Genomic DNA, 230,022 nt, shown 5'->3' on the forward strand with positions numbered 1-230,022 from the left:
CGAATTAACTTTCGCCTTGTCTAAAATTCTTAAAGTTAATTTTCAGAATGGATATTATATGATCTTGTTTGAAAGTTTACGACTCTAATTAAAATTAGATTTTATTTCATTTAAACAGTAGACAAACTAAATACTTAAAAAAATGTAAGATTTTGTCTGCATTTTTAAATTCAACCATTTCAGAATATGACTATGATGATCATTTTAATGAGCTAATATTTAATTGATTGAATTAATATGACTTCCAATAATGTACTAAAAATATTGAAGATGTTTTAAAGCAATATCATGAAAATGTTACAAAAATAATAAATTTTTTTCATAAAAAGACTTTTTAATACATAACTTTTTTTCCATGACTAATAAATTTTTGTAAATATTACATTAAATTACAGAAAATACTCCATTCTTTTAACAATTATTTTTTTTCTACATAAAAATATATTGACACACCAGTTCATCTTACCTATGCATCTTCCATCTTAATTCTGATCCAAAGCATAAATTAGTTTTAGACTTCCACATTTACCAAGTAAGTCTAAAAATTTTATTATTCAGTGTGCATTAAAATAAACATATTCTTATTACAGATGATAAATTCATATATATCTGTAATTTTTAAACTAGTTTTTTTTTGATAAATTTAATTTATGACATATTTTAAATCTTAAAATTAAAGTCATAAATTAACTGTAATTTATGACTGCAATTTTCAGAATTAAAAGAACTGTTGATCATTAATCAGTTGCCACATATAAAATTACCAAATTTCAACTTTGTGCGTAAGAAGTAAAACAACTCACAATAAAACTCTGCAACAGATACAAAGAGCAAAAAGTGATATTTCAAAATTGTCAATAAATTAAGTTCTTATAAACGACTAGAAATAACTGATAAAAACTGAATATCATGACACAGTTTGTCAAGATTCATTTTCTGACTGATTAGATGGATTATCTTGAGATATATTTCTATCACTTTGAATATCATCAGTAGTAGTTTGATTCATAGAATGGAAATTAGAATCATCAAATGTTCTTGAATTAGGTTCTGTGTCTGTCCTTGTATCCAGCAAAGCATCACGATTTTCTTTTTCAGGTGGAGAGTTAGGTCTACTGAAATTAATCAACGGATTTCGCCAATTTGGAATTTCCTCCGATTCATCACCAGAAATCTTGAGTCCATCTAATACTTGGCTCAAAAGTGATTGTAATTTGTCCTAAAATAAAATTTAAAAAATAACATTGTTTGAGTAGTTTCCTTGAATACTGCTTTGTTAGAATTCTTTAAGTTGAAATGATTAAAGTTTGATATTAAATAATTTTTTAGAATTAAAGAATAAGTAAAATAGCAGCATTATATTGAGACTTCAGACAGAATAAACTAAAAATTGTCATGAAGGTATGCATAGAGCAGAGAATAGGAGATCACTAACACCACAGTAATAATTTTTAATCAATATTGAAATATACAAAGTTCAAAGTCTTTAGAATAAAGAGAATAAAGTATTTTTGATAGTATATTAATTTGATATAAAAATAAATCGAAATATATATATAAAATAATCATGAAAATTTCACTTTGTGGCATGAATAATAGGGAGAATGAAATCTTGGCAGATGTGTTATTACAAAGTTAAGGTAAAAATTGGCAATATCACAGCAGGTAAAAAAATGTACTTTATATGTTGTAAATAAAAATTACCCCCCCCCCCCAAATTAAATAGCTGTGAAGTGAGTACAATACTGAGAAGATCTTTGATTTATTCTATTAATTTAAACAATGCTAATAAAGATGGGAAATGTAATAATTTATCAGATGTTGAAACTAGAGCTTCAGAATTTAGAACAATATACTTGGATGGACGACAATGTGCATCTCGGATGCCTTCAATTTCTTTTTTTTTTTTATTATTCAAAACATTTTTTTCTAATGATTTATGTAAGAATAATTGCCCAGAAATTATTTTTTCACATTTTTAAACTACAACATTGATCATTCTAATGATCCTGATTTAGATATTTGCAATGTTTTATTTATTTACTTTTTAATTATCATGGCTCAAAGTCATTCAAGGGAAAAATTTACATATCCTCAAAAGAGAGAAAAATAAACAGATTATTGAGGAAAGAGTAAATGAATAGGATAACATTTCATGGATTATTCATTGCCAGAACACAGGATAATTTTCATTACAAAATTGAATTCTGTTTATAAATCTATCAAATGATATTTAACTTCATATTATTTTTTGCAATATCTTATTTCAAATTATAAGCCAAACCAATCTTCTAACAAATTCAATTAGAAAATAAAAAATAAAATGGAACAGATGATGGGAAATTAAAATAGAACTAAATAGTTTTTAATTCACATAATTTTTTTTATTATTTCGTAAGTATATAAGCATTATCTGACTGTACTTGATTATCTTTTAAATTCTCTAACATTGGTTCAACTTATAAGGTTAATCATATTTCTTTCATTTCAAATAATACCTCCCTCCTTTTTTACTTGCAATTAAACTGCATTTCTAATTGCTTCAATAATATTTGAAAAAAAATAGTGCATGATTGCATTCATTTATAATTCTCCGTCAATAGATTTAATTTAATCAATTGTCTAACATCAAAATATGAAGTGATGAAATTATTTTTACACCATTTTAAAGGAACATTGATCATTCTAATGATCCTGATCTAAATATTTGCAATGTTTTATTTATATTTTTAATTATAAACAACCTGTAGTCAAAGTCTCTCAAGGAAACAATTTAATCAAATTGATTTTTAGATGATCTCTGTGTGAAATTTGTTTTAAGTTAAAAAATGCATCTAAAGCATTAAGATATTAAAAGTAACTTTTACCTTGTTAGCTTCATCTTGATAAAACTGCATATGAAAATCAAAAGCCTGTTTAATGGCCCTGTTAAAAAAAAAAAAAAACCAATTAATTTCATTCATTCTTATAAATTTTGTACCTGAATAAAAGATACAGATTGAAAGGCACTTACTTGTCAGAATACACACCACTCCGCAGAATATCTTCTGTGACTTTACTCAGAAAATTGAGATACTTATCTTCTTCATTATCATTTTCTGCATAAAAATGGGCATGGTCAAATGTCCTATTAAAGAATATATTTTTAAATTTATAGAAAAAATCCAAGGAAGCTTTTAAAAAAAATCTAACTGCACAAGTTGATGTTTTCTTTTGGAATATTAATCTGCACTTTTCGACAACTCTGTAGGTATTTATTTATTTGTTTGTTTAAACTATAGTGATTAAGAAATACTAAAATGATGCGCCACTTGTAAAAATGTCTCCAATAAGCCTTCTAAATGTACACAGATAGCTAAGCAAATAATAAGCCATTTTTTTACTTTATTTTGTATCAGGAAAATTTACAATAAATTAATTAATACAGGAATTTAAATTTTAATAAGAATTCAATTGTTCATAATTATCGAAACAACAACAAATAGTTAAAACTTGATTATTTATGTCATGGATAAATCTTCAAGCTTGCAATATAAATATCAAATTTTTTTAAGTATATTTGTATACAACTAAAATCTTTCTGACAAGTTAAAATTTTGATAAAAGGGGAGAATAAGTAAATTACCTATTTTACTTTCTTTCTGTTTAGTTGCATGTAAAATGAAAACATGTATATGAGCTTAAAATATATATCTAAACAAAGCTTAACTAAAGATGCCCTGAAATTTAATCTAACTCATTAAAGAGATTTAAAATTTGTGGTACAGAAAAAATAAATACAATTTAGAACCCCGATTCAACTTTCAAATAATGATTCATAGAATAAATTAAATACTGTAAAAAAAATAAAGTAGTCATAAAGTTGTGACAATAGATAACATCAAACAATATATTTCTCTTACCTTTTTAAACTCCTAAAATGATCAAATGACTCAAAATGATCTCTAGGATGCAGGTGAAAAGATGGAGTTGTGGGTTCATAGTTAGGAATGCTTTCACTATGAATACCTCTGTTCATTTGAATTTCCTTTGCAATAGATGAAGAGCCACTACTTTGCTGTGATTCATCTTCCTCTTCATTTGATTCATCTTCCTGGTCATAACTTTCAAATGTCTGAAAATGTAAGAAGAAAAAAACATAGTTGATAAATTGTAACAAGTTTGAATGAAGTGGTAAATTATTATTAAAAAAATAGAAATACATGATTACTTTATTTTTATAAAGTAATTCATTAAAATGCCATTTTTTAAAAATATTAGAGTTTAAATTATTATCTTTCTGTGCCTATAAGCAATATTTCAATAAAGAAAGGAATATTTCCATTTTCAAAATTTAAATATATTTTTCACAAAATAAACAGATGTTATTCCAAAATTAAATGCAATAATGCAACAAAAAATGACTACCATTCTATGAATTTCTTGCTCATCATTACAATAATTTTAATGCAATTCATTAACATCAAAAATATGCAACAATATATGTTTTCAACAATTATTGTGAAAATAACAGCTTGAAGTATCTTTTAAAGAATCAGATAATTGAAGAATAAAGAATAATTGTGTGCAATTATTAACATCATCCTTAATAATAAACTCTATTATAAATCCTATTTTTAATAAAGTAAAATAGATTTCAAATTGTTACTTTCAGATGATGGCATTGTTACATATTAAAAAAATATTAAAAAATGAGTATCTTCAGATACATTATTTATATTTCTTCAAAAATCCAAATTATTTCTATATAATGATTGATTATTATGTTTAATAATGTGTAATAAGGCAAGTTGCAAACATTTTTGACATCATAAGTTTAAAGAGTGGTGATTTCCAGATATATTTTTAATTTTCTCAAATTAACTGCCACAATCCCCATTTGGGGATTTTGGAATTTTACACACAACACTTGGAGCTAAAAATATATTTGGAATGCCTGACAGTTTAGTTTCATTCTGTATACATATCAGTTAATGCTGTGTGTAATAGCAAGTGTATATTCTGTGCTTCGTTTTTTTTTTGTTGTTGTTTGTTTTTATTACAACAAACGAATAAATTTTTGGTTTGTTTAATACATCACAATGAGATACCATACACAAATAAATATGTCATTTAGAGATTATAATAACATCCGGTTACTTACTCAGTCTTTTTTTAAGTCCTATTTTAAGTTAAGTTTTTTAAGTCCTATTTTATTGATCATTTTATAAGGATAACCTTTTTCAAAAATATCAAATATTTACAAGAAAACATAATGAGAATATAATTATATTGTCACTGAACTTTTTGTGCAAATATTTAAATTATCCGGTTTGGTAGTTAAAAAGTTTGGTAATTAATGGATTTTAACTTAAAATATGCATTTAAAGTCAATTAAGATTATATATAGAACACATTTGCAAAAGTATCTACATTGCATATAGTTTAGATTAGCAAATATATATACATATCCTCATTATTCTTAAATCCTCCAAATGCATATTTATCCTCTATTGTGGACTTTTTCAAATTCACTATTTAAATGCAATATAAGCAAACTTCAAATATATTTTTAACTAATCAAACTGTTATATATATTCTACTCTATAGTAACATAATGTAGTTGAATGCTTAAATAGAAAAAGACACATTAGTCTGCAAACATCATGAAATACAGTAGAAAATAGAATAATTTCTAATTCTTGGAAATCACAGTATAAGCATTTTCAGGTATAATTTGATCAATTCAGGTTGTAAACAATGGTATTTTCTATTTTCCCACAAAAAAGGTAAACGTGGAAAATATTTCATAATTATATAGTTTTAAAAATGCATAATTAAGAATAAAAAAATCAACATAAAGAATACAAGAATCAACTTAGGTTTTTAAAATTTTAATTAATTTATATCTTTCAATTTAAGATCCTCATACTTACATCTGAGGAATGAGAACTGCTGTGTTTCTTTTTCCTGAAAGGAGGATTGTAGCATCGCATATCCTTTAACTTTGACTTAGCATTTGTATTGGCAATAATTCTAGGAGAGAAAGGCTTTGATGGTTTGACAAAACAATCTGTATGCCAATCTAGAATATCTCCTTTAATGATTTTCTTTCGGTTTCTGTTTGATGCTTGTGATTGGTGAAAGTTTTTTGAACTCTCTGTTCCCATAAAAAATGGTGAATGAAGTTCCCCATGCCTTAAAGCTTCCAAATACCATGAAATTTTATCTGCAGTTTTACTACTGAAATTGCCAAAAGGTATACCTGTTTGAATACCTTTATTGACAGATGTATTTAAACTCAGATTATCATCCTAAAATATAAATAAATGAAATTATTATTATAGAAGTATTCAATTTTATATAATTAATAATTTCTTATAATGTAAAAAATGATACAAATAAATATTTTATTTTAAAGCATAAAATTTCAGCAAAAAAAAAAAAATTGTGTTAATGGTAATCAATAATTAAAAAATAATTTTTAGAACAATATAATTATAATTTTTCCTTATTTCTGAAAACATTGAAATGGAAAAAAAAATCTTTTAGTCTAATATTTAAAAAAAAAAAAAATCAGTCATGTTTATCATTATTTAAAGTGTAAAAGGTTGATTTAATTTTCAACTGTTTAAAATTATGCATTTTTTATTCACTGAGTAGACCTTGAGTAGAGTAAAAATATGAGTAGACCTTGACCTATTTTACAGCAGCATGTTAAAGGACAAGTAAAAAAAAAGGGGGGGGGGGCAAATTTATAGTAAAATAAATCTAGGACCAAGGAGGAAAAAAGATAAGATTTAACTTTCTTTGATGAAATTTCAGAAAACTTTTAAATGAATATATTTATTGCTTTTAAACAACTAAGGAGAAAATATTATATTCTTTAAAAAATCAACCATTTTTTAAAAATCTGTTTAATGGTTAGAGGTATTAAAAAAGTATCTGGGCACTTCTTATTGCTAGTAATCTATAAAAGCTAAATTCAGGGAAAATATAATCTAGGATCAGGTTGGAACTTGGAAGGCAACTGATGCTTACTCTGCATAATCTTTAAAAATAAGCATCATATAAAGGTCCATCTGCATAATCTTCAGATTTTCCAATAATGATTCGTCAAATTTTCCAATTGAAATAATTATTATCTTTGTTATGTCTTTCGAATGATTCTGAATTAAAGGAACTTCATAGAAATAAAAATTTGAACAAATGATTCAGAATAATTATAGATGTATAAGAAAAAAGATCTAGTGAATGTTACAATATATGCAAAAGTAGAATAGGTCATTACAAATACTTTCCTTCATTCAGCTTTTCATTTCAGTTGTTAATATGGTAAATTTATTCTAAGGACAATTAATGCCCCCCCACCCTAAAATAAGCACAATTAGGAGTAAAAAAATTATTTGCATAGTTAATTACAAAAAATATTAATAAATAATAGATCAAATTCTATTATTGAGGCATACATATAGCTTAAATTAATCAACAGGAATAGGATAAATTCAGCAATTATTATTGATGAAATAAGGTTGAATAAAAAATACTTGAAACAGCTAAAAAATAAAAGAAATGCTTACTTATTGAAGCGTTTCTTTAAATTGAAAAATGAATAAAATAATGCTTTTGATCCATAGGTTTAGTTTTCACCAATTTTTAAAAATTTGTTTATTTTTAATCTTTTTCTGTCAGAAAGAGTATTAAATAAGAGTAATTAATGTACTGAAAAATTTTTAAGCTTTAGTTTCATTTTTTTTTATCAAAGTCTAGTGACAAATTACATGGAATAAGGACTTCCTTTTGTATTTTATGTAATGTTTTATTCATTCATACATTTAACACTAGATAATAAAATTATGTAGTTATACTTAGGACCATACATTGAGGATTTCACACATTATTTCTACAATTATTATCAGTACTCGTTTGTCTCAAATAAAATTTCACTTGAAATGTAAGTGGAGTAGAATCTGTTATATATATTAATCCCCTCCCCCTCATTTTTACATTTATTTCAAGCAGAGAAAGAATCTTAACACCTAAAACAACACTGAAAGGCAATCTTTGTTTCTCATTTCATATATATATATAAATCTCATGTCACGGTGTTTGTGTTCGTACTCCTCCAAAACGGCTCGACCGATTTTCATGAAATTTTTTATGGGCATTTGGTAGGTATGAGAATAGGTCGCAAAGTATATTTCATAAGCCTAGGTAATTAGGGTGTTCCTATCCACGTTCACCGTACGCGGAGGAGATCAACGCTTGCTTGAAATCAACGCCACTGTGACGTAATGTTGAAACAATCTAGCTAAAAATAAACACGCGCGTCCAAATGCTACAAGATCCATCTGCTGACACATTCTCGGACCAATTGTTAGATATTGGCGATGGAAAAGTTGCTGTCTAATGAAATACTGGATGCATAAAATTGCCCACTAATTTCTGCACTATCGTTGATTCGCAAAATGCTCTCACTGACCGCATATTTCCCGATGTACGCACATAATACATAAATCATACGTGGCTGGCAGAAAGAGCCATTTTGGCAGCAAAAAAATGTGGACGTCGACGATTTAAACTTCAAGATACTCGTCGCCAGACGACTTGGTATCATACAAATTGATCGATACAGTTTGCGATGCTAACGAAGCTGTAAATGATTCAACAGAGTTTTTGAACTCACTGGATTTGCCAGGCGTGCCACCACACCTTCTACGACTGAAAGTTGGATCTCCGATTATTTTACTTCGGAATTTGAACCCACCATGACTGTGCAATGACACGCGATTGGATGAAAAATGTTATCGAAGCCACCATTTTGAATGGTAAATTCCGAGCCGAAAATGTTTTGCTGCCACGAATTCCAATGATTCTGACAGACGTGGCAATCGAATTCAAACGCGTCCAATTTCCTATTAGATTCGCATTCGCAGTGACAATCAATAAGAGATTTGGCCACACCATGTTTTTCACACGTGGCATGTTCTCGCGTGGGCAAACTATCGATCTTATTTGTGTTGGCTAAAGACGGACTGAGAAAAAATATCGTACACTCAATTGCTCTTCGAAATGAATATTGGTTTTCTTTTATTCATTTTTATACTTCAAGACAAAAAATATATTCCTTTTTTTATTTTACGTTTAACTTTTAAGAGATCAAACGATGTATATGTTCGTTATGTTAATGAAATACATTGTATTGAGAAAATGAATGGTTGGCGTTTTTTTGTTTTTACCGGCGATCATCATCTACAGCGCTCCATTCATCTTTCTGTCATAGATCCCAACCCCACACACTTACAATGCATTAGTTAACAACCAAAATATTCAATAGAAATAATTTACAAGGCAGAACAACGTTTGCCGGGTCAGCTAGTATATATATATATATATATATATTCTTGCCATCTTTTGTTCACTTAAAATGCTCTCCAAAGAAAGCAAAAATCATACTGTTCTGAAAGCTATTTGGCTATTGTTACATATCTTTAAAACTATTTGACAGAATTGGATGAAAATTTGGAATAAAGATTTAAAGACCTTGCTCCTTAGAATGGAATAAAAAAAAATTTATGAATCTGTATTCATAATTTTTAACTTAATTTTAAAATTAGAAAAAAATATGCTTTTACACTTTTTAAAAGAAGAGCAGTCTTTGCTTCTTCTTATAAATATTTTAACGTAAAATAAGATTTATGGTCAACAATTGAAATAACTATTAAAAGCAAGAATTATTTAAAATTTTGAAACATACTGAAAAAAAACAAAAAAAAAAAAGAAATCTCATTTAACATCAAGAATTTTTACAAACTCATCAAATTTTTAACCAAAATTACAAAATGTTATAATTTTTTTAGCTGTTTTAATCTATAAAATTTGGTTATACATGCAAGATCTTGCTAAGTCCTCACTCAAGGGACTAAACATTTTTGACGATTTAAGCAGAGTGATGACTTAGGCAAAGAATTTTAGGAGGGGGCGGGGGCAGCATTGAAATATTTTCAGGAATTGCTGAGGATTCAGTGACAAAAACAAGATGTTCAGAAATCCACATATGCAGATGAATAAATAGAAAAATATATTTTTTAAGCACTTTTTATAGTTACCATATTTTCTTTCCTTTTACTTTCTTTGTTACATTATACTGATCTTGTTTGATGAAGATGCTGTTTAATGGAAATAACTGTCTTTTTAATATACTTAAGTTTTTTTAATTCTTAGTCTATTGTATCTTCAATTAATGCTAATCACTTCGATTGTTTTTGTCGTATTGGGTGGGGTTTGATCTATATTCTTGATACCAATATATATATTCATTTTCTTTTTTTTCCCCCCCCACAAAATTCAGATGTCAAAGCTTTTATATTCACTTGTAAACAGAATGTGATATCATTATCAATGTCGAAAACATATTAACATCATTGGTGCTGCACCATTTTCATATGCAATTTGCAGCAAAGACTCTAATGGTTCTGGGCCGCTGATGTCTTCACTGAGAATTTTTTCTAATTCTACATTTGCATGAACCCTGCATATCGGAAGCAATTTGTAACGAAACTGCATTCCCACTTGTGCATGTATGGTTAATCACATCTAAAACCAAAACTTTTAACTTTTTGTTCGTATCCAGTGCTTTTATCAGCTATTGTATTTTCGCATAAAATCATTAATTATCCTTTGCTCTAAAAGCTAAAGAAGTGCAGTTGCATTTGAAGAAAGAAAAACAATTTTAATCTTTTTTAAATTTATGAGTTGATTGTGGGCAGTACAGTTATCAAGATGATGGCAACATTTCTTTTCTGATGTGGAAACTGAGAATACAGTTTACAAATACATTGTCCCCAAATAATTGCAGTCAACCATGAATCTGAATTTGTTTCATATTCTATTGAAATCATTTTAAAATTTTTAAAGCAGTGCAGCTTTTTTATTTTACTAATCACAAGTAGTTTTAGTTTCTCATTTCCACTTATTTTAGCTCCAAGCAGAAGTGTCAGATGTTGTTTACTTACTTTTCCAAAAATGATATTTCAGGTCATAAATAAAAGACCTTAGCAGCTAAAAAAAATTGGCAAAATAAGACAGTTTTATCAAAACATCTAACACTTCAAACCTGGATAAAATGTCTTTGAGAACACTGTTCTTCCAATCCTCTGTAGAATCATCATGGACAGCTGCTGTTTTTTGAAAGAAAGTCAATGGTTGTCGTTAAAAACATCCAGCCAACTATTGCAGCCATCGAAACTTTTAATATTCAACTCTAAGTAATTTCCATGGCTTCTTTTCTTTAAGAGTCATACTAGAAATTGGCATATTCTCTGCTTTGGCTTGTTTTTAGCCATAGGACAAAAACTTCCTTGATCTCCTTAAACTTCAATTTTCTCATTCTTCTGCTTCTTCTTTAATGATTTGTTTCAATAAAAGAATGTTGTTTAATGTAATTCGAGGAATCTGGTTCTCTTTCGAAAAGCTATTTTCAAAATATTTGATTTTTCAGAAACTGCAATTGTCTTTTTTTCCTTTAAGAGATAACAAGGTAAGTTTTCATTTCCCAGGCCTGTTAAAAATGTAATCAAACCACAAAACTGCAAATGAAAAAATATACCTTATCACAGGATTTACGCACTATGAAATAAAGTCACACTCAGAGCGGTTAAGAAAAACATTTACACTCGGCAGAATCACAGCGAGGAGTATGATACTCATGCATAGAGAAATTCCAAGAATTCAAATTCCCCAAATGGCACTTTGGGAGATTTGGACCCCCGAAGGAATGCCCAACAACATTAAGGACATACAGGTGTTTTGCAGAAGTAACAAATGTGATCGAAAATTCCTCATAAAGGCTTGGCTTTCTTAAGTGGCAGGGCTGAAAAGACAAAATGATAGCACACAAAATGGAGAAGAAAGATGCTTTTGACCATTTCTGTGTATGACGAATTATCCAAAGTAGAATTAAATTGGGGATATTTAAAGGAGGATTATTTCACATTATTGTGTATGAGACCTTGTTGGAACCAAAAGAAAATGGTGATGACTTATAGAGGTTTTACAGTATATTCAAAACTGGATGTTGTTATTAAAAAAAACTGAGTTAGTGTAAATCAAAATGCAAGAAAAAAATGTATCATACACTTATATAGAATATATTTCAACAATAACAGGAATTTACAGTTATGTTATACAATAATTAATTTTGGAAATGCACAGCTACTTTTGATTCATAAGTTTGCAATAAGATAAAAAAAAAATCCATTATAAAAACATCCAATTTGAATCAAAACTTAATAAAAACTTAAATCAAAAATAGCAATTATACCTCATGAACATAATATTTTCTGACAAACATCACAAAAGATTAGAAACAAAAGATGATTTTTAACAATAAAATATTTATAAAAAATATAAAAACTACCTCCTCTGAAATTGAATTTTGCATTCTAGAAGAAGTTGCTGGTCTGAAATCATAGTCTAAATTTTCCATATTTGAAGATCTAGATTCATTATTTGACCTCCTCCAACTTTTCTTTTTCTGTTGATTAACAACTAAAAATAAACAATAATTAAAAATAATTCAAATTTAAAGTAGAATCTGATATAAAGCTTTCATATCTGAAACAAACCAATTCTTAAATTATTTTAAAATGCCTTATTATCTTATACAAACATAATGTCTGCATCAAACACACCTTACACAAGAAAAAAAAAAGGGGGGGGCGGGACCTTACAATCTGAAACATGAAATAAGTAAACATAGTGTTTAACAAGTAAAAAAAAAAAAAAAAAAAAAAAAAAAAAAAAAAAAAAATCATTTCAATGCAAAAAAAAAAAAAAACATTGTTTAAATTATATGAAAAATTAACAACATATTTTATCAGTACAGCAATAAAAAATACAAATAAGCTTTATTAAATATTGTAAATGAATCGGAAAGCAATACAATCTGTTTCAAAGCATATATAAAACAGCTATTGAATAATTTTGCATCGAATATAAAACATTCAATTATATCAGTTATGATAGATCCATAAAACAAGACTGGAAGTTAAAAAATATTTATATATAATTATGAAATGCAAACCTTTTAAAAAAACTATTATTTCAAGGAAAAACATTACTACCTAAATAATGTTAAATTATGTTTCTTCAGAGTGAAATATTGATAAAATTAAATTAAATTAAAGTTATATACATTATATAAAGTTATATACATAAAGTTATATACAAATTCTAAACCATCAGAGATAGGTATATATTTTTAGTAAGAGAAACATTTCAAATGATATAAAGAAAAATGTTTTGTGTTATTTAAGTCAATATATGTATAGCTAATAAATGTATGATAAGAAAGATTTGTAAATTGAGGTATCTAGAGAAAGCAGTGACCATTATATGGTTCAAAATAAGGAAATTCAAAATTTCATAATGTGGTTTTTATTTGTAATGCAATTAAATTAATTTTATTTAAAATGCAGTATGTCACAAAATATTTTACTAAATATGACTTGTAATAATTACTACATGCAAGTATGATAAAATAAGACCAAGAAATTACATAAAAATTTTGATTTTGCTGTTTTTTAAAATTATATTTATTGATTGGAACAACATGAAATATGATTTTTTAAGGCATTTAAAGCATTTTCTGATTTGGAAGTATATACCTATCTCTTATGATTAGATATTAACTATTAGGCAATAATTAGTTTGGACATTATATACATTAAAAAGACTGAACAACTGAACTTAGAAAACATAAGTAAGGAATATATAAAATTCATAAACAGAGAAATGAAATAAACTTACCACTAATATAGCTTTGTAATGATTTCGGTGCAGAAGTATCAACTGTGCCTATAAAATGAAGGCGAATATAATGAATATTTTCAAATAGTATTATTATAGATATTACAGAAAGCACAAAGGCATTTAATTTGTAGAAGCATAAGCTATGAAATGTATTCAGAAATGATTAATTTAAGAATAGATATTTAAAGCAAAACAAAAATGAAAAATATTTAACATGTTCAATGTCAAGGGCCAATGACCAGCAGTAAACTTGGCTGTTGCAATAATATATAAGGCAATTGCTTTAAACAACTTTCTTGTAAAAAGAAAAAAAAAACTATATGTAACAAATAACAAATTATATTATTATAAATTTGTTAGAGTAATTTTTTTTTAATAAAATGCAGTATCCTATTTTACATTGATCATCTGGGAAAAATTGTTTCATATTACAAATAAGATTCAGAATAATTTATGCTCATTAAGCAATATTCTATGCCACTAATGAAGTTAAACTATCATGAACTATCAAACTGCCACATTACATCTCTCCAAATTAGCTATTAGGGAAACTAAAATTATTGGTTGCAATCACTCATTATACACCAATACACTTCATGCTATGAGTATATATAAAAAAATGAGTAAGTATTTAATTTAGAAAAGGGTTCCTTAATTTTACAGTACTCAAAATAATAATAATCTTAACAAAATATGAAAAAAGGATTAAACATTGCACATCAATGATATTTTTTTAAAAAATAAACTCTTTAATGAAAAAATTAACTATTTAATTTAAAGTCTACTTAAAATTTTTACATTGTTTCATGCTTTTATTATTATTATACAAAACATTAATCACAGCTAAACAAAAAACAAAAAACTGATTTGTGAAACCATTTAAACCATAAGGATATATCTCATTAGGATTTTCATGATGTAAAGAATCATATTTTAAATTGCTCGAGTCAATACCTGGACTGTTGAAAAATTTGCGGAATGTAAATTTTTACATAGTCTCTCAATCCTATCATTCATATTTAGTAAAATATTCTTGGCAGATTATATTATAATTTTTTGAAGCTATGATTCAAATTGATTAATTTTAAAGCTTTGAATTTCATTACTTTATAAGCTAATCAATGTTGCCTCAAGAAAAACTTACTCAGAGATTGGTTTTTCTTCCTTGAGAAGTCATTGAAATTGTCTAAAATATTGATATTCGAAGTATTATAGCTTGATTAATTTAGATATAAAAGAGTTGATATTTGAAATGTTGGTGTGTCAAGAATATTTTAAAAAACAAAAATAAGAGGATCAGGAGATTGAATCAAAATTAAGACACTGTAACTTTTTCAATAGTGTATTTCTTGAATAAAAAAACATAAAATGTCATTATTTACATCATCTAAGCATCGCATCATTTTTTCAAATGGAAATGCGTGCCTATGTTTAATGGTTTAGAAATTATCTATTGGATCAAGATTTGAATGGACAACCTTATATATTTAATTTCACATTTATATTTTTAGTAGTTGCTTTTGGTGATCAACTTGTTGATCAGGAATATCAGCTATATTTCATTTCAAGAAATTCTTCAATGCTTAATTTGCCTTTAATGCAACTCTCAGCAATGTTTACTCTATTAACCTATACTATTTCATCTCACATTTATACACTTTATTATGTTCATGTAACTTCCTAATTATAAGTATGATTTCACCAAAATTTTGATTTAAATGCACAAACAGAAAAGAAGAAATTTAAACTATTCCAATAACATGTTAGCTGACTTTAAACATGATTATAAAAAAATATGTGTAGATATAAGTCATCATCTGGATAGTAGATCAATTATTCAATAATGGAGTTTTTGTGAAATATCAAATAAGTGTCAGAGAGAAGTTTTATTCTCATCACAATTTTATTTCAATAAGTAAATAAAATTTCAAGCTAATATATATTTATCCATCAAATAATGCTATAAAAAAGAACAGCAATATAAATGAACTAATTAAAAAATATTATGGGTAATTTCTGAAGTCACTTCAAAATTAAATAATTAATTAAATTAAATTTCAATAAAAGTATGCTTAATGATTGATCTTCTCAATATATAGAGGATAAGCATCATCTTTTAATATCAATTTTTAACAACAGAAAAAACAAAAGACAAATATTTGTGAGAAAAGAAAAAAAATTTTGAATTTTATTACAATAATAAAATGTCAAAAGTATATTATAAATCTTATATTTTTGACTATCAAAATAAGGGGAAAATAATGCAGTAAGTAAACTGGTGGATTCACAATTTTTTTATATATATATTTAAAACTAATATAAAAATAGTTTTGAAGTAGAAATACTGTATATTCATTTGCTACCATAAAAAATTACCAAAATTTGAGTTAAATTTTAAATAAAAATTTTTTATAAAATGTTTCTGAGGTACACAGCCTCACTTACAAAGTATTTTTAGGCTAAATTTAGTAACTCTAAGTTCAAAGATCAGTTTTGCAGAAAACAAAAAAGCATACTTACAATATAATTGCAATGATGAATATTGATTATTGTTATAAAAGCAAAAAATAATCCTAAAATATTTAATATTCAGATAAAGTCTCAAAAATGATAAGAACACAGCTTACTTTTAGCTCTTGATATCATTCGCTGATGAGCATCGAGTTGCTGTAAGGCTAAATATTGGCTGGTAATGTTTCGACTTTCTGGTGACAAAACTACACAATAAAAAAAAGTTATCCGTTATAATCATAAATATATTAGTCAGAAATACTGCAATAAAATGATGGAGAAAAGTCTTTACTTACCAGAACTTTTATTATTTAAATGGCTTAGTCTCACAAAATTTCCAGCAATTGAATCAACTTCAAAAAAATCATCTAAGGAAAAAAAATAAAACATCATACATTTTTGCTGTAATTTATTAGATATATATAAATCAATGAAACTGTAATTTATTGCTTCTTAAATACATATATATGGCATTTACAAAAAAGAGAACTTACGACAAAATTGTGTATTGACATACTTATTTTCGACTCAGACAAAAATATAAAAAATGAATAAAGACTGTCACAAAAGAAAATTCTCAAGCAAATGGAAAAATGTTTTTACCATCATAATTAGGTACATCATCCATAGTTTAAAACCAAATAGGAAAACCATATATCGCATTTTTTACAAGTAATTACAACGCATTTTTACTTTTAAAAATTGCAAGAATTTTCCAGATTACAGATCTTTTCCTCCTATTTAAACGCTTCTTAAAAATGATAAATCAATTGAGGTAAATTGTTGTTTACATACAAAACAGAATCAATTTTTTTACAAAGTTAGGGTCACAGTTTATTTTAATAAACTCATAATTTTCAAGCAAATAAAATATTGTTGAAAATACTAGCTAATCAGGAAGAAATTGTTTAACTGACGCATTTTCATCAGGAATCATAATTCTTGTTTTAAAAATATAATATCAACATAGTATTATTTCTATAAGTTACTTTATTATTGATAAAACTAGATCTCTTAGAAATATTTGGAAAAAAAAATCATGCTGCTAAAAGTTTTGCTGAAATGAAATGAAATGAATACAAAATTTGAGAAACCGTCGGCAAAGTATTTCGTTGGCACGTGTAAATTTTAATTTCGGGTTAAATTTTTTTAATAATTAATCATGGCCGTTGGTAAAAATAAGGGTCTTATTAAAGGAGGCAAAAAGGGAGTTAAGAAGAAGGTGTAAGTATAAAATTATCATTCCTTTCATTTATAAATCGTAACAATCATTTGTGCATGTGTTAGCACGGGGATTATATCATCAATTTGGTAACATAGATTTTTCACCAATATGTGAAGTGATTTTTCATAAATAAAGTATCCAAAGTTTCAATTTTTGAATGTTACAAAATATTTTTTGGTAATAATCATTTAAATATTTTTGTTATTAGTGTTGATCCTTTCACCAGAAAAGACTGGTATGATGTAAAGGCTCCAGCCATGTTTAGTGTGCGCAATGTGGGGAAAACTCTTGTTAATAGAACACAAGGCACAAGTAAGTAATTATAATTAAAAGTCAACTATAAAACTTTTCTTTTACCGAGTTATCATACAATTACGCTTTGGCATTTTTTTATTTTTTTCCTCATCTGATAAAAAATGTGGATGTTGCAATTTGAAAATGATGGAGGGTTTCAAATTTTTCTTGCTTTTTTTTAAAAAAATATTTACTAAGTATTCTATTCAATCAACACATGCAGGAGTCCATTGTCATTATAATATGTATTGTATAATTTTTACTATAATTTCATGGTTTCTCAAGTCTGTATGTTAATTTTAGATCCATTGTTATGTATATCGAAAATGAATGTTCTTTTAGACATGTTAAAATTGACTTGTACCTCTTCACAATTTTAGATCCATTGTTATGTATATCGAAAATGAATGTTCTTTTAGACAGGTTAAAATTGACTTGTACCTCTTCACATGGTAAAAGATTTATGATCACCACTTTCAGAAGCATGAGATAAATCTTCATTAGGAAATTGAAATGAAAATAAAATAGGAATAGGAATGAAAATGAAAAATTATTTTTAGTTCTCAGTTATCTTATAATTCATATAACACATTTGCAACACCACAAGAAACATTAGAGGAAGGGTTGCTAGTGCAACTACTTTATTTGTATTGGCAAATTCAATGAACAAATTAAAGTTTATTTCAATAGCTATTTTTTTATACAGATATTTTATCTCTTGTACAATTTCAAAACATTAATTTGTAATTTAAATTTATTTTCATACTGCACATAGATTTTTAATATTGCCTTTAAATAAGCATAAATTATGTAACATTTATTATATGTTTTATTATTAAAATATTATGTAAAATGGAAATCTCTTGTCTTGTACTAAAACCAAGCAGATAAGTTGTTGCATGAAAAGTTTTGTACTTTTATTTTCATTGTACTTTTTTCTTAAATATTGGAAATTATTGTGTATAAAATATTTTAGTTTAACTATAAGATATAGAACAGTCACAAGACCAAAAATTTTTTAATGTGTGATAAATTGCTAAATATTTGAATTTCTATTGTGTGGCATGATTTGTAAGAAATCTATACTATATTCTTTAGATTTACCAGTATTTTAACCATTCTAATAAATTCTTTCTTTGTAATTACTTAATGATGACTTTTAAATTCAATCGTATTATGTTTTTTTTTTTTTAATCTACTTTCGTCTAATTGTGTTCTAAAATTCTTCCCATTATAGAAATTGCTTCAGAAGGATTGAAAGGTCGAGTTTTTGAAGTATCCTTAGCTGATCTTCAAAATGATGAGATTGCATTTCGCAAGTTTCGTTTAATAGCTGAAGAAGTACAAGGCCGAAATGTGTTGACAAATTTTCATGGGATGGATTTGACAACTGATAAACTGAGATCTATGGTAAAAAAATGGCAAACATTAATTGAAGCCAATGTGGATGTGAAGACCACCGATGGATACTTGCTGAGAATGTTTTGCATTGGGTTCACGAAGAAATGGGCAAATCAAGTTAAAAAAACTTGCTATGCTCAACATTCACAGGTACATGCTCTTTAAAAATTTTAATTTTTATTAAATGGGTGTTGTCTAAAATATCTTGATTTAGCATTAAGTTTTTCTTATTTATTTAGACATATGTGTAGATTTGTCACTTAAAAAATAGTAGATATATAAATATCATAATAAAATATTTTATTTTTTTGCAGATCAAAATGATTAGAAAAAAAATGACTGAAACAATGATCCGAGAAGTATCATCTTCGGATCTTAAAGAAGTGGTCAACAAATTGTAAGCATACTTAATTTTTAATATTTTATTCCATTCTTTTGTAATTGCCATGTATTATTTCAAGTTTTAAAACATTTCAATTCATGGGTATTGTGCTAATTTATTAATAGAAGGTTTATAATTTTATAAAATTACTGTGATTTTATTGGTGCTATAAAATTATTTGTATAAATCATTGTTTTGGGGAATAGTAAATATAGCACATCTTAATAGTTATCAATAAAGCATCATAGTTTTATAAAGGATCGATTAATGTATATCTATATTTTATGCATGTATTTGAATGAAGTTATATATGTGGTTGCAATTGTTATACTTTCAATTTTAATATTGCATTTACATTAAACTGTGATTCATAGATTCCTTAAATGCAATTTCTCTTTTCTTATTTTTCTATTAAATTTTTCATATTTGAAAATTTACTTATAAAAGCATATATAAATTTTAAATTTTTATTTAAAAATGTATGCGGATTGCTCTTATTTAATGCAAAACAACTGAAACTTTGTTGTGGGCAGTTTTAAGGAATTGTAATTCTCTGAGAGTAGTAGAACATAAACTGTTTAATGTCTTAAATTGAAATATAGCTGTTGTTAGAAAAAATTATGGTTAAAGTGAAGATTGGTGTGCCTCCCGAGTTTGTCACCAATATGGCAACCCAACAGAATGCTCTTCTAGCAATCCTAATGCTGTTTTGTTTACTACTTTTTACAAATAATAAGACGCTGCAATTTTTAATTGTCAGTATGCGCTTTAAAAAATCGCCTGAATTCTTACTTTACGAAATCATCTGCATCCTTACTTTAAAAGTCAGCTGTAATGGAATTCTTTTGATGTTCTAACAATTGGTTCCTTTGATAATTGTTATGTTAATTGTGCAAGAATAGGTGTCAGGTAAATGGGATGGAAAACATTATTTCGAACCGGCAGAATGGATGAAGAGTGGGTGGAATATATTTTTTTACGAGTTGATGAAGTTGAGAAAGGGGTGTTTTTTTTTGAAATTTTGTATGGAGAATGTTTCTTCCTCCGTTTTTTCTTTTCTTTTGGTTATGAACTGTTCCTGTTATCCACACAGTCCTTATGTTCAATGTGCTAATGAAGCTACTAGGTTTCCGTTGCTAGCGAAGTCAAGTTAAAAAATTTTGCTCAGTCCCTTCTACAGATGCCGAAGGCATCGCATGCTCTAACTTTTGCTTTGCACCCAACAGACCGGTGTTAAAAAAACAATACTTATCAGTAAAAAAAATCATAATTATATTGCAGAAAGTGGTAACTGTTCTGTAGAAGTGTTTGTTTACTTTGTCCGCTATCTTTAATGGTGACTTGGCATCCTTGGCGCAGCAAGAGGCACACTAAACCTCACTTTTAACAAAATTATATTAGAAATCTTTAATATTTATGTCAGGGGTGTTTGTGCTCCGGGGAAACCCCGGAATTCCGGGGATTTTGAACTTCGATACCCGGAAATTCCGATGATCATCGTTCAAAAGGAAGTAGGAATAATAATGAATTATTTATTTTGATCTGGGTCATTTTGTTTGCTTTGAAAGCAGAAAACGCAAGGTAAGTGTGTGTGGTGAAAACTTTTCCTTTCTTTCTCCAAATCAGTGATAATGCGTGAAGGGGGGGGGGCTTCTTTTTTGTTCTTTCCTTATTGCAAGTTATGACTCATTCCCCCGGTTCTCGGACATTCTCTTCTGGTAGTAGTAGTAGGCGCGTCAGAAAAAAAAGGGAGAGACTTCATTTGACCAGATGTGCGATCATGTGACTCTGGGTTCAAAGGTCTTATCTCTCCTGGCGTGGCGCCAATAAGTAGAGAAGGGGGATTTTTCGCCGTATTTGCTATTTTTCATTGATCGCTTCGCAACTTTTTTTTCTCCACTGTGTAAAATTTTCTTTTCATTTATTGATGCACGTGTAAATTTTTCGTTTCGTTTATTGAAATATTTTTTTTATTTATGTCCGCAAGAGAATTTCACTATGAAATTTCTCGATATAAATAGTGATATTATACAATTAGAAGAAGGTGTCCGGAATGCATTTAGGTGGAATTGGATTGAACGGAGAGATGGTAATGGGGATACCCTCTGCACATGGTGCAAGAAAATAAATGTTGCTGGACAAGCATATTGTGTTTTTTGTAACTCACTGCTGAAGTATGGTGGGGAAGGATTCAAGGCTTTCACAAATCATTCTAAAACTGTGACGCAAATAAAATATTCAAAGTGGATTAGACATTCAATGACTTTAAGTAATTATGCTAATTTAAAAAATACTGGTGACTTACTGAAGACTGATGCTCGGCCATTGGATATAGTGATAAGAAAAGCACGCCAAGAGGTATTAATAACTTCGTTTATCGCCGAGAATTCTCTTTCTTTCAATGTAGCTCCCAATTTAATTGAACTCTGCAAACAGTTGAGCCGCGATCAGACGGCACTAAACTCGTTGGAAATGTCCAGGACTACTGCATGTTATAAGATGAAATATGGGCTCTCAAAACATTTTAAGGAAAATATCATTAAAACTTTAAAAGAGACTCCATGCCTTAGCTGCTTCCATGGCCCATTAGTGGAAAGTGCATTCAACTTAATGGATACACTTGTCACTGACTATAGAACCTCTAAGATTGATTCCCTAGATGCAGTGCAAACTATTAAATATGATTTAATGGCTTCTGAAGAAACCTCATGTGAAAAATATGGCTCAAAAAATCCAATGACTGATCCAATTCACAAAGATCTCTTACTGAATATGAACAGAAGTTGGAAAACATATCAAGAGGACTTAAAAACATGTATTTCAGATGAGTCACCTATAAAGGTCTCTGAAAAACCTTCTACATTAGCAGAAAAGCAAACTGCTTCTACCTCTGCATGTGCAGTTCTCGAGGAAATTTCTTCAACTGTAAATGAGGGAAAATAAAAGTCAATCTTAATGCAATTATGAAGTTCACCACAAAAGAAAGACAAGCCCACAAACATCAGAAAATAAAATAAAAAAAAGCAGCAGAAATTAGATAATTTTTTTTAAAGAATTAATTCAGGTAATTTAAAATATTTACATAAAATGTAGTAGTTTATATGTTTGAAAATTTATGGTTATTAATTTTGCAAAAAAAGTAATTCATTGAACTTTTATAATTAGGTCATTCAATACTTCATAATTGTAATTTGTCATTTCTCTCCCCCCCCCCCCCCCGCGCTTCTGGAAACTCCAAAATGTCGGTAGTAAGTCCATAAAAGTTTCAGGGGATTTTTTGGGGTCCCACAAACACTCCTGTTATGTGCAAGTTATTGTTTGAGATGATTGTAGTGCATATTTGTTGCATATAAAATTATTGTATTTGAGAATAAGCCTTTTCAGAGGCAAATGGAAACTGCCTACAAATATTTATTAAAAATAAATGACATTCCTTTAGCTACTTCTCAATATTAGAACATGGAACTGATTTCTGTATGCAGAATCAATGAAATCTGCCACCTAAGAGTGAAATTGCAGTGTGATACAATTTTCATTTGGATGCTGTCCAGCCAAGAATTATATTGAGAATTACTATTTCATAATAACATTCACCCATATTGCACACATAACTACTGCAATGGTTCCATTATGAAGTGTTTGTCCTATCTACCTATAATCCAAATCTTTTACACAGCAATGCTTGGTCTATCCCAACACCTAAAGGCTCCTAATTGAGACTAATTAATATACAGGCACCTGGCTTTGTTCTCTATAATAAATGTCTTTGGTACATGTATACAAAAATTAATCTTTACTTTTACTAGTGTATATTTTGTACATTATTAGTTTGCTGATACATTTTTAAATATTATCTGCAATTTTATTGTATTACTTCTTGCAGTATTAACTGAGTTTTACTTCAGTTAAGTAGAAATAATTTGTATTAAAAAAATTCTTTTTATTTATAGGATACCTGACAGCATTGGTAGGGATATAGAAAAGGCTTGCCAAGGCATCTATCCACTTCATGATGTCATGATTAGAAAAGTGAAAGTTCTAAAAAAGCCAAAATTTGATGGTTTGTATTAAAAGCTCTTTTATAACATATTTATCTATAATTTTTTATACGAATCATGAGTGGCACATAAATTCAAATATACCCATTACATTATCTTGTAAACAGTATTAATAAATGTTTTTGATATTTAAGTGACAACTTAATTCTTGCCTACAATGCATTTGTGTGTGTGTTTATCATTTGCTGCAGAATTTTCAAAGTTTATATTTACTTTTAAGAAAATTGAAATTTGCTGATTATAATTATCAAAAATGTTTTAAAATGTTGTTGGATATTTTAATCTTAACTTTTTTTTCTTCTTTCATTTGGCTATTCTTTATAAAGAAAAAAATGTTGGATGGAAATACACTAGCATACCTTTGTAAAAAGAAATTTTAATTTTTGCTTAGAATGTCAAAGAAATTTTATCTTCTTTGTAGTTGGCAAGCTGATGGAACTCCATGGAGAAGGAACTAGTAAAACTTCTGCAGCACCTGCAAAGATTGGAGAAGAAGGTACTAAAATAGACAGGCCTGAAGGTTATGAACCTCCTGTGCTAGAGTCAGTGTAAATGTTATGTAAAAAAAGAAAAAAATATTAAAAAATGTTATCTTTTATATTTTGTTTGTCATGAAAAATTATCAACCATCTAAACAATTTTACTTTTACACTATTTATTTAAGCTAATTTGCATAAATTTTATTTAAAAAAATTCAGGCATTGTTTAAGTGAAATAAAGTGAATTATAATAAATAAAACATTACTAATAAAATAAGGACATCTAACATGCAAATTATAGGAATGTCCTGGTTATTAGAAACTCTTGTTACATTTTCATCTTTGGAAATTATTGAAATTTAGTTTATAAATTTTCATGCATGATTTTTTGCTCATTTGTTGTAAAAAAAATTGAGAAATAATCCAAAGGCATTGTAATCATCTTATTTTTTCAATATGCTACCGTTTGATGTCCTGTGATGATGAAATAGAGAATATTTGCTATTAGCATCTTTGGCCATTAACAAAAAAAGGGGAGGCGGCATTAAAGTTACATGACATTTGGAGAGAATGCTTTAAAAGCAGGGTTGCCACGCGATCAGGTGAATTGGGAAAACAGAAATTGCACACACACACAAAAAGGGGGAAATGCAAGGAATTTTAAGTTCCTTAGTATATTTTTTCTCTATCTAAAAAGGGCCAATTTCTAAAGATTGCAAGAATAAAAGACCGAACAATACCTTTGGAAACGAAACAATACCTTTCACACTTATGTAATAAGGATATTCGCACCTTTTCTACTTCCACTTTTTTTTTTTTTTTTTTTTTTGTATAGATTAGTACTGTTTCGATATGTCTTAAATTCCCGAATTGCAGCTAATGAGCATAAGTGAGGCTTCTGAAACTAAGTGAAAGATTAGAATACATTTGTCTAGCAGAAATAGTAACATTCAATCTGCAGATTCACCGCATTGGTGTTCAGTCACTCACATGCGAGTTTATTGGATAGTTTATTTATCATTTGAGAAATTGTGAGCTTATTCAGAGTAGATTAGAGTATTTTTTTAAGCTGCCCATAATCAGTATTTAATACAAATTGGATGGATAAAAACCAATTATGATTTTCCTGAATGTGTTCGAGAAATTGCACAATCTATTTATTTCGTACTGATCACTTTGTAAGAAAATAATAAGTTGAAGTAATATGGGGAAACATGCTCTTATTAGTCATGCCAAAAAAAGGCGGGAACAAAATTACGTGCTATTTTAAAAAAGATCATTATTAATATTACACTTTGTATCTGAAAAAAAGGTGATATGTAATGTCGATACTGTCAAATTTAATGTTGAAAATAAAAAGGATTTAAATTTTTTTGTTTTTTTGAAAGCTAAATTTTTATGGACATTAAAATTTGTTGTCTTATTATGCGCCCTCGAATGCATTCAATGATATACTAGAAATATGTTTACTCAAAGTGAAATACTAAAAAAATGTACATTAGGGTGTGCAAAAGTTGTTGTACCTTATTTGTTAAGGATTAGCTCCATGAAACTGATAGTTGCAAAATTGATGCCCAAATACATGAATCGGCAAAAATAAATAAAAAAAATTAGTAATTTTTTTTTAGCAATTAGTAAATGATATACATCATGATAACAAAAATGTTTTGTGTTTTATTTCATCCGACTTCTTAATTTTGTGTGACTTACAATTAAAGAGCATGACAGGTAATATATCCCCCTTAATATATGAGCTTTGTCTTAACGAAATTCTAGATAATAAATGAAGAGAAATTATTTTTGTTTTGTATGTAAATATTTAAATTCTTAAATATATTATTTCGAATAATGTTAAATTGTTGCCCATTTCCTTGCTTTTTTCCACTTTTTACAATCATATTCGATAAAAACTAACACATAAGTGCTATTCCTGCTTTTCTTAGTATCTTGAATAAATGTGCAGGGAAAAACAGATTTTTTTTTTTTTTTTTCTTTTCTGATTTGAGTGGCAACTCTTAAAAGGCAGTGTAATAAATAAATTTGTCATTATCCCTGATGCTTTTTGACCACAACAGTTTATAATTACTTTGAAAATTATTAATATTTGTTGCCAGCAATTATGATAAAACATTCATTTATTGTAAAAGTAATTTGAAATGTTTGGCATAAAAATCTTAAACAAAAGACAGAGAAGTAAAAAGATTTCTAAAAACAGCAAGAGAAAAAAATATTTGTATAAATAAAAATGTAAATATTCATTTATTCAAAATCGGTAATCTCCGAAAGTTCCTCGTTTACTTTGGAATTTTGACACAATGTTTCATTCGAATACCAGTAGGTTTTTATATACTTATTACATAGATGTCACACATGTAACGGGTAAAAACATTTTAATACAGTTTTTGATATAGTCCACCTCACGATTGTTGGCGTTCGACTTCAGACGAGTCCACTTCAAAACGGGTTGGAAACAAGACGAGCCAAGGTTGCTATAATCATGCGTTGGCGAAAGAAGTTTCCTTCGTGAAGCGTCATTATTTGTTTACGATTGGCTTTGCGAGTGCCTTGCGTTTATTGGTGCTTTTCCGACTTATATTTCTAATCTAAATCCATCTAAATATCAGTGCCATAATGCCTGGGAATCGCATTGTTTCCAAAGAAAGAAAAATAATTATGAATGTTTTGAGGTATTTTGAAAAGGAATGTTCTTAAAACGAATTAAGTATCCCACTTTGTCAAAGGATCAAAAGAGCTGCAGAAGCGACCGATGTTTCGACTAGAACACCGTAAAATTGAACATTCATCAGCTCTGTGGCTTTTTTTTTTTTTTTTTTGCATGATTTGCATCCTGGTTTTTTAGTATATATAACTTTCTCTATTGACGGTTCTTATGATGCTTAAATATTATAGATTGTTAATATTCAAATTAGAAATTCTTTGTTTTTGATAGAATTAAGACAAAAATATCTCTGAAAAAATGATTTGGTTTGAAAGCTAATGCATAATAACATGAAATTTCATCTGGCTAATGTAAAACTTGATTAAATAATATTGAATTTTATTATATAAGGCAATAAAGATTTTTCTAAAAATCAGAGAAGCAACAGCTTTTTCTTTCGATTAAATTATTTCAATAAAGTTGCAACACATTTTTTTTTTAAACCTTGAATTACTTTTCGGGAGGAAGTAGTTGAGTATTTCACGGAATACTCGAGTATTTTACTGTTTTCTCTTAACAATGTAATCGTATTTATCTAGATGTCATCGATATTGCAGAATAAAATATCACGTTCGAGTTCCGTATAATACGCGTTCGAGTTCAGAATAAAATATCACGTTCAAGTTAAAATATCACGTTCCAATTATTACCGATTTGAAGCCAAATCTAGGAGGAGCGGTGTCACCCCTCATCCCCTCCTCTCACTAAGTTCCTGGGAATCTATATAAAGTCTGAAACTGCATATGCAAATACCAGCTATCTTGATTGATTATAGTAATGCGGAATTAATCATATAATAATTAATTAAATCATAAGATAAATGATTGATTCAGCCATATAACTGTAGTATTATTTCATTCGCCACGACTTTTTATTTTCACAAATATCGTATCATAGAAGCTGAAAAAAAAAAAAAAAATTAACTGAATACTTGAGACAAATCCCCCCGCTAATGCGCCAACTATGGAAACCTTGATTTGCGGCTTGCTTTTATGGCCCTCCCCATTTCCTGCTAATTCGATGTTTTCGACTCAACCGTCGAGCGCCAACAATACTGAGGTGGACTATAATGGAATACAACAGATGGCGTCATGTAAAATAGCGCCATCTGTTAAAGGTAAAAGCAACGCACCTTATACAATTTCTTCTATGATTTCATTGCAATGTTAATCTGAATTCTCATAAATTTTGATTTAATTATTGTGTTTGACGTTTTCTTGGGATTGAGCTGTGTATTTTATAGTGCTCCTTTCATAAATTCTGCTCAATAGCAAAAGAAAGGATTTCTATAAGCACATATTCAAATCTGGCTCTGTAATAAATTCACTTCAAACGAAATTGACGATGTAATATCGCTGAGATACCCGATGCCGATAAAGATTTGCACGAATTTGAGACAAAAATATGTCACATGTATCTTACAGTACATAGAGTCCAGTTTCACCATTCATGATAGACGAGAAATGCTCTAAGCATCTCTCGAACATTAATATCCAACACAGTTGCAGAAAAGCGTGGATATATACACCGGAAGGAAGCGGTGAAACATTTTTAATTAGGTTGATTCTAATTCAATCCCAAAATGTTGTCTTATCTCTTGCGTACGAAATATATGCTACAATGCTTTTTTAAAAAATCGATGTTTTTACCAAAAATAGATTTTTTTCATTGTAACTCCCTACCTGAAATAATTTTTAAATAATAATTACAACAACGAGCAAGAATTCGGATGGATTTCGAATCCGAGGTGAATCAGAACGCTTGCACAGCAAAAATTTACTATATTTCAGACACGAATAATATAGAATGCGAAAAAAAATATAATGATGTTTCCGAAGAAGGTTAGAGGAAATATTTTATAAATACATGTACAAACTTATTATTTTATGTACGATATGAAAAATGTGTTTAAGAAAAGTGGACTACTTAAACATTAGATTTCCCATGTATTTATATTTCAATATATATTTAGGCTTAAAAAAACAATGAATGTTATGAATTAAACAATTAGATCTTGAATATGAACATCCTTATCTTCATTTTTAGGTATATGTTCTTATTGTTAAGTACTTTTTTTTCCTTCGAAGTTACTGCAAGCTTATTCCTCCGAAAAAGTGAGTTTTATCCCCTAAGTTGCAAGCATTAGATTTTTCAACCTTTTCATATACAATAACGAGTCTGAGTCGTACATCGAAAAACTAAATTTTAAATCTGCAATTAAGTGAAAGTATACAACAATTTGGAAAGCAAAAATCACTTGAAAAAGCATCATTATCTCAAATGTACCTTATATTATTCTAGGGATTAAATTAATAATAATTGCCCTAAATATGCCATCTAATTAGGAAGTTAAGTATATTCTTATGTCAAGCGGTTAATATGGTGTATGTAAATATTCTAACTATTTTATTCATCGTTTTATCAAGATTCCTTTATCCAAAGTCTAATAAAAAATTTAGAAATACTTGAAGTTATATAGTTTTTGCCGTGGAATTTGAAGGGAGGGAATGTGCACAAAATTAACTTAACTTTTGTGTAATAATAGTTTCGGAAGCTGTAGAGGAGAAATACAAAAATTCAGTTCAATTTTTAAATAATTAATATTTTTATTAAAATTTCAAATAAAAAATCTCAACCTTTAAGGTGATTGTTTTCATCTTCCTAGATATATATGTGCCAAATTTTGTAGCTGTAGGTTAAACGGCTTGACTTGTAGAGCGTCAACATATGCATCTTTATTATTAATCGCCTTTGGCGAAATTCGGTTCGCCGGGTTTAATAGCAGCTAAAAAGTTCAATAAAATACTTTGTGTAATTTCTTCTTAATGGCTTCCGCAGTAAAACATTTTTAAAATTCAAATTTTGATAAACATATAGCTCATACTACTTTATCAGCTTTATCCTGTTGCATTATGCATTTTCTATCTATATTTTTATACTTATATGTCTATTTATATCCCAGGAAAACGAAACAAAATTAAAAATGGGGGTAAAAGTTTTTTTTGACCATTGCTGATTCGGAAGTTGATTGTAAGTACAACAAAATTTTATTATGAGCCTCCTATACGGAAACCTACACATCACGGAAAAATAAGATGAATCTTCAAATCTTCGTTATCAATATTCGAAAAAAGGTGAGATTAAAATATTAGCAGTAATAAAAGCTATTTAAATTTCACTTTAACAATGAAATACAGTGTTGTAAAATAGGTTAAAAAAATTTTTACGTATTTACAACGAGTTTACAAGAGAATTCAATATCATAAAAGTAAAGTATTCTTAAATTACAAAACGAGAAAAAAAAAGTATAATGACAAGTTATAGAAAGTATCTAGAGGAAGGGGGTTCTGCAAATATAGCCTTTAAATTTCATATTTTCGGTCAAAATAGTACGCGAAAACGTTTTTCTCTATAATTAAAAAAAGTTGAACAAGGAAAATGAATTATATTCAAATAGACATAGAAATAACTAGAAAAATTAACAAGACATAAGGTTTGTTCTTCGTGATGCGAGAGCACTCATAGAAATTAAATTTGTAGTGAGTGTAAAGATGGTCGCAGTTGTAATGAGGGGAAAAAAAGAAAAAAAAGAATTTAAAGATAGCGGAAGAGATTTTACAATGAACAGAAGACCTAAATTGTTATAACTGTCAAATTAATCAAAAGATAGAGTATTTAATATGCATTCCTCAACGAAATGGGTAGAATGAACGACACAAAGAGAAATTGCAGATTATTTTTCAAAGTTTATACCCAAAATACAGTTTTAATCCCTTTTTCAAAAAATTAAAAATTTAATGCAGAGAAAAGAAATTAATACGAAGATTTCTGTCTTGCTATTTTTATTTTACATACGATAAAATTTTTCCCTCATATTGTTTTAATGTTGAAATTAAAATGTTAAGATCTTAATGAATATTTAAAAATACTTTAAGAAGTCAGAGAAAAATTCCCTAAGTTAGAATTGATATTTTTTAGGCTTTTTATTAAACGCACTAAATTACATTTAAAAAAAAGGCAATAGCAGACGAGAAAAACTTGAAATATTTTTCTTGGATTGCATTGGATCACATTCCGAAATTGTTGTTGACATATAAACAGCAGTTTAATTCCTTTTTCTCCTTTGATCAATGCTTTTGACCCATCTTTTATATTCAGCCTAACTTCAATGAAACGAATAGGGAATCTGGGATAAAGTACTAACGAACACCTCCTCCCCTCTCCGGTAGCCTATTAAAATCTAATCTAAGTTAAGGTTCAATCATTTCTATAATTTGTGTTAGAGGAGAATAAGGAAATTCTGCGCATCAAATAATTTTGTATATTAAATTCAATAATAATTTTTCACTGATCAATTTTCAGTATTCATTAAGTAAAATCATTACGCGCGAATTTAGAGTAATTTTTTTTTTTTTTTTTTTTTTTGTCCAATCATTTAATCAAGGTTCTAAAAAGTTTATTTCCGTGGTATTATCCTATATGGCAAGTAATTTGGCTCACTGATTAAGGGAATATGATGTGAGTTTGAGTTGAAATTTTGTGAATTAAGAATAAATACAGGATCAGAGGTCATCGTTCTCTGACTCAGGTCTAAATTACGATCTGTGGATGAGTGAATGAAATGCATGAATGAAGTCTGCTCCAGGAAAAGGGCTGTGATGTATGAGTAGCTAAAACGTATTATTGGCCCTAGATGGCGCTACTGAAACAAGAGTCGTTAACACTCGGCTTAAACTCGATGACTTCGTCAGCGGGCTTGTCTATGACAAATGTCATAAGCAACAACAACCATTTACCATATTGAGTCGAATTATCCCGTGCAGAATTTGTTCATTTAATAGGTATTATTTCAATTAAAATTCACTAAATTGACTTAAAAAATGGTGTACCGTATTGAAAAATGTTAGGTTTTATAATATTTACAAGTGGAAATTGTTTTTATTATTTACAAAAGAAATATCTTATAAAGCAGAATCCCGAAATTATGAGGAAAATGTCAATTATTTTCATTATCCGAAAAGGCTCTAATAAACAACAAGACATTAGAAAGCAAGAAAGCTTATTCTATCACATATCCTTTCCTTCATGTAGATTTAATTTTATAAGAATTTTCCAATAGGGCTTTACGAAATTTCAACGCATTAAAATCCAGTTTAAGAAAAATCCTGTTTTTCCAGAAAATTTATTAATTGCCTAAATGTAGAAAATATCATAATCAAAAGAATCTAAATTTTGAATTTATGTACATATTGCAAACTGGAAAATTTTTTTGAGGCATCTTACAGATACATTGAACGAAAGAAAAGTAATTTGAAGAAATTTGTATCATAAATATAAGTCATTGTAAACTTAATCAAATTTTTAAGCAATTTTTCCAAGGACAGATTTTTTCTGAAATTGTAAATTTATTCAAAATTTGCATCACTGAGGAAAAGACCTCCCTCCCCCTTAACCCACAGTGTAATAATAGAAATAAATGAACTTTTTTTAAAACTCAAATATGACAAATTATTTGTGCAGACGATAATATAAATATTGCTACAAATATCCTAAATGGAGAGAAAATCGTCTGCCCAAGAGTTTTTTAATACATAAACTGCAATTAAATCCATTTAAAAAAATCGTTTGCTGAAGATACACGCAAAAGAACGTAATCGTTATTTTCATTTTATAAAACTTCTCTATGAATATCAAATGATTTATCATTTATCAATAATATGAGTACTAATCAGCGATTTCAATACAAACTTTGGAATCTTGTAAATTCAAATAAAAGCAGTTCTATTCAATGGAATAAAACAGGCGATGCTATTCTTTTCAATTTTGTGCAATTTAAAAAGGAGATTTTGGATCGTGATGCTGAGTTTTGTAAAAGTAATAAGACAGCTAGCTTTATTAGGCAACTTAACTTGTATGGATTTAAAAAAATATCTGATATGAAACGAATGAGAAAAAAAGATTATCATGAATTCAAGAATTGTTTCTTTTTACGAGGAAGAGAAGATTTGCTGCCATATGTGAAACGGAATTCTCTCTCACCTAGGAGTAAGGTAAGCTCTAATTTTTTTTAAAATCGTTATACACTTATTTTAAAACAAATTGCTTCTTATTTGGAAACATAATTTCTTTAAAAAATTTTAATAAACAATAAAATTTAAATTGAATGAAATGTATTTAAAAATAGTTTATTTCCCTTCTTTTTTCCCAATCTTTTATTCTGAAGGAATTTCAAAACAGAGATTAAAATTGATTGTATGTCTTGGAATCATATTTATTTGCATAAAGTATCAAAAGTAAATTTATTTTAATTCATACTATCTGTACTTAGTTTCTATTTCGCAATGAAGAATCTGACTCTTCTTAACCATATCGATTCGTAATAATATTATCAAGTACTTTAAAATAATATAATGTGTACATTATTGCTTTTCTTTATGAATGTATATGTATGGTACATATTATTGTATCTTAAGAAACAACAGTTATTTTGAAATTTAAGTCTTTATTAAATTAAAGAAATCCAGTGTTGAGAAAGCAAATTTTTCTTTTACTTAATTTTTTGTACGCTTTCATAAACTTGCAAGCAGATTTAAAGTAATTGTGAAGCATTTCAGTGTAATTCAGATTTCATAATTGTACATTATTTGGCAAATAAAAATATTAATGCTTGATCACTTGTATGTAACTAAATAATGTTTATGATTTTGCATTGATATGTAAAAGAAGATTCAGGTTTTTCTTATTTCGACTTTGAAAAAATAAACACTCACCGCACGAATTAAATTAGGCGTATAAATTCTTTAGGATCTACGGCACTTAAAATTTGATTTAATGCTATGGGAATGAAAAGACAGGGAAACAATTTAATAGCAACTTGATTTTAATATGATATAAAAGTAACGATTATTCACGACCATTCCTTACAAAAAACCGAACATGAATGTGGAAACTTGTCAGAAATGGCGTGGAGTGGAATGGGAAGATCGACCACTCAACTTCTTTTTTTCAACTTCCATCCTTTAATGTCTCTTGGAATGCACGCTGCCAATATTTGAATTGGAATTCCAGAGGGCAGACGTTTAGAATGTATTCTAATGAGGGGACCGGAATGATCATGTATAACTGATAACTATAATAAATAAAGTTGCTATTAAGAAACAAAATAGACAAAAAATCCACAAATGTGGAATAAGAGAACTTGAAAATATTAATTTACGAAATACTTCATGCACATTGCTTAGGATGAAAAATGATTCACCATTGAAGGGCGTGAAATGTTATTTCAGAAATCTGAAGAAATAATGATTAATGGAATTGTGGATATTAACTCAAAAACTCAATGCAACTGAGTAAAATTATTTGAAACTTGCAAATAAATAAGGGCTAAATCTCTACAAATATTGCATTCTTCCTTCAGAGCCCTTTTCTTTCTTCCTAAAAAGCAACTGTTAAAAAAAATCGAAGAAAAACTTTTAATTCATTAGCTTTTATGAAAAGGCCTTTGAAAATTTCGAAATTTACAATTTTGATGGCATTTTTGTACAATCTCACATTAATAGTTATTTTATTATAAAATACAGAAATTTCATCAAAGATTATTAAAATATTCAATAAAATATCTAATAAATCATAATTAGCTGCAAAAAAAGGCAATTTAAATAAATGGAGTGTTTTACAATCTGTTTTTAATAAGTATAAAAATATTACCAATTCTTTTAATACACTTTGTGACAAAATAAGTTTTTAAAAATTAGAATTAGGATTTCTAGAATTTAAAGTTTCTCTTAGTGTAAATAAAAGTATTCTATATGAATTAAAAAAACATTAAAATTAAAAATTTTATATTTTCAGACACTTTTATTTCAATACAATTTTTGTTTCAAATCTTATTAATCTCATAAATTTTAATAAACTGAATAGATGCCGACGATTTTGAAATAAGGAAATTATAGATTTTCCGTTTTTAGGCAAAGGTATTGGCTTTTTGATATTTAAGTTTTACTTTTTGCTTTTTTTTTTTAAAGAAAGGAAGGGGGTTAAAAGAATTGTGAAGTTTATTTGATTAGATTTAAAAATTACTGCCTTTAAACTCCTTTAGTACGTGCACCGTTTACGAAGTAATAATGAGGCACATTGGCAGAGTGCTTAAGAATGAAATGATTATTTTCCTTCCAATGGTTTTGCCTCTATCCACACTGTTTAACAACGAACACAATCAGAACTGAACAATAATTTTACTCAAAGAAAAACAATCATTTACAATTACAAAATGAAATCAGTCCATCAAAATAAGAAAAATTATTGGATGACATCAAAATTGCATTAAATTTTAGCCCTCAACTATTGTAAAAAAATCACTTGCATACTGGTTACATGCTTAATCCGGAACATTCAGAAAAAAATGGAAAATTGGTCCTAGTTGCGTTAATACTCAGACATTTATAAGATTCCAGTAAGTCACGCATGCGCAGAAAGTAGATTGCGCTTGCGCTAATATTCTTGTCTCGAAGGGTACTTGCTACTGTACAGTTCCTGCGCATGCTGGTCTTACTGTAAACCCACCTTTAATTATCAATGCATAAAAAGAAAAATGTTTTGAGATATAAATTGAAAAGAAAAAAAAAGAAAGAATGAATTTTGTAAATTTAAATGGCAATCGGTTTCATATAGATCAAAACGTCTGAAAAAATGTTATCCTTCCCTTTTTAAAAATGTTTTGCGTAAATAAGAAGAGAGATGTGTTCCCATAATGTATCAAACAAATTGATTCCTTGTGTTTAATATAATTTTAAGATTATAGAGCATTTTGTTAAATGTATGAGGTATTTTAAACAAACACAAAATTTTAAAAAATGCCAAAAGGCCAATCCATAATGTCCGTACATAGAAGAATTTAGTAAAACATTCGCATGCACAATGTTTAAAAATAAGCAAAAAAAAAAAAAAAAAAAATTATGAAAATATTAACAATAATGTCTGGCAATTCAAATAAATAAATATAAAAAATCCGTGAAGTGGAAAAAATTTATTATTGTAAAATATTTCTTTAATTACAATAAATTCTTTTGTTATTATAATAAGGGTTTAAAAAAGTCATCCAGTTTTGAATATTAATACTCAAAATTCATGCTTTCGTAACATGAGGCACAATCGATTTGATGTTCGAAGGAAGAAAAAGAGGGGGGGGGGGATTCTATAGATATACTATATATATATATCATTTTAAATAAAAAAGACACATTAAAGTTAAATAATAATTGCAGTTGCTGAGCCTTAGTTAGGCTGCCTTTTCTCATAGGAAGCAAAAGCAAAAACTTTCGAGGAATATAGGTATATATGCAATAAATTAGATATGGTGATTAATCTTTCACTTTCATTGTAGCTCAAATTGTTAATTTAACCTATTGTACTGTAATTAAACTTTTTGGCTTAAATACACCTAACCTAAATTGCTACTCGGTCGAAAGACGATTAATTAATGAATTGTAATACCATCAAATTAGCATTACAATATCATAAATAATACCAGAAAACGCGGTAAAGGAATAAATTTTTTAGATAAGTATATAAAATTTTAAAGTGAGGAAAATAAACCGATTAAAGACACAAAACAGCCAGCACATTTTGAAGCAGAATCTATTATAATCTAGATTCACGAAAGTATTCTTCATAACTATTCGAACTTCTCAAAAAGCATTGACGATTCCACATATACAGGAAATTTTGATCCCTCAGAAATTTAAATATAAATCTTCCTCAACCTGATGTAGGGTGACCTCTCCTTTTGACTATTAATAAATGATTCGATTTTCATTAGTTGTCAACAATGCTTTATTCTACTTAAGAAAAAATACCAGCGATTTGACATTTCCGATAAGAATTAGCGATTTATAAACAATTTCATTTTAGAATAAATTTTTCTGACATTTCTCGATCTCTCGGAATTCTCCGATGATTCCCGGTCGCCCGGCTACTCTGCAATGTCAATAAATTAATTTTTCAAAATATTTTCCAGAATTTTAATTTGCAATAACCATGGGATAATATATATCAAATTGACCTAGTACATTTTACAGAATACTATTCATTGAAAACTGATATTAAAGATTTAAACATATTAAATTGAAAAATGGATTACTCATATTACAGATAATTACATTATTTGTTCATAAATAGAATAAATGGGAGATATTTTATTTTTCTTAATAAAATAATATATACTTTAATTTGGTAGTTTTACAAAATGGATATATTACACCATTTGAAAACCAAGCATTTTTTTTTTAAATATAATACTATTTGTATTACTGGTCTAAGCATTTGAAAGTCTCTATGTGTATGCTTGAAAAATCATCTTATCTTAATTTATAAAATTCTTGATTTTGTTCCAAAACTTACTTTTAAGGATAATTTAAGAAACAGAATTTAATGAAAAGTGGTTACTACCAATCATTAAAGCAAATGAGATCTTACTTAAGCAATTACAGTTTTTGAGTCAAGTTTTTATTTACAGAAAAGAGGAGGATCTGCTAAAAGAAAAATTGTGAAAAAGAAAAAAATGTATGACACACAAGATCATGAAAAAGAGACTCAGAAACGACGACGGGTAGGCACTTTAAATTTTTTCATCTAGTTCTTAAAAATATTTTTTGTTTTGTAAGAGTCTTATTTTGTTTCATTTATTTATTTATTTGAATTAAGATAATATTTAATCAAAGATATCACAAAATTACATTTCACATTAATCATTACTAAATCATGTGAAATTTATAAAATTATTAATATAAAACAGATATTAACAGTAGTCTGAAAAGTGAAAATAAATTTATTTATTTCATTAATTGCTGCATTTAAATGTATAATTCCAAAAAAATATTACAGCAATTAAATAAAAACGAATAAAGTTAGCCTATTTTATTTTTATAAAATCACTAATTAAAAACATCTAGGATATACATATTAAAACGGTAGAGAATCACTAATAATATTTATTCTTTAATAAATCTAGACTTTTTAACATAAAGATATCTTCTCATGTAGAAGGAAAATCTAGCATTATTATATCTTTAAATAAAATTTTTAAAATCACAATCTTAAACACAATGAATAATTTAAAAAAAATACTCCTAAACTTCTTTTTATTATTTTATAATTAATTTTTCAATTTGTACTTTCTTTACAATTTAGGGAAGACCCAAGAAAATTTATCAAGTTAATAAGTTAAATATCAAAGAAAATAATCACAACCATGAAAAAAAAAGTGTATACTGTAACTTAGCAGAAGCAGCTATTGAAAAGTCATATTCGTTTTCTTCTACAAGAAAAGAAGATTCTGAGAGAATATTAAAAGATTCCAAATATTTTAATGGTAAAGGCAATCAACAATGGCAAAACTTGTTTGATTTTAAAGATTCAAATATAATATCCTCTAAATCAAAAATTGAAGAATTAGAACAAATTAAAAATTCGTTTGATGATAGATCCAATTCGAAATATTGCATTAAACTGGAGTCACCTAAATTAGAGAATTCTGACCCATTTAAAAGAAAGGAACGTAATATTTTAGTTTTCTCTGATATAACAAATGTGGCATCAAGGATTACAAGCATATCTAAATCTGAGATTCAACATAAATTTTCAAACATGTCTCAATTTCGGCATAATGAGAAAAGAGTTCAATTGCTTCCAATTAACAATTCCCCGAACCAAATACAACCTTCAAATATACGTCCAAAAATTCACAAATGGGAAATGCAGGCAGTGGTAGATGAAAACCAACAGGTATTACTCAAAATATGTGAGCCACATCCAAAGGATTCCAAGGCAGAAATATCAAATAATCCTTCCTTGAAAATTTGTGATCTCAAATGGAAACCTCAAGACAAAAAGTTGAAGATGGGATATAATTTTCCGGATAAAGAGAAGACAGCAAAGTGTTTCTGTGGCAGTACAATGAAAACTGAGGAACTTGAATCATACAAATCCAAGTATGTGTATGAAACAGATTGCGAAATAACAGAAGAATACTTGGAACTTAGAGATACATACTTTCGACTATATAGTGAAAGGCGTCCTAAAAATTGTGCCTGTTCTAAACCTTATGTAATTTAATAATAACTGTTTTAGTACATATAAGCGCAAGATATATATGCATAATTTTGAACCAATGTTTTAATTTTTTTACTTAGAATTTTAATGAATTCAATTTTTTTTTTTTTTTTTTTTTTTTTCATTTAAAAGATTGTTACATTTTAAAGCATAAAAATTTAATTCCTATTATGTCAATTATTTTATTAATGCTTCCCAGATATAATTCAAAATTTGGATATAAAAACCCAGTATTGCAAAAATGATTAAATAAATTTATTAAAATAACTTTGCTTTATATGTAATTTTCAGTAAATTAATTTGTATAATAATGATACACATAAAAAAGTATAAAAATATTGAATTTTTATTCAACATTACCATTGGAATTAACCTATGAATGCAGAAACTACTTCTAAGTCATTTTTCCATACTTCTTTTACTGCTTAATCTAGCTTTCAATGTGTAATTTTTATAAAGTACTTATATAATAACAGCATGTCAGCTATTTCTTGCCAAAGATTGCACTCTAATATGTTTTTTTCATAATTAAATTTAGACTATGTTTGTCAATGGCATGCAGTAAATGGAAATAGTAGCTTCATCAATAATTATAAATGCACTAACCAAACAGTAATTTTAAAATCGTTTAACACATGTAAATATGAAAGAGTTTTTTTTTTTACAAAAATTTATTTATGGAACAATGTCCCGAAACGATATCTGCACAATATTTAAAACTTAAAATAGAAAAGTCATTGATGGTTTTTTTAGAAGTATGATAAAGAGAATCTTTGTTTATTTACTTCTATACAAAGTCAAGTGCATCTGCACAGGGCAAGGTTGAGTATTTTGCAATACAATTAAATCCTAAATAATCTGTCAGAATTGTGAGATCATTAAACAATCTTTTTAAAATAAAATATATATAATAATCTTTATTTCTATTTTAATTTTTAAAGTTCCAACATTAAATAGTTTATAAATCATACTTGATATTAAAAACACTAATATAATAAAATAAAATCATTTAAATTACTGTAACCATATATTTTTAACTGGCATCTTCATTCGAATTTTTTTCTCAAGCTTTGCTGTTGTAAATAATCATTTATTAAAAATATTGCTCAAATAAAATGACATACAAAAAGTAATATAAGAATGATTCAAAATAAATTTAATTGATTTTGGAAAAGAAACACAAAAACATGCCAAAATCACACATGAAAGTATAACTGGAAATGCCAACAAATGAGTTAGCAAGTGGTATAATTGTAGTTCCATGCTAATAATTTAATATCATATATATATATAATATTAAATTATTAGCATGGAACTAATAATTTGCACTTTTTTTCTTCTAATTTTTGCAATAATTTACAGAAGTCCATAAAATGTCACTTATCTTCAAAAGAATTTATCAATCCATGTGCCACCATTGTGAATGATAAAACTCTAAATATTTATAGCAAAACTATCAAGATATAAAATACTACCAAATAAAGAGTTCTCATTCATGATAAGTTTGTTATTTTTGTATAACAATACATCTTCCAGTTTATAGGAGTAATGTGTTATTTGGAGTGGAAGAATCATATATTCTTATGTGATTCTGACTTTGTATTACCACTTTTTATCTTCTGTAACTGTTTTTATAGAAAATTTCGAATCACATTACCTAAAAGAATGTGCCATAACTTTATACAAGATATAAATATTAGACAAAATTATGGAAAGGGAAATCATTTCCAAAATATATATTGAGTAAAAAAATTTTGAGATGCAGCTATTTTCATAAATATTCATTGAAAAATTTTATTGCTGTAGTTTAAAAAAATTAATTATAATTAGGGTTGCCACTCAAATCAGAGAAAATGTTCGAACAAAATTCATGTATTAGTTATAATGCAATAACAATACTCCATGCCTTTAATGAGTGGGGAAAAAAGTGAGGTTCTTCAATAATTATGGATTTAAACAAAACATTTTTTAAAGTTGCTAAAGCCTCTTTTCTCTCTTTTTTTCCCCCTTTCCAATTTCAGTACCTCCACTAGTAGTCATAATTCCAAGATTGATATTTTTTCTTAGCCTTGGATTTTTAAGATCATCAAGCTCTATTAAAAATAAGCATCTAATGTTTTTACTTCTTCAGTTATGCTTTTGACAATGTTTTTCATTAACTATTGAACAAAAATGAAATGATTTTCACATATGAAAGATACCATTGGTTCAGTTATCTGAATATTTTAAAGAAATGGTTCAAAAATATGTGCAATATAAGAGAATCTAATTTTAGAATTAATTTATCCTGACAAGCATTTATAATATTATCAATCGTGGTAGATCCAGGGAAAGTTTTTTTCTTATTCTTTTGTTATGTTGTCAAAAGTCTTTAAAGAACTTTCTCAAATACTGATTTTTCCTACCTAATGAATTAACATAACCTCAATGAAAATTCAGAAAAAGCAGTAAATTCTAAGAAATTAGTCCATCTAGCTGGACTATCTTTAAATATCCTATACAATGTTCTTAGAATAACATGCTTCCCATTCAGTAGATTTCGTACTGAATACTTCTGTAGATTTCATATGTGTTCATACTGAAACACTCATTGAATTATGCGCAATCTGCAAGTATCTTAATCTAAAATTTTCATAGGAAAGTTTTTCTTTGACATCTTTAAGAAAATTTAAATTTACATTAGGTCCATCCATACTAATTTGTAAAAGTAACTGTATGTCCAAACTTAATGAAACTTCTTTAAAATTCTCAAGCAATTCATGAGCAATGGAATGCCTTAAAAATATTGAATTCCAATAACTTCTGGAGATTCTATTGCTTGATTCACACCAATATCTTGCATAAAATAGTTATTTAAATGCAATATTAGATGTTAAAAATTAGTTTAATAACAAATAAGCAATTATTAGAAAAAAAATGGATATTTTAAAACATATAATAATGTAATTATAATGTGCACAGCAACAATGCTGTCCCAAATTTCATAATTTCAATAAAACAATATATGAAAATACCACACTTCAAATACTATTTTTTATTAAACATTAGTAAATATATTTTGGTTTCAGATTTCAGCAATTCGAATAGAAATGTAGCTTGATGAATAAAAAACTTTGTTCGAATCTTTTATTAATATTTACAACAATAATTCAAAAATCCAATAAAATATTTCAAATACAACTTTGCTATTGTTAAAAATACGATTTTTTATATAAAAAAATTCATTTCCCATTAAAAAAATGTGGATTAGAAGCACCAAAATCAAATCTGTCAAGAAAAAAAAATTATTGTTCTGAATTCAATACTTATTTCCAATTACATCTCCGAAATTTTAGATAAATAGGGAATATAATAAATAAATTACACAAATGAAATTTTTTTTTTTTTTTCCTTATGTATGAAAGGCTGATGTAGTAAATTCCCTTAATATGTTTTTTCCCTTAAATTTTCAAAACTTGTGCTTGTATACAGTCTATTATAGAACCTTTGTACTTATTTTCATCCATTCTGTTTATGTTTAATCTAGCAAATGTTCCACCAGCTGAATGTTTTGTCAACCTTTCTGGGTTAATACAACAACAGCCATTAATATCCTAGAAAAATAAGAAAATAAATTAAATATAACTCAGTCTCAAATTATTTCTAATAATAGCAATCTCTTCAAAAATATGTTTTAAGAAGATTTCATCTACAAATTATAGTTTAATTCTGTCTAACATTAGAAAAATTGAGAAAGGAAATCAATAAATAATAAGCAAAATAGTAAGGTAAAAATCCAACAAATCAAATTTAACCTTAGCACAGAACAAAAGTAGTGAAGGCAATATATAACAAGCATAAATCTTAAATAAAACAGATATTAAATATAAAAAGTTGTTATATTAAATGACAATGTCAAAAATTTACCTTAATAAAATAACGGAAGTCAGAAGGTACAATTAGAACATGTGGCATTACTGGTAATGATGCATGAAGTTCATAATGAGGAAAATCAATATTAATTTCTTCACTGGAAGGATACAATGGATAGAAGCTATAAAAAAAATAAGAAGAAGAAAAATATTGCAGAAAATTTTAAATATAGTCAATTGTTCACTAGATTATTTCTAAAAACAACATAAAAGACTAAGGACATCCAATTCCTCATCAGAACACATCTTTACACATAAAAGAAAAGAAAGTATTGAATTGACTTAATTCAGTACACAAAATCAAGAAATTATATACAAAAATATGAAATATATAGACACTATTCTAGGAATGTTAGAGGTTGGAAGGAATTTAAAGGATTAAACAAAGGAAACAAGGGATTAATTAATTACAAAATTATTAAAGAAGGATGAAATACTTTTCCCCCTTTAAGGCAATCAAATTTGATTATGATAGAAACCATCTTAAAAGTTCAATATTATATTCTATAGTTTTACAAATAGTATTTTTAGTCAGATGAATGCTGCTCAAAATTTAAAGTTTTGTTACAGCAACTTTTATTTGTTTCTGTATCATCATACTCATAAATTTCATAGGAAACGATTGCATTATCTCTATTTTTATGTAATGGATGATCCACAAAGTCTCATTATCATCTTTAGCTATTTTTAACTCAAAAAACAATGATACATACAGTCAAAGTAATACAGTACTACATAAAATTTGCAACAAAATATTGCATCTCAAGCATAAATTTCTAATAAGAATAATTAAACAAATTTTCATATTTTTTTTACAATATGGAAGAATAGAGAACTTCGTCAAATTAACAGAAAAAAGTCAATTCAACTTCAATTGTTCTCAAGTAATTTTATAATTTTAACTATGAATATTAGGCTATTATTTTTCATTTGCAATGATTTTATTTAAAAGGAAAGAAATTTAATGCAATATGATGTAATTAGAACAACAATCAATCTTTTTAAGTCAGCCATGATTTCTTCTACAAGAATTATAAAAGTTTAAACACATTTAAGCAAGAATTGTAATTAATAAACCATTATAGAAGATAAAAATAATAATTTAGTATTCTCATATACAAATTTTTTCCAAAGCTAATTAAAATACATATTAGCAAAATGCTATTCATTATGAAATATTTCAAATCTGATAGTCATATTTCATTAAAGAGTGAGGGCATGATACTTACTGTTTCTGCGTTAGCAGGTGCTTACAGAGACGTCCTAATCTGTCAGGTTGTTGTGGACTAAAAATAAAAATCACAATAAAAATAACATAACATAAATCATTACTGAATCAAAATCCAATTTAATAAAGTGAAAACTAAATTACTATTTCAAATTATTTTATACAACAGAATTTTTCACACTAATTAATAGAAAATTAATCGTAACATCAATAATTTAAAATAATTTAACATAAACCATGATTTCAAAAAAATATTATAAAAGCATTTATCCTCACACAATATAAGAAAGTAATTAATTAATTTCTTTGGAATTTTTTTATACTGCATCCAGTTTGAAATGAAATAATATATTACTGAAGATACAACAATAAGAACCTAAATTAAGAACTTGATAGAATTTAAATATTTGTAATAAAATGTAAATATCACAAACAAATTCTGAAATTGATTGCAAATCTTAACTGGCTAAACAATAAATAAAACTATTAATAAATATTTCTGATCCCTTCATGATTTTAATAAATATTTTAAACAGACAGTTGAGTAGCTTTATAATTGAAAATATATAAATAAAAAGAAATATAATTCGTTAATAAAACATATTATAGATAGAAATAACTTACTATGAAATTTCTTCTTTCCCTAAATGAAATAAAATATCAGTAGATGTAATAGCAAATATAACTCCTTCAATATTTAAAATGCAAGGATCTGAGGCCAAATATAATCTCTGAAAAAAAAAAGTGATTTTAATCAAAGTTACACATTGCTTCATATAATCATAAAAATGGGTGCACTTCTTTTACATAAATATATTAGAGAGATAAATTAACTCTACCTTAGTTGCATGATCAACAGCAAATGGCGGAGTTGGATATATGTAGTTGTGATGTGCATCTCTTGTAGAAGGTACAAGGATCACTTTTGTGCTTAAACTGAACAGAAAAACCAATCATTATTTTAAACATTTATATGCAGAATAGTTACAATATTGCTAATATTTTATTTGACAAGATAGTTCTTGAATAAACTGTAAGACAATAACTTTGCACAGAAGATTCGAATCGGAATGCAACTAAAATCATGAGTCTAGTAGAAATTATTCATTACTTATAAAAGAAATTGCTTTCAAGCATTCATAGCTGAAAAGTCAAGCAGCCTGCAAATCCAGGCAACATCACATATGATTTCTGAAACATTCCTCCAATATACTTTCTCATGCCAAGTTGTTCAGAATTTAAAATTCATTTCCGAAATTTTCTTGAAAAATCATTATCCTACATATAAATAAATATTAAAGTATGTGTTGTCAATAAAGCCCAGTGGCATAGTGGTAGCGCTTTGTGCTCCTAACATATAGGTCAGAGGTTTGATCCTTGGGCTGGGCAAGGTTGACTCAGCCTTTCATCCCTTCAGTGGGTCAATAAACTGAAAACAAAGCATGCTTGAGAACTAAACACTGGGGGTTCCGTGTTAGGTTGACCATCTAACCGTGACATATGCCTTGCACTATAAGGTCCTCGGTCAAAAAAGCGGATATGGACACAGTAGGTCTTGGCCCCATAAGCTGTCATGCCATTGAGTTTAGTTTATATGTTGTCAATATACCACTAAAAGTGATCAAGTAAAATGAAAATGCCTTAATATGTCCTCATTGTTTTAAAATGCCATTTCTATAATAGAAAAAGTTACACACATATCACTGTTTCATCAAAATGCAAAGTAAGATGTGCATATCGATATACATGCATTTATAGTGGCTACAGAAAAAATATTTTAAAACAAACTCATTCCCCCCCCCCTTGAACTTGGTTACCCTTAGCAGTATACTGATGATATGCATTAACTGAGCATTGAAATAATAAACATATTAAAATAATTCTATGCAAAATAAAAATTAAGTTGTAAGAAAAGGACAATAATAATAATAAAAAAACTGATAAATCATATAAATTTATATCAGTTATAATACATATTATTATACTGTTAATTATATTATCATCACATATTAAAATTTCTAAGTTCATTAAACTCTCATACAACACATGAAAAGGCCAAAATAAAAATATATTGCAATGTACAAAACATGTATTATGAGAGGAATTTATGCAAGTTCAGTCATGCTTCTGAATAATAACTATGAATATTAAAAAATAGATACTACTTTTTTAAAGTTATTTTAATCTGCCCCATTCCTAATATTTAAATAACAGAAAATTGTTTTTTAAAAATTGAATTAATATCACAGCACAGAAAAGTCAAACATCAAGAGAAAATAACAGTAATAAAAATTACATAAATATGCATTTAATAGATACTCACGTTTCAATATTTTTTAAAATTTCAAGAACCAGTCTTTTAAAAATATCATCATATGTTTCATTGAGATCGCCATTCTGAAAAAGAAGTTAAGTTTAATACAGGTACAAATTTTATCACGAATTTCAACTATTTATAAGAGAGTACACATTACTTTACCTCGATAAAATCATTTTTTATATCAACGAAAGGCCCAATCTAAAAACAAAGAAAAAAGATAAATCACAATTTCAAAACCTATTTGAAACTAATCTAAATATAAAAATTAAATTAAATACCCTTATTAATATTGATTAGAAAGAGAAATCAAAGAAAAGTAATGACATTAAAGCTCTAAACTTAACATTGATTTTTTTTCTCCAATGTTATAATGAATACTGTCCGGTGTTAGCTCTTTGATAAGAAATGTATCTACTTATTTTGAAGTCATTACGATTTTATTGAAATTAAAAAGAATTTAAATTGAAAAAAGCTAGAAAACTGATATGGGAAAAAAGTGTCAGGTTTAAGTAATTAGAATAAGTAGGATTATTACAACAAATAGTAAAAAATAACACTCTTTACTCACTAGAATCACGATATGTGGCATATGTGTTTTGACATATTTCATGAGATCCCATAAAGGTTCATAAGACATAGTATCTGCAGTAGCGAAAGGACCAGCAGCAATGACAACTCCAAGAGAATCTATATAGAATCACAAATATAAAGTCAATAATGTTTCAGATAAATCCTGTCCAATAAATACATTAAAAAATCTAATATAATGCTATATTTTTTTACTATCAGGTGAAGCATTTTGATAAAATTTTAGCTATGTTCAAATAATAATAAACAGATTGTTTCATTTTTAATTCCTACTGAATTTACTTTACTTATTTTTAATCCTACTGAATTTACTTTACTTATTTTTAATCCTACTTTTCCTTTCCTACTGAATGAAAAGATTTTAGATAAAACATTTTACTCATTAGTTTCCCAATCACCACTCAAAATGTTTCAATAAATTTGACATCATTCGTAAAAATAATTGATTATTTATGGAAAAAAATTTGCTCACAGAGGGTTTTAAAAATCATTTGGCACAATCTTTCATTTTTTGAAAAGCTATGAAATTTAAAAATTATTTGCACTGAGCACCATCCTTCACTTGAGAAACAAGGTGAAAATGATAATATAGGCTTCTTGTACAATAAACTCACAAATTCAAATGTGTGAAGAAGAATGCTTTCAAAACTGAAAATTCAGCGTGAAAATGACGCATGAGTTAAATAATAGAACAATTGCAGTTTTTGTAGAATTTATTAAGCTTTGCCAGTTATAATAGCTTGCCTAACTCAGAAATTGAATTCCAAATCAATTGTCTGCCTTTTACAGTTTGTCATAAGAAGACAAACTTTTCAGAATCTCCCAGCATCTGGAAAACCAAGTTTTTCCAATTCTTCACACCTTGCATTTCCCTAAAAAAACATCAAATTTGTCCCTAAAAAGCATTAAAATTGGTGCAAAAGTAAATAATTTTAAAATCATGTTTATTCATGTCAGCAATGGCATACCATCAAACATCTATGCCATATATATTTTTACTTTCTTGCCTAAAATTTTATATGTGATAAATATTTGTTAAATTACAAATATTTCACATTTTGCTAATAAAAAGCAACACATAAAGAAATTTTTAATAAAAAAATTGGTAATAATTAATTCAATAATAAATATTTATCACTAAAAGACATGCACATATGCTTGGCCCTATTTATGATAAAATAACAAAACACTAGTAAAATGGCAAAATGAAAAGTTTATCTACAAATAATACCCATACCTAAACAGTTTTCTAAAGAAGGGACTTTGGAATGGTAGTCAGGAAACGTATTCTGGAAGGAAAAAGAAATCAACAATTAATTACAAAAACCATCTACAATTTACAAAGTAAATATCCTTTAAAGGTTAACCTTCATTGGATGTTAGATTTTTATAAATGGCATAACTAAAAAAGCATTGCTATCATATGAAAAACGACTCACAACTTGTAAAATTTAAATATACAAAATAATAATAATAAATAAATAAATAAAATAAAAAAAATTAAGAAAATAATGAAAAAAATTAAAAATCTATTACTAGGACACAATTCCTAATAGTAATTTGTATTAAATATATTTTAGAGTTAATTTAGATAAAATGCCCCAGGAAAAAATATTACATACATATTTAAATTATACAAAGTTTATTAATGAAGAATTTTAACAACAAATAGTTTTATGAAAATATATCTTACTTCAAAAAGAGTTTTCAATACTAATTTTTTCCCTAAATTGTTAATGCCAGTTCCAGCAATGATCTGTAAATTAAAAAATAATAATAATAGTAATATATACTGATGCAAAATATTCAGTGTTCAAGTACATTAAAAAGCAACATTATTAATAAAAGAGTAATTATGTTGTATATGCATTTCAAATGATCAACCATAATAATTTTAAAATTATCTTTTTGTTTAGCTAAAATGCATCAAAGTAACCATTGTTTATGAATCTTCCGTAAAAAGACAAGCTCACAGAAAAAGGACAATTTGTTCAATATTTATTTATATCTAGTAACTGCTTTTAAGATTATGAAAAATACCAAAAGGAAAAAAAACACCCTTTTTAATGGATGTTTTAATGGTGCAAAATGCCAGGAGATTTAATTAGGTAATACATATTACTCAATTTATGTTTGAAATATTAAAAATGAAAGAGAAAATATCACTAGTTAATATAGTAGTAATCTAGTAAAACAGGTATGAAAGTATAAAAATCGATTATAGTCAGACTGTGGAGAGAGATTTCAAGAAACCACTGGCATACAATTAAGGATTTCCAAGAATTAAGCGCGTAATGGAAAAGTTGTTTCAATGCAAGAATAGTCTATTTTGTATATAGTACAAGAATGTTGATAAAATAAATTATCAAAGAATGTAATGAGAAAATGCAAGATTGCTACAGCATCGGGAAAACACAGGGAATTTAAAAATCATCCATAATAAAGCAGGGAAAATGCAGGGAATTTTGAAATTTTCCTTAAAAATCTTAAACACAGATATTTCAAATTTTTTAGGTTTTTTTCTTTATCTAAAAAATACCAATCTCTTTACACACAACAAAGATCGTCGCCATAGCTATAAGAAAAAAAAAAAAAAAACATTCATGAGTGTTAAATTGCAGAAGCTTGTCCATTTTCTACTTGCTTTACGTTTCTTCTGCATAAAGCAGTCCAGTTTCGAAGAGGGTGGGGGGGGGGGCGAAATTGGAAGAATAGTGACTACAAGCTATTTGAATATTAGTGCACAAGAAAGTTTTATACTTGAGAAGAAAATTACACACACACACAAAAAATTAAATGCAGGGTCAAAAATTTTGTTTTAAAAGCTGCATTTTGTTTTAATTCATATTTATTGAAAAACTATTCAGTATTAGGTGAAAAATGAAAGATTGATTTATTTTAATGTCTTTATTCCGAAACACAAATTTCCCTTGTACATGCAATATTCATTTTGAAATTTTTCTGAAAAACGAAAAGTGAATACAAAGAACTTGATTCATTTAGACGATTTCTTTTCTAATATTTTGAATCTATTATAATATTTGATTTTAAAAAAAAGAATTTTCTAGCTTTTGGGAAGTCATAAAAACAATCATTGTATTGTCACACATGGCAATATGACTGCGGAAAGTGGGTTTAGTATCAACATAGATATGCTTGTTAAAACTCTCTCTCAAAAAATTCTTTAATTGGTTTAAGAATTGTGTATGATGCCATAAAATTATTTGGAAGGAGTCTAAAATGTTTTGATCTCAAGAGATTTGCTACAATATACAATATTAGGGCTTATGAGGTATTATGAAACTTTAGAAAAGTAGAAAAAAGTCCACAAAAAGAGAGAGAAAGAAGGAATCTAACAACTTTGAAGCAAAACAACAACAAAAAGTGAGAATGGTGATTGAAAAAATCTACAAAAGTTGAAGAAATTGATGTTCAAATGTATGAATTGACAAGGGGGAAAAAAACCCCTTTGTAATGCCTTGTTTAATTAATTTTTAAATGATTTGAATCATAATAGAAAGAAAGCTGTTTTGTGTTTTATTTCACCTGAATCCTTAATTCTGAGTGACTTTAAATTTGAGAAAGAATGAGCAAGCTCTTTTCCACCTCAATATGTGAATCTGCTTGCAACATTTCAGACAATAATTTTTTTTCTGTTTGTAAATTCATTCATTTAATTTCATTTTTTAATTCATTTAATTAATTATTTTTAAATATTCATTGTATACATTCATCATAAACATTTAATATATTTCTATTTCAGATAATGATGAATTGTTGCTTCCTTCCCTTTCCTTTTCCCTTCTTACTAATAAAAACTAGGAAGGTATTGTTATTCCATTGTAACTAATACATGAGTGCTATTCACACATTTCCTCTTATACTGCATATACATAGGGAAAATACAGAGAAATATTTTTCCAGAATTGAGTGGCAACCCTGACATAGTACACATAAAATATATATCAAACACATAAATATATATACCAACTAAAAGCAAGCTTGTTAATATTTAAATATATAGGCTAAGAAATATATAAGTAATAAAAATCTGAAGTAAGAATATACACTGAAATGCTTATGCATACTCTCTTTCCTTGTTCATGATATGAGGGAACTCTATTAAGAAATCAGGTACAAAAACTGTTAATATTTTCATTCATGTATTTTATAATACATGAATCATTAATTTAATTTTGTTAAATTTGACAGACAAACTGCTCTAGGTGATGACTTAAGTCACCTATTATTCATGTAGAACCATCAGAAAAAGTAGATAACTCATTTCATATTCTTATGTGAATTTTAATCAAGTAGATCTACACTGAACTATTAGTTTTAGATATTTATATATACATATATTGTTTGAAATGCGCCTACATCTGTTATAATAAAAGAACAAAAGTTCCTTAGATATGATTTGCTGTTGGTAAATAAGTAAAAAAAAAAAAACAGCAATCCACAAAACAATATTATAATTCACATTTGTCTGCCATGCTTTTCTGAATAATTTTGACAAAGTGTGTAGCCAGAGGATACCAGAAATTAATTAACTTTCATGTTTTTCAAATTGTAAATATATTTAACCATATCACTTCAAAATTCATAAGGTCATTGGTGGAGTAAAATTATGTATTTATTGTGTTAGTGTTAAGAAAAATTCTGCAAATTTTATATTAAGGAGTTTTTAATAAACAAAACCAAGCTAGTTTCAATTGGGATTATTAACAACACTATTATGCAAAATTCTTCTAACAAAGCTGTAAACTGGTAGTTCTGATGCAGTACACAAGCCAATATATACAAAATATTATTAAATGCAGCAATAGAGATATCAATAACTATACAATGCAAATGAAATAGAATTAGAAAGATAAACTTATGTTTTTAATATTAACAATAATTTGAGATAAAAATGTGACAATTAATTAGAAATATTTACTTGGCCTGGGAATATGGAAAACTTTTCAACAGAGCTGAGATCGAGGGGTACTGTCTGTCCAGAAGATAATTCTTGAGATCCTTCAAGCAGTACAGAGGTAGCATTTAATCTTCCACTACTATCAGAGCAGATACGTCCAATCACTGGTACAGTTTCCTATTCAAATATGAAATTTAAATCCAATAATAAAACATTTTATCAACCAAAGCTTAACAAGCCGATGTTTTTTATTAATCAAATATGTCAGCAAATTTAAATACTCTTCACCCTCATTTCTTAAATAGAATTCATAGAAAATTAAATAATTATTAGAATATTATAGAATAATTATATTTATACTACTATGTTACTTGCTAGTTATATTACTATGAGAAGCATGTCTACATTTATCCTCTATGTTCAAACATCATAAATCTCATCAAATATAAAGACTAAAGAATGTTGAATTTTTAATAGAATATTAAAGTAATCAGTGATAAAAAATCAATTATAAAGAGCATTCAGCAATGCATATCTCAAAATTTACAGGACCATTAAAAGAAAATAAAGCAAAATGCAACTTTGTTGTTCATCTGAAAATAATAGTTGAAATATATAGTATAAGTGCTTAATATGAGTTCTTCCAGAAATAGAAATGATATCAAGATGGTATAATAACTCATCCACCACTTTTTTCAGTATATCTGATATGAAAATTTGAAAGACTGCAGATATGTATATATGGCAATAATTGATATTTTTTCTTTCCTGGGTTTATTTCAAACAGCAGATGTTTGTTCCACTATTACCAATTGATATTGATAAGTTTATGACACACATCACTGCAGGATTTCAAAGCATCATACCATGTATGTAGAAAAAAAAAAAAAAAAAAAAAAAAGGATGAGAGATTATAATACCATGATATTAATAGTTGTGGATAGTCTCATATTAAACACTTATTATTATGCTGAATTTAAACTTTCAATTGCTATTCTTAATCTCCAATGAACAACAAGGATTTTTTTTTTTTTTTTTTTAAAGCAGCTTTGCAAAGTTAAGATGTTTATTTATGAGCAGCTTATATAATTATAAAAATTAAGTTTACATAAGGAGTAGAAATCTAAGAAAAGGATTTAAAAAGCAAAAAGATTAAGCAGGTTCTTTATTTACAACATTAATAATGCAACAGACCTTCCAAAATCATGCAAGTACTGGACAGTAGAATACAAGCTTTCAATTGTTCTCTAATTAATAGATATAAATATGTAAAAATACAAATAAATGTGTTTTTTTTTTTTTTTAATTTTTCATACACAAAATGAAAAACTGTAATCATCAAAATTTTCATTCTTGAGCTTTAGATAAAACTCCAAATTGTAGATCCTTTTTACATTTATATACATTTTCACAATAATTTGAATAGAGCAATTCAAAAACAGAATAAGCTTACAGATGAAACCTAGTGTCATCTGCATAGCCATACTGTGATCACATATTATAAGTTACAGAAAATCTGTCAATGGGAATTCAGCTTGCTTGCATGAGATAAAAATGCAACAAATTAGACAGCTGAAATTTGGCTTATGGCCTTTATGCCAAAACTGTAAAATTTTTGAATTAACACTTACTAAGGATAAGCTATGTCTATCTTAATAAATGAAACTACAATTGGAACCCAATTCTTTTATATGGGTTTTCAGTTCACAGAGGTGTTAAAAACATGATAAACCAAAATTTGGCAGTTTATACAGTCAAATAATTTTCTGTTACTCTCTCATAAGATAATAACCAATAAAATAACATATTAAAGCTACAAACGAAAAAACATTATCATAGCCATTCACAGATTTGAAAATCATTAAAAAAATCAATCATTAGCAATTATGCTATTGACAATAAAATGTATCATGACATGACATCTGTAAAGTCTACAAATCTGAAAATGTCTGATAAAGTTTCATTCAGAGCAATAGAAATAATATATGCATTTTGAAAATGGGCATTGAACTTACTTCTATCAACTTGGTTTTCATGAAAAAATATGCACTTACCACAGATGGTAGATGAATATGCCCCCATTCTTCTATGTTATACTCTTTAGCAAAACTATCAGCTGCATCTTGAATCATTTCATTAAGTACTGCTCCTCTATTTCGCAACTTTTCACACATAAAATTATAAGATGTTCGAAGGGAAGTTTCTTCATTATATGCAGTCACAGAGCAAGAAAACTCTTCAGAATATTTGAATTCCACTGTCAATGCATCACCAAAAGAACAAACTGCATCTCCCACACCACTTCTTGAGACATATTTTCTGGAAGGTGTAAAACTAAGGAAAAAGAAAAGAATGCCATTTCAATTTTATAAGTAGAACAATAATTTTTCATTCTGTAAATTGCCAACTACTTTTAAATTTGACGACAAATACAAAACAATTATTATTTTAGTCCCAGAGATTTTTTTTTTTTTAACTTTTCAATTTTACAATTTTTTTTTACTCAAGAGTGAGAAAAATTGTCTCATTTATTATAAAGTATCATGACAAAACATTAAAACAAGCATGCAGAAATAAACAATCAAGTAATTTACAATTGCTTAAATCAAGATAAAAGTAATTTTTCATCATTTTTAAATTATTCAACATTTATATAAAAGATTACAAAAGCAGCATCTTATAAAAAAATCAAAATTCAAATATTGGATTAAAGAAATTTACCCATAATCTTCATTTAAAAGTAGATAATTTATCTACATTGTTAAGACTCAGATGAAATGTTTAGTTTATATAATTGTGAAGGAAAGGAAAAAAGAGTAAGAGGGTATCAATTAAGGACTGTTTAAGAATGGATCTTGTTTTGATATATAAACAAGAGGACAATAATAAGAGGACAATATAGCACAAGCACTTTCATAAAATTAGACAATCATTCAATGATTGGATTAAAATCTTTTTCACAATCAGCATGTGAAGGCAAATAATCTCTCCACATTTTTAAGTCCTTTGCTCTCTGGGAAAATATATTTGCCTTAGTACTTTATTTCCAGTTATTTGAAATTGGTTCATAACTAAAGTAATTTTATCTTTATAGAATTAATTGTAGCAACAACATAAAAAAAATCTTTTGAGAAAATAAATAGAATACATAAGAAATATTACTTAAAGATTATATGGAAAAGAATCATGAAATATTATGAAATGAAATCTAAGAAAGGAACAAATGGAAATAGGAAACATAAGCATGCAAATAATTTTCTTATTCTAAATTCTCTCCCCCCCCCTTTTTTTCAGGGTTTATGAGGAAAGAGCTGAAGAAAACTGCCCCCCCCCTTTTTTTTTGTATTTTATAATCAAAAAGTATAAGAAACAAATCTAGATAGTAGTCTGCATAAGCAATACATGTTATTTTCGAAAGAGGTATCAATACAAAATTAGGACGTCAAACCACATCAGTTTCATAGGTTAAAATGTTTTGCTACTGAGACAACAATCATCAAATCAGGCAAACAATTAAGAGAAGAAAGAACAAAACAAAAAAAATAATTTCATTTTTTCAAGACATAAAAATTTATTTTATTATATTTTCTCTATTTGTAAAATTCACAGCTTAATTGGTTTTGTTTAGGAATATTCATGTGCTATTTGAAGCTATAAGAGGACTATTTTCAATTAAGTCTCAAAAGACCACAAATTACATATGAACGAATCATCTGAATGCCAAATTACTTTTATTAAACAATTTGACGATTTGACTGATTAACTTTTAAAGTGAATATCATTAATTTTTGTATTAATCAAATCTCTGATATTTTAAGAATATTTTGCAATAGAATTCTCAGAATATGTATGCATAAAATATATGTATAATCAACTTTTGAATGAACATGATAGAAAAAGAAAGTTGTACTACTTAAATAATTAAGAAACAAATTTATTCTTTTCATTTACTTAAGCCATAACTTTTAATAATAATGCATAAAATTTATATATATATATATATCCAATACAAAATCAATGCATTGTGAATAATTAGGTTTTAAGATATTAAAATTAATAAGAAATAACTCCATCCCAATATTTAAGAAGTCATTTACAAGAAAATTGAAATTATATGAAATATTTTTGTAATGATTAAATTTGTAATAAAAATATTTCTTTCAAAATATCTTCATAGATTGAAATTTCAGCATACTTGAACTGTTTATATATAAAACTAATTTTAAAGGGGAATATATATATATTAAAGACATTTCATGACTGATTCTAATTTGCATGGAGAATTCTTCAAAAATCACAATACCAATAAATCTCAACCTTTTTTAAAGTCGTCTTTGAATTTTCCACAATCACAATTTTTCTAATAAAGTGAATTGGAAATTAAAGTAATAATAAAATCATTCATACATGTTAAAATGTGATCCAAAAATTTCATGGAATTGATAAAACCCAGAATATTCAATGAAATTGTAGTTGAATCATAATAACAATGATTTACTAAAATAGTAGGCATCATCTCATCGAGATGACAGGATAACTGAACAAGTTAAATAAATAAGTATTTAAAATTATAATCAGTTTTCTTTAGAGATTCAATAACATTTAAACTATTATATACATAGATGCCAATGAGAATTTAAAACATTAAGATATATCGTACCATGTTGGGGTCATAGGTGAAAGCATAGGACTTTGTTCTGTGGCTTGAAGGGAATTCATATTACTCTGAAAAATGATATATAATAATTATTTGCTATATTTCCAACAAACTGTTGCTTACTGAGATAAAAATCATAAGCAAGATATTGCATATAAAAGAACAGATACTGATTTCTTACCTTTTCATTTTGAAAATTGTTATTACATCTGAATATTTCAATTAAGAAATCAAGCAAGCAAAATACTTTAGGGTTTATTCACATGGATAAAATAACAGATGAATTAAATTTTTGAATTCAAAACAAACTACTTTTTTATTTTTTCAGAAATTTTTTATTCCCTTTTCTGATAACTTTTAAAGCTCAAATTTTATCAGAAAGGCTTTAACTGTAAAAAAATTAGAAATTAAACATTTAAAAATAAAGTATTTTCTAATAATTTAAGATTTTAAGACAACATCAATTTAAAATAGTTCTGAATCATTTTACTAACATGTTTTTAGTCAAAATCCTTTTAATCAATTTTACTGTTGCATATTGAAAAATCTGAAAGAAAGCACACTTAGAGTCCTAACTTACAATTTAAAATGTGAGAACATACTTTCAAAAAATAACTATACTGTATGTAATATGGATCATGTAATTAGAGAAACATATTTAAATAATATTAAAATGAAAAGTTTCAACTTTTACATGTTCTATTTCAATTTTCAGAATAATCTTGAATTGCAATATTTAAGCAGAACAAATTCAATCAAGTTTATTTTTCATATTAATATACAAGGAAAAAATAGTGAATTCTTTAAAATATATTACTAGGCAAGTATCAATAAATTTTTAATAATTTCATTTACAAAATATTCATTGTAAAAGAAATAAAACAGACAGTAAATATCATCTTATCAAATCAATTACATCTTGAATTATTTAAATTTTTTGCTGGTACAAGTAAGTCACATCTGCATCCTGTATGCAATTATTGTTTCCTGTATGTAATTATTCAAAGAGAAAGGATACATAAGATCAATAGTCGAGGCATTGTGTACAGGTGTACACACTGAACTGGTAGACTTCCTTTGCTTGGAGCTTTTTGTTTTCATCAATTCCTAGACAAAACAAATATTTTTGATATATATATCAACAAATGATATCGTAATTCCAATTTAAAATAATAGCTTATAATTCGATAATTAGTATAGGAGCTACATCATTACTAAAGTGTAAACAATGGGAAAATGATAGAAAATTGTTTTAAAACAAAATTTCTTTAAGGTTAAACAATAAATAATTAAACAAGTTAACGTAAAAGCAATATCCTATACTGTCTTTTCAAAAAGGAATAATATATATATATAAAAGAAAAACTTCATTACACTCAGAACAAGATTATACAAAATGCAAACAATTTTATAAAAAGTAGTAAACTTATATAGCAACATTAAATGCACAGATAAAAAGAATATCCTCTTTCACAAAACAAAATTATATTAATCATATTTCTTTTGTAGTTCCTCTTTTTATAAAGGAATAATGATGCAAAATAATACCTAGTACAAATGAATAGATGCTGTTTCCACTGATTTTAAAGTTTAATATTAATTTCTTTCATTGAATCAATGAAGAAATATAATATTGATGCTTCTATTTATTACTATAAATGATATTCTAGACAAAAATAAATTAAATTAAATAATACAATTAATTTCATAAAAATTATGATGAATTACAAAATTCATATAAACTAAACTTGTGACCATAAATATCAATAATTAAAACAATAAAAGGTAGCAAAATTATTAAAAATTAGTAGAAAGTGTATCAAGATTAATATATATATAAGAGAATTAAATGCTTTGGGAAAAAAGTTTGATATGTATTTATACCTAAATATTATATTACGGAGAATCATACGATAAGATATATAAGGCTGTTTCAAATATATTTTTAAAAACTATCAAAGAATCAGTATTGCAGAACTTTCTTGACACAAATTGAAACCAAGAAATGTCAGCTCACGAAAGTAAACAAGGAGCAAATAATAATTAAAGAAATATTTGAAGCAATTCAAAATTATTTTATTATTTGCAGGGCAATATGAAGTGTTAAAATGTCAAATAAATATGATAGTCAATATGATATACATATTAATATTTGCTAAAAAAATAATTTTTTGGACAGTATTTAAGCTTATACAAAAACGCAAATTTATCACATGTAAAAGTGAAGATTACATTTAGAGTTAAAAAAAAAAAAGGTTTTATAAAGATTGATAAAAAATTATTTTTATTGTATTTAATATTACAATAAATTCATACAATAAAATTAAAAATAGTTTTAAAAATAAAATACATGATTATTACTTTTTTATTACAAACATCTAAAATAATTAAATAGAGTATTCTATTGTGGCATTTACAAAACATTTATCATAACAGTAATCTCCTTCTTTCAGAGTATATGTGCAATATTGCAAATTCTTGGAAATGAAAGACTTATACATTTTTTAATTACTTAATCACCTAATATTTCACCATAAAGATATCTAGTATGTTATTATTTGAAAAAATTACATCAACAAGAAATTTTTAAAAGCAGCATTTCTCTTATTTATTCACTTGTACAAAATTAAAATTAAATTAATATTCAATGAAAATCTTATCAGTTCTAAATAATCAAGGTGAGAAAAAATTAAATGAATTGTAAGATAGGCAAAGCATCTTATGCTTTATGCACTTTGGCAACTGTGTGTGTGTGTATATATATATATATATATATATATACTTCACCTATTGCATATGTGTGCATATATATGTGTTGTCTTACACTTTTACAGTTTTTTTTCTATTTTAAAAAGTATTATTACCTCTTTCTCCATTTGATCCAGCATAGATAATGAAGGGGGATGACAACTTTTCTGTTTTGTAGTACAAAATGCAATCCATTGATCAACAATATCTTCAGCACAAAGACGGTAGACAAAACACAATTCTTTCACTTAAAAAAATTAAGTATATTTTCCAAAGGTATATTTAAAATGATAATATGTTTTAAAACATTGAAAAATCTTTCTAGAGTTCTTGCTAAGATTGATTTTTAAAAAACAATAGAAAAGTCTCAACAATTGGTATAAAAAGTTAGCCATATTTCAGTTATAACAATAAAATAAGAATGAAAATGTTGCTTCTGTATATGTGATTATACAATCTTAACAGAACTTTTTATTCAAAATGATGAAAACTATATGATAAATTCATCTACAGAATTTTTTAAAGCAATTTTATAGAACAATTTTTAAAATCCTATAAAATCTATTTATTATTCTCCATGGAAGTCCCACTTTCCCTATTTTGAAATATAACTTTTCAGTAAGCCATTATATTATAATTATAATTAATTTTGTCTTCTACAAATACTATTTTAATTACATTAGTTGTTGATTAGGTTCCTAAACGTAACTTTAAATTTTCTTTTGTACTCCCAAATTAAATTCACCAATTTAATTTTGCTACAAAAATTAAATTGGTGGAAATTAAATCTGCATATAAATTTCTATATATATTTAAACATATATATACATAATTCCAATATTGCATTTTTTTTTAATATAGCAGTATATAATATAAAAATTCAACTTTTGATTTGTAGCAGACATTAATCCAATGACAATTTTATATAATATTTTAAAAACAGAAAGTGTGAAAGAAATTTTAACAAAAAATTTCAATTAAACTGAAATTTTACTTTTGATTAAAGCATCGTCTTCAGCTGTAAGACAGAATTCTTCAAGATGTTCTTTTATTTCTTCGATGTTGACATCCATATTGAGAAATAAATAACAAAACTTATAACAATTTTTTAAAAAAAGAATTGTTAGCTTTTTAGTCCCCAATATCCTTACAAGTATGCTCTTTTTTTATTTGATAATTTTTAAAAATTGCAATCCATGACTTGGAAAATGAAAGCACTGCAAACATTTACAAAACGCGCGAAAACCTGGTAAACAGAAATAAATGCGCGAAAAATTAAAAGGCAGCTGCCAATTTGACCAAAAAAATAACTTTTGAAATTAATCTTAACATTATAGCATTAAATTTTAGAAAAAATAATTGTTTTCAAATATTTACCTATCTAAAATTTAATTTCTGTCTAAAATTACCTTTGGATAATTTTATATTGAACCAAGCAGATTCAATTATTTTTTATATAAGTAGATTCAGTTTCCAGTAAATTGAAGTGAAATGTTACATTGCTTGGAATTTGTGTACAAATAATAAAATACTTTTTCTGAATGTGTTAAAATTAAAGAAAATTTGAAATTACACTACCTTTTCCACTGATTAGTTTGGTAATTATTTTAAATAATTTTTTTCTTAATTTTATTGGTGCATTTTGAATATCAGAATTATTTATTTAGTAAGAATTGAAGAATTTTTTATCTATTAAGAATTATTTATTATCGTTTTTTGTAATGATTGATATGAAAAATGTTGATAAATAATTCATTTATTTTTTTAAAGTGTACTTTTTCATAGCATTTTAATGAAACTCCCTGAATTTTATTTAACATTGTTCTTTTATTCGTTATTTAAAATGGAACATTCTGGAGTCTTTGAAAACTTGTATAGAACTGCACATATACGTTTCTTTGTTATATTGAAGGTTTTGTTTGGATTTTTGAAATTTTCTGCTCAATTGTATGTTAATCATTGATTTGATTCCCAAATTTAATGTTGCAACAATAGTATTTTTTATAGTTTTACTCCTTTAAAGGTATTTCTCTATATTTTATGATACTTTCGTGAAAACTATTTTTATTTAATATGCATTTTTGATTAATAAATAACAGTATATAAAAAGCTAATTCTTTAAATAAAAATATCAGTTGTCAAGAGATTTTGCATATGATGAATGAAAGGTTTGTTTATTAGTAGCTGGTTTTTTTAGTGCTTGCTTTTTTTGCTATTATTTGTGCTTTTCTTTTAACTTCTAGATTTTGAATATTCAAGATAGGTATTTGTGTATTTACCACAAACCAGCAATTAATTAGTAAAGAAATTGGCAAAGATATCATGTTTATTATGTTTGGAAATTATTCACCAAAGATATCTTTTAACTATATGACATCTATATGTCCTCAAAGAGATGCATTTAAGCTAAAAATTTACTAATTACATTTCTTCCTTTTTTCTTTTTTTTTTTTTTTTTACAGAAATATTTTTGGTTTGATTTCACCTACACTTGCCAGAAAATGTCTGCATACAAATGCACAATAAACATTCTAGAGAGATTAAAAGTACATTTTAGTGCCAATATTAATTTAATTTTTATTTAATGTATTTCTTGAACAATTCATTAAATATCAATAACAATTATAGAAATAAAACACACATTGTTTTAAAGTAATAATAATAATAATTTAAACTTACACAAAAAGTTATCAGGAAAAGTTTTCAGTATGCATGAGAAAAGTCTACAAAAAATATATTTCATGGACTGTGAATTAAACTTCAATATCTGATTTATTGTTTTGTTATGTTGCTGAATCTTGAGTTCCAATAAGTCCCATAAATGTTCGATGAGGTTTAAGTCTGGTGATTGTGAAGGAGTATGCAATTGATTTTTGATTTTATATAACAGTCAGAGTTTTATGCTGTGGGCAGTATATTTTGGATCATTGTCTTGAAACCAAAAGTCATCGCCAAGGTTCAAATCTTGTGCACTCTGTCTCAAATTTTCTTTTAATATATTCAGATATCCAATATGATTTAATGTGGAATCTATAAAAGTTATTTGACCTACTCCACTTTCTGCCATGCACTCCCAAATCATTATGCCACCTCCACCATGTTTAACTGTAAGCACAAAATTTTGCTTCTCAAAAGCCATACCTTGTTTTCTCCTTGCCAGTTTATGCTCTTTTAATGCCAAAGATACAAAAGTTGATTTCATCAGAGAATATTACTTTTTCCCTAAACTCGGAATGTTTATTTACATACTCATTGACAAAATGTAAACATTTTTACTTATTAGCAGTTGAAATGGGTGGTTTTCTACAAGCTACAGGGACATGATAATTGGGGGGTTTTTTCAGTATTTTCTATGTAAATTCCTTCATGAAAAGGTTTTTTTTTTTTTTTTTAATCTTTTAATAATATTATTTGCTATTTGAGATGCAGTATTCTTTGGATTTAAACATACAGATTTTAGGATGTATCTCTTTTCTCATAAAGTCAGCTTAGATGGCTGGGTACTAAATGGCTTTGAGATAATAGATTTTGATGATTTGTAATTATTGATCACTCTTTAGATAGAAGAACGAGTTCTTTCAACTATCTTGCGAATTGCTTGCAGAGTTTCACCTTCATTCCTTAGTCTTGAAATTATTAAGGAATGAGTAATCTCTTTTCCTTTAGAATCCATTTTAAGTCAAACACAATACACTCTATCTTTCAAAAATGAACAAGTACTAAAAAATAAATGCAGACAATATTTCATTTCATACAAGTTCATAGAGGCTAAAAAATTGAAGATTAACTTGCAAATATTCTTTTAAATTTATACCTGTATGCAAACTTTTCTGATAAATTTTTGTGTAATTTTAAATTATTATTATTATTACTTTGAAACAATGTGCTATATTTAATATTTTATTGATATTAAATTTTTTTTCAAAGAATAACTTAAATAAAAATTAAATTAATATAGTCACTACAGTGTGCTGCAGTTGGCTGTTGAATATTTACTCTGCATTTGTATGCTGACATTTTCTGGCAAGTGTATATTACTTTAATTTGTTGAGGTATTTTTGGAAGCTACGCAAAAATTGTTAAATCTTTTAACTTCCCCCTCCCTCTATTTCACCCTTTTTTTTTAAAGGCATGTTAAGTTTTTAACTATGTCTCTTTTGTAAACTACTGGGATGATAGAAGAATCTCATTGTATTTCAACTGATTCATGATATTTTGTAGGTCAATTAAAATATTTGAAATCATTCCCATTTTACATTTTAATTCTATGGATGTTTTTTTTCCCCTCTATTATTAGTCTCAAGAATTTGTAATTAATAATAAGTTTTTTTAATTTTTAGTTCTTTGACAACTTTAGACTTGCTCCAAAATAGTAAAAGTTAATATAACAAATTTTTATATATTAATAATTGAAAGATTTTTAAATAAAATGTTAAGTTTTCACTGAGAAATAGAAAAACTGTTTGATGAAATAATGGTAAGTTAAGTAGTGGTCATCTGTTCTCTTGAAGATAAATGAGAGTTTTTTTTAATCATTATGTTGTCAGTGTCTTCAATTCATTTCATATAGAGTATTATGAATATTCTATACTTATATTATAAATTTTCTGTTTGGTGTTGTTAATGCATATTTTCATACAATTGTATATTTATTATGCATAGTTATTTGATTGAATGTAATTAATTTAAATATAAAACTATTGTTAAGTTTTAGAACCATATATAGGTCAAGCAAGTTTGTGCATTAAAATTTTGTCATCTACGAATAGTTTAATTTATTTCAAACTTAAAAAACATGTATTGTAGAGAGCAAATATGTGTGTAGATAAATATCTTCAATATTTCTTACTATTTGATATTTTAAAAATAAATTTAGCATCAAATTCATTTACATCACTTTTTATGTCATGAATTTGTAAATATATAGTTTTAAAATACATGAAAAAGAGAAAAAAAAATTCTGAAAATTTATATAACAGTCATAGTTTGTTATATATTTAACATATCATACAACTTGAATTTACAATAACTCCATATAGGATAAAGTTAACCATAAGATCAAACATTTAAAATAATGTAATACACAGCAGGTGAAGACAAATTCTTCAACAAAATTAAAAGGAGAAATAAAGTTTGTCTTGTTTGTACACATTTGCTGAACTTGGATAAAAAATTGCAACATTACTATCTAATTTTTTTGGATCAGTTATTATTTTTCATACTTGATTGTTTTTAATTAATTTTACATTTTGTGTTTCCTATAGTGTGTTTATTTTATTTCAGAAAAGATTCCAGTATGGCTCTGTATAAAGGTGCTGCAAGTGAGGCAGGCCGTGCCTTGCAACTAAAAAAGAAAAGAGAAAAAGCTTTAGAGGAACTGGAACATAGGAAAAGAAAAATTGAAGAAGAGATGAAGCTATCAGACATTGAAAATAAGTTTGCAGCTCATTATGATGCTGTTGAGCAACAACTTAAATCAAGTACCATAGGCTTAGTGACTTTGGATGAAATGAAGGTATGAAGAAAATATTTATAAATAAACTATTAGATATGTAAAATGCCACTCATGTTATATATACTGATAAACTATTAAATTCAGTGACACGATAGCCCATGTGGGCCAAGGCATACAGTGCCCATATCTGCTTTCTTGACCGAGGGCCCTGGGTTTATGTCTCAGTTAGGGGATCATTCTAAAGCAGAACCCCCGGTTTTTGTTTCCAAACATGCTTGGTCTTCAGTTTATTGACCCACTGAAATGAAATTCTGAGTCATCCTTGTCCAGCCCGAGGATCGAACCTTGGACCTGGGCATTGGGAGTGCGAAGCGCTACCACTATGCCAGAAGGCTTAATATATACTGATAAGATATGTTAATATCAGTGCCAGTTATAGAAATTCTATATCTCTATTGAAAATAAATTGCTTTATGAATCTTATTTTTATTGATTTCTGTTTCTGTTTTCAGGAAGAGGAGCACTTTCTCAATAAAATGCAAATATTTTTTTAAAGATAATATGTGAAATATTATCATTATAATCTATGTAATTATAAAATTATTCATTGCATCATATTTATTTACTTTTACAAGATATTCTCCAAGTATCATATCTGTTTTTACTTAAAATAAGAATGAGTTTTAGAAATTATATATTACTTAAGAAAGGTCTGCCGTGGTACAAAAAAAAAGCAATTAAGATTTCCCTACTTAGATTTAATACTGTTTCTTGATTCATTGTTCCTTTGCTCTCTAATTGCAACTATTGAAACTGAAACTGTGATAGTTTTTTTGTCATAGAAATGCAATTTAAAATCTTCCAGGTAAAAAAAATAAATATGTATTCTGGCTATTTCATTTCAAATGAATGATATATGTACTGTATTATATTATATATAACTACAGAATTAAAACATGCAGAATTTAATATTATTTTATTAGGGCACTGCCTTTAGATGCCAAGAAAAATAATATAAATTGAATTCTAAGAGCAAATTATAAAAAAATTAAATTCGTATTTTAAATAAATTAAAAAATAAAATAATAAATATCTTTCAGAATTACTGAAAATATTTCAGTTTTGGTATATAGGTGTTAAACAGTGCTCTACTAAGCATCCCCATAAGCATTCTACTATTTAAATATAGCTTTTGGTTCAGAGTATATTGTTATAATTGTGATTGACAATAAAATATTCAAAGCTGACAATTTTCATTTCCTCCATATTTAATGTTTTCCAACCATCTGAATATATAACACTGCCATCTACTGTTTTGCTGAATTGTAGTCATTTACATGTTAATTTAACAATTGGAAATTCATAATGAACAGAGGATGAATAACACAGATTTGTCATAGCATAAACTTTAAAATGCCACTAAGGTGTAAGAACATAGCCAATGTTTGTTTGTTTTTCCCTCCCCTTGAACAGATTTTCATTTATTTCCATGATTTTGTTGGCCCCACAAGCTTTAATTTTATTGAGAGACATCAAGGAATTTTCTTAATATAATTGTTCCAGTCCATATAATTTGCTTTGCATCTGAAATTTACAAAAACTCAATTTAATTTTCCTAATGCCACTGATAAATAAATTTAATGGCATTCAAGACAGATAATGTGAAAGTTCAAGTCATATTTTGGTTTTCTCCTCCCACCACCACCACAGATTTACAACTCATCATGCAGATCATAATGCATTAATGCTTCATTTGAACCAATATTCAACTTCATTGGGTGATTTTGAAAACATAGCGTATCTGAATGATGATTCTTTTATCATGAAGTAATTTGATTACAATTTTTTCATCATTTAGTAATTGTCATATTATGCAACCCATTACATTCCCCTTGATAAATAGATGTTGTGAAAAAAATAATTTTTTAAATTAGTTCTTCATTTGAACTACTATTCAATATCAATAAATGGTTTTTGGGAATCAAGTCTACCCATATGATAATAATTATTATTATTATTTATTTTATTTATTTCAAGATCGTTGATGGCTTCTGCATCAGTTGGTAATAACCAGATTGTGTAAACTATTTCATTAAGAAGCTTTTTTTATAAAAAGATGTCATGAAAAAATAAAAACCTAACCGAAAGCCCATGATTTATAAAATCACTAATTGCAATATTTGGCATAGTTAGCAGTACAAGGATGAAATATTTTGGTGCATTTGAACATTTTTTATACTACCATTCTAGTGGAATAGTACCGAGAATGTAGTATAAATATGAGAAATTTGTTGAAAACTTCTTGCTGATACTGATACAATATCTCTTAAAACCTATTGAGAAATAAATTTGAATGTTAGAAATTTTTCAGAAAAAAAATGTGCTAGTTATTTTTTCTGATAAGTGCAATATAGAAATTTTATCAGAATTATATTTAAATTTCTGTTATTACTTGTTTTCTGTTTTTATTTAGACATCAATGCATGACTTAAAAATTAATTTTTACAAGTAACTGCAAGTTTCCATTTATAATATATAAAAAAAATTTTAAGACATTGTGCTGGATATTATTAAAATGAAAATATCACTAGAATTTTTTTTTTTTTTTTTGGTAAATTTGAATCAGTTCAGTTTGGAAATTTTCTGTATGTTTGTACATTTTCATGTATTGAGCATCTTTAATCTTAACTCAAATATACTTTTTATTTGTATTGTTTACAAAATCATTTAATATTTTTTTCATGTATAATTTTATCATGTTGCTGTTATTATGGAATTAATATAAAACTGATTTTTAGCTGTGCTTTCCTGTATTCCTTTTTTATCACTATTTTTTTAAATAAATTTCATACATAACCAGAATAAATTTATGAAAAAATGCATATTAAACCAGTATATCAAATTTTTAGTATGTTACATTCATTGCAGCCCAAATTGACTGTCATAAAAAATTGCTCTACATTTCGTAATCTTAAGTAAATGCAGTTAGATAACATTAAGAATTAAAAGTAGCATATATATATTAGAACAGGATTTAGTCTTAATAATCATTAATCAATATTGTATAATGTTTCTCCTCATTTAGAGTGAAGTAAGATTTTTCTGTAGCCTTCAAATGTATAGAAGCATATGTTATGCATAGTTTCGCAGTATCTATTATTTATTATGTATGTCATTGTCTGAAAATGTTTTTAAAGTTGTTGAACATAACATTGAGAATTCACATACATTATTTGTTCTTGATATTTTGTTTCAAATACTTTGTAGGCAAAGCAAGAAGATGTAGTGAAAGAAAGAGAGAGACAGCTGGCACAGAAACAACATGAAAAAGAGTTACAAAGGCAAAAAGAAATGAGAGAGAAACAAGAAGCAAAAGAAAGACAAAAAAGACAGGTTTGAAATTTTTCAACATAGTAATTTATTAATGAAATTTGTAAAATTTATACTAACCATATTTTTAATTTGAGTACATAATTATTTGCTATAAATTCATGCTTGTTTAATACTTTGCCCCCCCCCCCAAAAAAAAAATACCAGGATGTGAAAAATCACAGTTGCTAAATTTTATTATTCTGCACTTTTCTTTTGGTATTTAATATTTAAATATTAATCAACAACTTTGGTTCCATTGTAATTTATTGATTAATTATTCAAAAGAATGGGAAGATTATTAGTAGTAAGATTTTTATGTCCCTGATTTTCAGATAGAAAAATAAAATTATGGATTTTGTTAAAGTTGTAAAATTTTAGAATATTGTAAATTTTACTTATAAAACGGCTATAATTTTTAAAACCAATTATTTTTTAATCTTTTCATTACTTACCTTCTGCTAGCATTGTTATAAGTCTGAATCTTATTTAAAGTAAAGCAAAATGATAAAACTGCATAAATAGTTATTTCAATGATTGTTCAAAGTGATTTTTTTATGGCAAAGTTCATTGACAAGAAGATATTAATTTTTAAATTAATTTTTCTGGAAATATTTAATACACTTTTATATCTAATTGGTTACAACACAGTGTAATTTTTAAAAAAATTAATGCATAAAAAATTGCTTATTTTCTCTGATTATTATATTATTTCTTCTTGTAAAGCATAAGAATTCTTGTATTCTTTTTTAGATTGCATCTTTGTCTTTTCGATTAGATGATGAAGAAGAAGAGGAGGAGGAGGAAGAGGAAGAAGAACAGCAGCAGGAAAATGAAAATAGCAGAGATGCCTCTGAAAGCCAAGACAGCTCACAAGAATCAGATGAGCCTGTTCTCAAGAAGAAGAAAATATTTAAGAATCCAGATGTGGATACCAGTTTTTTGCCTGATCGTGAGAGAGAAGAGGAAGAAAGAAAGTTACGAGAAGAGTTACGGCAAGTATGTGAATAACATTTTTATTACCTTTTGTTGGATATCTCCTACTCTTTAAATACTTCATTCTAGCTTCTTAAAAGTATCCAGGAAAATTAATTTTAATTTCATGATTTATAAGTGGATATTTTAATTGGAAACTCCATTTGGTGACAATTAAAAGCATTTGACACCATGCAGAATATTTGCTGATGTTTTTGATTTGACAACTTTCGAATCTTATTATTATTCTAGTTACAGAAGTTAAATTATTTGCATGTTTTTCATCCATTATATTTTTTTAATGTGAATGAAATGTTTTAAATTTTTAATTTGGTTAATATAATAGTTATGAAACCATCAATTTTAAAAATTGATGGTTTCATAACTATTTTTGTTTAAAATTCTTCAATTTCCAGAACCTTTGACAAAAAAGACCAGATAATATTAAAAATTCTTCTATTTGGAATTTAAGAAGTCTTTTTTGGCTTTACTTATTGATGTATTTTTAGTGCTGCAACCATATTGTATGTATATAAAATGATCTAATTTTTACTCATTCATTGATAAGCCAGCAAATAATTTGCATGTCATTGAAATGTGTGAAGCATCATGTTTTATTGCAACACGAAGTCATGGAAAGTCTACTGAGCATCCACCTTTGGTTGAGAAATTTTTCTCCAAAATTATAATAATTGTCATGAATTTATTTCTAAAAATTGGATGTCTTTTGAAAATGCAGGCTCATAGTTATGACTGTTTTCCAATAGAATGGAGCACCATGATACTAAGTTTCCAGAAGATAGCACAATGAAACTTATATAATAAAACATAATTATTGCAGCATATGTATGGGCTCTGAAGATGCAGTGCTTCAATTGTATCTTATCAACGTTCTGTACTTTTTGTCACCATAAATATGAATGATATTACAGTATTTAAACATTAATTACTTAATAGTGATAAGAAAAATGATGATATATTAATAAAAAAAATGCATAAATGCCAAACAAGCTGATTTTACTTCTCAAGATGTGAACATATCTTCTTTTATCTATCTACTTTTAGTATCATTTTGTCCTCTTCACCAAAACCTTATTTTTTACACAGGAGTGGGTCCAAAAGCAAGAAAAACTAAAGAATGAAGAAATTGAAATTACTTTCAGTTATTGGGATGGCTCTGGTCATCGAAGAAGTGTAAAAATGAAAAAAGGACACAGCATTTATCAGTTTCTTTTGGTAAATTTTATTTTTATAACTGTATTTCATATAAGTGCAGTTTTTGTGTATGTAATTTTGATATATATTTTTTTAATGTCATTTACAATGAAATAATATCTTCAATTTTTAAGACTGTAGCACTAAGCCTAGAAAGACTCTATCATATATCTAAATCGTTATTGGAAAATTTATTTTGGCAATTACTTAAAAGATATTCAAATATAGAATGCATTTGAGGGTAGAATACTTAAAAGATAGGATACATATGAAAATATCATTAACAGAATTTTCTAACAATGGACAATGAAAGGTTGATTATATTAGAAATGTCCTATCAAAGGATTATTTTATTGGAATAGGCTATAAAAATGCATCCTGCATCCATTCTAAGCAAATGCTTAGAATAGTTATAATTTTGTATGCTCTGAAATTTGTGATTAAATTTCCATAAAGTGTATTTATTTTTTTAAAAATTAAAGTGTCTTGCAACTAATTCAAAATTTCACAATAATTGTTATGATTTTTTTTTCTGTGCTTAAGACTGTTATAAAAACTATAAAAGGGGGGGGGTGATGTATTTCATTATTTTTAATCTGTAAATTTTAATTCTCTCTCTGTATATATATATATATATATATATATATATATATATATATATATATATATATAACAAATTTAGCATGCTTTCTAATTATTCACTTAAAACTAATGTGTCCAAGCACCTATTGTCCTGTACTTGAGATCTATAGACATTATGAATATTCACTACTTGTCCTAAAAATGTAAGGCTCAAGACTTCTAATTAACTATAACAAAATGAATACATTTTTTCATATAATGAAAAAAAATTACCATTCTTGCAATAGAAAATGTCTTGTTATTCCATACCAAACATTGTATAAAAGCTAAAAGCTAGTAAAATGTTCTCAAAATAAGTATCATTATTTACATTTTAAGACATTACACTTGATTGTTTATTCTTAATATCTTATGTTTTTAAATATTACTTCAAGAAAAATTATTCTTATGCAGTAAAACTTATTCAGTTAGAATAAAAGAAACAAATCAATAAAAATTAGAAAATATTAAAAATATTTTTGTTGTCATTCTTTCTATCATTTTGATTGCTCTTCATAGAGTATTTATCAGCTCTAACTTTTCCACAAATAACTTTAACATCTGGAAATTTTATGTATATTTATTATGTATTACTGACTTTCTTTTTCTTTTTGGTTGTAGAAATGTTTGGAAGTTCTGCGTAAGGAATTCCATGAATTGCGAGCTGTTACTGGGGATCAGCTTATGTATGTGAAAGAGGATCTGATTATTCCTCACCATTACACATTTTATGATTTCATTGTGACAAAAGCAAGAGGAAAAAGTGGGCCTTTGTTTAATTTTGATGTTCATGATGATGTGAGACTCATGAGTGATGCCAGCATTGAAAAAGATGAATCTCATGCTGGAAAAGTTCTCCTTCGCAGTTGGTATGAGAGGAATAAGCATATCTTTCCTGCATCTAGGTGGGAACCATATGACCCTACTAAGAACTATGAAAAATACACAATATCTGACAGGAAAAAATGAAATTAAAATTTTCGATTCTTCTTATTAATATATATATGTATATATTCATTTATATGAAAACTTGGCTGGCAGTGTTAGCTACACAGTAAATCATAATTTACTGTGGCATACCTGATGGGAAAATATTGGTGTGATTATCAATAACTTGAAGCCACTTTCATTAATTTTGAAGTACTACATGTGAAATAGAGTTTGTATTTAATTTTCTGTGTATCCAAAATTTTAAATTATTCAATTAATTATTCCCAGTGTAAAATCGTGTATTTAATATATTTTTCTTTAAAATATTTGTGACAAGAAGATTGTTATATCTTCTTTACAACTTACTTTTTGTATTGCATTATGGTAGTCTAAATCAAGGGACTTAGAAGCTGGACATTATTATTTATTTTAATATAACTTTATATTGTTACCAGCATAAATTTTAGTATCTTTCAATAATATATTGGATAAAAATTCATATTACTGTGTCAAGAGGTATAAAATATGAATTAATATAGCTTGACTAGCTGAAACATTTAGTTAATCATCTAAAGTGTTTTTTCCTCCTGAAAGTATTTCAACTATTAGCTTTATATAATATAAAGTGTGAAAAATGATTTGATTTTTACAACCAAAATTTAAAATAATTAAAAGTATTGAAGTTATGCTGTTGAATGATTAAATTTATTGATTCAAAATTCCATTTAAATGAAAAATGGTTTTTTTCATTTAAATGGAATGGCTATTTTTGGAATAAAATCCCAGAAATACCTGTGTCTTAATCTGTTACATATAAAAGCTTCATTTAAAAATATATGAATATTTACATAACATTTCAAATTAATAATTTAATTACTTTTTCAGTAAAGAAATATGTTTGCAGTAAGTTTAATATTATCTTTTTAAAGTAAATATGTGAAATCTATTTTAAAAGACTTGATAATTCTCGACAGGTAAAACTTTTTAAAGTGTTGAAAATCTTAAAAGGTTAATTCTTATTCCATAAACAATACATTTTACTGCTTAGTTGCTAGTCCCCCCCCCCTCTCCTCCACCTGACTTATTAGATAATATCAACTGTTTTGTTTCTGCTAAGAATCATCGGATCAATTTAGGTGTTTATGGATTCTATACAATTTGATATTGGCTTGTAATGTCTATAATGACTTGATTTCAATTAAGAATATAAAAGTACAATAATTCAGTGCATTATCATTCATGGACATGACATCTGAAGATATTTAATGACTTGTTTATCTAGATTTCAAATGAGATAAATTAACTGAGGTGATAGAATATTTATATTAATAGGTTTCCAGTGTTTGATAACTTTTATAGAAAGTTAAAACCTGATATAATCTTGGATAAATAGTTTCTAACCATCAATCAAGAAGTTGTGTGATTTATCTTCTCAAAGTTTAACTTGTTACCATTCTTTTACCTCATTGTAATGAGGCAAAAATAAATATTCAGTGCTGAATACTCATAGATGACACAACATATATAAGATTTATTTTGCATCTTTTAAATTGCAATATATGTAAAGGCTATTGCAGTAAATTTCTTTTATAAAATGATGCTTGTATAGATAATTTATTGAAAATTTTAACATCTATATTTTTTATTTTGCTATTATGTAATGTGAATTTACTGAAGCAATAAATCTTTGATACATTATGAAGAACCATATTCTTTATTGTTGTTCAAATTCTCTCAAATAAGAGTTTTTGTGAGAGAATTTTAAGAAATTATTTAGACACTCCAAGTTGTAGAACTCATTTTAACCTTTTTCATTCTTTTCCTTATAATGGTAAATGGCTAAATCTCCTTTTAAAATTTTTTCGGCATCTTTTTGAAGCATATTTATGAAGTTACATTTTGAAATGTCTTTCATGTTTTATTTTATTTTTAAATGAACAAAGTATATATTTGATTAATGCCTTCAATTATTTTAAATTTTTTTGTTTATTTTTTCTTATAAAGCTTCTTCTCATTAGAAATTGTGCCTTAAAAATTGCTATTATATTCAATTGTTCATTTTTTAGTACCTTTAACATTCATAATTTCATATTCTTTGTTATTTCTTTGAGTTATGTTAATCCACCTTATAAAAATTATTCTTTATTGAAATGAGTAAGGCTAGCAACAAATAAATTTCCTGCTTTAGAAGGCTCTGCAGTACATTCTGTTGATGAAAATAAGATAAAATTTGGAAAATAGATATTTCAAATTATGCTTTTGACATTTAGTAAATAAATTGTAGTACCAAAATTCACTGGTAGATTGTGCTGTAATCCAAATGGTATTTATCTGCATTCTTTGAAAACAGGAAACATGCCATCAATTCTGAATATAGCAGAAAACTTATTTCTATCATAAATGAAATTAATTGCTGACATCAATAAATACTTCTAAACATGGAATAATTTCTTATGCCAATTTTTGAAAGTTTGCAGGTGGACTGGCAAAAATTTGTAAAATTCACATATCCCAATTTCACTGGAATCTAAACAGCACTAACTTCATTTGCTTATATAGTTTGGTACTCCTATATCTAAAGAAATAATCTGTAAAAAAAATTTAAAAAAAATGTGTATTTAAGATTTTCAAACTCAGCTCTAAAATTTAAAACTTTTTGATTTCATTCATTTATTTATTATTATTTGTTCTGTTACTAAAATATTCATTGTCACATAAAATGTAGCGTTATTTTATTGTCTGCTAAAACATTTACTGATGTTTAAAAGGTATGTTGACATAACAAGATTAATAAATGATCATTGGGCTAATATTATGGTTCATTTTAAAGCAAAACAGCTTTTCTTCATTGTATCCATAATTACAAACTATAATAGAAAAAGATTTCAGTTCATTGTTATTTCTGTTCTGAGCGGTCACTAATAAAAGGAAAAAACTGGCATGATGCAAAATTATTTTTATAATTCACTTGTTTTGCATCTTTAATTCATCAAATTAAAAAAAAAAAAAATAGACCTAACTGAAACTTTTGTCAATTTCTTGTTTGATAAAGCTAGCAAATGTAGCAATAAACAATTTTTTTTTGAAAGGAAGAAAATTAGAATTTACTTCATTATCTGCATTTGTGTTATATATATTGAAAAAGTGTATACATTAGAAACATATATTTACATCAAAATTAAAATAATATTTAATTAATTAGAATTTGTGAGGAATAAAATATTCTTATATATATTAAAAGAATCATTTATTTATTCTAGCTCCTTTTGAATGTTTTTGAGGATAAAAACATTAAAATCGATTACAAATTGTTGACGCAAAAAATTTCAATAATTGTTTTGAATTTTTTAATTGAATAAATTTGTAATTTTTTAATTCGATGATGGTTTAAACTTTACGAATGCATTAAATAGGTAAAACAGTCTAAACATTTGAAAATATGTTCTTAATAAAAACATTTTATAGATGTTTAACATGGCATAGTTCATAAAGTTTTAAACTGGAAATTTCCTTATTTTGTGGCATTTAAGAAGGAAGATGTCACCACTTTTCAATTAAAAAAATAATGCTCAAAAAGTAGTATCGAATCTTTGAAAAAAATGTGATGAGATATTTTTGTGTATGGATCAATAATACCTAAGTAACAAATTATGTAGCTGTTGAACAGCTATTATTTTATTTTCTTTTCTTTTTTTTTTTTTTTTTTCAGCTATCCAATCATTTCACTGACTCGCACTCAAAAATTTTGTTTTATTACTATAAACGTTGATGCTACTACTTCTAAAATTTAATAAAAACAATTTGTACTTATGAGATTACCATAATTCCTGCTCTGGACAAATATTAATATATTGCAAATGATTGCTCAATACAAAAATATTACAAATAAAGATATATTTAAAAGAATGAAAAGTGAGTATAAAGGCAGTTTTAATCCTTCATAAAGTATTTTGAAATTTATATATATATACACGCTAAACATGTAAAAAGAATTTTTGTACATTAAGTTCTAAGCAGAAATTAAGAGAAAATTTCGCTGTTTAATTTTATGCTGTTAAACTACTCGTATATTGATGTTATCTCTACTTTCTCCCCATATATATTCCTATAAGCATCTGATTTTTGTAACCGAGCACAATAAATGGAATCAATAAAATCTGACTTGAAGAAGCAGTAATTTGTATCTAGCCTGAGGACTTCTGACCTCACAAGACATACAGAAGGGTAGAAAAAATCACATTGCATTTTTCTGTGCATCTCTATTGAAAAACTCATGCTTTTTATAACTTACTGGTCTCACTGCTGTCGATTTTCGAAAAGTTTCACACACAGAATGAAACTACCCAGAGAGTTAATTGCTTCGTCGAAAAATATATCTCCCAAACATTCGTTACTTAGTAGATCTATATACCAATGCAGCACGTAGGAGTAAGCGAATTCGAGCTTCTCAAATAACGAATTGCAAATTCAAATGCTTCAGAATCTCAAGATCAACATGTGACAAGAATCGAAAGTTAACGTTTATGTGCTAACCGATCAGAATCAGAAGACCAACATGCGGCAAGAAACAAGGCAACTATGCTTCACGGAAAGTCGAATGAAGAAGATGTACTCATTCCACGCATTCACATTATTCTTACCAACATGCCTTTTGATTTCAAACGACTGCAGTTCCCCATTCGACTTGCATTCTCGATGACCATCAACAAGGCGCAAGGTGAAACACTTCAAGTGTGCGGATTAAACCTAGAAAATCCATGTCTTTCACATGGGCAATTGCATGCTGAATGATTACAATTGGGGTAGCCAAGATTTTTTTTTGGGGGGGGGGGGGCTGAAGATGGAAAAACAAAAAAATATTGTCTACCCTAAGCGCTTGAATAGTAAAGATTTAAAAAAAAAAAGAACAAATATTATTTATAATTTTCATTTATATATCATTTAATTTTAATGAATATTTTCATTGTCGGCAAGAAAATAAAATATCATTCCTTCTGTCATTCTTAACCCTTATCGTGGCAAGATTGCTTTTTTGAAGAAAAGCAAAAAAAAAAAAAAAAATGTATATAATTAGCTTCTTTACAAAAAATTATTAGTTAAAAATTATTATAGCTTCTTTAATAAAACTAAGTTAAAAATTATTTTATAGTGGTAGTATTTTTTATAAAGTTGTATGTATGCTATACTATACAAAATGAATATAAGGGTTAATTAAACAAGATAGCAACTTCAAATTTCAAGCGACATTTCCAAAATTATTTATTTTGCGGCAGCAACGTGCCGGGTACCAGCTATTAAATTTTTTTTAAAAATTAAATCTGATTTTTGCAACAAAAAAAGATTTTTAATATAGTCAACTACCTTATAGACACGAAACCTTCAGAATAACCTTTCTTATGGTTATCAGAATATTTGAGAACACAATTTAAGGAAATTTGTGGATTTTTGTTGCATGCAAATTATTTATGAAATTTACTTTTATTTACAGTAGAGTTGTAATTTCTCATTAAAATTGCATCAACACCTTTTTGTTTCAAATAATTAGTTTTTTTTTTTTTTTTTTTTTGAAAATTTTATTTATTTTTTAAAAATAAAATCTGAATTATAGCAGCACGGATAGGAGTGGACCAAATTGTCTCCGCTCATCTCTCATCTGTTATTTTTTTAACTATTCTTCCCATTTTTAATATTCATCACGACTTGAACAATGGACCAGAGATGAGTAAGAATCCTGGCACTAGTCGCAGAGTCTGCGGTAGCAGGGGGACAACTGCACCTCTGTCGGCGAAAGATTCAGAGTTTCGTTGGTACAAGTATTTTCCACTTTAGGATGGTTGTAAAGAGCTGCGCATTATCGAGTATGATTATTTAACCCTTATCGTGGCAAGATTGCTTTTTTGAAGAAAAGCAAAAAAAAAAAAAAAAATGTATGTGGGAAAAGGCAACGACCAGCATTAATATTTGAAATATATTTATTAAGATTAAAGTACAAAGGACAAAACATTACTACATAGAACATAAAAGATACATGAGCGTGAGCTACACGTCTTGAAGTCTCACTGCCTAACTCTCGTCTGCCAATAATGGCGGGAAAGCATCCCGTGATTAATGACGTGACGCAACATGGCCAGCATGGCGCCATACAGGATACGGGATCTGTCAGCGCTTCCCACATCGGCCATCATGACAGGATAGGCGACCTCGCCTTATGGTATACAGTACAATGAAGTAAATATATAAAACAAACAGCAAATACAGGAAAATAATTTGTAAAATTGAAATATTCACAAGATAAAACAAATAAAATAGTCATACCATCCGTGACAGCATAAGTATATAGCAATACAATAGCGTGCACTGGAAATATCGAATAACTAACTAAAAATAAAAATAATATTAGTGTTGAACATATAAAAATATAATAACACAAAATAAACAGAGAAAAAAAATCAAAGTCTATATCGTCCAAATATACACACACAAAAAGAAGGAAAGTAGTTCTCTTTCTCTTTAAGTAGTGTTCAGTGTTTACTTTTGAAACACAATTCAAGTGATATGTTCTATATTGCTGGACCATGGTTTCATATATTCTGCACAAGTTGAAGTTTTTGATGGTCCATCGAAGAAATCATACTTTTCAACATCGTATGTGTCGTTTGCTTTAATTTTGATCACTTTATATGGTCCGAGAAATTTTTGTTTCAATTTCAGACCAGAGCCAAATTGAGTGCGCTTGATTGCGACGAGATCATTCAATTGAAATTTTTGAGCATGTTTCCTACGCAGATTGTAGGTACGGCGATTTTCTTCTTGGATTTTGAGGATTTGTTGTTTTGCATCTTTACGGAGCTCATCACGCTGTTGGAGAAATGCAGACTGGATCTCTTCGTTGACGATTTCGAGGATTTTTATATCATGCTCAGATTTCATTTTAGTTCCAAACAGAATTTCGAATGGAGTAGAATTGATACTTCGTTGAAATGTAGAATTAATAATTTGCTGAACGGAAGCAACATGGCTATACCATTTCTCAGGGTTTTCTATGGATAGCTTGGAGAGTACAGATATGATAGTAGAATTAAGTCTTTCTACCTGACCGTTTGATCTAGGAAGTCCAGCTGTAATAGCAATGTGGGTGATATGCTGATGTTCACAATATTCTTTGAATGACGTAGATGTGAAAGCGGTACCTCTGTCCGTAATAATCCTTGAAGGATTACCGAAAACTGATCTTTGGCATTCGAGCTTATTGAGAACTTCAGCGGTGTCGGTGGACTTGGTCGGGTAAAGCCACACAAACTTCGTAAAGGAATCGATGATCGCCAGAATATGCTTATATTTCTTAGAAGTGCTGGGAAGAGGACCCAAATGATCAATATGGTATGTATGAAAGGGAGTATCGTCTTTGTCAAGTGGATGCAAAGTGCCATCTAATTTGCCACGTTTTCTGTTATTTAGAATGCATGTTACACAGTTGCGTATGCATTGTTCAATTTTCTCTTTCAAGTTCGGAAAAAAGAATTCTTTGTTTAACATTTCCTGCGTGCGTTTTACTGCAAAATGGCCTCGTTCATGACAGGATTTAATAATGTTGGCCTGCATATCATCTGGTACGACAAATAAATCGATTCCGTCTAAGTTCTTATATAAAATGTTGTTTTTGACTATGTAGTTCTCGTAAGGTGCATTTTGAAGTAATGCTTTTATAGCTGTAACATGCTCATCCGTCTGTTGAGCTTTGAAAATTTGAAGATTAACACAGTCTTGAATGATCATGCAGCATGGGCTTCGGCTAAGAGCGTCGACATGAGTCATCTTTGAACCGGTTCGATGCTCTATTTCGTAGTCAAAATCCTGAAGGTATAATGCCCATCGCGAAATGCGGGAATTCATTTCTTTTTTATTTAACGTTTTGACGAATGCATTACAGTCAGTGATAATTTTAAAGTGTGATCCGAGGATGTAAATTCGGAATTTTTTAAGAGCTTCTACAATGGCGAGTACCTCCAGTTCATAGCTGGTGTATTTTCTTTCGCTGTCAGACGTTTTCTTGGACATATAATACACTGGATGGAATTTGTTATCATCTTTGGATTTTTGTAGTAGGACTGCCCCCAAGCCATCAATTGACGCGTCTGTATGAATTTCAATGGGACTGCCTTGATTAAAAATAGTTAAAACGGGTTTATCAGAAAGTAACTGTTTTAAGCGTAAAAACGCAGTTTTTTGCTGAGCTTGAAATAGAAAGGGGCTGTCCTTACGAAGAAGATCACTAAGTGGTTTTGCTATAGTAGAGTATGAGGGAATAAATTTTCTAAAGTATCCCGTAAGACCTAGAAAACGTTGTACGTCTTTTGCATTTTTTAACTCAGGATAATTAAGAACGGCTTTAGTTTTGGAGGGTGAAGGGAGCAATTTGCCGTGTTCTACTACGTGACCCAAAAATTCAATCTGACTATGCAAAAATTGACATTTTTTAAAGTTTATATCTAGTCCATAATCGCGAGCTACTTTTAGAACAGTGTTAAGGCGTTCGAGAGCCTCAGATTCATTATTTGCGGGAATGACGATGTCATCCATATACGGGAGGACAATGCCTTTTGCAATAATATCACGAAAAACGGCATTTATGTATCGCATAAAGACAGGAGGGCATGAACTTAAACCGAATGGCATATAACGGAATTGAAATTGACCTGTATTTGTGACGAAACTGGTGTAACAACGACTTTTTTCTTTTACCGGTACATGAAAAAATCCGTTACGCAAATCGAGAGTACTGAAAATTTTAGCATTTTGAAGACGATCTAAAATGTCATCAATTAATGGTAGTGGATAATGGTCTTTAACTAATTTACGATTTAATTTTCTATAATCTATACAGACTCTATGTTTTCCATCTTTCTTACGAACTACGACAACTTGACTAGCATAGGGTGAAGAACATGGTTCTATAATTCCATTTTTTAACCACTCGTCTATCTGCGCATTTACTATATCACGTTCGGCAAAGGGTAAACGTCGAGGAGAGTGGAAAATTGGCTCATCGTCAGTAAGCGTTATATCAAGTGCGATGTTCGTGGTTTTGGTTTTGTTAGGTTTATAGGCTAACAAAATCTGTTCAACCTCATTGCGAGTTTGTTTAGAAATATTCGGACCTATATCAAACGTGGGAGTTTCGGCAGAAATAGCCATTATAAAACTGTCAGTTTCAACAGGATCATCAGATTTAGAAATTTTGGAAAATACAACACCGTCAGGTTTAATTGTCAAATTTGCCTGATTTATTACGTCGCAACCTATTATTAGGTCATAAGTAGTACAATTATTAGGTACCACAGAAATAAAAACAGGAAAACTTTGTTTGTCAATAATAATTTCAGATTCAAAGGAACCTATTATTTTAGTTTGGGAAAAACCGAATCCAGTTAGTGTCATCTTGTTATTCGTCAACGGCGGCGATCCTATTTTAATCCATGCAGAATGTTTGAGAAGTGTCGAAAAACTACCAGTATCGACTAATCCGGAAAGTGTATTATTAAGAATAACAACCTCTTTATGCATATTCGACGGAGAATGCAATAAATGTAAAGTGTTGACATTATCCCGTGGGGTAGAACTGTCATTCCGAGTAGTACGATGACAATCGGAAGATTTATGTCCGAAAAAATTACAAGAAAGACATTTAGGACCACGATTACGATTAGGGCAAGACTTTGCGATATGTCCAAAATCGTTACAGTTAAAACAACGCGTCTTACTGTTAGTCGGATTACTAAGATTCAATTTTGATTCTCTTTGTTGGACAGGGATTTTATGTATTGTATCACGTCTTTGTCCGTCATTAGCATATCTAGAATACGACATCTTTGAATTATTTGTGTTCATTGCACTTACGATAGTTTCGAAAATTCGTAATTTTTCTTTAAACTCAGAATAACATTTTGCACCGTAAAGAATAATTTTATCAGAAGGGGAACCCTGTATCCCATTTATTGTGTATTGAATAACAGAACATTCATCAATAAGGGTTTCAGACTGATTCGCAATTTCACGCATGGCAATAAAATATTGCATAAAAGTTTCATTCGAGCGCATTTTACGTCTTTCTAGTTGTTTATGTATTTCAATCGAAGTTACTTTATCGGAAAATTCATTAATGAATGCACTTTTAAAAGCATGATAGGAATTTAGATTTCTTTGAGAGAATAAAAAAGATTTAGCTGCGCCGGAAACTAATCTCTTTACAAAGATTAATTTTTGTTGTTCGCTTAAAGAAGGAAAAAGAGAAAAATTCTCTTCAACATCATAAAAAAAACTTTTAATCGAATAGGAATCATTTCCTGTGAAGTTTCTGCTACTACCACAGAGATCGCGTAATAAAAAACAAAACTGAAGGTTTATTTCATTCATCGTTTGTTTATTCGAGGGATCATTTTCGAGTGATTCCCTTTTGGCGCCAGTAATTAATGCCTGACTGTTATTAATTAATGTTTCGTCTGAAGTTACGGGGATGGGGAAGGAAGAATTATTACCCGTATTACTCATAGAGCTGTTATTAATAGATGAAGTTTCGGTTTGAGAAACCTTTTGAGGAGACAAAGGTTTTTCTTCTGTTTCCGATAAAAAACTAATATCTAGCGAGTTCTGAAATTCATTTAAATTTGTTAGGGCTTTAAAAATATTTTCACACATAGCATCTTTGTCGGTCTCAGTTACTTCTAAGTGTAATAAATTAGAAACGGAGATAAAATCAGATAAAGAAAAAATCTTCAGCAATTCTTGTTTATGTTTTTCTACATCTAAATTTTCAAATCTTTCAAAATTTCTCATTCTTTTTCGAGAAGAATGGTCAAAATTACTGTAACCTAACACAGAGTTAAGCAATTTTACGGAATTAGTTTTTGCATATTTAAGGGAGTTAGTGATTAATTCAATATCGCCTAGTTTTAAAGACATTGTAATGAATTAAAACAGAACTAATGCACATTCACTCGGGATTAAAATTTAAAGGGAGAATGGAATAAAGTAACGTACTATACTATAAATTACAAACTTGGGAAAAAATTGCGCCTACCTGGTTGGGAGCAGTCGAATTATTCACTCTTAAAAGTTCCTTTTTTTTAAAGCAGCCAGTATATGTCAGCACAGTTGCACAAGAACACGAAGTAATTGAACCTTTAACGTTTCCACTTGAATCATATCCATCCAAAACGTGCACTAACGTCCATTAAAATATCCACGGCAAAAATCCACTCTTATCAAAATTCTTAGCATCAATTTAACGTCTTAAATTGTACTAACGTCCACAGCTTTTCAACAATTTGGCGGGATTTGCTAGGGGTATTCACGAGAAAGGCCGAGCCCCCAAAAATGTGGAAAAAGGCAACGACCAGCATTAATATTTGAAATATATTTATTAAGATTAAAGTACAAAGGACAAAACATTACTACATAGAACATAAAAGATACATGAGCGTGAGCTACACGTCTTGCAGTCTCACTGCCTAACTCTCGTCTGCCAATAATGGCGGGAAAGCATCCCGTGATTAATGACGTGACGCAACATGGCCAGCATGGCGCCATACAGGATACGGGATCTGTCAGCGCTTCCCACATGTATATAGGTAGCTTATTTTATATATTTATTATTATATATATATTTATATATATATTTTATATATTTATATATATATATAGTATATTTTTATAAAGTTGTATGTATGGTATACTATACAAAATGAACATAAGTGTTAAAAAACCACCTTGAAGTTAATGTAAACAGTCGAAATATCCAAGTAACGGTTGAAATGTTTTAACTACATTTGACAAAACAATTCATAGAATGGTAGGTCAATAATATGCCGTGTTTAGTGGACAATTTTTGATAAATCAACTAAGAACTGAATGCAATGAGTGTCGAAGATGTTAAATTCGCAGATTTTCAGACACCTGATTCAAATGTCGTTCATTCAGCATATAATTTGTACTACTTTTGTCATATAACCGGCAAGGTAACAAAATAAGATATCGACAAGGTGGTGATAGGGTCATTTTGTTGGCAATTTTTATCGGCCGCCTATGAACTCAATGCGGTGAGTGTCGGAGATAAGTCTTCAGATTTTCAGACATTTGATTGAAATGTCGTTCATTTAACTTATAATTTGCACTAGTTTTTGCAAAATATCCGACAAGTGAATAAGATATCGCATTCTACTAAAAATTTTAAGGCGACCAACTGTGAACTGAATGTGATGAATGTCGAAGACTATATCCACAAATTTTCAGACATTTGATTCAAATGTCGTTCATTAGGATTTTAATTTGCTCTACTTTTGGCAATATAACGGACAAGGTGACATGTGAATAAGATATAAAACATGTCGCATTTTGTCAAAAAAATATTGAACGATCGACTAAGAATTCAATGCGATTATATGTCGACGACGTTAAGTCCAAATTCTTAGTCATCTGATTTAAATGTTATAATGTTCATTCAGCATATAATTTATACTATATTTAGCAGAATAATCAATAAGCTGGCAAGTGAATAAGATGCCACATTTTCCCCGACTAATCTTTGTCCTTTAGCTAAGATTTTATCATACATTATGAAAAAAAAAAAAAAAAATGTTTTCATCGGACACTTCGATTACCTGCTAATGGAATTATTAGGGAAATTAAAGTTTTTATATTATTCATAAATAGGACGATAGAGTTGTTTTCCATAATTCATCATTCAAATTCAAGTTCTAAAGTTGATCGTCGCCTTATTCTTCTAATTGTTACTTCCTCGGTAACGAATTGGTAAATTTATTTTATTTATTTCACTAAGAGAATTGTCAGACTAAAATATAGTTCATGGTTAAACTAAATTTCATCAAACACTTTTTTTTTTGACACTGTTGTGCATATGAATGCCAAAAAGAGTTATTTTACTGTAGCGAAATTATGTGGATTCATTATAAATCGCTGGAGTAAGTAAAATTGTACAGTTGCAAATTAAGTTTATTTAACAGTAAAACATCTATTTTCATTTACACTTTAATTTATCAGGCTACAATTATTACACTAACCTGTATTAACACTAAGTATTAACGATTGAAACTGACGACAAAAAAAAACCATATTTGTGGTATGGTAGCTTTTTAGTTACACTAAAACAGTTTAACCAAGTAAGCACTAATCTGTTAAAAAAATTAGAACCTAAATTATTCAAATTCTGCATTCAGATATTATGACTATCGTATCGTTTTTTCCCTTCCAATTACTATTCGCGGCAAAAACTATATAATTCGGATTCGAAACACATCTGAATTCCTGCTCGTTGCTACAATACTGATTTAACAAATATTTTAGGTAGGGAACTAGGCTGAAAAATCGAATTTTAGTGAAAACATCCATTTTTTTTTTTTTTTGATTTCTGAAAAAGTTTTTCTTATGAAACTTTCTTCTTTCAGCATTTATTTTATATAGCTTTTGATATAAAATAAGAGCATGCATTTATTCATTTAGCATGACACGACATGCTGGCACAATCTGTGTTTCTATCTATATTCAGCAATCTTGAAAGGAATATAACATATTTTTTCTAATTTTAGATATTAGAGAAATTAAATCTCAAGAGTCTCATAAAGAAATAGATTCAAATATTGACAGTTTTTTGATGGCCATTAAAGGAAACTAAGAACATTTTTTTTTTTTTTTTTTTTTTTTTACAAATTTCTTTGTAAAGTTTTAACAATGAAAGAAAGGATCAGCATCTGAATAAAAAAGAAGCTAAACAATACTTGTTTTTCTTTAATTAAATGTAAAGTTAATTATTATGAGTTATTTTGAAGCCAAACTGATAGATGCTGTGCTAGCCCCCCTGTCGAATTTGCCTTGCCTGCCCGTCGGCAAATCTTAGCCGCCGACCGTCACATCTGATAAATGAGATGACGGATATCTATCGAAGGTGACAATAAGACGGGTGGGGGTGGGGGGTTGCAGCAGGCATTTTGAAACTTAAATATGACGCTTACCTTTATTCTGTAGATTTCTGTAGAAAATCTAATTAGTTTATTTTGGTTTAGCATTGGTTTTTTTTCTCAAACCAAATGTATGTGTTTCATCATTCCGAATGAAATTTTGAACTTGAGATAATAAATTTAATTAAATGTTAGTGAGGTTTCTATTTAAATGTGAGTGGGAAAAGGAGAACTTTAGATTATTTTTCATTTTCCACGTAGCTTAGAATCTAGCAACATATGTTTTGTTAATTTTTTTTCTATATTTAACATGGCAATACCTTTATGTCAACAAACTTCCGACATGCGTTTTGATTTGTTTACATGCTGTAATCGTGAAATATCCTGCTTATCGGGGCGTTTGTGGTGCTACTTGATAATGATGCAAAACTTTTTGCCGAATCAAAGTGTTCTGCAAATGTAACACTTAATATTTAAAATATAATATTGGAAGTTATTTTATTACTCTCTTGTATTTTTAAATCAGTATTCAGATTTTTTAAAAATGAAACTGAATCACTTTTTCAAATTTACTCAACGATGCTTAACATCATCTCATCGATTTGCTAGCAGCTATGTAAATGTATGCCTTTTTTTATTGGAATTAAATTGTTACTGATTTCTCTGGAATTTAAATTTATTGAATATATGAAATTTACGATAAAATCGTTCCATTTATTAATTAGCATTCAATAATTATCTAAATAAAAAATTTAAAAAAAATCATGAGCTAATTAATGATTAAATGAGTAAGCACGATCATAATAAAAATGTTTTGGATCTATATTTCTTTATTTAGTTAATATTTGGTTTAAATATTTTATTTTGAACTAATATTTGAATATTATTCCTTATTTTTTTATTCCTTATTTATTTTATGTTATAATATAGCTTTCAAAAAATACCATTGAAAACTATGCCGAGTTGGCTCATTATTCTTGTTGATAACATTTCATTAACAGCTTTTTTACATTTTATGAAAATAGAAATGATGAAACGAATAATGAATTTACATTTGTATATGTAGCATTTGTAGAAAAAGAAAATAAATAAATTATAATTGCAATGTTTAATCATTATGATTGTAAAATATTTTCTTTTGCAGACTCAAAAACAAAATAAAGCAAAATTTTTGAGGTTACTATTGAAGAATGAAATAATAATCCAATATAATTTTAGAAGTAACTAGAAATAGAAAGTATATGATATAATTTTTAAATACATTGAATAAAATGTAAAAGATATATTTAATATCTTTTGTCAGTATAAAATGTTTAAAAATTATTCTTAATCAACAATAAATTGATTTAATAACAATCGATGTTTAAATGAATTTTTGACTGAGTGCATGGAAAGTCAATCAAATATTAGAATTGGCATATTATATTCATTGTGCAGATGGCAGATCAACTTCTGTTTTCCTCAAATGAAATTGCTAACCAAGTATCTCTTAAATTGTATCAAAAACTGACGGGGGAAACAAAATAATTTTTTTTTGCTATTTGAATAAATTCTATATTGATTTATCTGATAAAAGAAATTTCTGATATTTCTGAATTTGGTGTGAAATTACAGATACATATTAAAGGAGGGATAATATGCTAACTGTATGTAATAAAAAATTGAACATATTTATACATATATATTTTATCAGAATTCTAAAAGCAATTATTTTCTAACTACTTGAAATCAGATTTGACTTTAATTCCTGATTTGCAGAGGTTTTTATTTTCTCACAGTCACTAAAATGCATGCTGAAATCAAATAGGTTTCTCCTGCAAAATTCCTTTCTAAAGCTAAATAAATTCAAAAGATATTCCCACTTTCTCTTTTTAGTTCTTTCTAGCTTCCTATTCAGTTCACTATACTGTATGGTCATATCTCTGACAAAGAAATCTTGAAAATAGATTTTTAAATAAATCGAACTATTTAAGTAACATCATAAAGAAAGTAAAAAAAAAAAAAAAAAAAAAAAAAGAATTCTGTGTTTCCTACCCCTTTAATCAAACAATGTTTTACTTATATAGTGAACTGTATGAAAAAAATAAGCAAAAACATTAAAAATTCATTGAAAAAAATGGCAGCAGTCAGTATGAATTGATACTGCTTTTGTGGTTGATGCATTAGAAGTATGGCATATGAAAGATATTAGAATAATAACATTTCAATTATGAGATTGTTTTAAGCCAGTAATTTCAGTATTATGTAAATTCCGAAATAGTCAAATGTAAAGTGGTTAATTTTTTTTGATGTATTTATTGAAAATGCTAAAAAAGTTTTTAGAATATAATATGTTTTAAAAGTTCACAATTGTTTTTAGATTAAAGATCAAGAAGTTTCTCCATGTCTTATAGATAGTTTTGGAAGAAAACATAGTTACTTACGGATTTCACTTACTGAACGTTGTAATTTTAGATGTAAGTAAATAAAAATGTAATTTTAGATGTAAGTAAGGTTTATTTATTCACAAGCAAATTTAATAAACTTTTACACTAATCTAAGAATAATATTTCATTCATACTGTTCTAAGAATAATATTCTACTTATACTATTGTAAGATTAATATTTCTCTTAAGGAAAAATTTAAGAGAAGTATAGTTATGAGATTTTATTTTTTGATAATTTCTTAGTTGATAGTGTATATTCTTCAAAACATGAATAAAAGCCTATAATGTTTACTACGTAAAAATTTTAATGTAGTTATCTTATGGAAGAATATAAAGCAACAGCAATTACCAATTTTAATTTAGCATTTTTTTACTAAAGTGCTTCTTTTTTTATGATTTTACTTATTGAATCCTTATTTTATTTATAAAACTGAATGATTTTAATTGATGATGAATATTTTTTTCAAAAACAGTTTTATATGAAAATATCAATGATGCCATATTCTGTAAGTAAATAACTAATTTTTTAGAGATTTTTTTTAACAGCCATTTTTAATAAATAATTATAACAATTAAGTTTTGAGAAATCTTTATTTCTTTTTATTTTCTGATATTTTTAATTTTTTTTATTATCATTCTTTTTATTTAACAGTATGGATATTCATTTGTGAATAGATTTCATAGTTTTGATTCTATGGTTATATTTATATAGGCCAGTACTGTATGCCAGAGGAAGGAGTAGCCTTATCTCCCAAAGCTAATCTTCTCACCACAAATGAAGTAATCAAAATATCTAGTTTGTTTGTGAGGTTGGGAGTAACTAAAATTCGTTTCACTGGTGGAGAGCCTTTGATACGAAAAGATCTTACAAATATAATAAGTAAGATATAGTCAAACAATTAATATGCAGTCTGAATGTTTTTTATGATTTAATTATTTTACCTCTATGACATCCATGAACTATAACTAGTACTTCATTGATTGACTCATACAGGCAAGAACAGTTCATGTGCAACCTTACTATTTTCTCTGCATCTTTCTTCATAAGCTAGTATCTTATGGTACTAAGAAATGATGTCACAAACCAGATTATATTTTTCTGGGTTTTATTTGACATAGCAATTTCATTGCATTCGTATGTCATTTTCTTCTTGTTTTTGCCAACTTGCTTAGTTGTATTATAGTTATGAATATTTGCACAATTATCTTCTGCTCATATGGAAATTAAGTAAGAAATTTACAATGACTAATAAAGAAGTAATAACATTTCAAAAGCATAAAGAATAGAGTGCACGTTTGTAATTTTCTGGTTATGCTTCTATTCTTATCTTGCAAAACCATTAGAAAAAGAAAATATAAGTTTTGAATTGCAAATCAGTTCTTACAAATTGTATCAATCAATCTTCTTCTTCTAAATTTCATTATTTATCTTTCATTGTAAAGTTTGTTTTTTTGTACAGTAAGTGAAAAAAAAAAAATGCTAGTTTTCAGTAAAAATATTATCTGAAATTCTTAAATTTCATAGTCATAGGCATTTAGATTGAGGGTAAATCTTCTGAAACTGAACTACATAGATCAATAATTATAATAGAAACAATGATTTTTTTAAAGACTTTATTTGTCAGAAGAAAAAAAAGAAATAGTTAATTGGCCAAAGAATGCTAGAAGTGTCCTAGAATAATTTTTTTTTTTTTAAATGAGAGAATTGCAAGTTTAAGACCAATCCAGCCAAGGATTCACCATATCTGGTACATGTTAAATCTGCCTGTGTCAGATATCCTCTTGTTTATATATGAGAGTGTCTTCGTCGATTCAGGTTTTATTTTCGTCATCTGACTATGATTCTAGGATGTGTTGCAAAGCAACTCTCCTTTAACTTTAAAATAGTTTTCTCATTAATTTGCTTATCAGAGTTAGGGAAATTCACTAAAAATAGTTATATTTAATTTATCCCAAGACAAATATTTAATAATAATTCTGTTATAGATTCTAATAACAAAATGATTCATGTTAATGGAATGATGTTGGAATATGGATGATGAATGATGGAAGGATTTTTATTTCTAAATTGAGTAAAATTTTATTCCTGTAAAAAAATAGTTTTAGTAGGCAATTATTTTCATATAAGCTGCATATAATTGAAAATTCTGATATTTATAACAATCACCATATCTAAACGGAATGAAATATTTGTATTATTATTTTACATATATTTATGATAATTATAATAATTCTTAAAGAATTACAGCAGTAATCACAATTACATTTTCTTTTGAAATGAGAAATAAATATGCATGCAAGCATATGAAATTATAATGAAATTCAGAATTATAATTTAAAATTTGACTAATTTGCTTGTGAGATTATCTTATTAAATTCTAAACCATGTGAGAAGATACTTGTAAAAATTTTATGCAAACACTGTTAGAATTAATAAAATATTTTGATAAGAAAGGTATAAACTAAATTAGATTGGTATGAAATATTCAAAAATTAATGTCATAATTACTGGTGTTTAAATATTCTAATTTTTAAAAATAACTAAATATTGTATGAAATAATTACTTCTTCTCAGATAATGATGTTTGGATGAAAAAATACTATTAGATAAGCAATATTTATTCACAAAGATAATAACATTATGAGATTATTAATGAATATATGATTTTAATCAATCAATAATGTGCAGAAAAGCTTAAAAAATGTTAGAGATTTTGTGGAAACAATAGAAAATTGATCTCATTTTTATTCAAATAAATAGCAGATAAGGACTGTGGCATCTTCCAGTTACTTGTGGATTTGCTTTTGCTATTTTCCATCTACAGTTGTCAAATTATCCATTGTATCATAAGGTAACTGAATTGAAATAGGTGTAAAAAACAGTGCAGTGATTAAAGCTGGAACAGGAAGAAGGAAATCCTAATCATTTATTGGTACAGATATTATACCAGTTTGAAAATGAAAGTAAAAATTTTACTGATATAGAATTTTGCCTCCAGGTAAAAGTTAAATGTGTTGCTTGAGAAACATAGCGATCTTTTTTCTTCTCTTGTACGATTTTAATCAGTGTTACTATTGTTATAAATTACTTTTATAAATGATTTTCTCTTGATGTATGAATTCTTCTTCTTTTCTTTTTCTTTCTTTCTTTCTTTCTTTTTTTTTTTGTTTATTTAAATCCTTTACTTCTGAATTTTTCAGTTACAATTCACATTGGTTCTTATAATTTATATAATTTTTTTTACATTATGGTAGCATAAAATTTTACTTTTCTTATGTGGTATAATGTTTTAACTATGATTATTTACTAAAAATAATGTACATAATTGGATTTCAGAAACTGTTTCACAGCAAGAAGGTTTACATACAGTTGGTTTGACTACTAATGGGCTAGTTTTGTATCGCCAGATTAAAGAATTAAAAGATGCTGGTAAAATGTTATTATTACTTTACGTATTAGAACTCTATAAATTGCATAGTGATTGTAATTAGAAAATAATTTCAAAATAATTATAGAAAATGTAAAAATGACTTAAGATTTCAAATTTATTGTTTATTTCCTCCAAAAAAATTCAGTATAATAAAAAAGTTTTATATGTTAACTTAGTTTAAAGGACTTCACTGTTTAGAAAATGATTAAAAGGAAGCACTAAGAATTTTTCATATAATAATAATGCTTTTTTATTAAAAATTCATTAAACAAATATTATGTTTTCTTCAAAAATGAATTTAAAATGTAACTTAGGAATCGTATTGTATATGAAACTGACAACTTTGATATGCTTAATCATATGTGAATTAAAAAAAAAATAAGATGTAGCTGTTATTCTGAATATATTTTGTTGTTTATCTCTTAATTAAACCACATGTACTTTTCTAAGCCTTAATGTGTTTGCATGATTCCTTTTCTAATCAAACAATTCTTTTTAATTTAATAAAAAATACATTAATTTCATTTAAAGTTATGTTTAATGATTGTTTTTCAGTTGTAAATCAATTAATTCACTAAAAAGTTATAATATTTCTATTTTTTTAAAAGTTTTATTGTGAGATTAAAAAAGCTGCAGTAGTCAAACTACTTATAGTATAACTTTCTGCCTGCTCAATAAAGCAAATAATTATGCAGGATTGGCACTAATTAATGTCTTTTTTTGGCTGAGGAAATTTGAAATATGCTGAGTAAACAAGGATTGACTTATACAATATTTGAATACAAAATTATGTGGAAAATTTTTAGTATATCTGAAAAAGTGAAAGCAGCATAACTTCTTATGTCATTTCTGGTTGACTTTGATAGTTTGATGATGTGATAACATTTGCTACAATATTCTTTTTTATTATTATTCATTTAATCTAAATAAGATAGTAAATTTTGTTTATATGGAAGTGTAATAAAATTTCTTTTACAGGTTTAAATGCCTTGAATATCAGTTTAGATTCTCTGATTCCAGCAAAATTTGAATTTATAGCACGCTTTAAAGGTTTGAATAAAGTAATGAAAAGCATTGATGCTGCTCTAGAAACGGGTTTTGATCCTGTCAAGGTATGGTATTCCAAAATATTTTTGTATAGTTAGGCTACATCGTATATTCCATATTCTTTTGATTTATCATTCTATCTTAATGAGAATAATTATTGCCATAAATTATTTCATTTTATTGATCCATTTTTTTTTATAAATTGGAAGCTATAGAATTTAACATCAATCATCTCGGAAGATTGGAGAATGAATTAGAAATTTTAAATTCAACATTTGTTAGAAGTTATGAGAGATGAATATTTTATATAAAGATACAAGAGCTCTCTCAAAAGGTACAAATAAAAAAAAATATTTCTAATTAAATTTTATGTTTTGAGTTAACAATAATGTTATTTTTCTGACTTTTTAAATAAACATTTCTAGAAATAATGTATAAAAGACATGACTAAATAATGTAAAAAATCAATGAATTATTTATTTGTAATAATAAAAGTAATAGGCATGATGAATTTATAATTGATTTTTTTCATTCTTTTTCCTGAATGTAAAAATCCTAATATATAACAAAATCATGACATTATTTTGTATCATTTAATTAATTTTATTATATATCACTTAGCTAATTTTGAGTTAATATGTTTTTTTAGCTTTTGACATGTTAATATTTTGAAATGTATTATTATTAACATACTGCTGCTGTCTACTTTCTAATTGTACTGTTGTACTGAACCACATATATAATTAGATGACCCTCTCTCTACTACATTTACTTGATGGCAAATAAAGGATTATCTTAGATGGTCTGAATATCAGGGTTTAGTGATGGCAAGGAACATGTTAAAAATGATTGTTATGGATTTCTAATACAAATCCATTATATGATTAATGGATCTATATTAGAAATTCATTTTTTATATTTAACATGCTTTGAATTTCTATTTATGCTATTTAAAGGTGTTTTTGTATTTTAAACTTTATTTCAATTACTAAGTATTTAAAAAAAATTATTTGCAATTTTTCATAACAAAGAAGCATTTTTTTATACATGTGCTACTTTGGTATGAGTTTTAAGAAAAAGATAATTCAGAGTTTAAATTTTTAAAAAGTAAACCTTATTTACATTTGTTCAATGAAAAGTTAAATTCTTTACAAGATGTATTTAAAAAAATTTAACTTATTTTTTACTTTAAAAATTGCTGTTTTTCATATAAATATATATCAATTCAGTGGATATTTTGGAAATTATATGGAATTATTTATTGCAGATTAATTGTGTTGTTATGAAAGGGATCAATGATGATGAATTGATCTCATTTGTAAAACTTACGGAACACAAGGTAATTTCATTTTTTTTTTTTTTTTGGTTTGTTATACTTTTTTTAAAATTTATTCTGTTATTTTCATATATTCTGTGTGCCTTGCTGCATTGAATCATAAATTTTAGTACAATATATCTTTTTTTTTACTTATTTATGTGTTATTAACATTTTTTTGCAAGAATGCAAAATATTTGTGAGAAATGTCATGAAATTAGTGAGAAATTATTAATTTCAAGCATAAGGTCTGAGCCAGATTAAGGCCCCTAGGAATTTCTAGGCATTGCAAGTCAGCCTCCTTTTTCCTGTTCTAGATATTTTTTTATTGGTTTAAATTCTCTATATAAGCAGTTTTATTCAGAAAATTTTGATGAACTGGCAAAATACTTAATTACAGAAAGTTTGTTCCAATATGTCAAAAAAAAAAAAATCACGAATGGAATTTAAAAACAATTTTAAATAGAATAGTTATATTTTAAATACTGTTTAATTATGGAATGGAAACATTAAAAAAATTTTCAAATTATAAAGCAGTATAATTCACTTAGAATTTTTAAATAATAAAATATTAGACTTGGAAAAGATAACTAATTAGAAATATTACGTCAATATTCTAAAGTCCAATAGTTAATATTAATTTGTATCAGTTTGAATATATGAACTTTATATATTAAATGAGAGCGTAAATTCAATATATTCGAAAATGTCTTGAAAAATATCAAAATTTTGGGTCTTTTACAAAGTTGCAATGCCTGTAAGCACTTACATACTTTGCCTGTTTAATAATTAGACCCTGCATAAGGTACGTTTGGTGCATATTTGGCTATTGTTATGCCAAAGAAAACATACCAAATCTTTTTTCCTTGCGTAGCATTCCACCTCTTTGTTTTCCTTATAGAATCTTGATGTTAGATTCATAGAATATTCTCCATTTGGTGGCAATAATTGGAAGGATAACAAGATGGTGCCTTATCTAGAAATGATTTCAAGGATCAAGAAAGAATTCCCAGATTTAAAACGTCTGAAAGATTTACCTAATGATACTTCAAAAGTAAGATAATACATACATTCACAATTTATTAAGGCTCTAGAATTAACAATTTATTAATATTTCAAAATTTGATAATATAATGCAGATAAAATATGCGATTGGTTTAACTATTAATAATAAAAAAATGGATATATCAATTTATTATATCTCTGCTGGTAATAAAGATGGACATATGTCTTTGTGCATATGTGTTAGTACTTTATGGACTTAACATTTATTCTAGGGCTACCTACCATTTAACCTAATATTTTAGTAGTAGAAAATGGGCAACTCGGACTGATTTTTGTGATATTTTAATTAGAGTTTTAATTAAAAGTTAAATGAAATTTTTTCATTTTTTCCCCCAATAATTTCCAAAAATATTACAACAAAAAATAATTTTTACACCAACTTAAAAATTTAAACTTTCCAAAGATACCAATTTTTTTGCTGTATAATTTTTTGGATACTCAATAAATTAAAAAAAAATATTTGAAGCATATTTTACAATATATTTTATTGTTTAAGTGAAACTCAAATCGCTGTCAGTGTTGTCACTAATATTGCAACCTGGCTTCTCATATACCCCATTGTTGAGGATCAAGGTATTCAAAATAATCCATATTAAATATGCGGGTATGATTCAGCTTTTTTTTCTTTGTTGACTTCTTATGAATGATTAACTCATTGAAAATTTTATGTAAATCAGCATATTTGGTATTAAGGCTACATACTAAATTTTATACATTTAATTAATTTATCTAGACAAACCTTTTTGAGTTATTGTGTTCTCTAATAGACAAACATCATTAAAAAAAATCTGAAATATAAAAATGTCTTGCAATCTCGAGATCGAATCTTTATGGGATTACAATACTTTCTCTTTGTATATTTCGTGTATAAGAAAATAAAAATAAAGTGAAATAAGAAATCATGATCTTTTAACAGTTCAGATAGGAGATTACCTGCTTCTGGCTTTAGGAGTGAAGTGAAACAGGAGCTAAAAGAAAAGAATTGCTTGAGCAGCAATTTAAAATAGTTCAATTTATAGCTATTGTATCTTGAGAAATTTGGAAAACCCACTTAAATCTGAATGCTTTTTAAAGTTGAATTTAAGTGAGAAGAAAATAATTTATTTTTAAAAATGGTTATAAAGTGCAGCAATTACATAGATATAATTTGAATTTTGCAGGCATACAAAGTTCCTGGATTTAAAGGTCAAATTGGTTTTATAACTTCCATGACAGAAAATTTTTGTGGCTCTTGCAATCGTTTGCGGATAACTGCTGATGGTAATTTGAAAGTATGAATGTTTAATTTTGTGATTTTTAAAAGATTATTTCATATTTTATATTCTAATTGAAATGAATATCAACAATGCAAATTTGTTCTAAAGATTGTATAATAGAAAATTTTCTGTGAAGTAAGTGAAAACTATATTAGTATTCCAAATGGTGGTAAATAATAATAATAAATAATAATTTTAGTTAAATGAATTAATTTCTATTATTAAAGAAACTAGATAGTATGAAGAATAGCTTTCAAAGGATACTTAGTTTAAGCACAGAAAGATATTATTAAGTTTTACATGTTCTTTTAAAAATTCCTACTTCAATTTTAAAACAATACGAGTTGACGTAGAATTAGTATTCTCTATTTAAAATTGTAAATTTTTGTAGTTGATCAAAGAATATTTTTTCTACTAGATTAATGAATATTTTTTCTACAAATGCTAAATATTTCTTAATGATTATATTTTTATATTTTCCAGTAATAGCATTTCAAGTTTTGATTGATAGCATTTATTCTTTTTTATTTTTATTTTGAAATTTAAGGTTTGTTTGTTTGGAACTGAAGAAATATCATTGAGAGATGCTTTGAGGCAAAATATGCCAGAAGATGTTATATTGAACACAATTTCTACTGCAGTTTTGTCTAAAAAGAAACAACATGCAGGTAAGAATCAATGGCAATTTGTAAATAGTTTAATTGTGATCGCTTTGATTTCATTGACTAATCTAGTTAATGTAAAAATACATATTAAAGTTATATTATATGCAGTTTAAAACATTAATTAAAAAAATACATGCAAAAAATAAAAGAAAATTGTTTAGTAGAAATCTATTTATTACTTGCTTGGTTTTTACTGAAGCATTTCAGCTCCAGAAGGTGCTGCTTCAATTGTTTGGGTCAATCAATTGCAGTTAAATAGGATTTGAATTCAGCCAGCTACAATCCATACAATAAGATGACATGCACAGAAAGTACTTGTCATGTCAAGACTAGTACTTACTAATGTTCGCTCTTTCAGCACATGCACAATCTTCCTTCTGTGCATCCGTGATCTTATTGGAAACTTATAACTGGCTGAGTGTAAACCCACCTTATTGGAGAGATTACTAAGCCCTTTCTTCTGGCTTTCTTTGGCGAACAAGATACTGATTACATTTAATTACAGTTAAATCATTTAGATATAATTTCATGTCCATTATTCTGTCAATTGTCAAGCATTAAAGTCATGCTGCTTTAATTGTCTCATGTTCTATTTATTGTTTACATGATATTTCTAACAGTGACCTTTGATATCATAGCGATGTTATAAAAAACACAACTAGTAGGCACGATTTCACTATAGTGTAACCACTTTTTTATTCGTTTTTAAACTACACAAATATTAAACAAAATCCTTCTTTTTTAAATTTGAAGAATGGAAAAAAATTATGCAATTAAATAATTGATGTAACAACAAAAGGCCACAATTCAAGACACAATGCAATTTACTGTTAAAGATTAGGCAAATAAATAAATAAAATAAAATAATTCAAATTTCAGAAAAAAACTGCATGACTATTAAATTAGTATCATTAGAAAGATATACATTTTAAATTTTGAAACAGTGTAATACTTATTTTTGCTTAGTAATATTTTTCAGAGGTGATTGTGGGATAAAAATATAACTTAAAAATTTAGAACTTTAATTTATTTTAATTTATTAAAAATGTTAAATTAAAAATATAAATATTTTTAATTAATTAAAATTTTTAAAAATCGAATCGAGATGCTTGTATGTGCCAAATTTGACACTTCAGGGCAAACTGTCTGGGCTGTAGAGCACCAATACACACTCACACTTTTATTAGTGGTGTGCTGCAGAGGTTTAGAAAGGAAGGGTGCCAGATAAGGTGACGTCAACTTCATCTGAACGGTGAACTAAATTATGAGGTCCGTCTCAAAATAACAAAAGGGTTGCTTTCTAATGAAACGTTAATAGAATTAAACTAAACTTATTAGTAGCGGTAGAGAGGGGCATTCTTATTAATTGATTATGCTAACAGGAAACATAATAATAATTAATATAAAAGGAGCATTAATTCATTGTTTTAATAGCAATTGTTATGTTTATATGCATACTATTTGTAAATTGTGGCTTGCATGATGAAACCCACCGGAGTGGTGGGTTTCATCATGCAAATAAATCTGACATAAAATTTTGGGCCTTAGCTAAAGCCTCGAATGCTATGCTTGGCTTTAGTGGAAAAAAAAAAAAAAAATCACGAAATATTCATTTTCGAATTAGTTTGAAATTAGGCGAAAAGTTATTATTTTTACTAAATCTATGGTGTGATCCTTAGCAATTTTATGTTAATAGCATCCGAAAATCGAATTTCTATTTTAAACTCGTTTTTTATTTTATTTTAACTATACCTGCAGTTTTGGTGCCATAACCACAGACCAAATTTCATTCGTTGCGACAGCTCGGCTTAATTACAATTTATATCGATATATTCTGGTTGAGGAAGATCTAAAACTTGGAGATTCGTTAAACTTTTAAGATTAAATTTATTGAGGGCTGCAGAAATTTTCTTTTCTATATTTTATATGCTGCAAAGTAAAAAAGAAAAGGGGCGGGGGAATTAAATTCTTTAGCTCAATTTTGCATCGTTTGGAAATTCTTGATTTGCTTTGATTAATCTAATTGTACTTATACCTCTGAATCAAGTTAAAAGTTAACAGCACTCTGATGTGTGTGTGGGGGGGGCGTCTTCTAAGCGCGGTGTGATTAGACCGATCAGAAGCATTCGCGTCAATTGACGAAAACTTTCCCAGTGTGTAATATTAATTTTACGATGACGCTTAACACTATCGTAATTGATTTCATCATAAATCAAAATTTAAGGCCTAGTGATGGCTGCAGAGGATTCGGTAACTTATTACCAAGTTCGATGATCGAAGAATGATATAGCAACTTCGATTGTCAATTTGATAAATAGAGAGCCATTGCAGGAATTTCTGTTTTTAAGTTAATATATTAAAAACTTTTTTTTGTTGTTGTTGAGGAGACTATGAATTTTCCGTACTTTTATTTATTTATTAATTATGAAGTGCATGACAAATTTATTTGTCTGCTATTAACTGCAAACTGTTTGTCGAAGTTGAAGTTACGAATATGATTGCGTTTATTTTAAATGCAAATAAAAAAAAAAGATCGCCGGCATTTCGGATCTATCTCAATTTGCTTTTCGAACCCACAACATCAATTCAATTTTTACAGCTGAAGCTCTTGCAATTTGCCAGGCTCTAGACTATCTTTCCGTTCCTGAGAAACATTTACTTCTTCTTACAGATAATCTTTCAGTTCTTACAGCACTTAAAAAATTTTCATATAAATCCCCATCCATTATTCATAAAATTGTGGGCAAAATTGTGGAAAAATCTCAGATTAACCAACATATTACTTTTCTATGGATCCCAGGGCATTCGACAATTTTATGGAATGAAAAAGCGGACTTGATCGCAAAATCAGTTACAGAAATCAGCTCATGCATTGAATGGATCGCATCGGAAGACATCATCTCACGCATCAAACAAATCTCAAAAAGAAAAACAACAGACAGCTATAGACAGAGCAAATATTATGAAATTCTTGGAGAAATTCCAGACATAAAAAATATTGCTAAATGGACAAGAAATAGAAGAGAAGACATCATTTGCGCTAGAATCTCTACCAAAACACTCATTACACCTGGCCTTCTGCATCGTTTTAACCTGTCGAATCAACCAAATTGCGAAACATGCCAATCTTTGAATAATTTGGATCATATCTTACTGCACTGCCGAAAATACTCAAGCATCAGACGTTGCCTCTGGTCGAAGTTGGGCCTCAACTCTCTTTCAACCTGCAATTTCAAACAACTCACGAGCAAAGCATTTGCAGATAAACTATCTCTCCATATTTTCCTTCAACACTTGAAATTTTTGACATTTATTAATTAGAGATATTGTTGAACGCTGGGATGACAGCCTTTGTAGCTAAAAATCCCTAAATCCCCCTCAAACAAACAAACAAACAATAAAAAAAAAGTTTCTTTGCGTGCATTGATACTGTTACAAATTTGAAATATGAATTCCCTGTGCATTTACTCTCATAGTAAGTAAAGGAGATTTGCAGATATTCTTAATGGATGTTGAATTGATACAGATCAATGAATCGACTTTTGCGAACGAAGTGAAGATTCTAGGAAATGTCAGAATTTTCGCGATATCTCTGTTAGGATCCGAAATATTTCTTGAAAATTCTATACCTGCTGTTACAGAAACAATATAAGCAGAGGCACGCGAAGTCGAGTGAATTCTTTCTTTAGAAGGTTGAACGCAGAACAAGCTCCCTATCTGCTGCGATTCATTAATAACGATTTGTTTTCCTGTGCTAATTTTTACAAATGCTGTTTTTGTGTACGCTTAGACTGTGCTTTGCTTCCTTTGTTCCGTATTTTGTTCCGTATCTAGCTTGCTGGACTTGTCACGGTATGATTTCCGTAAAAATATTTAATTGCTATTTGTATAAACCAAAAACTTAGGTATTTTTTCTTTATTCTAAAAATAAAGTCTGTACTTTGCTGTTTGCATGCAGGCTAGATATTTAGCACATATACAAATTCACATATAGAACATAATTATTTATTTTATTTCTTAAAAAATGTTCCACTATAATATTTAAGATATGGCATAGAAACCTGTATAATTTAAGACAGCTGAAAATTATTTTTATAATTAATAACATGGTTGCTCTAATATTAAGAACTATAATTTTGCTTCATAGTTTTAAGAGAAATTAAACATATAAATTCTATTTTTCTTATTAGATTTCTTATTCTTCGTTTCATTTATGTAAGTATTCAGAGATAAATATTATATACGTTTATTATGAACACTTTTCTTTGACAGGCATGTTTAACCTCTCCAAAATGAAAAATCGACCAATGATTTTGATCGGTGGTTAAACGTAGGTAATTTTTTTTTTATTTTCTCTTGTATACGCCAGCAATAATTGATATATCATTTATTGGGAACTAAATGGAAAATATTTGCTTTTTTAAATGATGAAATAAAGAAAATTTTAAAACAACTCATGAATTTTGAATTACAGAAGTAGTGACAAATTTATTTTGTTATGTTAATATTTCACTTTCAAATTGAAAGAGGGTTATTTTGAAAGAGACCTTAAGTGTGACAATTTGAAGAGGGCACTATTTCAGCTAGCACACTATCTCCAAATTTCCATGTAACTCCAATGTGTGAACATTTGACCAGTATTGGAATATTTAATGTGGATAAAGTCCACAAATATGAAAAATGTTTGCTAAAATTGGACTTCAAACCTGTGATTGTGAGACTATTTTTAGATCACTACGACAAATCTTTATAATCAGTGTTTATAATATAAGCATTTTGCTTATTTATATTATAGTTTCAATATATATATATATATATATATATAACATATTTAAAAACCGAATTTATACTTTTGGATACTTGGTAATTGATGGAGCGCAAGATCTTTTGATACTAGGAAAGATTCTTCATTAACCTTGCTTGGCATGGTACACAATTATTTGATACAAAAATTTCAACTCGTAACCCAGTAATCATAACAATATGTAAAAAATGTTTTATTAAACATTTTTCTACATGCTAATAATATTTTAAACACAAAGTTAAACCATTTCAGATTCTTCTCAGAATTAAGTAAATATGTCGCTTTTTTCCTGAAATCTGTTTTGCCAATAATGATTAGTGTTAAAGACAGAAGTTTATTTTCATTATTTTGCAAGTTTTATTATTTTTTGTACTAATATTGATAGTAATTCAAATTATAAAACAAAAGAGAAAAATACTTGGATCTTTAATAGTGATTTTTATTAATTACTTCAGTGTTCGTCCAGATTTTTTATATTTCTTGTATTATCATTCCTGGTACGTTCAATATTCGTTCAGAACTCTTTTGTATCTTTGTATTCTTGTTGGAAAATATGCTTAATATATTTTTATATAATTAATTAAATAGAGGAAAAATTATTCGTTAAAAATTGGTACAATTGAAAAGATTATTTTTTGAATTTTATGATGAAGTAAAAATCATTTTTATACTATAATATTCTCGAAAGTTATCGTAAGAAAATTTCAAAATCTAGCTTCATTTTTATTTAATCAAACTAGACTTTAAAGGTTTTTTTTTTTTTTTTTTGCGTCGTTTTAAATTCCAAAAAATTATCTTTTGAATGATGTGAATTAATTGCTGTAAACTTCTTTAGTCTAGATTTAATTAATCGTTAAATGCACTTTTAAGTTTATTTCGCAACAATATTTTCATCGTTGTGAATGACTTTTTTTTAAAAAAAACTTCAATTGGCATTTTGACTTTCTCTTATACAAAATTTGGAGAAAATATTTCAGTCATCAAAAAATTCGAACTCAATATTTTAATGAATCTCCACGTTTCATACCTCTTTGAATTCGAAAACACATTTTTGAAAAATGTCTGTCTATGATAAAGATAACACAAAAACACTTCGAGCTAGATGGATGAAATTTGGTATACGGTCTTCACACCAAATTTGTAGATTTCGATCAAATTTTCAGCAACATCCGTTTAGAGGAAATCTGTCTATCTGACTGTTCGAATATGAGTTAGCATGATAACTAAAAAACGAAGAGAGCTAGATACTTAAAATTTAGTTCACAGATTTAGTATCTATTGTATAAACATCTGTCAAATTTTGAGCCAAATCCAAGGCGTTCGCCACATGTCCGTCTGTATTTTCAGAAATATGTAAATGCGAAAACTTAAAAATATAGTGACTTAAATATAGCAAATTTGGTATGTAATTTTCTGACTATAAATGTTGATTTGAGTCAAATTTTTGTTTTAATCGATTGGGAAGAATGCGCCTAAAACCCAAATTTGCTTTTCGGATACTTTTAACCACATCCAGAGATTAATCCCAAACCACTTGATAATGATCACACAATAAGATCAGTAAAAATATTTAATTCACGTCTAGTGTTAATATACGTAACGTACGCCAATGCCACACAAGGCATTTCTCTGCAATATGCGAGAAAATTTTGGAGATGCTCTGGCTGATTTATTTCCGTTTTTACTTCTAACTATAGAGCTGATTTTTTTTTTACTTGTTTTCGTTATTTATGAAAACTAGGACTTGTAAAAGCATTTTCATTGCGTTGCAAATTGTATATATCGTGTATCTATCTAGAATTTTTTGCTTATAGATTGAAAAGAAGGTTTTCCATTAAATTTTAGGAACATTAAACGTTCAAAAAAGACTTTTACTGCACTTTAGAAATAAGAAGCGATAAGACACTTTCTTTTTAGTCTGATCATTTATGAACGCTGCTATTATTTTCTATTAAAAATTATTTAAATAACTTATTTAGAGCATGGCATTGTTCTATTACCAGTTTCATGGCATTTTGACCAGTTGTATGATGATAGCCATAGGAATGCTTTAGTTTTTAACTTTATAAGATTGCAAATAAAATTACTTAATAGAATGAATACTACTTAAAATGATTACTTAATACTCTTTCCACCTCAGCCATATTGGATCTTAATTATTGTTGCTTAAATATAAATCAAATATAAAATTTGTGGTCATGCTGAGCGTCTACATCTTTATCGACATTTTCAGAAATATTGAAAAAGCTCACAGATCTTTATTGTTAATCTTATAAAATTGAAATTAATAATTTTTTTCTACCAAAAAAATGTATTCCATTTTTATGATCATTTCTATGTTTTTGCCAGATCCAAAAAGGTATAATTTTACTATAGAAGATGTTGTGCAAATAAATATTGAAATTTAAAAAATGAATTTTTAAGAAGTTTTTCAATAAAAATTATGCATTATTATAAATAAAATACTGTGCTTAGAAAATATGCAGTTTACGTTTGAGTACTTTTAAGCACCTTTGTATAAGTATGCAATTTTTACAGTAGTTTATCATTACGCACCATTTTAGAATTGTATCAAAATTTAAAATACATGTTGAATTTGGTTTCGTTTCTTTTAGGAGCAAGTCCAAATAAAACAAAATTTCATTTCCTACCATGTGCCAAAGTCCATTATTTTAATAAAGCTACATTGTCTTCCATTTTATATCAAGCACAAGCAGCCTTTACTACTTCTAGTAGATCAAATTTATCTGAAACTGCTTTGACTCACACAAATGCAGAAGGAAAAGCTACAATGGTTGATGTTGGTTCAAAATCCCCTACAGTTAGAATTGCTGAAGCAGAAGCTATAGTTTATCTTGGTCCTACAGCTTTTAAATTAGTTGAGCAAAACAAGATAAAGAAAGGGGATGTATTATCCATAGCCAACTTTGCTGGTATCATGGCAGCTAAAAGAACTCCTGATCTTATACCATTGTGTCACAGTATTCACATTGACCAAGTTAGCTTAAATTTGAGATTAGATTCAACAACTCATGAAGTGAAGATTCTTTCGCGAGTTAAAGCTTGTGATAAAACAGGAGTTGAAATGGAAGCTTTAACTTCAGCCACAGTTGCCGCTCTGACTGTTTATGATATGTGCAAAGCAGTTACCAAAGATATAATTATAAAATCTGTTAAATTGTTGTTAAAGACTGGAGGGAAATCCAATTTCTTCAGTAAATGAATTGTTAATAAAGTTTCAGTATATTTTTTGTAAAATTTCTTTGCTGTATCTGTCAGTAATTAAATAACAAAAAGAAAACCAATGCATATTAACAACAAACAGGTTACATTTATTAACTTAATATTGCATACATTGTTAAACATGTAAAGTTAGATATTTACAAAAATATTATGATCTTCCTTTTTTGATAAAAGAAAAGGCAACTTTTAAAAATTTTAGGCACTTTGAAATTTTTACAGCAGACATTTGTTACGAGATATAAATAGTTTCAAATGATAATTGTTAGGACAAATTGATTTTCATCTATATGGCAAAATTTTACTACATGCATTGATGAAAAGTAGTTCATAAGTTATCTTGTTCTAATTATGAAAAAAAATGTATAACAATGCATTTTTTACAAGGAAAACATCACAAGTATTTAAAAACTAGTTTTATAAACTCACAAAAGCTCATAAATTATATTTATTTCTTAAAGTTAAGGTGAAAAATATTGGTCCTTAGTATCACACTATTTCACCTATCATACAACCACTGAATAAAAAAAATTGTAAGTACTTTCTGCAGAAAACAAATATGCAATTTTTTCTTAATTTATTTTGAGCAAATACTACACATTTAGGTTCTATCTAATGCAATATTAACACAAACACGCAGCATACAGTAAGTGATGAAAATCTTGCAGCAAGAGGGGAAAAAATTAACTTTTTCTGATTATTCAGAATATAAATATCTTATTTAAATTTTTTTTTTGATTTATCTCTTCATATATACAATATTAAAATATATATTTAAAAATGCCAAATCCAATATATTTGTTATTACCCAATATGCAAATACAAATTTTAGGTATAAAAATTTTATATATAAATTTGAATTTGGTAAATATATGTATACATAGATATATATAAATAAACAGTAATAAATATATTTTCTATATTAAAAGAAACGATTAAACTTTTTAAAAAATTCTTTCAATAATCATATTTTAATAAAGTAGCAACAGTAAACTACATATCTAAATAGCAACAGTTTTAAGTAAAATAACCTAAACGTGTAGTATCAAATATTTACAATACTTTTCTGTTTAAACATGCCATTAGAAAGCTTCTAACTATAAAAACAATGTTTTCTAATGCATTTTGATTTTAAAATTAATTAGAAAACATTTTTGATCAAGTTCTATAGCTTAAAGCTGTAGAAAATGATCCTAACGCACTTTCTATCACATACATAAAATTGATATAAAAAGTTTCAAACATTCATAAATATCATTCTTTATCACACAAAACACGTTATATATGATTACTCATTATATGTATCAGATTAGCCAATAAAAATATTTTAACAGATTACTTAAATATCTTAACAAATGGTCAATTGAATACACAAAAGAAAGTAAAACAAACATACGATTACACTAATTTGTACACGGTTCAATGAAATTTTACAAGTCAGATCTGTAGTAGTTACTGCACATGCAAATAAATGTTAAATACTTATGAATTGGGGAAATTCTTTTTTAAATGGCTTCAAGAACAGGAATTTTGAAATTCAAATTAAATCTTACTAAATATTTTAATAACAGAACAAAACTAGTACATTTAGTGTTAATATAATGACAGGGAATGTTAAAAATCTGATAGTAGATATGGTTCCTTTAGTTATAAAAATAGAGCACAATTTCCATTTAAGTATCTCAAAATACCATAACCACAATTAATGTCTAGAAATTGAGTTACACTGTCATCCAAAGGAATGTAATGTTTATGAGCATATTTTGGCATAAACATATAAATATGATTTACAAGTTCAGAAAAAAGAAAAACTCAAATGTTGTTTAGCTCTTTTAATTATGTCAAACAGCCAGGGTCCCATGCTGGAATGCAATGGATATGATTACAATTTCTAAATTTGCCTTGGGAATGGAAGACAACATACTCTTTACTTTGGTCGTCTTGTTTATAAATAAGCTGATATTCAAAGATGGAAAAATGAAACAATTTTAGTGCCATATTGGATTTCTTTAATTTAACAGTTCCTTCATAATAACAAGAGAAAAAAAAGCCACCTTAGTAGATTTTTTTTTTTCCTTTTGATGATGAACTTGAGAGCAGACAGTAGCCACAAAGATACATGAGCAATCAGAAAGCAAGACAAATGGTGTTATAAAAAGAGTATTCAACAATTCCTTTGGCATAATGTATCATAACAGAATGTGTCACATTTTGTAATGTTGTTTCATCACCTTATTTAAGATAAAACTTCTGTGACATATACATTGCGTGAATGGTATGATGCAAGATGTCTTTTATCAGACTCTCCAAAATGGGACAATGGCATATCTTGGCATAAATCAAAAAGGCAACTTCCAAGTTCACCTGAAAAAAAAATTTCTTGATGACACTTATGTAATAAGGCTTATTATGCTAAGTAGCCCTTTTCCCATTGACGGGATATTATTTGACGCTGTTTGAAACCACGTTGGAATGCAACAGACAATGGAATTGTACCATCCTGTGACTGACCATCCACAGGCAGATCCAACAGGGTTCGATCCTCTTCAGCTCTGGCTGCGCGATTGACATATCCGCCACTTTCATCAATGGAGAAGCGAACCCTTGATCCGCCTGTGCTTCCAGAGCTTTCATCACTGGGCGTGCCCAGTCCATCTGTTGGCGTTGTTCTGGAGGGTGAGCTCGAATTAGAGAAAGCTGTCCACTGCTTTGGAGAAGTCCTACCTAGACCACTTTTTTTTGGGAGAGGTGGAAGTCGGTTACTGTGGAGATCCAGGGTAGATGGCCTGGTGGCTGGACGTTCCTGGCTTTTCCTCCGTTGATACACAGGAGGATTGGCTGTATACGTAAGTAAACGTGCCGCCGTCTGGACCTCAGAATCGATTCCATCTGCCTCGTCACTATGAAAAGAAGGATTGATGTTTGATGATGCATTGGATGCATTTGAGACATTGGATGGTGTTCGTCGATGACCATATTTCCCTCTTTGGGACATGCGAGTTGGGATAGTGCCCAAGTCACTGGAAGTGGAAATCTGTGAACCGGGATTATCATAAGCATAAGTTCCTTGAAGGCAAGCCCATTCAGAATAAGTCTTTTCCTCTCCTACTCTTTCAGTGAAGTTTGAATCAAAGTTTGAACTGAAATTATTGTCACTCTCACAACTAGTGGTGGAGAGCTTACGAGGAGTTGGCAGAGGAGAGGCATTAGCAATATTATTGTTCCACTGCAGATCACAGTACTTTATTTGAGAGGCACCATCCATATTAAGACTAGGTCGATAGTGACGAGTTTGGCCATGGTAAGTGTTGTGGGGGTAACCAGATGATGAGGAAAATTCATAATCAACACCAAGTTTTGGCGGCCCTGTTAAAAATAAAGATCTAGATTATTTTACAAATAAAAGAAATCAACACTTGGTTTCTGGAAAAATTTAAAAAAAAATCTTTTAGCTCTTTAAATAATTGAGTGTTAAAATACTACTTTTATTCAAAGATTTGCAAAAACCATAAAAAAATGTTTATGTAGAATTATTCTCTTTAAGCAATTTTTTTCTCCAAAGTAACACTATGCCTTTGATTCTAAACATATTAAAAATAAGTATAATAATCATGTTTAGTAAATTACAAAATGTATTAACACATAAAAAAAGTATTATTTAGTAATTTATTTTGCAATTTTGGGATAAATTAAAAAAAATTCTAGATTATGTGACTTTGTTAACGAAGAAAACTTGACAATTCCAAAAATAAAATTAAAGCTTAGTATAAATATTATGCAACTATTTTATAATATTAATTTGGGTGTAAATTAGATGAAAAACAATCCCCAAAAATAGCTTTAATTTTTTGAAACAAGTAAATTATATATATTTGACAAAATAATGCATATATTTGTAGGATTGAAATTCAATGCATGTATTAACTGTCAGAATTTCGATAAAATTATATTGAATGGAGTATTTTAAAACATCTAAATATATTTGCAACTATAAATGGCATTCTTGTGATGACAAAAAATAAAATAAATAAATAAATGATCAGGATTTAAAGTATCTCAGTACATGTAAATTTGTAGCAAAGAATGAAAAGCCCATCTTTTTATTCTAAGTTAAACCTTTTTTTTTTTTTTTTTAATTTTACCATGGCCTAAAAAGGCCATGCCATTGCCATTTTGTCAGTAATTACTTAAAATGATGTGTTAATTTAAGACAAAAAAATTAAATAATGTTACTTTATTCTAAAATTGTCTTATTTGCTAATCCAAATCCCACCTTTTTATTTAATTATTACCAATATGCATTCTAAAAAAATTCCTCTTCCTTTGTCTCTCACACCATGAGTGAAGGATTAAGAATATCTGTTGCACAAGCAGGTGTTTCAAAGATACTCCAAATTCCCTTTCCCAAGTTGAGATGTGTCAAATAAATCCCTATCAGAATCTCATAATAAAACCATTAAAGGGAAAAATTCTGTCAATTTTCCTCTTGTCTTCTGGTGTGAATGTGCATCTTTAATGCTATGTAAAAATTATGCGTCCTGTGATAAAACAAACTGAAACTTATTTGAAAAGTCTCTTCCCTTTGGCTATATAACTTCCAAAATTATATTATTATATGTATAATATATAGTATAAACAATCACAGTTTTCTTTAAAAAATGTAAAGATGGAAATCTATAGAAGAATAAAAAAGGATGCTGTACCATAAAACTCTAAGCAAATAAAATCAGAGTATTTTTAACATGAATTTTATTTACTTGATAGTCAAACACATAGAACAAGATTCATTTCCAAGATTTACCTGTCTCTTTTGGCCACCATGCTTCGTCATCTCCTCCATCATCTGGCCACGTTGGGGGAAGACGAGGATGCAAGGATGTGTATTTTGCTGTTCTAATATCAAAACCTGCAGCAACTGAGGCAAGAATGGCACCCATGTTCTCTATAAAAGAGCCCACAAACTTTCGTGGAAGAGAGGAGCGCTTTGAACTTCCAGACAATTCTCCATTGTAGGTTCTGGCACTGGATGAAATTTCATTTTCGTATGCTGTGGAAGATGGTTATTTAAAAAAAACGATCTATTTTACAGAAACAAGTTTAATAAATTTCTCCCTAATTACATCATTTAATTCAGATCCCCATTTATTTACACAATGTAATGTAAATTTTTTTATAACATTTAGTTGTATAAATGTTTATCACAAGATTTCATAGTATATTGGTTACTCTGAAATTCCAACACATTGGTGTTTTCTGAGTTATGAAAAGAAATATTTTCATTACTTTTTTAATATGCAACAGAAGAACAAAGGACAGCTTTTCATTAAGTGATTTAAGGTCTTTTCAATCCCATACTGAGTAGTTAAAAGCTGATTTGGATGACATAAGGAAGAGATTATAGTGTAAAATAGAAAGAAAATTCCAATACATCTAGATTTCTCTTCTGCATTTCTTTTTCAGATCCAGTAGAACATAAAAATTACTCTATCTTGTCATTTGTCTTAGTAAAAGTCCTATCACTCTGCTATCAACAAAGTCTAAAATGACAACTTTTTTAAAACATTCAATTACAATTGAAATGAAACAATATGCTGGGTGTTTTTTAAACTGTTGGCACTGAGAGACCTCTGTAGCTTGAATTATCAACTGCAAAGCCACTAAATTTTGTACATGACTATTAATGACATGGGGAAAAAAAAAGAAGAAAAAAAAAAAAGTTCGAAAAGTTGCCGTGGGGGCGGGGGGATGTGGCACTTTTGATCTAAATTTTACGCTTAACAGCACGATAAAATTTTAAAAAGCTACAATAAAAAATATAAATGAATAGCAAAGAATTAAATTTATCCACAAATGTGCTTTGTACCAGGCAGAATTGCAAGAGAACCCGTTTTTTCAAAATTTTTAATCATTATTTTCACTGCATTAATTGATAGAGGTCCTTTACGTAAATTGTTTCTTCTAAATTCGCGAAGAGCGGCTGCTGCTTTGGATTGATTAAGATAAAAAAGCTTCACAAGCAATGCATGCTGTGCTAAAGTGAGATGCATTTTACAAATCAACTGATACTTGAAATGATTTTCAATGATCCACTTCTTTTTTTATAACTCAAAATACTGGCGCTGGTGTCGACTACATAATTGGGATTTTGCATTTTGCAATTTCCCCCCGCGTTGTATGCAAAATTTTAGCTGTCTTAAAGTGCAAAGTGCCACATTTAACCATATTGGCAACTTTTGGAACTAAATTTCCCCCCCGCGGATTCCTTTTTCCCATGTCGTCAATAGTCATCGTACAAAATTTGGTGGCTTCTGGGGCTGATAGTTCAAGCTACAGAGGTCTCCAAGTACCGTCAGAGGAGAAAAAAAAAAAAAAAAAAAAAAAACCTATACATTGGGGTAGCGCACTAAAACTTTCCCCCTTTTTCTATGAAATGGCTAGTTAATGAAGAGTTTTAAACTGTTACAGAGCTCAAGGATTGCATCAAGTGCTTGTTTATAATTTGTGCTTTTCCCTCTAACTTCAAAGCAGAACATCTTCATAACAAAAAGAGTTATCATTCAAAAATATTTTTATCTCATGAAGGGACAATTTTGTCATAGAGGAAAATAGAATACAGAAAGTTTATTTATCTCTGGAAGCTGCATTTAAACTTTTCCAAATGGCTGAACGAGTAGGAAATACTTGGTCCCAGCTTCAATCATTAAACAGATTACTTTATACACTAGTCCTATTTAGCCACTCCACAAAATGCTGGTGGATAGTAATTTGAATGCTAATAAGAAAAAGCAAAAATAAGAACTCGCCAGTATGAAAGGCTTCATGTCTTATTTCCTAATTATACACAAAGAAAACAATACAATTTTTTTCTTTATAGATTTTTTTTTTTTAAAGAAAAAAGTGATTTTTTTTTCTAACTAAGAATATATTTTATAAAGAACATTTCAAAAGGGAAAGGTATTTTAATTTTCTTTGTTCTATGTAAAGGCTTAACTTGTAACTCAATACCAAATCATTTATTTTAACTTCATAATGTCAAATTTAATATATAGAAATGAATTTTTTTTTTGTTCGTATTTTACGTGCTGCTATATCATTCATCCAATTCTGATAAAGCCTTGCCAACTTATTGCTTGAACCTGCACGATGGTTATAGGCATAATACAATTATTATATCTAATATGTAAAAATGAATTTTTGTTTGTTTGCATTTTATGTACTGCCATACTGCTCATCTGATGGTGAGAAAACTTTGCCAACTTATTGTATTGAGCCAAGAAAATCCATGTTTTTCACATGGCCAGTTGTATGTTGGATGCTCACAAGCCAAACAGCTAAGTAATTTATTTGTCTTTGCTAAAGGTAATGAAAAAATTTTTTTTGTCTAACCTAAAGTACACTTAAATAATAAAGTTTAAAAAAATATTATTAATACTCCCCCGTTATGTATCATTTAATTTTAATGGATGTATTCATTATCAAAAAGAAAATAAATACCATTCTTTCTATCGTTACTAATTAAACAAATAGCTATTTCAAATTTCAAACGATATTACCAAAATTTTTTCATTTGAGGCAGCAATGTGCTGGGTATCAGCTGGTAAAATAATAATAAAAAAAAAGCAATATAATCCCTACCATTGTCACTTGATACAGCAGCATTCAAAATTCCTCCAATGGATAATGGCAATGGAGATTTTTCCAAGTTTGGAGCACTTTTAGACCATCTTTTATTGCCATCCACCAGCAGCATTTGTCGAGAATGGCAACGTTCTTTCTGGTGGACTGTGCTTGGCCCCCAGGTTTTACCTTTCAAACCATCCGTTTGTACTGCAAAATATTTCACGTTAAATAAAAATTGAATAATGCAAGCTCATTTTTAAAAAAAAGAAAGGAAAAATAATTAAAAACTTACAGGCATAAGCTCGTAGGCGAGGTAGATTGGGTGAAGGAGGTGGGCTGTCAGGACTAGATGGATTATGTAAACCTTTTAAGTTTCCTCGTACAGTAGGACTTTGTTGTACTGTTATGTTATGCCGAAAATCTGGAATAAAAAATATGTATAAATTCTAATGTGTCTATTCCAATTTTGAAACAAATTAACGGCTTGAGGTTCTTACCAAATCATTCACAACAAATTGAAAATTTCAAAAGAAAAGGGAACAATTTAAATTTTAGAAAGTTATGAGATAAACGAAAAAAGCATGTAAAATCAAAATCAGCAGAACCAGAACAAGCATAAATGTTATAAGTAAAAAAAAACAAAACACATATGATATTTAAAGAAAAATTCTAAATCTCAATTAGGCTTTTTGCTAGACAGTACCTGAAGGCATGCTTATTTGCTGACCTCCATTTTTCAACAATCTTAATTTGCTCTTTTTGAACTTTCCTTTCCTTTTCTTTGGCGTGGGACGGTCCTGCTGTTGCTGAAGGATCATGATGTTCAGTTCACGCTCCAAGAGATCAATCTCTCGGTCATGCAGTTCTTTTTCTCTTTTTTTCAGCAGTTCTTCTTGTAGTTTTTGTTGGATGAGAGCTTTTTTCAATTCCTCTTCTCGACATCGAAGTTCCTAAAATTTATTAAAATTAAATATCACATTAAAATTGACATTATTTGTTATCTATATGGTAACTAAATATAAAGATAATGAGAAAAGAAAGAGTATGGAAAATGTGTGATTTAATCAGTACAATATCTGCTGAGATTAGATAACTAAAATAGGTGCAAAATATGCATATGACTAATTTTTTTACTCTGAAAATAATTTTTGAAAAAAAGAATTTTACACCTTTTAAAATTGAAATTCCAACATTTCTTTATATATGATTAATTCTTTTCCATATAAAATAACATAACTTGGCAGCATAAATGTTTTTGTTGATTCATCATTCTTACACATTTTATTGACAATTCCCATTTTATAAAATAACTTTTTTAAAAACAAACTTTAAAAAAAATCTAATGGCTTTGTTACAGATAATTAAAATGATGAACAGTTAAGAGATATTAATACATCAAAATAAGTATTTGGCCTTTAAGACCAAAGATTCTTTTAGATTTTCTATTCATAAAACTGATATTTTCTTAAATAAAGCCAAGATCTAGAATGGGAAACCAAGCACGTTTTATTTATATATAACAATAGATGCAACTAAAATTGTTTGTTTATTTGAAATTTTTAATGTTAATGAATTACTATTGAAATAAAGACTGAAGATTCTAAAAATGCCTTAACATGTTGATGCCTTTTAAAAGCAAAGAAATACATATTGCTATTTCAAAACTATTATGTAATAAATTACTTTTGATACAATACATTTTTTTAAATGAGAAAAAATAATTATACCTTTTCTTTTCGACGCAGCTCATGGAACATTTCTTCTATTTCGCTCTTCCATTTTTCTTGTTCTGAATGAAATGATTCTTGGGGAGTATTCATGAAAGGAGATCGGGCTATGGCTTCTAATTTTTGTAAAATTATGTCAAATGTGGGTCTTTGATGAGGGTCAGGGTTCCAACAGCCTGCAATAAAATAACAGTATTCATTAATCTTATTCTATAATGAGATAACAATCTATGCATATACACAAAACTGAATGTTCATTTATCATTTTAATATTATAAAATTCCAAGCTTTTACAGAATCGAACAAAATTTGGCCCTTATATTCCTAGATGGATAAACTGAACTATAAAGGTTTGCTACTGCTCATCTTATCTTAAAATTTCAAAAATTAGCTTCTTAAAAAAATTCTGTACCAATATTTTGCTACTTTTAATCCATTTTTTAAAATTAAAATATAATTCATACCAATGGCTTCTTTTTGGTGAAGTACTGTGTATTTTACTGTTATCTACATTATTATTTAATATTATCTCACAATGGCAAGATTTGTCAATGTTAAAGAAACCAAACATATTTCCACAATAAATAATTAATCATATGTATTGGCCTTCTGTAGTCTTTGTTGCATTTTTCAATTAAAATTATTCAAAAGTTAACAGATATTTTTTAATAATTTAATTGAAAAAACGTATTTTGACCTATTAGATAATGAAAATACATTTTTGCACAATAGACATTGCTTTAGTAATTTCAGCCATTAGTATATGAATTATAATAGTTATCACTTAATAATTACAAATAAAATAATTGTTTTTACAAAAAAAAATCTAATTTAATCCACATTTTTTAAAAATTAATTATAAATACATGTACAATATTTATATATTTAAAATGATGATAAATTGAAAAAAAAATAAGATATAAGCATTAAAGACTCATTATAACAAAAGATAACCCAAATAACACTTTACCTTTCATTAGTTCTGAAAAAGGCTTTGGACACGTGGAAGGAATGGGCAAAGTAAGTTTATTTACAGCAACTCCATAAGCTACAGCCAGAGTATCGATGCCTTTATAAGGGATTTCACCTGTCAAAAGCTCCCATAAAACAACACCATAGCTAAAAATAAAGAAAATAATTTTAGAAATGAAAACTGTAATAATATTTAAGTAAACTTTGTAGAGAGAAACTCTAGAGACAAAGAAATAATTTTAAATATCTATAATATTTCAAGAATGGCAGATTTCTATCTAGTCAACTACCTAGATCACTAGGCTGAAAAAGGTTTAAACAGATAAATTAAAAAGTGTTACCAGCGTATTTGCCAAATAAATTGGCAAAAATTACAAATTCAATGAATTATATAATATTCATTGAATATCTGTTTTATCACATCCATTTAATTATTACAGTATTCATACACATTGTGCATCTGCCTAAAAAGTGATGTGCATTAATCATGCTGCAATGATAAGCCACTGTAAATAAATAATATATATATTTTCACAAATAGTAAATTAAAAAAAATTAAAATAATGTGCACTGCTTAATGCTGTAAAATACCCAAGCCCATGATATTTATAACACTAATGATTAGATAATCCATTATATACATGTATATATAATTTTCAATGCATAAAAAAAGGTTTATTAATTTATAGTTATAAAGTATTCATTAAAACATTTTTTATACTTTATAGGATTTGTAAGAAAATTTAAAATTAGTTAGGATTTTCATGAATTAATTAAGAATTTTTAATTTTAATTACATAGATTACAGAAAATAAAAATAGTCTTTAAAAAGTAAATTGCTTACCTCCAAACATCACTAGCTTTGGAAAACGTAGAAGATTTGATAACTTCAGGAGCCATCCATGCATATGTACCAGCGGCAGACATTCTTGTTGTTTTGTACAATTCTCGGGCAAGTCCAAAATCTGTGATTTTCAGTGTTTTATTTTGCAAGTCATTAATGCCTACTTGCTCACTCAATAGCACTGAACAGATAAAAAACAAGTAAATTAGAAGTCATAGATTATCATTTAATAAAAACCAAAAAGGTAGAAATAAAGGAAAATAAATGCAACAATAAAAAGTATTCATTAAAAAGAGTAAAATAAATTAAGTCATCTGAGAAAAATTATAATACACATTAAAAAATATTTTGAATAATTGAATAACATTGTATTTATTCTGAAATAATTAGAAAAAATTATAGTAATTGGCCAATTTTCTATTTTTCTAATAGTTCCTATTCTTAAAATCATTCATTGTCTACAATATATAGAAAATATTAAGGATGCTTCAAAACCACCAATGAACAGCTGAGCGTTCTGTAATTGATTCATATTTTCCACAATAAAGCGCATTTTGGATCTATTCCCAATGATTATGTCAGTTCAAAATTTAATATAGATATACAATTTTGGTGTCAAAGTAATATTGTTATATTGTAACTTTATATTGTTATATTGTAAATTTATAATTGTTTTCATTATTGTGTTCCAAATAGTCCACTCTGTATAATTTGGTTCAAAATTTAACAGATATCCATAATATGAATAATGTAATTATATTCCAAGTCCCATTTATTCAACTTACTGCGTTTTTGAATATCGCACAGACAAAAAATGTGCACGAGTTCCCGAATCCGCGAAATTAATAAATAGAGATTATTCAAAGTTCTGAGATAAAATCTTTTGATGGCAATATTAATTTCTTTATTTTTATATTTCATATATGGAAAGAAAGAAGGGATATTAAGCATTTTCTTAAAAATTTCTTTCACTATTGTATACTTATTATTTCTAAAACAAACGATGCATCATTTACTTAAAGCAGACAGCAACAGTTACTGTTTTCCCTTTCAAATATCTTTTTAATGAATTTTAATAAGCTAGTAAATAAAAGCAATTGCATTTACTATTATAAGGCAATTAATATTATTATACCATTTTTTTTTTTTGGGGGGGGGGGAGGATTATGGGAAAAATTTAGGGGTGACCACTAAGGCTGCTTTTTAAAAACTTAGCAATGTCTTGACCTTATAATAAGAATGATCCTTGCATCGATAAACCTATCAAACTTTTACTTCTGAAAATTAAATACCAAATATATATTTGTACAGTAGACTCCCGATTATCCGCGGGCGGGTTATCCGCGATGCGGATTATCCGCGCCTGTTGCACAAAGTTTTTTTTTTTTTTTTTTTTGACTGATTTTTTCAAAAAAGTGCAGTTTTACAGTTATGCTTTTGTAATTACATAATACATTACAGTATTAAAGCAGTACATATGTATTCATTTTTCTGTGTATCCTTGACGCCTCTCGTAAATACAAAGCACTTTTCTGTTTTCATTAACAAAATGCATTTTAGGTTAGTTTTGAGTGATATACTAAAATATTAAGCGTTAGTTAAACATCCTGCTGTTTATTTTACGTTTTATTGTATATAAAACGATTTTTCAAAGTTGGAATGACTGTTTTCTTTTTTGCTATACCCGTTTTTAGCTTTTTTCGGATTATCCGCGATTTTTGTTATCCGCGGCGGCCGCGCCACCCAATTCCGCGGATAATCGGGAGTGTACTGTAGTTATTATTTATTTCCTCAGCATTATAAAAACACTTCCCAAATTTCTCGCAAATGAATTTCGTCGCAAGTATTGTACTTTTTAGAAGACACCTAGAAATTACAAGAAAGCAAATTATTAGAAGAATAGCCCCCCCCCCTCTGAATGAAGATTAGGCTTATCTATCAATGCTGAGTAGATTTCATTTTATTATATAGTTTTAATAAAATTTAAATTTAGAGGTAATAAATTTAACTACATAATCAAGGGAGGATGAAAAATTATTAACTCTACGCTCATTTTTAAATAATATTGCTCTTTCCTTTGATATATTTGGATGAATAAAGATATACACAGAAAATTAGGGAAACGCAATACACAATGCTTTTAAAATAACATATGTCCATCAAAATTTGAATTTAAAAAGTACTGATGAATTTATTAAAACCAGGTTATACAAAATATTTATATGAAAACTTTAAGCAAATTTTTATTCCGGGTAACTACCTATCGATAAAAGCGCCTAGTTTGAAATAATTCGGAAAATTAAAAAATTAATCCTCTCCAAGCCCTGCTACTGATTTGATTTCACCAGTTTTTATTCTACATGAAAATTCATGGCCCTACGGAACATCATCAATCATTGCATTTCATTCACCATTCTCTTATTTCCTCGAGATACCTCAAAAACATTACTTCACTGTACATTTTTTTATGACCCCCGCCCCCTTGATACAGTTCCTTAACCCCAAACATATTAACATTTCTTATTTCGTAAGAAAGTTCATGATCACATGATACATACCCAATAATTGCCTGCGCTTTCCATTTTCAAAGAAATATCGTAAAATAAAACCTTAATGCAGGCCCTAGCCCTGACAGAATTCGTCACGTCATGTGCATAGCTAACAAATCAAAATGATCCATGCTTATTGTGCAAGTACAATTTAAAATATTATTTTCGTTCGGTACTACTGATAAGATGTCGACATTTATTTATTAATGTCCTTAAAATGGCGATGAATAGCTGGTTGCAGAAGATGGCTCATGTATATGTAATGACCCATAACTATACTTACATGTTAGGAAATTTATAATACGTGCAAATGAAAAAAGTCTATTCTGATTTGAAAGTAAAATTCTGTGAAAAGTTGGTCTTAAATTCTGGTTAGATTTGACTTTGTTAATAGGACTTGGAAATATTTGAAAGATGATAATTATATATATTTAAAAATTTTAATAATTATATAATTTACTAATATTTATTAAATCATATAAAGTGGAAAGAATGCCGGCAAAGTATTGAGTCGCCGAATTGTGACAAAAGAAAAAAAAATAATAATGCTTTATGCGATCAATGATTTAATCTACATAAAACCCTCTCTTAATTCGAAATGTACAAAAAACAACAAAAGAAAGCATTCAGCATAGAACACAGAAGATTACTAACAGATATGGTTACTCCAAAGAATTGAAAAACCACTACAAACAAAGAGATGATCTCTCTACACGACATGAAACCAAACACCTTTTGGTTTCTCGACATATTTCATTCTAAGCAGATGGCATCTACATTGAAGAACAATTTTCGATTGTATCCAAGAGAACTGCAGCATATTGTTTTTAAAAATGCGCTGCATATCGGGATATCGAGTTCCGACATGAACAGAGAAATAATGCATACCTTCAAATTAGATTATTACAGGTTTGATGAAATAAATGGGAGGAAAAAAAGAGCGAGAAAGAATACATTATTAAGTAATAAAATGGAAAGATAGGTGTAGAGAACAAAATGGATGCTGTCAAAAGTTTGTACAAACATGGTTACTTTTCGACATAATTGCTATGAAAATCCAGGCATTTGTCACATTTGTGGTCAAGATTTCTGATCATCTCTTCGAAAAGCATTGCCATTAGTAATGTGAGTGAGGATGGGTCAAAACATTCACTGTCCAAAGTTCCAATCTTTGTATAGTGGTTACCCAGCCTATTGCCTGGAATTATGGGATCTTCTATTTCTTTCGAATGACTTGATCAAAAAGATCTGTTGTGACAGTCTTGCGTTCTAGTATCTCTACACGGAGAATGAGGCTTAGAGCCGAGTCATTTTTATCCCTTCCTTAAATAGAAGAATAAGCTAAATTCTAAAATAAACATTCTAAACAAATGAGAAGATTTAAAAGGACATTAAGGTCCATCCTATATAATGGGGGCAATGTTTTTCTAAAGCTCCCTTCCGACGGCCCATCCGCGTCTTGAGACAGGCACATTTTGCACGTTTTCCCTTCTCTTATAGTTTTCCAGGGTTCTTTGGTGTCTGTTCATTTTACTGACATTTGCGGGAAGCTCCAGACCGACGTCCAAAGGTGGGGGTGATCCCACAATTTGTCAGTTGGCAGATTTACGACGATATTCCTAAAGGGAACAGGCCGTCGGAATAGGAATCCTGATCCACCGATATGACACATGCCTGAATCGTATGGCTATTATATTAAAAAAATGACCATGATTGTAGTTAACCTTTAGCAATCATTTTATTCTCTACTTGTCTTTTTTTTTTTTTTAATGATCTATGGGACTTTGGAAAAATAAAAACGCGATTCTTAAACTGAAATGAAAAACAAATAAAAATAATAGTAAATTGTTACGATTTGAGAAGTAAACTTTCTTTCCTTAGGCAAATATGAAAAAGGTGGGCCATTGGGTAACTTTCCAATTCATTAGCACAATGAAGTAAATAAAATGACTGGAGATTGATGACAAGCTTCACCACTACTTTTTATAGATTACAGAAATTTCACACGAATGCATTTGCTTTCCCAGAATATAATATTCTATTGCTAACATGGCTTTTCAACTAAGAATGAAATCAATTCTTGCGTAAGTGCCAACTTAAATTTGGAGTACTGAAACTTATCAGCAAATCATTGAAATATGCGGAGAAGAAGATCACAAACAAAAAAATGTCAGAAAAAAATGGATTGTACAAATCTGCATTATAAAAAATGAAACGGAGGATGTTCTGTCATTACTGAAGACTGGATATAAAATGTCGATAGAAAAGTAGCAGAAAACAGACGCCTTCAGATTTCTCTATTAAGTTTCCACAAATTTGAAGAAGTGTTCTTTATGTAATTGTGACAAACCATTTAAATTTTAGTAAGTTGTGCTCAAGATGTCTACTGAAAATATTCAATGAGGTGCACAAAAACCAAACATTTAGCCAGTACTTGATTTTGCCGATGTTTTTTTAAAGTCAAATTGTCACAGGCGATGAAACATTTTTTTGCTCAGTTACGCCGGAATCGAAACAACAACCATTTTGAATGGAGGAATTTAACATCACCTTAGAAAGTGAAGTTCAGACAAGTAATTGAAAAGGGAAAAATTATGCGAATTATGCTATAGAATTGGAGGCAATGTTGCTGGAGGATTTTTTTTTTTTTATTACAGTTAGTTACTTCATTACCAGAGAACTAATCTGTATAAACAGGGATTATTGTGCCTGACTGCTATGCTCGGTAACTATCAAAAGTTTTGCGCAATAAAACAACGGCCAGCAAAATTTCAAAGAATCTTCAAACTTTGTAAAAGGTTAGAAATCTTTTCCATCAGCTCTTTTAATATTTTAAAATTTCCAGGCTATAAATTCTGAGAGTTATTGGGAGATCTTAATCATACTGCGCAATGTAATCTATAATAAAAGAGCATGCCGTTTAAGAAAATTCTTTAGCTTCATGACATCGCCCGTCCACATTACACAGGATCTCATTGCATCATTTCACCAGAAACATTTTCTGTACAGTTCCGATCTAGCGCCTAATGATTTAAAATTTCCCCTGAATTTAAAAACATAATTTGGTGATCAACGTCATGATGATATTGATGACATCAAAATGGCTGTCAAAAAATCAAATTGCAGATTTCTACGAGAATGGAATTCAAAAGCTGATCTACAAAAACTTCTTATTATTGGTGGAAATCCTGTTTACAATACAAATTTTCATGAGAAAATAATAATTGATGTAAACAATACAGATGTGCATTTTTAATTTCAATGCAATGCTTTTTTTTTTTAAATATGCCTCGTAAAGTAGTGACAATTACCTTTCTTCTGAAACAATTAATCCAGACCATGTGTCAACATACACGAAAAATAAATTTCTTATTTATTTTAGTTTCATTTGGAAAATCATATTTATAAAACGCTCAATACAATCAATTTCTTCTGAAGTAAAACAATACGCTTTCGAACTTCAAATAACATTCTCTCACACCCCATGAAGTATTAATACAATTAGAAGTTTGGTTTTGATTTATTAACAGCTTTGTGCGAGAAAAACAACTTTTGGATATGCTGCGCCAGATATAATATTAAAAAGATATTGCATTAGAAATTTAAAAACTTAGTAAAAGAGAATTGAAGGAATTTGAGAGAGGAGTGAAGGAATTTTATGAAATAAAAGCCGATAAAAGATTTTTTGAAAAATGTTTTATGCCTCAAAAACGATGGCAATTTATACTAAAATTAAAGGACTAAATTGCCAAAAGTAGAAATAAGTTGCTAGAATGCATATTAATATAATACAAAAAAAAAAATGTTCACACAACCACAAAATAAACCCCGTAATAATTTATTTAATAAACAGAAAAATTACCAATAATTCGTAAAGCGATAAATAAGTAAATGCATGCAATGAAACATATTGAATTATTACTTATTTCAGCATCAAGCGTTTTAATTTGTTTCTGGAATTATCTTCTCAGTTGCAATTAGTATAAATTCAGAATAACTAAAATAAATAAAAATCAACACGAACGACACAATAAAAGCCATAATTTTTCACACTTCCAAGCCATAACAATTACTTTAAATTATTGCAGTGAATAAATACAATTTATGAAGAATTTCTCTAAAAGATATCTAATAAAAATATTGAGCCAACATTTAGGAAATCAGGAAAAAGAGGATTTCCAGTAATCTGTTCCATTCAAAGGAAATTTTTTTTTTTCTTTCCCTCTAAGGATTATCTAATTCCTTGTTTTGTTAAGTTCTTTTCTCAAAAAGAACCATCCAGAATTAATAATATTTTGATACCATTCCATTGGATTAAAAGAAAAAAACACGTTAAAAAATGTTATCAATTTCAAACGATTATTTCCACAACAGCTCTACGACAAAAACAAGTCGCAAGAATTTACACTGCTCTGTTGCCAGTGATAGTAACTTCGATTAAAAATAACAAAAAAATGCAAGCGTCGGTCGTTTAAGATGCAAGCCGCGATTCGTGTAGTTCATTAAGCATAACCTGCCAAGGCAAAGGTGTTACGAGGTCAAAACAGCGTTCTTGCTCGGCAGCTCTTCGCGATGTATAGGTACAAAATCACTAGCTGACTTCCAATGCGGTCAGACGGAGCCAAGCGGATTGCCGATGACTTCTAAAAAGAAAAGCAGATATTTAAACCTTTTATTTATTTTTTTATTTTATTTTCTCCAATTACTATGGAAATAATGAGGCTTCCGACATTGGCTACTATCTGGCGGTTTGGAGCTTAAGAAAACAATCCTTTGAAATCCGACGTAGGACAAGTCAATAAACGACATTTTTTAGGAATCCGGAATTTTTAGGAGTTTGTTGATAAAACTGAGGAGTTCACGAATTCTAGCGTATTTGTAATAATTAACTCTTTTCAGATCCAACACAGACTCAGTGAACATGCATCACAACGATCTTGATTTGCAACTTATATAAAAGAATTGAAACTATTACTTTAAAAGAATAAGCGTTGAAGATATCAAGAAAAATCTCAGTTCAAAACATGTAGCAAATTTGTCAAAAAAAGAAATTCTAGTGAATATTTCTTCATTTTATCCTTATAGGTTAAATATAAAAATCGTATGACTTACGAATATATGTATTTTTTTACATACATTTAGAAAAAATAGACGCAAGTAGAGTTGGCTGCGTGTAAGATCGAAGTAGTCTAAAACCACTAAACAAAGGAAGTGTACCAGTCCCATAACAACATCGAACGGAAGGTTAAAAGCATTCAGATATCTGTCTGAATGAAGTGTGGATAGTAATTGAATGGATAAAAAAAGCTTTATAAACAATTTCAAAAGAGACTTCAAAACATGAATATATACAAACGGAAAAAGAACGAACAGTGGAAAATTTTGGTACTTAAAAAAAAGAAAAGAAAACTTTCAAGATAATGAATTTATTGTTTATATTGAAGTGAGAATAATAATTCGATAAAAGACCGCACTACGTAAGATATTAAGTCTAATTTCCCAAGTTTGTTCCCGGAAAGATAAAATAAATTTTCATTCCAATTCCTAAATAAAATTACAAATAAAGTATGACAGAAAAAAAGAATAAAATTTCAAGGCAAAGAAATTTAATAAATAAAACAATTTTACGCATAATACTGTTCGAAACTATTTTATTTTTCGAACACTTTTTCCATGATTTGGGTTTACATCTTTTAACAACATCTTTAAGCCATGCGCCCCGTCTACCAAAATAAAACTAAAAACCGTAAAACAACTTAATAATTATTAGAAGAAGTAAAAGGAATTTTATTAAAAAAAAACTAACTATCTGACCCCTCTGCAATGAATAGATTCAGGCACATCAATATGTTCGAAAATCACTAGCTGCTTGTACACAATGAATGTTCAATTACATCATTAATGAACAATCTTAATATGATGAAAAAAATCGTTCGGTATGTTCTATAGAATAAACTTAGTTGCTAATTTAGTTCGTAACTACATCTTGGTTAACAAATACTCATCTTGGTTAACTCATACTCATCTTGGTTAACTCATACTCAAATCTAGTCAATATTTGAAAAGGTTTTTCAAATATTGACGTTTTTTTTTTTTTTTTTTTTTTTTTTTAATACAAGCTTATCAAAATTTTAGTCCTTTCTCAATAACTTTGGAGTATATCACTTTAACATTGCTTAAAAAAAAACTGCTAACTCTAAGGCTAACGCAGATAACCGTTTCTCCTGAGACGAAAAGAGAATTTTAGCCTCATTGCCCCCCCCCCCCCCCCCAATTTCATGAACTGGAGCTATAAAAATGAAAAGAAGCGTAAAAGTATACACATTTTTTTCATCTCTCAGCAAAAGACAAGAAAACGAGAGCTTTCCAGCGAGTTATTACATGCATACATTAGAAAAATATATTCATTATAAATGTGCAAAATTTTTACAAATGAAAATTCACGTAACGATCATGAGCATGCTTTTGAAACAATATAATAGTACTTAAACCAATATGTTTTAATATTAAATTAGTAATTTAAAAGGCATTTTTTTAAAAAATACAATACAAAATCCATTACCCGCAATAACAAAGTAAGATGTAAAACTGTCAGAGTATCAACATTTTTTATACATCAGACTACATAAAAAAAGGGACCGAAGACATGGACGAACTATGAAAACTCTCTTTTAGGAATCTAGAATTTAGCAACCTCGCTTCGCAATCAAATCATCTCAGCTAAATATAAATACAAATCAATGTAGTTATGTATGCATATATGTATGTACCACCTCTTAAAACGACTGGGTTAGAATCAATCAACGTTTGCATATTTTTGATTCAAGACAAAAGAATACTGTCAGCTTTTTAAGTGTAGAAGTTTATAAATATCCAATTAATAGTAAATTAATCGAAACAATGCCGCTTTACTGCAATATCTTCAAAGGAAATTAGTCCAAAATAAATATTTTTATATGATCTAAAAATTAAACCTTTTCAATTATTTTAATTTCTTATATGTAGAAATTTCATTTCTGAAAATTTAGTAAAAAAATGAATGAATGCATATGATTTTGAAATAAGAGAATTTGTAGGCAATCCGTTCCAAAGAATCGTGAGACTCTGAACTACGCTATCTTTATTTTTGATATTTCTATTTTAATTTTTAGAAAAGTTTTTTCAATTTGTTAAAAAAAACTGTAAAATATTTAACTAATATTTCACAATTTTTTCGAATATGAAGAATACAAGCGAAGTTGCCCTTGCCAGAATTGAGTAAGAGAGTTTTGAAAGAACACAAAAAAGAAAAGTTTAAAGCAGACGATCAACAATTTAATCAGGAACAATTCTTGATTGTACTGATATGAAACAATTAGCAATCCTCGACTTCGATCCAAAACAATCCTCGACTTTTAAAAATCGCCAGGCTCAATCAATATTCACCTTTTAATTAAAAAAAAAATCTAGAAAAAAAATCTAGACAATAAAAAGATTTTCTTTATAATATTTTTATACAAAAGCTGTTATTACATTAATGATATAGTGTAAGAAAACATTGCAGTAAGTTTTTTTATACAATATTTTTTTTTTATACAAAAGTAGTTAAAACTGTCAGGTTCAACCAATATGTTCCTTTTAATTAAAAAGTTTCAGATGATAAAAACGCACACACATAGAAAAATAGTTGTTGCATTGAAAATATTATTAGAATCGCTTATCTCAAATAATAATAAAGACGAACGTGTGTATGTTGTGCTTGCGCTCTAAGGCTAGACCGTTTGATTTATAGTTACCAAATTTAGCAAATACATCACTTAGAAGATGAAAAAATGCACTTCTCACCAAAAAAGTTTTTTTTTTTTTTTTTTTGAAATTTTAATAAGAAGTTTTGTTAATAGAAAATTCAACTGATTTTGGTGTTTCCTCTGACAACTTCCGAAAACATCATTGCAGAAAAATGAATTTTACACCACTCCAAAATTAAAAAAATGTCTTTAATGATAACAATTTAATAGCAATGCAAGTTTTTGTTGAATTTTGCCAAATTTATAAAATTATTTCATTATTCAATTTCCAAAAATAAGTTACAATGTTGTCCTGAAATTCAAACTGTTTTTCATCGTTTCTTGAGATATTTAATTGCGTGATATTCTTCCATTGTTGAAAGCTAAAACAGAATAATTTTGTTGAATACTATGTAATTTACAAGACAGCGGGAGTAATTTCCCCAAAACTTTCTCGTATATTCTCTAATTAAGTTATCCACCTCAAACCGCATAAAATTTTGGACGAGTTTTTTTTTTTTTTTTTTTTTTTTTGTTTCAATTGTTGGAACCAAAGTTCGACTCGGAACTACATTTCTAATCATAAAATCACAAACTAAATTTCATGTATTTAAAGGTATTGCGCGTTTTCGATTTATCGAGTTTACATGCTTGCGAAAGTTAGATTGACAGAAACCCATTTGAAAGATATTTGTATTTTAGATATTAAATCCATGTCCAAATTAAACTTATCTAACTCTCTTTGTTTTATAGTCAGCGTGTTCAATGATATTCGGTCAGCCATATAGACTTCATCTGAATGGATTTAACTCAAAATATGACAAAATTCTACAAATTTTGTGAAAAGACCATATACAAATTTTCATTCCTTTAATTCAAAGCACTTATGTTATTTTTGTCATAGACAGACAAACAAATGCATTTTTCGAACCCAGGGAAGTTTAAAATGAGGAGATTAATCAAAATCTCGCTCTGATGTTATGGAACTATCTCCATTACAGATTTATATATATATATATATAAAAGACTTAAATAAGGTAATTAAAACCACATGGCTTTAATGGAGAAAAATTTCGACGGAATCATGGATATGAATTTATTTTAATTCTAAGTAAAGCCATCTATATCCGCTAGTCGGAAATATCGTGCTAAGATATAAATGGCGGCAATTTAATTGCATTTCTGATTTCTAAAATAATATTCATTGCAATGATATAAAATAAGTAAATTCGATTAGACTTTAAAAAACACAGTAAAATATCACTAAACTTGCAACATTTTTCATCCACTTCCGAGATGTCTGCCATTGATTGTCTTAATAGCGGTCTAATAATTTATTTGGAGGGGAAAAAAACAACACATGTGAATAAAATTGCAACGAATTTTATTACCGGTTTTGTTATGATAATAAATTCCAAAATTATAGCAAAGGCCATTAAAATTCTCGGTATCTTTTAATTAAAATATCCAAAAGTTTTGACTATCCCAAAAACAAACACCTTACAATTTTCAAATATCTATTCCTAAAGATTAAGAAGATTTCTCGAGCAATGAATGAGTAAATGATATATTGCTTTTATGTATATTGTCATGAACAAAATACAATTTTGGAAAATAATTTGAGTTAGTTAAAAATGTGAAATAAAGACAAAATAACCCCCCCCCTACACTATGACTTTATTACGACATATATTATAATAGCATACACTAAAAAAAAAAAAAAAAAAATACAAGACGGATTTGGAATTACCCAAATTGATAATTTATGCATAACATGCCATTAAATTTTTCTGTTCCTTTATTTAATAATTTTTCTTCAAGTTATTAAACTTTTGACTAAGTGCCTTTAAACAATTTCAAAGTAAGAAAAGGAAGCAAGCGTATAAACATTAAAAAAAAAAAATTAAAAATGATCGAAATTATAGGATGAAAAACACTTTTTAGCCCTAAATTCTGTCATTGCAGCTATCGAAAACTTTTATATTAAAAGTTGTTCGTTTTTATGAGACGCTCATTAGACTAATTTAATTAATTTATTTTTCTATCTTCAAAGGAAATTGTGAGGATATGAAGATTTCAAGCTCACTGCCATTTCCACATAATCAATCCCTCTTGAGCTAAACAGCCCATCTATAAACACCCGGTATACCTGGTTGGTAGGACGTTTGATTCGCATCCCTTGGTTTGTGAGTTCGAACCCCGCCGGCCGAAGACTCCCCGTATGTGTGTTGTCTGGTGCACGTATAAACCTGTGGGGGCCACAAAGTCCTCCAAGTCGAGACAATACCACTGGAGGTACTGGAGCAGAGGTATCGTTCTCAGATTCAGGTCTAAATTACGATCTGTGGTTGAGTGAATGAAATGTATGAATGAAGTCCGCCCTGTAAAAAGGGTTGTGACGCACGAATAGCTAAGTCGTACTCTTGGCCCTAGATGGCGCTACTGAAACAAGAGACGCTCTCTCAGCTTAAAATCGCCGACTTCGTCAGCGAGCTAGTCTATGACAAGTGCCATTAGAAACAACAACATGAACACCACCCAGATTTTTCCTTTCCTTACAGCCTATTTCATGCAGATTAAAATCCATTTAAAATTATTCTAGTTAACATGTTAACAAGATAACATGGGTAAAATGTTTTATGTCAGATTTTTGAATGAAAGATGGTTTTGGGTTTTTGATCATGATCAGTGAAAATCTGCAGAAATTTTCCGTGACATGAGAATCATTAGTAGTCTTTTTATAAAGAATCTTTAAAAAAATCTTCAGGGATACCAACTTTATTTTCTTACAATTTTTTTCTGTTTAAAAATATTTTACCATGTGCTTATTATTATTATTATTTTTTTTAGTTGTTGCATTTGTGCACAAAGACGTTGCAACAGATTATTTTCCTTTTCGTCAGTGCGTTATGGTTGCCAGATTTAAGAAGCATATTTGCAAAAATAATATAAAGGCAGACTCATCAAACCTGAAACATTATTATGCTACGACATTTCAGATTAAATATTCAAATCCGCATCATAGATTTAAGACAAAATTAAGACCGTTAATTAGCTACTATTGTTCGAAAAATTATAGATAAATAATTTCAGGGAATGATTAAACAATATAATCATCAATGAAAATGTCCATGCACTCAAATGTTATATCAAACAAATACCATTCAGATAATCAGATCAGGAAAGCCAAAATTTCCATTTTATGAATATTCTTTTCATATAAGCTACATAATGATAATAATATACAGTCAGTCACAAAAATCTACATACACTGATCAAAATAAAGGTTTCTCAAAAAGCAATTAAATTTCAATTTTAAAAAACATATCCCTCCTTCAGTTTTCTCTAAAAAATTTGTTTTCCATAATAAAAATATTCGGAAATAATAATTTCTAGGTAATTTTGTGATTTGTATAGTAATTATCAAGTCGCAAAAGTCTGCATACACCTGATTGGCGGACGGAAAAAAATTTGCATACGAAGCTATTTTGGAAGATTGTCTTAGTTTGAGGTTGCATGTTTCATTATCTATTCTAATCTTCATTTCCCGAGATTTTTTGACATTGTAACTTCAACAAAATGAGTCAGGGAAAGGAAACATCTTTAGAACTTCGAAATATGATAGTAAGAATGAAATGTGAAAAGAAATCTTATGCAGAAATTGCAAAAATTGTAAAAAAAAGTCGGCCAACTGTTCAAACAATCTACAGAAATTATGTTATGCGTGGAAATGTGCTTAACAAATATTGATGTGGTCGTCCAAGGAAGCTTAATGATCGTGATGCAAGAACCATAGTAAGAAAAATGAAGAAAAATCCAAAAATTAGTGCTCCAAAATTAGCGAATCAAATTGCAACAGCTAGTGGAAAGAAAGTGCACCCAGAATCTGTTCGTAGAATCCTTCGATCAGTCGGCTACAATGGTAGAGTTTCTAGACGAAAACCATTCATTTCATCTACTAACAAACAAAAGAGACTTGATTTTGCTTCTGCACATATTGACCAAGATTTTAATTTTTGGAAAATAGTTGTTTTTACAGACGAGAGTAAGTTCAACGGGTTCGGGAGTGATGGCCGCGGAAAAATCTGGAGGAAAAGAAACACAGAAATGAATCCCGAGAATTTGACTCCAACTGTGAAACACGGTGGAGGCAGTGTTATAGTATGGGAGCAATGGCGGCCGCTGGAGTGGGCAATTTAGTGTTTATCGATGGCATAATGAATCGATTTGAATACCTGAAGATTTTGCAAGACAATCTACTTCCATCAGTTCGAAAATTCGGTCTTGGGAGCAACTTTGTCTTCTAGCAAGACAACGACCCAAAACATACAGCTAAGACTGTTAAGGAATGGCTACTCTATAAAACTCCTAAACAGCTCCATTCGCCGCCACAGTCCCCAGACCATAATCCCATCGAGCACCTTTGGGTGGAAGTTGATAGGAGAGTTCGGGAGCAATCAGTAACAAGCAAGGAAACCCTAAAGAAGGCAATAGAGTTTGCATGGTCTCAAACTACACCTGCGACGACAAAAAATCTGGTTATGTCGATGCCAAACCGAATTCAGGCAGTTGTTACTTCAAAGTGAGGTCCTACAAAGTATTAATGTCACATTTTTGGCATTTAATTCTGAAAGTTTGTATTGTTCTGTCTCTGTATGTAGACTTTTGTGACTATATAATTTAATATGTTGTTAATTTTTGTTATATTTTAACGAATTTGTTTATAATTTTTTTTCTTAGATATGAGTTATTATCCAAGATGTTAACGAAAATAAAGTTGTATATACAAAAATATGAGTAAAGTGCTAGATCTGAGAAAATTAGCGGGTGTATGTAGACTTTTGTGACTGACTGTATATTACTCGGTATTGTTGTCAATGATATCCATTAGTTTATATATTACACACACACGCGCGCGAATATCAATAAGATTTTAATATATAGTATTAATAATTATCTCTACTAATAATAAAGGTGTCTGTGGGTGCTCTACAAACCAGAATGTTTGCTTAGAGCTACCATATGCTTTAAAAGTTTTTTTTTTAAATTAGCATTTTAATTAATTATAAATTAAGCTACATTATGGAATTTTTCACACTAAGTTTCAAAAATATTATTGCATAATTTTTTTTACACCATTACAAAATTCAATTCATTGTCTTTTTTTATTCTATGAATTAATTTATCATCATGCAAATTTTTACTAATTTTTGCCCAATTTTAATTTTTTTTTCTCCATTTTCAAAGGTATATTACATAGTTAACCTGAAATTCAAACCATTTTCATTAATTCATTAAATATTTAATCTCGTGAGTTTCTTCCATTATTGGAAGATAAGAAAAACGGATTATTTTCAATATCTGCGCAGTTTACTAGACGAATAAAAAGTGAATGTGCAATACTGTGAAGTTAGAAAAGAGATTGATCGGACAATTACGTTTTTAACAGCGCTGTGATATCTTGTGACTGATCTTTTTCGGGAAAGTTCTTGAGCAGGTATTAGTAGGTCGCTTTTGACGACATGTGGTTTCATCGTGAATACTGATTCATTCTAATTAAATTCAACGTCCATTCCCACAACAAAGTATATTTAGGCTCAAAAATGTGAAAGAAATGAAAGCCATGTTTTTTACACAGCTCCCATTATTTGTGAGCATGAACTTTCCTATTGGATTGATGAGATCCTATGCTTTTAAAAACAATTATTAGGGAAAGCTATCTTCTAACTGCATGTTATTTTAAGAGCTGGTGCAATTTCATTTTCGTTATGTAAGTTGGGGAAGAAAATAAAATCTTCTAATTTCAAAAGCGGAAGAAATCACTCGATGAAATATTTAATGAAACAATTAAAATAATTGAATTTCCATAAAAACAATGAAAAGAACTCTTGGAAAATATATTCAAAATATTTTTTTAATTTATTAGAATTACAGAAAAAAATTGTATAGCATCAAAATTTGTATCATATAGAAGGTTTTTTTTTTTTTTTTAATTTTTAGATGATATAAAAACATATTCGAAATATAAATTTTAAATAAAAAATCGCACATAGGTGTATATTTTTACCTTCAAAATATGCATGTACTGAATTTGATAGCTCTAGGTCTGTTCTGCAGAGAGCCACAGCATACACTTTTCCCTTTTTAAGTGGTAAAAATATATGAATATTCAATCAATTTATACTATTAGTAATTCGAAAAGAACTTTAAAAAAATCTGAGAATGGCTTGCGGATTGATATGTATATCATGAATTTAAATGGGAAAAGACCGTCTTCCGCAAGGCTGTTATCTTCATTATTGATTAATAATAATAATAATAAAAAAAAACGAAATTAAATTTTTCCTAGTGTCCTATATTTAAATAATATAAGTTCAAAAGAATTCAAAATGCTTATTTCTTTTCTGCTGACTGTTAAAAATGGTGAATAAGCATTAATTGATGTCACTAATGTCATAAGAATATCACTTTGGGGAATGAACAGGAAAGTAAATATAAATAATCAACAAAATAAAACCCGATTTCTAGATACACTGTGCGTTTTAGAGATAGTAATGATAAGGAAGAGCAATAGGAAATTCCTTTCTAATCTTTCAGCCGTTACCGCAGTAACAATACAAAGTTTCAAAAACAGATATTTTTCAAGAACTGAAATATAAAATACATTAGTTAGGGCATCTGTACATTATTTACTATCATTTAGAAATATATTAACTTTTAAGTAAATTCTTATTTATTTGAAAACCACCTTTTAAAACTTCGATAAAGCATGTTTTCCTCTCATTCAAAAATTGAACTTTCGAGAACAGCAAACGATTTTTTCAAACATGCATTATCTCTCCGCTTTTAAAGATAATGAAAAAGTAATTTAAACACATCACGGAAACAGAATCACTCCAATCCAGCTCAAAGAAAAAAAGGACGTGAAAATACAGATGCAGTTAATAAAAATAATCACTAGTATTTGATGAAAAATATGAATATTGGCTAAAAAAAGTACTAATAAAATTGGAACGGTTGCAAAACAAGCTTTTAAATTTAATGCAGAATGAGACAATTTTTACGATAAATATTCATTTCTAAACGTAAACAAATTTGAAATGCAGAGAAAAAATATGCATGCAATTTACTTAAGATAAAAATTGTGTTAACAGGCTACATATACACAGTTGGAGAAATTAATAGGTCATGATAGGAATAGAGTTTTTTTTTTGGGGGGGGGGGGTTAAAAGTAAATTTTATTTAAAATAATATAATAGTTTAATATTTAATTCTTATTTTTAAAAGCTTTTTCTAAGAGAAGGAAAAAAAAAAAAAAAAAAAAAAAGGAAAATTACACATTAAAAAAAATTATAGACCTAATTTAATATACAAATTCCAATATATGATTTTCGAAACATTTTAAATACCGAGTATGATAGTTCCAAAAACACATTTCTAAAAAGAGGCATCATATTTAATTTAAAATTTGACGTATATAAACATTTTTCTAAAACTATAAACTGAGTGAGCATCACACTTTCAGTAGATAATCCTTATTTTACACAATTCTATATCATTCGACTATATTTTTAGCACCTTGATTTATTTTGACGCGAGAGACCAAATTTTTCAGATGGCAACAGTGCACAAATATGTGCAGTTCAACAAAATCTTGCGTAGAAACAATTTACAAATTGAAGAAATTTTCAGATGCACCAGAGAACATCAGTTATTCAATCAGTGCAGTCTGAATAACTCTCAGTAGATATGTGGAATTAAGGTTGTATGAAGTCTATTTCACACAAGATCATCTCATGTACAAAAAGCAATATTAAACAAGAAAGATTAAATCAAATTATTCATTTCCAGTTCGACAATGGAATCTTCGAAAAGGATAAAAAAAACTAGCAAATAAAAAAATTATTAACTAATGTCCGATGGAGTGGTGTTTTTCAATAATGATGGAATGTACATCCATTATGTTCTGCGAATTATCTGAAAGATTTTTAGAATTCATATGGAAAGACTGCTAGAAGTATGAGAATTAATGACATCTGAAATTAGCATTTTTACCACGAGAAATCATTTCCATAAGTTGACGGAACTAACATGATTCAAACGATCATTTTTATGGCCATAAACTTCAATTCGATAATAATACTTTAGTGCCTATAATCTTTTAATTTTTGATGTTTTAAATACAAATATAGTTTTATCAGAATTTTGTAATATTTTCAATTGGACAACTTTTCATGTGCAATTACTCACAACGAGAAAGAAAATAAGACTGAAACTATTTTTACTAAATGTTTCTGACCTTGAAATTCTGCATATTAACGATTTAAATATACCTGCACGCATATATACACCAACAGCAATAAAGAATCAAATTCTTATTTAATTAGAAGATAAAAATTTAACGCTTTCTCCTAAGATCCTTTTTTTAACCACAAAATTTTTCAGATTCAAAGAAAATTAGATCCAATTCTGCCTAAAAGGAAATTTTTCTTTTTGTAATCGAAGAAGATAAAACAAGAAACAAATCGATCGGATTCAGATATCGACAAGTTTTTACAAAACGTTTTTAGGATCATTAGTTCTACATCAAATCAAAAGAATTAAAGTATAAAGTAACTTCATAACCCCCCCCTCCCCAAAGAAAAAACTTAAAAAATGATTCATGGAAAAAGAAAAAATATCAAAAAATAAAACAGAGTTCAAAACTATTTTTTTCTTTCTTCACAACAACATTTGCATAAATTCCATGTTTGTAAGCTGTTGCAGCAGTTGAAAGTACATGCTCAATCCAGACACAAGTTTTCTATTGCTGGAATATGTTAGAAACGATTGTTACGTGCGGGAAAATCCAACAAATAAAATGAGGCTTCATTTAAATATTATATTCTAATATTTTCAAATGTTTGAAAATACAATTTGCCAAATTGTGGTTTCAAAGTCGAGGTTACAAGAAAGTTGTCAAGGAGAAAAATATGATGTGTTTTTCATGAGTGCGGATTTTAAACCGAGATAAAATGCGAATAACTAACTAAAGATAATCTCGTATCTCTTGGTGGAGCGAATTTAATAATATAAAATTAAGTATCTATAAATAAATTAGAATTGACACCTGAAAGTGATATGGCAAGTAAACTTTACAGAAATGAGAAACGTAAGCTTTGTTCACTGAATGAAATCAGTAAATAAAGCATTTGTTTCATATATTGTAATCAAATGGTTTAGTAAATAAAGGCTAGAAGCATCTGTTTATTAATTTTATTAAACAAAAATGATTTTTAGATATCATTTTTATAATTAAAAAAAATTGATCTCATATTAAAAAAATTTTTTTGATCTTATAGTAACTATAATATATAAATAAAATTTCAGCCAGTATTTTGTAGCATTAGTTTGTTTAGTTTTCACTAAAACTTTAAAAGCAGGATTTCCTAACTATGAGTACGGACTTCAACTGAGGCGTGAAATATTATTTTGAAACCATAGAAATTGATAACTAGGATTTCTGTCCAATTTTTCATAATTTACTAACAAAAAGTAATTAAGAAAAGCATTCCTGAATTTAATAAATAATTATTTGAAATGAATATTTTTCGTTTATTTTAAAAATAACTATTCATTATATGGTTTCTCTTACAACGTAAATATTTACAGAGATAAAAAGTTCCAATTTATAAAATTAAGATTTCTTTCTTTAGTGGCGTAGCAAGAAGTGACAGAGTCGAGACGAAATATTTCTGCACTTATTTAACCCTTTTAAAGTTCTCAAAAGCAAAATGGTAAGGTAGCACAAAAATACTAAGCGCAACAAGCGTTATTTATTTTTGTTACATCACCGTTACCCTTCTCCATCAGAAAGGAAATATTATTTATGCGCTTTCACAAATTACGAAAGACGCGAACAAATCTAGAAACTCCAATTTTCTCTCCCCCCACAAACTATCACGATCAGTTCGGAAAGCATGCTGATCGAAGATAACTTCGTGGGTATTCACTATCATATCCGATAAGCCTGGGACTGGACGTGGAAATTTCACCAGTAATCATGGGGTTTGAACGAAATCATAGACAAACAGAAAAGTGTTGCACCGTGCAAACTGCATCCGTCGATTAACTCAAGGTCACTTGTAACAAGAGTATTACCATCCTTTGTTAAAGGCGACCTTGGTTTAATAATTTTATGAGCCTCCCCACACTTTTTCATCTCTTCTATCATGAATTACAAACTAACAAAACTTCTTTTTTTTTTTTTTCCCTCGGTGAAATAACACAGTAAGAATGACAGTTCATAGAAATGCTAATTTAAAAAATGGTGAATAATAATAATAATAAATATTCTAGACGACTTCCACCGCTAACTAAAACATTTTTAAAATATAGAACGCTTTAGTAACGTAGCTAAGTTTTGACATTTGGATACAGATAATGGTACAAGTTTTTCATGTCAAACGAATAATAGTAGCAATTTTAAAACCTTACAAAGCAACGGTGGCCATGGCAATCGCATTAATCCTTTTATTCTATTATTAAGCTAAGTCACTGACCCGTTCTTATTCTTATTAAGCTAACTGTATAAAGATTATTAAGTGAATAAAATGGCAATCCCAACTGTGACAATACTCCTCCATTTCATAACATAATCGCTATGGTGTGCCTTTTTTTTTTTTTTTTTTTTTTTAGGTGTCAAATCTCGACAGGTTTACCCCCCCCCCCACTCCCATAAAATATGGAGTGTGAACGAAGATGCCCCTAATCTATATGTTACATAAAAAAAAAAAAAAAAAAAAAAAAGATATGTATTCAGGATGAAAAGTTATTAGAAAATAAGCTTATCAGTGTGAAGTACTGCTAATATCGTGTCAATAAAATCATTTTATGTTAATAAAGTCAATGGTAGGTAATATAAGTTGCGGGGAAATACATATTAAGAAAAGCTTTCTGCTTTTAACTTCCTGCCTACGGATTTTAACTACATGTGGGGCATATGTTTTAAACTAGTAGTCAAAGGCTTAAGCAAAGAAACATTTGAATTATAAAGTACATTCCAGTTCTCTTATTTGCATTTACATTGAAATATAATCTACACCAGGTGTGGGCATTAAGTCGATCGCGATCGACCGGTGGACCACCAAGACATTTTGGGGTGACCGCTTTTATTAAGACCTAAGACTCGCATACTAAAAAAAAAAAAAAAAAAAAAACATATGTATGGAATACTGACGAAAAATTTCATATATATTTCTGATGGGTTGTTTATAACGAAGGTACATTAAACAAAGAGAAATATTATGATGAAATAATAAAATTTCACTCCGAATTCGACGGATGTTTTGAAGAATTTATTAGTCTAGAACCAATTGTTACATTCATGCGTTACCCATTTGGCAGTGTTGATATTGAAGAAATAATTGAAAATATAAAATTATATATATTCTCTTTACTGTTGAGGAAAACGAAGTTTCTTTCTTTCAAAATGGCTAATTTTGAAAGCACCTAGTTCAGAACCTATATTTAATCAAGAACCTATTATTAAATTATAATAACTATTGTAGATCATTATTTTTAGTTAGCCCACATCTACGCCACTGGGTGGATCGCAAGACCTTGAAAAAATTACAATTACCTCTAACCTGGAAAAGTCTGCCCACCTCTGATGTACATAAAGCTTTCAAGTTTATTAATATTTTGAAATTCCAGACATGAAAATTTTTTGCAGAAATTTAAATTGCTAGAAAGTTTAATAAAAAGTTGAGCTGAACAAACAAATTAAAAGGAGCATAAGATAGAAAATCAAAAAGAAAACAATACAAGAATTTAAAAAAAAAAAAAAAAAAACCGTCAAACGTAGGTAACTAGAAGTATCCGAACTATTAATTACTAGACTTCGTAATTATTGATAAGACCTTTTATAACATTAAATCCTGCACTTCTTTAATCTTACAGAAAGAATTATTTCTGATTACAAATTAATTAACCTCAAACTAAATAATCACAACATCTTTTTTCGCTCCAAAATTAACTTTAAAAAAAAATTCCTTTTATATTTTAAGATTTATGAAGAAATGAAAATGAAATAAGAAAATGTTTCGCAATTTTATGTTATAACAGTGTTAAAAAAATTCTAAAAAAACGCGAAATAAAATTAAGAATTAAAATGCGGAATAGAATATATACATTGTAAAATTCGAGTAAAGGCGATATACAAACACATTATTTTATATCTTTACTTATAATAAAAATGAATATATGTGTATATTGGCGTTCTAAAAGCCACGTCGTTTGACCAAAATTACAAAACTTGGCACATACATACTTTTAGAATAAATACGTAGAATAAAACGTGCCCTTAACGATTGGTTTTAATTGATTAAAATTTTGGCGTTTTCCACGATAACGCCCGGAAATATTACAGAGAGAGGGGAAAAAAAATCATTTAAAATTGAAAAATTATATTTTAAGTGATATAATTTTGTCTTCATATATTTTTTTTAAATTTCATATCAATTTTTACGCATATTTCAGAAGTTCACATAATTCAAAATCATATTTATAGTTCAGAAAGAATAAAAAATTTAAACTGCAAAAACAACTTACATGTGTATGAAAGAAAAAAAAAAAAGCTTTTATCGGTATGTTGCCATCATTCTGACAAAAACTCAAATCAAAAGATTAACTCTTACTATAGATTAGAATCTAGAAAAGTGTTATATAACCTATGTCTGGATCAAATGAAATAAATACGGGACATGATATTTTCTAGAAAAATAAATCCGTAACCTTCTAAAATATCTATAATATTGATTTAATAATTATTATTAAGTTAAACATGATTTATATAAACATGATACCCACTTTAATCGGGCCCAACAGCTAATGCCTAAACCGTTAGTCATAGTCGTATACATCGAATGGGAAAATAAACTGTTTAAATGAATTTAAAAAAACAAACAAATATTCTAATTCTATTCTTTGTGGAGAGATGGCAGAAAATTAAAAGAATACATAACACAATGAAAGAACGGTGTAACATTTGAAAAATAATATGAATTATACAACTTTCAAAATGTGGGACTTAAAATATTTTGAGGCAACAATTAAGACAAAGCTACATAAAATATTTCATTACAAATTTTTGCTACCATTTTTCCTGGCAAACCAATTGATCGCCAAAAGCAGCTAATATATAAATAAATGAAAGGGAGAGAAAGATAAATTAATAAATTTTATGTCTAGTTTTAATTATTTATGTATAAAAAAAGCGAAGCAACAAAATCAAAAACCGTCTCCAACTCTGGCAGAAAATATTTGGAACAATCAATTTTTTTTTTTTTTTTTTAAGGCCGCATTTTCAAATATTTTCAAAGTTCACTTTACTTAAAATTCGTCTTTTGGTGTTTGACATATTTAATGTAAAAAAGTGAAACAAAAAGAATGTACTAGCATTACAACATCCTCTAACTTCAAAATATTATGTAATAATTTATCTTTACAGCTATTCTAGACACACTATCTCTCTCAATCACACATTTCGTAGATTAGACAGATAAAAAACGAGAAAAACTGTGATGCGAATTGTAAATGAGTTCAATCCATATCATCATACATTTACGCTGAAAGCCATAAATTATATTAGACATCATAAGAATGCATTAAAAATTTTTTCCACCTAAGTTAAAAATTCTTAGCTCCATAAACATTATGAATTTCATTTTCGATGAACAACATACAAAATCGGGAAAATCAAAACATTTTTTTAAGTGAATTTCCATAACCAGATTCTTTTTTAAGATTGCAAAAATACAGTGAAATCATTTTAAAATGCATTTCAAGAGATACTACAAAATGGACTGCAAAAACCCAAATCCAAGATTTAATACGATAAATTATGTACCTGTGCCGTGTAAATATAAAGCCACAGAACTAATTTTTAATGATATTTTATAAATTAAGTAGTAGTACTTTATAAAATGAAACATAATATAATAATTAAAAAATGCATTTAAATTTTAAAACAAACAAAAATTAATAAACAGAAATACATTAATAATAATTATTTTTAATATAAAAACTATTTTCTGCAAAAAAAACCAAAAAACCAAAAACACCATGCATAGTTTTTTTTTTTTTTTTAATTTTTATTACATAGCATCTTCAAAAATAATAAAAACAAATGACGCGAGTCAACTTTTGGTACTCTATAGAGAGATCGTTGGACCTAGAACTAACAAATTTGGCACATATACAGGGCATCTTAGTACCAAGGTTGCAATTTTTTACAAACGATAAGATACACCTAACAAGCTTAAGATCGTATAGGAATCAATGTTGGATCTGAAACGTTTACCAGACACGTTAGATGGTTTTGTACGTTTCCTAAGATATTCTTCATTTCAGCATTCCATAGCAAAATTCAATGGCCATAACCAATGAGCTGACAGCTGTCCATGTGAATACGATAAACAATTACTTCGTAGTGCCGCTGAAGCTGACGTCAGTAGACCCCAAACTTTAGATCCAATATGCATATTTATAGAGAAAATTTTTTTCCCCCAGTTTCCATACATGCATATCGGTATTTCGTTCGATAACATTTTCAAGGTTTTTTTTTCTCCCTTTTTTTTAAAATTAAAAGTAAACATCCACTTCGATATTCACTTTCTCGTTCTCCTCCTTTTTTGGCTTCAGGAAAACTATACGTATTTCAATAAAGATTTTTATTATCGTCCCAAAGTGTATGGTGCATTTTGAGCCGACAGCGAAGCCCCCCCCCCAAATTTTTTATAACTATGAACTATGCTTTTTGGATCTGGTGACCTCAACTATGAAGTCATCGATATGGTATTGGTTAATGATTACGCCCTGTCCAGTGGGAAAATAACTAATTTTAACTATCATTAATTATGATCGTTGAAGCTTGTTATAGAATGCTGAAACAGAGATCTCTCGGGAAACATTCGGGTATCCCAAACACGTGCAATGCCATCTACCGTGTCCGATAAGCGTTCCCAACACAGAATCGCTATGTGATTTTGAGTCCTTAATTTACTTTTTCTAGAAGCTAAAAAATCTGATGCTGAGACACTCTGTATATTTCGAAGAGATAGAGCATGCACCTCGGAACATTTATCCAAAAATTTTAATTAAAAAAACAGAAATGTTCGAATTTTTCCTTAATAATTTCAAAAGTATGACTGAACAAAAATGATTTGCACTGGATTTTAACATTTAGGAAATTACACTTTCGTTATCAATTTAGTTATCGAACTACTCCTTTCCTAATCTTGAAATTTTTTAGATACGATTTAAACAATTTTATTACTTTACTGTGGTATAGATAATCAAACCGATTTCACTGCTTCATTAAATCTATTCATCGCAAGTTTTTCCTTTGTTAAAAAAAAAAATGATAAAACAATTTATGATATATAGCAGAAATTTTGTTTGTCTAATACAAAAGACTTTACTAAACAGAAAACAATAGCGATATGAATTTTTGACGTCCATTTCTAGGTCAAATGTTCCAATTTTAACTTTCATATTTAATTCTAGATATTTAATTAATAAAACTAAATTTTGGCATTCTTCTGGGTTTTTCATCAGTAATTTTTGAAAAATTTATCGAATGGACAAATTATTACTTTTTAAATGGCAGTTTAATTCCTAAAAAACTCATTTTAAAGAGAACGTGTGACAATGCTTTCCATTGTTGGAATTAGATTTAAACCGATGTTATTGTTTTATAAAATATTTTACATCCGTATTTCATCCACTATTGAAATTATATTTTAAAAATATTACTTTTGTTAAATCTTAAACCTTACTTGTTAGACAGTATTTAATTTTTACTCCTGCTTTTATTTCACAACATGCTCATTTTATAATATGCGCGCGCAGTTGCAATTTTATAAATCTTTAAAACATTTTAATGGGCGTTTTAAAGCCAGGATTACCAATGGAAGAGGATCCAGTGGGGGAGGGGAGAAGTAACAAAATGTCTGTTTCTATCAGATTTACAAACTACCAGAACAGAATGATACTTCGGATCATAGCAATACAAACTAGATATGAAAAACTTATTGTAATCCTAATAGTTCCAAATACTAATACATATCTGGTATACTGGAGCCCAGTATACCAGATACCCAGCCCCATTAAGTTTTCGATTTGTTTCTTGATCTTTCGCATCATATAATGCGTTTATGCTAACAAATATTAATATTATTAATAGATAAGCAAATTTGTAGGTCACCGATTGCCTCGTGTGCTATTAAAATGCTCATCATCGGATACGTTGCGTTATTTTCAGTCAATTTATTCAAACAAGTAGAAATCAAAAGGTTTATCGTACAGTGATCGTGTGCTATCACTTTATACTAGTTAATGAAAAGTTAAGTTTTCCCAAACTGAGAAGTCAATAGTGAAAATGTAGATTTTCTGCAGCTGTGAATGGAACTAAAAGGAAAACTTTTCCTCAAGAATACAAGTGATGGCAAGTGCCCTCCAAGTGATACATTTACCAGGTAAAAAATCCTTCGTAGACAATTTATGCTGGCAGGAGCAAGAGAATACAAGTTATTGTTCTCTATACACAAGATACTTGTTTATATTAATCATTGAAAAATTCACATCTTCCTGAATTCTAGATTTTTTTCATTTGCTCGCTAGACAATATGAATTACTTTTCCAATGTGCGAATAAATTCTTATTTCTCAGGTTTGGTATTATAAGAAATGTAACACAAAGCTACTGAATATTTGTAAAGAAAATTCTATTTCATAAAATACCTTTTCAAAAATTCCTTTTTTGCAAGGTTTAGAAAATATGAACTGCATTCTTAACACATTGTGTGCATTAGTAACGATAGTAACTTTTCGACCAGTCGCACATGTGTGCGAAGCGCATTTTCACCTTCATAGCAACATGGCATTGTACTGAGTGGCACTAAAATGTATTTTATATTGAATGTCTGATATTGTAATCTGTGGGGAAATACTTTTTAAATGTCATTTCCGTTGAAATAAAATATTAAAATAAAACAGCGCCAAGTCGCTCATAAGTGAGCGATATCAAAATAAGCTAAAAATTGATAAACTAAAACAACTTAACCAAATCATATATCACACATTGTGTCATATATCATATATCACACACATCATATATCAATGTGTTTTAATATATTTAAAATTAAAACAATAGTATTTATATACCAGTATGCAACATACAGTGCATTAAACACACAGTTCAGTACATAATAACGCAGAAATAATTTATTCAAGTCGTTTATGAAAATAGACATTGCAGACTTTCTAAACACCTTTTGGTCGATGGCTAAAAAAAATTTAATATTTATACATTTTTACACTGAATTACAATTTCGCGTTAATACTCTGTGTGGTTTAAATCTTCCTGTTTCGCTAACATTATTATCTTAACGTTTTAAAAATTTATCTTTGACCAGCTGCATTCATCCATTCAACTCTTATGGGTAAAAGTTTTTAAATAATTTATCTCTTTCTTTTACGATATGTATCTTTCTCTATTTTTACAGAATATCTTAAAAAAATCAAATAGTTAGAAAACAGGTGGAAAAATAACAGGGGAAAAAAAGATGGGAGATCAATCAATTTAGTCACTTAAATATATATATAACGTTAAAATATATATATAAAAAAAACGTTAACGTATAAACATTATTACTATCCATATTTTTTTGGATTCAGGTAATAAATCCCGAGTTCTAAAATGATATGCAGGAATTTTAATATACGATAAGGATCATAACCGTAAATTGGCTACAGGGTTTTTAAAATGGGAGAAAATTTAGAGAAGAGATATAAATGACAGTTCATCTATTTTTTAAGATAGATTTTAGAGTGTTCAGTCTTATTACGTTACATTTTGTGTCATTTTAACATACTTGAATAAATAATTAAAAAAACAAATACACATAAAGGAAATATCATTCAAAAAAAGAATTCTGTAGAACCAGATCAAACAAAATGCATGTTGTCTTTATATCTTACTTATTACCTAAGCAGTAACTGCTTTTAAAAAAATTTGCTCCTCCTTTCTTTTTATTAATTTAAAAATAATTTTAAATCCTTTCTTTAATAATTTAAAATAGAAATAAATAATCCCTCATTAAATAATTAAATCTAAAATTATTAAAATTATTTTCCTACACCAATCCATAAGATCTATAAGATTTGGTGCATAAGATTCTAACTATAATATACACCAAATATAATAATTAACTATAGGTTTAGTTTTATGATTATTCTATTTGGTTCAAGGAGTTAAGTGTAAAATCCATTCTAGTTTTTAATGGCTTTTAAGTTGATCATTTGAAATATTATTTGATAAATTCAGTGGGACTTTATTTCGGTAACAGAAGTAATATATTACAGACTAGATCTACTAGTATTACCAGATAGTGAAAAACAGACATAAAAATTATCCTAATAGAACAGAGAAACTAATAATTAATCTAATGACATTTTAATATATGCACTTCAATAAATTAATAATCAATCAATGCTTTTGATGAAGAATGCAGTGACATCTCCTGCTAATGTTAATATAAATTCTATGATGAAAATAGTTAGTGCAGATTTATTTTTAATTTTTTTTGTGTGTGTATGTGTGGTGAATACACAATTTATAATTCAAAAATTAAAAGTTAATTAATAATGGTTAAAAGTAAAATTAAATTTGACATCAAAATCACTGAGAAAGCAAAAACTTTAAATAATGCTTAAATAGAGAATAATGATATTCATTTTTTTAAACTATGCAACGAATATCAGCAAATAATTGCCATGTGTGTTAACTAGATTTTTGAATTTTAAAAAAAGAATGAAACAGTGAGAGAATCTAGCATTTAGCACATACAAATGTTTTATTATTAGCTCAAAAAATGAGATCAGAAAATGTATACAAATATTGAAGTGATTCAAGTCTGGGAATACCTCTCTTAATACTGTGCAAAGCCTAAACAGGAGGATAGGTTAGTTATTAGATGCAGCATGGATCCAAGTAGCCAGCAAAAAACTGAAAGGAAAGGTATGGAAGAAGAGGTTGTCTCTAGAGTCAGTCATTATTCTATGTTTATGGTAGATCTTGGCATGAATGATACAACTTTGATCATATCTTAGAGATGTTCCAGAAAATTCGTCTAGCAATCAAGACAGCCAAATCATGTACTGGTATTTTTAGGGATAATTCTAGAAAGTGCAAATCACTTATGTGCAATAGAATATTATCATCCTGGTACATTCTGTCAAAATTTGGGTTGTAGAATCTACAAATGAGCCACAAATGATTTCCATATACCTACGTTAGTAATTTCCTATCAGTGACTAGCAGTTAAGTTTAACCTGAATAACCAAACTATTTCAGGAAAAAACTCCCACACTACACTTTGGGGAAAGTTACACCTTGATTTCTGACAATGATAAATTAAATTCATAGTATCATTGTATATAACTGCACTTAAATTCAAACATCTGTTTGTTCATAACAGGAAAATTCACTCATCAAATCATGTTACTGTTTCCAAATGAAGATCAAACATGTGACTAAAATAAAACAGCACTTTAAACAGTTTTTTTTTTTTGTTTGTTTGTTTTGTTTTGTTATGTTATCAAAGCCAAATTCTACAGAACAGATCTCAAAGGATCCATATTCATTTAAGCAGTATTTTATTGCAATATAGAATTAGGTGTTTCCTTCAAATGCAACTAGCTTTAATCATTTAGCAACTATGAATGGCATTTGTATTGTTCCTGATGAAAAATAATGCCTTACATGATGTACTCTCAAAATACCTTTCATATTGTGGAGTAATGAATCTAAACAATTATAATAACTTTTGAAGTACAATGCCCAGTAAATTTTTAATTCAATTTCCATCTGTCTAATTAATAACTCCCCTCTTCTAATATTTATCATAGTTCATATAATAATAATACAAGAGTAAAAAAAATAATAATAATAACGATCTGACTCTTTATATCTAATGTGATACAAGGGCTACTTGTAAATTTACATTGAGAAATGACATGACTTTTTGTATTTCAACATATATAAACATGAAATCTTCATACTTCCCCCTAAGGTTTAAATTAAGTATATTTAGACTTTTCAGCTCATGTTGATTAAAAGAGAGCGAGCTTCACGCCTAGACACCATCACAAATACTTCCAATCGCCAAATTGACTGAATAATTCACTTCATCAGTCATTTCCAGGAAACCATGAAAGGAGAAGATCAGTACTGAAATTATACAACTAATAATTGTTTTGCATTGCCTTTATCTTTCTATTGTCAACATTATATCCAACAGAGTAAATTTTTTGCAGAAGGTGGGACTCTTTTTATGTATCGGTACACTCAATGATCTCTAAAAGATTCCTTTGAAATATCTTAAAATTCAAAACTGATTCTGCCTGATAATAAGAAAAGCATCTAAAATTCTAAATTATATTTTTAAAAATATGAAATTGCTTTTGCCTGATATTACTATAAAAAATTATTGAAAAATTGACTTTCGAAAACCTTCCAAATAATTAAGAATCTTTCATCCTTGATGTACTTTAAGGAATGTATTAAATACATTTTTAAGAAGCAAAATTTTCAAAAAACACACAAAATTTTTTGTCCTAGCATTTGGAATGCATGGTTTGAAATTAAATAGTTTTTATTTGCAGTCTCATCTTCAAACATGGTTTTTGGAAACTAAACTCCTTTTTTTATATGATGAGATATGATTTTTAATTATTAATGATTGCCAAATAAATAACAATTAAAAATTCTGGAAAGTTTTTACTTATTTTTTTTAATAGTATTATTTAATAAATATATATTTCAAGAATTAAATAATGTTTCCAATTTTCCTTTGTTTTGACATTTTCCCAAAGAAGAAGAGAATAAACTGTATTTTGAAGTGAAACATTTTTTTCTTTTTAAAGGGTACATCCAAAGCTGGATTTTTATTTCTAAATTTTGTTCAATGCTGAAAAATTAATAAAATATATACAACAGGAAAAAAAACCTATGAGGAATAATTAATAACTAAAGAGGAATTAAATCAACAACATCAACAGCAATTTTTCTGCTTTTACCAGAGACGTAACTAGGCTTGTTGGCAACTGGGGCAAGAACTCGTCTTTGCGCCCACTGGCCACACAAAGAAAATGCCTCCCCCCGACTATAACTGATGTTGACATCATACAGTCATTCCCCTATTCGATTTTTTTCTTAAAGTGGTAAAGCTTGATTTCAAAATTACAGTACATAATTTAGTTTTTAGTACAACATAAAACTAATTAGCATTTGATTGCCAAATAATCTGAAAGAAGTCTGATCATAATAGCTACAAATCAAAATGTTCATTGAATTATATTGGAATGTGTATATGTGTAGAATAAAACAGGCTATTGCTTTAGAATAGAATTTTTAATTATGACAAACAGTCAAGCTGTTGTCTTGTGTATAATATTCAGATATATTAAATCTCTTAAATCAATACAAGTTAATTGAAAACACAAAAAGCTGGAACTAAAATTTAACTTTGTGGGCTCTTTTGGCTGCAAATGATTTTGTAATGTGCTCAAAAGATAGCTTTGAAGCTAACGTATGCTCAATGGGTATTCAGGATGGTAAGTTATTGTTGTCCAGTCAAGTTTTTGAGCTAATTTTTTATAATTGTTAATAGCTAATTTTTTTTAAACTAAAATTTTTTATTTAAGGTACTGAGACCGGTATTGCAAGGAAAATTCTCAATGCAGTGGTTATATTGGGATATGTATCTTCAAGTCCGTTCTTATCTATTAATGTCAGAAGACCCAATGATGCAGCTTTTTTCATATCAGGATTGATTTAAGTCCAAGGCATGATATTAAAACTCTCTACTTCTATCATCAACTCGATCTTGTCTAGGTCTTCTTTAAATGTACGAAATAATTTATGTGCCTTGTTCTTCAATTCCCCTTCACCTACTGATTCAAACTGAGTGATGAAACTAAATAAACTATTTAAGTCTTTAATGACTTGAAATCTTTGGCTTTGAATAAAAAACATTTTTCAGGTTTTAACCTGCATCTGATCGTGTTTCTTGAAGGTATTAAGCCTCCTAACTTGCAGATATTGCAAATATTTTCGCGATAACCGTGCCTGAATGGATAGAAATGATCACAAAATGGTAACAACTAAATCAAGTCGACAACAGAAATGCTCTAGCGAATGTGCACAAAGCCGAAAAGAACACATAAACAGTGGTAAAAAAGCAGTAACAACAAAAATCATTAACTATATATTGGTAGCTCCCATATTAACTCTCCTTTCTTAGATTTTTTAAAGCAATGCTGAAACAATCGTTATAATGTACTACTAGAAGAGAATTCAATTTTGCAAAACTTCATTTTTGCAAAAATATTAAAGGAATAAGTCTACCACCTCACATAACATATAAGGTTCTAAACAAAAAGTATGATGGGATAGCTGGGGAAAGAGGGGGGGGGGGGGTTCTAATCTGTATTGAGAATGTGAATTTCAATGTCAGTTCTGCCTTTAGTTCTAGTCCACATAACCCAGCCCAAAGATTAAAACTATATTTTGCAGCTGCAATAAATACAGGCAAACTCTTTCAATGTCTACATTATTCATGAATTTTTAAGCCAAGATAAACAAGGTTTTAGATCTTTTTTGTCTTCAACAAATGTAATAAATAAATCAAATAACAAATCAAATACGATATTTATCACTGTTGCCAAATTATGTTTAACACAATATAAATATTTTCACTAATAAATAAACAGAAAGAGAAGGAATTTTCAAAATGGAATAATGGACATATTTAATATTTTCTTTTATTATCTTACAACTTTAATATAAGGTTAAGATTTAATATTATTTTCCAATGTCCAGGCACAGTTGGGGCATTGATTCTCCAGTTTCACCATTTGTGGGGTCAAAGATCCCTGTGCATATGCCTTGCCTTATAGTGAAGAGCCCTGTTTGCCAGTCCCCCCCTCCCCCGCCAGTTATGTCGCTGCATTTTACTAACATTCAATGTTCTTTCTAAACATCATCACAACATACGCGGCATTATACACTTCTTTTAATACATAGAGAAAGGTTCTCTAAAAGACTATTTATGTTTCAAAATATAAAGTCAATTCTGTTGTTGGAAGTAGTTGGAACATGTTGCAATTAGATAATTTTAATTCAATTAAACAGTTATATTCTTACAGAATTCTACATAAACATAAAATTAAGCCATCAAAAATTTTTCCTCACAATGTTTTATTATTATTCCACAGGGACATAAGAAAAAACAAAAATGCCAATAATCACAGTTTACCAAACCCAATTTGTTTTGATATTAGAGTCTCCCCATGTCTTTCTGTAGTAACGATCCCTCATAAAGATGATTTTCTTTTAATAAATAATGTTCAATGACAGATTTTAGTATATAAGTTATTCCAGAAAAGAAACAATTTGTAATAACCTTATCATATTTTTAAATCTAAAGAAAGAATTTTATACAAATGCTTTTTAATTTTGATAATTTGAATGGTATTAAAATCATAACGCAATTATATTTACATAAAATTATTTCTTTAGATGTTTAAAATGTGAAGAATATTTATTCTTTTGTCAACTCAAATAAAAAAAGTTATTTACAGCATGTAATTCATGTTTTAGTGGCTAAATATAAATTTTTAATGTATAATTATGACTTATGGAGCAAATAGGTTTAAATACCTGAACTTTAAAATAATAATTTGACAGATCAAAGAAGAAAAGAGACATAATTATCTTGCAAATAAGATTTTATGTAAAAATAAAGAACAGCATGCATAAATTCATTTAAATATACAAGAGAATCCTTCTTATAATATCATGCTTAACAAATAAAACACTTTTTAAAATCAAAATAAGTGAACAAAGCTGATAAAAGTAAATTTCTAAAATGAAGAATAAATAGAAATAAAGAAAGAAGTTAAATGATGAAAGCAAAACAGTATATACAGTTTTAAATATACAATAAATATATTTTATTGATAATTCAAAAAAAAAAAATGAGAATGTTTTCGAAAAAGGACAAAAAACTCAACAAAATTTGATGAACTGATAATTATTTTTATAAGGGGTAAAAAACCCAGAAAAAAAATACTAGGACAACAATTTTGTTTTATTAAATTAATAAAGCCCTTTACTTCAATAATAATAATGTTAATAAGAATATATGAATTAGATAAACTAATCCTGAATGATTGTAAAAAATTTAAAAAAAAAAAAAAAAAGCTTCAAGATAAAATATTTCTAATGAAAAACACTGCACCCATATTCAGATAAACTATGATAAAAAAAAGACTTATATTGCAGATAAAGAATATATATATATAAAAAAAAAGCAACATTTTCTTGAAAATGAATTAAATTGAAACCAGCAGGAAAAATTTATGAATCTAGAGACATACAGTGCAATAGGTCATCATTATTTTCGGATTAAGTAAATAAAAAAAAACCTTACTCAAAGAAGGTTTCTGTCGCACTTCCTAACTGAGGAATAAATATAAAAAAAAGAATTAATAGTAAATAAAAAACAAATATAATTTATTTAAAACCAAACCGAAAGTTTTCACTGAAAATTATTTCCTCTACTTATGCTTAACATTTTGATTAATTTATTTTTCATAACTCCATTGCTGATTGACATACCTTCTAACTTGTAGCCAGAACTTGCACTTTAAAAAATATTGAAGCAGATGAAACTAATTAAAAAAATTATTATAAAACAACTTTTAGGTAAGAGTATGTACAAAAAATTTGTCAAAAATATTGTAATCTTTCTAAGATTTAAGTATTATTAATATAATATTTTAATGATATGATAATTTATATGAATATACATGAAGACTAATGCAAGCAGAATACAACAGTATAGTACCATTTTTAAAATTCATTTGATTTAGCAGATTTACCAAATAGTTACAACAATGGAATTCTTGTTCTTTATGAATATTTGTTAATGAAGAATCAGAAATTAGAAACCTGAAGCCATAAAGTTGTTGAAAGGAACTGATATTTTAATATCTTATTTTACATTTCAAATATTTATAACCAACATGATGATGCAACTTTATAAATATTCATTGTTAGAAAAATTAGAATTCAACAACACTCTACAGTTTCCAAGAGGAATTGAAATTTTATTATTTCGCTTTACATTTGTAAATTTTATAATTGAACGATGAATTTCAAAACATTCTGCCAAAATAAATTAAAACTATTTTATTTATAAATCCAATTTTGACTAATCAGCACACAACTAACATACACATTTCCCACATTTCTGAAATATTTGTTTCACCCAATTTACTTCATAAATAATAATAACTTTCATTTCAATAAAAAGGTTAAAAGAAAACACTCTTAATTGACAACAAATCAATTTTCTATGGTTTGATGGACAATTATCAGGCTTTTCATAGTCATCTCATTTCAGCACATTTTAAATTTTTAAACTTTTAAAAATTCAGCAAAGTTTACACAAATATGATAGTTTATTATGGAATTTTAAATACATATTGAAACAAGAAAATTAATTTAATTCTTAATTTTTATTTATAATTTATTTACACATTTTTTTATTATAAAAAGGCATTGAATGCCATACTTTTTGATTCTGCTAAAGCTATACTTTAAATGCTCAATAACAGCATATTTGATTGTCTTTCTATAGAAAAAGTTAGATAACTTTTTTTATACTAAGCATAATATTAATGACTAAATGACATTAAATTTTATTTATTTTAACAAATTCTTGTACGAAATTGATTTCCCATAACTGCAAAGGGAAACAGATAAGTTTTTGTATTTACAGGAATTAGTTGCATAAATCATTTCTCATAAGATACATTTTTTTTTATCTTAAATAATCATTAATCTTCAATAGTTATTCCAGAACTTTTAGAGGTCTTGCAAATAAAACTATTCTAATAAGCTAATCTTTGAAAGTAAAGATAGACTTTTGCTCATAAAAGTTAATCATTCAATTCTGCAGAAGAGATAATGATAATTAAGTTTACTTGGTGATTAGAATCAGCAGGAAACATTTTATTACAGCTAATAGATGATTACGATTTAGAATTATTTTATCACAAATGAGCAACATAGATTAGTACACATATGTTTTTGAAATACTTTTTTTTTATCAAAGTGAAACAAGAAAATACTTCTAACTAATCAACAAAGTTTTATACGAATTAGATAATAACATGTTAAACATAAAATTTAGATTACAACTTTTATAGAAATTTTACTGTTTTAGTAAAAGTTCTTATTGCATACATATTTAAAAAGATCATATCAACTTAAGATAGAAAAGTCAGTTCTATATGATCTAATTTTTAATGCAAGCTATAATATTATCTGTTAGTGATGTTAACATGAGAAAAGTATAAATAAGGATAAACCTTTTACATTAATTACAATTTCAATTTAAACTGAGTTGATCAAAAATGTATTTCAAATGATGGAACAACAATTAAAGCAGGAATGTAAATGCAAATTAATACTATAAATCTTCATACAATCTTTAATCTAGAAAAAAGAAATATAAATTTTTAATAAAATAAAGTTTTTAAAAAACTTATTTAAATATTTTGGTACCACTTATTTTATAGCTGATCCATTAAAAAAAACTTACTATATAATGAATATACATTTTTAAGGCAGTTATAAACTGTAATATTATTTCAGAATAAGTAATTGATTATTTGAACAGCAATTGTTTTTTCTTCTATTACCCTTTGGATAAAATAAAAATATGTCGGGAGATTTAAGAGCCATCTTAAAATTTTGAAGAAATCCCTTGGGAAACTGTTTATGTTAATAAGAATTTCACAGGATTTAGAAAGATAAGAACATGATGTAAAAGAAATAACTAATGAAAAAAGAGTTTGTGCCTTACTAACCTCTAATAAAAATGTAAACAAAAATACTGCAAATAATATTATACCAAATGAATATGTGAAATAGATTGTTTGTAGTTGTGATAGAAGGATGACGTAAAAGAAACCTTTGTAAATCAAATTTATGTTGTCAGAATCTCCCATACCTTATTTGTCATTTGCAAATGGTTATAAAACTTTATTTAAATCTTTGCTTCTGAAGAAACTAAAAACCACAAATATCCACGGTAAGCATTTACTCAAAAAGTTATAATAGTAATCAATATTTTTTAAATGATTATTAATAAATATAAATGAATTTTTTGCTTAAATATATAACGCATTCAACTTTTTTCCTATGTTACATTTCTCCCACTTTTATTTAATTATTTTCTGAGATATACTTATTTCATAATCTAGGATTATTAAAAATTATAAACAACTATTAAAAATTATAAACAACATAAGAAAGCATTACTTAAACAAATACAGCTATTTATTTCATGTTTGGACAATAATTTCAAATATTGGCATTCATTTTCATAACTATCAATATCATAATTTTTGCACTAACTGACAAGAGAATGATAAAGAAATAATAAAAATAGGCAATTAATTTGCATAAACTTTACAAAATAATAACTACATTAACAAATTCCAAGAAATTAATATCCCTATTCAAAAAAATTAACATGAATACATACATTCAAATTTAAACTTAACATTCATGCAATAAAATACTATATTCATAACCGTATATTGAAATTTTTTAAATGTAATTTCATAGTCAAATTTATTTTAATAACAACCACACACAAAAAAAGAATAAAATGAAAACAGAATATAAAAACAAATTAATTAGAACTTACCATTACTTGACTTGAGATCTCGGTGAATCAAAGATATGCATGCTTCTGAATGCAGATAATGCATACCTCTAGCAATTTGTATTGCCCAGCTTACAAGTACATTGGGTGGAATCTTGCGCCCGCTCAGAACTCGATTAAGGGATCCTCCTTTGGCATATTCCATAACAAGGCACAAATTGGGCTCCTCAAGGCAGACCCCTTTTAATGTGACTATGTTAGGATGATTGAGCAACCAAAACAGTTTAGCTTCTTGGCGCACATTTTCAATGGTTACACTGATGTCTTCATCTGGATCCTGGCGAGCAGCCTTAACTGCCACCTCTTGTTTTCTCCAGTATCCTCTGTACACTTTTCCGAATCCACCAACACCAATGACTTCTTCCAGTTCCAGTTCGGAAAATTTGATAGTAAAGGGTCTGCCATCGTTGTACATGGGCCGCACATCATTAACGTCGATAAGTTGGACAAAATTGCTGGGGAAGATCCCTACTTTATCACAGATCTTTCCAGTCCACCATCCCTCATCGCCGGATATTTTTGAGTCTTTGGATAACACCTCCACCTGCTGGCCTCGGTGAAGTGACAATTCGTCCTCTCCCGATGCCTCATAATCATAAATGGCAGTCCAAAGCTTCGTTTTCTCGCCGATTCCATGATTCTCTGTGGCATTAGAATGCAGAGATTCCATAGAAAAACGAGTGAAATCGGGCATCCGTTGCAAGTAACCAGCTCACAAAATAACAGACTTTTTTCTTTATTTCAAGTTATCTTGTGTCTCATAGTGCAAGACGCTTTAGGCCTAGAAAGCGCCTATTATAACAAAATAGTTACTCATATTAAAGAAGATGAATCTCAAAAAAGCTACACTTTTTATAGTGCACACATATTATAACCACAAAAACAAAGAGACAATGTGCAAAATTTTACTACCCACATCCATTTCTGATAGCGAAAGAACCCTGACACCTCTGCGTTCACCCCCATTCAAGTTTACAATTTTATAAAAACTCAGACATTGTGTTGCCATTAAAACGAAACTTATTTGTGGATGTGTCAAAACAAAACAGACAAATACAAAATCGAATTATTTTTATGACTTTCTATTAAATGAACAAAAACAGTAAAATACTGTTGCTAAAAATGTTTATGTAAAAATTTAAAACTTTCTGTATCAAGATACAATGAAAAAATAAAGAAATTATATTCACTGAAAGTTAGTTTTTGTTTCAGTTTTGTTGCAGTGTTTTATAACAACTCGTCAACCACATTGCAAAGTATTTCTAAAAAAATATATGATAATCACTCAGACTGCACGTAGCTTTGATTTTTTTTGCCGTCACTATCCATTTTCAATGAAACAATCCTTCAATTCGAAAGTTTTGATTGCAAGTTTTAGATTCTATAGCTAAGAAGAAACTATAAGTTAAAAATTAAATCTTGTTCAAAATTTCAGTAAAGGATATGAGTTTTCAACTAAAAAGCCGTCTGAACTTTAAAAATATAGTTTTTTAATTTCTAGAAAATGATTCTTGTTTTAAGGTATAGAGTGACAAAAACTGGAGCAAAAATAAAGATATTCTACATCTGTTAGGAATTAGTTCGAAATGAAGTGGCATCAAATCAAATCTTTTCGCTGCAGAAACTGAAAGAGAATTAACATGGCAGCGAACTACTCTATGGTACAATGTTTATGTTGGCTATTGTGTATAATGGCAGATTTGGTTACCATCAGGTTTACGAATAGTATCGGTATAATGTTAGTAAAGTAAATTAGGAATAAATCATGGGTTACCAGACATTGGAGATTTTGCGCCAAGGTGTTTGGGCATCATTCACAGGGGGCTGGTTTTATGATCCCCGACAGGACCACTTTTGTAACATAGCTCATCTATATATTTGGTTGCTTTTATTATGTCTCCCTTTTGGATTGTATATGGTAAGATGTATTTTTTTCCCCTTTTCTCTCTTTTTAAGACTCTTTGTTTACAATATGACTATAATAGAGGCGATAACCTCAATGTTGTTGGTTGTGTCATCGATGTAAACAAATACCCATAAGCTGTGATTTTTTAATTATAAGGAAAAGAAATCGATTTTTTCTTCAAATTGTAATATATTTTATATGTAAAAATGGGATTAGTATGAAAGTGTTAATATTTTTTGCTTTAACATTGAGAAATTAACACTTTCAATATCGATAAGAAACAGAAACTAAAAGAAAATTACTATGATTATTGTTCTTAAAAATATGGATTTGCGTAAGCATTTTTTATTTTATTTAAAATGGAAATAAAATTACATTGATGTTAATTTATATTTAGTCTAGTTGAATTTCTTCAAACAGGAAATGAATGTTTTTCATGTGATGGCATATTGGTTAGTAACAGAGAAAATTTTACTAGTTGAGAAGATATTTTCATACTTAAATGTGGAAGTAAAAATTAATACTAATATAATGTTCAATAAAATGCTCATTTAAATTAAATATTTGTGATATTTTGAGTTATAATAATTGTTATCATTGAAAATAATGTGAAAAAATTATTAATTTATGCCTTCAAACCTGGAAGATGTTTATATTGTTCTGTGATGTAATTTTTAAAAATCAATGATACATATATTATTTTACTGTTAATGAAGAATATTCAGAATTATATGTATTTAATTTTTTATATGACAATGTATTTCCAATATTGCTGTTTTATTTATATTAAATATTTCATTTATTTACTTAAGAGTTGATGTAATAACTTACAAATTGGAGATTCATTGGATTTTATTAGTGCATTTTTATATTTATTATGGAGAATATCATTTCATTGAATTATATAGATGTATTTTAAAATTTGCACTGTTGAATTTTTTTTTTTTACTTTATAGTCTTTTAAAATTTATCTTAATAAAAGACAGTTTTTTAAACATTTAAAAAAATTCTAAACCTAAACTATTATTCTTTAATGTGTTTTGTAGAAAAGTTACATTTTTACTTAATTTTAAAAAGGATTAAGATACTTAGTAAATTTTATGCCTTAAATATAATCTATGATTTATTTTAGTTGACAACAATATTCACAATATTTTATAAAGCCATTATTAAATATTTACTACATATTTTCTAATCTAAAATTATAATGAAAATTTTTGAACTAAAATCTCATGTTATAAAATGGAATCTAAAAGAAATAATGATAACAATTTTTTTGAATAAAAAGCTATAACCTCGAGATAAAAATTATTTTGTAACAAGAGTGTGCCAATTATATGTGCAAGGAATAATTTTTTCCTGTTATAACATTACAGGAAAATTATTCTTAAATTGCTCCATTGTTTTTTAAGTTAACCATTATAGGATATTTTTTTTTTCACGTTTTTGTGCAAAGTTCTCATATTACTGATTATTATATTTTGATATTTTCTTACAGTATATATTTGTATTTGGTATCCTGCTAAATTAAAGTTTCTTCCATTCTTAAATTAATTTAAGGTTTTTTTTTTTTTTTTGAAATAATGGTAATTACCTGTCTTTGAACAAGGAAGATAAAGATTATAATATAAATTTGGCTTCATAAATGCATACTTCCTGATAGAAAAACATTATTATTGCACATTAAAATGTGTGGTTTTATTGTGAAATTAAAGTAAATATCTATTATTTTATGCAACATATTTTTTTTATTTATCTCTGGTATTCTAATATGGATTTATTTAAAATGTGTATCATAAAATTTTGATCATAAATAATGTGTATCATAAAGTTTTTGTGTCTATTCCATAGATTTGATTTTACTTTATTTTGTCATTATTTTAAATGAAATGATAAATTTGTTTATTATATACTATTTTTAAAATTAAGTTTATTATTTAAAATTAATCATAATTATCTGTAAAATTTAATTAGTTGTAGTATGTCCTGTTTAAAGTTAAAAATAACAGTCAACCTTAAAAACCTAAATTTCAAGACAAGGATGACAAAATAGCTTTTTGTAAATAAATAAAATATCTTGCTTTGATTAATATCATTAGAGAAGTATTTTTTATAAATAGTACAAGAAATTCACTTCATTATGTAAAAAGGGCTTTTACATTTATTTCTAGTTGTTTAAAAAAGTTAATTTAAATATTTTTATTAACTAAGCAGGCAAAGCCAATTAAACATGAAGCCACAGTTTTTTAACTATAAAGAATGAATTGCTAGGGGTGAATTTACCTATATTTGAAAGAGAAATTATATTTTTTAATAGCAGGGGAATTTAGATCCAAAGAAAACATGGCACAGTTAATGTTCAATGAGACTTTCAAAAATACAGATGAAAAATAAATACACTTCTGTTTCATCATAAAGTTATATATATATATATATATATATATATATATATATATATATATATATTAAATGTTGAAGAAAAATTGTTTTGCTGCATAATTTTATAAAATTGCTTATCTTTCTTTGAAGGAGGAAGGATTACATGTTCTAAGAATTGCAACACTGATATTTTTCTTCCCTTACCAATGGAAGATCAGTATGTTCAGTTAGATATTTTGATGTAAAAAAATAGTTTACGCTACTTCAAATATTAAATAAGGACATGAAGCTTGCTCATTAATGAATTTTAGGAACTGCTAATAATTACATTATGATTCATTTATATGAAGATTTTTTAAAAAAAAAGAGTTTTAGCTTCTCAAATCAGCTTTCTTCTGGCTTTTTAAAATCATTGTTAATATGATATTAAGGTTTTTCTGACTCAAAGCTTCACATGTATTTTTGCTGAAAGAAAGTATTTCTGAATGTCCAAAGTATCTAGGATATAAATTATGATTCAAAAATCATTCTTTGTTTTCATTGATTCAATGAATCAGAGTCAATAATACAAAAATTTTGGTTTTAAAATTTAAAAAAAAATCCTATAATTTAAATTATATATGAAACAATCTTGTTTTAGAAAAGCACGTAGTTTTCAAAATAATTTTTTCATAATTATAAGCATGCATCTCTGAAACTTGGTTATATTCAAAACACAGAATTAAAAATTATTAAAGCAAATATTTCAAAATATGTTTCTTAGAATGATAAAATACATAAATTAATAGATCTAACTTGTCAAGAAAGCCAAAATAAGCACCAGGTAAGATTTATATGAACCTCTACAACTCTCATCTCTTTTAAATAATTCCTCATGTGTATTTTATGAAATTTGATATTAAATATACACAAAATATTACTTACTTTCACTGCATATTATATGCTTTATTTTTAATCTACATGATGCTATCATATTAAATTCATCTTCTAAAATTTTCTTTTGAAGTTTAATCTTCACTTTTGTTAAATTTTTGGTACAAAATGCTTGCCTTTCATTAAATCATTATTTTGCAATATTTATAAATATTCCATATATTTATAAGTGTTTCATATATTTATAAATATTTTTAAAACATTTTCAATATTAAAGCTGATTAATTTAATTTTCAGCATAAATATGAAACATTGATGTAATGGGAGAGTATTAATATTGAAAATTGTTCAGATAGCGAAATTAAATTCAATAAACAACTCACAAAGTCAATCATTACAAATATGTTACTCGAATTTGGGGAATCCTTGTTTTCCTGTTGCATATTGTTGTGCAGGAAAACAAAGGAATTTATTAACATATGTGCCAGATGAAATCATTAAAAACATTGCATATCTAAGAGTATTGCAATGAACTTGAATATAACAATAATTAGCAATTATCAAAAACTCAATAAATAATGTGTTTATAAATATTTAATTTTAACTAAATATGATAAATTGATTACAAACTTTCAGTGGAATTAATCTATAAATTAATTTCATTTAATCTATAAATGTACTCAAATCTAACAATAGCAAAGCATTGTCAGGTTCGGTAAGTTCTTTATAATTATTACATCTTTTATTGTAATAATTTGACAACACAGAAAGTTATGTGTTAGCACTGTAGATGATATGAAGTATACTTCTTTTTATTTTATAGGTATTCTATTCATCTCTGCTAATAGATATAAATAATTTTTTGTAATTTTAGCCTTTTCAAATGTATTTAGTATGTGAGATCTTGGATCAAAAATAAAAATTTATCAAGTAGATTGTTTCCTCTTCCTCATTTAACTGTTTTATTACTACATCACTGTCTTTGGAGCATTGGCTAATATGTGATGACAGAAACTTTTTATGGGATGGGAAGGCAGCAGTTCTTGAACTTGTGGAGTAATCACAATACAGCTATATCCACTCCACCTGAAGCCACACAGTAATTTTTAAGGACCTGGATGTCACAATAGGGTTGGCTGGAACTATTGTTGAGTCCCAATGGCATCACCAGCATCATACTGCCTCTCCCTTCCAGAGGAGGTATATCCTGAAGAGGATGTCCACCCCCTTTATTACATCCATAAGGGTGGGAGAACTAACCATTACACTGGAAGTTCCTCATCCCAAAATCTGAATTGTCTCCTTGCTGAAAAGAGTTCATGGAGTTAAATGTCTGTATTGCTGGTTATCAAAAGGCACATTAATTTAATTCTCTTTAATCTACAAAAATTGCTTCCATAGACATTGGATAGTGGCGATTCCATGGAATTATACTTTTAAGTACAAAATTGGTATACTAGTTAAGTATAAATAAGTGCTTCAAAATATTAATTTTAAGAAAGTTTTTAAAATATGTAAATGAACTCAATTGTAAAAAGAAGAAGTAATTATGCATTTTTTTTTAAGCTTAAAGTTTGCCACAGCTTGTAAAATTGATTATTTTTAACTTCTATGTACGAATTAATTCTTTTAAAATGTACTGCAAGAATTTTTGTGAATAAAATTATTTTAACTTATATTGTTATGATCCATTTTTTAACAGTATTTTATATTGCCATCATGATAAAAAGAATAAATGATATTATAATAAATTTTAAAATATAATATAAAATAAACTATATAGAGTGAATAATAACAAAAATAAAATTCTTTATTTAAAATAATAAGATGACATAAAAAGAATTTTTGTTTAGAATATGAATTTTTAATTACTCATTTATAGCATTTTTTAGTAAATTGAGAAGTTATTTTCTATTGATACTTTAATATTGTTGCATTGAAAAATGACAAGAAGAAAAAATAAAAACACAAGAACATTGCACTAAATTATAAACAGATCAAAACTGTGGTTTGCTATTTGAATAATGTATAGTCTAATCTAAATTGCTGAGAGAAACAAATATTTTTTTTTTGTTTTGTTTTTTAAGAAATACTGAGATCAAATTTCTATTGTGCACCTGCTAAAAATAATAAGTTCTACGAAGTTAAATAATCCTTGTTTCAAACACAGATTTTTAGTGTCTGTTATATTGAATATCTATTATGCACAGATATTCATGATGTGTACATGGATGTTTATTCCAGCACATTTCCTGAACCCTAAATGGATTTTGAAGAAACTTGGCACATGTTTGATATTGCCTTGCTAAAAATATTTCATCTGTAAATTAACTCCAACCCAATTATTTCTCTGTATTTTGAAGCCTGGTTCATTTACAAATACATATAAGAAATTGACCAATTTTCTTTAAATTTGATTCTTCTTTTCCATTGTCACATTCTAATTATTATGAGAGTTCCCTTTCCTGCCACTTTAAAAATATTCTGCAGTTCATCTTTTCTAAAGGATTTTTTAAAAAGATAGCTACATCTCAGACATTAAGATATATTTCTTAAAATGACTATGGACAATGTAGCAAGGATTGAATGGATTAGCAATGAACTGGATTCAGGTGTCTTTTTTCTGGATATTACTGAGGCATTTGAATGAGTTTGGATCAATGGCTTGATTTGTAAAATGATACAGATTCCTAATGGAATCATTTAACTTCTCTTTTCTTATTTCTCTGATTGGCAATGCATGATGTGTTTGGAAAACTTGTTATCTGCACTAAGAAACATCCAAATCGTTGTGGTGGGTTTTTCAAACTGGGTCCTGCTTGCTTTAACATCTACTTTAATAATATACTAAGAATATAGGAACCAGCTTAGTCTCATTGCTGATGACTCAGATGTCTTATTTACCAATAATAATCCAAATGCAACAACTGAGAAATTAACTGAACATCTTAAATTCATCAATAAATGGCTAATATAGTAGATTATCAATGAATATTAGTTGATGTCAGGCTGTCCTGTGCAATGGAAAAGGAATCTACTTCCTTTACCAAAATTATTCAGAATGAATATCTCCTAGAACAATGATATAACATAGCTTGGTGTCAAAACCCCATTTGGGCGACTATAGCTGACTTAATCTAGGAACTAAAAAAATTTTAAAACAAGACGGTGAGGTGAATAAGTAATATAATTTGTATGTATTAATGATTTTCAAAAAAAATTTCATGACCAATCAAGGAATTCCACAAAACATTGCCCACAAAATTTTTGTGACAAATTGGATAAATATGGCAATATTGCATGTAAAGAAATTGTGAATTATAATCTTGTGCACTCTAAGAATATCTGGAGACCGTAACAGCTGATCTGTGAATAGATCGGCATTACTTGTAGATTACCAATATTACTCTGTGATCAATCTTGATCAATTGTTTCTATCATGTAAAATTCATTTTTTCCCCTTTATTCTTATAATTTAGATGATCTTCAATACTTACTATGCATTATTAAATTTATCAAAGTACAGCCATCTTATATTATTTTTAAATATATTTCGTTATTATGACATAAATGGAGATTCAGAATCTTGAATGCAAGACTATCCACTCCGCTTTGTTTTGAGTAACAGTAGCAAATTTGATGAAAGATAATAACATAATTTGCAATCTTATCTGAAAATACTAAACTGGATTTTCATTGGTTTGGTGGATGCATAAGGGTTAGTCACTGAAAGACATTTAACAGATAGTGAATTAATTAGTGTGGAATTTTTACATTGTAAGTTCTTGAAAAGAGAAAAACAGTAAATATTGCTAATATTGGAAAAAAGAGTATGAAATAGTTTATAAGTAGATTATAGAAAATTATTACTTTTCGATTTTTGCATTATTTTATTAGAATTTGAAATTTCATAAATAATATGATAGTTAATGTAGTGCTTTTATTTATGCAACATTGTTTCATTTCCACTCTATCTTTTGATGAGGTAAAGTCTTGATTATATTAGATACTTTGAGCAAAATTTAGTTTTATATACAATTAACAATATATTAATTATTTCAAGCATATTAGAATTATATTTCTATCTATTTAGCTGTACGCTCAGCAGTTTAACCTTGGCAATCTGAGTTATTTATGATTAGAAGGATTTTTTTTTTCTTTCAACAGTATTCTTGCATCCTAATTAGTCATTTTAATTTTTTAATAAAGATTTATATAAATAAAAAATTGCTAAAATTCTTAATCTGGGGATATAAATTTTAACTTGTATTTAGAAAGTATTTATTGAAAGTCTTTAAGCAATTAATACCTATGAAACATGAAATTGCAATTCATTAGTCATATAGTTCGTAGGTATTATGTATAAAATAATTGATATGAGAATTAAAATTACCTTTTTTTTTTTTTTTTTGTCATTTCAAAATCTAATGTTTTATTTTGTGTAGATATCAAACTTTTAGATTACTGTTGAATGAAATGTTCATTAAAGGTTTTTATAGAAAGATAGGGGGAAAAAATCTTCCCCTTCTATTTAAGTTAGGATCAATAAAAGAATAAGGAATTAAAAGATATCTGCTTTCTACTTTGATCAGCCACATGGCAACCTAATGTTGTTTTTATATATTAATAAAAAATTTTTCTCTCTCTTACAATTTTATGTCTACCGAATCTCTAAAAAAATTTTTTATATTATTGCCTCCCCCCCCCCTATAAAGTTTACCGTAATTTTTTTAACAAAATTTGTTAGTGCTTTAAACTAAATATATCTTGTATTCACTTTTTTTAAAGAAAAATAATACAAAACTTTTTATTATTATTGGAATATTTGATGTTTAATTTATTTACTTTACCACACAAAGTTAGTGACTAACAGTAAATTTCTTTAGTTTACAGTTTTCCTTTCTTTCTTCGCTTTGCTTGTGCAATGCTTAAGCCTTAATTTTTATATTGCTGTAATTTAAGTAATTAATGGTTACAATGTACTTTTGAAAAAATAATCTTAAAAACAGATAAAAAGTTATTCGCTCATATAGCATGTGGTAATTTAATAACAAAAAGTATTTGATCCGAACAGTAATTGAAGTATATATATACTGTAAGGAGTATGCCATTAAAATACCTTCACTATAAAGCATTTATCTTTCCTGTTGATAAGGAGGAAATATTTTCTGAAACAGCATTGCTACTACTACTAAAGAATTGGGTTTCTAATGATTTTTCCTAGATCAAAATAAGAAATGAACAGCAGATTAATTTTAAGTGCACTCACAGTTTTATTTATGTTTCTTTGTAAAGAATGATCTTTATATATATATATATATATATATAATGATATTTTAAAATTTAATTTACTCCAAATTAATTTCCTAACTTTTTGCCTAATTCGGTCCATGTCGGGGCCATTCTAAAGTATTCTCTTGTTTTTTGATCCCATTCCACTTTTTCTGTTTAATTAATTCAACTGAATCTTTGTAAAAATGATGCACCATCAGTTCCACTTCCTCCCCCCTTATTTTTAATAAAGTTTGTATATCAAATAGTTTCTTTGTCTATCACAGTTTTTGAAGACTATTATGATAATAAAAATTGTATTTCCACTTAATATATATATATATATATATGCTTTCCTTGTGTCCTCTAAAAGTGCTTTTGTTTTCAGTGTTGTGCACCAAATTTAATCATATGGACTGTCTATTGCATCATTGTTGGTGTGGTTTTTACTGCCTTGAAAATTGTAAATGTTCAGTTACATAAAATGTTTGATATTGGAGATTACTGCGAGGAATCTAGTGATGAATCTGGAAAATCAGATGATATTGAAGGAGATACCATTATCCTTCCAGATAAAGTGCAGAAAAAGTAAGTAAATATTTCTAGTTTTGAAATGTATCAGTTTAATCCATAAGACCTCAAATTTATCCTTCTATGTTGAGTATGTAAAAATAATCTTTATTCTTTTTATTTTAATATTAAATATGTTATATAATATTATATTTATAATATGAATATAGTTAATTATGCTTTCTACATTTAATTTGGCAATTTATTCTTCAAATGTAATTGTTCCTTTTTTAAGTTTTAGATATGATTCAATGAAATTTGATTTATTAAAAGAATGTTAATTAAAAATATTAGTTCAGTTTGTTGCTAGGCTTCTTAAACTGTAGGTTGCTATGCTAAATAACTGTCAAAGACTAAAACTCAGTTATTAAACATTTTTTGAAATAGTAACTTGAAAATTGAATTATTATCTTTTCTATAGGGAAGCAGAACGGATTGAGATGAGTGTTCTGAATCCTCGTAGACATGAAGAAACACCCCCAGTTCAATGCAGCTCTCGCAACTCGTATGCCGAAGGTCCAAATAAAAGTAATATATCTTCATCTCATGTAGATTCCATGGAACTACTTAATAGACTTATGATGTCTCAGTTTGATCCCAAACCCTGTGGTAGTACTATTGGTAAGTTATATTATTAAAAAGATATTGCAATTAACTGTTGTAAATTGTAGATAGATCATTTGTATATTATATTTTCATGGAAAAATGAGATTTGTATTAGTTATACAAAATATTGTTAAAAGGATATTGCAATTAAATTTTAAATATCATAGATAAACTGTATATTATATTTTCATAGAAAAATGAGATTTGTATTAGTTATACAAAATATTGTTAAAAAGATATTGCAATTAATTGTTAAATATCATAGATAAACTGTATATTATATTTTCATGTAAAAATGAGATTTGTATTATCCATATAGAATATTTTCTTCTAACTCCAATTTATTCAAATCTGAAATAGCATAATCAGTTATAAAGAGAAACTAGATGTACTTTATGAGGAAAAAATGAGTACAAAATAATTATTTAATAATTCAATTTTAATTGAAAATAATAATTATTTATACAGCCACTAATGCATTCTAATTAAAACCTATTAATTAATTTCTAAACTGCTAGAAGTTAGCATATCTAAAATAAAGAAAGCTAATCAATCCATAATGGATATGTAGATAGAAATAAGCATCTACTTTGGATCTGAAAAATGTTTTAAATGAAATAAAGCATACTCTTTGAGTCAATAAATATTCTACTGAAAAAAAAGAACGAAGTCTAAATTTTTATACAGCTCTCTACTTCTATTAGCCTTATTTTAATAAAACATTCTTAACATGCTGGCAAATTTAAAATATATATATATAACTTTTCCACCCTTCTATGCTCAATAAGACCAAATTTCAAGACTTTGAAACTCATTATATCAGAAGATTTTAGGCTATTATAATGACTGTCTTAGGGAAGATATGCCAGCTCGGTTAGTTTTTGTCATCTTATTTAAGATGTAATTGTGCCAAGAATATATATTTTATATATATTCGTGGTACACTTATATATATAAAATATTAAAATGTAATGTTTTATATATATTATATTTATAGAATTATACATTTATATATATATAGCACATTTATACATTTAGAATATTTAAATATGACTAACAGGATCAAAAGCATGCATAAAAATTTAGAATTAGTCATTTTTACAGCAGTTCTTTACACTATTTAAGATATTTTACCAATTGGAATTATATACCTGTTCCTTACAGTTCAGGAATTTAACTTTTTTGGACTATGATTAGAGTTGGCACCCTGTTTAATAACAGTATGCTTGCTGTTGTTCTATTTATTGTAGATTTAAAATTCAATTAATATTGCCAAGTACACTTTTTGTTTCACTTATAATTAGAAACTGGCATGTCTTCTTATCAACAGTATAAAATATTATTCAAAATTATTATGTAAAAATAAGTGTATACACTATTAGAATGAGAGAGACAATAAAATTGCTACCTTTTATTGAATATGTTTAAATAAATTCTAATAGAATGATTTGTAAAATTCTGAATTTATGATATTAATCAGTATTTAAAAACTCTCTGATTTATTGTATATATTTTCTCTGCTTTTCAGATCTAGAAGTTGATGTTCACCACCGTGAAAGTTCTGGTAGTTCAGGTGCTGCCTCTGTGAAACAAGCTATGGCAGAACCTTCTCAACAAGACAAAGATGCTAAAGATGGTCTAGCATCAAGTCTTGTTGCTGAAGTAATGCAGCAAGGTGAGTTTTTCTAGATATAACATCTTTTAAATCATTACTATTTAAAATGATGTATTTTATTGTATTAAAATTTAAAATGAAAAAGGTAAATAAATTTTTAATTCAACTGTTTATTCATTTGATAAAGGTAAGGATGAATTTCTCTCTTTAAATTTTGGCTAATTTTTATGATTATTATTATTTTGTGCTGTGAGGTTACTAGTAAAGTGAAATTCTATCTTTTTGGTCTAGGTTGTCAGGAAATTGTTCATTATAAATGCTGTAGATTTTTTTTTTATAAATGGAGCATTTCATTAACTTTTTGGGTACACATTTATTGGAAAAATTTTTTGCACTTGGAGCATATTTAATTTTATGGGCAAGTAAGAGCAGTAGATTTTATGTAAGAATTAATTTATTTCGTATTATTCATTATATTCTCCTACATAATATTGAAATAACTTTATGCAGTTAGTATAACAAAATACTTTTAAAACAAATAAACTTTGGTTACAATAAATAGCAAATTATTAATAATTTAGTCAAATCTCATCTCAGTTTCTATGTGCATCTTTGCCCTAACAACTGCATGATGTACTGATACGTCAAATGTAGCCTAAAGAATAAAGAATCCTTTTATAAATATTCTGATTTTTTAAAAAATTTTCATTTAAAAGTATTTATAATTTGTGATATTTTTTGCTTTAAAATTAAAATTCTTTTGTATTTAAATATAAGAAGTTATTTTTTAATACAGTTATTCTTAATATCTGTTAAAACTTTAGTTTTTTTTCTGCATTCATTTAGAAAAACAGAGTATTTTACCCCAGAGTATGAAACCCATTTTACTGCATGGAATCAAATATTGCATGTACAATCATACATATGCATGTATCATTTAACTTGCATTTTTATTTTCTCTGAAGTGTATTTTAACCAAATTTCAGACTTCATAACAGTTTAACTAAACTTCAGATTTACTATATTGAAGTTAAAATTTCACTGTAGTTTAAACATAGTCCTTACACTATCAGAGACTTGCACATTCAGATTAATACATGCATGTGTTTTCAAGTGATAAACATTAAAATATTAACTATTTATGCTATGGTACTAAATTTGTCATGCAGTTGCTGCATCCGAAGGAAGATCTTGGAATGCTGATGTAGCAAAAAATAACATCCAAGACCTATCTGATATGACCTCCCTAATGTCTGCTCTTTCCAGTAGTAATGCTTGCCAAGATCAAATCGGTAATTTTTGTTTTTTAATTTTTTTTTATAGTGCCGCACTGTGCTCACAGGTTTCATGCATTTTAGCTATGGCAGAGTCAAATAGAATAAAGTTCGCAATAGCTTTGTTAAAGCTGTTTCAGTTCAACTGCATTACATTGTTTCCCTCATTGTTTTAAAAGTAATACAAAGTTATCAAATTATAATATTTTTGTTTTCAACACATTCTTTATATCACTGGTGAACAACAAATTTTATAATAGATTGAAATAGAAAATATTTAAATTCCTTGATATTTACAGATATTTGGGGCTTTTATTTTTTATGCATGTAGAATGATTAATCAATATATAGAAAATTTACATAACCTATGAAATTTCCACTCTAATCAATTAATATGATTTAACATGACTTTTATAATAATTCATAAGAAATTTATTGCTTCAAATTATTGATTATAAGTTGCATTTTATCTGAAAAGTGTACTTATATATATTACATAAGCATTTCCTTTTTTTTACCCTCCATGCTCCTTTTATTCCATGTTCACACTTTTATATTAGACTTAAAAAATTTTGAAGAAATAAATCCTACTAATTATATTGCTAGATAGATAAAAGGAACTTGAATTAATTTTTTCTGTGATATATTTAATATATTGTTCTTGGACTAAATTAAATTGCCTTTATTTTGTTAATATTATGATTAAAATTTATAAATTTCTCAAGCTTTTTTTTTTTCTTCTTTTGCTGTAATTGTATTTATTTTTTTCTATTGTTATAAAGGAATTGGTTCAGAATTATTTTTTTTTTGTAGTTTCAGTTCATATTTAAATATTTTATTTTAGGAATTCTTTTACAATACCTTTGATTAGTATAAATTACGATTTTTGCAATAACAGATTACAGGAATAGCCAGGTGACTGGGAAAACTGTGAATGGCTAGGTAATTCTGAATAAATAGAAAAAGTCAGGGAAATTTATTCTAAAACTGGATTTTTTTTAAAAATAACTTTTGATTCATTAATTTGGTGGTCTTTTTTTACAAGTCATTTATTAAACTCAGAAATGGGAATTATGCTCATTTCTGCACACTTGCCAAACAATGAGATTTTATGCTTAGGTTTTAGAAGGATCAAAATTTTAACTAATCTGTTGTCAGTTTGACAAGTTCTTTTGATTTTGAAGTATACTATTATGTATCAGTTTATGATAGATATTGCTTCAAATTGTGCTGGCTGTTTTATAAATTAGTTAACCAATTCTTTCTTAATTTTACATTATATATTTTTAAACATATTTTATTTAAATATTTACTCCCCATCCAATTATGAAGTTTCAATGATATTGTTAATATTTTCTTTTAAGTCCTTTTTGTTTTTATTTACTTTGTATATACTTTTTTTCCTCTGAGTATTAGGAAACATTATGAATAATTATGGGAATTTCAAATTATTGAACTTATGTTATTGTCATTATTTTCATTCTACAACTTTTGTCCTGTGTATCTTCAAAATTCTCTCCTGTAGCAAGCAATAGGCTTTTAAATTTTGAATATTAAATGCATTAAATTAATTTAAATTTATTATTTGATACATTATAGGTTTTTGCCTGTAATTTAAAATGCATATTAAATGCAATATTTTTTTTTATACATTTTGGTATATATAAAATTATTTATTGCAAAAATTATAAAATTTATCTGTGCCATCTTTCTCTCTCTCTCTCTCTATTATTTAAATTTATATTTCTAAAACATTTTCTTTTTATGCAGTAAACTAAAAAATTGCTGAAAAGAGTCAATATCCTATACTTCCCTGATTCAAATGGGTTAAGCTTTCTGTTAGTATGCAGGTGATTTTTTTTTTTTTTTTTTTTTTACATTAGTTTGCCGACTAAAAACAATGCAATTTTTCTACTAAGGAATTTGTGACCAACAAATCTGAGGTATGATTGGTAGGCTAAATAGAACTATTTTTCACATAGAATATTCATGTACTTTTAACTAAAGAATATAACTATTTTTCACATATTATTAAGAGTACAATACAATAACACTCTACTCTACAATAAATATAGGAAGGAAAATAAAGTGAGGTCATTCTGAAAATTTTGGATTCACTTAAAAAAGTCACAGAAATTTTTTGATTAACATCAGAAATGATGACCACACTGTATTAGTAACTCAGAAACTAATGAATCCTTAAGTGTAATTAAAAATGTTTTTTGTATTGAATTTTAAAGATGCCTCTTTTCTTCCTTTTTTTAGGTCACTCCCAAGATACAGCTGTATCTTCTAGCTCTGTCTACATTCTCTCTGATTCCCACCATCATAACAGTTACCTTCCTAGTGCTTTGAGCCTATCTTCTAGTTCCAGCTCTGAAGCCCTTCTTAAAGGTACAGGTTCAGTTGAACTTGGTTTCATGTCTCAAGATCCTAGTATACGTGCAGCTGAAATTGCTCGAAGCAGAAATCGCAGTCAAGCCCGGGCGGAACGGGATAAACGAGTTGTCAGGCGAGCCCATAGTGAACTGGAAACATGTCCAGAAAAGCCATCACCAAGTGTCCCTCCGTCCCATCCGGTCAGCCTGGAAATGATTGGCCGGAGCAGTAGTAGTGGCAGTGGAATTGGTGCCAGGCCAGCTGTCCCATTGAGAAGCACTGAATTTCTGCGTCCAAGTTTCAGTGAAGCCATCAAACCTATTGTTGAACTGAGTGATGAAGTTTGTTGTAATGAGAACATGCGATCAGGTAGTTTTGCATCACCAAGTTTTGAACAATCTTCTTCACAAGAAGAAGAAAACACATCATCCTCAAACTGCTCGCTAGTTCGACATCGTTCTTTGGAAACAGATTCAAAGCACATGCGGACATTTTCAGCAAGGAGTAGTCGCTCATTGGGAATATCAGAAGAACTCTATATGGAAAGACCGGGAAATGACCAAAAATCAGGTGATACTGGGAATATTTTCCAATCAAAGACAGGAGACTCAGACAAAACAGCAGATGCTGCATCAAAACATAATAAAGAAAAGTCCGGTGTTAATTTTTTAATTCATCCTGTTCATGAAGATAAACCAATGAATAAAGCAGACAGTTCTATTGTAAAATGTGGGAGTGAAGCTTCTTCAGTGTCTAGTGAAACTCTCTCTATATCATTACCAGATAGTAATGATAGTCATTATACTCTTGTGTACAAACCATCCTATCAACGAGAGAATTGCTATGATAGGACTCAACTGCCTTTTTTACCATGGGGTGATGCAAAAAACTGCCCATCACCTTCACCATCTGATGGAAGTAGCATTTCAGGATTTGATTGGCTTTTCAATTCTGCCAATGGTAGTGTTTTATTTTACACTGATTATCTATATCAGGGTTTCTTAAACTATTTGTTCAACTTCAAGTATAGTTGAGTATTTTTGTTTTCAAAATACTCAAGCTTAATAATCAAAAATAATTTTTTAAAAAACCTCATTAGAATTATGGATTGTTTTTATCAAGAATTAATATTTAATGAATTTACATTTATAGTTAGTTAATGCATCATTTTTAAGCTAAGTAATTCTGTGCATATTTGCAGTATAAGGTACAAAAACATTTCATTCTTTTAGCTATAAATGAATGAAATTTTTAGCATTAAAAAATAATTGCAAGTTAGAAAAGTTTAAGAAGCCCTATTCAATATCTACTTTATTTAAATATTTATGCATTTAAATAGCTTTCATAACTTTTCAGGGGCACAAATGTTTAAATAAATCTATTTATATATTAAATAAATCTATTTAAATATTAAATAAATCTATTTTATTTAAATATTTGTGCCCTTGAAACAGTTATATCTTTCTATATATTTTTAATTTATTTTTACAGTTTAGTATAAGATAGCCAGCTGATTAAGATGCAAAGAAAACTGTGAATGGTCAGAAAATTCTGAGAGATCAGAAAAATTTATTTTAAAATGGATTTTTAAAATTTTGATAATTATTATCATAATTGACATGTGGCTGGCTCTTTTTTCATAAATAGAATCAAATATGGTTGACAACCAGTACATATCTGTCATTTATTGAAATAAAAATGGGGGGCCATCTACATTTCTGTTCACATGTCAGATGGTGGGATGTTTGTTTATAAATTTATGATTGACTGAAATTTCAGCTGTGTTGAGATTGTCTGTTCTTGTAATTGCTTTTAATTCTGAAGTTTTTAAACAATTAATTTGTTCCTTGCTAGTTTTATTATTTTTATAATATTCCCATTTATTTATTTTTTTAAAAAATTGACTCATCAACATATAGTATTATAATTTGTTAATTCATAATTTTTAAATCAGATCGGAACTGAGCCTCCAATTGTCATTCATGCTCTTAGTCTAAACAATTTAGAAGCAAGAAATTGAAGATGAAAAAAAGAAAATTAATCAGCACAATTAATTTACTTCATACATGATAAATGCCTCGAAAGTTTTTTTTCCCCCCCAGAACATCAAGTTGCAAAATATTTTTAAATAATGCTTAACAAAAGTAGTTTTACTTTTGCATTCCATGGAAAATGTAATATAACTAATGGCTTATCTCACATTACTGTTATGATTTTCAGTTTAATGGGTTTTCTTTCCCCCCAAAAAAGAAAAATATTTTATTTTCTTATATTGCAGTCATCAAATATTTTTATCTTAAACAAACAAACAAAAATCAGAATTTGAAGAATTTCTATTTTTTAAATCTCCCCATGTCTGAAAACATATTTTTGGATTTATATCTATCTGTAAACACATTACCTCAAGCACACTTTGTGTTTTATGAGTGAAATTTGGTATGTGGTCTTTTTATCAAATTTGTAGATTTCTAACAAATTTTAAACAAAATTCATTCTTTTGGGAAATCTGTCTGAGAACAGATGAACATGATAACTACAAAATGTAAAGAGCTAGATGAATAAAATCTGGTATGATGATTTAGAATTAAAAGGGGAGGTAAGAACCGACTTTTGAACTATATCTGTCTGTCAGTCTGTACTATTGCATGCATGGAAATAAAACAAATTTTTAAAATGCAACGATATAGACAAATGCAATTTTGTATATTTTTTATCTCCTTTTTTGTTCAAAACTGGTGTTAGCTTGATATGTCGTTACCATGCTTCTTAATTTCATTGATAGTTAGGATTTACTGTATTGTCAAATAAAATGGAAAATATATCCTCCATCTTCTCATCCTATTTTGGTAAAATCAATGCCCATCTGGCACATGTACGGCAGCGCAGAGTGTTTTTTGTATAAATAACATATGAAGCTGAAAAAAAAATTATAAAATTCATTAATTCCATCTTTTTAAACATTTTAATGTGAACAGTTTTTTGTGCAGTAGAAATAAATAAATTAGTGATAAGAATCAAATTTTCACTTTTTTTTATATGTTAAATGTGTTAAACAGTCTACTCATTCTCTTTTGGTGGACACCTCAGATATGGAAATGAAAAATTTCCAGTATTGTGGCAAGTTTTTACTGTCTTTGTTGATACAGAAATGGTCTTAGGTCGACTGCCCCCTATTAATGATGAGATATGGCTCCTACATGAGGGTTTATACTATAGCCAGTGATAGCTATAAGGACTCAACCATAGTTCCTGTCTATGTTATTTCAGAGCTCTATCATTCAAAAGTTTCATGTCCTTTTCAATAGATCATAGTAGTTGTTTATAATTCTGCTCAAGTGCAAATTATTTTTTTTACTATGGTATGTGGGCTAAGATTGATACAGTTCTGCTGTCATTAACTAATTACTTTTATTTTGACATCGCCTCCTTTTAATTTTGAAGTTATAATTTTATTGCCAATCTTTTCTTTCAGTATTTTATCATTTTGTGTTCATAATTTTTTTTCGTTAGTAGAATTATTGTAAAAACAATATAATTTGAAAAGATCACTTGAAGGATTAAATATATGTTTCATTATTAAGCACTCTGCTAATGCACTTGTGATTTTGTAATATATTTTTTGTGAATAAATCTGCAACAATTGGTTATTAGAAAAACCCATCAAGATAAGTACACATCTTCTAGTATATTGTATATTTTGTTTAGCATGTTTACAAAAATTAGAGAAATAATTACAGAAATTATGTTTATGTGAGCCCAAATGATATTTTTTTCGTTTTGTTTTCTGAATATTAAATTTTTTATTCTGTATTGATTTTTATTTGAAAGAGTAAAGCAGTATTTTTAATTTACTATTAAGAATATTCTGTGCAATACATAAGAGGGGGAAAAAATGAAGTAAAATCACTCTGAAGATTTTAGATACATTAAAAAAAGTCAGGATTTTTTTTTTTTTTTTTTTTTTTTTTGATAAAACGTGAAATAACAAGGAAAAAATCAAATAACAGAAGTGAAGGCCAGCTACAGCCATAACAGTTATAATACTTAATTTTGTGCGAGAAAAGATAAATTATTAATGCCTAATTCACTTTAACAGTTTTTCTATAACTTCTGCTTCCCCTAATTCTGCTTATTAAATTAGCATTATATCAAGTAAAGTTAATGAAAGAACCCAAAAATGCTGTTCATAAAAAAATCCACATTTTTTTTTTTTAAATAGAAGAGAACCTCAAATATTGAAAGAATAAAAAAAGGAATCATAATTTCATCTAATTTATGTTGGTAGGTATTCGTTGTTTTAATGACTTAATAAAAATATAAATGTTTTTATTCAGTAGCTTGAAAATATTTAATTCATTGCTGTTTTAATTATTTAGGAACAATAGATAAAGAATAAATAATTATAAATTTCACTACTGAAATAATAATGTTAGTTTTTATTTCAGAAAATAAGCTAGTAATTTCTATCATTGTTCAAAAATTAATTGTTGATTAAGTTTGTTATTATTACTGGGTTATGAAAATATAAATTTTCGAAGTCTTTTATCAAAGTCATTTTAATATTATTTTCAAAATTTCTTTTCTGATTGTTTCTACAAATTTTTCATTTAAAATTTGCAGTATTTCAAAATTCATTTCAAATTTCCTAAAAACTTCTTTAAAAATTCTTATGATTTATTATTTTAATGTAAATTTTAGTTTAATGTGCTATATCATTTATTTTGAAATAGTTTAAATTTTTTTTTTTTTTTATAAAATATGAATAGGATAAAGCTAAGCACTTCAGTTAATTTTAATAATTGAAGTGTCTATTAAGTGCAGAATAATACATGAAAATGAGGTGAATATAAGAGATAAATCATTGTTAACTAATATATTTATCTTCATCATAATAAGCAAAATATATTTTTCCACTGTGTTATAAAAAGCTTTTATTAAATTTTTCCCCCTATCTTCCTATTTTATGGAATTTATTTTATTCTTTGTTTTATTCAAGCATTTAATTTTATTATTATCATTATTACTTTAGTTCTATTTCCCCTTTATCTTTTCTTACCAGTTTGTTCTTGTAAATAAGATTTTTCTCTCTTTCAGATTTATTTACTATCAGGAATAATATATATTGTGATTTGAATATTTTGAAATTCCATATTATTTATTCCTTAATATCTTATTTAATGGTTGGTTGGTTTTAATGGTAAATGATTCTTAATTATAAAATACTGCATACTTTTCCCAGCATTTATTAAAATAATTCCCAGATCTGTCTTAATTATAAAATACCAATACAGCAAATCTTTTGTATTGTCTTAATTTAAGGTCTTAACTTTTGTATTCTGATATCCACCTTTTATATTACAAACAATCCTATCATTATATATATAGTTTCTTCTCTTTAAATTTAACAAGAGGAACCTTTGCTAGAGTTTTATTAAAAGACTATGGGGGAAAAAAGATTTCAACAAAATGGATATATGTTTAATCCTTCTTATTGGAATTAAGAATAAATTTCAGATGAAAGATTTGTAGTCTTTTAAGATGCAGAGAAATATGAGGATCACAGTTGATTAGACATTTAGTGAGTTGTCATAGAATTATTGTACTGGTAAAACATTTTTCAATATATATTAGAGAATATATTATATATATAGTGAGAATATATTATAGATTAATGATTGAAAAAAAAACATTGGATTTTGCAAGAGAACTTATTAAGTGGAATTCAAGTGGTTTAAATATTGGTCTTAAAAATTTAACAAAGTACAATAAATTACTTAATTTTTTTCCCCTTGAACTTGATGGACACCATGATTGAAGTATATTTTTATAGAGTTAAAATATTATAAAATGTAAAAACATTATATCTGATATTTATATATAAATTTAAAGTATCTATTAATTTTTTTGTTATAGTCCTCCCTTATTGATTAACTGCTGTATAAGGATGAGAAAATAATGTTATTACTGTTATGAAATTAAAAATAACTTATCTCTTATTTCTAAGTCTCCAAAGAAAATCTTGTGTAAATAACTTTCGTTTGTCTTGATAGAGTGAACTTTTTTGTCACTAAACTTACTATAATAATTTGAAGGAAAAAAAAAAACCTAAGAAAAAAATCAAAAATATTTCAAGAAGTCCATGTATGCAAATAAGAATACAAAGCATTAATAGCATTCTCACCTAAAGCTTTCTTAAATATAAATATGCATGATGACTTTGCTATTCTATGAAATGAAAACTAATATTTTCTTGAATGATATTTTCGGCCGAATATTTTTAAAAACTAATTCTGAAAAAGAGAGTCCTTTTTTAATCCCTTGTATTTTTTAAATCAATTCTTATGGAAGTGTTTGAATTTTTATAATCATTTTCATTTCAAAAGCTTACCCTACCCTCCCTATAATTTACTATTATAGAAGGTCCTTATCTTTAATTTTATATTTCAGCGCGATCTTCCTTCTGTAATAAAGATGATGATGATGGTGCTATGGCTTTAAGCCCTGATAGTCAGCTCTCTACTAGAAACAATTTTGATGGTAATTCTGACAGCACTGTTTCTTCCCCAGACGAGACAACACCCTTAGAGTCTACTTCTTCCCGCAGATCACAAGGAGCAATACCCAAATATAGAAGAAGCGATAGCTCAGGAAAGGAAAGAAGTATGTGTTTTGCCAAATGACAAGGAAAATTCTGTAAAGTACTTGTGGAATATTGTGATATCTGCTATAGACTGAATAATGAATTAAGTTATTATTTTTATTAAATTTTAGCTGATCTATGATTAATGAAAACTTAAATTAGTAAGACATTGCATTTGGCACTTATACAGTTCTTCAGCTGCTGGTTGTGATAGTTAACTGCATGTACAGAAAAAAAAAACACCTTTATAAAGACTAATTATTATTAGTAGTATTAAATAATTTCACTCAGTAGAAAACACAATTTACATTCATATAAATACAAGTTTTAATTCATCTGTAGCTTGAAGAATTTTGAACTTCTATAACTTCCATATAATTCCAGATAATAGTGCAAACTTTTTTTTTAATTGAAAAGATCTCGTAGGTGGTGGTGGGGAAATTGCAAAAATAATGTTCCCAATGCAAGAACCTTTAAAAGTAACATAGTAGTCAACTAGTATTTCCTAGTATTCATCTAGTTTAAATATATACTTTCAGAAATTGAAATCTAGTGGAATAATATCTGATGAATAATGTGGTTAAGATGTGTAATTTGAGATTGCAATAAAATTTTATTCAATATATTTGATAAGGGATATTAAAGATTTTTAAAGCCTGGGAATGACTGCAAATGGAAAAGGTTTAATAAGCTTTGAATTACTTCTTTAATATCTGAATTAAATAATATATAAATAGAATTTAATGGGTTTTTTTAAAATTTAATTTAATTTTTTTATAAGTATATTTGTGTTACTTTTTTATTCAAAAATTATAATGTTGCAGATTCAAAGCAGGCTTTGCAAGGCCCCATGTCTCCTACAGAAAAGATGCTATTAAGTCAGCGTTTGATAGAAATTTTAAGCAGGACAGACCCTGCTGAATGTGAGCAAGAACTTCGTAAATTGAAACGAGAACTTGATATGAAAAGTGAGTTAAAGTAATTGTTATTCTAATCTTAAAAGACAAAAGCATTGTTCAGTAGATAGAATGGGCATATGGAGGGTTCTAGCATTGTAAAAGCTGCATTGAAATAATTCTTTTATTAAAAAATTAATAAATCTGTGCTTTGAAATAGCAGACATTTATTGCCTAATATATGTTAACCTTGTTTTCAGGGAAAAATCCATCCAATGGAGCAACTCAAGCCAGTGAAAATAGCCCCACCAAAGGTAAATAGACAATATATTTACCTATATATACTTGATATATTTATAATTGGAATGAAACTAAGCAATGAAACTTAATAATACAGTATATTTGGTCAAAATTCCTATTTTCATTTTCATTATAAAATTTCCCGAGCTTTTTCATTTTTAAAATCTCTAATGTCTAAAAAATTAAATTTATTTCTATATAAAACAATTTTAATACAAAATCAAATGTTAATAGTTTATTAATTTTATATGTAAAAAGGGAAGAAAACTTTTCAACTTATATAGATTTTGTACCATTGTAATTCTGTATTGCTATGAATATCATAATGTCAGAGGGGCATTAAAAATATAACTTTTTATATAATCTTTTCTATTAATCATATACTGTTTTTCATAGTTCTATAGCTTTACATCTTGTTCCCTTGCATAAACTGTACAGATAATACATAGAATCTTTCTTTTCAGCAAATAATCCCAGCAAAGTAGCTTTAAGTATTAAATTCTATGAGACTTTAAAGCTATATTTGTTTATAGAGTCAATTGTAACTGTAAGTAATTCATCATGCAGAATAATTTTGTTATTCATGGAACATGGTATATCATATCAAAAGGAGATTTGTTAAATTCCTAGTGTGTAGAATTCTATTAACTCTTTAAAGTATTCAATAATTATTGTTACAACATTATGAAAATGTGCTCTCTGACCTAAAATTTATTTCAAACTATATACATGCAATGCAATTTTGTAAGATTTAAAATTATTTCTTTTATTATATTGTTACAAAAAATATTACATATGGTGAATTTCAACATTTTTTAAAAATTTCTCTTAAAATTTAAAGAAATAAACATCTTACTTCATAGTTATATTGACTTTCATTTTCCTCTGCACCTCGCAAATTTTAATTGCCATAAATTGTCTTGTATTGATTTGCCACATTATGTGTATATTGCAAGTCTCAAAGAAGTGCAAGGTCTTTTTGGGTTTCTCATTTCAAATGCAAAAGAATTAGATTACATTTAAATGTCACTCTTTTTAACTTTAGACTTTCCATAGAAAGCATAGTTCTTATATTATGACTTTAAAATTCTCTCTAAAATGAAAATTTCTAAATGCTTCGTAAGGGGAAAAAAATAATAAGAAGAGATATGTTTCAACTGTATTCCTTCTTATTTATCATGTTTATTACAAATACATATTTCTATTCAATGAAACTTAAATTTAAAATGTAAAGAGTGGAGAAATATATTTAGAATATTTCCTGAAGTAGTATTTAAGAATGTGATTAATTTCTAATGATAGTATTTCATGCATTTTTTTTTCTCCCTAACTTTTTTTCAAGGATAATAATTTGCAAATGTTTTAACGAAATCTTAAATCTTTATCTGAAGTAATGAAAAAAAAATGATTATTTCACAAATTCATTTTTTAGAATCTTATTTGAAAATGGTTATTTTGAATTGAAAATATTTATATATGCTAGCATTTTATTTAAATGTTTTTGAGAAAGGTGAGTTTTTTTTTAAAATTGATATTTATTATGTTGAGATTTTTTCAAATTTTTTATTTATTTATTTATTATTTTTTTCCATTAATTACTCGAAATCATCTTTTTCTTGTAGAAATTCCTGTTCCCAAAAGACCTAAATTGCTTGCTAGACGACGGCGAACACCTGATGGTGTTCCTGAAACTTCATCACTTCTTCCTGGTGCAACTGATGATGGGTAAGATTCTTTATCCTGTGATATCCATAGAATTTCTTCTAAAAACATCATGTACTTTTTCATTTTATGTCAAAATTCATATGAAGTCAGCAATATATTGTCACCATTCTGATTAAAAAATATCTTTCTTTTTAAATAAGTAAATTGTTCTTTTTAAAACATAATCATTTGAGGAGAAATCACATTTTTCTTATTTATTTTACAGAGCATTTATGTTTCATTTTAGCCTTTTTATTAAAAGGTTTATGAATAATATTTCTTTAATTTGAAATGAGTAATTCTAATGTAAAAAGTATGTATTGTTGAAAACTTTTATAATTAATTTTTTTGTGATATTGTAGTACAATGTTATGGAGTTCTTTTAGGGATTTGTGTTTTTACATTGATAAGCACTTATATAGTTCTAACTTTATTCATTAATATATTTGATATTTTTAAATTTTATTTGTCAGCATTTTTCTAATATTATTATTAGTCTTGAATGTAAAAAAAGAAAGATGTAGAGAGAAAGCTTATAAGAATTTTTATGAAGTTAATCTTTATAAATTTTGAACTTTTAATAAATTTAAATATTTAGAGTGAGATATTTTTATTTATCAAATCCTAGGTTTGTGTGCCATGACATTAGCAATTTACTTCAATTTGAAAGTTTAATTATAGTTGCCTTAAAAAATAATTCACATAAAAGCTTTAATCATCTTGAAAAAAAAAATAGTACCTAATTTTTAAAAATTATTATTATAGTGAATTGTAGCAAATGTTTATGGGCTAATCTCTCAAGTTATTCATGAAATACATTTCACACTTTTCTAGTGAGGACAGCAGTAGTACAAGTTGGATGTCACCGAAGAAGCAGTCTACACAAGGACCTCCTGCGTACCTTCTTGCTAATTTGCTTTCCACCCCTGGTACCCACCTAGCCAGTTCTCATAATGACACATCACCTGGAGCCATACACTGCTTCCAGGATGAACATGGTATATATATTATTTTTTTTCTCCCCCCTTGAATGTAAAAGCATGCAGTAAGCAATAAGTTGACTCACTAGTTTTGAAACAAATGTCTCTCTCCCTTCCCTTCCATATGTTTGATGCAATTTAATCATGAATGGGTTCTGTGCCAGTAAACTCTTGTAAATCAAATCAATCCTCCCCTCTCCAACATCTCTTACATTTCCTGAAAAAAAAAGGGTGGTGGTGGAAATAATGCATTGCAATCAACATTTTAGTGTCATATAGAATTTAGTGTACACTAAAGACATGCTTGAAGCATTTTATGACTTTTTTACTCTGATATATACTTCATATACGGGGTGTCTATTCTAATCATACTTCAATAGCTGATTTTTAAACTATTAAGAATAATTATATATTTCCAATAGGAAAAATGATTTAAATGAAGAAAAGAATAGTGTTTATTTTATGTTTTAAGTATTATGTGAATAAATAAATTCTTTGTTGAGGAAATTACATAAAATGCATTTTTAATTAAGTTCTCTGGCCTTGTTAGTTACATTTAATAAAATAATTTTCATGTATTAACATTTTAAACAAAATGCTTAGTTTTTCATTGACCAAAATTTACCAAGTTAGAAATTTTTCTGTTTTTGTATTTTAATCTAGTCAAAGGATATCTTGAAGAAATATTTGGGTCAATGCTTAAAATAACAATATAAACACTTTATAATGAATTTTAATAGCAGAAATATGACAAAGATGACATATGTATAAGTTTATTTAAAATATTTGAATGTTAAAAATATCCTAATAAAGATGACTGATAAAACCAGAAAACTGCATAAAACGTTAGGTGTCAAATTGTTTTCAGAAATATATTAATTTAAGCACCATGATATAATATCTAGCATCATTGAGCAAAAATTTGCATAATATGCCCATTTTTAATAGTTTTTTAAATCATATATTGGCTCCTGTTAAGAATAGAGACCCTAAACATGAAATATGATTTTTATGTGTTTCATTTATACACGTATTTGTTAGAGAATCAATGCTTCATGTTATTGGTACTAAAATTTATTAAATTTATATTTTTATGACAGTTCTTTTCTATTTTATAATATACTTTCGTTTTCTACTTCATAATTTTTTGAAATTGCTCTTGTATTATAGCATTTTAAATCCATTACTTTGTTTAAATATTATTAGGAAACTGGCTCACATATACTTTTGATGAAAATAGCACAGGTATAGCAAAAGGTCTGAGTACAGCTGCTGATGTGAAACTTCTTGAATTTATGATGGATAATAAATGGTAACTTTTATCTTCTCTCATTAAAAAAAATTGAAATTTTTTTGAAAACTATATTGAAACTTTGAGTTATTTTATTACTTACAGTGAGTGCATTCGTGATATTTATTTTTCATTAAATTCCGAAACATGCAACGATATTGAGATCTGCTTAATTATTTAGTATTTCGATTTAGTAATATTTTACATTTAAATATCATCAAGAATTGTATACAAAAATTAATGGTGAAGGTGAAAGAATTATTGAGATAAATATGAAAGAATTATGAATATAAATGTTAAATCTTAAATGGACAGTTTATAAGAATAAAGTAAAATTTGTAACAAATAAAGTTTCATATTTATTTATGGTGTTTGTTCTTAATTTGAAATATGATTTTATAAAAATTTACTTTTTAATCCTTTCTTTTCATAGGGAGACAGTTTCACATTCTTCTTCTAGTTCACGTTCAACTGTCATTTTGGACAGTCCTGCTGCAGTTCTTCATGCGAATAAATCAGGTTCCATGTTTTCCAGTTCTATTGATGCAGCCCAAGCACCTCCACTGGTGCATGCTATTAGAGGAAGCAACTTGAGAATGGATAGCAGCGGAACTCGATATAATCGCAACAGGCGTAACACAATGCTTACATCTACTATAACCACATCAGCCACCCAAGCTTCAACCACAGGTATTCCTGCCACATTGTCTAATCTATCTCAGACAGCAAGTTCCCAGGCTGGGACAGATACAGATGTTGGATGTGGAAGAATACGGTTTTCAGACCTATCCCGAATGCGTCCTCCTAAACCTAAACACTATTATCGTTACTGGGTGCTTCCTTGCAAATTCGTAAAAATACGATTTGATCGTCTTGCTCTGTTAGCCCTGCTGGACAGGTAACTGCAAATATTTCTTCTGCATTTAATGCATATTTTTTTATATTCAAATTTGAACTACTATTTGTTGATGGACACATTACAGCTTGTATGATAACCAAATATTTTGATCTAAATCATTTAGTTTTTATATATATTTTAAATCCTCCATGGTCTGAGGAATTTTCTTTTCACTCCTCAACATAAGTTTTTAAAGAAACATACAAATAAAGATGAGTTGGAACTTATCTTGAAAAGCATGATTTTTAAGTTTAATAAATGGAGAATAAATCTTTCAGGAGGTCAAATGAGCTTCTTCCTATTCTTAAAGTTTATTACCAAAAGCTAATTCATATTCATTTGTATATTTCCTTCAATTCAATTTACCCCCCCCCCTTCCCCCGAAAAAAAAAACTTGTTTATCCACTGTAAAAGCTTTTTTATTTTTAAAATGAAAGTTATTGGATCAGAATAATTGGTTACTAAAAGGGAATTTTCTATGGTGTAAAATATTTAATTTTAGATATTAATTAATTTTTTTTTTTTTTTTTTATTTTTTTTTAGGAATCTTACAGTGCTTGAAAATGCGATATCTGTTATTTTGGCAGTGCTGGTAGCTGTTCTTGGTGCTCTAAGTCTCTCCAGAAATCTATTTGAAGATATGTGGAGTTTTATATTTTGCTTTATTATTGCAAGTTGCCAGTATACACTATTAAAGGTTAGTTGTTTCTAATAAACATTGTTTGATAGTCATTTTTTATTTAAATATTATCTTTTGGTAAATATAAAGTATGTTAAATAATAATTAATATTTTTATGTATTTTTTACAGAGTGTTCAGCCTGATGCAGCTTCTCCAACACATGTGAGTGCATAAATCTTTATTTATTCTACATTTTTATTGTTACCTAAAAATTCAATCATTTTGTTACTGAAATCATTTAAGCGTGCAAAATATTTTCATTGAATGGACATATTAAATGTTATGTTTGTCATATTTCATTTCTAGAAAGTACAAAAAGTTTTTTGAGTAATATTTTATTCATCTTTGCTTTACCACACTGTAAAAATAAATGGAAATGTCAAATTTTTCCTGCACACTTTTTGCATGATAATTGAAGCATCTCTAATCTTTTCTTTTAATAGCTTAATTTTTAAACTTTGTCCTTAACTTTTTAACCTCTAGATTGCATTCATGTAATCATAAAGTCAGAGGCAGTACTTTTTTTCAGATTTAAAGAAGGTCTGTTGTGATTAGTAATTACAAGACTTCTTGATTTTTTTCTCCTTAATAGTGCAGTTATTTCCTTTTTCCAAATAAATATTAGTTCAATAAATTTTATGTTTTATTTTTTCTGATGCATGTTTTCAGTATTTAGAACTTATTAAAACATCGTTATGTATATCATTTAGTTGAATATTTATCGCAACTAATAATGAAGTAGAATGTATGTATGTGTGTGTTAGTACTCTACAAGCACATTGTTTGATCCAGTGCTATCAAGTTTGTCAGTATTTCTGCACAAAAATGATTTTTACATCATAAAATTTAAAAGATTATCTTTACACCAACTTTTTTTAGCCACCTATATTTTTTTCTATTTTTGGAATCTTTGAAGATATTTTACAACAATATATTTCATTTTTAAAGTGAAACTCAAAATATTTTCATTGTTGCTTTTAGTATTTCATGTTAATATTTCTGTCAAAACATGTCATTTTGTTTTCTTCCGTTGTTGACAATTAGTCTATGAAGATTACCGTACATTTTTCCTAATTAAATAATTTTCTGTTTTAATCATGCTTTTAATAATCAAATTTTAGATAAAATAAATAGAAAAGTAGAGATTCTTAGCACTATGAACATAATAGCATAAGGTTCTAAAATATTAGTTTTATGTGAATGTTAAAATTTGAAATGCAAAAATACTTTACATAGAAGACTATTAAAATTAAGTTACCTGCAAAAGATTCAATTGAAATTTTATGTCAACCATATTTCTTGCTTATTGGCTGGTTGCAAAAATAGTATATACACTTTAGTTAGTATTGTAGCTCTTCTTTTTATTTGTTTGTTTAAGAGTATCAAGTAGCTGATATTGAAAATGCATAAATCAAGATTTTCATTAAATTCAATAATGTTTGTATGTATATTCTATAAGTAGACAAAGTGAATTTCAAATCACATTCTGAATAGTTTGTTTTCAATGTAATGCATTTTCATTTATTTTCTATTGAACTGGATGTTTTATTACCACAATAACATCTTCATTTTTTTAAAGAGTTTGCAATTTATTAATATGCTATTCTATGTTATTTATTGCAGGGCTATAATCGAGTCATTTTGTACAGTCGACCTGTATATTTTTGTCTGTGTTGCTTGATATTAAATGTGTTACAGACTAGTATAGATTACAATGTGACATTACCTCCAGTGACACTATATGGAATAGCTCTGCTTTCCACTGATCTCATTATCAAAGCCAAAGATATTGTTGTTAGTAAGTATTTGAAAACATTATCGCCAGAAATCTTATGATAAAACTGGTTGTTATTTATTTTTATTTGTGTCAACTTCTCTCTGTCTTGTTATACAAATAGATATAATTAATGTATGTGTTAAAGTTATTATGTCTTGCTTATATTAGATTTTTCCACCTTGCATTCCATTTTTATTAATTTTTTTTTCCTTCCTAACTCCGATACAAAGTGATTTTAACTAGAGCACCATAATGTATTGATGATTTTTGAGTTTCCACTTTTTGATAATATTTTTGATTGTTGTAACAATTTAATTACTTAATTAGTATGCCATAATAAATATTAAATTGTGCATATTGAATGGTTGATTTAATTTTTTCTTGAATTTTGTTTAAAATAAATATTAATAATTAGATTTTTTTATTGTAATAAAATATTAAAAGTTGTGCAAAATTTTAAATAGTGTTTAGTGATGCCAACTTACTTAGGTACTTATCACTCATTTTCATTAAACAATTATACAATTAAACAATCATACAATTTAAAATTTTTGTCATCTTTTATTTTTAGTTGGGTTAGCTTTTTCAAATTTGTGAATAAGAATACTATGCTCAAGAAAATGATTAAATTAAATTTGATTATGTATTTTGGATCTTTTATGTTTTTCCTTATGCATTCTTATTTCATTTCAGTTTTTGTATTGTTCTTTCCTGTGATCTTCAGTTTGGGTTTGTTACCTCAAGTTAACACATTCCTAATGTACCTGATCGAACAAATAGATATTCATTTGTTTGGTGGGACAGGTACTGTACCTTTTTAAAATTATATGATAATAGTTATCTAATGTGTCAAAAAAATTTATTAAGTTATTCAGTGCTTTAAAAAATTTCTTCTTTCTGCCAAATTTTCACATAAGAGTAAGCAATAAAGTTATTGGCATCCTTATGATATTGTATCTAACATATTATTGAAAGGAAAAAAGGCTAAGAAAAATTAAACATAATTGAAATTCATTGTACCTTTTGTTTTAAATAACTAAAATAAATAACGAATTTTCAGTAAATGTTTATTAAAAAATCTGTTAAAAAGTGCCAAATTGGTTATTTTTATTCATATTATCTCTTTTTCTGTATAACTGTGAAAGAAATTTTTAAAAAATTATCAATTAATAAATCATTAGTTAAATTAAAAGATAAGGGGTTTCAATAAATGTCTTTTTTATTCTTACTGTTATTTGTTTGTAAGTTCTAAATATAGTTAGTTTATCAACTAAACGTTGAATATGATTTGTGGAATTTCTTTTCATTAGACAGAATCATTTCATTAGACATTAAGAATCATTAGCTATTAATCATTATTATATATCAGTCATGCAACAATTTTAAATACATAAAGTGAAATGTAATAAATGTTTAATAAGCCTTTATGTTTGCTTGTGAAGATCAATAATAGTTATTTCAATTAAATCCCTTGTTTATTTGATAATATTTATTATCAGAATTTCATAACTTCATTAATAGATACTTATTATTTTAAACAGCAACCACAAGTTTGACATCAGCATTTTATTGTTTGATAAGAAGTATTGCAACAATAGCTCTATTGTATGGGTTTGCTTATTTTGCATTGAAGGTAATATTTTTTTTCATCTTAGTACAAGTTGTAATTTTTAAACCTATTTTAATCAGAAAACTTATTTTCTGAAAGAATAGTTTTGATCTATTTCGTTCAGTATTGTTTAGTTTCCACTTTAAGAAATGTGATATTTTAAAACATGAAAATTATTTTTTTAATCATTTGTTTTATACATGCACATGATAAATCTTTTCAATAAATTTAGAATTTTTAATCCATCTATTTCAATAATTATTTTGATGCTTAAGAATGCTTATTAAGTCAACTTTCCATCATAAGTCTTTCTACTTAATGCTAAATCAGCAAATTAGACTCACTAATTCAATCAATTAAAATGAGAATTTTCTATTTTCATAACTGCTGTTTTGATACAATCAAACTATTTTTCTAGAATGAACAATGGTCCCATACAGAAAAGACCATCTCATCCTTATGAACAAATATGTTTAATCATTTCATGTTACCATTATATATTTTAAAGACCCACAATTAATTGGAATATTTTTGCTAATTTTAAGCTCCTTATGAACCATGACTTTTTTAAAAATGATAAACGTTTGGGAGGATTTGCAAAATAATAAATAATAGCCTTTATATCATTTTCTGTGTTTACCTTCCTTATAGTTTTAATAATTTTTTAAACTGGCAGTATTTTTTTTTATTCCCATTTTGTCTGATCTTGGCTTCAGGGAAATGAATTTGCCTAAAGTAATCATTTTCCATTACTTTTAGATTTAAATATGAGTTTTGCTGTACAAAATATACTTAAATAAAGCTTAGGAGTGGTGTTTTATTATTTTCCAATCATGAAATTAACTTTATTAGAGAATTAAAAAATATTTATTTAAATTTTTCTCACAAATTTTAGCTTTTAATGGATTTAAAGTTATGATCATTTTTTTGGGTTTAATAAAATACTTTTTAAAAACTAATATCTACTTAAACTTTTCTTAGTTTTTTTAATCTTATTTTATTACAGGAGCCAAATAATCCATCTCAAAACATTATGTTTTCCATTTATTGTGGACTGTTAGTATCATTGAGTTATCATTTAAGTCGGAATGCAAGTGATCCCACAGTATTATGGTAACTATTCATTTATGTTTTAGAGTTGCTAAAATCAGAAAATATTGTGTGGGATATTTTCATAAATATTCAGGTTTTGTAAAAATAATGTAGTATGTGAACGTGAAAAGATTTAAGTTATATCATTAAATGTTTTTTTTTAACTGCTGTGTTGCCTTTTTAATATATCTATATGTTTGAAAGATTCTTGTGAAATTTACAAGGAAATGTGATCTAACTTTTTTAATGGTTGCAAGTTTCTATATTAACTTAAGGCATATTATTTTTGTGATATTTCTTGTTTTTTTCTTTCTAAAATAAACTATAATGATAATACATGAGTTATTTCTGCTACCATTTCATTCGTTTGTTTGTTTGATGAATTTCAGTCCTTTGTTATATAGAATACTAGCCGCCTTTGGCGACCAGCCGGTTCGCCAATCTTAATGTTCGTTAAAATTTTAATAATTAAATATTTTATGCAATTTCTACTTTAATAGCTTCTTCATCAAAATATTTTAAAACTTCAAATTTTGATTATCATATAATTCATTCATAATATTATAAAGGCCTTCAGTCATAACGTAATATGTATCTCTCTCATTTTCTGTTAGCACCCGTAGAATTTATGCTTTAAATTAAAGTGGAAAGAATTTATCTTCAATTAATATAATAATCTTTTTCACTGAAACAAAGCATTTTTTTATAATCTGATACTGAAAATAGAGTCACTCAGCGTTTAAACTTTATGGGCACTAAAGAATATCTTTTTAAATTTATGTAATATCTCAAGAGTTGGTCAACAAAATTTTCTTAGATTCATTATGAGCAGATCGATTCATTAACAATGTTTAAATTTAAATGCATCAAACACTAAGAAAATAAAACGAATCGTTTAAAATAAACGGTTGAAAACTGGTTTTAAAAAAACTACTTAAAAAACGATGTACTTAAAACTATAAGCATATACAAAAAATATATAACTAACATAAATACAATTTACTTACAAAAGCATGCAACTAACCCAAAAATAATTTAAATGATCCATTGATAACGTTGTCATGGCAACAATCAGAACAGAATGCGCATGCGTGAATTTTCTTCGCCGGTTACGTAACGCAAATACGTGATTTTTTCTACGCCAGTTGGGGTAACGCTATGCGGATTAGAAATTTTTAATTTCCTTTATTCTGTTTTATTTTAATTCAAAAGTACTTCAGAATGAATCTGAAAGATTGATTCATTAACAATGTTTAATTTTAAATGCATCAAACATTAAGAAAATAAACAGAACCGATTGAAATAATCCGCCGAAAAATTTTAACCCTAGCCTCATTACTGTTGGGAGAAAAAACAACGGAAGCCTTTCTCGTTTGGCGCTGGGGATAATGGAAGATTTTTTTGGCGGAAAAGTTGGCGGTGGGGAAAATGGAAGATTTTTTTGGCGGGAAAGTTAGTTTTTAATTAATAATTAAAATTCTAATTAAAAATTCGAAAAAGGAAACCCCAGGTGCACATTCCCAACCTCCAAGGTATACATGTACCAAATTTGGTAGCTGTATGTCAAACGGTCTGGCCTGTAGAGCGCCAACACACACACACACACACACACATTGAGCTTTATTATAAGTATAGAAGTATCATCACTCTTCATAGTAGAATTTAATAATATAATTTAAAAAGTAAATAGTATTTAACTTGCCATTATGGTTTGTAATATTACAAATATTCAAAAAGTTACAATTAAAAGATAAATAGAATCTGGAAAAATGGCTGCAGGAGTTGTTTATTGTGTAAGAAACCAATTATATGATATAAGTGATCAATAGTTTATGTAAGTTTAATATTGTATTGCCCCACTATCACACTTTTCATAGAACCAAAAAATGATGTAACCAGGGGGGGGGGATTTCTGAAAATCTTTTTTCCTTAATTATTAATAGAATTAGAAGGGAACAACACAAAGTGCAGCAGACTACAAGAAAAAAAAATGTTGAAGATGGAAACATAAGTTCAGGGTAATACCATACTTTAAATTGTTTTTTCACAGGATTTTCCAATTCTGAAATGCCTACCAAATATTGTTATGTAGTTTTGTTATATAATTTCATTATTTTAAAATTTTCTTTTTATTATTTATTTATTTTTCTCCAATATAAGTTTGAAATTGATAAAGATCGATATATGTGTGTGTATGTATGGTCATAAAAAGTTTAATAAATTAGAATTTTTCTTTTATATGGTTTTGTTAAATCTCAATTTATGACAGTTTTCTGTTAAACTGACTTTGGATACTTTTTTGAATTTTCAGGTCTCTTATCAAATGCCATTTATGGTCTGAAGATGCACCTAAAAAGGGTAAAGAAGATGATGGTACTGAACTTGTAGATCCTTTACCTTTGAAACTGCAAAATACTGTGGTAAGTAATGGAATTTTTTTTAAAAAAAATCATTTTCATTATGACATATGACTTATTTGATTTAAATTTTTTTACAACTGTTGCGGCTTATATCTAAGAACTTCTGGCTGCTTTATACTAACTAATATCAACTATATTCAGCATCACATGATTTGTTGCATAATGGATAAATCTGTCTCTCTGTATATATGTACCAGAATTAATCTATCAGTGATTTTTGACACCAAATGGGATCATATATTTATGTATATATTGGAATTAAATGAACACCAACATCCAGATATTTCTACCAAATTCATCAGTATTAGTTGACCAAAACATATAATTCAAAAAATCATTTTAATGTAGAAAATAGATTTAAAATTGCACTAATAAATACTTTAATTTCGATTTATTGCATTTGAGATTGTGAAATATTTTTTATGAATAAGTTTGTCCTGTGTTTGCTCTGATTGCTGTCAATAATATATTGAATAGACAGGTGCCTGGAATAGTTTGTGTTCATAATATTTTTTGTGGAAATGAAAGCCAGTTGCATCTAGTGGCAATCCTAAAACAATACAAAAGTAAATTGTTCATGCATAAGAATTAGAACTGAGATCATTTGTGTGTAGTTTTGGATTTTTATTTATTTATTTATTTATTTTTTTTTTTTTATTTTTTTTTTGTAGCATTTGTCCTTTGAAAAAACAAAATGCTATTTTAAAATACTTAAAAATTGTAATGGAAAGAAAATATTTTTTCATTCCTATCTGTTATATAATGACATGATTTTTCCTAATTTTTAGTTAACTCGGTTGCGATCTGATGCCATTGTATGTGTATTCATTGCTGTGTTAGTATTTGCAATCCATGTCAGCACAGTATTTACTGTTTTCCAGGTAAGGAATACATAAAAAATGTCATCTATTTCTGGAAAATTGTTTCAGATAAATTTGTCTGCTTTAACATTTAAAAAATAAATATACTTTCTTGTTTTGTTTAATTTTTTTTATCTATCTTTTATATTACTGTCTACTTTTTAAAAAATCTTTAATTTGTATGAATTGTTAAGACATAATGAATTTAAATTGAATAAAATTATTTTGACGTAATCTGTAAAGCATTCCAGTTTGAATGCTTTTATAAGTTTGCTTTCTTTTGACCTGTTTTATCTATGTCTACACTCAGATTTTCTTTTGAACTATCTTTCTCTCGTGTAATGATGGACAAGGCAAATAGAAAGAATTTTTGTAGAACTTCCAATTCCCATCTTTAAAAGCCTTTATTTCTTTTTATTTCAATCTGAAGTATACATTATATAATTTTTGACAATGTGATGGATAAAAAAATAAGTATTTACAAAGATTTTAAATAAAATTTTTCACTCATATTAAATATTTATATACATGTATTATATATTTTCTAGCCCTATCTTCAGACAGTAATTCAAATTGCTGTTACTATATGGGGTTTCTTATTACATTACATCATACCTCAAATGAAAAAGCAACTGCCATGGCTGTGTTGTTCTCATCCTATTCTCAAGGCTCATGAATATGGTCAATTTGAAGCTTTAGGTAAAATTTTTGAATGCCATTATTATAAATATTTTTACGTGATTTTTTAATGTTAAATTGATGATGTAATGTGTTGCTTGGAAGCTACCTGTTGAATTAAGGAACTTTTGTAAATGTGATATTTGAATATTACATAATCTCTCTGGAAAAGTTTTTTCTAGTGATTGGTGTTAATGCATTCAGGAAATTAGCATTTCTCTTCATACATGTAGCATATAATCTGCATTTGATTTTGTCATTAAAAATATCTCTTTTATGTATGCATTCAGTAATGTTTCAAATTATTAATTTTACATATTTCCTTAGCTTATGTATAAAATTACAATATTTTCTTTACAAATGAAACCTGTTTATGCTGTATTATACTATATTTTATTTGTATTGTGACAATAAGGACATTATAGAAATCGTTTTTATAGTTGGTGAGTTACTAAGACAAAAAAAGTGTTATATACATTATTTGCTTGTCTTGTTATGCCACTGATATCATTTATTAATTTAATAACTAATGATGTAAAGATATATTTATATTTGTGTCATTATTTTTTCATTTTAAGAATCTAAGAATATTTAATTAATCTTAGACAGGAAAAGAAAATTAAGGATTAAATCAATATATATTCTAACTTCAACAACTTTCATTTTATTTTTTTATATGATATGATTTCAGAATTTTGTCTCAAGATTGTTTATATTTTGTTCTTTTCATCCTGTAGAAGCTGCTAAAGTCATGTGGTTTGAAAAAGTCCAAGTATGGTTATGGTTTATCGAGAAAAATGCTCTCTATCCCTTGCTTTTTCTCAGTGCCTTGACAACTGACTCGTCATACATAATAAAGAACTTTGGCATTCTGTGAGTAACACCTTATTTCTCTGTTCAGTATTATCTTCCTTTGGTAATTAATTTCTTTGCTGGGAATACTACTTGGTTTAGTTTTAATTGATTCTTTTATCCATAACTGATTCATGATTTCCTTAAAAAAGTATTCTTAAACAAAAAATTGTGATAGAGATTTAAACTTTACTATTTACTTTTAATTGTGTACTACTGCCTAATGAAGTCAAGTTGAATGATGCAATACTTGCATACAAGCATAATTATTTTTCTCACATCATCTAAATTTTAATAATTTATTCTTTCTCTATGTTATAACTTTACTTTCTTATGTGCAGTTTGTAACATTTAAATGATATGGTATATTTATTTGGCTTGCATTATAAGAGGCCATTTAATGTCATGTTTGGTGGATTGAAATATAAAGGTAAGAAATAAAAGAATAACCATTTAAAATTTCAAAGTATCAGATATGTTTAATATTTTATTTTATGTATCTGGAAAGCTTTATTAATAAATTCATTGAAAATTTGATAAAATGAAGTAAAAATTTGTAGCTTCATTGCCAAAAAATATGAAAAAGAAATTAAAAGAATCTTTTTGCACATTATCTTAAGAAGCAATGGAAAAAAAAATGCATGATTAAATATCTAAATGAAAGAATAAATGTGGTTTAAATATCATTGTAACAATGAAAATAATTGCAAATATTTTTTAAAAAATTACGTCAAAATTTAGGGGGGGGACTACATTCTACTTAAATTAGTTTCATAGGATAATTTTTGGAATGTTAAGATTATGTAAAAGTCATTTTTCTATGCAATTTTGGAAAATTATTAACAAAATATTTGGGAAATTATTAAGAAAAAAGTATCACAATTTTTCATAAAGAATCTAATTAAAATTTTCACCCCAATTTGCACTTCTAAAAATATATGTGTGCCAAATTTTGTTGCTCTAAATCTAATAATCTGTCCTGTAGAGACACATTCTCTTTTATTATTAGTGGAGATTTTTTTTATATTTAATTATAGTGTTATACTTGATAAACATTTTTAGTTTGATTGTTCTGTCTTCCTGCCTTTAAGATGTTTCTTTTTGTTTCAGTGGAGGCTCTTTAATTGTGGTAGTGTGCAGTTTCAAGTGCCTGCGCAGTGCCTTTTGTGATTCTTCCCACCATTATTTGGTTCTTGTTTTCATGACACTTTTCTTCAATTTTGACTTCCATGGTTACAAGGAACCTTTTTTAATAAACTTTTTTGTTTTTTCTATTGTATTTAGTAAGGTGAGTATGTATAGTTTATAGTATTTGAAAATTTTTCTTCTGAAATATTAAATCTATTGCTACTAAAAATAATAATATGATGTTTATCTAGCCCTTTATCAACTGAAAGTCTGTTATTTGAGCCATAATTTGATGTTTTTATAATAAAGTCCAAAATTATTTAGAAAATGATGTAAAATTTGGTATTGAAATCTAATAGTAGTATATGAGGCTGTCAGGAGAGATTCTTTTATAATTCAGGAATCTGTTCAGAGGGGTGATGGAGGGAATCATGATTCTGTTCTAAAGTGTGTTTAATATATTCTTATGGCAAACAAACACAATAAAAATGTTCAAAAGTTTCGCCTTCTAGAATGATGTGTAAATTTTCTTCTGAAAGCACCTTAAGTAATTATTGGAGTGGGGGGGGGGGTGAAAGGAAATAATAAGCCACTAACATTCTTAAACGTTCAACATTAACAGTTTTTTTTAAAAAAATATGCCTAAGAAATTTAAAACTAACACGTCTATTAATATATGGTATAGTTTTGAATTTATTTTTATAATTAAACAATTTGGAAAATATGCCAAAAGAAGACAAGCTTTAAAAATTTCATCTTAATTAATGTAGTTTTCAATTACCTGATAATTATAGTCCCAGTCTATTATGTAAATAAAGTTTCTGTTTAAATATCCATAGTAAGAGAAATGCAATATCCATAATGTACTTTCCTGTTGTAATGTAGAAAGAGGTGAAGAGGGTATCTCATATCGAGTATACATAGAGAGGTAGAGTATATCTCAAAATAACCCTTCTGTTGCATCAAGACAGTGCTTAGCTGTAACTGTGCTAAATTAAACTCTTCCTCATTATTGTAACTTTTTAAATCAATGAAATTTTGTTCTACAAGATAAGTCAAAGAAAGAAATTTGCTCCTTAACTTTGAAAACTAAGTTTTTGGGGTATTAATCTTTTCCTAAGTATTAGTCATGGTTGAAATTTGATTTAACAAAGTCTGAAAAATTTCTTAACTTACCCATAAAGAAAAAAGGGAAAAAAATCATTTGTCTTCGTGCATGAAATTATTCTAAATATTTTTTAAGTAGTTAATTTAAAATATGAAATGTAAAATTCCATTATTAATTTTTATATTCTGTATATTTTTTTGAAGAATATACAGAATTTTTCAGTTTAATTTTCATTTAAAAAAGTATGCAATATATGTAATATGATTTTAAACTACCCAACTTAATGAATTAATTTGCTGTGTATAATATTCATTTAAGATCTAATTTTTTTTTATTTTCAAACATATATGGATCTGTATGATTAGAATTCTAAAACTTTGAATTAATATACTATTATTTACTGCTGATGAATATTTCATGTATTTATGCTCTTTTTTAGTGTTATGAGTTTCTATTGAAAGTGAGATTCATCATAATTTATATTGCACCATGGCAGATAACTTGGGGATCTGCATTTCATGCATTTGCTCAGCCATTCAGTGTGCCTCGTATCCTTTTATGTTTATCATTCTATGTTAATCTTATAGTTAAACGAATAGGAATATTCTTTATTTGTGTTACATAATCTTCATTCTAAATATATGCAAACATTGTTCAGTATGCAGACTTTGTCAACACAGCAAATTGCATGTAATTCTAATGTTTTCATTGTTTGTCATTCGGTTTGGTCAAGATACAAAAACATTGGCATTCTTTTAAAATTTTGCAAGTTATTTTTATTTAAAGAAACAAATGTGTTTATTTAAAAAAAAAATTAAAACCATTTAAAGGAAATTCTATTAAGGTACTAATTAATTTTTATTCTTATTGAAGAGCATTTTTTAAATTTAACTTCATAAATTTTACTGAGTACAATGGAAAAATTTTAGCTCTAATATTGAGTATTGAGAAAGAATTTTTGAGAAATTTGTTGCAAAAGTTTTTTTTAGTCATACAAATTTTATCATATCTAAATTATTGTTTGTTTTTGTTTATTGGGTTATATTAATTTTGAATTTTAAAAAAAGTTTGAAAGTTCAGTTTTATAACACCCATTTACGTCTGATTCTTTAATTTTGGGAAAGATTCGGCAATGTTATTTGTACAAGCTGCTATATCATCAGTGTTATCAACTCCTCTTAGTCCAATATTAGGTAGTGCCATCTTTTTTACATCTTACGTTCGTCCTGTTAAATTTTGGGAAAGAGATTACAAGTAAGTAACAATCAGATTTTAGAAAAATAAAATTGACATTAAAATTGTGAATGGTCAATATTTAATTTTTATTGTATATTTGCAGCACAAAGAGAGTTGATCATTCCAATACTCGGCTTTCTTCACAATTGGAATGTAATCCAGGTAAATATAAAGAACTTTCGTGTAGTTTTCATATTTATAATTCACATTGTAACACATGTTCCTTTGTTATTCAGATAAATAAAATATCTGATTAAATTTATAATTTTTTTTCAACAGAATTTATTTTAATTTAAAAATATATATAATTTAGAAAGTATCATTTATCTCATCTTAGCATAGTGTATGAACATGAATTTTTTTCTAGTAAATTTCTTTGTGGAACATTTTATTCTAGACATAGAATAAAGATATTCAAATGAGCTAATTATATGTTGCTGTTTGATTATTCATACTAACAACTATCAGTATTTGAAATTCAATAAGAATATATGATTGCATTAAAGTCTATTTCTAAAAAAAAAGTCAAACTCAAAGAGTAGAAAGGACAAACTCTTGCTTATTTTTACTCTTCCACAAAAACATGACATCACTTTTAACAACTAATCAAAATGTATTTTACTTATACAACTAAATGTTTATATTTGGGTACACACACCAAAAAAAAAAATTATCTGTAAGGAATAAAATTTATATTTTTAATTGATCTATTAACTGTAAATTAAAATCAGTTTTTAAATTTCATTTAGAAAATCTCTAAGAAAATAAAAATATGCTTAGTGTTTTTATCGAATGAAATAGCAGTGGTTATGTAACCAAATACAATAATAAATTTCAAATATTTTCATTCAAAGGAAATTGTAATTATTATTTTAAAGTAAGTAATCTTTGTAAATATAGATTAGTGTTTGTTCTGAAGGTAATCAAACATATGTTTGATTATCTTCCTATTGCCAGTCTGAATCAAATTTGATGCTGGTAATATATATACATATAATTTGATTTATGTTCACACTTTCATTTTTTTTTTTTTATCTGGATTTAGAAAGATCTAAACATCAAAATCTCATGTTTCAATTTTCTAGGATTATAATGCTTTATAAATATTTCATTTTTAAGGAAGTTGAAGTTGGATTAAAGATAATAATAATTATCTATTTAAAATATACTATTGAGCTTGGTGTCAAATTTCTATGTGAAAATTGCTTTTGCAGATATTTGTGATATAAAAATTGTTCAGTTTGCTTAAAAACTACATAATTTTTTTAAAAATTATTTTTGTGAAAAAAATGCATACATTAGGAATAATATACAGGTTGTTATCAAAATAATAAAAAAATACCAGAAATGAATACAAGAATAAGACATAAGTCCACCTTTGGCATGTAATACAGCTGTGGAATCGAATCATACAAATGCTGAATAGCATTTGGAGAAATATACTATTCTTTATGGAGATATTGTGAAAGTTCAGGAAAGATGCCAATGGAGGATAACAATTCTGGATGGAATGCTCTAAAACAGATCATAATTGTTTGATTATATTGCGGTCAGAGAGATTGCACACTTAGGTAGATGTTTCACTTCATCCTCATCTTCATAAAATCATAATTGGACAACAGGAATAGGAGCATTATCATCCTGGAAAATTCTATCTCCTGTAGGAAACAAAGATTGCATCATAAAATGGACCAGGGCAACTAAAACTTCTGTATACTTTTTCTCAATGATCCTTTTTTTTTTGGGGGGGGGTCTAATTGGGTCAGCTGAAAATCACAACACAGCTAATTGCCCATATTATGAAGGATTTGTGTCCAAGCTTAACAGTTGAAAGGAAATAATCATGATCGTGTGCTTATGCAGGTGTGTACCAAACTCCAAATGTCATCCAAATATAAACGTGTGGGAAAAATTGTGGAAGGTAATTCATCTGACCTGTAACTTCTTCCACTTATCAGTCTATCAGGTTTTGTGGTTAGGCAACACGTTTGGTATTAATATTTGTGACAAATGACTTGGGTATTGATTCTGTGCCATAAATATTTTGTTATATAGGTGCCTTCTAACTGTAATTATTGACGCTGGAGAATCCAGATGTTGATTGAGCTCTACGGTCACTTTCATTCTATTGTTTTCTTTTTAGACATTACAATCCATTCTATACCCGTAAATCTTTTTCACTCATTATCCACTATTTTGCTTTGTTGAGCATATCTTCCCTCATTGTATATCTGCTATTATGACTTTAGACACCATACCTCTAGAAATGCCTAAAATCTGGAATGTTTTGGACGCAGTTGCTCCAGCTAGTCAGGTTTCTACAAGTTGGCCTGTTTGAAAGTTCATGTGGTCTTCTATTTTACATTTTTGATAAAAATCTGAGACGTATACAACTTTACTAAAGCTACGTCATAATACCATAATGTGCACTTTTTATATTTAAAAATATTCCTGATAGTTAGGGTTATATTTTAATGCTTATGAAGTACATTTTTAAAAATCTTGTTTACAAGTTTTGGTAACCATCTACATATATTGTATTAAATGAAATTACTTGTAATTTTCATTCATATGATTTTTCTTCAATTCTTAATTTTAAGTAATCCTTTTTCTTCTGAATAGGAACAAGGTATTAATTACTGTTTTATTGTAGCCTTATTGTTTTATTCTGTATTTGATCATATCTATTTATTTTAACTTACAGGTGCTGATGACAATAATTTGAATTCTATATTTTATGAACACTTGACTCGTTCTCTACAACATTCCCTCTATGGGGATGTGGTGCTAGGAAGGTGGGGAAGAGTAGAACAAGGTGATTGCTTTGTCTTAGCATCAGAAAATCTGAATTGCTTGGTGCATGTAATTGAAGTTGGGAATGGTCTTATCACTTTTCAAGTGCGAGGATTGGAATTTAGAGGTAAGATATATAATTTATTAGAAATTGTATTGATAAATTTATAGTTTAATTAATTTGATTTATTAATTATTTTATAATTTTATAGATTTTTATTAATATTTTTATTTTATTCATGGTTTATTACAAGAGTTTTATTTTGTTTATTGAATTAATAAAATTTGTAGTGCATTTCTAAGATAATTCAATTTCAGTGTAAATCAATATAACTTTATGATTGGAATTCAGTTCTTATCTGATACATATAATAATAATTGTGACTTTAATTTAAATAGTGTTAAAAAAAACTAAAATACCTCACAGTGAAAGAATTCATGTCATGCATATTTTTATTAACTTTTTTAAACTGGGAAAACTTGTGCTTGGTTAAAATATTTTTTACTAATATATCTGTAATTTAACTGGTAAAGTTACTCTTATTTGTATCATTGAGTTTTTACTTTGGTTTGTGACATTTAAATTAACACTTTAAAATCTCCATAATCCTTAAAATTTCACATTGGCATTTTATTTTAAAACATTTTCTTTCTACACGATAAATTTTATCAAATTTTTTATTCATTTTACTGAATATGAAATAATTATACAAACTTTTCACTTTCTGTAGTTATTTATCTCTTTTATACAATTATTTGTTTTACACTTTGGGATTGGTTAGTTATTATTAGGATTTGAATGAATAAAGTTCTCTTAGTTTCTAGATTTATGAACTTTGTTAAATTTCTGCCATTTAACTTTATCCATATTTTTACTATTTACACTAAAACTATTTAAAATGCATAATCAAAATTCAGTCTTTTCTGCAGGGCTTTAAAACACATAATTTTTTATTTGATTTATGAATTTCATTTTAAGTGGAATCTTTTACTTTTTCCATTCTTTTATATTTTATTACCTGAATCAATAAACCTTTAGGGTAAGATCCTTTATTAGCATAATTTATTATGCTAAATGTAAATTATGTATAATTTTGAAACATTTTAATGTACACATGGTTTAAAATTGCATATCATAAACTTTACTTAAAAAGATAACAGTGTCTATGTGTGTGGCCACACTACAGGCCAGACTTAGAACTACCAAACTTGGCACAAATAGGGTGGAAATGTGCATCTGAAAGTGATTTAAAAAAATTAATTAAAAATTAAGCTAAATTTTGCTGTGCTTTTTTTGCAATAACATCCAAAAATTTATCCTTTTAATGGGGACAGTTTAGTTGCTGTAAAATTTTTTAGTTCATATTTAATTAATATTTAAGCATATTTTACAACAATATTTTCAAAATTGTGAATAAAATGAAAATTGTTATTATTTTTTCCTTCAAATATTTGTTTACATAGTTTTCTTCCATTGCTTAAAGCTAAAGAACTCTGCATAAAAGAACTCTAAAAAACTCTGTATATGTATCTTACATAATGAATAAAAATGTAAAATTACAATATCATTAAATTTAGAAGATAGATGAACTGGGATTAATAGATCTATAGTGTCAAGAAACTGATCTCCTTTAGAAAAGTTCATATGCACAGTAAACAGAACATATGTAAGACTACTAAAATAACTGGTTTAATATCAACAATTTGAGAGAATCATAAACAGTTTTGTTTGTTTACGTTTTATCTAAGCAGTCTAACTGAAATTTAACCAGTATATTCAGCAAACCAGCTGGTTGCCAAAAGTAACTAGTTTATTAATAGATGAAAGTAGGTATTTAATGAGCATAATTATATTTTCTTTGATGTTTCTGGTTTCTTTCTTTCTGTATTTAAATATATTTTCGCTGATTTTAAATTTTCATTCAATATATTTTCTCTTTAAGGAACGTATTGCCAACAAAGAGAAGTTGAAGCCATAAATGAAGGTGTTGATGAAGATGAAGGTATTGCTTTCTGCATCTTATAACAAACCTTGCATTTCCTCTTAATTAATTTTAAAAAAAAAAAAATGTTGTTTAGTGATTGTAAATTCTCAAGATTACATTTATTTAATTTTCTTGATTTTATTAGTTTCAATTGTTTGCTTTTAAATTAGTGAATTTATATTCCAATTGTTCATCAATACAGTGTACAAAATATTTAGAATATTTTAATTAGAATAATGGTACAAGAATGTCATTTATAGTAGAATACATGATTGTTTTACAAAACCAATTTTTTCAAAAACTATATTTGTTTTTCATATTCTTTATAATGAAATCAGTAATTTGCCATATAAATAATATACATTTATTATATGCAATACTATGTTTATTTATCGAACACACTTTATTAGCTTTAAACCTTTGTAATATTAACAGTTTTGTTAAATAAAAAGTTTAGAAAAGCACTTAAAATAATAATAAGGCAATGTAATGAAGCAAATAATTGAGACTATTATCCATGTATGCAATTATCAGAATCACACTCCTGAAACACTTTAATAATATACCACAAGCCTCGACCTTAGTTGAACAGCTTATTACTTTTAATCTTTGATATCTCACTTTCATCTGTTTCATCACTACAGACAGCAATGCAATGCATTCTTGATATAACATCAGTTCTACTTATGTTTGCTGCCTACAAAAAAATAAATAAATAAAACCTTGACACTGCCTGTCTCTATATTTGTATATTAGCAGAATTATTATAACATGCCCATGCCTTTGTGTTAAATGGGGATGCTCAAGAGCTCTCTTTTAAGATAGTGTGCCTGATTAATGAATAGTTCTTGGATTAACCCTTTCATTACGAATCTTCCCAACCTGGCTATAACCCAGCATAAGTTGTTTACTGATGTGCCATTTTAAGGCTGGTTTCTTTTTCAAGCAAGGAATTCAGGACATTGTGTGAGGGCATCCCTAGTGATAACTTACTTTACATCATGCACCCCTCATTTAAAACAGAAACCGGCCCATTAATATAGAACTTTCACTGCTGGATTAATAGTGAAAGGGTTTAAAGTGTATGGTAAATTTTGAATGATTCCTTTTCATGGAATTGCATCTTAAATCTTTACACTATTTAAATGTTTATTCATTGATTTGTGTGTGTGTGTGTGTGTGTGTGTGTGTGTGTGTGTGTGTGTGTGTGTGTGTGTGTGTGTGTGTGTGTGTGTGTGTGTGTGTGTGTGTGTGTGTGTGTGTGTGTCAGTCAGTCAGTCAGTCAGTCAGTCATTGAAAAAAATCAAAATATTCAGGTAAATAATCCACAGTTTTCTGTTTAAGCAGAAAATTACAAATTTGCTTTCTTTTATTGTAAATTTTTAAAATTAGCTAATATTCTTCATAATTAATATTATGCAATGCAGATTCTTACAAGTACATACAGAGAACTTCTATGTATTTAATTTTATATAGGAATTTTGGATTGCAATTTTAAAACCATTTCTATATATAAAATAAACATAAGAATCATGCTGAAACCATTTCATTAAGGAAAATGCTATAATTACTTACTGATGAATCATATGTTATTCATAGCTCTATATCTGTGACCTTGCAAATTTGAAGAGATTTATATTTTATCTTCGATTAATTTTAGATTTCTTATCAGGAATGTGAAACCTACATAGAAATCTTTAAGTGTGAAAGAAAAATTAACTATGCATTGTTTTTAATTTAAAAAAAAATAATAAGCAGTTTCAATACATCTGTATATTCAAATTTTATGCACCATTACTATTTGTGTATTATCAAATTATACCTGTGTTTTTAGGTTGCTGCTGCTGTGAACCTGGCCATCTTCCTCATCTGCTCTCTGTAAATGCTGCTTTCAACCAGAGATGGCTGGCATGGGAAGTTACTACCTCAAAATATGTCATAGAAGGCTATAGTATTTCTGATAACAGCGCCATTTCTATGCTACAAGTGTTTGACCTTCGAAAAGCCCTTATTACATATTATGTTAAAGTATGTCTGTCTCTGTATTATTTCTTGTGATATTTTTAAAAATGAATGAATTATGAATTTTAAAAAAATGTCAAATACTGAGTATTTTAGTTTTAAATAATAAATAATTCTAGCTCGAAAAAGAAGGATTAATATTTCAAATGATCATTGCATTGTTGCAGTTTATACTATAATCATTCAAATAATAAATTACACTTAAAATTGATGTAAAGTATAATAATCATTTAGGGTAGGAGTATTTAATCCGCTACTGCATAATGAAATTATGCTTAATTTCAAACATAATATCATGCCATGTAAAATTCTTATTTCAAAGAAAAAATTTTTGTTTTTCAAGTTTTTAGTAATTTTAGAAAAATTATCAAAAGAAATCAGTAGAAAGTTATTTTAAAAACTTTTTTTATTGATAAATATCAAAAATATTTTTTAAAAATAATAAAATATAAAATAAAATTTACTTTTTTGCATTCTTTCTTTTACCAGGAAAATACAATCAAAACTTAAAACAAAAATCAAAATGACAATGACTTCAAAATCTTATTAAAGGCCAATTTTTATGTCCTTTAATATTTTTTAAGGAGATGAGGAGTAATGAGGTACAAATTAAAAATTAATAATTGTAATGCCTTTAGATTACAAATAGGAATGAAATATAATTCCCCTATATATAGAATGTTGGATGTTAATGTGTTAACTGGCGGGTATATTTCTATGTAAATCTTACTGCATATATCTTGTTTACAGAATGTTTCTACCAATAACTCATCAATATTAATAATAAAAAATAATCTTGATTTCAAATATTTCATTTTGAAATGATGAATGATGGATTTTCCTTCATTTATAAGCAATTTTTCTGTTTTGTGTACCTAATTTTTCTGTTTTATGCTCAAGGGGATTACAAAAAAGTTTTTGGCTAGACTTCCGCTGATAAATTAAAGTTGTGAATGCTAAAGGGTTTAAAATGCCTACTTTGCTGGAAAAGAAATTCCAAAATAGTTTGACCTATAAGTGTAAATTTTTAAAATATAGAAGAATATCTATTTAGCTTTATTTGTAAAATTCAGTTCATGAGTTTTCTGGTTGATTGATCAAGATCCCATCAGCTGAATTTTAAAATTTAGTTTTTCATAATTTTAAATAGTTTTCTGTTATAATTTTATCTTGAAGCAAAGGAAATTGAAAATAAAAGTAAATTGAATGAAACAATTTCTTCTGACAAACTTTACCTCTAATTGTTAAATTCTAAGAAACAAATAATAAATCAATATGTCTTGTGTCATTTTTTTCAGACTGAAAAAAATGAAATTAACTCTTTTGTAAATATGATAATCCAGTTTTGAAAAAATAAAATGATTTTGCTAGGTTAATATGGTTTGAAACAGTTTTAGACATTTTTTGCTGAGAAAAGCATGGTTAATGGAAAATGATTAAACAATAGAAATCATAATATATAAGAAACATTTCTGATAACATTCTTCTTTACAGAATTAATTTGTAATTTGATTTGTATTTGAAAAAAAATTTGATTTTTTTTTTTTTTTTTTTTTTTTACCTTTAAAATTAAATTGTGCTTACAATAAAGTATACATACTTATATTTAGTTTATTTTCGTTTTCAATAAGGTACCACAGATTGAAAGTATATTTAAAAATATTTTTCACTTGTTAAACTATTTTTCATTTCTGCTGTATATTAAAATGTTTTTAATGTATTTTTTACATTGGTTGGCATTTTATTATAGAGTGTTATATATTACACCATATGCAATGAAAAACTGGACAAGTGGCTACAATCTGATATCATACAAGAAGCTCTTAGACCCACACTGGACAAAAATTATGCTGATCTTGATCCTGTTTTTAACATGACTGTAGATGAGGATTACGATTTTAGAGCTTCAGGAGTCTCAAGAAATAGCTTTTGTAATGTTTATCTGGATTGGATTCAATATTGTATTTCAAAAAATAATTTGGTAAGTTATTATTCAAGTGAATAAATATTGCATTATTTAGAAAATGATTATAATTTTTATCATAAATGGCAAAAATTTCCTATGTGACGGAAACAATTCATTGTTAACTTTCACATTATTATTAAATTCTTATGGAGTACTGAAATTTTATGATGTATTTTCCACTTCTTCTCACACACCTCTAACATTTGGCTATATTACTGTTTCATTCATCAAGATTATCTAAACATTACTTTAATATTACTTTGAATGCAATAAATGTATATATAACTAAATTACTGATTTGATTAGACGAAAGCCAAAGATACTTTTTAGTCCCCTTAAAATAAACTCAAAAGGTAGTAAAATAAATATCTTTTCAATTTCATTATAGTATTTAAACTCAGAATTAAGGTTGAAAACTGGAAGTGTTTCCATTATGTTGCTCTTTAAATATAGTTTCCTCCAATTTTATATATTTAGCAATATTTTTTTCAGATAATCAAAGATGTTTTTCTTTATCAAACAAATTGTTTTCATCTAAAATTTTCTTTACTTTTTATAGAAGAAAATGTTATTGCCGAAACTGAGAATTAATTTTAGAATTTAGAAAAATCTATATTTGTAACTTGTAACATACATATGCTCTATATAAATTATTGAATCTCAATAACATAGGCTAAATTCATTTTCGTTTTTATATTTATTAATGTACTGTGTTTTTTTTTTAATACTTGTAGACTGTGAGTAGTTCAAAAGACTCTGCAATGGTATCACTGTGTTTTGGTCTTAGTCTCCTTGCCAGGCGTGTACTGGGAACAGCTTCTCACAATTCGTTTGCTAGGTATGATGAAGTAGATGTTTAACTATATATTAATTGAATATTTACTTTGTCTTACTTAAAATAAATGAGAATGAGTATTGATCTTAGATTGGTATCATCAAATAAATATAATAACTGTTTATGAATTTATAAAATAAATTTATTGCTCCAGTGCATGTGATAATTAAGTAAAGATTAATGCATAAATATCAATATTGAAAGCCAATTTCTTTTATCTAACATTTCATTTGCATGTTTCATGATGTGTTATTAGGGAAATAAATACAAATCCTATCAAACAATTAAAGTAAAATTAATAATTCATTAATTTCTATTAATATAATTAAAATATTTTTTAAATAAATTTTGAAGGAGGAATTTCCTTTCTCTTATTATTATTTTTTGGAAAGGAAAAAATTTGTACACCACTATTTTATCACATGAAATTACTAACTTATTGGTAAGAAGTATAATCAATGTTGGCAATCATGTATACTTTAAGAAATTGAGTGTGATTATGTTATTAAGACCCAACTCCAAAATCCACATTTTAATATTTGCTAGGGTTTTTTTTTTTTTTTCAAACATTATGTAATAAAATATTGAAATTGTAGCTAATTTTTGTGTTCTAGTCAGCCATGCAGTGGCATTGTGTTGGTTAAATTTTACAAAGCACAGCCCACTAAGTTTATGTTGTAAAACCCAAATCCATAAAATACTGATATTTTTCCTCCCAATTGTGTAACAGAGTCCAGTTATCATTTTTTGAAAATTATCACAGCTCTTTTTGATTGCTATAGTTCTCTCATCTAAGAATTTCATTGTATTGATTTACTTTATATATATATTTATTTTTAATAATATTCATAAAAATTTTAAATGCATGGAAAATTGCTGAAATCAAATTTTACATATTAATATACATGTTTATTTTTGCAAAACTCCACAAAAATATAAGTAATTTACCGAGCCATTGATGTTTTGGGCCAATATTCACAGGGATATATAAATAAATTGTTTCTCCATGTGTAAGAAAGCAAATATAATAATGCATCTTTTTTTTTTTTTTAATTAAATTCTATTGTTGAATGTGTATTTTCTTTTAAGTTTATTATTCCATGTGATTCTTAAAAAGTATCATAAAAAATAATTATTGCTTAAAAAAATAAATTTTAGATTAAGTCTACCTTTTTATAGCTGTCTAAAACTGTTATAATATTAAGACTGCAATAATTAAATTGGTATTTAAAGTACAAATATTTGTAAAATAAAAAAGCTAGAAAATTTTTAACTATTATTCAATTTACATTGCTATTGAAAATAATGAATCTTCTGATTGTATAATCTCATGCATGCTGTATGAAGGGATTGATTGTGGCTAATTTATTTAAAATATATCCATTCATTAAAGTTTAAACCCATGTATTATCATTTTACATGTTGATAATTGATGCCGTTTGTTATTGAAATGTGGATTACATTTTGAAGTAAAATAAATTAGATGAAAAATCATTCGATGTGTTATTTGTGTAACAAATATTTCTTAAGATATATTTTTATAAATTTTATTTTTTATTGACATTAGCTTAGTTATTTTAAAAGTACAGATAAAGATACAAAGGAAACATTTTTTAAAATTTCACAGTATTGTCATTTGCTTAACTTCTTTATATAGAGCAAGAAATGATTTGCTTTGCAGTGTGGATTTCCTGCTCTACGGTCTCCATGCTCTTTTTAAAGGAGATTTTCGTATCACGTCTGTAAGAGATGAATGGGTTTTTCAAGATATGGATCTTTTACGCAAAGTCATCGCTCCCAGTGTTCGCATGGCTCTTAAGCTACATCAGGTAAGCAAATATTTATTTGGAACTTGTAATAAAGATAAAGCATGGCGTAACATGTCAAGTTACTTAAACAAGTTGGACAATCTAGCTGCTAAATAAACAGGATCTTTTTTCCTTAACTTTCAACAATAAAAGAACAAATTAAATATTTGATGAATCAATGAAAATAGTTTGAATTCATTACAACAATGAAAAGTATTATTGTAAAGTACTTGTAAAGATATTTTTGCAAAATTTTTAAAATGAGAGAAAAGTTATGTAGCAACTATAACTTTATATCACAGAAAAGATAATTATTTTGAAATATACAAATGATGTAAAAAATCATTTTTTTGGGTGTGCTATAATATTTTAAAAGTTATCAAGGTAAAAAGTCAAAATTTCTCCTAATTTTATTTTTAAATAATTAAAATTAAATTTTCCAAAAAGTATATCAGTACGAGATGCTTATAATGCTGATTATATATAAGTGCATATCATCATGAGAGTGTATCTCATAGAAGATTGCACTACCCCCTCCAAAGCATATTTGTGCCTGATGGTCTGATCTTGAGCATTAATAGTCACACATTCATTTTTATTATTTGATTAAAGTTCCTGTTAAACAAAAAAGTTATTGAAATTTAAAGTTTAGAAAATCCTTTTAAAGATTTGTATGATAAAGTTTTTAAGAATAAATTATTAAATAACTTGCCAGCATATTCTAAAATTATTTGCATATCATAAATCAATCTTTTCTATCTAGCAATTGCTTTTCTCCAATATATCTTATTCTGTTTACTTCCAGTTCATTATTAGATGAGTATGTGTGAAAAGCCATTTTCTATATTAAATATCTTGTTGGCCATATTTAATTTTAAAAACATTCAAAAAGAAACTTAGTATTGCTGCATTCCTAGAATTTAAATCCCCCTCTCTTACAAAAAAAAAGTTGTTATTATTATTATTATTGGGAATAGGACCAAAAAAGCAAGTTTTGTGAAATGCAGCTCCGCATAAATTAAGTTTTAATGTTTTGCAATTATGACCAATATTTATTGTAAGGTATTTTTTCTGTTTTTCTTATTGATGGAAAAAAAATCTTCATTAAAAACAGTTATATTTCACTTTCATGGTCAAATTCGTTGCACCCCCCCCCCCTTTTTTTTTTTTTTTTTTTTTTGCTTTCTCAATTCCTAAGTAGCTTTCAGATGACATGTGCCTAACATTAGGAATATATATATGTATGCCTTATTAAAATTCTGATATACATCTAAGAATTATTATTATTACGTCTGCTGAAAAACCATACAAAAAAAATCTGAAATGAAATTGTATTGAAATCTATGTTTTCAATTAATATCTTTCTGCTGTTGGATAATTTCCATTGATATGAATATTGTTTCAGGATCATTTCATGTCTGCTGATGAGTACCAAGAACATGGTGCTTTATATGATGCTATCAGTGTTTATCAAAAAACAATTGTTATTACTCATGAAGCTGATCCAATCTGGAGAAATGCTGTTCTGTCTAGTGTTCCTTCTTTATTGGCTTTGAGGTAAGTCAACAGTTTTCAGTCAAATTCTAGAATCATTGTTTGTTTAATTTTTGCTTCAATAAATATGCTAAACAAGCCTTTTTTGGCCTTTATTTATCTGCAGTCCATCAGACAAATCAAATATAAATTGTACTAAAATAATTTTCAGGGCTTTAAAAAAAAAAATCTTTTTCATTTTTTGGCACTTGTTTGCAAAATGCTACAATATTTTTATTTTATTACATTTAGTATAAAAAAAATATCCAAAGTTTGCTTATAAAGCAAATTCATATTTTGAAGAACACAAAATTTTATTTAAGGTTTGTCTTTAAAAATTAAAATATGTTTTACTGTAAATTAATTTATGTGTGATTTTTTGAATGTATTCATTTTTATTTCTAATCGGAACCTTTTTAATATACTCAAACCCTTAACTTATGATATAGAATAAGTGTATATTTAAAGATATCTTATTGTTAATACTATTTGTTGTGATTGAGTTAAGTAAAATTGAATGAATATTTTTTAATGTATTTTGCTTTTTGATTGTTATTTTAACTAAAATCATTATTTTCTCTTTTCAAAGACATATTTTTGAAGATGGCTGTGACGAATATAAAATTATCATGTTGAACAAAAGATTCCTGAGCTTTAGGGTTATCAAGGTAAGATACATTTTACAGCATGTTTTTAAGTAATGGTATTTTTCACTGATATAGTCATAGCATAATATTTCTTGTGTAAAACTTATTAAAAAGTATATAAAATTATCACATATATATTATATTAGCAAACAAAAAGGAACCATTAGAAATTGGCGTACAATTTTCATTTGCAAGTAAAGGAAATTCTCATCATTTGGGAAATGGAAATTGCTGATTTTGTAATTTTAATGATGCTATTGCTACAGTTAGATTGACATTGGAGAGTTAAAATTATAGCAGTTGTAATTTGAGAGATGGGAGAGGAATAAAAGGTTGTTTCCTTTCTAAATTAAAAATATTTTGAAGGGGGGATTGAGGTTAAAATCACTTGAAAATCTACTTTATCCCTTTTATATGTACATATCACCAATATAAATACTAGTTGTTAAATGCGCTACTGAATTGGGTGCAGAATACGATTGTTTGCATTTATAGACATTATTTTTATTTACATTTGATAATAAGTAGAAGCTATTTTTTTCAACTATATAGAATTTATAATTGCTGTATTTTTAACTATCAAGGATTAATAAAAAGAAAAAAAATTGGGAAGTAAAAAAGACATTTTAATGCAAATTATTAATACTGAGTGAATACATTATGAAAGTTTTTGTTGTTATTGTATGGATTAAAAAATAAATATGCAGTGTTTCATTATTTATTGCACAATTTATTGCAAAGGATAGCATTCAAGTTCTTTAGAGATCATCTGAAAAAACCCATTTTCCATTCCGATTTAGTAATTCTCAGTAAAATGAAACAAGTAAGGACGTTAAAGAAAGATTGTTTTAAACCAAATCATTTTCAAAATTTGTCACTTAAAATTGCTTTTTATTTTACTTTTGCAGATTAACAGAGAATGCGTGCGTGGACTGTGGGCTGGTCAACAACAAGAACTTGTCTACTTACGAAATCGTAACCCCGAAAGAGGAAGTATACAAAATGCAAAGCAGGCTTTACGTAACATTATAAATTCTTCTTGTGATCAACCAATAGGCTATCCTATTTATGTATCTCCTCTCACTACTTCTTATGCTGAAACAAGTGATTTGTTGACTTCTATCCTCGGTAGACCTGTCAGTATTAGCTTGTTCAAAACATATATAATTAATTTCTGGAACAGGTGAGAATTCATTATGTTAGTCCTAAATATTATTTGAACATTGATAGAAAATTAGACTTTTCTATTGTTTATTCAATAATTATTAATCTGATTAATTAGATATATAATTTTATTTCAGTATTACAAAATTAAATACTGAAGCATACAAATAAACAGACTACCTTTGAAAGTATTTCTTTCAAACTTGGAATATCGTCTTATCACTAAATCTACAATTATAATGATAAAATAACATACCTATTTTCATCTGTCTAGCTTAACACGTTTTTATCATGTTCACAGACAATTTTATGTAATTTTTTAAAAAAATGTGTTTTTCTGATTTTAGCTAGTTCGAAGATGGGAGATTCATCAAAATCTCAGGCTTAAATTTTTTGAAGATTAAAATACATTCTCTTTATACACAGCTTTAAATAGTCTTATGGATTGTTTCAGAACACTGACCTGGTTGAGATTCAGGAACTTCAAGGAATGTCAAGAATATTCAAAAACTTTTAATTAAAAACAAAAAAAAAAATTAATACAGATTTTTGATTTTTCTGTCTTCTTGATTTTAACACAGAAATTTTCAATCTGTAGTCAGGTACTTTATCTCAGCACTATTGATGCTTGAGAGATTCGGGAAATATCATTTTTAAATTTTACTCTTTATCAAATTATTTTCATTCTGCGCTACTCAGGCAGACAATTTAATTTTCCATGTTTAAGAAAGGACTGATGTAGAAACATTTTTTCATAAAAAAACACTTTTTCACAAATATAAGTTTTTATAAAAAGCATTGCCACTTTGTTCAAGAAAGTTCGTGGCCATAAGTTCTGAACTCATTGGCTCATTTCACGTAGTTTATTAAAGACAAGGATATCATGTACATCGAAATGCATTGAGTATTGTCATAGCATGTGTTTGTATAAACACAGTAAAGCAATGAATAATGTTGTTGCAGTGTGTGTATGCATGTGTTTTTGAAAATTTTCATTTATATACATTATGTTGTTGCAAATATTTGTGTCTGATAATTAATTCAACAGTTGGAAAATTTTAAAATAAAGGGAAAAAAAATATTAAAGTATAAGTTTTCTTTTTTGAGAAAAAGATAAGAAAAAAAATTTGAAATTAGTAAATATATCTGTTATGTATATCCCTGCTATAAATTATTTCAAAAAATCAATTTCTTTAAAAAAAATTGATGTTTTGATTTTAAATATTAATTTCACTATTCAATATAATTTATCGCTATATCATATTAATATATGAGATAATTTTATTTTAGAAGAATAATTTATCATTCATAATTAGTTGCAAAGCATTATATATATATAGTTCTTTTTAAAGTTTTGATCATATAATCCTTGTATGATATTTTCCTGATAATGTTTTCCAAGTCTTGAAATTACTATAATTTATTGATGTTTATAATGATATATGATAAACAAATTAAGTAAAATTGGCATTTTCTTTAAATAGATTACGCACTCGTTGTGGAGAAGGTTGTTCCAGTGGTGGAACAGCACGATGTAGTGATGATGGCATTATTCGAGATTCAGGAACTGTGGGTCCTGCATCAGTAGTTGACAGTGTTCCACCTCGAGGTAAATTTAACAAAAGTAAACTATTCCGTGTATTGTGATAATTTAAATAAATCATTTAAAACAATTATTTTTTATAATATTCTATGATAAATCCAGCAATTGTGAGGAAAAACTGTAAAAAATGTTGATTATTAACAAAAAAAGTGCAAAAAGGAATTTTTTAAGTTTAAAAAATGCAGAAATTCAAATCATTATTTTATACTATAGTCTAAATATGTTACTGTCATGCTGAATTTACCAACAAAATTATAATTCATATTTACAAAAAAAAAAAAAGAATTAAGTCCATACAAATACAGCAAGAACAACCAACTAATTAACATTGTATTAGACAAGAGCAGTAAACAGTATTACCAGCAAAGCAATTTTACTTTAATCTCAAAAGTTTTCTACTCAATTCCGAGCATCATTTTAAATATAATAGAATTTAGCAAAACTTCTTATATTATGAAATAATTTATAAATTTTTATTTATAATTTTAAATAAATTTATTACTTTTTGTATTATTTATTAATATGTTTTTAAAACTCCAGCTGCATCATTAGAATTCTTTCTGAATTGGTATGCTAAGAATCATATATAAAGCTGAGCACTTTTGTGTGTGTGTGTGCGTGAGTGTGGACTTGAAGTTTGAAAAGGGTTTTGTGAAGAATTAAAAGTAATTTATTAAAAAGGCAAAGATGCAACAAAGAAAATAACTATTATCACATATGAAAAATAAGTGCAATCACAATGTTCAGCTGAAAATAAACATCATTTTCAAAATTAATTTCTGTTGGAAAAATACTAAAAAAAAAATAGCAAACAATATATATATATATATATATTTGCCATTTTAATATTACTATCAAAAATCACTATTTTCTTTGCTAAAGTCTTGGAATGCCAACTTGAGCTTGTCAAAAAAAAATTACAGATCTAAAATTAATGAATCAATTTCCACTGTATTTGAAAGTCAGTTACATATTAAACCTGTTATCATGAATCGTATGTTTTAACATTGAGGTGACAAGAGAGTTCGGAGAATCGTTTTGTCAGCATCTTCATCTATCCACAATCCAGAATTAGGAAGAATTAATTTGAATTTAATTTGAAAATGGAACGTTAATGTTACTAAATCATTATTTATTACAAAATTTGCTAAGATATTGCTGATTTCAACTAATATTTAATTATTGTTAGGAAAATGGAGCATGTAAATCAATAGCTTTTGCTTGAATTTGAATAATTAATAAGTTTACTAAAGCAAAACTACATTTTGATATAAATTCAGGTTCATCAATAATTATGATAAATTTCAACCTGTAGTTTCTGACTAGTTATAAAGGTTGGTTTCCAAAGATTTTTCAAATTGTTTTTCTATTAAAATTTCCTATAAATTTGAATATTAATTTTATATTGTAGCGAAAATTGCTCCTTCCGACCAAGCGCCGATGGCTTAGTCGGCTGAGCGACGCACTTCATAGCGGAGCGGAAGGTCGCGGGTTCAAATACAAGCGAGGCGAACAGTTAAAGATTGATTTTTAATTTCAATTTGCTTTATCTCAGACTTATGTTAAATATGCAAATTTATGTTAATTATTCTAATATGTTATTTATGTAAATTCCTAATTTTCTGCGGGACTTCTTTTCTGCGGGCCTTCAAATTCTAGAAGGTTCTTGAATAATCTTCTGTATATAAATAGTTTCCCAATCGGTTAGATTGGTATTAAAACTCTTCAGTTGATCTTGAGTGTGTTCATTTCTCTTGGACTTGCTACATTCACTTCATCTACGTGACAATATATATATAAATTTTCAAAGGAGCGAGCATGTTCCATTTGTATGTGTAAAATATGCCATTGGAAAATAAAGTTAATGCTTGTTCTTTTTTCCTTTTAGCTGATTCCTAATATTAGTTTGCTGAAACATAAAATAAGTTTTAAAATTTTATTTGAAAGTGTATTTAAAGTTCTATTTAAATAACAGTACTCAAAATATGTTGATTATCACTGTGGAGATTTTTGATAATCTGAAAATGCAACTGTTCAAAGTTTTATCTAAGGATTTTTCCTCATCGCCTCTTCAGTCTTCTGACATTTCATATTATCATTTTAACTTCTTTTTGTTGTCCCATTATTAATTATGCTATTCTTTTTTCCCTTTTTTTTTTTTTTTTTTTTTTTAAGGCCGTGGAAGCCATTCTAGTAATCAAAGTGGCTCTCGTTCAGGCAGCCATTCTGGAGATGCTGCCAGTGATACGGCACGAAGTACTGGCCGTACAAGTGCTACAAGCAGTGTTGGTCGTGGCAGTAATGTTGGTAGTCTAGGAAGAAACAGCGCTTCTTTCACAAGGACTAGTTCTGGAAATGTGGCTGCAGCATCTGCAGGCAAGACATCCTCTACCACTTATGTCAATCTCACCGCATTTCGTCCTTTCAATGGAGAACTCAGTGACTCTGCAAATTTTGGCAGCAATGGCGTCAATACAGCTAGTAGTCTGGAAGATACACGGACTGTTACCATATTCAATCACCATAGTGGCCGTACTGAACATGTTCATGTATGACCTTGAGAATGGTTAGTGTTTGTGAATTTCATTTCTGCAGCTCTCTCCATGACTTATATGGTGCCTTGTTGTCAAACCATGCAGCAGCATCTTGCTGCAAAATTGGTTCCCCGGCACTTACACTAAACTGGACAAAAATTCTTTCCGCCAGAAGGTGTAACAACTTGTATTATTTGTACAGTTCACAGATGGGTTATCTAGTTGTGAGTAACTGTTGTGTAGTATTCTTTTTTTTTCCCCTGGAAAACTCGAAAGATGCGAAACAAATGTTGTTTCCCTCCTTCTGTGGCAAATACTAGTCACCAGCAATTATTCTGCGATCTGTATACCTTTCCATTTAACTGGTGGTGTTACTTCTAATGAGCTTAGCACGTTTCTAAGGTTCCTTATTAGATGCCAAGACGATTTTAAATCCTTAGTCAGCCCCCTTCTAAAAAGGAAAATCACTGTCTATATGTAATGAATGTAATCAAATTTTTAAAAATCTATTCAAATTACAATAATATATTAGAAATTACTGCATGAAAATTAGCTGTTAATATTGAGTTTCAGATTTTGAAATATTTTTAATGGAGTGTATGTAAACAAAATTATAAAATGTGTAATTATTTTTTAGCTGTAATGCAGAATAGCTTGGCAAAGTGTAATGTGAATCTTAGTACAGTATAATACATTCAATATACTGTATTTTTTACATTTTTGTATTAATTAATCCCTTTTTTTTTGTATTTAAAAAAAAAAGATAATTATTTTGTGATTTTTTTTAAAGCTCATTCTTAAGTTTAAAAATAATAACATATCTCTTTGTGACTTATTTATTCATTCTCATATGCTAAAATATCTTATACTTTTTAAATAATAGTTGTGTTACATATGATATTACTAATATTATGTTTTACTTCATTATTATATCAGAAATGTTTTTTTATTATTATTATTTAATGTGATTATTTATTTGAAAAATAATAGGTTAAAAGTTTCAAAATTGTGTATACTATAAGAAAAAGTACCTATAAGAAAATTTTTTAAAAAAAATAAGAATTTCTACTGTGTATAGAATTTTATTTTTATTGTTTGAAAAACTAATAAAAATTTTTCTTTGTATGAAAATGAATAATATACTACTATTATCCTGTATCCAAAGAAATTTTTTTTTTTAGGAAAAAGAAAACTGTGATCATTATAAAATTTATGTGCAAGAGAAGGTGCACAAATCTGTATTTATTGAAATGCATTGTATTTAATTGTTTGTGTAAAGCACTTTCTATGGTGAAGTGATTCTCTGCTTGTTTGATGTATAAATATATACCTCTGCTGAAAAAGAGGAATTTGTGCAATTTTTCCAAGAGCCAAGTTATTGTTACTAATAATGTAATGTACCATTTGTGAAAGGCTTTTATTGATCCTGCTGTTCAAAACTCAAAAGATATATTTTAGTGTTTTTTTTTTTTTTTTTTACTCCCTATGCAGTTTTTCTTTTTTTTTTTTAAATTTAACCATATTGTAAATAGGAATCATTGACAACAAATGGGAAAAATTATTTGCATTTTTGCTGTTAGAGATGATTAAATCAACAGAACTGTGATAATTAACCCTTTTAGTTTGACATTTTGCACTTCCTGAAAAATTATGGCACTAATCCAATATCTTACATAACTAAATCAATTTATTCATTTAAAACTGGAATATTAATATCAAGAAATGCAGTCAGACATATTTCACCAAATTGGATACTTTCAGTTGATCAAGCTTAAAGGGGTTTTATCTAAAAATAGAAGAAAAAAAATATTTAGTTGTTTCATAATTTGAAAAGCATTGTTGTTCTTTTTCATTGTTTATTTTTTTCCAATATTGTCTTATATGTCATTTCATATTTCTGTGATTACTTAAACATCTTATTAAAAACTTCTATCCTAAAGAATTTGTTACATAAAAAGAAAAAAATTTGTTTTTGTTTGTTAACTTTGAATATTAAAGTATATATACCATGAAATGTATTATAAATTAAGAACTTTTGCTTCTCTTCTCTTCTCTTTTGTTTTGTATATATTTGTTAATTTTTGGTTACATTTTACATAAGCAATTGTTGATATTATAGTTTTGTTTCCTGTTATTATCTATCTGGCAACAGCATAATTTATGTAGAATTTTATGCTTTGCCACAAAAAAAAATTCACTTACACTTTGCTATATATTAAGTTTTTATTTTGTAATAACTTTTTGAATTATAAATTGTCCTATGTGAAAATATTAGAAAACTTATCTTTTACCATTGAGCAGAAAATTTAAAACATACACACACAAAAGATAAATAGTACATGGCATGTAACTTAAATGTAACTAAGATATGGAACATTTTTCTGCCAAATACATTCATGAAAGTTTTTCTTTTATATTTTATATTAATTTTCTGAGGAAGAAAAATAACTTAAAAGAGAATACACATATGTATATGAATCATTGTTTTTGTTGCATGAATAAATATATATTTCATTTTATTGGATACTTAATATTGACTTATAGTGTTTTAATATAGATTAAAATTTAATTGTAATTTAAAACTTAGAAGATAAAAGTAGGAGATGTCAATCATTTGCATCACTGTGAAAATTATTCATACTGCAATTAACAAAAGACAATCCCACCATTATTTTATTCTCTACATCAAGTTAAGGTATCAGGGTTTTCACTGGTCATACTTTCTTATTATACTTAGAAATGACATAACTTCGATATTCATCTTTATAGTAAGTTTAAGGATAAAAAAAAGTTAATAGCTTGTTGTTTTGAAAAGTCACTATGTATATGAAGAGAAAATCGGATTCTTAATTTTTAGAATGAAAAATGTCAACTGAAGATTAGAATAAATTAAAATGAATTCTAGAACTTAGAAACATGAATGAATAATTTTTTTAGGTAGGAGAGAGGTTATGAATATTTGAAAAATTCTCAAATTGATTTTAAATTTAGATGAAAAGACAGTTATAATTGACAGCATTTTAATATTTTTTTTCATGTTTAATTGTAATTAGATGTGATCTCATATTTGATATCTTAAAATGCAATTTTATGATTTTTTATATGTAAAATTACTTTTTTAAAAAATAGCCAACTTAATAAGTTTCATTCCTTATTATATAACCATTTTAATGTTAAAAGTAATGAAAGACTTTTTTTAAAACATATTATTCTGTTTTTCTTCCATTGAAAATTTTGTAAGGTTTTGCTTTTAAACCTAAAGACGAAATGCTCGTTTTTTTTTTTAACTTGGCATGGTTTTACCAGGCTTGATCAGCTCTAAAATTATTGTGAAATGCTTGGAAATGTGATAATAATATTTATAAAAAAAAAGTTTAACTTAAAATTGCAAAAGATAATACAGTAATTTTTAAGTAATTGATTTTAGGCTATTTTACCTTCCAAACATTTAGGGAGGTTTTTATTATTATTATTTATTTTTTTAATGTACATTTTGCTTATTACATGCATTACATCTGAGCTTAATGTTCTTCAATACATAACAAATATGGCATTGGTTTGTATGTTTTTGTGTCCTTTAATTCACTTAGAAATCAAAGTTGAATATATCTTTTATTAATAATGGACTATATTTCTTATCACTTAGAAACCAAAATTGAATATCTCTTTTATTAATGATGAACTATATTTCTTATTTTCCATTTTATTGTTATTATATAAAACTCTGTATGGAATAAGATTTTTCAGTATCTCATATATTCTGTTTGATGTGTGCGTTTTATTCAATTTCATACGTTTTAATTTAGATGTTAATTTTATTGAAATTGAAAGTTCTTTATTTGAAGAAGGGGGAGGGGGAGTAGATTTTGATCAACATAATATTTCATCATAATTACTTGTGTTCTATACTATTTAATACCAATTTCTACTGAAGTTAATATTTTTTGTTTTGTGGATAAGAAGAATGTTCCATGTATTGTGTCGCAAGAGTTATTCTTACTAGGTCTCTGTGTATTTGCTGTTAAAGAAAAGAATTATGGTTTATTCTTCACTGGAGTTGTGGGAAAAACATTTTGAAAAGATAAATACTATGCTTAGCCTTACATGATAAATTGTAAACATTATTTTGAAGCATGAACCTTTGACTCAAAAACTATGAAATCTCTTTTTGTACAGTTGTTATGATATAGACTGATGATTATTTCTATGTGATAGATTCTCTAAGATATCTTTGTGTATTTTGTCTAAATCTGTGCAAAATTCATTTCATTTTAGAAAAAATGCTGGCAGAAAATATAATTTTCAGAATATTGTTAAAAAAAGTACAAAAAAATATTTTGTTACCATCTCACAAAAATGTAGCGATTTTTAAAAAAATATTTCAATTCAATGTACTTGCTAACAACAAAAAGCAGACAGGTTTTAAATTTTGTGAGTTTTAAGAATATCTCTTTTAAGATTTGTTTTTATCCATAATCTTACATTTTCACTACATAAACAAAAGAATGAAATTGATCATGAGGGGGGGGACAAGTTTGTACATTAAATTAAGAGGAAAATGAGGTAAAATTTACAGATATGCATTTTTTTTATTTTATGTAAAATTTTTAGTCAGTATTTAAATTGTGACTTAATAATTTAAATTATGAAATAACAAGATGGAGTGAAAAATATGATAATTATATGAAACTGTCTTAAATTTAATATAAAATTATAGGTGTTACATATTTTTGAACAAATTCTCCTCTTATTTTTTGATAGAAAAAAAATCTGTAGTAAAATATTTATAATTTTGCTGATTATATAACTGAAAAATGTTAACATTTTCTGAACAAGCATAGATTGATTATTTAATACTAACATTTGTTATCTTTCTTGAAATAATAATGTGTTGTACGGATGTATATGTTCAGTGAAAATCCTGATTTGTTAAATTACAGCATCATCTTCTTTATCTTAAATATTATTTTGTGATCTTATCCACCAGGAACTTTAATGTAAATATTAAATAATTTTTCATTAAAAACATGAAGGAGCAAAGAAGTCATCTTATCCAAATGCTACTTACACATATTTATATGTCCTATAGAATGTTAAATTTAAGTAAATTTTTCTGTATAAATAACTTGTTTTTTATCTGGGGCTTTATCAAGCAAGCTCTCTGTAAAACTTTTGAAAGAATTTTATATATATATATATATATATTTAATTTGTTGTGTGAATATTTAAGTATGGTAATTGAGAGCTTAAATTGAATATTGCTCCTTTCTAAGTTGTCATTCACAGTTTGTCTCTGATAATGATTTTTTTTTTTTATTTACTGTAACGATAATTAAGAATGATAAAGATTATCATTTCTTAAATACAAAAGATAAGTTTTAGCTAGTTTTAAAAGGACTGTAATGACAGCAACTTTTACGTTAAATGTATATGAAAAGTATTTGTTTTCAATAATCTTGCCACAAATATGAAGCTGAGAATGCTATATATATATATATATTATCCAGCCATATATATATTGTGATACTTATTTAAGATTTTATCACATTCACTTGAATAAATGGTTTTGATGAGAAAATTGTGTATATTAATTTTTTTTCCTATTAATGATGTTTTAGATAAATTCTTTATGGAAATATTATTTATTGCAATGATTTTTATTATATGTTAAAAGAGGATAATTGAAGTCTTCACTTCTCAATAACTCCCTTGTTACTGCAAATAGAAAAATAATTGAAATTAGACAAATTATCACTGTATCACACTGAACAACTTTTATTTTGAAAGTTTTTTGGTAGTTACAAACCCTCAGAATGTAAAGGTTGAAAAACTTTCATCAATCTCTCCCTTCTACCGTGTTTTTTTTTTTTTTTTTTTCCTTCTCTTCATTGTAACTTTAATTTCTATGAAATTTGAGTCGAAAATTTTGGAAAGTAAAATTTTCTTTTTCTTATATCCAGTCAAATAAAATCTGCTATTGTTTACCTTTCGAATTTATCCCTACTCCTAATGGGAGGTTTTTTTTTTTTTTCCCTTTCATCTCTTTTATTTGATTTTTTTTTATCGGTTGCAATCAAAACCAGAAGGAGTTATATCCCAAAACTTTCTCGGATATTCTCTGAAAAACTTGTCATGTCAGAGAACATCTTACATGGCATGGGCTTACAATAGTTATGAAATATTAATTTTTGGCATGGATTTAGAACTGTAACTGAATCTGTCGTGTGATTCTTGGCGAGTTATTTAGCGATTAATCTTTGCCACACTTTAATAGTTTCTAAAAATCGAATTTGTGTTTTAGACATATTTTTCTCGATTGATTGAAACAAAAAATTGACACAAAACTCCATGTAGTCATAAAAATTCCATTACAAATTTGATATATTTAAGTCATTGCATTTTTGAACTATCACGTTTACTTACTAATGAAAATACAGACCGACAGACAGTCAACCTGTAATTGGATTTGGCTCAAAATTTTACAGACGTCTACACTATTGACGTTAAATCTGTATACCGAATTTTATCTATCTAGCTCTTTTCATTTTGTAGTTATCGTGTTAACTTATAGTCTGACAGACGGACTTCATCTGAACAGATTGTACTCAAATTTTGATAGAAATCTGAAAATTTAGTGTAAAGCTCGTACACCAAATTTCAATTGTCCAGCTCAAAACGTTTTTAAGTTATCTTTATCACAGGCAGATGGACATTTTCCAAAAACATTTTGAACTCTAGGAAGTCTAAAACAAGGAGATTCGTCAAAATCTCGAGTTCGAATTTTTTGACGAGTTCTATACTTTGTATACGAGAAAGTAATTAACACTTTCCAAAAAGGATTTGTTCGTTTTATTTGTATCTGTGTTAGAAATTATGTAGAAAAATATTTTAATTGTTTATCTGCTTATTTTTATTTATTGGCTATTTAATTTATTGGCTTTAATAAATATCTTAACCTCTAAAAATACAATCCTACTAGGTAAAGATTTATTAAAAAGAAACATTTCCCATGAATATTTTTGAATTTTAATAAAGATATAACACATAATCTGTAATTTTTTCTTGGAAATGTAATTCTTTTCATAATATAAGCATTTCTTCTGGTGAGTTTTTTTAATAACCTCTTCATTATCTTCATCGCTCATTCCAGTGTCTTCGTTATATTTTAATTCATTTATTCATTCGTTTAATCACTTTGCCATATGTGCATACTTTAAAGAATATTCAGCAATCACAATATCTTCCAAGTCGAGAAAATTAGATATTTATTACCTTTTGCAGTAACTCCAGATGCTAACATTTTTATGGCAACCGATTTACCTGCTTTTGTTGGAATTTCGACAAATAAGAAAATGAAAGGGAGAAAGAAAATCGAAAAGATTACTTTACATAAAAATTGTCTTTCGTAGTTTGGTGGGTGAATCTTTGCATTTCTGTCATAGCCCTTTTAATCTTTTAAGCATTCGTTGCAAGAAACGAAAGATTTTAGTTAAATGCTTTGTTGAAAGCTATATGACGATATTTAAAGATAAACTTCACAATTTTGAATAGTGATATACTAAAATTAACAACTGCATCAGCAACCTAATCTCAATTTCCATGACTCCTTAGAAAAGAAGGTTACGGGCCTGGTGGTAAGGTCTCGGCTTCGGAACCGGAGGGTTTTAGGTTCGAGACCCAATTTCACTGAAGAACCATCGTGTAAGAGGGTCTGGTGCAAATTAATCCGTTGAGGCCAAACGTCCTCCAGCTGGTGTAATGTGGAAGTTTGGAGAGGAAGGTGTCAGCTCAGGCGTCGTCCTCGTCATCTGATCGCGGTTCAAAATTACGAGGTCCTTCACAGGTAGGTCATTCAGCCTTAGTGTTACTTTAAAAATGGGGACGTTAATATAACTAAAATAAACTAGAGAATATTTCAACTTCAAATTAAGGAAAAACATGACATATTGAATCGGATCTCCTACCCGAAATTGAGGCGCTTTGGGTTCTATGCTGTGAAATAGTGAAGGAACATAGAGTTGCATATGCCTCGTGAAGCAATGGCGGAATTCCGACTAAAGCAGTTAGCTGTCTTGGGCCTTGGATGCACAGGTAGGTAACGAAGGTACGTAGGTACGAAGATAAATAAATTTGGAAAAATTACTGCAATGTATTTGCATTGAGTTATTAAATAATGCATAACTAATTACTTATTTATAATACATTTGAATATATTATATTCTGCTCTAAAATTATTTTTCAGACAAGGCCTGTAAAATAATTTTAATATTATATTTGCTTGTAGCTTATTATTTCACTATTGTCTAAATTAATGAAATACTCTTAATGGCATTAATTTCATGTGAAATAAAAATTAGTCAAAATCGGCTCAGCATTTGCATCTGAGAGCCAGCGGGAGCGGTTTCCCCAAAACTTTCTCACATATTCTCTAATAAAGGTGTTGTAACAGAGAAGAACGCTTTGCGTGGCATTCGCGGACAATAATTAAGAAATGTTAAACTCTCGGGTAATTTAGCATTTTCACTAAAGTTTTTTTGGCAATTAATTTCTGGCATGCGATTTATAGCGTCCAAAAACCGAATCTGTGCTTCAGACACGTTTTTCTCAATCGGTTGAAACAAATATTTGACGCAAAACTGCACTTGCTATCACAAAACTTTAACCTTATTTAAGTCATTGCGTTTTTGAGTTGCCGCATTCGTATATTTCTAAATGTACGGACAGAGAAGGTCAATCCCTTGTTGAATTTGGCTGAAAAATTGATAGATGTATATATACACTGAAGATGTTAAATGAGTGTACCGAATTTTATCCATCTAGTTCTCTTCGTTTTATAGTTTTGATGTTAATTTACATTCGAACAGTCAGCCAGACAGTCTTCCTGTGAACAGATTTTGTTCAAAATTTTGATAGAAATCAAATTTGGTGGAAAGAACGTATACCAAATTTTATCCATCTAGCTCAAAGGGATTTTGAGTTATCCTTGTCACAGACGGGGCGGGCATTTTCCAAAAATGTGCAAAACGTGGTGATTCATTAAAAAATCGAGTTCGAATTTTGGAACAATTACTATACTTCATATACGAGAAAGTAAACATGGTTCTAGTGGTTTGCCAATTATTTGTAATTAGTCATCTTTCGTGACCAGCTGAATTGTCGAAGATATTGGTTACATTTAATTTCATTGTGGTTAATTTAAAAATTCTTAGACTTTATTTCAAGTCCATGGTTGTCACTCATTAATGCCGTGTTATGTTAATTGCCTTACATATAATCAGCTTATTGTGTACATGAACTTTTCTAATGGAGACCAGTTCCATGACATCTAGTGTTATTAATTGTTCAATTCATTTCTCTTCTAAATTTCGCTGCATTGCAAGTTCACTTTTTTTATCCGTCCTGTAAATTACATAGATTATTACACAGAATCCTTCTTTAGCTTCAAGAACGTAAAAAAAAAAAAAAAAAAAAAATCATGCGGTCAAATATTTGATAAACAATTAAAACGATTTCGGCTTCATTCAAAACAATGAAAATATTGTGGTAAAATATACTTAAAAGTTAATTAAATCTAAAGAATGTTAAAGCAACTAAATTGGCTACATTGAAAAGATAATTTTTTGGAATTTAAAACGGTGTAAAAATCCTTTTTGTGCGAGGATATTTTCGGAAGTTATCGCAAAAAACACCATTCAAAATCTGACTTAATTTTTAATTAATCAAAATTCGAAATAAAATCTCAAAAATCGCCCCTAGTTGCACATTTTCACCCTCTAAAGTATATATCTGTGCCAAATTTGGAGCTCTGGGTAAAACGGTGCGCCAACACACACACATTTATCTTTATTATAAAAGATAGATAATGGTCTAGTCCTAGTCTTTTTAGACTAGGCGCCATCCGCGACGAGCCTTTGTTTGAAAATCAGCAAATCATTCGTACGTTGCATTCTCTTTTTATTTTATAATTAAACTTCTAATTTAGTGGGCTTCTAATACCCAAGAAGTAACTGCCGATATTTCATGCTTTTAATTTCAATGGCAATCGGGACAAACTTTTATATGTAAAGAAAGATTTCATTGGGGGGGGGGGATTTATAAGAAGAAAAAGAAAATTGTTATAAAATGTTAGAATCTGAACCCTGGAATAAAAGTTTCAAAAAACTATTTTTTATTTCGTCAAAAATTTTAACTACCTGATCTGGCAGATTTTTTTCGCCCCCAAGTAAAAACCAAAATTTGGCGAGAGTGGTCCAATAAATAATTTTCAAATGATGGGGACATTTAAAACAGCAACAACGAGCGCGAAAGAAATCACGATCATTGAAAACTTATGGCTCCAAGTTAAAATCTCATCATACTACATTTTATCCGATCGATAGATGTAATTACACTCGGCACTTAATTACAATTCATTATAGTACAGTAAAATCTCTTTAATAGGTTATTTAAGGGATTATTCCAAAACGACATTTTAATGAGAATGATTATCGAATATATAACGCACTAAAGCTGCTTCACTGTACATGTTTTTAGAGTAGTTTTACCCAAATTCAGTTTATTTTTTTCGCACTCTAAATTCATCCTGCTGTATTCTTATTTTCTGCTGATCGGACCAACCTACGTATTCTTCTTACACTTATCATGCATAACTGAAATAAATTCTTCATCTAAAATTTGAAATTCGGTTTTCAAGTTTAGTTTAGTTATATTAACATCCAGTTTTAAAGCAACACTAGGAGTCATTTTGACTTCATGTCACTTGATACGAATTAAATTATGACACAGAAAATAGATGATTAAATTAAAATCTTATCTTTCATTTGTGCTTTTACAGCTACTTCTCCCACTCGAAGATTCTTTGGAGCACCATGAACTTTTCATTTTATATATGTTTTTGGAAGCCTTCAACCATTCAATGTATTCACTTTTGTAAATCTACAGTGAACTGAGCAAACATTTTTCCATCATATTGTTAAAAAATATATAACCTTTGCACTAAAATTACATTCAGTAAAAATATTTAAATAATTTATTGATAAAAATGTTTAAATATAATAAATATTCTGCAAAGTAGGCATGGAACAAAAGTGCGGCAAGGTTAAAAATTTTTTTTTTTTTTTTGAAAAAAATTTTTTTTTTAAGTGTAATTTCGAAAATAACCCACTTGTGTCTTAAAAATATTGGATAAATACAGTGGTGGCCAAAATTGCGGACACTTTTGAAATTTTTTGTTTTTTAACTTTGTATGCTTATATAAAACGTAACGTTTCATAAAATGAAAACTTTTATATCATTTTAAAAAGAATCTAATGCTGATTTCAATACAAAAAGCAAAATTCAAATATTTACAATACAAAAAAAATTGAGCGGCAATAATTATCGATATACATTAGATGTTAATGACTGCAGTGAGTTATCAGTACTTAGTAGGGTAGCCTTTATTTTTCTATTACAGCTTCACACTGATATTTTATTGAGCTGAGACAGGAGGTTTAAGCTCTTCCTTCGTTATTGCATGATGCCGGGAAACAATTATAGACTCAATTAATTCTCTTTTATTTGATGAACGCATCATATGTACAAGAGTTTTCAAACGGTGCCATAATTTCTCAATAATTTTGAGGTCAGGACGGTTTCCTAGCCATGATAACAATTCAATGCTCTTTGTACTAAACCACGCTTTCGATATTTTTGCTGTGTGGCAAAAAACTGAATCCTGCTGAAAAATAAATGATGTGTTGTTGGGAAAGAGATCACTGACGGAAGGTGTAAGTTTTGGCTCTAGAATAGTGTCAATGTATTTTCTTGCATTTAAAGTCTCATTGATAACACGAAGGAGACCAATACCATCTGCTGACATACATGACCAAGTTGCCTGAATGCGTCTGCAGGATGTAGCTCTTCGCCTATTCTATGACCTACATATTTTCGCTATCACTACCGAATAACAATATCTTTGTTTCGTCACTCCGTATAGCTCGAGATCACTGATCATCGGTCCAGTTAATGCGTTCCTTTGCCCACTTAATCTTTTTATACGCTGCTGTAAATTGAGATAAGGTTTTTTTCGTTGAATTCTACCTCTTAGTCCAACATCTAATAATCTTCTCCTGATTGTTCTTGAACTGGCATAAATGCCAGCATCATTCAATTAACTTCTGATGACCGCTGATGGCATTCTTCTATCTTGGAGACATTCGTTTATTCGTTTATCATCAGCAGATGCGGTGCACCTTTTTCAGCCATTTCCTGCTTTGTTTTTAATTGAATTTGTCTCCTGATATCGTAAACAAAACTTTCAGACTCCAGATGTAGTCACTGATCCACCCACCTGTCTTGCAATTTCAGCACAGAAAAGACCACTTTCTTGTAACAAAATAATCTTAGTTCCCTTTCTAGGTGTCCAATATATTCTTTTATTTGATGTCATTGCTTCTTAGCTAAATATTAGAAATATTTACAAAAATTCAAACTACAATAGACTCCCGATTATCCGCGCCTGCCGCACTAATTTTTTTTTTTTTTCTTTTTCTTTCTTTTTGCTTCCAAGCAAAGAGAAAATGCTTCCAAAGCAAGAATCAAACACAAATGTCTGATTTCTTCAAGAAGGTGTAGTTTTACAGTTAAGCTTTTGTAATTACATAATACATTACAGTATTAAAACAGTACATATGTATTCATTTTTCTGTGTATCCTTGACGCCTCTCTTAAGTACAAAGCACTTTTCTGTTTTCATTAACAAAATGCATTTTAGGTTAGTTTTGAGTGATATACTAAAATATTAAGCGTTAGTGAAACATTTCCTGCTGTTTATTTTACGTTTTATTGTACATAAAACGATTTTTCAAAGTTGGAATGACTGTTTTCTCTTTTGCTATACCCGTTTTTAGCGTTTTTCGGATTATCCGCGATTTTTGTTATCCGCGGCGGCCGCGCCACCCAATTCCGCGGATTATTGGGAGTGTACTGTATATATTAAAAAGTTTAACAAAACTTCTAACTTGCAATTACATAAAAAACATATTACATAAAAAACAGTCTTCCTTCTACAGAAAAAAAGCACAAGAATGACTTGTTCCAACTTTAAACATGTCAGCTTCTGCTAGTAGTTATTAACATTTGACTGGTTCCCGGAACAAGAAAATTGATTTGTGAGGAAAGTAAGAAATTACAATGCACTGCATCACTGTGTTTGTTATTCAGATTAAAGTAATAATAACTTTTTTTGTATTGCAAATATTTGAATTCTGGTTTTTGTATTGAAATCAGCATTAATTCCCTTTAAAATGATATGTAAGAATTGGCATTTTGTGAAATGTAATATTTTCTATAAGCATACAAAGTTAAAAAACACAACGATTTTCAGTGTCCACAATTTTGGCTACCGCTGTAATTGCAACTCAGCCCTTTATTGTGTGAATAAGAGTTTTTTTGCTTATAAAGTAAAACTTATTTTAGTTATTTTTAATGAAATTGTAACATACATCAATGTGCTCGGCAGCAAACATGTGTCACAGTAAAAAAGATCCGTTGTTTTGAAATAACTCCGATGTTGAATATCGTCTGCAGAACTGAATTGCTCTTTTTAAAATGATTGCATGGATCGAAATAAATAATAATCTGAAGGATAAGCTCTTGTTGAGTATAACCAGTAGGGCAATA

General features: G+C 27.5%; 7 protein-coding genes across 11 annotated transcripts; 4 read left to right on the plus strand and 3 right to left on the minus strand.

Moving 5' to 3' along the window:
* Positions 1–822: 822 nt before the first annotated feature.
* On the minus strand, positions 823–17,096 carry LOC129988216 (spermatogenesis-associated protein 7-like). 2 transcript variants are annotated; one of them, XM_056096383.1, is made up of 10 exons: positions 16,906–17,096; positions 16,599–16,670; positions 16,419–16,508; positions 13,789–13,836; positions 12,398–12,528; positions 5,916–6,293; positions 3,903–4,114; positions 3,014–3,127; positions 2,868–2,925; positions 823–1,219 (listed from the first exon to the last, which is right to left on the minus strand). In XM_056096383.1, the coding sequence occupies exons 1-10, from the start codon at positions 16,928–16,930 to the stop codon at positions 923–925; spliced, it is 1,425 nt and encodes a 474-aa protein (XP_055952358.1). In that variant the 5' UTR covers positions 16,931–17,096; the 3' UTR covers positions 823–922. The 2 variants fall into 2 exon arrangements, with proteins under 2 accessions (XP_055952358.1, XP_055952357.1); XM_056096382.1 differs by lacking the exon at positions 16,906–17,096 and adding an exon at positions 16,797–16,832 and having other exon boundaries at positions 16,599–16,704.
* A 269-nt stretch (positions 17,097–17,365) lies between these two features.
* LOC129988217 (40S ribosomal protein S3a-like) lies at positions 17,366–24,260 on the plus strand. The gene is made up of 6 exons (XM_056096384.1): positions 17,366–17,526; positions 17,736–17,839; positions 19,059–19,372; positions 19,537–19,619; positions 23,555–23,664; positions 24,084–24,260. The coding sequence occupies exons 1-6, from the start codon at positions 17,465–17,467 to the stop codon at positions 24,212–24,214; spliced, it is 804 nt and encodes a 267-aa protein (XP_055952359.1). The 5' UTR covers positions 17,366–17,464; the 3' UTR covers positions 24,215–24,260.
* Positions 24,261–42,177: 17,917 nt separating this feature from the next.
* On the minus strand, positions 42,178–60,584 carry LOC129988375 (DNA polymerase alpha subunit B-like). The gene is made up of 17 exons (XM_056096591.1): positions 60,336–60,584; positions 59,458–59,588; positions 57,612–57,700; positions 56,775–56,802; positions 56,597–56,661; positions 53,991–54,270; positions 51,958–52,113; positions 48,709–48,771; positions 48,253–48,304; positions 46,996–47,114; positions 46,587–46,625; positions 46,431–46,504; positions 44,947–45,043; positions 44,732–44,838; positions 44,109–44,165; positions 42,875–43,001; positions 42,178–42,561 (listed from the first exon to the last, which is right to left on the minus strand). Exons 1-17 carry the CDS (start codon positions 60,412–60,414, stop codon positions 42,409–42,411), a joined length of 1,716 nt encoding a protein of 571 aa, XP_055952566.1. The 5' UTR covers positions 60,415–60,584; the 3' UTR covers positions 42,178–42,408.
* Positions 60,585–60,830: 246 nt separating this feature from the next.
* LOC129989387 (protein FAM50 homolog) lies at positions 60,831–73,568 on the plus strand. Its single transcript, XM_056097901.1, has 6 exons — positions 60,831–60,939; positions 64,625–64,856; positions 68,064–68,189; positions 68,919–69,164; positions 70,248–70,376; positions 71,598–73,568. Exons 2-6 carry the CDS (start codon positions 64,638–64,640, stop codon positions 71,943–71,945), a joined length of 1,068 nt encoding a protein of 355 aa, XP_055953876.1. The 5' UTR covers positions 60,831–60,939; positions 64,625–64,637; the 3' UTR covers positions 71,946–73,568.
* A 12,652-nt stretch (positions 73,569–86,220) lies between these two features.
* Positions 86,221–105,143, plus strand: LOC129988601 (molybdenum cofactor biosynthesis protein 1-like). 2 transcript variants are annotated; one of them, XM_056096860.1, is made up of 10 exons: positions 86,221–86,498; positions 88,236–88,332; positions 89,015–89,182; positions 91,640–91,732; positions 92,712–92,845; positions 94,048–94,119; positions 94,997–95,149; positions 96,321–96,431; positions 96,964–97,084; positions 104,501–105,143. In XM_056096860.1, the coding sequence occupies exons 1-10, from the start codon at positions 86,421–86,423 to the stop codon at positions 105,106–105,108; spliced, it is 1,635 nt and encodes a 544-aa protein (XP_055952835.1). In that variant the 5' UTR covers positions 86,221–86,420; the 3' UTR covers positions 105,109–105,143. The 2 variants fall into 2 exon arrangements, with proteins under 2 accessions (XP_055952835.1, XP_055952836.1); XM_056096861.1 differs by lacking the exon at positions 88,236–88,332.
* Positions 105,144–105,196: 53 nt separating this feature from the next.
* LOC129988081 (mitogen-activated protein kinase kinase kinase 11-like) lies at positions 105,197–155,435 on the minus strand. Its single transcript, XM_056096200.1, has 9 exons — positions 154,430–155,435; positions 116,289–116,469; positions 115,443–115,591; positions 114,473–114,648; positions 113,449–113,695; positions 113,038–113,166; positions 112,761–112,952; positions 109,927–110,172; positions 105,197–108,491 (listed from the first exon to the last, which is right to left on the minus strand). Exons 1-9 carry the CDS (start codon positions 155,139–155,141, stop codon positions 107,533–107,535), a joined length of 2,991 nt encoding a protein of 996 aa, XP_055952175.1. The 5' UTR covers positions 155,142–155,435; the 3' UTR covers positions 105,197–107,532.
* A 642-nt stretch (positions 155,436–156,077) lies between these two features.
* On the plus strand, positions 156,078–217,201 carry LOC129988213 (pecanex-like protein 1). Of its 3 annotated transcripts, none has more exons than XM_056096378.1 (38): positions 156,078–156,365; positions 165,265–165,464; positions 165,868–166,067; positions 167,581–167,727; positions 168,837–168,959; positions 171,207–172,280; positions 177,768–177,980; positions 178,785–178,928; positions 179,117–179,170; positions 180,779–180,881; positions 181,695–181,858; positions 183,047–183,152; positions 183,565–184,029; positions 184,573–184,726; positions 184,840–184,872; positions 186,334–186,508; positions 187,181–187,291; positions 188,029–188,120; positions 189,103–189,209; positions 191,500–191,608; positions 192,397–192,489; positions 193,017–193,167; positions 193,884–194,019; positions 195,109–195,286; positions 196,674–196,782; positions 197,359–197,488; positions 197,574–197,632; positions 200,175–200,390; positions 202,207–202,266; positions 204,083–204,276; positions 206,021–206,251; positions 206,971–207,074; positions 208,729–208,900; positions 210,285–210,436; positions 211,002–211,080; positions 211,968–212,242; positions 213,708–213,832; positions 216,002–217,201. In XM_056096378.1, the coding sequence occupies exons 1-38, from the start codon at positions 156,213–156,215 to the stop codon at positions 216,379–216,381; spliced, it is 6,771 nt and encodes a 2,256-aa protein (XP_055952353.1). In that variant the 5' UTR covers positions 156,078–156,212; the 3' UTR covers positions 216,382–217,201. The 3 variants fall into 3 exon arrangements, with proteins under 3 accessions (XP_055952353.1, XP_055952354.1, XP_055952355.1); XM_056096379.1 differs by having other exon boundaries at positions 208,753–208,900; XM_056096380.1 differs by lacking the exon at positions 168,837–168,959.
* Positions 217,202–230,022: the final 12,821 nt, after the last annotated feature.

This window comes from Argiope bruennichi, chromosome 10 (genome assembly GCF_947563725.1).
Source record: "Argiope bruennichi chromosome 10, qqArgBrue1.1, whole genome shotgun sequence".
Lineage (NCBI taxonomy): Eukaryota > Metazoa > Arthropoda > Arachnida > Araneae > Araneidae > Argiope > Argiope bruennichi.

Excerpts from the sequence above, each read along its gene's own strand:
- LOC129989387 (XM_056097901.1), top strand. The coding sequence starts at position 64,638 with ATGGCTCTGTATAAAGGTGCTGCAAGTGAGGCAGGCCGTGCCTTGCAA. Across the intron at positions 69,165-70,247 it reads TACGAGAAGAGTTACGGCAA|GAGTGGGTCCAAAAGCAAGA; the intron begins GTATGTGAATAA and ends TTTTTTACACAG. Across the intron at positions 70,377-71,597 it reads GCATTTATCAGTTTCTTTTG|AAATGTTTGGAAGTTCTGCG; the intron begins GTAAATTTTATT and ends TTTTGGTTGTAG.
- LOC129988217 (XM_056096384.1), top strand. The coding sequence starts at position 17,465 with ATGGCCGTTGGTAAAAATAAGGGTCTTATTAAAGGAGGCAAAAAGGGA. Across the intron at positions 17,527-17,735 it reads AAGGGAGTTAAGAAGAAGGT|TGTTGATCCTTTCACCAGAA; the intron begins GTAAGTATAAAA and ends TTTTGTTATTAG. Across the intron at positions 19,620-23,554 it reads AAAGAAGTGGTCAACAAATT|GATACCTGACAGCATTGGTA; the intron begins GTAAGCATACTT and ends TTTTATTTATAG.
- LOC129988375 (XM_056096591.1), bottom strand. The coding sequence starts at position 60,414 with ATGGATGTCAACATCGAAGAAATAAAAGAACATCTTGAAGAATTCTGT. Across the intron at positions 54,271-56,596 it reads TCACCTATGACCCCAACATG|TTTTACACCTTCCAGAAAAT; the intron begins GTACGATATATC and ends CTTTTTCCTTAG. Across the intron at positions 44,166-44,731 it reads GGGAAAGAAGAAATTTCATA|TCCACAACAACCTGACAGAT; the intron begins GTAAGTTATTTC and ends TTTTATTTTTAG.
- LOC129988601 (XM_056096860.1), top strand. The coding sequence starts at position 86,421 with ATGAAACTGAATCACTTTTTCAAATTTACTCAACGATGCTTAACATCA. Across the intron at positions 88,333-89,014 it reads TGAACGTTGTAATTTTAGAT|GCCAGTACTGTATGCCAGAG; the intron begins GTAAGTAAATAA and ends ATATTTATATAG. Across the intron at positions 96,432-96,963 it reads CTGCTGATGGTAATTTGAAA|GTTTGTTTGTTTGGAACTGA; the intron begins GTATGAATGTTT and ends TTGAAATTTAAG.
- LOC129988216 (XM_056096382.1), bottom strand. The coding sequence starts at position 16,817 with ATGTCAATACACAATTTTGTC. Across the intron at positions 16,705-16,796 it reads TGTCAATACACAATTTTGTC|CAAAAATGTATGATGTTTTA; the intron begins GTAAGTTCTCTT and ends AATAAATTACAG. Across the intron at positions 4,115-5,915 it reads GCAGTTCTCATTCCTCAGAT|ACATTTGAAAGTTATGACCA; the intron begins GTAAGTATGAGG and ends TTACATTTTCAG.
- LOC129988213 (XM_056096378.1), top strand. The coding sequence starts at position 156,213 with ATGGGTTACCAGACATTGGAGATTTTGCGCCAAGGTGTTTGGGCATCA. Across the intron at positions 184,727-184,839 it reads GCCAGTATACACTATTAAAG|AGTGTTCAGCCTGATGCAGC; the intron begins GTTAGTTGTTTC and ends TATTTTTTACAG. Across the intron at positions 189,210-191,499 it reads AGTGATCCCACAGTATTATG|GTCTCTTATCAAATGCCATT; the intron begins GTAACTATTCAT and ends TTGAATTTTCAG.
- LOC129988081 (XM_056096200.1), bottom strand. The coding sequence starts at position 155,141 with ATGCCCGATTTCACTCGTTTTTCTATGGAATCTCTGCATTCTAATGCC. Across the intron at positions 112,953-113,037 it reads TCGCCTACGAGCTTATGCCT|TACAAACGGATGGTTTGAAA; the intron begins GTAAGTTTTTAA and ends AATATTTTGCAG. Across the intron at positions 108,492-109,926 it reads ATGGTGGCCAAAAGAGACAG|GGCCGCCAAAACTTGGTGTT; the intron begins GTAAATCTTGGA and ends TATTTTTAACAG.